This window comes from Carcharodon carcharias, chromosome 14, assembly GCF_017639515.1.
Source record: "Carcharodon carcharias isolate sCarCar2 chromosome 14, sCarCar2.pri, whole genome shotgun sequence".
Lineage (NCBI taxonomy): Eukaryota > Metazoa > Chordata > Chondrichthyes > Lamniformes > Lamnidae > Carcharodon > Carcharodon carcharias.
In genome coordinates, this window is record NC_054480.1 from 146977982 (window position 1) to 147266339 (window position 288358).

The window sequence follows — 288358 nt, forward strand, 5'->3', positions numbered from 1 at the left end:
CAATTATTACGCTTGTGATTAACGTCAAACCATCAATTCCCAAGGTGACAGATCGACCTAGAATAGACATGCCCAATGTGTCTGTAGAGTTGCCAAACCTAGAACTGCCACTTTCTAATTATGTGTCTCATGCTGTTATTCCTGATCATGTCGATCCTGTGGAGGAACCTCAAGTGGTATAACTACGCCGTTCTATCTGTATAAGGAGAGCACCTCAGAGACTTCATCTTTAATCACCTGAAGTCATATATATGTATATGTCTCAGCAGATGCTGTCAGACCTGCTGAGTTTTTCCAGCTAGTTTTTTTTGGTGTATATGTATATGTCGTTGGATATTCAAATGCTCCCTGTAAATAGAAACTGTAAAAAACTAAAGGGGGAAGGAAATGTAGCAGCTGAAGATATAGCCTCTCCTGCTATCTATCAGGGGTCACATGGTGTTCTTGGAGTCTCTGACCAATGAGCTCTAAGCGTGGGCAATCCGGTGGAGGTGGTGGGTGGGGTAGGGAGCTAGATGGTGAAGCCTCCTGATTGAGTATATAGCACTTGCAAAGCTCTCTGTAATAAAGTTTATCTTCTTCTTGTTGAAACCTGTCCACTCCGCCAAGTCACTACACACACCTTATAGCTTTTCCCCTCTTATCAACTCTTCCCCCACCCCCACTAACACCCCCCACAAAAAAATGTAGTTTTAATCACTGCCCGCTATCCTATTTACTCTTTCTGCAAGATGTGTTCTGATACTGAGTTTGGTGGTGCACCACTCCTGTTAAAAGTAGAATGATTGCCAGTGAATTGTCACAGTGCATGAAACAGAAATTGGCTAATTCAGCTGTATGTGGAGTGGAGCCTGTTGAAGTAAGCATTAGGAGACTGATTTTGGCAACACACGTTATGTGATGTCCTCCAGTTAGCACACTGTCCGCATTTTGCCTACTCCTGACTTGGCACCATTGCTAGTTAACCAATATTTACCTAAGCCAGTGGCCTGATTTTAACCTGGAGCAGGAATTAAGCAAGGCAGAGGCCGAGGTTATTACCAAACCCCCAAACCTCAGCAAGGTGAGGCACAGGTGGATTTCACCTGGTAGAAAAGTGACAACAGCTTCCCCACTCTCTGCACCTGTTAACACAGCTGTTGTAGACCTACCATGTCATTGGACCTCAATCCACATTCTTAAAAAGTATCTTTCCAGCTTTGATGGCATAAGAAGAGCAGGTTACAAGCTGGATGTCAATGTCAAAGTTTACTGGGCTTTTTAAATGGCCACTCACCCAGTTACCAATGGATGAGTAGGGTTAAAATCACCCCTACAGTTGCTGAATGCAAACATCAAAGGGCTGTATAAAGAGGTTTCATGGTTGTTTCTTGAGTTTACAAAGCCATAGAGGTGAAAAACTTTGAACAAACATACAATTTAAATGAATCATTTTTTATGATGGGAGGAATGGGAGAAATAGCTAGCAGAAATTAACATGGTCCATTGAAATTTCTCCTTGTATCAGCCAAGTGCAGAAGGATAATGATGTATATTTCACAGATTATCACACCTTCCTTCCTGAAGGAGATTTTAGGGTGAGGGGTGAGAAACACATAACATGTAGGATAAATAGCAGTGCAAATATGGCAGTGAGGTGTAATGACAAATGATTGAGGGGTTCAGATACCATCATGCTAAAACAATTTATAACTGCCTTGGAGCACCTGAACTCGATCCCTGAAGACTGCTATGTCCTATGACGGCAATCATTTTGTTTGCAGTTCTTGAACTCCTTCCATTTCTTTCTGATGAAGTGTTTATGCCAGTGCTGGCTGACTGCATCATTTCCCTTTGCAAACCCTTGATGCATGATGTTTGTGAAAGTGTTAATCCCTTGTGGTATTATCATTGTGGTATTACTGGTATTTATTTTGCAGTAGAATTATTTCCAATTAAAAACAATATGTAATTGCACTCTTATTTTATAAGCATTTTTCTTGCTACTTCTTAGGTCCCGCTCACACTATGCCTCCGTGACAGAGAAGCTAGGACATGATGATGTCTCTTTAGCAAATTCCTCCCTAGATTTCTAAATGAGTTTAGGAACTTGGAACAATGGTATTCTCTAATGCAAATTCAATTTGACATCATGTCAATCTACCTTGCCTCATTAGAAATCATTCTTCCTGATGTCAAATGATTTTACTTTTCTGGAGAGGTGCAAAACATAATAAATAAAATAAATGGTTGATTTTAGCAGGATATTTTAAATCTGACAAAGATCCACGTCTTGACAATTTGTTAAAACGTGTACAGAGACTGTTGTGTCCTTAAAGCTGTTTACATATCAGTTTTGTGCCTTATGAGTGTTGCCAACTCCCAACACATGTTGCAACTGACAGCAACCCCACAGTAACCTGCTGGATTCATTACTGCTAGGTAGATCCAGTTTAAAAATTGGACCATCCCAGTTTAATGAATGTGGCAGTGAGTTAGCAGCACCAGAATGACACAAAACTAATATAAAATACCATTGCAATTTTTAGTTCAGATTACTGGAGAGTGACATCCATACAAACCAGCTCATATATACCAGCTGAATTCTTGTAACCCATTAAAAAACAGGGTCTCTGTGTTTGCCACTGGGTTTCAGACAATCGATTTACTATTATAAACATTGGAAGCATGTTTATAGATGTTGGTCCACTGGAATCTGAACTAAAGAATGCAAATGTGTCTCATGTAAAAATCTAGCAGGCCATACTAGCTTTTGATCCTTTGACAGATCTAGAAAATTGGGAATCCTATCACTAGTCAAAATGAGTATCATCTGAATCTCATTCATGCTGCAATGCCAATTGTAATCACTACTAGCATTGCGGAGCTATTCTATTCGCTTGGCCCACTTGCAGCTGGCTTCAGGTTGAACAGAGTCAGCCATCTGCAGTCAAGCTGAGAACTGCACATCTGGGCACAACACAGCTTGTTTCAATATAGTGTGAACAAGATGCTGAGGAATTATGAGAAACTTTCTAAGAGTTAGCATGTAGACTGTTCTATATATATATATATATATAAGGCTTTACTTGCCTTCATTGCTCTGGGGGTTATGAATAAGCACCTATTAGGTCTGGAGATAAGTTGAAACATATACAACTATGACAAAAGCCAAATACTGCAAATGCTGGAAATTGGAACTAAAAACAGAAAATGCTGAAAATACTCAGCATGTCAGGCAGCTGGGGAGAGGGAAACAGAGTTAACGTTTCAGGTTGATGATACATCATCAAAATTATTGCTTCCTGGGAGAGCATTATGCATAAACATTGTAAAAAAAACCTTTGGCTCAATGTGTGCGGTCTGTTAAACAGGAAAGAATTAATAGTGACATTCATCTCAATTTGCAGGACGGTTGGTTGTCAAAATCAGATATGAAACATGCATCTAGGTTAATTTAATTTCCTATTTATTGAATTGGGAAATGATTGTTGAAACATATAGGGTGCAAAATTGTGTTATGTACAGCTGCTAGACCTACCACTGTAACCTCCACAACCTCGCCATTAAGGCCCAGCCCCTACCTCCAGAGGAAGAGAAAGAGGAGAAGGAGGCAGGGAGGAGGCCACATCCATCACGTGAAACTGCACAGAACAGAGTGACTGTATTGGGAGGCACTGCTTCAGTTAAAAGGAACTTTCCATCGCAACATGGATCCACCATTCAACAATCTTACATCCATATCAGTCACAAAGTCCCAAAGCCAACATCAATCATAAAGGCCAACTGCAAAATCCTTCACTTTATCCAGCAGTACATTAATAATACAAAAAGAACAGAACTAATCACCTTTGTCATCTCCTTACTGCCTGCCTTACAGGTGCCTTTACCTAGCTCAGTGCTCCTCAGCAGTGCTACCTCAGTGGCTGCAGCATGCTCCCAAACTGTTGCTGATTCCCTTGAGCAGCTTTAGACCTTGAAGCCCCAACTTTGGACTCTATCACCTCAGCATGGGTAACAGCAAGAGCACTGGCAGAGTGACAGCAGTGGGAACATGAATGCAGTCATCATGAGGGGCCAGCGGGTCTGTAATCTAAGGTTTCACTGCCATCCCATGGGGTGGGAGCTCAGGAGTTCTAATAATCTGCCGTAGCATGTGGCTGGACTGCTCTCTCCGCATGCCCCTCTGATCACTGAGATCCAAATCTATGATGGCAGCAGCCTGAACCTGCGTGGCAGCAACCATGGATCTCATGGCCTGTCTGAGCTTCCACAGCAGCAGTGAGACATTGGGAGGTCTCTTCCTGCGCAGCAGTGGACTCTGAGATAGCATTCAGAAGGTGCTCCATCATAGGTCAGTCTGTCAACGCTGCCATGGAATTCCACAGAGGAAAGGATGGGCTCCCAGCTTTGAGCAATGCCCTCCACCACATTGAAGTCAGACTCCTCCATGCGGCTTGCCAGTGAAGTAGAGGCTGCCTGGCAGGTCTGCATCAGGGTGTGCATATCCATCAGCGTTTTCCTGTAGCCTGCCCCAACCAGGTCCTCATGCGAGTGCCCTGCAGCAGAACTCACCTGTGACCTCGTCCTCCAAGATGTGGGAACGTAAGCTGATCTATTCCCCTGGCCTGATTGCAGCTCACTTGTGCCCGGTGACTCATCGTGCCAATCCCCACTCTACACAGGCTGCTATAGTTCATGCAGTGCCTGTGTCTGAGCTGGTGGCTGCAAGCGTCAGATCAAGTGATGGTGCCTCCTATGCGTTGCCATCAGGATGCCACTCACTCCTGAAAGATGCTATGAGGTTAAGCTGCAGATGGTGTGACTGTGGAACACCTTCTTTCCTCCTCATCCCTACTTCCCTCACCCCAACTCCCCCCTTATGCTTTTCTACTTTAAGATAGTCAAGAACTGCCACCTGGTCAGCCTCCAAAGGGCCATGAGGAAGAGGAAGAGCACCTTCATGATGGTGTATCGAACAGAGTGAGATGTGGGTGCTGCGGTGGGCCGGAGATGTGATGTGCAGATGTTTTCACTTACCTTGTGCGCCTTAGTGAGATCATTTAACTTTTTGGACACTGGTGTCACGCACTGAACATTGACAACCCTCGGCACCCGCTCCCATTCCTTCCTTATGGTGTGCCTTCCTGCCCCCTACCCTCTACAAACCCATCCTCCCACCCCAGGGGTGGGAAAACCAAAAGCTGGCATCAAAGAGCAGTGTTTAGGCCGCTGGCATGTTCCTGTCTCTGAAACATTTTCTTTCAGGATGGAGGTCAGGGCAGTGGGCAGGGAGGGAGGGATTGTGGTAGGGGGTGGTAATAGCTACCTGCCTGCAAGAGGTAGGTAACCTATCAGGCCAATTAAGTGGTTTATTAAGGCCAATCAGCAGAAGCTGACTGGAATTTTCCAATTGCCTTGTAAATTCCCCCACTACGGCCAAATGAATGGCCAGAAAATGGAGGCAGCCTCCCACAGACCATGGGGGTGGGAGGCCCAGCACCCAATCCCACTAGGGACCAACCTCCAGACCCAGCAACCTCCACTATGGGCCTTCCACAATGAGGGCCAGGCAACTATGCCATTGTAATGTGAAAATGTTTTAGCTTCTCTTCAGAGGGTGTCTCTATCCATTAAGGAGAGGAATGTGGGATCCACTCAGGGGCACTGTATAATCCTGAAGATGAGGTGGGAATGCGAAAATTCCGTGCTCCCGAGTCCCATCGAAATCGGCTTGGGCATGCCACGAACCTTATGGCCCCTGTACCTGAAAATGGAAGTAATCCAATTTCTGACCCATAGTATTTTTGCTGTTTTTGTCCTTCAGTAATGCATTCAGGCTCTGTGGGACTGGGAGAAAATTTAAGAGGAGGCTGGGCCATTTTGCAGCTAAGTGTTACTCTGTGTGGAAGAATACAAGCTCCCAAGGTTACACTATCATTGTGTTATTGAATTCAATAACAGGATAATGATGGGGGCGGAGGGGCAAGGGTAAGACTCAGAAGATTATTTTTCTGACTTTTCCTGGAGTATTCATATCTTAGTGGAAAAGCAAAATGCTGCCAAATTCCAATTCTAGCAGTTAATATAAAGAGTTTTAGTGTGTTGGAAACATCCCAGCCAGATTAACTTGCATAGCACTGAGTGATAATTATGAAAATTGTAACAATTTCTAATATTTTGACACCTCTGGCATTAGAATGATGGTACAAGATCTGGCAAGCAATGTGTCCTGCCACCAAACAAAAGACAGCTTTGTGGGACACCAGATGTGTTAGCCATGATAACAATCTTCCCATTTTTCTTAGCAAAGCACACGCTCCACTACCTTCTAATCACAGGGTTCACTTCAATTGCAGAAGCATCATAAGCATAGTGCATCTCTCCCAATACCATATGGTGTAAGGGAAATGGGAATAAGATCACAGTGGGAGGTGAAAGAAAGAGATGAGACAAACACACAAGTGCAGCTGCCCAAGCTGAGGCTCCTGCTAAAATGGCAGCGTTGAAGGAAACTGAAAGGTGCTTAAACTTTTGGAAACTTTCATTGTTTCAAGTGGTAAAAAAAATATATATTTTCAGTAGAATTCCCATTACAATGGCTCTGTGATTTTAAAAAAATTAAACTTTATAGGATAGCTTACTTGACAACATACAGTGTAGTATTAAAACCAGCATCAAAATGCAAGCACTATAACTCGTCAAATAGGTTTTCCATCGCTGCTGTTTATGGTAGCATTCCATAACCACATAAGGATCTCCCTTCATACTACCAGTGTAAAATTACCATGAAATGAGCAGAGCTAGTTTTTGGGGGCCCTCCTAATTTTCAAAATATATTGGATAGAATTTCCCTCCTTTGGCTATGAACGAAGAATCACTCCATCCATTCCCTAAAGGAAGAGAGTGTAAAGAGTTATACCAAGTAAAATGTATTCCTCATAATCATAATGCATAAAGACCAAGGCAAGAAACTTGTAATGCAGTGGAGTTTTTACTTTGGTGCAACAATGGAAGTACAATGTGCAAACTCATTTTCATTTGAATTATTGGTATAAACACAGCTGTTTTTGCAACACGATATCTTTCATTCCCAATTGAACCAAGGTGCTGTTTCTTCTGCATAGTAAATTTCTATTTTTTTATTGATAGTGATGATCAGGGTATCAAGGCTACATGTGTTCTACATGTTTCTTCATACATGTTTGAGCACATAATATGATCAGTGTAATAATACTAGTCGGAAGCCTGGTGTTAATGAACAGTAAACTGAATAAAAGGGATTGATGATTTAACAGCATTGTCCATAATTCAAGATGGCCTTAATTGTAATACTCTGGGGGGCAGAGATGCTAATAAAATCACTAAATGCAAACATTGAGTGTTTTCCCAAAGAAAGAACTGCATTTAACAGTATCATGCCTTGTTTTCTGGAAGTCCCAAAGTACTTCAAAGTGCTCCGCAGCACTGTGGGTGTACCTACACCACATGCACTACAGTGGTTCAAGAAGGCAGCTCACCACCACCTTCTCAAGGGCAATTAGGGATGGGCAATAAATGCTGGCCCAGCCAGCAATGCCCACGATCCATGAAAGAATTAAAAAGAAGCCATTGAATTATCTTTTGAAAAGCAGTCACTGTTTTTAGGTGGGTAAACAGAGAGAAATATTGAGCAGAACACCAGGAAAACTTCCCTTCTTATCCTGGAATAGTGCCATTGAATCTTTCACATCTCCTGGACAGACATGCATTGTGTTGGTTTAACAATTCATGTGAAAAAAAAATCCCCTAACGATCCAGTATTCCTGAAACTGTATTGAAATGCCAGTCTAGAATATACATTCAAATCCTGGTATGGGTACACAAAGCTACTGATTCAGAGATGACGGTGCTACGCAATTAAGCTAAGCTCCACCTAAAAAAGGACACAAATGAAAGCATCAAGCCCTTTCAAATCGACTGCAGTCAAACTTACCTCAATGAGAAAACCCTTCTGAATCAATGTGCAAAGTTTCGGAGAGATCTCATGGGTGCATTCAGATGCCATTGTCTTGTCAGTAGTATCGAATCTGATGATTTCTTTGTACTTGTTGTACTGTTAGTGTGCCCTACAACCTTATCTATTTTTCATGCACAAAATCTGTTATCTTAGTCTAATTTGTATCAGTCACCTGAACAGATTCTGTCGCTGTTTCAATTTCCCTCTTCCATCTCAAACGCAAGAGGAACAAGAAGATAGTTATTGGGACAATTAGTCGCATTCTTATAGAACCAGGAGGATATCCAGTCAGTGAAGTTGCCTTTTTTGACAAGAATCCATTTCACAAACATACAGTTAGTCTTTGATGTCATCGTGTGCATTTTCCCCCATCCAGGATTTTGGCAGAATACCTCAAAGCTCCTGCATAAAAGAATCAGAATTAGATTTAAGGTATGGGAATATAGAGTAACGCCTTGATCTTCCCTCTCACTCCACAACAGCTGGCAGGGCTTAGTTAGTTTGTGAAGCATGGATAACATGCAGCACATTGAGAGTATGTTTTGGGTGCACAGGTAATCTATAAAGCCGAGGAAGCATCAAACTTGCATTAGTAAGTAAATAGACCAATTTCAACTTGCACATCGATTTCTGGAATGCTTTGCTGGCTTTTGCTATTATACTGGGGCCAACACAATCCTACAGCAAAACATTCATTTCCAAGTGGTCCTGTTAGTGATGCCACAGTTGAGTGAGCAAAAGTATACTTTGGCTACTCTTTCCTAGGATTTTGAAGCCAACTTTTCATTGCTATCAGCATAAACTAATTGAAAATCTTACTATAGCCAGGATAAGTCAATCGCCCTGGTATTATTGGATTCATCAACTGTTTTAAGATAGCTGGTCAGTTGTGCCATTAGCAATCAGCATTTCATCACAAATATACATAAATATATGCTTAAATATCAAGAGAAGTGCAAATTACTTGAAGTTGACTATATTTCTTTGTTATTTTTAAGGGGTACTAAGCCATAACCATGATAAAAAAAAACAGAATCTGCAGTAATTTGCCTTTGAATTACAATGGTGATGAATTTCATCTTCTATGTCGGTCTGTGTAAAGACATGGGCCTGAACTTTGCGCACATCATGCGCTCACGATCAGCCGCAATTGCTGCTTCTGCCCATGAATGCCAGAAGAATGCAATTTCCCTATGGCTGGCCAATTAAGGGCTGGCCAACGTGAAAAGCGCCCCCGCATTGACGAACGGCTGCCAGCAGGGGTGGGAGCGTGGCAAATGCCGGGTCCAATGGGGACCTGGTGGGGAGGGGACTTTAAAACAGTTGAGGCGGCACCCTGAAGACTGCCAGGAGTTTCATAGGAGGCCCAGGGAGCTGTCCAAACCTAAGCTGAAGGGAGGGCATTAGCACCTAACATGCCAGGCGGGAGGGCAATGCAGGTGGGCAATCCGGCCCTCGCTTCTCAGACGAGTGCCAGCACATTCTAGTGGAGGCAGCGAGTGCCAAGCAGGACGTCCTGATGCTGCGGGATGGCAAGTGGAGGCCACCCAGCCAAACGAAGAAGGCCTGGGCAGAGATGGCAGCCCAGGTCAGGGGGCATGACGTGGTGAGCCACAGCTGGGTTCAGTGCCGATAAAGGTTTAATGATCTTCTGCGCTCGGGAAGGGTGAGTACTGATTTGGCATGGTACTGTGTGGAGAACTCTTGAAGGGTGGCCATCCTTCATGGCGCTCAGGATTGTAAGACTCAGATTAACGGAAGGCACATCTACCTGTGCCTGCTAAGGCTGGGAAATCAGACCAGTAGCCCTGGGTGCATTTTAGAGTCAGGTGCGCAAAATTGATGGTTCTTCAACCTGCCTCCCAGAATTGAGGGGGTGCGAGCCTGGTATGGTGTTGCAGGTAGAGGATGGACTAATGAATGGACCTTTGTCTGTACAGGAGGAGAGAAGCCATAATGCTGCTGAGTGCGCAAGAATGGGCGGCAAGATAGCCAACCTGTTCATCCTGAGCAGTTGAAACTGAGATGGGCGTCCGAGAGCTCGATTGCGGGCGTGCACCAAGTTATCAGGTCACAGAGAGGCAAGCATCTCAGAGGAAGGTAAGAGTTCAGTGGACAGATGCGGGTCAGGCAGAGACTGCAAACAATGTAGGGTCCTCTCAGCTCAAAAGATAACTTCTAATCAAGAGTCCCCAGTGATCCAGCTACGATGATGGCACCTCGATGCTGCCGTCCGTAGTCTCACTGGGCCACCTAGTATGCACATTCAATATGTGGTGATTGATACCATTGATGTATCATCTTCCTCCCTCAGATGTGCCATCCTCCAAAGGTACCTAGGACCCCGAGAACCCTCAATTGACACCAGAGGAGGAGACACACACAGATCCACCCAAATTACACACTCTCTCGCTACCAGGCATCACCCAGAAGGAAAAAAACAGTAAAAAACTGGGAAATAAGAATAATGGTCTGAACTGGTCTCATATACCTTAATGCGGAACACTAGTAAAAACTGGGAAATAAGAGTACTGGTCTGAACTGTTTTTTTCTTCTGGGCAGGCTGTAGTTCATTGGCGCAGATGGTTGTGCATTGTGGGGAGATCACAGCACACTCACATGAGGAGCTGGCAGAGGCAGTGAGTGCGCAGGGCATCAGCTGTCAGAGCACTACTGGAGACCAGGACAATGCTGAGTCCAAGGCAGATGATGAGTCTCTGGAGTCATCCATCAGGCAGCAGATGCTGGATGTCCAGCAGGATGCACAGGAAGATCTGACAAAGATCCCTGAGGGATTACATGCTATGGCCTCTGTCATGGAGGTGTCCGTGAGGAGCTTAGAACTGCGTTGACCCTGAGCATCGAACACACAGCATCTTCCATTGAAAGGGTCGCAACTGTCATGGAGAGACAGCTCCAGGAGCAGAATCAGGTGGTCCTGGGGATGCACTCAGACCTGCATGCCCACACACTGGCAATGACCTCAGGAGGTCGCCGTCAGTATGAGAGCTGGATGGGGCACCTAGTCTCTCCACTAAATCCCCATCCATCTATGGTGAGCAGGGAGGGACAAATGTGCCTCATGCTGGTGGACAAGCTGCCTGTTGTTTCTGTGGGCTCCTCTCACAGCACCCTGGATGAAGATGACAGCTCCTCTGCCCCTCTGCCAATGACCGTGTCATCTTTTAAGGCCACACGACTGATGAGTGCCCAGCCATGTCGCTGGCTGTACCTTCCCAAGCGGAGTCTGCTCAGGCCCCGCTAGCCTGAGGATGACCGCCAAAGTCACCAGGGCTGACAGGACAGTACAGTCAGCAATCTGCCTCCAATGCCACTGCTAGCGAGGTTGGGGGGGGCACCAAGATGTAGCGCTCGCAAGCATAAGTTTAAGGCACCATGAAAACAGAATGGTGTTACCACGGGTGACATTCTTTCATTTCATCAGTGTTATGTATTGTTTTTGTGTGACAGTAGCAACTAAATTATGTTATGTTCCTTTTTTGCAACTTTGGAAATGGCATAAATCTAAATTTTGTTTCAATGCCCTGAGTGTCCTTCATGTTTCCCATAGGTGCAGCCTCATCAGTGCCGTGTGATAGATGGCAGGGGCAGCAAACTGTATTACAGAGGTTGTGAGGCGACAAATGGAGTCATGGGACTGCCTCCTCAGAAATGTGTGTGAAGGAGGTGGTGCCCTTGCCATGAGACCAAAGCCATGCCTTGACAGCCTAGATGAAGGTGCATTGAGCCAGGACCTCTCTAGTGTGCTTGCCTCCCTGAAGGTCCCTCAAGTCTGCCTCCCCCCGTGCCTGCCCAGGCTGTCAATATGACAATCACCTTGTTAAAAACAATTGCTAGTTAAACAGGTGATGGGCATGGATTATCCCATCTAAATAGAATAAAAAGATACAGCTGGAACACTTTGTGTGGAAGCTATTTGAAAGTCAGTAGCACTGTGGAGTTGTCTTGAAAATAAACCAGCTTGAACCAAAAGACCAGCCTGGATTAATTCTTCCACCAGAACCTCCTATTGTGAGTAACATAGGCTCCTCATCAGATCCATCAGTGGAGTCATCCTCTGAGGCCTGTGAAGCTGTGTCGCTAGCCTCATCCTCCAGTGGGTCCCCCCTTGCCAGTGCCAGATTATGCAGAGTGCACAGAACAACGATGATAAGCGACATGCGCTCCAGAGGATATTGCAGGGCACTCCTGATTGGTCCAGGCAGCGGAAGCTCACCTTCAATAGTCCAGTGGTCCTCTCAACCACTGTCCTTGTGGAGGCGTGACTCCTATTGTACCTCTCTTCCACTTCTGTCCTTGGGTGCCAGAGTGGCGTCATGAGCCATATTTTCAAGGGATATCATTTGTCACCCAGCAACCAACCAACCATCCAGCTAAGCTGGAGCTGCGAACAGCCTTGGCATCATAGGTACCTTGCACAGACTTGCAGAATCTGGATCTTGTGGTCACATGCTCGTTCATGGAGTGGTATCCCTTTCTATTCACAAAGGTGCCTGGCTGACCCGCTATGGCACCCTGGATGCAGGGAACACAGCATTAGCTGCGAAGCCTCCAGCTTGCTCAGCCTGGCTGTCTTGGTCCACCCAGTAATGAATGAATACGAGGACCTGTCCAAAAAGAGTGTCAGTGACTAGCCTGACACAACTGTGGACAGCTGGGACACTCCACACAGGTTCCCCCACTGACCCCTGAAAAGATCTGGAAGCAAAAACATTGAGGGCTACGATGACCTTCAGGGCCACCGGCATGGGGTGGAGGTGAACTCTGGAACAATCATCTGGCATATTGATGCCTCATAGCGAGGCAGAGCCTCCTGTGGCACTGGACCTCAGACATGTTGAGGTAGCTGGATCGTTGCTTGTACACTCTGGGAACACAATAACAGTGTCTTCTGTGGTCCCTTCCATCTTGCTCTTCCTGCTGGCCCTGCATCCCCTGTGCCAGCTCCTCTCCTCCCACAACACTGCCTGCAGACACCTGTCCTCCTCTCCCTTCTGCCCTTCTCTTCCTCCTCAGAGGAGGAGGCCCCCCCCAGCTGAGTACACAATCCCCATCTGCTGGAAATCAGATGGCACTGCCCAGTGCACTGAAGGCTGCACTCAGCAGAAATGCTCCAAGAGAGTTGACAAAACAATAGAGTCCTCAGAACAAAGCTAACATAGCAAAAAACTTCAAAAGAAAATGTCTGAAGTCTCAGCAAACAAGCTTCAGCAAACTCTCACCTGAACTCCTAACAATGCACACAGCCATCGCTCGGCTCCCCCTTTATCCTGGTCTTGGATGAGGAAAGTGAAAAAAACAAGCTGGGTGCCCACCTCTGTTGCCCATGCAACGAGTGCAAAATGGCACGGGCAATGTAAAACTTACTTCAATTAGAAAGATAGATAACAGGAGCAGGAGTAACTCATTCGGCCCATCAAGCCTGCTCCATCATTCAATATGACCAAGGCTGATCCTCCATCTCCTGCTCTCTCCCCATACCCCTTGATGCCTTTCGTGTCTAGAAATCTATCTATTTCCTTCTTAAATATATTCAGCGGCTTGGCCTCCACAGCCTTCTATGGTAGAGAATTCCAAGAATTCACCACCCTCTGAGTGCAGAAATTTCTCCTCATCTCAATCATGAATGGCCTACTCTGTATCGTCAGTCTGTGACCCGTTGTTCTAGACTGCCTAGCCAGAGGAAACATTATCCTTGCATCCAGTCTGTCCAGCCATATCAGAATTTTATGTGTTTCAGTGAGATCCCCTCTCATTCTTCTCAACTCCAGTGAATCCAGGCCTAGTTGGCCCAATCTCTCTTCATATGACAATCCTGCCATCCCAGGAATCAGTCTGGTGAACATTTGCTGCACTCCCTCTATGGTGAGTATATCCTTTCTTAGGTAAGAAGACCAAAACTGCACACAATACTCCAGATGTGGTCTTACAAAGGCCTTGTACAGCTGCAGTAAGACATCATTGCTCCTGTACATTGCTTTTTGCAATGAAGACCAACATACCATTTGTCTTCCTAACAGCTTGCTGCACCTGCATGTTTGCTTTCAGTGACTGGTATACCAAGGATACCCAAGTTCCTTTGTACATCAACATTTCCCAGTCTATCACCATTTAAATAATAGTCATTCTGTTTTTCCTATCAAAGTTGTTAACTTCACACTAAACCATGTTATACGGTATCTGCTATGTATTTGCCCACTCACTCAACTTGTTTAAATCACTTTGAAGCCTCTTTACATCCTCCTCACCACTCACATTCCCACCTAGTTTTGTGTCATCAGCAAACTTGGAAATATCACATTTGGTTCCCTGATCTAAATCATTGATATATATTATGAATACCTGGGGCCCAAGTACTGATCCCTGCAGTACCTCACTAGTCACCGCCTGCCACTCCGAAGAATACACATTTATTCCTACCCTCTGTTTCCTGTCTGTTAACCAATTCTCAATCCATGCCACTATATTACTCCTAATCCCATGAGTTTTCATTTTACACACTATTCTCTTAAATGGAGCTTTTTCAAAAGATTTCTGAAAATCCAAATACACCACATCCACTGGTTCTCCCTTATCTATTCTACTCAAAAAAACTCCAATAGGTTTGTCAAACATAATTTCCCTTTCATAAATCCATGTGAACTTTGTTTAATCCCATTGATATTTTCTAAGTGTCCTGTTGCCACTTCCTTTACAATAAACTCTAGCATTTTCCCTAGCACTGATGTTAGGCTAAGTGGCCTGTTTTCTCCTTCCCACCCTTTTTAAATTGCAGGGTTACATTTGCCACCCTCCAATTTGCCAGAAACCTTCCAGAATCTACAGAATTTTGGAAGATGACAAACAACGCATCCATTATTTCCATGGCCACTTCCTTCAGTATCCTGGGATGTGGATTATCAGGCCCTGGGGATTTATTGGCTTTCAGTCCCATTAATTTCTCCAGCAATTTTTTTCACTAATACAATTTCCCTTCAATTCCTCCTTCTCACTAGACCTTTGGTTCCTTAGCATTTCTGGGAAGTTATTTGTGTCTTCTTCCATGAAGACTGAAATAAAGTGGTTGTTTAATTGCTCTGCCATTTCCTTGGTCTCCGTTATAGATTGTCCCATTTCAGACTGTGGGGGATGTACATTTGTCTTCATAATCTTTTTTTTATATACTTGATTGCGTTTTTAATTGCCTTCAGTGGCTGATTAATTGTCTGCGGACACGTTTCCAAGACCCACACACGCCCGCTGACCAAAATATCATTCGAGTGCACAATGATATTAAGACATGCGCCCAATGTCTTCTCACGAGATTTTAGAGTCTTCCAGGTCAGGCGTGTGCCCACTACAAGTGTGTGAAATTCTGGCCATGGAAAATCATCTACATTTTCCAGCATCTCACCATTGATCTTAAATGATGGGAGGAGGTGTGTTGTGGGAGCTGGCTGGAAGAGCATTTTAGTCTGCCAGCGAAAGGCCTATTTTCTCATATGCTTTGGAGAAGAAGTCGACAATGACCTAGAGCTCAGTTTCCGAGAGAAAACACAAACACAACACAGGAGTGATTTTGGTTTTGGATTGAAGGTGGCATGGATTGAACAATTTCCCATCTGTTCTATAAATTATTTCCACGCCTGTAGGTAATTTGCTTGAGTGCTGGTGTGCCAGCTCAGCCTTTGGCCAAATGAGAAACAGTGTATTTGAGGACCAGGATCTCAAACCCAAGACTAAAGACATAGTTTAATGGGAAGAAATGATCCCTTCGCTCCCATATGCTTCAGAGACTTGGATAACCTACAGCAGGCACCTCAAAGCATAGAGAAGAACCACCAGCAGTGCCTTCACAAGATGCTAAAATCCGGTGACAAGAAAGGTGATCCAACAGCTGCCTCTTCTCCCAAGCCAACATGTCCAGTATCAACGTACTAATCAATCAAAACCAGCTCCACTGGGCAGGACATGGTGACACCAGAATCCCGATGCAGCTGCTTGGAACTCTGTCATAACAAGAGACTCCCAGGAGGACAACGGAAACACTTTAGGGATGTCCTTAGAGCATCACTGAAGAGGTCAAACATCCCTGGTCTCTCACGGGATCCCTGACTTGAGACCAACCAAAATGGAGAGGGTTCATTTGGGAAAGGATTGAACACATTGAGAGACTTTGTCAGGATTGTACAGAGGCATCCATGTCAAGACATCAGAAAGAATACAAACCTCCAAACAATTTATCACCTGACCCTCCAAGCACCACCTGCTATGATTGTGGCAGAGTCCGCAAATTACTCATTGGACTTATCGGCCATCTCAGAACCCATCGAACCAGAGTCCCGAGGGTCTGCCTAAGAAAATTGCCATGATAACATTACTTGATGTCCTAAACAGAGACATATTTTGGCATTTAATGCCGCAGTTGGGCAGGGGGTCAAATAACCTCCTGACTAGCTTCTTCCATTGGAAATTTTAAGACAGTTGATGAAAGGGAAACTTAGTTCAGGCGTCTGAAATTTCTTCTTTCCCTGTGTGCTTTGCCTCCAGTTTGTACCTCCTTTCTACTCAATGACTTTCCCCAAAAAATTGTCAGGGATTGAGAAACGGCTCTCCAGGACACAATGGCTTCAATTTTCCACCCCCATTGGCATCGAGCATCATGGCAGGTGGGGCGGGGGTGGGGACAATGTGGCATGAAGGCCAAAAATTAGTTTCACTTCGTCATGAAACCAGTTAGCCATATTCCACTCCACCCGTCAATGGTGAGTCACCTTTCCAGCCATCCAACATCGGGAACCTAATTTCAATGCATTTGCATCTCATCATCTTGCTTACTTGCCAGAATCATCCCCCACACATCAAATTTACCGCCCGCGTCGGCGAGAAAACACGCCAGCCCAGAACACATCTGGATAAGTGTGACACGCAGAAGTCAGGACTTACCATTAAGGCCTTGCTCAGATCGCAGACATCCAAAGGAGCAGAAGATGCTAGAGCCCTACAGCTACTGTAACCTGGAGAAGCACATGCATCGCACGCTGGATGGATTCTCATGGACATGACTCTGCTGCGAAGCAGCTCACAGAAGTCTCCGTTAATGTCTGGGGTCTGCTTCAGGACATCAGGGTCTTGGCAATGGGCTCCTGTGGATGATCCCTCCAGAATCACTCATGATCCGGCTGCATGCAGCTGAACTGCTGGTGGGAGGTGAACAGGGAGATGACTCATGAAGTCTGTAATTGAAGCTGAAAGACAACATTACATATTATTCAGTGAAAGTGAATATATTTCCAGATTATAAATTGACAAAATCTGTTCACCCATGGAACCAAATGTGATCAGAATTTCTTAACTTTTCTAGGTGCTGCCCTGACATCCGCAGCAGGGGTGGACACAGCCTGTAAATTGATTGGCCTTGTTGCGTCTGATGACTTCAGATGCATCCTCTGGAGAACCAAGGTCTTGAGGGCCCCAGCTTGCTTTGGGTGTCCTCCTGTGGGTCAGCTACTCCCTCTGTGGTGACAGAGGTCGAGGTTGAGGGGGTAACAGGCAGACACGTGTCTGTGCGGTGACCACCAGATTGTGAACCTGAGCATGCTCTAGATCGAGGTCCCACTGAGGTGTGTGTCTCTGCGCTGGTGGAGGGTGTGGGTAAGCGCTGTGATGGGTCTTCCAGGCTGCTTATTTCCAGCTCTTCAATGGAGGAGGTGTCCTCTTGGCTGGAGGTGAGGACATGGATGGAGCTGAGGGACTGACTGGCTGAAGGTGTCAGTCACTTGACAGAGTTCCCTGTGAACCAAAGTAGAGATAATGAGTGCATGGCAACAGAGTCAAAAGCAGGAGAGAGAGCACTCACAGTTGCTTTGAGGGAGGGATGATGCGGTGCAGGATCCTTACGAGGGTGTTCACTACTGACCTCACTGTCACCACAGGCACAGTCCACATCCTCACCAGTCAGCATGACGTGAACATCAAGTGAGTGAGGGGTCTAATGTGGTCCACTCTGTCCCTGGTCTGGGACCTCTCCCTGCTATTGTGAGCCAGCTTCTCCTGCACGGAAACAGCTGGAGAGAGTGTGAGCAGGACACATGGCGCTGAGTGGGATGTTTGTGTGGTGAGCGGAGCCATGGACAGGATGAGGATGTGAGCTCCAGAGGATATGAGCCTGGTGGAGATGTGAGGGTGTGTGTGAGAGTTAGTGGTGTTGTCCCTTGAGCTATGAGATCCCTGTGGGTGTGGGATGGGTTTGTGAGTGTGTGAGTTGAGAGTGATGAGGTGGTTGACCTATCCTGGAGGAACAGATGAGAGCGTTCATCCTGTTCCTGCATGTGGTAGCTGACCTCCTCTATGCTCCAGTGGTGCTAACTGCCCCTGCCCCTGCCACCACCTCCCAGGACAGGTCAGTAACTCTGGTGGCCCTCCTGTGGCCAGTGCGGGAGTAGACGACATCACGAGAGCTTTCCACTCCATGCAGCAGGCACCCCAGAGGGGCGCACTAAATTAGGGGGGCTGCGTCTTCTTTGCTTTTGGGACCACCTGGCACCTGGAGCAGTCCTGGTCTGAAGACATGAAGTAAGCTGCGCTCTGGTGAGCTTTAAATATGGCGCCCAGAGCGAGGAAGCGCTGACCGCACAGCGTGGCAGGTAAACCCAAGCCCGCCTGTCAGTGAGCCAGCATGTTCCCCATGAATGCATAATTAATGAGGCGGGATGCACCGAGAATGGGACGATATGACCCGAAAAGACGCCATGACGGCCGACGAGTAAAACATCCTTTTTCCCACCCGCTACCGCACTTTGTGGAAATCTGGGACGATTCCACGCTATGTATTCTATGTGGAGAAATACCCTCATATCAAAATGAACAAGGCTACAGTAATTCTGAGCATTCTGGTCATTACTGGAAACCATTTTTGTGGATATTTTGGGGGCACATTTTAGTCTTTCTAACTTTTTTTTTGAAGGATCTTTGAAGAACAACTGATTTGTTTTCCTTGCTCATAGTGAGTACTGATGCCTCTGCCAATAGCTCTCTATGATTGCTTGCCTGGAGGTACACTTGCTAACGCCCTTATATTTACCATCTCTCCCTAACATTTAGTAACTTTTGGCAGACATGAGATTAATAACAAACTGTATGGTGTGCAGCCGGTGGTACCAGTTATTTTGACTTTGAGTAGATCATGAAAAAGCTAATGTCAAATTGTTAACAAATTTGTCATGGAGAGCAAAGAGCATTTGACAAGACTTTGAACTGAATTTAGCGTATAGCAAAGTTACTATGTTCTCAGTGTTGAGGTATTTCATGAGAAAGAATTTGCAAAAACTATGACTGACGTAAACAGGATATATTTCTTTTTGTGTTGACAGGTTTGAACTTCAGTTGGAGCTTTCAATACAGATTTGTGAATGTTGGCAGCCCACCACGCTCTTGGATTTATTCCATCCTTTGCTTGCTTGGTTTATGCTGGAGACGGTTAAGAGCTGTTTGCACAGATCCGGATCATTTCCACAATCATAGTGAAATGATTCTCACAAGAACTGATGGATTTATAAATAAAAACAAAAAAACTGCGGATGCTGGAAATCCAAAACAAAAACAGAATTACCTGGAAAAACTCAGCAGGTCTGGCAGCATCGGCGGAGAAGAAAAGAGTTGACGTTTCGAGTCCTCATGACCCTTCGTCGAAGGGTCATGAGGACTCGAAACGTCAACTCTTTTCTTCTCCGCCGATGCTGCCAGACCTGCTGAGTTTTTCCAGGTAATTCTGTTTTTGTTTTGGATTTATAAATCATAGAACTAAATAATAATTACAACATGGAAAAAAAGGCCATTCAGTCCATGTAGGTGTTTATCCCCCAAATGAGAAGGCGTCCTAATGCCAAAGGTTTGCCCTTTTTTTTGTTTCATCCCCCTTTCCTTGAACCACCTATCTAACCTGTTCTTAAATTCAACCAGCCATGGATATGTTTACTTACAACTTAGCGCATCTAAGTTTCAGATCATTTCAATCCAAGGTTTCAATTTAAAATCGGTCAGTGTGCCAATCGGAAAGACCAGGCCTTGCCAGATTTTGAAAACACGTTATTGATTTAAAATTAGGAAACGCAACACATCACTCTCAGCCAGGGATTCTGATGCAAAATAAATCTCCATACACATAGGTGCATTCCAAAATGTCAGCACTGCACATGTGCAAAGGGACATTTATGCTTTCATATATAACATTTTATTACAATTTCCAAGTAAACCCAACTTGTACTTTTCAAACCAGTTTGGATTAGGATTCACTGCTCAGTTTTACTAAGTAGCTTAAATTTTAGCAGTGTTTGCAACTGAGCCAAAAATAAATGGCTTTAAGTCTGCAGGATAAAAATTCGTGTGTCTGATGCCTAAGGTTCAATAGGCATTGTTCCTCGGGCCATATCTACATACTTGGGGGCAAGCTTTTTTTTAATTCATCCACAGGATGTGGGCTTCGCCGGCTGGGCCAGTATTTATTGCCCATCCCTAGCTGCAGGTACCAGTTGTGCCATTGCAGGCAGCGCACCAACAGGAGAGTCCAATTTAAAGTCGGCTTCCTGCCAGCAACAGCCCCCATCATGAGGAGGGAGGTTTGAAATGAGTTACAGGGGGAGAATAGGAAAGCGAAGACTGTGGAGTTGGGGGAGCACTCCTACACCACATTAGTCCATGGGGAGAGATTTTTTTTTAAATTTCTATGCTTACTTTTAATAGGCAGTTGTGGCTTGACACCTGTGCCACTCATTGAGAGTTAATTTCTCCAGGAGTTAGAACTTTAAATAACATATCCAAAGGACCTCGTGCCTGTTTTGAGCGTCTGCCCAGGTGCCACAAATTTAGTAGTGGGACCCAAGCCTGCGCTTATTGGACACAGGTCATCTAATTACTAAATTGGTATGCTTTGCATCAGTTTGATGCCGGAAAAATGGGTGCAATGCATACCAATTTCTACCCTTATGCCTCTTTTATTTATGTCAAGTTTTCAAATTCATTTACTATGGGCAGTAAAAAAATTTTGTATGAAATCTGAGAGACGTCATTTGCATACAAATTAAGCTTAACTCTGATCAGTTATTTTGAGCTCAGAAAGGAAGTATTCTAGCTGTATAAAATTTGCAGATCATTCTATTAGAGGGCAAAAATACAACCGTACCAGAGGCCATATGCAAATTGCAACTTAGTGCTTTATATACTCCTGTATTTCTCAGCCACTTCTTGTAAGACTATTTGCATCTTCCCCGCTTTGCCTTATTATCTTGAGGAAGAAATGAAAATTTCAAATCACCAAATTCTATAGTTTACACAAAGGATCAACTGTGTAATATATTGAACAGCATTTTTTACATAGTGATGCGTTATCTTCCTGACAGCTTAGAAAGTTTTGAGGTTTGCCATTAAAAATGGATTCAGGTGGGATATAAAGAGTGTGTGTGTGTGTATGTGTGTGTGTGTGTGTGTGTGTGTGTGTGCGCACATCTGTGTGTGTGCGTGCACGCGTCAGTGTGTGTATGTGCACGCGTCAGTGTGTGTGTGTGCACAGATCAGTGTATGTGTGTGTATCTGCATGTATGTTTGTGTGTGTATGCATGTGTGTGTATGTGTATCTGTGTCCATCTGCCTGTGTGTGAGTGTGTGTCAAAACCAATATGATGCCTAAGTATCTTCAATGTCCCTTATACTACGTTGACCTTCCCTTCTCATTAGAAATTCGCTCATGTTCACAACAACTTGCATTTGTACAGCACATTAAACAAAGTAAAACATCTCAAGACACTTCACAGTAATGTTATGAAAATTTGATCATGAGCCACATAGAGATATTAGGATAGGTGGCCAAAAGCTTGCTCAAAGAGGTAGGTTTTAAGGAGGAAGTTAAAGGAGGGGAGAAAGAAGCTGAGAGATTTAGGAAGGGAATTCCAGAGCTTGAACCTGGGCAGCTGAAAGTATGTCTGGCAATCATGGTGCAAAGGAAATCAAGGATGCACAAGAGGCCAGAATTGGAGGAGCTCAGAGATCTTGAACAGCTGTAGGGCTGGAGGAGGTTAGAGAGATAGGGGAGGGTGAGGCCATGGATGGATTTGCTTATATTTCACCCCTTTCTTGGATTCACTCAAGATCTGTCGAAGGGTCATGAGGACTCGAAACGTCAACTCTTTTCTTCTCCGCCGATGCTGCCAGACCTGCTGAGTTTTTCCAGGTAATTCTGTTTTTGTTATGGCAATAAGAAGCTCTAGTGAAATGAAAGTCAATGACAAGCAGGGAAGTTATACCTAAGCACAAAGGAAGATGATTGCAGTAGCTGGAGGCTTAGCATTTCTGCCCCAGGACTCCAGCCTGCAGGAGTTCTTCAGTGCAGTGCCCTGGGTCAAACCACCATCAGCTGCTTTGTCAATCACCTTCCATGTGTCATAAAGTCAGAAGTGATGATGGCACAGTGATCAGTTCCATTCGTAACTCCTCAAATAATGAACCTGCATGCCTGCATGCAGCAAGACCTGGACAGCATTCAGGTTTGGGCTCATAAGTTTCAAGTAACCTTCACACTAGGCAAGTGCCAGGAAGTGACCATTCCCAGCAAGGGAGTATCCAACCACCTCCCTTTGGCAATCAATGGCATTACCAACATTGAATTCCCCACCATCAACATTCTGAAAGTCACTGTTGACTAGAACCTTAACTGTACAATCTAGATAAATACTATGGTTACAAAAACAAATTAGAAACTGGGGTGTCTGTGGAAAATAACTCACCTCCTAACTCCCCAAAGTTTTTCCACAACTTATATGTCACAAGTCATGAGTGTGATGGAATACTCTCCATTTATCTGGAAGAGTGCAGCTTCAGCAACACACAAGAACTTCGACATCATCCAGGCCAAAGCAGCCTGCTTGAATGGCACCCCATCCAGCACCTCAGACTTTAATTCTCTCCACCACTGGCACAATTGGCTGGAGTATGTACCATGCACAAGATACCCTGCAACAACTCACCAAGGCTTCTTCAACAGCATCTTCCAAACCAGGGACCCCTACCCTGAGAAGAACAAGGGCAGCAGATACATGGGAACACCACCACCTGCAAGTTCCCCTCTAAGTCACACACCATCCTGTCCTGTATTGCCATTCCTTCATCATCATTGAGTTAAGATCCTGGCACTCACTACCTAACATACTGTGAGAGTACCATCACCATTCAAACCACAGAGGCTCAAGAAGGCGATTTACCTCTACTTTCTCAAGTGCACGTATGGCTGCACAATAAATGCTTGTTTTGACAGTGTTGCCACATCCTGTGAATGAATAAATTAAGAAAAATGCTACTTCATTCTATCATGGGACCTCAAAACTGCAAGTCGTTAATTCCCTCAGTTATTCCTTCCTCCTACAATCTTTGAGAATGTTAGTATCATCTAATTATTATTTGCTGATTTCCCTTGCATTTTTTCTCTTTCCAGTTGGATCTCTGCATTATAGGACTTCACCTTTCTGGTAGATTTCCTAGTTTAAAATTTTTGACCCTATTTGCATAAAGCTACCAACATTTCCAGTTTGATAAGTTTTCTGCCAAACTATCCAGTTGAAATGCACATGCACTTTCAGACTTGGAATTGCCTTATCTTCAGGCTTTATGAAAGGGAAGGTTTAGTAGCTGTTATGCAGACTCACGTAAAATATTGAAATGCATCAGAAGAACTGAAAACTCACTTGAACTCTAATACTTCCGCTTTGCAGCTTTGCTAATATTGCACGATAACTCCAGTGCCAAGTCTCAATCTGACTCTTGAGAAATAGAGTGTGGGACCTCCTGCAGAAATCAATCTCACACAGCTTGTGTATGACAGTGCATGATGTATATTGCCAGTGTGGTGTCAAACTTGCTTTAAAAACTTCTCACTGAGCCCCATTGCTCCAAACACGTTTTAAATTTGGCTAGAGCTAGATTGAAATATTTGAAAAGTGTGAATGCCCCTGCCAACGTTCTTACAACTTTAAAAGCATAATATAAGAATTGATGCCATGGGAAAAGGCAATATGGCTCATGGACCTTATTCCGCTTTTGCAATGATATTGTCATGGCCTTTGCCTACCCAACCAATAATAAAGAAAATAAATAATTTGGAATTATATAGCACTTTTCAGGACCTCAAGTCTTTCCAAAGAGCTTTACAGCCAATTAAGTACTTTTTGGAAGTAGTCACTGTTTTAATGGAGGAAACATAGTTAACCAATATTCACAGTCCAAGGTTCCACCAACAGCAATAAAGTAAATAACTAGATATTCTGTTTTAGTGAAGCTGACTGAGGAATAAATATCTTCCTAAAACAGTGCCATGAAATCTGTGAAGTCCACCTGGGAGAACAGACAGGGTCTTAGCTTAACATCCCACACAATAGACAACACGTCTGACACTGCAGTGCTCCCACAGCACTGGAAATGAAGTGTGAGTCTAGAATATGTACCCATGTCTCTGGAGTGGGGCTTGCACCCATGACGTTCTGACTCAGAGGCAAGAATGCAACCACTAAGTTAATGTCACCTAATAATTCCTGAGGTAGGCAATTTTTACATAGGTAAAATCTTGAAATGAACTATTACACTGGACTTCCTTCAAATACTCTTGCTGAGTACTAAATGACATAAGTGACCCATTAGCCAATTTAATGACTTATATCCAAAAGTATCCACCTTCAATCCAATGCTTTTCCTGATAATTACATTCTTAAAAATATATTAGCAGTAACTAATTTTAATGGGAATCCATCCCACACAAAAATGTGTTTGTAGCCTTACAGGAAACTTGAATCAATGCCCTCTGGTCTTACACTCAAAAATGAAATTTAAAAATGCTGTTGGATGTGAGCAATATTTTGCTTAAGTCTGTAAGCATGCACGGACAAAGTCTTTTCCTTGGGTGGGAGAATTCCGATTGGAGCCAAGCATTTTAAACAAAGTACTAAATGGCTGAAACTAATGCTGCCACCACTAATCTCATACCAATAGCTGAGGTATAAAAATGTACCTTAAGATACATACCCTATTTTAAGCATATGTAAATATTTTCTCATTTTAGTAGATTCTTTCCACAACATACTTATGCACTTAAATGCCTGTTATGGTTTAATATAAACTAACTAATGAGCTATGTATACATTTTCCTCCTAGTTATCTATTCAATCTCAACTACTATTGAAAACAATGTTCAACAATTTGCAAAGATCTCTTGAAGCATTCCATTGAACTTCTGATCTCAAAGTAATGCAAGCACAAACAAATACAAGTAAAATATGACAAGCCCTCTTTATACTCTGTTAAAAAGAAACATATAATCTATAAATGAGGGACATACAGTTTCCCTTTTCAATCTTGTATACTTAAGCATAAGATAATTGAAATTTTGAATGACAAATAGTGGATCAACTTTTTATAGTACTGCATCAAGAAGTAAACATTTTTTTTTAGTTATATTTACTTATATTTATTTTCCCAATGAGAAAGAATGCAGAAGCCCACATCAGGATGTAGACAGGTTAGGAGCAAAGGTATGGCACGTGCAATTCAATGTAGATAAATGTGAAGTGGTACATTTTGGGAAAAAGAGCAGAAAATGAAAATATACCTAAAACATACAAGTTTAGGCATCTAGAGGCACATAAATATTTATAAGTAGAATTACAAGTGGAAAAAGCCATAAATTAAACAAATAGGATTCTGGGTTTTATATGTAGGCATATTGAATACAAAAGTGAGGGAATGATAACAAATCTACACAAATCCCACAGAATCACAGAATCACACAGTGCAGAAGAGGCCCTTCAGCCCATCGAATCTGCACCGACACGTGAGAAACACCTGACCTACCTACCTAATCCCATTTACCAGCACTTGGCCCATAGCCTTGAATGTTATGATGTGCCAAGTGCTCATCCAAGTACTTTTTAAAGGATGTGAGGCAACCCGCCTCCACCACCCTCCCAGGCAGCGCATTCCAGACCCTCACCACCCTCTGGGTAAAAAAGTTTTTCCTCACATCCCCCTAAACCTCCTGCCCCTCACATTGAACTTATGCCCCCTTGTGACTGACCCTTCAACTAAGGGAAACAGCTGCTTCCTATCCACTCTGTCCATGCCCCTCATAATCTTGTACACCTCGATCAGGTCGCCCCTCAGTCTTCTCAGCTCCAACAAAAACAACCCTAGTCTATCCAACCTCTCTTCATAACTTAAATGTTTCATCCCAGGCAACATCCTGGTGAATCGCCTCTGCATCCCCTCCAGTGCAATCACATCCTTCCTATAATGTGGCGACCAGAACTGCACACAGTACTCCAGCTGTTGCCTCACTAAGGTTCTATACAACTCCAACATGACCTTCCTACTATTGTAATCTATGCCTCGATTGATAAAGGCAAGTGTCCCATGTGGCTTTTTCACCACCCCACTAACATGCCCCTCTGCCTTCGGAGATCTATGGACATACACTCCAAGGTCCCTTTGTTCCTCAGAACTTCCTAGCGTCATGCCGTTCATTGAATACTTCCTTGCCAAATTACTCCTTCCAAAGTGTATCACCTCACACTTTTCAGGGTTAAATTCCATCTGCCACTTATCTGCCCATTTAACCATCCCGTCTATATCTTCCTGTAGCCCAAGACACTCAACCTCACTGTTAACCACCCGGCCAATCTTTGTGTCATCTACAAACTTACTAATCCTACCCCCCACATAGTCATCTATGTCATTTATATAAATGACGGATATAGGGGACCCAGCACAGATCCCTGTGGTAGGCCACTGGACACTGTCTTCCAGTCACTAAAGCATCCTTCTGTCATCACCCTCTGCCTCCTATAACTAAGACAATTTTGAATCCACTTTATCAAATTACCCTGTATCCCATATGCATTTGCCTTCTTTATAAGTCTCCCATGTGGGACCTTGTCAAAGGCTTTGCTGAAATCCATATAAACTACATCAACTGCACTACCCTCATCTACACACCTGGTCACCCCCTCAAAACATTCAATCAAATTTGTTAGGCATGACCTCCCTCTGACAAAGCCATGCTGACTATCCGTGATCAAACCTTGCCTCTCCAAGTGGAGATAGATATTCTCCTTCAGAACTTTCTCCAATAGTTTCCCTGCCATTGACATGAGACTCAATGGCCTGTAGTTCCCTGGCTTATCTCTACAACCCTTCTTAAATAGCGGAATCACATTAGCTGTTCTCCAGTCCTCTGGCACCTCCCCCATGGCCAGAGAGGAATTAAAAATTTGGGTCAGAGCCCCTGCGATCTCCTCTCTTGCCTCCCTCAGCAGTCTGGGACACAAATCATCTGGACCTGGAGATTTATCCACTTTTAAGCCTGCCAACACCTCCAATACCTTGTCACTCCCTATATCAATTTGATTAAGAACCTCACAGTCTCTCTTCCCCAGTTCGATACCTTCATCCTCATTCTCTTCGGTGAAGACGGACATGAAGTATTCATTCAACATTCTAGCGATGTCCTCTGGCTCCACCCATAGATTGACCCCTTGGTTCTTTATGGGCCCTACTCTTTCCCTGGTTATCCTCTTCCCATTGATATACTTATAGAATATCTTGGGATTTTCCCTACTTTTACCAGCTAGAGCTTTCTTATTTCCCCTCTTTGCTTTCCTAATTGCTTTCTTAAGCTCCACCCTGTACTGTCTGTACTCCACTAATGCCTCTGTTGATTTGCTTCCCTTGTACCTGCTATAAGCCTCTCTTTTCCTTCTCAATGTAACCTGAATATCTCTGGTCATCCATGGTTCTCTGGGCATGTTCCTCCTTCCTATCACCCTAGAGGGAACATGTTGAGCCTGTACCCTCCCCATTTCCTTTTTGAACAACCCCCACTGTTCCTCTGTAGATTTCCCCACAAGTAGCTGTTCCCACTCTACCTTAGCCAGATCCTGCCTTATTTTACTAAAATCCACTCTCCCCCAATCCAAAACATTTTTTTGAAACTTGTCGATTTCTTTGTCCATAACAAACTTAAATTGTACCATGTTGTGGTCGCTATCATTAAAATGCTCCCCCACACCCCACCTCAGCCACCTGTCTGGCTTCATTCCCCAGAATTAGGTCCAGCAATGCACCGTCCCTTGTTGGACCCTCTACACATTGACCTAAAAAGTTCTCCTGTGCACATTTCAAGAAATTCACTCCAACCAAGCCCTTAACACTATGTCTATCCCAATTAATGTTGGGAAAGTTGAAATCACCTAATATAATTACCCTATTGTTATTGTTTTTACACACCTCTGCAAATTGTGCACATATTTGTTCCTCAATTTCCCGCTGACTTTCTGGGGTCTGTAATAAACACCTAACAATGTGGCTGCCTCTTTTTTATTCCTAAGCTCTACCCACAAAGCTTCATTCGATGCCCCCTCCAAGATATCATCTCTCCTTACTGCAGTAACTGACTCCTTAACTAATATTGCAATGCCTCCTTCTCTTTTACCCCCTCCCCTGTCTCGCATGAAGATTCAATATCACGGAATGTTGAGCTGCCAATCCTGCCTTTCCCTCAACCACATCTCAGTGAAGGCTACTATATCATAATTCAACGTGTCAATCCTCACCCTTAACTCATCCATTTTACCTGTAATACTCCTGGCATTAAACTAGAGTCCATCCAGCCTTGCCTTACTCCCTTGAAACTTAATGCAGCTGTACTCCCTCTGACTTGATTGTTTTACTGTATTATGATGTATCCCTATTCTGCTAACATTCTGTGTCCCCTCTCCCTGCCGAATTAGTTTAAACACCTCCCAACAGCACTAGCAAACCTGCCTGCAAGGATGTTAATCCCGCTCTGGTTCAGATGTAGACCGTCCTGCTTGTACAGGTCCCACCTTCCCCAGAAACGGTCCCAGTGATCCAGGAATCTAAAACCTTCCCTCCTGCACCAACTCTAAAGCCACATATTCATCTGAGTTATTCTCCTATTTCTGAACTCCCTAGCACGTGGCACTGGGAGTAATCCAGAGATTACAACCCGAGAGGTCTTGCTTTTTAGTGTACTGCCTAACTCCCTGAATTCTTGATGCAAGACCTCATCCCTCTTTCTGCCTATGTCATTGGTACCAACATGTACCATGACCTCTGCCTTATCACCCTCCCCCTTCAGAGTGCCCTGCAGACATTCAGTGACATCCCAGACCCTGGCACCATGGAGGCAACATACCATCCTGGAATCACATTGATGGCCATAGTAGTGCCTATCTGTTCCCCTCACTATAGGATCCCCTATTACTATTGCTCTACCTCCCTTCCTCCCCTCCTGTACAGACAGGCTGCTTGTGGTGCCAGAAGCTTGGCTCTGTCCGCACTCCCTGGAGGAACCAGCGCCCTCATCAGCCTCCAAAATGGAATACCGATTTGTGAGCAGGACCCCAGGGGACTCCTGAACTACCTGCCTGTTTATCTTGGACTGCCTGGTGGTCACCCATTCCCTTCCTTCCTTAAGTCCCTTCATCTGAGTGTGACCACCTCTCTAAACGTGCTATCCAAGATGCTCTCAGACTCCCGGATGCTCCACAGTGTCCCCAGCCGCTGTTCCAGCTCTGAAACCCGAGCTTCCAGGAACTGCAGCTGGACACACTTCCTGCACACATGCTGGTCCCAGGCACCGGAAATGTCCCTGGCTTCCCACATGGAGCACGAGGAGCACACCAAAAAACATTTGGTGGGTCCAGTTGGGTTAATCTGTGCAGTTATAAGGGGTCAAAACATTGAAAGGATATCAGAACAATGGAAAAAGTGCAATGCATTTTTTTGAAGGAGAGAGGATTTTGTTTTTATGAGCAACTTAAAAGAAAAACCAGGACAATTCAGGTGAGAGTGAGAGGTGAGAGTGACTGTCCTCGACATCAAGGCAGCATTTGACAGAGTGTGGCATCAAGGAGCCCTAGCAAAACTGGAGTCAATGGGAATCAGGGGGAAAACTCTCTGCTACTTGGAGTCAATACCTAGCACAAAGGAAGATGGTTGTGGTTGTTGGAGGTCAATCATCTCTGTTCCAGGACATCACTGCAGGAGTTCCTCAGGGTAGTGTCCTAGGCCTAACCATCTTCAACTGCTTTATCAATGACCTTCCTTCCATCACAAGGTCAGAAGTGGGGATGTTCATTGATGATTGCTCAATGTTCAGCATCATCCGTGACTCCCCAGATACTGAAGCAGTCCATGTCCAAATGCAGCAAGACCTGGACAATATCCAGGCTTGGGCTGACAAGTGGCAAGTAACATTCGTGCCACACAAGTGTCAGGCAATGACCATCTCCAACAAGAGAGAACCTAACCATCGCCCCTTGATGTTCAATGGCATTCCGATCACCGAATCCCCTGCTATCAACTTCCTGGGGGTTATCATTGACCAGAAACTAAACTGGACTCGCCATATAAATAATGTGACCAAAAAAGCAGGTCAGGGGCTAGGAATCCTGCGGTAACTCACCCCCTGACTCCCCAAAGCCTGTCCACCATCTACAAAGCACAAGTCAGGAGTGTGATGGAATACTCTCCATTGGATGAGTGCAGCTCCAAGACCATTGCTTTGTACTAAGCAGCCCACTTGATTGGCACCCCATCCACAAACATCCACTCCATCCATCACCAACACACATTGGCAGCAGTGTGCATCATCTACAAGATGCACTCACTGAAGAAACTCACCAAGCCTCTTTAGAGAGCACCTTCCCAAACCATGACCACTATCATCTAAAAGGACAAGGGTAGCAAGCATATGGGAACACCACCACCTGCAATTCCCCTCCAAGCCGCACACCATCCTGACTTAGAAATACATCATCATTCGTTCACTGTCGCTGTGTCAAAACCTTGGAACTCCCCCCTCCCCAAACAGCACTGTGTGTGTATCTACACCACATGTACTGAAGTGTTTCAAGAAGGCAGCTCACCACCACCTTTCCAAGGGCAATTAGTGATGGGCAATAAATGCTGGCCTAGCCAGTAATGCCCACATCCCATGAGTGATTAAAAAAAACAGTGAAGGTGTGGGTGGTGGCGAGGGATAGGCGAAGGGTGGTTCTTAAAAGTGTTCAAAATTCTTTGTGCATTTCAAAATGTAAATAATAAAAGGTTATTTCCACAGGCTACTGAATTGATAACAAAATATCAGCAATTGTACTAGATGCATAAAGATCTATTAGAACAGGGAATGTATTACAAGTGGCTCCTGAATCTGAGTCAATCACATAATTTAGCAAAAAATGGGATAAACTCTTGAAGAATTGAAATATTAAAGCGTATGGAGAAGGAGCAGGGAAATGAGATTAAAGTAAATAACGCCAGAAAAAGAGACATCATTTTTAGCCACAATAGCTCCACCAATATCAAGAGTGTTGTGGTTCTATGAATTTCATGAAGACCCTTTTCTGTTTCTCTCTATTATTTATTCAAGGAACTTAGCTCTCCCAAGCTGAGATGCACATTGGAGTTGAGTAGTCATTTTAAATGTTTAAATGCCCTCTGAACAAGGTCAATTAGGGATGGGCAATAAATGCTTTTAATGATTGTTAAATCCTTCATGACCACTGATGAAGGATATTTGTCACTTTGATCCATCAACATTGTAACTTTGCAATCCATAATGACTACAAGTGAGTGGGAAGTGTTTGATCTATGAGGATTTGGTACAATTACAGTAAATGAACAAGATTTTAGCAGGGCGACTATTTTATATATACTATAAGCAATTTTTGGATTTTTACTAATGTTATTATCTGAAAATTGCACAGTCTGCATTGCCTAACAAGGATTGTATTGGACATAATTTTTTTGATTCATTCGTGTGGGTATCACTGGCTAGATCAACATTTATTGCCCATCCCTAATTTACTTTGTTCAGAGGGCATTTAAGAGCCAGCCACATCGTTGTGGTTGCAGGAAAGGCCAGACCAAGTAAGGACAGCAGATTGACATTAGTGAACCAGATGGGTTTTTACAACAATGATTTCATAGTCATCATTAGGCTTTTAATCCCAGATTTTTTATTGAATTCAAATTCCACCATCTGCTATGGCAGGATTTGAACCCCAGTCCCCAGAACATTACCCTGGGTCTCTAAATTACCAGTCCAGAAACCTCCCCTGAATAATGCCCACTAAAGAAGAGCTGCATTGTTTACAAGATTTCACATCTGCACTGATAACAGGGATCTATATGGCCTAAAGGGCAATGTTAGTAATGGTTAATGCCTGCAGAGGCACTGAAATCCAGTAGTGCTTTTTTTTAAGTGGATCCTGTTCACCATACTCACTGCAGGGTTTGCCATTGAAATGGCTTTAAAATTATGTACATTATCTTTTTCAGTCTAGTTTTCTTTGCCTTCATAACTGCTACACTACAAAAGAACTCGAGCTGCTTTTTCCTTCATGCCAACCTGTAGTATACAATCCTTCACCTAAAACAAAACAATAGCCTAATTGAAAGCAACAATTATACAGTACACTTGAGATGCTTCTGCTACCTTTCTATGATCTCAACATCTGTGGTGGTCTTCAGTTAGCATGATTATCACATGCTTTGCCATGTCCTGCCTGAAGAGGTGCAGTGGCCTTGGGCATCTGTTGTATTTTTGTCAGATTCTCCCTTTTCAACAGCTGGTTGGCTTTCTTCAGTAGATTCACTTTGAACTTGAATTGGAACCTCTGCAATATTAACTATAATACTCCATGCAAGCATCTACTCTGGTTGAAGTATTTACACTAATTCTAGAAAGAGTGAACTTGCATTAATAAAGCAACTTATCATTTTTCTCAAGATGTCCTGAAGCACTTCATGCACAATTAATTATTCTGAAGTACAGTCACTGTTGTTTTGATTGTTGCTCCTATTTTTCACACAGCAATATCCTACAAACAGCAGTGAAATAAATAACTAGTTCATCGATATTTGGTGTTGACGGTTATGAGAGGTGTGTTGGCCAACATCTTATCACTCCCTGCTCTTTAAGTAATGTAATGGGATCTCTAATCCACCTCAAAAGGCACATTGAGCCATTGTTAGATGTCTTATCTGATGGAAACCGTGTCCCAGAATGAAGCATTCACCCACAGTTGCACTAAACTATTGTTGATCATATGCTCAACTTCTAGAGTTGAGTTTGAATCTACAACCTTATGATCCTAAGGTGAGATTGCTGCCAGTTAAGTCAAACTGACACATAAATTTGCAGTGCTGTCAGCTGTTGCCTTGGGATTTATATTCAGCCCAATAAGTGTACGGTTGGATGTAATTTCTTCCTTTCCATTTTCCTGTAACTTTCCAAACACATTCTATAAAGTTATCAGTGCATTCAAGAAATTCATACTCAACTACTACTGTTATTTGTTTTACATCGTTCTTTCAAGATGACTAACATCGCCTCTGATTTCAGTAAGAGCCATGTACAATTCAGCAAACTTCTTCTATGTAGGTTTTCATTGTTTCTAAATTGCATTTTAACTTAGAATCTGTTAATAGGAATGGCATATCTGCTCTTGACTCAGCTTTTTAATCTACCACTTCCAATGTTGCAGTTATCAAATGAACTACAGTATATGATTCTACTGCAGCAGTCGCTGTTAACAACTCGGATAGCCAGGTGCGAAGGATAGAAATGAAGCCTAGTCTTTATACACTTTCAAGCTTTTGTTAACAGAGACACACATAACATATCATCCACCTCCAACTAACAACCACACTTTCGGTCAGTTTCACTTTCAGTTTCAGAGGTGAGTCCCCAATTAATGCCTACCACCTGAACAATTAACCTCAACTGATGAACAATTAACAGTCGCAACATCCAGCATTGCTTAAATTTTATTTGTGTGTTATATCCCATGTAAAACCAGATGCTGATTCTACAGGTACCTTCTTGATTATGGTCAGGGTCTCTAGTTATGGATTAGGTGTCACGACTCACTGGGGATAGTGCGCTGGAATATCAGCCCCACTATTCCCCAAGCCACAATAAATGTGAAAATTTGGATCAAACCACCAGATTGCCCCAATTCTACCTAAATGTTTCATTTAGGCTAATAGAATACGAGCACCAGGTTTGTAAACTTAATCAGTAAATAACTGTTTATTGAACAAACTAGTGGCAAAAGAAAGAAATATGAACTAATTTTTAACTCCAAAACCTAAACTCTACCCCTTCTTAAATCCCTACACACACACATACAAGACATATAAGATACATTCCACCACCCCCCCCACCACCCACCCCCCCACCCCCCCACCACTCCCTCCTCCACCCTTACTTCCCTCTCCTCCTGGACACCTTCCTCCCCCTGGACTCCTTCCTCCCCCTGGACTCCTTCCTCCCCCTGGACTCCTGGACTTAACTGCCTCACTCAGATGCAAACTTCACTATCACACTGATTTTAATTTAGTTTTAACAAGTTTTGGATTTTTTTTAGGTTTCTATTGATGAGTTTTGAGGTGTTCACTTACTTGCTACTGACAGCTTGTTTCTTTTTTTCTAAACTCAGGGAAGTCTTCTCCTCCAGCTTAAGTCAAAGGTTGGCTTTAATTGGCAAGATCTCACTCCCTATCAACCAAAATGTTACATCTACAAAGTAATTTGTGAAAGCATGGCTCTGATGTAAAGGGATCCCAAATTGAAATTCCAGAGAGCTCACATCTTTTTGGGAGGTAATGCTACCATTCACAAAACATGGATTTTAAGGGTTGATAAAACGGTTCAATAGCACCAATTCCGGAGTACAGGATTCGATGGGTTGATTTTGATCGATGTCTTCCAAATTCCTTTCAGTTCTTGTTGATGACATGAGGTGGTCTTCCAGCACTTTCAGGTTGAGCGCTTGCCTTTCAATGTCTCTAACAGTGATTTTCCCCATTGCCTCTTGACAGGGGTTTTCAGAGAGAGAGCAAGTTATAGAGATATGAGAAGAAAAAGCCAGCTAGCTATTATTGTGGAATTACTGGAATCTTTCACACACAGGAGAAAGCAGTTTTAGATCATGTTCTTTTCAGGCTAGGAGCTATTCTACTGCATTGCTTCTCACACAAAACCTGGTCACCTGGTCAGGAGCCAATTAAAATGTTGTTGCCAGGCAGCTCCCTTGGTCCAAGATCCTTTCCGGCACCATCCTGTCTTTCATGGCACACTCTGTTCCAGGATTGCAACATTGTATATATCTCTCATCCTGCTCCAGTGGACATGTCTTTCAGTCTGCAGCCATTGAGATTTTAATCCCTAGTCCAACAGAAAATAAAAAGATATGTTCTTTACATAGGCTTGCTTGATATTTTATCTGTCCTTTCCAAGCTGTCTGAGTATCTGCAGATTTTCGTCTTGGAACTATAAGTGGCTGCTAAGTGTTTTTCCCTATTTCGGCACTCTATTTTTCATTCTCTCACTTATTCACTGTTATGTTTCCTCTGTTGCCAAAAGATATATGCTTGAATATGCCCAATAGAATAATCCAGAATAATATGGTAAAAACTTGACAACTGAAAGTTAGATAAATATGCTGATTGTTGCTTAAAGTTGTTGAACATGTTGGATGCCAATTGTAATGCTCTCGGGGGTGTACAGATAGTTGTCTAGTAGAAACAGAGCAAATAATTATTCTTTCAGCTTTTAAGATGTCTGTATAGAGTTTTATCAAAGGCAAGTTGTAATCATTCTTTTAAAGGCTAATAAAAGGCAGAACAATAGTTCCATTAATAAAACAAAAATATCTTGATTAGGTTTCCTATTATCAATGTTTGATCAGCTATGTATATTTCACTTGACTATCAAATGTTTAGCAGATTTGTTTATGTGCTTACTTATGCTCAACAAAAGTACATCAAAAATTAATATCATTTTTCCCTTCTCATCACAGCTTTAATTCTTGTATTGTTATTCTTCGACCCAAATTTCAAGAAATTTTAGGCACTACAGAACAAATGGCCATTATGTTAATAGAGCCAAATATGTAATGACCTTTTTTGCAGCCAGCTAAAGGAACACTTTGATATGGAATACAATGGTTATTACAGTACTAAAGACATCACAGCATCAGTAAATACTTTATAATCCTGCTTGCTCTATCTGCTAAGAGTACATTGATTAGTAATTAATACCTTTTGTTATGCTATAATTTTTGTGCCAAATTTATGCCTGTGATGTGAATTTGGCTCAGAAAACATGAATTATTTGGCTCAAAAGCTATGAATTCTTTATGGAAATTGTGTTAAGAAGCTGCCAAATCTTCCTCCGCTGCAACTACATTACTTCCATTGAGACTCAGCCTTGGAGTGGTATTGCATGACTCCAGTCACACAGCTGAAGCCTACATAATATCATAGAATCTAATGCCTGTCATGATATGCATTGAAACTATTCTAGATCTGCTTTAGCAGTGTGAGTCAAGTCTTGTTGAGCTGGTAGATTTAATTCTTGTGCCAGATTTCATTTCTTTCACACACTGGGTTCCCCAATTTCTTCAGTATTGATAGTGGCATTCTGAATTTTAGATACTAGTACTTCCAGAACTTACACCAAGTGTAAACTGAATTAAAGTGTAAATAAGCTTCTCATGGGTAAGTCCATAAAATATAAGAGCAATGAAATTGCGAAAAGCTACTGCCAACAGACAACTGAGTTAATGGATTCGAACAAATATCTGTATCTTGATTCTCTTAAAAGAAGCTGCAATCATAATTTTCCTCAAATGCTTTCTTACACAATAAATTAAATCAATTGAATCCATATATGGGCAGTCTTTAACTTGATGATGTTTGAGTTACTATGGGGACTTACGACATTTATATATCGACACCCTGTTTTGACTTTCCCACATTGGTTTCGACTTTATGACACCACACCAGCGAACAAGTTCAAATGTTCATACATGCACATTGATGGTCTGCGCCACCCATCTCCCTCACTAAAGACGCTCAGTTGCTGTTCTGATGCCATTAATACAGTACTGTACTATATTTCTATATGTATTTTTTAGCTTATTATGTGATTTTTTAATGTCAATATGATTGCTATTTACAACAAAAATACATTACTGTTGCTATATTGTTTGTCTATAATTGAGAGTACAAAATTCTGGGTTATTTTGGTGAAAATAGGGTATCAGGCCTTGGTTCAGGAACCAGTCCCCCATTTATAACGTTGTTCTTATGGGAAAATTGGTCTCCAGTTAAGGCATTTTGACTTAAGATGTGGTTTTCAGGAACCAATTGTGTCGTAAGTCCGACGACTGCCTGTAGTAGTTTTGACTAAGTATTTCAAGAACAGGCTGAGTAATTAAGAAAAATGAATAGTATAAGCAACTAACTAAAAATGCATTTGCCTTGATTTGTTTACTTATTGATTAATTGGTGAAGATGTTCTTTATGAAATCCTATTGGTTCATGCTGAACACATGACCATAAATAGAGACTATTATTGACCAATCAGATATGCAGCCTCTGCCACAGTTTAAAGCAACTCCCCATTCTAGCCACAGGCTCTATTCAGTTTCTTACTGTAGATATAAATATAGACATAGAGCAGGAATTTTCAGTCAGTGTGCGGGGGTGTGCCCAACACGGTGACGCATAAAATGACATGTGATAACTTCGGGCGTGGGTCCTCATGCCATTGTGCTGTCTTATGATGTTTTGTTCAGTGGGTGTGTGCCGGAGTTGGCCTGCCGATATTTAAATGGCCTATTAAGGCCATTAAGGAAGTGATTAATGTAATTATTGATACTGCCCGTCCAACCTTAAGGTTGGTGGACAGGCGAAAAGGTCAAGCGGCCTTCACGTTTTTTAGGAAACCTCATCCATGAGTGGGATGAGGTTTCCTAAAGCTTTTATTAATAAAATGAAAATTTTTTCCTAACTATAAAAACATGTACCATCTCATGTGACAGAGGGGGACATGTTTAAATAAATTTTTAATCCCTGTATTTAATAATTTCAATAGCGATTCAAACTCCCTGAGGCAGCTCCGCGCTCTTGTGCGAAAGTGCGCTGGCCCTGACTCTCCCTCCATTCCCCCACCCGCACAGGTAGCGCTAAGCACTAAGGCTCACCTCTTACACTGGGCAGGCCTTAATTGGCCAGCCCGCGTAAAATGGTAAAACGCCACAGGCGGCGATCGGCTCCACAGCCACTCCCACTGAGCCCGCCCACCACCTGAAAAATTCAGGACTTAGAATTTACAGCATGCAAGCACAGGCTATTCAGCATAACTGGCCTATGTTGGTGTTTATGCTCCACATGAGTTTCGTCTCACACTATCAAAATATCTTTCTATTCCTTTCTTCCTTATGTACTTACTTAGCTTCCCATTAAATACATGTATGCTGTTGAGCTCAGCCACTTCATGTGGTAGCATATTCCACATTCTAATCATTCTCTGGGTGAAGAAGTTTCTCCTAAATACCATCTTGTATTTATTAGTGACTGTCTCCTTGTCAGCAGAAAGCATCCTATCAATAATCTCCCAACTTTCTCAATTTCACCTACTTCAAGCCCATCTGCTGGCTTATGCTTGGAGCCCTGCGCAATTCTTTTTAAAAGTGATAACGTTAAAATGAGACTTTGTGTAGATCTTTAGGTTTTATTCAGAAGTGAAGCTCATCTAAGGGAGAAGAACATAAAATGTGGAAGAGAGTTTTACTGAGAAAGGAGAAAAGGATTTTTTTCATAAAGGCCCATGAGTAGAAGGGTCATGTGCAATATGTAGATAGGAATGAATGAGTTCCAGCAAAACGCTATTTGACTGTGAGATGTGCTGGATAAGCTGTGCACTGGCTACTATAGCATTCCAGAACCCAAAGAATACCATGATAATTCCAGCCCCATAGCAAATCAACTACCCAATGATAAATGACCAGGAGTACAAGGCCATACTACAGCCAAAAAAATAATGTGCATACTCATCATTGATGCTGGGAGGAGGGGCCTGGTTATCTTTATTAGTGATGCAGGGTGTACTTTTGTTCCAAAACAACACATCCTCACAACTACCTATGGTCCAAGCTGTCTAATAATACCAAGCAGGTGACATGGATGCCATGCTTGAGATATAGCCCACACTGTGTCTGAGGAGCAAGGTTCAAAAACATAAGAGAAGGTGTCTTCAGTCACATAGAAACACTATAAATTAATTTTTGCTTTTCAACAAATTCATTTTCATACTGGATAACAGATAATTGGCAATGATACAACCCTGTAAATTATTGTCCAATGGAATTTGTTGAGCAGCCACAGATGTTACACTCACATTGCTAATTTTAGTAGAAAACAGCTTTCATTCACTCACACAATACAGATAACTGTACTTGACATGTGCCTATTTATTTAACAATCATCTGTCACCAAGGAAGTAAAGCACTAACAACGATCCAAAAGCACCTGCACCTTCTGCTTTTCATCTTAGCATTTTATGAACAAATACAAAAAAGTTAAAATACACATACTTATGGCAACTGAACAAATATTAAGATCATATTTCCAACAGTGATGTCCAATACTCATTTTTTATTTCCTAATCAGGATTTCAATTCGCCACATCTGGATTCTCAATTAACCACCTGTGGCTAGTGGTTAACCTATTGGACAACACTATGTTAAAAGACTTCAATTTAATTAACTGATTTAGATAGCATTTAAGACTGCAAGAATAAAGCTCAGGTGGTTTAGAAATGTCACAGTGCACCAAGATTGAAATATAGCCTTAAGCTCAAACCTGATTATTTGAAGCTCACTGTCAATTATCTGTTAATTTTATTTATTTTATAGTCAAGAATAGTTGCATTGAATAGGTGAAGAAGCTAGGACTACTTGTTCTAAGGCTGTCCATGGATGGGCTAGATCTTTGCAGGTAATTAGGCTCAGCCACACCCAAAACCCCACCCAATCTAGCCCATCCTAAATAAATAAATGCATATGCATGCTCTTTTGTATGTTTGCTAGTTGTCTAAAATGTCAGTATCAACTGATTTGGATGCTTTTGCCAGGCTTCATTACCAACTGACATGCTTTTTCAGCCATTCGTAACTGCATTGGTAACTGTGTCCATTACCTTCCTATAGTTTTTGTGACCATTGCACAATAGGCGATTTTCCAGGCAAGCACAAATAACTCCAAGTTCTACCATGAATCTTAACTGATACATGTGTAAAGAACCCAATATTTAAAATGCTCTAACTTCACAAAATTTCTTTTGCTTGTCACCACAGGTACAAGTATCTCAAGGCCTACTATTTCCCTTACCCCATTACCCATGCAGAAAACAAGAGCAAATCATTGATAAAATTAATTTAAAAGCTAAGGCATAGCTCTGAAGGCAGTTTGAAGGACTCTTTAGGTTGATAGTCCCTGACAGAAAAAGATCATAGCTCAACAACATAATCATTGCTAAGCTACCCCCACTCCTCAAACTTTTCCTTCTTGGAGGTATATTATTCTTTCTGCAATCAGACCTATGCCATTCAACCAGGCATCAACCGAAGTTGTATCAGTAGCAGCTACAGAGTTAGCAAACTTTATCTTTAGCTATTTTGTACCCCATTTTAAAATTTTTCCTCCCTTCTCATAGGATCCATCATAATGTACATCACATGTTATCTGAAAGATCTAACAGACATATATATTCCACATCCCTGTAGTTCTGGATTGTCCTCTCTAAGGTAGCAGAGTCCAGGTGACTTGTCTTCTAAATATCATTCTCCACTTGAAGGTGAGGATTAGATCTTACATAACACTTTTTCTTCTTTCCAATTTGACTGAGATAAGGAGTAGGGCCCAACACTGCTTCCCATTATTTCTGTGGTGCAGTACTTTGGAATACTAATAATAAGCACATCTCTTCAGTAAATTAATTAATGGAAGAATGATTTATCAATGTAAATATTACAATTTGGTCTATGTAACCCACAGTCAAAGCTCATTACAATGGCATTCATTGGTACCAAAACAATGAAAGGTTGGTTCTAATTAAATGCATACCAATGTCTCCTGTATCTCATCCTCCAATAACATATGCTGTTCCTTAGAACCAGAGGACAAAGTCAGGACTAATTCAAGACTTCAGCGTTGTGGAAAGGGGAGAGTTAAATAACTTTACAACTCTGATGTTTGAATCTCAAACTTGATTAAATCTCATTTGATTGTTTCCACACAAAGGTACTGTGTTCTTGGCTTGGTTGTAATTTCAAACACTTTGCAAATACTATATTTCACTACTGGATTCTGCACATGGGCAAAAGGATGGCCCTTCCATTGGATGCCTATGAGATTTGAACCATTATGGACAACTGTGTGGACACTTGTCTTATATACCACAATCTTTATCTGCCTTTGCTCTTTTATCATTGAAGAGAAAAAGGAAGAAACAAACTTGCTGAGTTCATATCTGAAGGACTGCATCCCTTCTAATGGCAGTCACCAGGGCATCCAGGTACCAATAATTGAGATAAAAATGCTTATATCTTCCAAATAATACCTTCAGCAGCCCACCTTGAGCTGTGTTAAGCCATAATAATACACTTGTGAGTGCCAATCTTCATCTTCCACCAGTTGGACTATTGTTTATGATGATATGTAGAGTGCACCAAATTACCCCACCAACAACGCAATACTATCTGGAAAAAACAAACTAGCAATTCTTTCAGGATGGACACTTCCACATCACGTCTTAAAGTGTCATTCAGCATGTCATTGATGAAGACATTGAATAAGTCGCAGTGGTGGACATCCCTCCTTCAAAGAGATGGGTTCAGTGAGTAAATCATTTATCCTTACACGGATCTTGGAGTTGGAGTATACATCCAGGATAAAACCCAACAATAGCTTAATCTTCCAGAGTGTCGCATGACATACTAGATCAGAATTCTATCAGAATTGATGAAAGCAACATAAAGTTTCTCATTGCTCAATCTCAATAAAAGTCACGAAGTTATACCAAATGGGACTGATGTAAGGGGATTAATTTGACGTGGAGGGAAGCGTAAAAAAATTAAAATGAACTTCAGAAACAATTTTTAAAAATATATTTTATTGCATGCTAATAACAAAAAACTGCACCAATTTTACAACTAGAACTAGTTGCATGACTAGTTGTGCCTGCAAGCATGTGGCAAAAACACTACAGGTGTGGTTGCAATTCTTCCAATAGAACCCACAGAACTGATCAAAATAACACATATAAACGGGCAAAGTTAAGCCCGAGTTCAAACTCAGCTTTTCTTTCTTGTAATTTCAAAAATATCACAGATACAGTTTGAATAAATAAGCAAGAGCGATGCCAGTTTTGGAGTCCTGCCAGTAGGGGAGATATAGCTTAGTTAGGTTGGAGTTGAAATATCAAACAGTTCTGTGAATCCCATATAGGAAGGATGGGAAAGGTGCAATGTACATTTGCCATTTACCTGAGGGCTTGCAGTTATGAAGACCAATTTAAGAAGTTTGGGATGTTTTCACCAAAGCTGAGAAGGCTAACGGATAACCCAAGTGATACTTTCAAGATCATGAAAGGTTACAATATGGTAAACACCTGATGATAATGGGGCTAAAAAATTAAGATAAAATAATAAGTTAAAAGGTAATCTGGAACAAATCTGGTTAGAGGGTGAATCTAGAACATATGTCGCAAGTAGAAGCAGAGTTGGTATAGAATCTTAAATGGGAATTAGATAACCACTTATAAATGGAATACATTAGTGTCTCAAATCTGGTTTTCCAAAAACCAAAGTTGTCCGAAAACTAGGCATTTTTAGAATGTGCCATGCATCAATTTTAACTGAATAAGATTTTAAAAAACTTAACCCGACAATTCAGTTAGATGCTGCATTGGCGCAGTGTGGTGCCTGGCAAGTAGTCCTTCACCACTTCACCACCAGTTTATTCCCACACTCCAAGTGACCCTTGAATCCAACCAACCTGGCTTGACCCAATTGCCCATGTCCCAAATTGCCCAACCCGAAATCTGGCAAGATTTGAAATCTGCACCTGTATTGAAAGTTATGGGGAGAAAACAAGAGGATGGGATATTCACATGGAGAAAACCAATAATGCAAACTTGATGGGCTGAATGACTTGATTCTGTGCTGTAATATTCTTTGTTATTATACACTTTGTTCCGAAAAATTGGACATCAGTAGTAACAATTTTTGAGATGTATTAATTACATGGTTATTCATTGCACTTTCCACCTCTGAAATGTTCAATCCCCAATCAAGAAGGGCAGAATTATGATAAATTTCTACTAGATTTCACCAATTATATCTCTAGGATATGTTGGCATCAGACTGAGAGATAGGATCAATGGACTTGAAATCAGGATACTCAATGACCTATTAATAGTTAAACCCAAGTTATTCTGAGACAGGCTTAGGAGACCTGTCTCACTGCATTTTAAGGAATGCGGCTAGATGCAACCTGACACACAAATTCAGTTCGGATTCCCTCTTTTTAGATGTCACTATTTTAGTTTCTGATACTATGTTGCATTTGTAAAACATGCCCACGATATTTAGCAACTGTACTTAAATGCTTTGCGTTAGTGAAGCAACAGGCATCGCTAGCATATCTATTGCACTGTACAACACAGACGAAAGAGCTGATAGTTGGTTTCAGAATGAGTGTCTTAAAACCTGTCCGCGGTGTCCCGACATACTAATGAATTTACTTTTTTGCTAAAATACAATTTTGTGGTGAATTTGTGCTAGTTAACACGGGAGGTGCCCATGTTATTAGAAGGCAGGACTTTCCCTTTCAGGTACCTATTGCCAGACATTGAGAATCCTTAGCTCAAGAATAGCAGAGTTACTTTGAACTGTCTTGCTGTTTGATGGTAGAAAATTGATGCACAGCAAACTTCCACACAAGATGAACAACCACCCCACTGGTTTTTACTGACACTTTGGGGAAGAACAGTGGTCAAAGCACTGTGAGAGTCATTTCTCTCCTTTGAATAGTTTTACAGGATCTTTAATATTTAAGTGGGACTTATTTGATAGCGTAGCACTCAACTTTGTGTAGCACTTAGTCTTGGTCAAATTTTCACCTTGGGGGTGGGGTTTCAAACTGTACACTTTTAATACAAAGGCAAGCAAGTGCCACCAACTGAGTCAAGCTGAGACAGCAATTTTTATGCACTCCAACTTCAAGATCCTCACCTTGAAAACCCTTCACAACCTCATCCACACAATCTCTGCAACCTCCTTAGTCGAATGCCTTTCTTGCACTCTTCAGTTGGCTAAATCTTTTTGTGCATTCTGTTGTTTGGGTAAGCCACCATTGCTGATAGGCAGTTGGTTTGGCTTTACTTTTTAGAATGCCCTCCATAAAACTGTAATGCCTCTCATCTTCTCTAAAAACTATCCCAACAACAGTCACCTCCCCAAATTATTCCCCCATGTCTGAAATCTTTAATCTTTTGCTTCTTTCTATGAATTTTCCACATTAAAGGTGCTGTATAAATGCAAGCTGTTGTGAGATGGGACTGCCAAATTGTGGGTAAGTTTGTACGTTTAGCCTATTAAACCTAATTTCAGAGAGGCCTGCACCGAAGAAAGACTTTTATCTTTGGAGTCTGAGTTAGATTTGAGCCTACATTTCTGCATATGAAAGCATAATGTGTTTAATCTCTATGACAATCTTCTATAGCACTTGTTTATTTTTATGCTTATTTTTGTATAGATAAACTTGCATGCTCTATGTAAAATAAAACCATACGTTGTGCGCAAGCTGAATCAAGAGACCAAGGAAGTTTCGTCCATTGCAAGGACAGAACCACAAGTGCTTACATGTGAAAAATAAACCCATGCTTTCTTTTTTGCAAATGAAATTATCCTCCTCAGGACTCCTCTGTGTCGCAAAATCTACTTGTTTGGCTCGGTATTTTGGATGTGTTGAAGATTTGGATGGGGTGGAGGGAGGGACGGAGGGGGGGCACTTAATTCACAATTTGGTTTGGCTCAGTCAGGCTCCGAATACGTCTGACATCTCAGTAGCAGGACATCTGAGGAGACTTTGGAAGCTCTCCAGTAAAACGATGACATCACTGCCATTCCAAAGTGCTGCTCCATCGAGCTACGTTTGCCCTTCCTGTGAAATATCTCTTGGTTTAGTTTTGGTTCAGCCCGGTTCGCACTAACCCTCCTCCAGCTTGCAATATATAAATATATTCATAGAGAGAGAGAGAGAGGGAGAGAGGGAGGGAGAGATTTGGTACACACTTGGGTTAAAGGGGGTGAAACATATGTCTTGTGATACCAGTTAGGGGTAGAGGTGCAGTTTTGGTTATAGTGTGGTTAGCAGGTCAGTGTTGCTGCAATTCTCCAGCAGCCCAGCAGCTCCTTTCTCTTCCCCCCCCCCACCCCCCACCCCCCACCCTCCCTGTCTACGAACCAGCCTCACTCACACTCACACACACACTGTGCGTTGAAGTGGCTGCGAGCGGATCCTCCTGTTCCCCCAGCGCGAGGTGGGAGAAGGAGGGGGAGGGGGAAGGGGAAGGGGAGAGAGGGCGGGTGCGTGAGGCGCGGCAGCCAATCAGAGCGCGCGGCAGCCGCCGATTGGTTGCGCTCTGGGGAGGTGGGGCCGGGGGGGGGGGGGCCCCTCCCCCTCCCCCTCCCCGCACTGGATCCATCAGGGCCGGGCCGCCTGGCGATTGGCCGGGAGCCGGGGTTGCCAGCGGAACGCCTGTCAGTCAAAGAGGAGGAGGAGGAGGAGGAGGAGGAGGACCCCCCTCCCTCCCTCCCTCCCTCCGCGCTGCGCTCGAGCCGCCCCGTCGTCCACCTACGCGCGATATTGTCCCGGCCGAAGATCGGCGCGCCTTTCGCCTCAGAGCTTCTCACCCAACCCCCCCCCCAACCCCAGCCACCCACTCACTCACTCAACTCAACTCAACTCAACTCCTCCGCCCGACCGACCGACCGACCGACTGACCAACCAACCCACCCGGCTCGCAGCGCCCGCTTTCAGCCGCCCGCCGCCACGGCATTTCCCGTGGAGTCGGAGGGAGGCGGCGGCGGCGGCGGCGGCGGTAGTGGTAGTGGTAGTGGTAGTAGTGGTGGTGGTGGCGGTGGCGGGTCCGTGGGCCCGCGGCGGGTTTCGTTATTCTCCAAGTAGTTGGTGGATGAGCCCCCGGATGTTGGCGCATGGATATCTCGGCCGCCTCTCCAATGTGCTGCTGTTGAAGAGGGTAAATATGTCGGCCGCTGGGAATGCGTTTGTTGCCGTGCGGCAGGATTGGTGAAGGTTTGCAGTCGGCTCGAGCCTGTAAACTTTGCTGCTGCTGCTGCTGCTGCCGGGGGTGGGGGTGGGGGGTGGGGGGGAGAGTGAGAAGCCGCGGGGTTGGGGGGGGGGGGGAGGGGGGAGGGGAGCGATCGAGTGATCCCTATAACCTGCTGGGAGAGGGCGGACCACATTTGCAGCTTCGGCGGTCGTTCGAGTCCCGCTTCCCTTCCATTTAATGTTGACTTTCGGATGCTCGGCGAAGAGGTAAACAAACGGCGTCTATATTGTACTTTTATTGTTACGGAGCAGAAAGTTGTGTCTCTCACACACTCACTCACTCAGTCTCTCTCTCTCTCTCTCTCTCTCTCTCAGTCTCTGTGTTTTGTTGTTTCGCCCTCGGGTCTCGGTGCGGATTTTTAAGTTTTAAAAGATTGTAAAATCCCTGGGCCCAGCAGTTTGTTTGGTGCTGGGGGTGGGGGTGGGGGTGGGGGGGGGGGGTGGGGGGGGTGGGGTGGGGTGGGGGGCGATCGTCAGTCGGTCTCTCGGACCTAAAATGTGTGAATGTGTTTGTGTGTGTGTGTGTGTGTGGGGGGGGGGGGGGGGGTGTGAGGAGATGGGGTGGAGTGTGTGGGCTGCTGGGAGGGGGTGTGATTGTCCGGAGTGGGGGGGGGGGGGGGGGGGGTGGTGGTTGGTGTGGGGGTGGTGGGAGGGGGTGTGATTGTCCGGAGTGGGGGGGGGGGGGGGGGGGTGGTGGTTGGTGTGGGGGTGGTGGGAGGGGGTGTGATTGTCCGGAGTGGGGGGGGGGGGGGGGGTGGTGGTTGGTGTGGGGGTGGTGGGAGGGGGTGTGATTGTCCGGAGTGGGGGGGGGGGGGGGGTGGTGGTTGGTGTGGGGGTGGTGGGAGGGGGTGTGATTGTCCGGAGTGGGGGGGGGGGGGGGGGGGGGGTGGTGGTTGGTGTGGGGGTGGTGGGAGGGGGTGTGATTGTTGGGGGGGGGGGTTGTTGGGGTGGGGTGTGATTGTGTGGGGGGTGGAGTGTGTGGGGGGGGTTGTTGGGGGTGTGAGATTGTGTGGGGGGGTGGGGGGGCTTGTTGGGGTGGGGTGTGATTGTGTGGGGGGGTGGGGGGGCTTGTTGGGGTGGGGTGTGATTGTGTGGGGGGTGGGGGGGCTTGTTGGGGTGGGGTGTGATTGTGTGGGGGGGTGGGGGGGCTTGTTGGGGTGGGGTGTGATTGTGTGGGGGGGTGGGGGGGGTTGTTGGGGTGGGGTGTGATTGTGTGGGGGGTGGAGTGTGTGGGGGGGTTGTTGGGGTGGGGTGTGATTGTGAGGGTGGTGGGGGGGGCTTGTTGGGATGGGGTGTGATTGTGTGGGGGGGGTTGTTGGGGGGGGTGTGATTGTGAGGGGGGTGGGGGGGCTTGTTGGGGGGGGTGTGATTGTGAGGGGGGTGGGGGGGCTTGTTGGGGGGGGTGTGATTGTGGGGGGGCTTGTTGGGGGGGTGTGATTGTGAGGGGGGTGGGGGGGCTTGTTGGGGGGGGTGTGATTGTGAGGGTGGTGGGAGGGCTTGTTGGGGTGGGGTGTGATTGTGAGGGTGGTGGGGGGGGTTGTTGGGGTGGGGTGTGAGGGTGGTGGGGGGGGTGTGATTGTGTGGGGGGGTGGGGGGTGTGATTGTGAGGGTGGTGGGGGGGCTTGTTGGGGTAGGGTGTGATTGTGTGTGGGGGGGGGGTGGGTTGGGGGTTGGGTTTCTCTTCTAGAAAGAAGTGGATTTTGCTGCTTTATGTCTTGGAAGTTGTTAACAGCCACTCTGGGAGCGAGGGGCGCACATGCACAACATTTTTGTTTGACTCGAATAGGTTGGGATTGAATTTAATGGGATGAATTCAGCCTGCGAGAAGCTGAGGTAATTTTTAGCAGGAAACGTTTTTCCAACAACTTTTTTTTTGGTTGGTTTGGGGAGGAAAAAATATTATACCCCGAGCCGAGTTGTCCCAATCCATCCCTGATTTTTGCTTTCTGGCGAGTATGAAAAGTGGTCTCGTTCTTGCACTTCTTGTTGAATGTTTTTCTTTTTTTTTTCTCTCCGAAATAAAATGTCAAATCGTTTTTTTTTTCTCTTCTAACTCGAAGACTGGTCTATTTTGATTCTCGTGATTAACATCACATCTAATCAAGGGTAGTAAGGCTTGCTTTCCGTTTTTTAACCTTTCTTTTAGGGGTGTTTTAATTTGTCAAAATGAATCCTCAGCAGCAGCGAATGGCAGCCATAGGGACGGACAAAGAACTCAGCGACTTGCTGGATTTCAGTGCGGTAAGGATTATGGCGGTGTACCATGTATTTGTGACCGATATTTTTCTTTGCAGGATCTCTCTCTCTCTCTCTCAATGTAATTACGGGGTGCACAACCACTTTAGAGTAGCTGGCTTGTGTTACTATTTCGCGTATTGTAGATTTGCTTTTTTTTATGTATATGAGTATACGACGACTCGGATGTTGGTGAGTTTTCTGTGTTTTTTTTTGGAAAAAAAAACACGTCATATGCCAGACAGTGGTAATAGTGTCAGAAGAGCTCCAGTAATATATGTACTTGGCAATCTTTTGTTTGGGAATACTCTTTTTTTTGCATAATGTTTAATCCTAAGAATATGTGCTGCAATATGGTAGTCCAAATGCAGTCATTACATGGAGCAAATGATGCACTTTGAGACTGAGTTCTTGGGCAAACACTGGAACTAGTGTGAAGATTGTGAGTTTGGTTGTGGTTTTAATGAATTTAGAGAACCAAAATATTCTTGGTTTTTAAGATTTAAAAAAAAACAGGCAGTATTGTTGTTCAGCCTGGTTCTGGGAGGGAGGGAATTTGACACCCTGTTGTAAAATCTTTTTTATTCAAATGACACTCTATTCTTTATTTCTTAGATGTTTTCTCCACCTGCATCTAATGGAAAGAACCGACCAACCACGTTAGGAAGCAACCAGTTTGGGGGAACAGGTACAGTCTGTTCATATTTTATTGTGGGCAGGGTGTTGTATACATGTGAATGTGGTACTCTGGCACAATTTATATCTTCAAACTCTGGATCTGCATTTCGTGTGGAGTTGTAAGTAGAAAGAACTAGCCCTGTTTCAAATCTTTTAAAATCTTTGGTCTATATTAAAAATAATTTGCATAGTTATTCACAGTTGGGAAATCAGTGGGGAATGTGAAATGGAGTAAGGTATCTTGGAAAGCAGCCTGAAGGGTTTTACTGAAGTAGTAAAAAGAAGCAATGGTTTGCTGAACAAAAAAAAAGATAATCATAGGAATTATGTGGCTTTTTCCTGATAATTTTCCCTTGTAATTGGATAAAGTCCAACATCAACAGAGATTTTTCACTCTTGAGCTAGATTGTCTTGCGTTTCAAGTAGTGGCCAAACATCATCTCTTCTAACAGAAACTGCATTTTGTTTTTATATAGCTGTGGACCTCTTGTCTAGTGATTGTTATATGTTAGATTTATTTGTACAAATACGTATGTATCCTTGCTGGAAAAACCACTAAAGTTGTATTAAATGTGATGCATTCTGTGCCTTTATTGGTAGATTTTGTACTTCACCTTCACTGGTAGGTTGGAAGCTGATTGATCCCCATGTGAATGGTTGCACATTTACAGTGCTAACCATTATGTGTGCATAAAATTGAGATTGGCTGGCTTAATTTTCCCTGATAGTAACTAATTGAATAAATATTTAAAACTCAGATAATTTGTATTTCCACACCATGCAGATTAATGTCGTGATTAGGGTGGAGAGAACATTTTTTTTAAAAAGTGATCACTTTAGATGAGGTAGTTCAGTAAAAAAATTGCCTTTCAAAAAAATCTACTTGTATAACACATTTGTAAGAAAATACTTCTTGTTGGGAAAACTGTTGTGCTGCAGAAATGTTAAGTTGTCTTTTGGACGTAGATTATCACAGACATATAATTTTTGTTTTCTGCTGTGTGGGATATTGAATGTTTGACTTTAATCACATTCCAGATTTAGATTTATAGTTTACAGGCATGGTGGGGATGTATTGGAGAAAAGAGGATAATTTCCTTGGGGAAGTTTTTTACTGAAATCTTGCAAACACCTCCAGTTGTATTATGTTGTGGCAGCACAATTGAAATAAACCTTCCCACCGGAGACTTTATAAAATAAAAGACGGGAAATAAGAAATCTCATGCTTTTGAATCTTGTAACAGCTGAAAGACTACATATTACTATTTAAAAGAAAATCAAACTAAGTCATCATAAGTTAGCTAGCATGCATACTTGTTTAGTAAAACTCCCCCTGTCTGGAATACCTGTGATGTCATGCTCATTCTCTTCCTCCAACCTTAATACTCCATGTCGTACCCCCCCCCCCCGGGGGGAAAACAAACTGAAGTTATGTACAAATGCGATGTTGAGATGTGTGTAGTTCAATTAAGGTTTTTGGCTGATGAGCAAATCTTGTGTCTTCCCCTGTGGTGAGTTTGGTGGGGTCATTGAATCAGGTGGGAAGGTGATGGAGTAGGACCCCCCCCCCAAATTAAGTCCATGACAGGAAGGCCCATGGACGGCCCTTCTGCCCCACCACCTGTTAATGTCCACTTATGGGCCTCCTCCACCTTCGCTGGTAATAACCCAGTGGTGGGTGTTGGGTTCTCTGTGAGGAACAGGACAGATGAATCCATGTGGGGTTGCTTGCGGGCTCCCGAGGGGAGCCACTCAGTCAAAGACACTCAGTACCTGGTTGAGGGACCTGGCAATGGGAGGGTGGGAGCCTGCTGAGAGCCAACGCCCTGGCCCTAGTTGCTGACACCTCTCCCATGACTCCCCCTCCCGCTGTCATTCACCTCTGGCCTAGGATCCGGTGATGATGCTAAGCCTCAGCTTGGCATCCTACCGGCAGCAGCCAGTGCCTCCCCAGTGGCACTGCTTTTAATAGAGCTGCCAGCTTCTGGCTTCTGCCCCTGGGGCCCTTGATCCCAGGGGAAAGCCTGCTGCTGTTGGCCTGTCAAGTACCGGAGTGGAGCAAGATGTGGTAGGCTTTCCCGAAAAGAGATGTGGGCTTTTGCCAGCTCTGCAGCCAGCTGCTGTGACCCTGTTGACGCCACAAGATTCTGCTTGATGCCTTGAACCAAAATGGGAAAGCTTGAAGAGTTTGTGGAAGCCTGTTGAATCCAGAGATTGAGTTTCAGCCTTTAGTTCCCTGCACAACATCTGTTGTATTAAAATACATACCACTGTTTGTAAATTTGAATTTTTACTTTTTAACATTGTAGCTGTGCTTTGAGGTTCTTTGCAGAGGGAAGTGTTTTGACAGACTATTACATTTTGTTAGTGAGATTAAGTTAGTATATTTAGCTGTGCTTAACTGTAATATATAATAGCATACATTTCATAAGATTGAAGAATGCAGTTTAGTGGCTTACTGCAGTTTTTCACTCAGTAGCTTGATGTAACAGTTTTTTTTTTTTACTTGGCCTAAGTTTTCACACAACTTTCTATCTTTGATTCACACTTCAGGCCAATTCCCTGATGGTGTCCTACTTTTCTTAATGGCATTTTATGAACTAGCCAACCATGGAAAGTTGTAAACCCTTGTCCATTGAACTTTCAGTAATAACTGTTACCATTTTCCGATGAACTGTATTCAATAAAACAATACAGTAATCACCATTTTAGTCGGTCCATGATTTAGAGGAGATTATTCTGGCAAATACAAATATTGTACCGTATTAACATTGATTTTAAACCTTTTTGTGATCCTCAAGCAAGACCAGGTTAAACTACAAGTCTTTGTGTAATACCTAAAGTCCCATTCTTTCGGTAGGTATTGCACTGCTTTTGGTAACATCGCCTGATTTCACCGAAACCCTCATCTGTGCTTTTGTTGCCTTCAGGCTTGATTTATTCCAATGCATTCCTGGCCGGCCTTCCATCTTCCACACTCCATTGACTTAAACTCGTGCAAAACTCTGCTGCCCATATCCAAACCCACACCAAGTTCTATTCATCCATCAAGTTTGTGCTCGCTGGCCTACATTGGCTCCTAGTTGCGCAGAGCCTCGAGTTCTCATCCTTGATGTTAAATGCCTCCATGGCCTTGCTCCTTCTTGTCTTTGTAACCTCCTCCTGCCTACAACCCTTTTGAAGTAGCTGCACTCCTCCAATTTTGGCCTCTGGTGCACCCCTGATTTTGCGTACTCCAACATTGGTGACTGTTTATTCAACTGCTGAGGCCCTCCGTTCTGGAATTCCTTCCTTTAAACCCCTCTGCCTCCCTCTCTTCCTTTTTTAAGATGCTAGTTAAAACCTACCCCTTCGACCAAGCTCTAGGTTACCTGCCCAAATATCATCTTTTGTGATTTGATGTCAAATTCTGTTCAATAACGCTTCATGGGAGGCTTTACTGCTTTAAATGTGCTCAATGTATGCAAATTGTTATAAGTATAGATTTCTTGTCTAAATTTATCATACTGGCATGCACTATATAGTGTAGCATTTGAGTGTGCACCAGTGAGGCTTTGAAATGTGAAAATTTGGAATGTACAGGGCTCAATATTGGCTGCTTGGGACAGTATGATTCTCTTGATATGTTTGTGATATTTGTTTGGTTTTGCAGCTTGTTTTGTTTTTACATGGTCGTGATATAAATTCCATGATTTTAATATGTGGCGTATTGTTCTCAGAATGACCCATATCATTATTCATATATATTTTACTTTCATTTATGGATTTTGTATTTATAAATATTTTCTTCAATCTGGGCGGTGTCAAATAAAAGCTTGAAGAATGAGCAATGCTGCTGTAGTTTCAGAAAACATGATTACAACAGAAACTTGGAGGTTTGCTTGCAAAGCTCAGAATAAATATTATCATGGCAGGAAAACTGAAGTTATGCAGGTTTCTGAACCTGTGCGAATATCTGCCTGTATGGCCTCTTTTGGAGCTGATGCTTTTGAATCTTTGTGTATTTTTCAGCATTGTAAGATCATCCTGGCTTGGTCCCACTCTCTTTACCACAGTTTTTTTACAGAAAATATTTATTTAACCTAGAAAATGAAAAGGCTTAGAAATTGTAATTACAGTACCTAACCTACCATTTTGATAATTTGGCTCACAAACACATTTTCATGATTAAAATAAGTTGTGTTATTAGAATTTGAATGTGAAGCCAGGAATGACTTGGATGTGGACTACATATAGGTTGATGAGGCATTAGTGATATGCTCCTGTGGTCCACAGTATTGCAGGGCTACTTACAATGAGGGATTCCAACAAATTCTTAAACCACATGAGTGAAAGTCATCAAAACCTGTGAGGTTGAATCACTGGCCAAAATGCAGTTCCTGTTCAATATATTTCTGGTGTTTTAGTGGTGACTTTTTTTGTTATCTTGCTGCAGTGACCAGTTTTGAACTTATTGTGCAGTTTTTTTTTGGCATCATCTGAGCTTGTTATTGGTGTAAGCCATTACACAAGTTAACTTTTGAATGAGCAATAACTTCCATGTGATGGGAAGAATGAATTTTAAAATAATCACATGACTAAGCATTCAGAATTGTTGCTAAATTTTCTATATTCAGTTGGTGAGTGGGCACTTCTGTGTAATTTAGAGGGATGTAGCTAAAGGTTTATATTGGAATTACCCTGGCCTGTCCATATTAAAAGCTGGCACAATAATTGCACATCATTCTTCTAAAAGTTATAATTTAAATTTTTTTGCAAGGCTGATCTGTTTGGTTTATTCAACTTGTATGTTGATTTAAAAGTAATGGCAAAATCATTGTTACATTGATCTAAACTGTGACGGAGGGACCGGGACACTAAAACTTGAGTTGTTGTGTATAGGACACCATCCAGAAGAGAGTTGCAAATATATGCATACAATATTTATATGTGCTTCAGAATTCAGAGCCCTTTTTCTTGCTGTTAGCAGCACATGTTTGCAGTAATTGCAAAGGAGCTTGACCCCCACTCCCTATGGCCACCAATGGTAGCTGTACCTTAGTGACTTAGGCCCCATGGTCCCTATTTCTTCACTTCCCTTTTTTTTTAAGACCCACTTTAAAAACCCACCACATTGGCCAAGGCTTTTGTCGCCCCATTCAATCTTTCCCCTTTTGGCTAGGCATCTGTTTTTCCCTTGTGCCCTTTGAAGTGCTTGTAAATGCTTTTCTAAGTTAAAAGGCACTACTGTATATAAATACATGGTTGAGGTTTTTGAATCTATTTTGGCACATGTCCTTGTATTTTAATTGTATTGAATACTTCAAAATTTTGGACGAAATTAGCGAGCAAGCTTTTAAGTTGTGTGCTTATTTCTATAAACCGTAGTTTAGGAGGAAATCAAGAATGCAACATAGCTTCAAGCTGGGTTCTTTCTGTAGTTGAAAAGAATTAACAGCTGATGGAGTACTCTGTTCTCCAGTTTCTACAGAAACCATGGTTTGTTTTTATGAATTGCTTGTCGTATGGTCTATGTTTAGTTCTTTTGCATTGCTGTTGGCCTCCTGATGAGAAATATCCCTGAGTGAAGTTTCAGGGGTAATGCAGGGCACTCCCTAGGGGATTCTTTGCACAGGAAATAACAGGCAGAGCGCAGACAAAAAGGCTAATAGTTTCACACTTATCTCATCTAATCACCAGTAACACCTCAATTCAAACCCTTTGTCTGACCCATTTAAGTGATTTTTAAATAAACATTCCTGATGTGTCTCTTAGATTACTGTATCACCTCAGCAACTGTTGAACTTTCATCTCTTTTAAACTGTGCGGTGTCAGGAGCATTATGTATTTTAACCTATTGGTCTCCAATTTCCTAATGCTTGGGATTCTTTACAGGTAGATAATGTGTACATTTATAGGAATATTGTATCATAAAATGCTGATTACATACCATACAACAGAAATAATCTGGAATTTCTGATTCTGAAGATTGACTTTTGTCAGAATCTGAAATGTAATGTGAACGCCTTTCCCATTTCAGAGCAACTTCGCCTGTAATCCGTTGGCTTTGCTAATGGCCTGAAGTCCACCCTATTTATACTGAGGATGCATTTCAGGGCCTTGGTGGCAACTGAGAAACAACTGCAGTTATTTAAATGTTGCAAGAGCCACTTTCGTTTTCTGGCTTCCAGTGTTCAAGCATCAATGCAGTATTACTGGCCTGTTTTGAGTGCGTTGATACCTAACCCCACCCGCAGCCAGAAAAAACTTATGTCAATATCCTGTTACCACTGTAGCCTCCCTTTGCATTTTAGTGCTGAAATATGAAAAGGACAGTTTTGTCTGCTGAAACTCGAGGTATTTTGTGCTTTTTAAAAAAAACTAATTGAATTATGCAACCTTTTTGAATCGAGAGATGTTTTGATCCTTGAGTTGCTGCACTAAATCAGTAGTAACGTTATAGCTATGGTGTGTTTTTCTTTTCAAAGAAGCCTCTTCTGTTCTAACTTAAGCTTAAAAACATCATAGGAGGGTAGACTTAATTTCAACTTGTATGTTAGACTTTGTACTATTTTCAAATGGTCTTTACTGGTGTTTTATTTGGAAAGCATCTTAACATGTCTGCTGTTAAAAGGAACTCGGCTGTTTTAAAACTTAAAAACTAGTCTGCCTTGGAGAAACATTAGTTATGTTTTGTTCAGGGTCTGGGTTTATTTGTATTGTGTTGCTGTTTCTTCCCCTTTGTACCCTATGAGCTAAATTTGATGTTCTGATCTTTTTTAATCTTAACATATGAAATTCAGGCAAGAAATTCTCAAAAGGCTGAGATGCAAAAGGAAAAGCATGAGCTAACTACCTACACATCAGCGCTGCTGAAACATTTACTCTTCAGCAAAGCACATTAGACACCATTAATGTGTTACAGTATCCTATAATGTGTTTATGTTGCAGTTCTACACCAGGCACCGTCTGAGAGTCGTACCTGCTTTTAGAACTTATGCGAGCCAACAGCACTGATTTACACCACTGTCAGGAGAAAGCAGAACTCTGCCAAATGGCACCTGAATGCTGATGACAGTTTTAGTGTTCTCTCCTGTTAGAAAATAACTAATGGCTAAAAATGTGAAAGTAGTTCATTGGGCCACCTGGGTACTTTAACAAACTTCAAAGTCGGCATATAATTTACCGATAAATCGTTAGGTTTTGTTGCTGATTGAGAAATATTGCAGGTTTTTGTGCTGAAACCCTGGATTTTATTTTCTAAATGATACTGTAGAGGTTAGCTTTACTGCAAACTAGATTGTCTGTAGACGCTGAGAAAATGGATTAGGCGGCTTCAGGCGGGTTACAATTTTAATCATAACTCATGCACTTTGGAAGTGCTTCAGCCTGACTCAAGTTAATGCACATATCTCAAAATGTTTTAAAAGCGTAATTGTTCATTTTTAAAAATAAGCCTGTAATGTACTGTCGCACCTCCTTTGTTTATAGGTTTTCATTTGCAGTAGCTTAAACATGTAAAATGGTGGTTGGCAAAGACAAATGCCTGTATCGGGATAGGTTCAAGACGTTTCAACGTGTTTGAACCAGTACTGTGTCCCCATTGTTAGAATATTTTAAAATGGGCCTCCAGACTTCCTGGTTTTTTAAAAAAGGTACCTCCACAGGATTAACCTTCCTGACTACCCAAAACACTTAACTGAATTCTGAGTAAACAGGAACAATGGGATCTACTTATCATTTATAAGCTTTTTCCTGGTTTTATGTTGGCTATAAATAGTTTTTCAAGAGTTTGGTTTGTGTTTTCATTAACTTGGAAAAGCAAGTGACATTCTCAAGGATTTGGAGAAATAAATGAAAAGCATTTCTAAATATGCATGATTTGTGTAGCTTTCAAATGCATGTTTTGCACAGTATTTCAAAGGATTTGTCATATTAGATTAATTTCACCAATCTGTTCACTTCAGTAGCCACAAAATCATTGTTTAAGAGGCTATGATGTCATTATGTTGAAGTTACTTTTTTCTTAAACACCATTTCCTTTTAATTAAGTATATGCACCCTTCAATTATTATGCTTATTTCACACATGTATGGATTCACAAGGTATTGAATAACCTGAAATCATTACAGGAACTAACCTAGAGCAGCTTTAGCACCTTCTCCCTGTTGATGCAATGCAATACTGGTGTAATTTTTTTTATAAAAGTGAAATGAAATTTTTTTTGTTGATACCTTGTTTTTTTGAGAAGTTAGTTTGCAAAAGAGAATTTTAAAAAAAAACTTGGAAAATGGGGAGTATTGCCAAAGAAAGGCAACTTGAGGATTAAACTAATGTAATTTGCCATTCCCAATAATGAGATATGGTTAGACTCTAGGTTTTGCTGTACTACTGGCTCCTGATGCATGGGCGCCATGTATTCAGCACAATCTTAAAATAAGTGGAGCAAGGTGGGCTGCACAGACATTTTTTCTTAAAGCCAAAGTTTTTTGGTGCGTGACCTTTGCAAGCCTGGTAAGTTTATGTTGAGGTTACTGCAAGAGACTTGTGCCCTGGGAGCTTGCAGTACTAGCACAGCATGAAATCAGTGTAAAATCAGTCTAAAACTAATTTTTAACTCCCTTTTTAAGTTGAAAAATTATCTCGCAATTTTTTTTGTATTATTTATTGTTCACCTGATCACTTCCCAGTGTTGACTGTAGGAGGCACCGAACATGGAGGCTTCATTCTTGACTGGATAGCTTGCTCTGATAGTAAGCTATATTGCCTTTAGGCTGAAATACTCAGGGATGTTCTTTAAAGAAAAACTTGAAAGACTTAAACCAGCAGCTGAAAATTGGCTCCTAACTCTAACCTTTCAGCCTAATCATCATAAACTATTTTAGAAAAAGACTTGGAAAAAAAATAGGGTGCTTAGCATTAGCAAATGGTAAATGCACATTTCGTTCATCTATCATGTATAAAATAAGAGTAACATGCTGCAAGTCAGTAAACTTCCTACTCAAAACCTCAGCAGCCCCTCTTCCACTTTTTTTTTGCCTCGCCCCCTTTTTTTGCTCCAACATAATCTTCAACTCACCATGTGTAATGGGAAGTCCATTGTCCGACATTTAAAATGTTTTGGTATACAGTTAACAGCAAAAAAGATAATTGGATGTCAGGAACTACTTTGTTACTGCAATGAGGTTTTGTACCAGCATTGCAGAGCCGAAAGGCTGTAAGCTTCAACTCTCTGGAGATGCTGGTGGCCGAAAAGTTCAAAGGGGCAGGGATTGAGTTTTATATTTTAGAACGTTTTCATTGTCCCTTGATGCTTAATCCTTGTAATGGTGTTCAAACGTATGACAGAAAAAGAATGGCTACTTCATCCTGTTATGTCCCACACCCCTGCATTGCTTGTGGCATCCTAATATCTACAGTCTCCACCCCACCTCGGAGCTACGTAATCTCCTTGGATACGTGAAAAAAACAGGTGAGTGTGGGGGTGGGGTGGAGGAGGAGGAAATCTGAACAATTCCTCTCCAACCACTTTTCACAATCAAAGTTAGCCTTGATGAATGTTATCCAATGCCTCCCTTTTGTAAGGGGATCTCCAGCTCAGGCAGAAGGGGGTCTAGCTCTCCCTAGAAGGAATTTTAGTGAAATAGCGTTCATTGCAGAAGCTGGCAGGCTGTTTCACAGGACCACTATTTTCCAGAACTTGCAATGTAACAGTTTATTATGTGAGAGATGGTTGTACAAATTTGCTAGTGATTCTACTAAAATTTTTGAAGTGGGGTGGGTGGTGGTGGCGGGGGCAAACTATCTGGGTTTTTTAATTTAAGCATTTGTGATTGCCAATTGTATGATACTGCAGTTGTAAAGCAACCTCACTAAGTAAGTGGAGACTACACACACTGACTTAAATGATTTAAATGTGATTTTGGTGACATCCAAATGACTCCGCTGAACTTTTGCTGCCCATTCTTCATCCTCTGAAATCATCAATTTGATCAGTGCCTGTAGCCACGCAGGTTTGTAGTTGAAAGTTTGGTGCATCAAACACTAAAATGCTAAATGGTCAGCAAATTAGCCAAGTGGATTTGTGCTTTTTTTTAATCCTTGCTGTAATACTCATACAATCTGGAATAGACTAGCATAATTGACCTCGAACTACCTATTTGTAAATCAGTGAAGACTAAAATTACAGTCAAGGGATTCGGAGCTCTGACAAGTGGCTCTGAAGATTTATTAGAAAGTAGCTAAAATATGTATTAGCAAAATGGAAAACTGTTCAATTTTTAGGAAAACCTGAGCTACATGAAGAAGAAGCTCTCCTATCCCAATAAATCGCCTTATTCCATTTGCAATGTGAAACCAAAGGTTCGGGCAGGTGGCAAAGGTCATCTATGCCAGAAATTTAGTAATTTATTAGAGTTTCAAGAAATCTCATTTGTAACAAGAAGTGGAGGGGGCAAATACTCATGCCCCCTTGTCCACCATTTTGTTATTTTTTAATCTAAAGTATGTTAAAATTGGTTGTATGTTTCAAATATTAAATTAGTTCTGAATCCACATTCAGAAAGTTGAATTGTAGGTGTTAGATATGCAGTTGAGAAACTATAAGTAGCTGGTCCCATTGGCACTGCTGACAAAACCTATTGCAAGGTCTCTATATTTCATTTGACAATGAAATCTGCATTTTAACAGTAATTCAAGTTTTACTGTAAATTGCAAGATTAATTTTGAAGGTCAAAGATTGAATGATTTCGAAGACCAGTTTTTTTCTTTGTTTCGTCTAAGCTTTGCGCATAAGTGGAGCGGTGAGGACATGTGATTCTTCTCCTGCAATCTGCCTACTGTGATGTACATCTTCTATTGTTGATCCTATAGACATTGCTTGGAAAGAAGTCTCTGCACGAACCTGTTCTAAAATTTGTTCGTAGAAGTGGTGCAGCCAGAAGTAAATGGATATGTATGACCTACATGAAAACCCAGCATGGGATTGATTAGTGCTCTAAAGTAAATAAATTTACCAAAACAAAATAAGGTGCTTAACATGTGGCTTATTTATTGTAGACCTCCATTAAGTGGATATCTTTCTTTCATTTGTCTTGCATGAAGTAATTTGTGTTTTGTGTGCTTGTATGGATGTATACTTAACCGTTTTTTTGTTTTGGAAAAAACACACCTGTGTTGAGTGTATTTGACCCTGTATTGCCAGCTCTGAGTTTAGATTGTATGTTATGACTAGGTTCAGTGTAAGTAAGGTCTGACTGAAAGCAAACTTTTTATATTGTCTTCATGCTTGGTTTGAGCTGCCCCAAAGTGCACATGAAGGTAAAGCGTAGATCGTGCGCTTTCACAAGCGGGCATTAAATAAAGTGAGAGTTTCAATATGTTGTTAATGGTCGACTTGATTTTAATATACTCTGTCCTGCATTATGACGGATCAATCTGTGGCTGAGAAAGACCCAGTGGCTTTGGGGTTTAGTGGTGGCAAATTGCAGTTACCACCCCCTCATGTGGTTTGAACTCTTGCTGCTATCAGATAATGAATGAATACCTTTCCATTTTGCTTACTTGCTTTTATGTTCGGTTGGCTTGCAGTACAACTGCAAGAATTGGTTTAAGAATTTAAAAGTTTCGTTAACCTTCGGGGAAGTGTAGGTTTTAAAAAGAAGTCTGAGATTTCCACATTTTTTTCCCGGCGTGGACTTGATGCTCTCTAGACCAATTGTGTTGGGTGATGATGGTTCTGGATTCAGAGTAAAATGTTTGTATAATTCGAGTACTTATAGTAATGATATATAGTCACAGAATGTTCTCAGTTCTGAGAGAGGATAAGAGGGATTTGCTAGGGGCATAGTTTCAGTATCTTCAGTACAGATTTTATATGTCAAATGATGCTGGCATCTGTTTTACAAGTCAAAAAAAAGTTATGTTTTCCTTCTGAATGGAAATTAAAGTAATCAAATCTAAACACTGCCTAGAGTGTGCAGCTACAAAGGATAAACAATGAAGAATACTTTCCTTAACTCCAAATAGAAATTAATTTCAGTAAACACATTTATTGCCAAGGTTTAGGCTGATTTCTGGAACCGTGCACTGGGATGAACATTTGAAGTTGGTTCCATCTACTTGTATTGTTCCTGTAGCGATTCAATATATGGCAGTTCTGTTGCGTGTGCTCTTGTAGCCAAGTGTTCTGAGTGCCACCTTCTGTAATCAGTGCCAAAATTAACTAAACACTACCAAAATATAGATAGCGACAATATTCAATCAAACAGAGGTGGTGTTTTTATCTGCGCGCACATTTTTAATAGGAGTATCGGAATTCCTCTTTGTCTAAGCTTTTCAAAGCCAACTTATATTTTACAGACAGGAATGTAATATTTTGCTGCTGTTGGCTTGTTCCTTCTCTTCCTCATCCAATTTGTGTATATTTTTTAAAATTGTGGAGGAAAACTGTAAGCCTATTCACCACCTGTCATGTTTGTAATATTAAAAATGTATACTTGAACTAAATCTTGAAACCCAGCAGTAAGTGTAAACAAGAGAAAGATCGTGTTTCTTTAGTGTATGTCAATTGCAGAAGGGAGTTTAAATGTTTCCCTTGGACTGATTGACCTTCTATTAACTTTAACTTTTGAATGAAGAGTTTGATATGAAGGCTTAATTATTTGATGGAAGTAACTGCTTGTGATTAGTTATAAGTGAGCAGATAGCAAGCTGGGCCTCAGGAACATTTTCGCTATAACAGCATCAGAATATGTGAATTTTTATTAACTGAAATTGATCTTTGCGTCATCTTGTTTCAGGACTCCCAAATTTAGAAGTTGAGAACTGTGATAAAATTGAAATGTGCTTTCAAATTTGGCCAGCCTAATGCAACACATCTTGGGTTTTAAGATCTTATTAATGTAAAGTAGATACCTACTGCAAGTACAGGTACAGTGTCACAAAACCGGCTGTCCAAAATCCAGGCATTTTTATAAGCAGTCATGCATTAATTTGAATTTGTTATTAAACAAATAAAATAACTTACTGGGACAATTTTGGTTAGGTGCTGCATCAGCGAGATGGTGCTGCAGACTAGTTATTGGCTTTCTGTGCTGGCCTCTTCCTGTTGTCCAAGTGATCCATGACCCCTAAGATGAGCCAGCCTTGCTAATTGTTTAATTTTTTTTCAAACATTACTTCTTGACTTGTGTATTTTTTCAAACTTTAATATAAAGAAACTTATTCACTTAATTCAATAGGGGACACATCAAATCATGATTCTGATTTTTTTTTTCTGTAACTTGAATTCCAACACTCATTTGGTCCCCAGGTTGCCAGTTTTGAAACAGCAAACCTTTATGCTATTACTGATTTGGGATGACTTTATATAGTGTAAATTGTGTTTATATTTTTCTATATATATTCATATTAATGGATACAGATTTTTCCCCTGTGCTGTCTATATTGAACAATCTTAGAACAAGCATAAGCAAGAACTAAATCTGGGATAAAACACACAATCCCAACAATGTGACAACCTGATTGTGAATAGTACTCCTCATTATATTATGACTGCCAATTTAGTGCCACATTAATGCTGAATTATGGATAGTCGTGTTGTGGACTTGTGCCTATGAGGAACTGATTTTAGAGTGCCAAAATTAGTTACTCGTGATCATTTTTGGTTGACTTTATCTCATCCATGTCTGCTGAATTGAACCCAAAAATGAAAGGATGGTTTCAAACCGAATATGCTAGCCACCCAGTTCTTCCTCACAAAATTGAACCATGTCAGAGCAGTTGATGACTTTGAAATTTTTCTTGCCTCTGGTATTCATAGATGCTGGGGCAACTCCTTGTACTTCTGATTTAAATCAAAATAATTGAGGTGCCGTATTCGACAGTCACCATATGATATGCTGGAGAAAAGCAGCTTGTGGGACATTGAAACATTTTCTTCAGGAAGCTCTGCACTGTTGGGGGTGTCATCTCTCCCGTGAGACGTTAAACTGAGGCCCCATCTTCTTGCTTGAGTGGCTGTAAAAGATCCCAGAATGCTATGATGAAGAAGTGGAAGAGGATTAACCGTGGTGAGCTGGCCAATATTTATCTCTTAATCAACATTGCAAAGAACCAGATTATCTGGTTGTCATCACATTGCTGTTTGTGGGGCTTTGCTGTGCGCAAATTGGCTTTCCTACACTGCAACAGTGGCTACACAAAAGTACTTTTATTGATTGTAAAGCAATTTGAGGCATCTGGTATTTGTGATAAGCGTTATATAAGTGCAAAATGAATCTATGATGGTTCCCTTGGTTAATTGGGGCAGGGAGCTAGATTTGACGAGGATTTATTCTGCAGTCTTTAGAATCTGCGTTGGCTTACCATGGTCGAGGCTTTTGTTCAAACTTGTCACCTGGATTTGGATATTTCATGATTCAAGCCCCATTCCAACAACTTGAACGTACAATTCAAGTTGACACTTTGGAGCCATACTGAGGGAGTGCTGTATTGTTAGAGGTTCCATTTCTGATGAGGGGTTAAACTGAAGTCCACCTGCCTGTTCAGGAGAGATGTAAACTTTCCCGTGGTATCTTTTATGTCCCAACAAATCACTATAAACACTGTACATTTGCTTGTGGAACCTTTTAATTCCAAAACAGAAATTGTTTTTGAATATAATAGCAGAGATTACACTCAAAATCATTTAACTGTGGAACTGATCAAGATATCATGAGCTGAAATTTGGTCTTTCAAATTTGTTCCACTGCCTCCAACCAGGCCCCATTTAGATAATATATGGGTCTTTTGTCATATGAACTAGATAAGCATTAATGGTTCAGGTAGGGCTATGAGTCCATGGATACTGGCAACACTCTGGTCCCTTTTATTTGAGTGACCGCTCTACACATTCTACAGGCACAGTAGCATGTTCTGGACATCTGTGTTGCTAGGAGAAAAGAAGCTTCTGGGATGTAAAACAATTTTTAAAATTCTCCTTGTGATGATGAGCATCAGCAAAACCTTCAACCACATAGGGCATCGCAACTGTCTCTTTGAATATTTGGTCAAGGTTTTTTTTCACTGATCTTGATGCATGGGGGGTGGGTGGGTGGCGGGTGGTGTGGAATATGAGCAGATCGGAGGATATCCTATTGGGTTTACTCATGGGCTGGACTAGTATGCTTAAGATCTGTTTGGAGTGTTGCTCTGATTCTTTGTGTATATGTGCGTGCTCAGGCCACCTTGGAGAGGGATTGCATAGTGTTCACTGATTATGCGCAAAGCTTTCTGTGACCAGTGGGCACTGTTGGAAAGTTGCACATAATACTATCATCAAATGTATTTTAGTTTTGTTCAGGCTGTTGTATTAGTGCTAGACGTGGGCAGTTGCAGATTTGATGTCGTTGGCTTAACCCCTATGCCAATTTACTGACCCATCAGAAGATTCTCAACTTGGATGCTGTTTTTTTTAAAATGTTTCCATCTAGCTTAAACACTAAGGCAAATTAGTCAGTCAATTTAACACTGAACTTTAGATCTCCAGGTCAAGGGTCAGTATCACTGAACACTATCTGTCCTCACCTGAGTGACCAGGATGTTAAATATTGAGGGACTTTTTATTGAGCTACCCTGAGAAATCCTGTGATAGTAGACTGTGCCCTCAGGGTCCTTTTTCTGGTCAAGTATAGTGGTGACTGGTGAAATTCTTGAAATCTAACAGCAAGCAGCATTTACAGAAATGCAAAGAAGCAACAATAATGGAAATGAAGGCTTGTTTTACGGTGTTTGCATATGCTTGAAGACTAAACTGCTGCCTTACATCTTCAGTGTGTTTGGTTCTCTTGTCTCAAAGTTACTATATTATTTTAGAATATTTTCATTTTCATATGAAATAGATTCTCATTTGGTGATTGTGAAGAAACATTAAATCGTTCTGTGCTATAATAAGTGAGATAGGGATAGTGCTGACCAGTTACAATATAATCTTGTAAAAAGGTACTTGATTTGAGCCGCCATTGTGTGAATTCCTGCTTTTCATATACTGTGCAACTGCTTTTTTTGATATATCACTGATCTGGACTTGGGTATTTAGGGCATAATTTTAAAGTTTGTTGATTATGTGAAACTCAAAAGTGATAAGCATTTAGAGGACAGAGACTGGTGAAATGGGGAGACAAGAATATGGGTGTTGCTGATAAGGCCAGCATTTATTGCCCATCCCTAATTGACCTTGAAGGTGGTGGTGAGCCACCGCCTTGAGCACAACAGAGAAGCTTGCTAAGATAAAAGCACAATTGCAGGTTCACACTCCATGATTCTGTCAAGTCTCAGATTCCCTGTCCACATTGAAATATTGTTAAGGGATGTCATCAATAGTCTGAAGAGTCATACAGACTCAACGTTAACTCTCTTTCTTTCTCCACAGATGCTGCCTGACCTGAGTTTTTTTTTCAGCATTTTCTGTTTCCATTTTAGAGTAGCTTGCTAAGCCATTTTGGAGAGCAGATAAGAGTCAACCACGTTGTTGGGGTCTAGAGTCATGGACTAGGTAAGGACAGCAGATTTCCTTCCCTGAAGGACATTAGTGAGCTCTGGGCATTTTGTTACAATCTGGTAGTTTCATAGTCACCACTACCAGCTTTTTTTCCAGATTTTATTTAACTAAGATTAAATTCCCTAGCTGCTGTGGTGGGATTTGAACTTATCTTCAGATCATTAATCCAAGCCTCTGGATTGCTAATTCAGTAACATAACCGCTGTGCTTCTGTATCCCGAAAGCAAAATACTGCAGATGCTGGAAATCCGAAATACACAGAAAATGCTGGAAATACCCAGCAGGTCTGGCAGCATCTGTGGAGAGAGAAACAGAGTTAATGTTTCCAATTGTGACCCTCGCATCAGATGGGGATGTCTGTACACAAACTGTGTTGAAGGTAACCAGAGAAGTTGAGAAAGCAGTTTTTTTTAAAAAGCCAAGAATCCCAGTTTCTTGAATGGTGGTATAGAGTACCAAGAGAAACAGAAGCCGTGCTAAACTTTTTGGGTGCACTTTGTTCAATTTTGGCCACCGCATTTTAGAAAGGATGTCGAACGCAGAGGCACTTTAGGGGTGAGGGACTTGTGTAGAGAGACTGGGGAAGCTGGACTTATTTCCCTCTGAGCAGAGAAGGTTAAGAAGATACTTGTTCAAAATTGAGTAGTTTTAATAGAGTAAATTCTCCTATTTCCATTGGCAGAAGGGTCAGTAACTAGAGGAGACAGAGATTTTAAGGTGATTGGCAAAAGAACTAGAGGCAACATGAGGTGTTTTACATAGCAAGTTGTTGTGACCTGCCGTGTAGTGCCTGAAAGAGTGATGGAAACAGGTTCTGTTTTCAAATTCAAAGCAGAACAGGATAAATTCTTGAAGGGGAGTGGGTGGGATGATTACAGGACCAAGAGGAAAGAGATGGAGAAGTAGGACGAGTTGTATATAACTCTTTCCATGAGTCAGAAAAGGCGAGGTGGGCTAAATGGCATCCCTTGCTGTATCATTCAGGTGATTTTTCTTTTGTAGAGACTTACTAGTACCAGTCTCTTTTCCCTAAAAAAAAAATAATCTTCCCATTTAGCCCTTATTAACTCATCCAAATTGTTGATCAGGTGGAGGTGTTTTCCTTTCAAGCAACTTCCGTTTGAAAATGAGGATACTTTTTAAATTTGATGACGTGTCTGAAGGAAATGTCACCTCAGTGACTTGACTCCCTTTTGAAATCTCGCCAATCTTGATAGTTGATTTCCTCACTGTCTGCTTTGCTTGTTTAAAAAAAGAACAGACTACAAACTTTTGTTCTTTGTGTTTTATATAGCAACAATCCTATGAATCTCTTACCAGACAAAACGCCCTTTGCTCTAGACATTTCCAACGCAATTCCTGATTACAGGTGTAACTTCAAATATGCCATATCTGTGATTTTCAGTTCACCCAATCAAATGTTGATGGCTCATACATGCTGTTGCTTTGTGCAGCAGTCAGTAACTAGAGATAGTGACACGTTAACAATTTTTCTTAATTGGACTGGACTCCAGGTTTTATTTGTAAAAATAGAGAAAGCACTATTTCTCTAGGTTGGTTTGATATGCAAAAGTACAATTTAAAAAAAAACAGTGGCTGCACATCTTCCGCACTATAATCAACTTTCTTTTGTGGTGTCTTCTGAAATATTGGACAAAATTCCTGGATGAAGTTGTTTGCCATAGCAGCTGGCTGTAGGTTAGAGTTTTATAGATTTTCAGCAAGTTTATCCAATGAGCAGCTGAGTCATGTAGACTAGAAGAGTTCAATCCCTGGTTTGTGCTGAGTTGGCTTATCCCAATTGTGACACCTTCTTGGGCAAACTAAAGTAGCTACAGCATGCTCCCATGGATTAAAAAGAAACTAGGACTGTTCATCTGTAATTGCTGGCAGTATGTATTTTGCAGAGCTTTGGGGTCAGATCAACTATGTTAATGTTTCCCCACTTCTAGGTGGTTGAACTGACTACCATCAAAGCTCACATTTGCATAATGGTGAAGTGGATTAGGTACCCAAGGATGACTAATGACTGGAACTGTAGCCACCAAGTGGATAAAAGATTCATATTCAGTTTCATTTTCTTATGGACCATGCTGGCTATTTTGAGGGTAGTTTAAAGCTTAATATTTTATCATTAAAAGTTTATAGGTGCTTTTATTGAAAGAATAGGTCATGGGAATATAAACTGTTCTTCAGTGGATCAATTGGTGAATCCTTCACTAAAATAAAATATAAAAGCTGGAATAAGGAATTGGAAATCTTTGAAATGAACAATAGTCAAATTCTACTTCTTGGTACTGTATATTCTTCAAAAGTGCTTTACATAATCCTAAAAATGGAAGTGAAGATTTGCAAAGGGTGTTGTGGTATTGAGTTTTTTTTAAAGTTTTTGGACACTACTGAATCTTTCTGTTCCTGTTGTATAATTATACAGAATAGGTTTATATTCGCATGTGTTTTTTTTTAAAGGCTCAGTTCCTGTAAATTATATGTTTAAATTATGATGAGACCTGGTGTAGTAATCCGGGCTCAACATTCAAATTTGATGCTGCTCAGCATTGTGCAGACCTCTATTCATTCCTCCTCCCCCTGCCTCACTCCTTACTGTCGCTCTCCTATCTTGATTTGGGTTGCTATTTTTAAGGTGTGCACATGTGCGCAAAGATGTACGTACATCTGTGTATGTTTTATAGCAAATTAGGATTGAGTGGTGATGGGATCAGATTTTGGGAGCAATGGGAACTTCACTAGTTGCTGGCTTATAATGTGTCCAGGGGGCACTCCTGAGATGTTCCAGTAGAAATGGTTCAGTTATTGTGAATGTTTCTACCCCATTTAGCAATAAGAGTAGATTTATCAATAACTGGAATCTGCACGAGATTCATATACACACAGTTAAGCTAAAGCCAATTGCACTTGCAGAGCTAGCACAAAGTTGCAATTAACATTGCTAATCTGGCTATGGATCTTTCCTCACCACCCCTACATGAGAAATGTGGGAAGGACTCTGTTGATTTGCATATGGGTTGCTGGCCAATCTTCAACAATGGTGGACATAATCGTAAGTGTGCCTTTTAACTTAGAAGTAGTGGCAAGTTTAGTCAGAGGCATTGAGTGAAAACCGCTTCAGGGAGGCTACTGCCACCTCTCTGAAAAACCATATGATCAAAGAAAAATTGACAGTTTGTACAGAGAAGAATTCAGCAGGTTATTTTGTGCTTTCAGCAGCATCCATATGAATGGACATTTTGGTGTTGGAGTCACTTAACTTTATCCTTTAAGCTCTGCCAACTAGGTTGCTATCTTCCAGCATTGTAATGTGGTGCTGTGGTCGGAGGCAGTAAACTGCACTGCGTGATGGTGCTATGTGTTATATCCAATGGAACCTGCCTAAAGCTGAATTGTTGGGGCACAGGTTTGTTCCTGGCTACAACCGTGATCAGTAATTTGTGTTTGTATTGGTCAATGCAGCCCCTTTTTCCTCTATATAGTTTGTTTAACAGCTTGGCTACAATGTTGTAATTGTTAACGTCTGACCATCTGCGTATTCCCAAATTTTAAAGCATGCTCGTCCTTTGGCCAAATCTATTGAAATATAAGCAGACTCATTTGGCAACGATGGGAATAACTCATTTCTAATATATACTGGACATTAGAAAGCTATGATCATTATAGATGCCATGGATTTGTACTTTGAATCTTGTGTCATATTGATTGGTATGCAGTAATACAAGTACATGTTGCTTGACGCTCCAGCAACATAGGCTTGTGAAAGAAGTGGAGGTTGTCCCTCCCCTGTGTGCCACATCACCAACCTATTTATCCACTACCCCTGTGATCGCTGACATGTTGACTCCCAATTCCTCAATTTTTAAACTTCTCATCCTTGTTTTTAAAACCCTCCATAGCTTTGCCCCACCTTTATTCTGCAGCCTCCTCCAGTCCTACAAACCTCCAATGTGTGCCCCTCCAACTCTCGCCACGGCCACCTCCTCCCATGCCTTCAGCTGCCAAGGCCCTAAACTCTGAAATCCGCCCCCCTGTAAAACCTCTGCACCTCCTGCTCTTCTCATCCTCCCCTCTTCCATCCTTCCCTCTCCCTTTCTGTGACCTGCCCTAATATACCCTTACGTGGCTCTGTGTCAAATTTTCTGGGATAATATTCCTGTACAGCACCTTGGAAAGTATGAGTAAATTTAAGATGCTATATAACTGCATGTTGTTGTTGTTGTTTGCCAGTCGAGTCATTATTTGATATTGATGCAACAGAGGAATCATTCAAACTGGGCTTCTGAATAAAGTCGGTAGTTTTCAGATTTCTTGCACGGAGGAGGTGTCTAGACAAAACAAAACTGGTCTGATGGTACTTAGCACAAGGCTTCAGGATACTTGGAATAATTGAGAAGTGAGGGGAGGGGTTGAACAAGATTAACAATACCTGCTGTAGCTGAAATAGTTGAGTAAGATAATAGCCTCAATTTATAACTTGCAAATCTCATTTTCAAATTGATTTTTTTAAACCAATTAGGATAAAATCCAGCAAGTCCTTTTTGTATTCTGCAGAAAATGTACTTTGAAATTCTTACTATAATTGGTAAGTTCCCATTGAATATAATTTTTTATCCAACCTACAAATCTGATATAGCATTCACCTTTTGTAGTCAAAATATTTTGTAGTTCTATAACTTTGTGCAGTTTATCAAAATTTCAATCTGTACTATAACTTGTAATATAACTGTAAACATAAGCATTTGCCAACACATTCCAAAATTTAACCACACATACATGTGGGACATTTACGATCACTTAAAATAATTCTTGTCAGGGTAATTCTGTTTGCATTCGTGCACACTACTCCACGTTTTTTGAGCAGCACAGCTAGAGGCTTGGTGGGCTTAGTTTTTACAGCCAAAGACTATGTGCGCTCCTCTTCTGAGGAGAAAGGGAAGACTTTGAGTTCTGTCAGTGCACCTGTACATGCTAATAAACTGATTGCAAAAGAACTGTAATTTGGCACAAAGGCTGTTTAGCATGAGCCTAGTTTATAAAGGTAGTCTTGCACTGAATGTAAAATGCCAAGCTGCTGTTGATTTGGTGGCTGTGCTTTAAAGGCTAGTTCATGCAGCATGACCAGTTGCTGTTTTAACTTGATGCCCTGGCATCTAGCCTAGTTATCTCACTCTAGTGGCTATATGATGCACTACAGTAATTGGAATCTGAATTGGGAAGCGTGTAACACCAGGATTCAAGTGGCAGTTTTGGAGCAATGTGATCAGGCAACAGAGTAAATGACTTGTTTAGCTCTTTAAAGATGTCATTTAAATTCATGGGGCAGGAGTTCTCTCCCCCCCCGTTGTGCAGGAGCGGGCTGGTACCCCATCAGCGCCACCTGGTCAGCGGCATGCCGCCATTTTATGTGGGCGGGCCAATTAAGGCATGCATGCATGCGAAAGAGCGCACAGATCTCCGAGGCAAAGTGCAGCCTCAAGAAGATCAGCTCAGGTTTGAAACATTGAATAAAGATTAGGAAAAAAATGACTGACATGTCTCCTCATGTGCCACTGTCACATGAAATGGGACATGTCGATTTCTTTTATTTAGACATTTAATGCATATTTTAATACCCTCATGAAACCTCATCCCACCCGTGGATGAGGTTTCATGCTTTCTCGGAAGCCCGCTTGGGCTCCCAGCCTGCCCACCAACCTGAAGGTTGGATGGGCAGGACCATTGATTCAATTACTTTGTCAATGGCCTTAAGTGGCCGTTGACAGGTCAGCGGGCGCGCAGCCAACTTGAAAATGTAAATCATACGGGGTGACGTCGGGATGACCAGCCAATGTCACCCCGCGTCATTTTACACATCGGCGAGTGGAGGGCTCGCTGACCGGAAGATGCAGCCCTTGATATGGTTGGATGACACTTGGTACAGAAAATCCAGAACCTGTGCCATCTAGAAGGAAGCGCAGCTGGCGCATGGGAACACCACCATGTCCAAGTTCACCTCCAAGTGGCACACCATCCTGACTTGGAAATATATCTTTTCGTTCATTCATTGCTGGATCTAAGTCCTACCAAACAGCACCAGGAATAATATATTCACCATGTGGGTTTGCTGCCATTTAAAAAGTTGGCTCATCACCACCACCACTTGGAGGGCAATTAGAGATGGGCAACAAAACTCTGGCCTTGTCATCAGTGATCACATCCTGTGAATTAATTTTTGCGCATAAAAAGAATAAGTAGCCAAATTTGTTGCTGTGAAAATTTGTTGTTTTTTAACTGCTTAAATTTCCCTCAAAAAGCCATAGGCTTATTAGTGCTGTCAGACCTGCAACTTAGCGTGGTTCAATAGCAGAAGTTGGAGTGAATAATAATTACTGTGACTTAAATTTGATTTCCCATTAGCATGTGATAGCAAAGTTTCAGAACTTCAAATTGTACAGCTATTTTTAGGAGTGTTGTAATTTCTAAAATATTAAACATTGAAGCTTATTGTGCGTATAGAATCCCAGAACTCTGCAACGTGTACATTTTTAAAATATAATTCATCAATTTATTTTGTACAGCCTATTTTAAAGGGCAGTATGTTTCCTTTTTGTTGTAGAATGTTTTGGTGAGGACTAACTGAGAACAATGAAGGGTGTGCCTTTGTTATGAGGCAATAATAAGCATTTGATGTGAACCTTTTCTTCCCCCCCAAGAACTCATTCGCTGCTTTTCAAGTAGTGTCATGGTATTTTTTTATTTCTACTTGAGAGACCTTGCTGGAGAGCCAAGGGAGGATTCTGCACTGAAATACTGGCCTTGATTATGTTGAAGCCTGGAACACGGCTTTCTTGGGGAGGGTGGGTCAAATTTCCTTCCACTGAATCAAGACTGACACCTGGAATTTAGCAGGAGGGAATGGTGAGGAGAAAGCATGGGTACTTGAAGCAGGAGGGGTAGCCATATAAAAATATTCCCCTGAGTTTTTTTTCCCAATGATGTTTGAGCTCAAATTTTACACTGATGTTTTTGTGAGATGCTGGAAGTAGCCAGCAGAACAGACAGCCTCCGAAAAGAGAAAAACCAGCATAAAGCTTTGAGATCAGCACTGGGGTAAGTTCAGTGTTCAAGTAAGTGCTCCAGCAATGAGTTCAGCGTTTCATTAAAGTAAATGCTGCAGTTATACTGGAATTGCTGAATGCCAGCAATTATATACAAGTGTAATATGCACTTCAAATGCCAGAGGCAGCTCCCGCTGTGATGAGGAAATTCTTTTGGCAGTCTCATATCAGCCTTTAGCAAATCTGAAAAGCTGGGAATTGGTTCTGAAACATTAAGCACTTTTAGGATTTTCTTGCTCCAGGCGAGTGGGGAAGTGGAGAGACTGAGAGGAAGGGCCAGTTCAAACTGGCAGGGAGTAATTGTGAGAGCAATGAGAACAGGCCTGATGGCTTCCTTACCTCAGACGGGTGCAGCCTTAGACAGCAAGCTGCCTTGGAGACTGAGCAAGAAGGATTTAATGGGAGGCAGGCTGCCCAGCTAATTTCTAAAATAGACTATCATGGTGCTTATGCTCTGTCAGCAACTCGAATACAGCATCTTTTTTAGCTTGTTTACGTGTTGAAACTACATTGCTATTTTATGGATATCTTTATAAAACTTAGCTTTCCTCCTTGGGATTGTATTTAAAGAGAGAACCAGGGTAGTTATAAATGTGCAATTGAATTTTCTCAGAAGCTAACTTTTAAGTATTTCCCATATAAAACATGAGTCAGTTTTTGTGGGTGATCCATTGTTTCTATGGAACCATGCTGACTTGAAGCCCTTACTGGTTTATTGACTGTTGTTGAGCTAATCAAGAGCAGTAGAAATGTACCCAACAGAACAATAGGAATTCAGTCTCCATTCACAAAATAATTTCAACCAGTGGCTATTTTTCTGAAGCATACATCAAAGTGGATTAAATGAAATGATGCAGCCTATTTTAACTCTTATGCAAGCCCTAAACATACTGTGATCTGTACTTTTTGCTGAGGGTCTTCCAATTTCAATTTTCATTTTCATCTAGAATATACTAAAACTGTCCTGTGTAGCTGAAGCTGGAATATTCTCTTTCATCATGCCTAGCACAAAGGAAAATGGTTGTTGGAGGTCAGTCATCTCGGTTCCAGGGCATCACTGCAGGAGTTCCTCAGGGTAGTGTCCTGGGCCCTAGCATCTTCAGCTACTTCATCAGTGACTTTCCATTATAAGGTCAGAAGTGGGGATCTTTGCTGATATTGCACAATGTTCAGCACCATTCGTGACTCCTTAGACACTGAAGCAGTCAATGTCCAAATGTAGCAAGTGCTGGATATTATCCATACTTGGGCTGAAAAATGGCAAGTAACATTCATGCCACACAAGTGCCAGGCAATGCCCATCTCTAACAAGAGAGAATCTAACCATCGTCCCTTGACATTCAATGGCATTACCATCACTGAATCCCCCACTGCCAGCATCCTGGGGAGGTTACCATTGACCAGAAACTGAACTTGAATAGCCACATAAATACTGTGGCTACAAGAGCAGGTCAGAGGCTAGGAATCCTGTGGCGAGTAACTCATCTGTTGACTCCCCAAAGCCTGTCTGCCGTCTACAGGACACAAGTCAGGAGTGTGATGCAATACTCTCCACTTGCCAGGATGAGTGCAGCACCACCAGTACTCAAGTAGCTTGACAAAGTAGCCCACTTGATTGGCACTCCATCCACAAACATTCACTCCTCCACCACTGATGCACAGTGGCTGCAGTGTGTACCATCTACAGGATGCACTGCGGGAACTCACCAAGCCTCCTTAGACAGCACCTTCCAAACCCACAGCCACTATCATCTAGAAGGACAAGGGCAGCAGGTGCATGGAAATATCACCACCTGGAAGTTCCCCTCCAAGCTACTCACCATCCTGACTTGGAAGTATACCACTGATCCTTCACTGTCACTGGGTCATATCCTGGATCTCCCTCCCTAACAGCACTGTGGGTGTACCTACACCAAATGGACTGCAGTGGTTCAAGGAGGCAACTCACCAGCACCTACTCGAGGACAGTTGGGGATGGGCAATAGATGCTGGTCTATCTAGCAACGTTCACATCCCATGAATGAATAATAAAATCGTAATGGGCCAATTTACCTAACCTAATGAAATGTTGCCAAAAAGAAATATTTTTTAATTGAAAGGGCTGCACTCCAAATTTGTACATACAGTGACAAATAAATGCAGTTGTGAAGTGAAACTGTGGAAGGCAAACTGTTTTTAAAAAAAACAGGTCTATTGCTAACCTGTAACTTAATTGCTAATTGGTTAGTAATACAAAACTGTTGGCTTCTCTTAAGTTTCCCCACCCCTTCCAAGAAAGACACTTAGCAATGCTGTATGAGGGTGACAGAATTGGAGTTTGATCCAAAGCTACGATGATGCTCCATTTAGTACTGCTTGGTGCAGTTTTTCTTACAATATATTCCTGTTCTTTAATTATTCTTAATTCTTCATCTTGGCTTGCCCTTATTGGTATTTTCCTCCTGGTTCAATTAAAAATGTTTTTGCCTGACACAACCCAGAGTTTGGAGGGACAGAGTATGTGATAAAGAATAAAACTGTTTGGATGTCTGACAGCTCTGTTGACCATAGTATAAACGCTATGTACACCAACCATTGTCCCAAGCCAATTCTTGTGCTATTTCTGTTACTGCATAGCAGGAAATTCTGAAGAGAGGTTATGCTTTAAGTATGAAGTTAAATGTAGTAGATTCCTAATGAGAGTGCAGAACCTGTTTAATCATAAACATATATCTATCGATTATCAGCGTATTTTCCATCTTAACTTTAGGACAAAGTTTTTATTTATTTAAAATATTTACAAGAGAGTCTCTCATGCTATTTGCTGCATTTATATTGCTGTAACAAAATATCTCTAGCTGTCCTTTGTTGTGCTGCCTTAGAATTTGGATAATGTGAATGAACAAGATAAATAAACAGCTTGATTATGCATTAGTAGGGCTCTCGACTCGTGGCCGTTTTATTCATGGTGAAAAATTTAATAATTTAAAATAAAACATGAATGAATTAATATGCAGATTTAAACAGAATTTGTGTATAGAAAAGCGCTCAAGATGAACCTCCCTGTTGTTTGTAGAACATTGTATTTTTATAGTTACTGACTGGATTTTGAGCGAATGGTGTAAATTCCACTCTTGAACTTAATTTATGAACTGCACCACTGTCTCCTGTTGATCTGGCAGCCAAGTGCATTTGAAGTCATGTGCATGTGCAAGACCCACAAGACAAATTACTCATTGTGCATGCACACTGTAATTGTGCAATGCTGTCATCAGCCAGTGACACCATTGTTGTGTCACAAACCCTCGGCTGGCTTCTGGACTAATTTTGATTGGCACATGATCTGCCTAGTGTGGTGTTGCTTAAGTAAGGCTTTTGTTTGCTAGCTATCTTTTAAAGTGCAATTGTATTGTTTAATATGAGAATAGCTGAAATGTGCTGTAGTTTCGTGAATGTAGGAGGGAGCTTGCTTAACCTCTCAGGATAAATCAGTTGGCAGTGAATGATGAGTTTACTGGTTGTAATGAGACCAGCAACCAGCTCTTAAGACTTGGGCAGAACTGGGTCACTCTTGTTCCCAATCTTTAAAAAAACCATGGCAGCTTTGTTCATTTTGCTGCCGGCGAGGGCTGGCCTCCAAAGATCAATATAAAAACAGCCTGTGTAAACACTGAGCACTACTAGTTTAGTTATAGCATGGATCAGGTGCAGAGTAAATCTCCCTGTACTTGTGCCATGACAATTTGAATTAACCTCAACTTTGGAGCTCCCTAATATTTATGTATGTTCTTGTGCCAGTTTTTTTTTGTGTTCCTACTTTTAGAAACATGACTTTCTAAATACTTTTGACACTGTTCCATTGAGTTGCTGTTCTGAAACCCTGTTATAGACATTCAGTGGTATTGGCCAGAAAGATATCTCTCAAATTTCTGCACAGAATCACCTAGCAACAAGAATCTGATATAGTAATATGTCAGCTTCAGTGTGTAAATTGTCAGTTGGACTAGTTGCCAAGAATTGAACTTGGCAATAATTTAATGACCCATTACTAGACCTAAGTGCAAAATGGAAAAGCTAAAGCATTTTTTTTTTATTGAATGATTTTTTTTTTTTCTAATTCTGAGGGAGAGTTTTAATTTTCATTTTCTATTCAACGTGATACTGTGGTAAAGTTGCTTTTTTTACATTTGTGAAACAATTGATGGATGCATTGCAATAGTATGTCTGGGCATGGTTGTGTTATAGTTAGGGAGAAATAAAGATTAGAGACAGAAGATAAATTGTTTCAGAGTTTGGTTTGATTAATGGAGGGACCTAATTAGTTGGGTCGTAGTCTATGGGTTAGTCACAATTGCAGGCATGTTTCTGCTCATTTGTTCAATGTTTTTGTCCAGGGATGTAACTAAGGTGTTTGGGGAGGAATGATATAAGCCAAGTGGGTTTCTAAAAAATGAGCTGCTTAGCATTTCCTGTTTTTAGATGGAAGTTGAATATTAATCACAGATTGAGTGTTGTTCTATAGGGTTGTCAGCTGTGTGTGCTTGAAATTGTGGTATGTGTTCTGGTACCTTGACCAATTCAAGTTTGTACAGAAAATGGCCATTCAAAACCAACTGGAAGGAATGCTTCCGAGTGCTTCAAGAAAGGAAGGTTAAGGTTGCTGAAAATTTCCAGCTAATTATATAGAGTTACAATCAGACAGTTTTAAAGATTGCGTTGTTGTAAATTTTCTAAGTAGGTGATGTGGCAACACAGTAGGAAAAAACTTCAATGCTCTTAATATTGGTGCCTTACAAGTTACTGAGGCAAAGGATTATGTAAATAGGATAACTTATCAGATAGTTAGAACCATGCAAAGCATAGTTTGTATCCATTATTAACTAGTGAAATACTTTTTGAGGTCAGTTTCTAAAGGAAGTTTAAAGGTGATCACACAAAGGGACAGCTGGGCACCTGAATTTTTTATGTGAGCCAATTCTTGGGCAAAAGATGTCAATTAGAAGCTTGTACCAAAGAGGATATAACTGCTTCAGTCAAGTACTTCATTTTCAATAGTTCCAGCCAGATTTCAAGATCATTTTCAATATTTAAAAAGTCCACTAGATGTAATCTATTTAAATGTCCTTATTAAATTGGGATATGAAATAAAGTACCTTTTTTTAAAAATTAGTGAGCCAATAACTTGAGTGTACCCGCTGTAGGTAGTGAGTACAGAGCTGCCCTTAACTTTCATGCAGTAACAGAAATGGACTAAAGTTTTTTTTCCCCACTGCATGCAGGTCCAATTTCGATAACCGCTTAATAGGAAAATGTGATCCCGGTGATTCTGGTCAGAAACCCGTGGAGGATTGATCCGTATTTTAATTTCTAATGCAACCTTTTTCTCTCTTATGCCAAGGTGGGGAGGGGTTGAATGGCTCCCTTTGTGGGGAGAATTCTCGGCTTGGCGAGCGGGGGCAGGTCCCGACGTCACCGTGCGTCATTTAGATTTTCAGGTTGGCAGGTTGCGCGTCCACCGAACTGTCAAAGGCCTGTTTATGCCATTAATTAACTAATTAAACCTATTGAGAAAGCTGCCCGTCCAACCTTCGTATTTTTCATGGAACCTCAACCACGGGCGCAATGAGGTTGAGGTTTCATGAAGGGTTTATAAATTAAACAACGTTTTTCATGTCCAGCTTATGTGACACTGTCATATGAGGGGACATCTCTTAATTTTTTTTTCTTTTATTACAGGTTCCTTGGAGATTTCTGCGCTCCCCGACTCGGGGGAACCCCCCCCCCCCCCCCCCCACAATGCCTGCACAGGGAGCACACGGTGCTTCTGGGTGCGTGTCACGCTAGGTGGGCCTTAATTGGCCCGCCCAAGTAAAATGGCGGCGTGGACTCAATCAGGGGAGTCAATCGGGTCTGCACCCAGCCCTGCACTCTGTGCTCTCTCCCACTCTTGTCTTGCTCTCTCTCCCGCTCCTGTCCAAGTGATTCATTTTAATGGCACATCTTTGGATACCTCAGGTGATTGCCCTAGATGTTTTGCTAATGAGACAGGAGATGTGAGTCCTTCACACTCCCCTGAAGTCATTGTTTTTGCAGATAGATTGACTTCACTCCAACAAATTGGATTGTGGAACATAGTAATGCAAATTGTGGTTAGCCATCTTGGGCTGAGAGTTCTAATCGCTTTAGTCTGTGTTTTTAAAAAGTCTGTGACCCTGCCACGAGAGGCAATCCTGTTGAGTAAATAATTATTTAGCGTAAAGCCTATCTTGACATCGAGCTGTTGACCCAAAACTACTGTTGCAATACTGAGGGAAGCTTTTGGTTTCATATTGGTATAACTTGCTGTGTATTAAAAGAACAGTCAGAAAACTGTACAAAAACTTTAGTTAGGGACTACTTATGTTGAATTAGTGAAATTGGGGGGGTCTCATTGTGGTCAATACTGTAGTAACATCACAGAAATAGTTTCCATTTAAGAAGATAAAGACAAAATACTGCGGGTGCTGGAAATCTGAAATGGAAACAAAAAATGCTGGTAAAACTCAGCAGGTCTGACAGCATCTGTAGAGCGAGTGGAGTTTTCTTTCCACAGATGCTGTCAGACCTGCTGAGTCTTTCCAGCATTTTGTTTTTTGTTTCAGATTTCCAACATCTGCAGTATTTTGCTTTTATCCATTTAAACGTTATCTATTCTTGAATCTTTTTCTACTCTCCTGTTCCTTCTGGGATAAATTATATTATAAAACAAAAAGTCAAATATCTGTTCAAGATTTTGTGATATTAAACACTTCAAAAATATAACTATGATTTTGTGATTCTAAAAACAACAAAAATAGATGGAATTCACCAGTTACTCTGAAACTGACAGCAGCTCGTCTGGGCACACAAACTTAAAACGTGGAGATTCAGGTGTCGCTGTCATTGATTCCATACTCTTGTTAATGTCCTCATGGATGGAAATCAGTTAAAAATCATGAACTTCCTTTTTTATGCTACTTTTCTTGCTGTAAAAACCCATTGAACAATTATGCTTTTGTTGAATAAGATACAACTGGATTTTTAATGTTGTACCAAGTCATGATTGTTAAACAACCTCTCAGGCCCTGAAAAATTGATTTTATATTTGTGGAATATCAAATTTCTCAATTCTGTCATTAACAAATCCATATTTTTAAAAAAATTAAAGTTTGATATTTCATGTGTATATCCCAGTCTTCAAAAGGTGAGAACGAATGATAAAACCAGCTTGTTACTTCCTAATTTGATGTCTGTTAGAATTCCTCAATGTGTTTAGCTGCTTGATGACATCACTGTTGAATGAAACTAACCTCTAGAAAGGCGAAATCCACACCACAAAACTTGTTGGATCATCCTGCACAGCTTTTCGTGACAGTAGCCAGCGGCAGGTAGCGTCACTTTATCACTGACGGCAAAATCTGGGCCAATAACATTTGCAAACTGTGGATGAATGTCATGTGATCAAATGTCACATGAGCCCAAGCAGAGTTGGCAAACCTACTGCTTATAGGTTTTGAATTTTGAGTCAAATGAGGTTTAGTTGATTCTGGTAAATCCAGAATAACCATAATATCGTGGTATTTTGCTTCATTACCCATGTCTGGAAATTCTTGTTTTCCTTTATCCAGTGGCATACAGATTAAAATTTATATTGACACAGCCAGCCTTAGCATGGCTTTTTGGGAGTGTCAAAATCTGTACAGGAGCTTGGTATTTGCAAGCTAGCAGTTTATGGCTTGAACTTTTGGATGTTAAATATCAGAAACCACTTCTCAAGGTTTTTTATATATTTTTTAAATATACGATTTTGTCATTTTGATGGCTGTTTCCCATCATTTGTCTGTTTCCCATCCCAATAAACCTGGGCTAGTTCTGAAATGTTCTTGCTCCTGGAGTATTTTTCTTTGAGACCCTAGTATCTCTATTTTACCCTGTTCATATTATGGAGTTTTGTCCATTTGGAAGCTGTGCTATTTTTATGGAATGTCCATCTGGATGCATTGTTGCCCAATCCTATGGGATGTGACAGCTCAATATGCAAGATTCATATGTGCAAAGTTACTCCAAGGTCTTAATGACTTCAAATCAGTTGTGAATATGTAGTGTGTAACATGCCATAGATATACCATGCTCTTCCGATCTCCATAGAGACTGATAACTTTTTAAGAAGAAATTCAAAGTTTCAGTTAATAGCTGAAGGATGACCGGGCAAGATCTCACGTCTTTTAAGGCTTTTACTGTAACAAAAGACTAGAAGCACTATTAACTGAACACTTGCTTTGTCAGCAGTTTGTGCTTCAAGCTACAGAATAAAACTTTTAATTTGGCTCCCAAGGGTTTACTTCGATCTTTTCCTTTCCCAGCCTGGTAACTTTTAACTCCAGAACTGTCTTTCAAGGACTGTCAAGGTGCGAGTTTTCATGTAAACTTCTCCCTCTACTGCAAGCTAGGTGAATCTTCCAGCCTCATTTTAACTCGTCATGAATTTGGTCTTTCCGATCCGAGCATGAGCTTCCACCCGCATATCCGTGTGGTGAACCCTAGAGACTTTTGTTCTCTAACTGTTCTCTCTCTCTCCCTCAGACCCTGGCTGACTGATCTTGTCTGTAAGTTTTCAGGGATATTGTAGAAACCCTTCCCCTCAAAGCTCATCTCCCATGGCAGTATGACTCACATGGGCCTTGTATCCAGGTAGAAGTGCTAATTTGCTATCCTTGAGACCCCCCCCCCCAACTTTCTCTAATCTTGAAAGTAAATTGACAGCTTAAACCACAACTGTTTACCACCTGATATTCTCAACACTTGGAGACCCCCACACTAGTCATTATTAGCATACAGATTGTTGTCATTGTCTCCAAGTGTAAACACCTAGTACCTTCTTCCCAGTAAACCAGCCTGGGGCCCCTTTAATCTCTAACAATCAAACCACCCAGATTTACTGTCAGGCAGACTTCAGAACAGACCATGTGACTCCCTTTTTACCATAAATTGAAGACCGAGTCTTTCTTCTCCTCCCCATGGGTAGAGCAAGGAAGCAGGTCCAAAATCCACCCAGCTGAAATGGGATCGGACTCTGTGCTGTTGGCACCAATCTGATCCACACCAGTTTTCCCCCTCTTTTCTCTCTCTCCCCCTGCCAAATGAAGTCAAAGTTGCTTTGGCAACATGCACTTTTATATGCACATCTGAGCTATGAATACTGGTAGTACAGACTCCAATTATCTTTCCATCACATGGCTGACCAGAAATCTCTCCCAGTCTTGCTGCCCGCCATTGGCGTATGTTGCAATGATTTGCAAGTTGAAGCTTGACCTGTTTGGCCTTATTATGAACTTTGGCCATCAAGTCCTGAAATGGGACTTGAACCTGGCACTCCTGGCTCAGAGGCAGAGACACAACCCACTGTGCCACATGACAAGTTTCTTCCCAACACATAACAATCTTATAAACCTCGTAACTATAACACTGTCCAGAATTTGTCAAGGTTGAGTAGGCCAGGAATGGTAAAGTTGCATTGCTGTCCTTTGCAGATGGGCAGAGAGCTCAACCTGCCTTGTGCTTAGACCAGAAATTGTGACTTTTCATGACAGTTGCAGTCGTGTTTCTTTGTTGTATTAGGCACACAGGAAATTCCCCTCCGATTTTTGCTGTTGGTAGCACCAAAGCTGAGTTAGTTGCAATGTTTCTTCTGATGACCCTGCAATCCAGAGACAATATTTGAGCATCCTTTTTATATTGATATAAAAACAAAAAACTGCGGATGCTGGAAATCCAAAACAAAAACAGAATTACCTGGAAAAACTCAGCAGGTCTGGCAGCATCGGCGGAGCAGAAGAGAGTTGATGTTTCGAGTCCTCATGACCCTGAGTTCTTCCAGGTAATTCTGTTTTTGCTTTTTATATTGATCTTTGGCTGGTGGCCTTCTACAACCGATCTCCAGTAAAGGTGAAACTGCTGGATTTTATTAGACTGTCTAGTAGGAGGACCTCTCCTCCCCAATGATCTTAGTACCTGATGCAGGTCTAGCTAAAACAGTGGCAACTTGTATAGTGCCTTCAACATAATGTCCCCAAGGTCCTTCACGGAGAGGTGATGGCGTAGTGGTATTGTCGCTGGACTTGTAATCTAGGGACCGGTTTGAAACCTGCCATGGCAGATGGCGGAATTTGAATTCCTTAAAAACCTGGAATTAAAAGTCTAATGATGACCATTTAGAAACCATTGTCGATTGTTGTAAAAACACATCTGGTTCACTAATGTCCTTTAGGGAAGCCAGGCCCACAGCAAGTCCACTGTAGACTCTTATATGCCCTCTGCACAAGGGCAATTAGGGATAGGCAATAAATGCTGGCCTAGCCAGCGATGCCCACATCCAATGAATTTAAAAAAAAGCATTATATGCAAGGAGATCTTTGGTCACATGATCAAAAGCTTGGCCAGAGAGGTAGGTTTTAAGGAGTGCCTTAGGAGGAAAGCAGTTGCAGAGGGATGTGGCGAGGATATTCTGTAGCTTGGAGCCCAGACAACTGAAGGTGTGGCCATCATTAGTGGAACAGTTAAATTTGGGGATGAATTAGAAGGAGCACAGATAACTTGGAGGGTCGTGGGACTGGAGATTACATAGATCGGGAGGGGGAGGGCATGGAACGATATAGAACGGGATGCTATGAGCATTTTAAAATCCAGACCATGCTTGACCAGTAACCAGTGTTGGTCAGTGAGCATTGGGGTCATGGGGACTTGCCTCTGGTTAAGACGTGGGCAGCAGAGTTTTGATGATGTCAAGTTTTCTTATCCAGAAACAAGTGGGTCTGCAAAGAGGCCAGGTCAGCAGCTTTTGCATTTTAATGCTTGGAGAGAGAGTCAAGCCTAGGGGTAATGACATTAATGAGGGTTTCAGCAGCAGATGAGCTGAGATGGGCGAAGTCAGGCTGTTTAACGGAGGTGGAAATAGGCAGTCTTAGTGATGGCATGAATGAGGTCAGAAGCTCGTTTTGGGATCGAACTTGACACCCAAGGTTGCAAACAGACGAGCTTAATCTCAAGACTGTTATCAGGGAGATGGATGGAGTTTAGAGCAAGGACCAAAAACGATGCCTTCAGTCTTTTCTAGTTTTTAGTTGGAGGCTTTTCTCATCCAGTGCTGGATGTCAGGTAAATAGTCCAATAATTTAACAACAGGAGTTGGAGTTGAGAGAGCTGGTGGTGAGTTAGAGCTGTCTGTCATCAGTGTACATGTGAAAACTAACACTGCTTTCCGATGATGCTGCCAAGGGATAGCATGTAATGTGAAATAGGAGGGGGCCAAGAATAGATCCTTGGAACAGACCAGAGGTAACAATGCTGGAGCAGGAAGAGAAACCATTGCCAGTGACTCTCTAGAACTGCGTGAAATCAGCGCCACACAGCTGTCCAACGCTGGAGAAGCATTGGAGGAAGATGGTGTGGTCAACCATACCAAAAGGCTGCAGAATGGTAGAGAAGGATGTGAAGGGAAAGTGTTTATCTTTGTCACAGTCACATAGGATGTCATGTAACTTTAAGAGCTGTTCCATTAATTTGGCAGGGACTGAAACCTGATTGGAGGGTTTCAAACATGGAGTTCTGGGGAAGGTTGGAACTGATTTGGGAGGCGACAGCATGTTCAAGGAATAAAAACAAAAAGCGGTGGAAAAACTCAGCAGGTCTGGCAGCACCTGGGGAGAGAGAAACAGTCAACGTGGAGTCCAATATGAATCTTCATAATGGACTCGCAACAGTCAACTGTTTCTGTCTCCACAGATGCTGCCAGACTTGAGTTTTTTTTACCAGCACTTATTGTTCTTAGTTCAGATATCCAACATCTACAGTATTTTGCTTTTATTAACAAGTTCAAGGACTTTGGAAAGGAGAGAGATGTTGGAGATGAGTTGGTAGTGGGTCAGGGTTGGGCCTTTTGTGAGTGGTGGGGGGTGATGACACATTTCAAGGAGACAGGTATTAAAATAGAAGGAACCTCCAGGAGATGAGTTGCGGTGATGAGGGAAGAACAAGTTGCCCGTCCAGGTTAAGAAGCTGCTGACACTGTGCTATCTCTGTTCACGTGGTTGTGCTTATTGCTGTGGTACTGAAGGGTTACAAACTTGTGGAACCTGAAAGATGGGGGAAAAATATTGCAGATGAGAAAAATATTTCTTCAGTGATAAGAGGTCATTCGAGCAGTTGCATAATTAACTTCAGGTTGTTTACTGTAAGACAAAGAAAATGGGTGGTATGCATTAATATGCAGGCATTTCATATAATGGGTAAATTAAGTGTGCTTCATTTTTTTAAAGCAAAGATCTCCAGTAATAACTTCATTCAGGGTTTTGAAAGTTTTTGTAAAAAAGTTTTGACCAGAATTAACAGCCTATGTGTCATAGTTACTGATTCCTAGTACAAATGATCCACTCCAAGTTTCTTTACTGGGTACATTAATATCACTATCCAGTGACTCATTGTGCATGCAGTTGTTGTGACAGCCCAGATATTTATTGATTCTTTTTCTTTCTCTCTCTCTCTCTTTCTCTCTCTACATCTCTCTCTCTCTCTCTCTCACTCTCTCTCTCTCTCTTCCCCCCCCCCCCCCCCCCCCCCCCCCCCCCCGCCCCCTGCCAAAAATTATCACCTAACAACTGGGGGGCTGGAAATCTGACCCTTCTGCTGATACTCGGGCTGGAGTTCTGGGTATATTTTCCAGCTTATTAGAAAAATAACTGTAAATGTTTGTGATAAATACCTATTGAAGCCCCACTTTTTTTTTTAAAAAAAGCTGTTGCAGCAAAACATTTATAGGAACCCACATGCTTGTTAGGACATAGTTTAAGTATGGTTTTGCATACCAAGCTATTAATGTTGGTTGCCTTGACTGGTGCATTTTGTAGTCCCAGATAACCATGTTTTTTTTTAAAAAAAGTAGAGTTGATATTCAGAGCCTTTTGGCATTACTGAAAAGATTTATTGTCAAACAATTCAATTCAGTAATAAATGTTTCCAACAATTATTGATTTTTAAGCCTGAACATTTAAATACAACATAGAAAGGTATTAAAATATGCCTGCAGAAGCTTGGAAGTTTTGAATCCATGTTGGTTATACCAGTACCCCTGGAATGTCGTCGTCATCAGCAGATTTTCTGTATCAATTTTCGGTATTCTGATCTGACACAACAGCATTGCTGCAGCATACAATTTCCTATTTAGCAAAAAATGTTTTGATGTAACAGAATGCAGGTAGTTCCCTCCCTCCCTTCAAACATGAAATTTGCCCTTCAGTTCATTTATAAACTACTAAACCTTCAAAAGGACAGACAGACTCTATGACTGTGCATAGCATTCTTGGCTAACCCTACTGTTTTCATTCTCTTCCTGTTTTTTAAAATGAGCATTTGCTCTCCATTTATTCGGTTGGCAGCTTGTCTAGCAATAGCACTGGAACTTTAAATTTCTATGTGACAGCTGAAATTTTCCGAAAGGTATTTTGCTAGCTTTTGATTACCCTTGGCACAGGAATTCTTTTTCACGCTTTTGTAGTCCACACTTCACAGACCGTTCATTTTCCTGCTTTGGATGCTGCACAATCCATTTATCTACGTTTAGCATGATTTTGCAATGTCTTGACATTCTTGGGAATTGTCTTGTTATGCAGCATGAGATCACATTTATCTGTACTTGATATTTGTCTAGGAGTGTTCTCATATAAATGGGTTGGTGGGGGGAAGTGCAATGATCTGCAAAAGGAGCTAGCTTTGCCAATTTTTATTTTCTAGTGTTTTCTCTGAAATTATTAATTGAGGACTTATTTTCAGAGCCTTTGTGTATGACTTTCCTTCAGCATTTTGGTTTTCACATAGGAATCCTTCTTAATTGATTTTTGTTTTAACCTGTAGGTTTGGATGAAAGAACAGGCCCTGGCCCATGGGCGGCAGGTACACAGAGCAGTAGCCCATCAACATATGAACAACCGAGGGTAAGAATGGCTTGTTCTCACCTTTTCTTGAGCCCTCATTAATTCGAATCAATACCCGGGTTTCCTTCATCTTCCCCATTTCCTCCAGAAATACCAAGTTGAACAGGGTAAGTTTCATCGGAGTGCATAATGCAATTGTTTGTTTCTTTCGTTCCCACAAAATGTTCCTTTGTGTGTTGACCAAATTCTAGTCAGAGGTGCTTTTGCGGTATTTTTTGCACTACTTTGGCAACTGTACAAAATGGTTTGGTTTCATACCGTTGCTGAATTTTCTATTGTTGCGTGCGGTTGTGGCCCCAAATCAACATAAAGCAGAGTGAGTCTTCAAACCATATTGGGCCTTAAACCACAGGTCATCAATACAACCAGTGCACATTGTAATGCAGTAAGTCTAAAGTCAGCTCTAGTAGTTCTAACTTTTTGAATGTTTTGCTACTTAACTAGGTTCTTGCCTAGTTTGAACAGTAGCTTCCCCAAACTAACTATTTTCTACATACTGGGCACTTTTTGACCTGGTTCTGAATCCATGCCGATTTTTTGGTGTTGCTGTTAGTAAACCCAAGGTTCTTTGGCCATTTTAGGGGGCTTATGGAATGTCTCCTCTACCTCAGTTAAAAATTGCTGTTAAAGGGGGCTTCAGTTTCCTTTTCCTCATCAAAACTAGGTGGATGTTGGGATAAGATGAGGGCTGTAACGTGTAAAATATAGCCTGCGTTCGAGAGCCTGCAAGCTCACTTGAGGTGTAATCATTTTCCAGAAATATAGACTGTACTTTCCTCCTTGCTTTTTTTTAAAATACTGGGCAAGGCTAACTAGATGGAATGTAGAAAGTGAAGTTGTATATCTGTAAAGCTAGTGACCTGAAATGTCTATCAGCCTTATTTCATACACTTGGATTCCTGACTGACCCAAATGAAGTGTAGTACTTGCTCACTAAGTTTGTTTTTCCAATTTCCCCAATTGGACCTCAGGAGAGCCCAGATTTCATTCAGTGTTGCCACTTTTTTTTTCGATTTTTAGGGCCTTGCAGTCAAGTCTAGTCTGATGTCACTCAGTGTCTCAGTCGCATATAAACACACGCAGCCTCCAACAGGTGTCACTGGAAAGTAATTAGAACCAGGGTTTCACAGCTTAATTCTGCCCCCAGCTAAGCAGTATTGAGGAAAACTTTGATCTCTGCCATGATCAACTTGCTCATGACCAGCTTTTGAGCCTTTGTTCATCTGATTTGACTATCTGACTTGGATAGCATTGTCTTTGCCACCTGAATCACATGGTACACAAATCTAGCAGGACCCCAGTTCTTGTAATCGCATTCTCAAAATATGTGCGGTATTCGATGCTGCCAGGATTGTGCATAACTCTGACGCCAGTCAATGGTTGAATGGTTTGCTGACTATCTCACTCTTAGCTCCTGTGTTGAGTGGTCACTTAAATGAGTTACTGGAGAGTGATCAAAGCCCATGGAAGAAGTTAATATCGCACAAGCTGGTGGCGGGTGAATAGAAGCAGGGACAATCATCCCGGCATGTCCATCAAATCTGAGACAGTCAAATTTCTGGACTAATTTTGTTGTGTGCAGAATTTTCTGCATATTAATTGCCTGTTAAACTAACCACACAAAATCAAATCTGGTAATTATCAGTGTAAGTAAACTATCAATAATGTAATAATTGTTAATATCTGCCAATCAATCATATTGTTTACTTACTGGGCGAGAAGTCTGGAGGTTGTAAATTGTTTTTTCAAAGGTGTCATTTTCCTTTTTTCTTCTTTCTTTCAATCCAGGTTTTCTTTCCCTCTCTTTCTCTGTACATGGTTTGACATTGTATTCACCTGTTTTAATTCATCATTCCCCCTAAGCCCTTTCTCTGTTTACTTCTCAATCCTTAAATTTCTTTGCCTAAGGACATACACTGTTTATCCCATTGTTCAACAGGGCCCAGAAGGATTGTTACGCTCGTTGCACTGTCCCCAGCTGGCACTTCCGGCAACTTTTTGCACAAAAATTTTTATAACCTAAATGTGCACGAGGAAGTCTAATGAAGGGGTCATAGTGGAAGGTGCCCTACTCCATTAAAAGCTGACCTTGCCATTGGTCTCCTGTTGGGCTGTCTTCCATCCCCAGGGAATTTTTAGCATTCATAAGACGTAGGAGCAGAAGTAAGCCATTCAGCCCATTGAGTCTGCTCCGCCATTCGGTAAGATCATGGCTGATCTGATAATCTTCAACTCCACTTTCCTGCCTTTTCCCCATAACCCTTGATTCCCATACTGATTAAAAACCTGTCTATCTCAGCCTTGAATATACTTGACGATCTTATTTTTATAATTTCCAAGTATGTTAATTAAATAGAGTTGCACAAGTTAAGTACTGAATTGCTTCAATATATCACATATTTACAAAAAGTGAGATTGCTGCCTTGATTATATTGCGGGAAAAGGCTTAGTCATTTTTTTTAAATCACTGCTAATCGAAGCAAATATTTGGATAGTTCACACCTGACTTTAAATGTGAACCAGCTCCAAATTAAACTTTTTGCTTTCCTTGCGTATTTCAAGTCATGCTATTCAATAGTTTGTCTCTCCTCAATGCATTACCAGAATTGCTGAAATTGATTGTCCTAATGGTGGCTGAATCTTAATACAAGCCTGTGCTGGGATTCTGGACACAAGGTTTCCCCACCCCCTCTGGTAATGGTTGAACTGGCGTTGCAGTTATGAATAACCAACCAACCAACCCTGGTACATTCGGTCACTGTTGAATTGCAGATCAGCTTGGGAAAATACGAGTAAAGTATTACAGGAGGCTGGCGCTGTAAATTGTTCTTGGATGCCAAGAGATTTTATTTTCTTGCATGTGTGCTAATGTTAATGTCTTAGACTTACTGCTGTAATCCTTACTGGCTCTGCTGTATTTCACCTAACTTTTTTTTTAACAGGGCTATGGTGAAGGTTCCCACTATGGCGATCATGTATCAAACAGAGAGTTGCCATCACATGATGGCATATCTTCTTCGTCCTTCATAAACCCTGGCCTTGTTGGTGAGTAGAAATGAATGATTTTTAATTGCTGAATCCTCTGGCAGGGTTAATCTCTTAGGTATAGCCTTACTGCTTTTGATTTTCCCCCAACTGTTTGAGCATTACAATTGGCATTCAGAATCAGGAAATATTCTAGTAACTGCTTTTCTCAGTGACTGGGAGTAGCATTGTTAAAACGTTGTCTGAATAAATTCTTCCCAACTAAAAGACATGATGAAGTCTAGTCTCAATGCAACTGCTTGTAGATGTATAATGTGTATGGAAGTAATCCATTTTTCCACCCCCTCCCCCTTCAAAGCACTGCCACCCTTTACCTTATGTTAGAATGCAAATACAGAATTTCTAATTGAGTGAAGTAGTAGTACATGTGTTACATACATAACTCCCAAACCTGTGAGTATTTAATTCTTTAAAATGGGTTGCTGATATAGCACTGGGCCCAAAAGCTGAAGTCTGTACTAGATTTATTCTCTCATTTGGGTCGCCTAGCAACTGTCTACTGATCATCTGTTTGTGTTTTCTATTAGTAAGTTTACTGAATCTATCTGGAAGTGTTTAACGTTCTTATAATTACTTTCAGTAGTTTTGTTTCAAAAACGGGACAGGTCCAAAGATCTAGGTTTGGGGTTGGTGAGTTTTTTGATTGTAGAGCTGAAGAGCATCAATGACTTATGAAACAGCAAGGCCATGGACGGATTTGAGGATCTGAATCTTAGTGGATTCCCTAGGTTACAGGAAGCCTTGGTGAATCCTTTTGAGGTCAGGATTGATGGGGGTGCAACCCTTAGAGTGGTCAAAAAAACCCAGCAGAATTTTGGCTGACTTTTATAGTTTGCATTGTAGAAATTGGGAAGATAGCAAAGAGAGCAGTAGAGAACCACAGTTATAGGGTGATTTTAAAAACCTGGAGTGGGTCTTTGGGGAGGAGGAGGTAAAGATGATGTTTCAGAGGTGATGAGAAGTAATTTTGTTGATTGGATGTGAATGAGGAGGCCTGGGCTCAGGATCCATAATTTGCCAGAGTTGTACATCTCTAGGTTAAACCTAAAGTGGTAACCTGGAAATGGGTTAGATGAAGGGCAGAACCATTTGGATATATGCTGGAGCCAAAAAAAACTTCTGTCTTGATGCTCTGCCAGCCATTTATTTTACATTAAATAACTTTGCAGTAACATGCTTAACTTCTATTTGAGGACCTTATTTTGGGATGAACCGCTGAGAAAAAATCAATTCCTTGAGGCCAAATATTGGAGCTTATCCTTTTCTCTTCTAAGCCTTAATGGAACTATCCAGATGGTTTGAATACAGTAAGCATCCACCTCCTGAAGTTAGATCTACAGTCTGCTCATTACAACCTAATGAACTGTAGCATATATAGGATTGGAGAAACTACCCTAGGTTCTTGTGTACAGAATATATAGATAGGAAAGCTGAGTTTTGGCACAACGACTTTCTCCTTGATAGGTCTAGCCGAAGAAATTGCCTGACATTGAAAGTGGTAAAAATACAGATCTTTAACATACGTAGCCCTGCCAAGAAGGTTTTTTTTTAAAAGAAAGAAAAAGTTGCTCATGTCACTGGGAACTTGATGCTCGTGCATTTTTGGAAGATTTGTGAATATGAGCTGGTGGCTGAAAGAGCTTATCTTGTAATCTTGTAAAGATGAACGTAATCTTTATTTTCTGTTGGGCTGCCTTTGAGTGTCTGGATCCAGGCAAATTTAAGTGCCAACCCTTTGTGGGCAGCACCTTACAAAAAGCAAACTATTCTGCTTATGAACAGTCACGAACATCAAGAAAAAAAATCAAATTTCAACTGTAGACTTGATGTGATAGGACATGCCAAAGGCATACTGTCCTCTTGCTAGAGTTAATATGAAAATGCATTCTAATTTAGGGAAGAGAAAGTAGTTTAGTTTCTCATGGAAAAGTTCCTCAGAGGTATATCCTTGCAATTTTCTACTTGAATTGGCTCCCATACCATAGTACATGAAGCATAACTAATGAAGCATCTCTGCTGACAGCCTTAAGCTGCTTTCTGCAGTAGCTATTTTGGCTCTGATCTGCTCTGAGAGATCCCTAGTGTTTTGTTGTATTTTGATCCTTTCCAGGTACATTTCTGAATGTCTTGCTTGCTTTTCTGTTTTGTTACGCAAAGTGTATTTTTTTTCCTGCCTGTCATCTTATTTCCAATCTGCCCTGGGTTGGCAGCTCAATTTCTGTTACCTCTGATAAAACCGTTTCTGTTGTGCCTCACGTTATCTGTTTTTCTATGATCTATTTTCTGCTGTGCTTTTTAGTCTCCGCTCATTCCTGACTTGTGTCTGCTGCCTTTTTCAGACCCTGTAGTTTTCTCTAATGAGCTTCTGTTCTGCTTTCCAACTCCTTTGAAACCTACTGCTGCCGTCTGGGACTCTCTTTCCCACTGAGTTTAACAGTGCTTTGGGATCAACTCCCCTCTTGCACCATATAAACACTTAAGGGGCTTACTGAGAAGGCTATTTACTCCATTTTACTGCAGTAAATAATTTGAAACAATTAATACATTATTTGTTACTGGGCCACTTTTTTTGTTTAATTAAAACAAAACGGACTCCTGGGAGTACAATAGATTGCAATTTAGGGCAGGGTTGAAGGTAGAATTTTTTAAAACTGCTGTTCTCTGTTATGATCACATTTTTATTATTGCTGTGCAGTTGTACTCCAATGGATTTCTAAGCTTGTTTTGTGGTGGCTGTGTATATAAAACTCCTTTGTAGTTATGCAATCAGGAAGAAGTACTGTAGCGTTAAATTGATGATGCTGGTTTGAAGGTAGATAGATATATATATCAATTTTAATATTGGGGTTGGTTTTTATTTCAGAAAAATAACGTAACGTGTCCATTTGAATTTGGAAAAACACCATACAGTACAGTTCAATTTTTCCTCAATGCGAGATTAATGTAAAGGGCTGCTAATAGTGGTAGGAGCAATTTGAGATGGCACGTTCAGAAAGTCCTGCAAGAAAGGTTTGCTACAACCATTGAATATAAATGCAACATATTTGTAGTAAAAATGTTAAATAGTTCAGAAGGTTCACTTTTCATACATTCTTCAGCATCAAAAATGGATCATTTATGCAGTTTCTCAGGAAGAAACCTGGTCAAAAAAAAAATTGCCGTACTTAGACTGCATGGAATGGGGCATAGAGTGGAGACTTTTTTTTCATATGAAAGCCTGACCTATATTTGCTGTTTTGGCTACGATTTAAAATATTCTACAGCAATTTGTGATGTACCACCCATATTAGTGAGAGTTGCTGATTTGAAAATTGGCTGTGCAGGAGTCTCCAGACTTTTGGTGGAAGGGTAGTGAATTTTAAGCTGCAAGTAACTTCAAAATGAGACATTATGTTTTAGTTGGGTACAATTACATCATAAGGCCATCGGTTTGTCAAACTGACCATGTCACTGTACAATGCTTTTAATCACTGCTGGTACCGGACTGTTTATCCTGAAATGTTTAATAAATAAGTTTGTAATGGAATTTTATAATGCTTAATCATATGCATTCTGAAATTATTGAAGCTATGCTTATTTTAACTTTTCAGTTGAAGGCAAGGTTGGCACAAAAGCAGACAATTGTGTAAATGGGGGCAAATTAGTCTTAAAGAATAATAGCTTAATAAATGTCTAATTCTGAGATGTCAGACAGTGAGTACTAAAAGTGATAGAGATGCTGGTTTACTAAATGTTATCTGAGGACAACCTGTAATTACATGGATGGGATTTTAAGTAGTGCTAGTTGGAGTAGTGGCCCACTGAAGATTGTTAGATTAATTACTAAGGGGGAAAAGAAATCCTTGTAGCATTGCTCAGAACTGCTTCAAAAACAGGCGCAAACATTTATTAACGGTGTGAGTAGTTGGAGCCTAGAATCCTTCCCGTGTTGGAGAGGTTTTTATCTTGAGTTTAGCTGCATGGTTATGATTAGAGGCAAAGAACTTGCAGGCGACAATGTAAGATGTGTGAATGATGTTTGTCCTGTAGGATTTGCAGAGAGTAATTCGTGGGCATCCATGTGTGAATTCCCTGTGGATTAGGAAAACAGTACAGTGCCATGTGGCTGTTTTGCACCTGCTCCCCTTGAGTGATTAATTTGTTATGCCAAGGGGAAGATATTTTATATTTAAAATAACTTGATTGTTTTAAATATGCACTGTTAAAGGACCATCTTTTTTTGACCCTTCATAGACGGCATTTTGTTTATATTTCAGTTTGCAATCTCAGGTTTTCTAGTAGGTTTTCTATCAGCTCTTAATTTATTTTTGTGTATGAAACCAAGTGAAGTGAAGAGGATTAGAGGGCAGATTTTAAATGAAGTCTGCAAAGTCTTCACCTTTTTTATTTTACAGGCCATATTTTACTTGATTTTTTTTTTATAGCTATCCTATGACTCCTTTTGATCAATTGGAAAACAGACAAACAGATATGCCTTCATGTGCAGCTAAAAATTTGCAGAGTTTAATGACAATGAAAATAAATTGCAGAACTTTGTAAACCTTGTTTTCAATATTGTTAATTTCCCATTGAAACAGCTGGATTTTAAAAATTACTCCTGTTTTTTTTCCCTGATTATTGTTTTAAATCACAGAAACCATCCATGCCCTTGTTAACTTCAGACTCCACTAATCCAGTACTTTCCTGTACTGCCTCCTGATTTCTACCCTCTATAAACTTGAGTTTGTTTAAAACTCTGCTGCTAGTAAGAACTCTCACCAAGTCCCATTTTCCCATCACCTACATATGCACTGCTAAACCATAAGCCACAAAGTTTAAATTCTCGCATTCAAATCACGCCATGGTCTCATCCCCCCCCTAACTCTGTGACCACCACCAACTCTATAACCCACCAAGAACTCTGCATTCCTCCCATTCTGGCCTCTTGTGCACCCCTATTTTTTCTTCACCCCACTATTGACCATTGTCAGCCATTACTTCAGCTCTCTTGCATCATACTTGACTGTTTAAGATGCTCATTGAAGCCTCATCTCTTTGATCAAGCTTTTGATCATCAGCCTTGATATCTCCTTATGTCAAATTTTGCCTGAATGCTCCTGTGGCATTTCACTGCATTTTAAGGCACTAACTTCAAATTCTTGTTGTAGTGATTTTTCCATGTGGTAAGGAAATATTTAGCTGGAATTATAAAAGATGAAGACGTTAGAAACTTGAATTTTTAATTGCATTTTGTTAATTTTTCTTGGCCTGTAACTTGTGAATTAAATTTCAGACATGTTCTTACTGTTGTTTTCCTTCTGTCTCTCATGCACGCGCGCCCTCTCTCGCTTTCTTTTTCTGTCTCATGTACGAGCCCCCTCACTTTCTTTTTCTATCTCATGCACGCGTCCTTTCTCGCTTTCTTTCTCAGTCTCACGCGCGCCCACTCTCTTTCTTTTGCTTTCTTTCTGTCTTTTCCACCCCCATCCTGGCCTGTATCTCTTTTCCTCGGATCAGCTTTTGGCAGTTAATCCATTTCTTGAAATATGGGTTGTCATAAAGCTTCAATTCCTTGTTTTTCACACCATTTGGAAAGTAAAGTAAAAGTGACTTCGACGAATTGTGTTTACACTCATTCAAAATAAATAAAGCATAACACTTGCCCCTATGCAAAGGCACGCTTTAGTTATTTAGAATTTGAAAGATATGACCTCTTTTAATATATTTACTTGAAATCTACTGCCTTTCCTCTTGATACGTGGACTTCAACCACTTATTTCAAAGAAGTCTCGAATATTTGTCTGGCTAATGGTGTTATCCAAATCTTACTTTCTGGGTTCCTGATCTTCATTGCTTAATATTTGGAATATTAGCTATTTTTCATTGTTATAATATTTAATTACTGAACTGCGTGAAAGTTCAACGGAGCTGCCTTACTTGGACCAATATGTGGTGCCCTACAGAAAGGACATTTCATGGTTTGTCTACAATTAAAACTTGCCTTCCTCTTCTATTTCTTTGCCACTTATTTTAAGAAATGACTTTTAAACTAATATTGCTAAGCTAGTTACCTTGAATTTCAGTAAGCTGTCCCGAATTCAGTGTATAGCCATTAATTAGCTTATAATATTGTTTCATGCTGTAACTGTTTTGGTTATTTTGTGGGAGCCATACTGAGAAATTGAATAATTGATCCATAGTCAATAATGACCATTGTCAGATTAGGTTCGTGCTTAGTCTGTCTCCTTAAACAATACCAGCTGTCTCAGCACTTGAAATTTCCATTTTATATAGCAACTATCTTCAATATCAGGTCAAGGATGCCAAATAGTGGACAATACCATGCTGATGTAATTGTCCACACTTGGAGCTCCGGCAGTTCACAAAGGTGAGATGCCAACCCATCAGTGTGGGCTAGTTTCGGGCTAGTTTCAACCTAGATGCTGTCATTGAAATTGTATTGCCCTAAATTAATGTTGTTAGTTTTTTCCCCTAATCACCATGTTGACATCCACTGGATTCTACTTTGCCTTCAGTTCCACACCTGGTATGAATAATACATTGATAAAATAGAAGACCCCATGCCACTGTCTACTGTTGGGTTTCTGTTTTCTACAAAATAAAAGAAAATTCTATTAATCTGAACTTTGGAATCAAAACTATTCAAAGATTATGTGTGCGGCCAAGTGATAGTCAAATAAAATTTAACACCAGATAAATAAAATGTTCAGTTTATCTGTGCAATTTTTAAAACATTTTTTTTACTACTTTTGTGTTGTAATGGAAGAGTATTTTGGTGCATTAACCTTCAGTTCTGAACCAACACATAGCCAACCTGAGCAAAAAGAATCAGCGTCCAAAGAAAACCTACTCTGTTCCAGTGTATATGACTGACATAACTTCCCAAGGCAGTCAAATTGGCAGCCCTTTGAGTCAAGGAATAATTTTAGTTTATACCTCATGACCTTACAATTTAATTGTTTGCTGCTGGGCTTGTTGGTTTACTTCTGATTAATCAATTCAAGCTATTATAAAGAACTCCACTGTTGCCTTTCACTGCAAGAGTAATAGAAATTAAACCATCAACTTGATTATAAATTGACAGCTTCCAATCTTATTAATAATTTCATTTGGGAAGAGGTGGAGAAAACGAGATTGTATGGTTTCTTAGGTTTTCACCTTGGATGAAGCTAATGGAACATGTGGTTTGAGTGTCCAAAACACAACGTTTGCAAGCTAAACTGAAACTCGATCTCTGTCATTTTGAATGTGGTAGAAAACATACCAAAATAGATAGAAGTGTTGACGTGAATAAGTAGAACTAATTATACCAAAATAGTGTCCCACGTAAGTAATGGAAGAACACTCTAAATGTTCTAGAACTTTATTTGGCATGTTATGGTGAAAGCATTGGGATATTCATTTAACTTGTTTTCAGTTGGTAAAAGATCATAAATTTATATGAACAGTGTGCTTAATGAGCATTCATACAGCAAATCTGAGTATCAGCTTGGAGTGAGAAATTGTCAACAGTAAAGAGTGGATTGAAAAAATGCGGTGGACATTTGATTTTCAGAAAGCCTTTGCTAAGTTTCTGTATCAGCAATTTATTGATTAAGATTCGAGTTTGTGCAATAATAGATTAAAATGTATTATTTATATTTAAAAGCAACTCAAAACATTTGAGGGTCAGAATTGGGAGCTTTACACTGTATAAAAAGACTACCTCCACTGCGTGAGAAGAGGCAGCAGTGTGATCAAAATAGCAATGTAGCACTCGACATTCCCTTTTCACCCTGACATCCGTGTCTGTCATTTTGGTGAGGTCCTGTTTAAATGAGCAGCCAAGTATCAGCCTTAATTGACATTGTGTGGGGATGAAGGGGAGAGAGAAGAAAAGAGATATGGTACCTAGGCTGATCCCAATCTGCCTTCATCCATTGTTTGCACCTGCATTTTCCAGCAAAAGAGCTACCAGGAGTGGGGCTCTTCCTTTGTCCAAACTGCTAAGGTTGACTATAGGATCCCAAGTGCCTCTGACTGCAGTCAACACACACACAATACCCTCTAGGATCCTACGTGGCTGCCACACACAGCAATAGATTTACCCACAAAGACATAAGGGAAATTACTGTCGCTCACTATAAATGTTCCATATTTGCATGGCCAGGTTTGCTTTCCAAGTGTTGGCAGGTACTGTAGCAAAGCTTAAGTTCTGCTGAGCCAAGGATATTGTGCCATGAGTGGGGATTTAATCATATCTCTTATTTTTCCACACCAAGTGCACCTGTTCTTTTAGATGTTAAGAGCATTGGTGACACGATGGATTAGAGAAATGCATTCGACACTGGTTTTTCAGAAAGCCTTTACTTTTATGCATCAGCAGTTTCATAGAATAGAATCATTAGAATGGTTACAATGTAGAAGGCAGCCATTTGGTCATTGTCTGTGCTGACTCTTTGAAGGAGCAGTTCAACTGGTGCCACTCCCCTACCTTCTCCCTGTAGCCCGGCATCAAATTTTCTTTTCAAATAATCCAATTTCCTCTTGAATGTCTAGATTTAACTTGCCTCCACCGCTCTCAGCGCATTCCAGATCCTAACCACTCACATGTAAAAGTTTTTCCTCATATTGCCATTGCTTCTTTTGCCACATTCCTTAAACCTGTGATCCCTGGTTCCCAATCCTTCCTCCGATGGGAACAATTTTTCTCTCTCTACTGATATGAATTAGTAGCAGGAGTAGGCCACTCAACCCCTCGAGTAAGATCATGGCTGACCTGAACATAACCTCAACCCCACATTCCTACCTACCCCCAATAACCTTTCACCCCCTTGTTAATCAAGAATCTATCTAGCTCTGCCTTAAAAATATTCAAAAACTCTGCTTTCACCACCTTTTGAGGAAGAGTGTTCCAAAGACACTCGACCCTCCTGATAAAAAAATTTCTCCTCATCTTTGTCTCAAATGAACGACCCCTTTAATTTTAAACAGAGACCCCCTAGTTCTAGATTCTCCCACACGAGGAAACATCTTTTCCACATCTACCCTGTCAAGACCCCTCAGGATTTTAAAGGTTTCAATTAAGTTGCCTCTTACTCTTCTAAATTCCAGTGGACACAAGCCTCACCTGTCCAGCCTTTCCTCATAAGACAAACCACCCATTCCTGGCATTAGTCTAGTAAACCTTCTCTGAACTGCTTCTAATGCATTTACATCTTCCTTGAAATAAGGAGACCGGTACTGTACACAATACTCCAGATGTGGTCTCACTAGTGTATAAGTGAAGCATAACCTCTCTAATTTTGCAATGAATTCCCCTCAAATAATAATCTATTAGCTTTCCTAATTATCTGCATACTAACCTTTTGTAATTCATGAACTAGGATGCCCAGATCCCTTTGAATCTCATGGCTCTGCAACCTCTCATCATTTAGATCATCTTTCTTTCTTTTTATTCTTCCTGCCAAAATGCTCAGCAATACTCCAGTTGAGGTCGAACCACTGTTTTTATGCTGGTCTAACATAACTTCCTTGCTTGTGTACTCGATGCCCCTATTGATAAAGCCCAAGAGGCCATGTGCTTTTTTGATTGCTCTCTCCTCTGGCCCTGCTGCCTTCAGTGATTTATTTACATATGTACCCAGGTGTCTGTGCTTCTGCACCCCCTTTAGAATTGTACCTTTTACTTCATATTATGTCTCCATATTCTTCTTTCAAAACAGATTACTTCACACTTTGATGCATTAAATTTCATCTGCCACTTGTCAGACCATTCCACCAAGGTGTCTCTGTCCTTTTGAAGTTCTACACTATCCTCCTCACAGTTCACAATAATTCCAAGTTTTGTATCATCTGAAAACTTTGAAATTGTGTCCTGTACACACAGGTCTAGATCATTAATATATATCTGGAAGAATGTGTCTAACACTGAGCTCCACTATAAACCTCTCCCCTAGTCTGAAAAATAATCATCAATCACTACTTTGTTTCCTGTCACTCAGACAATTTCGCATCCATTTTGCTACTGCCCCTTTTTACTCCATGAGCCATAATTTTGCTCGCAAGTCTGCTGCGTGGCACTGTATCAAATGCCTTTTGGAAGTCTGCTAATTTGTATGTTCATATGTATGTAGTTAAATATGCTAATATGTCCAATGCAGAGTTTTAGTCCTGTTTTGTCTAAAGCAATATCCCCGATAGGAAGGACAAGCACACAATGTTGAAAAAACACAGAGCAGTTAATATCTTCAAAAACAAAATACATTTTGGTTGAGTACCCTTCAATTAGAACAGAAGGTTTACAGATACATTTGTACAGGGAATAGAAAACGCAATAGGTATATCAAACAGAATGCGATTGGGCTAATTGATACTTTGTCAGAGCACAACATTAGCTGAGTTTGGGCTACTGGTGTGACCTGTTTAGCCCACCACTTTCACAATTTGTGGATCTGTCATGCTTTCCTATTTTGATTTTAGATTCACTGCATTTGTAGTATGTCTTCTTTCCCCTTCCTCTACTTCTCCATATTTTACTTTTTTATATTTGTGCTCATTTGCCACCATTTGCACATTTTCTTACTTTTTACAATTCTGAATCACCTCCTCAATCTTTTGCATCATTCAATCTACAGATTGTATATCTGTTAATTGCCTCTATCTATTCTCCAACTCTGGCCTCTTGAACATCCCCAATTTTAATCACTCCACCATTGGTGGCCGTAGCTTCAGCTGCTGAGGCCCAGAACTCAAATTCCTCCCCTAAACCCCTCTGCCTCTCCATCAACCTTTAAGACACTCTTTAAAACCTCTCTTTGATCAAGTTTTTAGTCATCTGCCCTTATATCTCCTTATGTGGCTTAGTGTTAAATGCTTGCTTTATATTGCTCCCAGGAAGTGCCTTGGGGCATTTTATAGTATAGGTGTTATATAAATACAAATTGCTGTTGTATAGTTCATGCATCTGCTGAGCATTTTTCTTTTTCTATCAATCCCCACTTGATTTAAAATGGCCATCAACCTTGCAGTCTTCAGCTCTGATGAAGAATATACACTCAAAATGTCATAAACTACTAATGTATCTAAGAGGATGCTGACCAATCTACTGTACATTTGCAGCACTTTGCTTTTATTTCAATTTCCAGCATTTTTCTGATAGCTGACTGCACAAGTAGTAATTTCCTGCAATCTCAGATTAGTTAGTGTCAATGGTTCTGGTCATTCTATTCAATTCAGACAATATGACTGAAATCTTTTTGAAGGCTGGTTGATAGCAATATCATTTGCAAGGCTCGTTAACGAGGCACACTGGTATGATTCTTTGCAAACCCTTTGCAGACAGCACTCAAGCTTAGAACTACAAGTTATAGGTTTGTATGTGGTTGCCTGCAGTCACGTCGCAAGTTAGTTTAAATCAGTTGGGGATCCGAGGTAGTCAGAGGATTCTGATGTGAAGCAGCCACCTCAGTATCTTGACATCTTTTTCAGAGATTTAAAAATGCTTGGCTTGCATACGATGTATATTTGAAGAGGATGTGTCTCTCTGGTCTCTGTATCCTTGGGAACTTTCTTGTTCTCTTGATAACCGAATAGTTATCACTGAAACATAATTGGTTAGCTCTTCTTGTTGGTCAACTGTTGAACATAGTACATAAAATGGCTTGCTGTCACGTTGACTATTAAGTTTTAAAAAAAGCCCAACAAGTGACCAGATTCAGATGAGGGGGAGGAAGGCAGCCGGCAGAGTGCAGGATAGGATAAAGGCAGCAAAGATATGGATGGACTGATGTTTACATAGGGTTAAAGATGAAAGGCAGGCCAAGAGTGTATTGGAATGGTTGTCATCTCCAGGCTCAAAACGTATAGCTGAGAGTTTCAGCTACAAAAGAGCTGAGGTAGCAAGGGTAAAAACAGCATTACATGTAGAAGTAGACATCCTTTGTGGTGGAGATGACATCAGAACAGGATGCTATTGTTTTGAAACAGTCGAATTGATGGTGGTGGGGCCGGAGGGGTGGAAAGAGGGGGTGATGAGACTATTTCTTTGGTCTTAATGTTTAGCTGGAGGAAATCGTGACTCAGCTATGGGTCAATCCTAGAAAGTCAGTAGAGGGTCGAGAGACAGCGCCGGGTGTCATTGGTATACATGTGGTTTTTTTGTCTGTGAATGAGGGTGTCAAGAGTCAGAATGTGGGAGAGAAAAAGGAGGGTCTAGGTGAAATTTTGAGAAATGCCCAGCATGAAGGTCTGGGTTTGGCAAAAAGATTGAGGGGTTATCTGGCTATAATTGGATATATAAGGAATAAGCAAGCCTATACCAATGGGCAACAAATGTTGGGAGAGGATGGAGAGATTGTCTTTGTCAAAAGTTTGCACTGAGGTCAAGAAGGATGCAGAATATTAATGCACCACAGTCACCATTACAAAACATATTTGAAACAGCCCTAACCAAACTTACAATGTATGGGAGGAGTGGAAACCTGACTGGAGAGATTCAACTAGGGATCTGGTTTAAAAAAAAAACACGTAAAAACTGGAGAGAAAGGGAATTTGAAGATAGTTTGGCAGTTGTAACAGGAGGATTAAACGGTGGGGTGGTGATGGTGCTTATTTTAAAATGAAGGGAGCCATTTATTTTAGCATATGGGCCAACAATGGAAGTTGGTAATCAGCAGTTTGGTAATGAGATTGAGGAAGCCAAACACAAGTTTTCTGGTGTTCAGGGCTAGGTTCTGGTACACAGAGATATTTGGGGGGGATACCTGGCTTAGTAGGTAGACAAAGAGAAGGGTAGTAAAGTAGCGGAAGCAGCTGAGAAACAGTCCCAGTCTTCATTTCAAAGTTGTTCATGATTACTTTAAATTTGTTGCTTGAAGCGAACTGGGGGGGTTAGGAGAACGGTTGACAGTGGATAAAAGAAGCCAAGGAGGGTGAACCTAGAGTAATGGACATTTTGACAGAGGAGCCAAGGCTTAGGACACTTTGATGTCTTCCAACCAGGTCGGTCAATGGATAACTAAGTCAGCTTGTGTGTCTGATACATTAACACCACACACGGATTGACTACTCAAGACCGGTTATTTGATACCTGAAATTTTGAAACAAGCTTGTGGTGCCATTGATCAAACAAACAGAACTGTGCACAACTGATCCACTCTAAGATGTGGTATCCATTAGCTCTCATCTTATTTTGCAGCCTGCAGTTCAATTTTTTTTATTCTTTCACAGGATGTCGGCGTCGCTGGCTAGGCCAGAATTTGTTGCCCCATCTCTAGTTCCCCTTGAGAAGGTGGTGGTAAGCCACCTTCTTGAACTGCTGCAGGGCATGTTAGGAAGGGAGTTCCAGGATTTTGACCCAATGAAGGAATGGCGCTTTATTTTCAAGTCAGGATGGTGTGCGACTTGGAGGGGAGCTTGCAGATGATGGTGTTTCCATGCATCTGCTGCCCTTGTCCTTCTAGATCCCAGGATAGGGATGCTGCCAAAGGAGCCTTTGAGTTAGGAACATAGGAGCAGGAGAAGACCATAGGCTCTTTGAGCCTTTTCCATCATTCAATACAATCATGGCTGACCGGATTGTGGTCTTAGCTCAACTTTCCTGTCCGTTCCCATAACCTTTGCCTAATAAAAATCTGTCCAACTCTGCCTTGAATAAACTCAATGAGCCAGCTTCCACTACTTTGAGAAAGAGAATTCCATGCACCAATGACCCCTTTCCTCATCTGTCTTAAAAGTGAGACCTCACATCTTTAAACTACATCCTCCAGTTTTAGTCTTCCCACAAGAGGAAACGCCCGTCGGGTGTCCACCCTATCAAGTTCCCTCAGGATTTTATATGTTTCAATAAGATCACCTCTCACTCATCTAAACTCCAGTGGGTAAAGCCTAACTTGTTCAACCGTTCTTCATAAGACACCTCCTCCTTCCCAGGGATGAGTCCAGTGAACCTTCTCTGAACTGTTTCTAAAGCTAAATTTTTAAAAAAGGAGACTAAAACTGCACACACTACTCCAGAAGTGGTCTCACCACAGCCTTGTACAGCTGCAGTTAAAACTCCCCTACTTCTATATTCCATTCCTCTTGTAATAAACATCAGCATTCCATTTCCACTTGCTGTATCTGCATGCTAACTTCATGTGATTCATGCAGCAGGACACCTAGATCCCTTCGTACCACCGAGTTCTGCAATCTTTCACCATTTAAATTGTTTACTCCTTTTCTATTCTTCTTACCAAAGCGAACAAGTTCACATTTACTCGTGTTATACTTCATTGCCATACTTTTGTCCACTCACTTAACCCATCTATATCCCATTGCAGACTCTCTACCTCTTCCTGACAACTTACTTTCCTCCCTATCTTGGTGTCATTGGCAAACTTAGTTACCATGCATTCAGTCCCTTCATCCAAGTAATTGATTTAGACTGTAAATAGTTGAAGACCCAGCACTGATCCCAGTGGCATTCCACTAGTTAATTTGCCAATCTGTTGCTGCAGTGCATCTTGTATATGGTAAACACTGCTGTCAGTGTACTTCGGAGAGAGTGAATGTTGCAGGTTGTGGATAGGGTGCCAGTCAAGGGGGCTGCTGAGTCCTGGATGGTGTCGAGCTTCTCAAGTGTTGCTGGATCCGCACTCATCCAGGCAAGTGCAGAATATTCCATCACACTCCTGATTTGAGCCTGCTCTGCCATTCAATAAGATCATGGCTGATCTGCACGTAACATCAACCCCACATTCCTGCCTACCCCCGATAACCTTTCACTCCCTTGTTAATCAAGAATCTATATAGCTGTGCCTCAAAAATATTCAAAGACTCTGCTTCCACCACCTTTTGAGGAAGAGAGTTCCAACGACACACAACCCTCTGAGGAAAAAAATTGTCCTCATCTCTGTCTTAAATAAGCAACCCCTTATTTTTAAACAGTGACCCCCTAGTTCTAGATTCTCTCACAAGAGGAAACATCCTCTCCACATCCACCCTGTCAAGACCCCACAGGATCTTATATGTTTCAATCAAGTCACCTCTTACTCTTCTATATTCCAATGGATACAAGCCTAACCTGTCTAACCTTTCCTCATAAGAGAACCCGCCCATTCCTGGTATTAGTCTAGCAAATCTTCCCTGAACTGCTTCTAACGCATTTACATCTTTCTTGAAATAAGGAGACCAGTACTGTATGCAGTACTCCAGATATGATCTCACCATGCCCTGTACAACTGAAGCATAACCTCCCTTCTTTTGCAATCAGTTCCCCTCTGAACAAATAATAACATTCTATTAGCTTTTTTAATTACTTGCTGTACCTGCATACTAATCTTTTTTGATTCATGCACTAGGGCACCCAGATCCCTCTTAATCTTAGCTCATCAATCTCTCACCATTTAGATAATAAGCTCCTTTTTGATTCTTCCTACTAAAATGAACAATTTCACATTTGCCCACATCATACTTCATTTGCCAGGTCTTTGTCCACTCATGTAACCTATCCGTGTCACTTAGTAGCCTCCTTGTGTCCCCTTCACAATTTACTTTCCTACCTATCTTTGTGTCATCAGCAAATTTAGCAACCATTCCTTTGGTCTCTTCACCCAAGTCATTTATATAAATTGTAAAAAGCTGAGGCCCCAGCACTGATCCCTATAACACACCACTCATCACATCCTGCCAACCAGAAAATGACCCATTTATGCTAACCCTCTGTTTCCTGTTAGCCACCCAACTTTCTATCCATGCTACTATGATACCCCCTACACAGCTTTTATTTTCTGCAATAATCTTTGATGTGGCACTTTATCAAATGCCTCCTGGAAATCTAAGTACAGTACATCCCATTTGCTCCTCTATCCACAGCACATCTGACTCCTTCAAAGAACTACCTGTTATCCCACAAGTAGAGTTTACAGACACTTAAACACTCCAGGCAGTAAGGCATGTACTTTGCATCTTGAGGAATGGGGTAGTAGCACTTAATCGTAACCTGTGTGTGCTGTGACCGGCAAGAAATATTACACTGCCGTACATGCTTGAACCAGCTCTATACTCCTACCATTTGCTCTACACGCTTCTCTTCACCCCAGAGCTACAATCTTTGGGCTAGTTGTGCTTTAGTTGATCATCACAAGTGGCTGAGCCAGAGAATCCATCCAGAGCGTGGTACGTTGTCTAACCTGACACATTCAGCTTTCACCACAAGCTGAAAATGAAGGTGCTTCTTTAACTTGTGCCCTTGTTGGGGATAGAGCTGCAGGAATTGGGTTTCATTCCTAAGGGCAGGAACGGATTGGAAATAATGTTGACATTTTGATGAGAATTATTTGAAGTATCTAAGCATGTGGTATTGTTTACTGGGAGGTATAGCATTACTGCACATGCGTAAGGATTTTTCTATTTCTTTTGTAGGTTTTTCTAATGTGTAGGATATCCTCTGTAGATGGAGGTCAGGGAGATCCCTGGAATAATTTTGCATCTTGTCAAAATGTGGAATAAATTTACTGTTTGATTAATTTCCTTACACTATCATTTTTTTTAGAATCTTTGTTTAAATAGGCTTATTGTTTCAAATTTTAAAACTGCTATTGTAGCCTTAAATCATGGTATATTAGTTAGAACTGAATTATAAATATTGTTGCTTTTAACATAACTTAAATTTAAGCCTGCCATAAGATCTTTTTATGGGTTTCCCTACCTGTACAAGTTATCTTGCAAGTTCTGTCGAAGGGTCATGAGGACTCGAAACGTCAACTCTTTTCTTCTCTGCCGATGCTGCCAGACCTGCTGAGTTTTTCCAGGTAATTCTGTTTTTGTTTTGGATTTCCAGCATCCGCAGTTTTTTTGTTTTTATCTTACATATGTTTGATGGCGAACTGAAGGTTAATAAATAAATGCTTAAAAACTATTCACAAAAGGGGCAGTCATGGTTTTGACTGATTAGGGACCATCATACCTTGTGGCTTTGTATGAGGCCTTTTAACTAGCTCGTTAGAGAATTTTGTTTAAATGCGAGCTTTAAACCTGGAAGTAATGCAGTTTTTTTTTATGTTTCATTTTAAACTTTGAGCATTATCTGTCATTTGTGACCAAGTTGCTTTGGTGTGCTTTGATGCAGCGTTGAAAATGTGAACTGGAGCATAGGAAAAACAAATCAGAAATTCAGTGGGGACTAAACTGATCTGTAGCTGGGAATTATTGTCATGGGTATAAATTGTGGTAAACTCTCAACTGGAAAGGGTCACAAAAAGGCAAAGGTCTACAATCATCTACATTCATTCTCTGGGGCCTGAAAGTTCTATATTTTGTGTCTGGAGTATTTAGCGAGTAGTGTGTTTGCTTAAAAATGTTGAAATCTGAGATACATATCTTTTGATTTACATATAAATGAATACCCAGTCCAAGTGTTCTAAATAGGTTCGTATGGAAGTCATAGTTCCTCCTGTGATACCCAATGAAATGGTTCCTTGTGTTAATTCGGGTCTAATCATGTGGTGCAGAAGCGACAGCTAATCTTTATTCAGGGACACACCCACTGGAGTGAGAAGGAGAGAAAGAGATAAACTAAATATACCAAGAAAGAAATTGCTGTAGGAAGCTCATATCTTTGATGTCCAATTGTCTGTTATAGCCTAGGAATGCATATCTTTTATTTTTAATTTACTTTGCTAGTGTGTTATTTCTTCACTATAATAACCAATCATTCAACTTCACAGTTTAAAAAAAATGAATGAAGATAGAAAACAACTGTTAAATCTGCAAAACACATCCAAGAAAACAACTGCCTTTGTTACTATTTTTTTATTAAAATCCGGATCAGATCTCAAAACTGAAGTTGATTTAAATCAAGTGCAATGAAAATGCAATATTCCTTGTGTCTTGGTATTAATTACCCAGTGTAGCGAACTCTTTTGTAATTCCACCTCAGAAAAAGGATATACGTTTTGTTTCAAACTGAAATGAGCTGTACTTGATTTTAGCTTAAGCTTTTTTAAGAAACCATAAAAGAAGTTTCAACACTTTCATAGATGTGTTTGGAGATTGATAGGTTGAGGCAAGACTTTCTGCACCTGTTTAATTAGAGAAAAATCAATAAGAAAATATGATCCCCATCTTAAATATTGAGAATATATCAAAATCTGGATGTAATATCCTAGTGAATATGTTACTAAATTAATAATCCACACAGCTGAGCTAATAATTCAGCAAAACAGAATTAAAATGCCACCATAGCAGTTTGAGAAATTGTATTCTCTTTATTTAAAAAAAACTACCATTTGTAAGAGTGATCCAAAAGCTGTTGAATTGTTGTAAAATCCCTACTGGCTTTTAAGAAAGGATACATGTAACCTTTACCCAGTCTAGCCAAATTCCATGTGGTTAACTCTTAACTGCGCTCTGAAGGCAAAACAAAAACAGAATTACCTGGAAAAACTCAGCAGGTCTGGCAGCATCGGCGGAGAAGAAAAGAGTTGATGTTTCGAGTCCTCATGACCCTTCGTCTGAAGGCACTCAGTTGTATGTAAACACTTCTGAGCAATAATGAGTGCACGACCCAATGTTGGCCTTGCTAGTGACGTCTGCATCTTCAGCATTAACAATGATTTCACTTGGTTTATAAGTGCAGGACCGGAGGACATTTAATTTGAAGGAATTTAGGATTAAGAAGGAATCTTTTGGAACTATATTTTGAAACCCAGCCAAGTAGAAGTTTAATCCACGTTCCCTCTCCCCTCTCTTGCTAAAACTTTAACATTAAACTTTAAAGCTACACTGTGTTTCAAGATCTTCAATAATAATGTTGCTACCCAGTTAGGTAATCTTTGTATTGTTGCATTCACTTTTGAAGAGGATTATAATTACTTGTATTGGATTGAAAACTGTAATAAGTGAAAGGGGTGCTTTTTATTTCAGCAACCCAGTTTGTTCCACTATTCCTACATAAACATTTTGTCTTTTTTTATTACAATGTTTGCACTAACACGTTAGTGAATCTATTGCGAAATGAACTAGTAATTACACCACTCCATTCGTTAGTGCTTTGACAAAGCGTAAAGTTGTGACAGCTGATCTGATGTCATAAAAATTGCTTCCTCTGAATTGTCTACTTTTTCTTTGACTCATTTTAATTGGGTGTGGCTGTTTTTACCTGTCGAGGTTGTATGTTTCTTTATGAGTGACTGTTTCCATCTTGTTATGATTTTTATTTTGGATTGCCAGAATCCACAGTATTTCACCTTGCATGCTTGTCTGTAGTTGTCATCTCCTGGGAAGGTGGGTGAATAGTGCAGAAGGTTATGGAGTGGAGTCCCTTTTATTTTTTCATGGGCTGGCTGTCACCGGTAGATGGCCTCCTTCTGCCACACTGTTGCCCACCATTAAAAGTGGTCAAATTCTAGCTCAGCAGCTCACTAGCACCTTGAAAATTCTGAGATTGGATGCTCAGTAGTTTATTTGAAGTTGTCTTACCCCCCACTGTCTCAGTAATTGGTGCTGCAACCTGCTGTAGTTCCATCTTCTAATAACTGCTCAAAATAAAACTTTGGATTTATATCTTGTCACAACCTCCTGATAGCCCAAATTATTTATGAAACAGTGCTATTTTTAGATGTGAAATGTTTTTGTGTGTGTGTATGTGTGTGTGTATATATATATATATATAATATATATATATATATATATATATTGCACAAAATATTGACATAGATTAAGTATTTCAGTCCTAAATGGGACTTGAATTGCACCTTCAGACCCAAAGGCAAGAGCTCTACCAACTGAACTGAGAGCAAGGGTGGTAGTGAAAGTGTTTGCAGGAATTAATACACATTAGTGTCTTTAATGCTTGGTTATAAGGGGCTAAATTTAGTTAATCAAAATGGAATTATAGGGGCTATTGATCATGATCTGGGAGCATTTAGCTCTCTAGTTTCCCATGGTTGCTAGTTTTTAGATTCCAACCAAACAAAATGCATTTCAGAAACTGTGTTCAGAGGAATTATGCAAATTTTCATAAAACATAATGCAGTGGCTAATATATTATTTGTAATAAATTTTGATCCATTTAACTGCTATTGCTAGATGAAACCAGAAGCACTTCTTATGCAATGCTTAAATTCTATGGATAATTAACACTTGGATTATTCTTGTTCCTTAAGGGAAATAACTATCCATCCTTCGTTGATTTTGTTTTTGCCCCCTATATAAGCTAACTTTATATTTAGCTGGGGGAGCAAACAGCTTTGGTTTTGTAACTCACTTGTGCCAATTTGCGTTGAAGAACGGAAATACGTTGTCAGGCAGGAGGGGGTTTTAGCTGCTTGATTACATTTTTTTTATAAAGTAACAGCAATGTGGCAATTAGCTGTTATTTTGCAGTACAAATTTACCACTAATGACTACAGTTTGTGCCGTGTTGGATGATGCCCTGGGTGTGAATTGCATCCTTGCTGCCAGGACTGAGCTCTGTACATGTATACATAAGAGTTTCACTTCCATGGGTCAGTTTTTTAATGCTTTCAAGTGCAGGCGGGAGCATCCGCTTTCCCAAAACATTAAAGGCTCTACTTGAGATTTAAAATGCCCAGTTGGATTAGTAGGCTGCTTGAGCACTTCAAAACTAGACTTCAGGCTGTTTTGGAATTGGATTCCATCAAGCCCAAGTGCTTTGAGCTGGCTTACCTGGAGAAGTCTCAACCAGCTGAGTTCCAGATTTGTACTGCCACTTTTTTTTTGCATTGACATGCAGCAGGAGAGCCATGTACATTAATGACTCTATCCTCTGAAACCTGGTATTAAAATTGGATATGGGTTCTAAAAACGTAATTATGTAAATTGATCTTGACCTTCTGCTAGAGAAAATTGAGAGAACCTAAGTTCTAAAGACTGAACATGTTGAAATTGTTAATTATGAAACTTTGGAGTTTTGCATATAAGGTTTCAGTTTGGCATGAAGGCCGTGAGCGCTCAATTTGCACAACTTCTGTATGTAAAGAGAGATTTTCTGTTCTATGTTCTCGGCTCACATCGTGGAAATTTCACAGCTTTTCCCCTATGATTGCGAGCTGAATGTGCAATTTTCAGATGTGCACTGCTAGTGTGTAATGAGTGCAGAAATGGGAAATATTACTGTAGAATTTTATGACTGAATGGAGACCTGAGTGTCACTTTTTTTTTAATAGTCAAAAATGCTGAGAGAGTTCCTTTCCCACCATTTGGAAGAGACTCGACCATGCCAGGTTTAAATCAGGTAGGTGGACTTGTCTGTATAATCATCTCTTCAGCCCAGCATTCTTTTTTGTAACAATTGCAGGTGAAGTAATTTATTCTTCTCCACAACCACCCCACATCTACAATGTTACCAATTTAAAGCAGATTTGAAATGAGTGTAAGGAAGCAATTGGCCTAACTATATTCAAAATTAATAGTAAGATAGTCTTTTGAAGTTAAATATAAGTATTAGCAATTGTTACAAAAAGAAAATAACACACTTGTGAAATATTGTATTAAAATTACTAAGTAAATTTGCTGGTATTTTTTGCACTGATCAGTTAACTTGTCCAATTGTCAGTAGCTTATGAGTTTTTCACTACAGTAATTTATTTACATAGATTAGTGATTTTTATATGGATCATTCTCTGTAGGCAACATTGTGGGAAGGATAATGGTGAACGATTTTCAACTTGTCTGTTTTGGCTTTGGAAGAGTGCATACTGTATACCGTCCAGATTCTCCTTAAATATGGGTTGAATTATCTGTCCTTATGCTTTTTTTACCACATTGCTCTGTGTAGTCAGAAACCAGTTTAAGTATTTGGTTTGAGAATGCAGAAGGACATTGAATCGTTAAATGTCATTTCACTTCTCATTCTAAACTGCTAAATTGATTGTTGATGCGTGATTTCATCAGTGATACCAATCTCATGCAGAATCTTGACAGCAGTAATTTGCTTACATCTTGTGCGTATGAAATTCTAAAGGAAGAACTGGGATTAAGTTTTAGCATTTAACACAAAAGCAAAATGCCACAGGTGCTGAAAATCTGAAGTAAAAACTGAAAATGCTGGGAATACTCGGGTCAGGCAGCATCTGGAGAGAGAAACAGTCAATGTTTTAGGTTGATGACCTTTTCTCGGAACTGCTTATTAACATGCCTGTTGCCCACTCTAATGTTGCATGTCAACGTTGTTGCAGAGGGAATGGAAATGCTTTTAATCCACTATGCATCAAATGACCATCATGAGCTTTCTTCTACTCCAACTAAATTAGGCTCAACGCCATACGGAAGAAAGCCCAGTTGAGCTTTTCATGCAGCCGGTTTAACTGAGATGCACTGTTTTCACGTCCATTTAGTTGTTACAACCCTTAGTTTTTTTTAAACAATTATCATTCGGTTTGTTGTAACTATGAATGTTCCAACAAAACGTAGCCCATATGTTTGCTAAGAATTTGATTACTGAATCTTAACAGCCTGGGGGGGAAAATGCAGCATTCTCAAAGGCCAAATTGATTCATAGTCATAGATCAAAGTATAATTGGTACAGTCAGCCATTTTATTTTTATAAAGTGACTGATAATTGTACAATTCCAACCCTTTCTAAAGGGTACTTATTTTTTATGAATAATTTCTGTTGGTTATGATAAAATATTTGGTTGGATTTAAAACTACTTGAGCTAACAATGGGACAAGAGAGGCTTATTTTTTGCATGTCTGCATTTAATAACTAAAGGAATTCCATTTCCCATCTCCCCTCCCCTACTGTTTCTCTTCTATCAGAATTTATCAATCGTATTGTACAAGGATGCCGTAAGATTGCCCTTTGGAAAACACGTTAGACATTTATATTTAACATCAGCCTTCTGAATGGGTAGCAAACTCTAACAACTTGGAATTTCACTGGGTCATTGAGAAGCAAATAACTCCAACCCTGCAATTAATTTATCAGCTCTTAAGGTAGCTTGAGGAGCAATTGCACTCATTCCGATGTGGCCTATTAACTATACAATTATATTGTTTCACCAATCAAAGTTCATTCAGTTGAACTATTAAGATCTATGTGGAAAATCTTCATGGCTTTTTATTTTACAGGTAACTGCATTGACTTAAGTTGTCATGTAACTTCAATGAAATTGTGGGGTTTTGCAAGTTCATTTCAGTGCGTTAACTTAAAATTTGTTGGAATATAAGAGAAATAGGATTAATTTTTGCATCAATCTAACAATATTAAGAAATTCACCTCCAAGTAAGCTGTAGTATACCAAGATACTCTCACTAATCGTTAATGCGTTTGCTTTCTGATGCAGGGAAGTTTTCTGAACTCTGAAATGGGAATGGCCAATTCGGGAGCAATATCACCAACTGGAGTCAAACCGGGCTCACAGTATTACCCCTACGCCAGCAATCCTCGAAGGCGACCAGTGCAAGAAACGAGTAATCTAGGTAACATCCACATAGCATTGCTTCATATTATAGTATGCAGTTTTCTAGGTATTTATAACCTAATCATTTGAGTAATTCTTATTTTAAATTTTTCTTCCATCCTTGGTTTTGTTCCTGAATAGAGTAAATATTTGATGTTTTTATGAAGGTAATAATAGCATTCTTTCTGGTCTTGTGGTATGTCACTATGCTGCAGCAAGTGAAAAATGTTTTGAATGTTTCTGATTACACTCGTTTCTGATTGCGTTTTTCTCTTCTCACTTTGGGTCCACTAATGCATGCTCCATGGCTATCCATTTCTCTGTCTTGTTCCCTCTTCCTTTCTCACATACTTTTTCTTGCTCTCTCATTCTCTTGCTCTCAATTTCTTGTCCATCTTAATTCTGCACACGGCATTGAGAATAATTCATTTTCATTCCATTCCAAATATAAGTTTAATTTTATTAGTTTAGCTTTATAATTTTGGATGTTAATCCATATTATCCCTCCCTAGAATCCCAGCCCAAGAAAGTACGAAAGGTGCCTCCTGGCCTCCCATCTTCGGTAAGCATTTTGTTTCTTGATAACATTCTTATTAAAATAGCTGGCTGAAAGTATCTGGGCTAAATCATAAGCAAGAGAAGTTGTCAGACTGCTTGTCCAACATCCAGTACCAGGTGAGCAGGAATTTTCTCCAACTAAATATTGGGAAGACCAAAGCCATTGTCTTCAGTCCCTGTCACAAACTCTCTTCCCTAGACACCAATTCCATTCCTATCATTGACAACTGTCTAAGGCTGAAATCTACTTTTTGCAACCTTGGTGTCATTTGAGCCGCAGATGAGCTTCTGACCATACATCTGTGCCATTGCTATGACCACTTATTTCTACCTCTAACATTGCTCGATCCCATCCCTCCCTCAGCTTATGTGCTGCTGAAATCCTCACCCAAACTTTTGTTCTAAGCCTGGGAGAGGGGGCTTCACACATGCTCATTGGATTTTTGGGGGGGGCGGTGGTTGATGGTAAAGACCACAGCAAAGTCGTTAGAGCCTGAGTTCTATTGGGCTCCTTTTGTACTAAAATTCTATGCTTTAATGCTGTAATATTAGGATTGTCCTGTTCCCCTGACTTTACTACATCCAGAGTCAGATACATATTGTTGGCAGGCACCCACAGCACTCAGGTTGTATCTTGAGTGGCCACCGCATCAAGTGTGACAGAAGAAGCAGCCAACAACTATTCCCACTTAATGGGGTCACCAGCATTGAATGTGTCCTTTTTTTATTGGTAGGCCCTTAACTTAACTGAATTGCATTCTTATTTGGGTTGGCAGTGGGGAGTTCAGGCTAAGATGTTTCTGAAAGCTGGGAGGTTGACTGTCCATTCAGCATACCAGTGTCTACCAGATCCCAGGTTGAGGATAAGGAAACAACGCAACTCCCAAGTCTCCTCCCCTCCCTGGCTATGCAAGTTTTGCACAGTGCAGATTTCCACTGGTTTATTGTAATTAATGGATTCAAGGTACTCACAGCTTCCAGCTGTTTGGAATTCTATCAAGCTATTTCAGTGCTGAAATCCACTTTAGGCCAAGCTCCTGGTACTTGCTTAACTACCTTTTTATAGTTCTATTTTATCATGACGTGGCTTTTCCCTTACACCTGTAACCTTGAAGGCAACTAAAACAATGCCACAGCATTTTTTAATTTATTCTTTCACTGGATGTATGGGCATTACTGGCTAGGCCAGCATTTATTGCCCATCCCTAATTTTTAGCCTATATTAACCTGTTTGGTAGACTGTTCCGTTTATTACTTGCAATCTTAACCCGTGTTTTCTTTAGATTTGCTTTTAGTTAATTTCTATTTTATGTCCTCTAATTCTTCGTTTTTAGCATGCATCGCAGTAACGATCTGGGTGCGCCTTATCTATAGTAATTAATATTGTATATACTTCAATGAGGCATTCCCTTTAATCTTTTCTTTCTAGACTGTAAAGCATAAGTCTCTTTAATCTTTCCTCATAGCTTATTCATTCTGACTTGGTCCATCAGTGGGTGAGCATAGCCTTTGTAGAGCAGTTGTGATGAGCACAGTGGGCTTGCTTAAGAATTGTCACACTTTCGTCAGCTTTTAGATTGTTTCCAGCAAAGATTAAGAGTAAGTGTATGGTAAATAACAAAATATAAATATTTTTTAAAAAGCAAATAATGTGATGGGGACAGGAGTGATCAGATGGCGACGGTGTGGAGGGTGGTTCTTGAAGAAAATGATGATAGAAAAGTTACTAAGGAACATCACCAATAAACTTCCTGTTCGCTGTTGAACCGATCCTAAAATCCCCCATCTCCCAGCCTCTGCGCCTGGAGAGGTCGCAGGCTGAGGCAGGGTGCAGTGAAAGTCCCTGTGCCATCCACTGGCACTAATGTGTTGGAAGAATCTGGGGCAAATGCAGAGAGGCTGTCCCTTTTAAAAGTGACGTGTAGGTTTATTCCCTTTTTTAAAAAATAAAATGAAAGGCAGCTTTTCAGAGTTTATCTGATTACATTAAATGCCTGAGTGTTAGAGAAGGCAAGGGCTTTTTCTGAGTATAAAGTATTGGTGCAAAGTTTTGTGTGGAAAAATAAGTTACTCCATTTTGTCGCCATTATTGTTTGAAGTGCATTTGATGCAGATTTTATGAGCATTAGGGATGGTGGGGTAGGGTTAAAGTGGATGCGGGGTTGTGGGCCCAGAAACGGAAGAGGCACCAGCTCCCATGATTTTTCTCCCTGGCCCTGCTTTTGTTACATCTAGATTTGTCCATTTCATTGCTCTTCTGGCTGGCCTCCCAACTTACATCCTCCATAAACTTGAGGACATCCAAAACTTGGCTGTTCATGTCCTAACTCACACCAAATCCCGTTCGTCCATCGCCCCTACACTTGCTGATGTACATTGACCCTCAGTTAATTAATGCTTCAGCTTTAAAATTCTCATTCATGTTTTGAATTAGCCCCCACACCCATCTCTGCAAACTCCTCCTCAGCCCTGCAACCCTCCAAGATAACCTGTGCTCTTCCAATTCTGGCCTCTTTAGCATCCCTGATTTTAACAGTTCCAGTGTTGGTGGCTGTGTCTTTAGCTGCTCTGAAATTCCCTCCCTAAACCTCTCCACCTCCTCTCCCCTCTCTCTTCCTTTTAAAATGCTCCTCAAAATCTACCTCCTTTGACCAAACTTTTAGTAATCTCCCCTAATATCTTAGGTGGCTCGGTGTCACATTTTGTTTGAAAATGCTGCTGTAAGAAGCATCTTGGAACGCTTTACTATGTTAAAGGTGCTATATAAATGCAAGGTACTGTTTAGGCAAAACTTCATAATGTTCAAAATTTTTGTGGGTCACTAAGAATACGAAACATGCCAGTTCATTCAAGCCTGTTTTTTGTATGATTCTTTCCGGAGGCATTCTTCCTGAATGCATTTTTGTTCTCTCTCCTCTGAATTAAACAACCAAGTGATAAAATATAATTACAGGATAATCAAGCAGGAATAGTTTGTTGGTATACTGCATGAATGGTATTCTTTGGCCTTAAGGGATGCAAAATAAGTTTAGGCTAGCCTACAGGGGATATTTGTGGCTGCAATGCTAAAAGTTGGCAACCTTGGTCACAAACCGCAAAGGTGGTTGATCGCAAAGTTAAAAAGCTCATGTTGATGTATCGAGGTATACCTTCTAAAAACTAGTTTGGTAATGGCTGTTGGAGGAGAAGATAATGGAGAGTTCTTGCACCAGGATTTTCTCCTTGGCGATTTTGGGGCGGGGCCCACTCGCCAAGGGGAAATTGACGTCGGGAGGAACGCCCGACATCATCCCGGTCCATTTAAATCTTCAGGAAAGTGGGCGGACAGCGAAATCAGCTGTCCGCCCGCTGACCTGTCAGTGGCCAATTAAGGCCATTGACAGGCTAATTAACCTTGTTAAAGACCCTGCTCATCCAAGCTTAAGGCTGGCGGGCAGGCCAGGAGCTCCAGCGGGCTCCAGATTATTCATGAAACTTCATCCATTGGTGGGATGAAGTTTCATGTCTGTTTTTTAAAAATTTAATAAACTTTGTGTTTCATATTAACATGTCCCACCTCGTGTGACATTGTCACATGAGGGGGACATGTTAATTTTAATATTTCTCTATTTTTTGACTCTTCTTACCTGTCAGTAAACTCCCTGAGACAGGACTTTGCCTCAGGGAGCAGTGTGCACTTTGACAGCTGGGGATTCCACACACACACACACCACCACCATACCCCACCCATAGTGTAGTGCTTCCTGTCGGGCAGACCGCTGGACAGGCCTTAGTTGGCCTGCCCACTCAAAATGGCGGCAGGGATTGGCCGCCCGCCCACTGCCAAACCGGTGGAGCCCGCCCGCCAAACAAGGGCAAAATTTTGCCCCTTGAAGTATTGAGAAAGGTGGCTGCCTCTGAAGATGTGCATGTGGGTATGTGTTTATTAAAATCCTGCTACCCTGAAATGTGGTTATTCAAGTGCACTCTTGGGAACTTAGCTGCTGCTGATAGCAGCAAAAGCTGTTTGAATCAGGGGGCGGAGACTCAACAATGGATTATGATTTGTATGTATCCCAGGAGACAGTTTTTTTTTAATGTATGCTGTTGTTTAAATGCCCTTGGGTGTGTTGAAACTGGGAATTCAATATGCTGGGTTCAACAATTACAGTTTCTAGACCACCTCCCATTTTACTTTTGTGTAGAATTATAAGCAACATTGTTTATCCTAAATGAGATAAAAACTGTGTATTTCAAAATGAATTGCAGAATCAGGTACATTAAAATTTTGACAATTGTCATAATGGAAGAGTCCGCCATGTTGGATGATGGAAATTGGGAGATAAGAGCATCCCCAAACCTCATAATGACAGACATTTTAAATTAATAAATCAACAGAGGCATGTGAAATGGTTATCCAGAGTCTTGGAACTAATAATTCAGAGGATAAGAGTTCAGATCCCACCAAGGCAGTTCATTTTCAGATAATTGGCAACAAAAAAACAGACACAAGATGAGAATTTTTTAAAAATGCAGTACATTATGATCTAGATTGTACTGGTTAAAAGGGTGATTCAGTAATTACTTTCAGAAGGGAGTCAGACAAATACTTAAAAAGGGGAACATTTTTGCAGGGCTCTAAGGAAAAGATGAAGGAATGGGACTTGTTGAGTAACACTTTTTTGAAGATCCAGCACAACCTTATGGGATGAATGGCCTCCCTCTATGCTGTACCATTCTATGATCGATGATTTTATTGCAAACTGAGTTTTTGAAAAATAGAATTCAAATGTGTTAGGATTTACAAAAATTCAATAGTTGGCATTCTTCTACTTTCTGTATCAGCTCTGGCTCAGTGTTAGCATTATTGCCTGATTCAGGAGGTTCTTGTTTCAAGTTCCACTTCAAGGCCTCAGCACATAATTCAAAGCTGACACTTCTAGTGTAGTACTGACAGAGTGCTGCATTGTTGGAGGTGCCATCATTTGGTTTTGACGTTAAACCAAGGTCCCTTCTGTGTGCTCAAGTTGACATAAAGATCCTGTGGCCCTATTTTTAAGTAGAGCAGGGGAGTTACCCCTGGTGTCCTGGCCAATATTTGTCTATCGGTCAGTATCACAACCTGGTCATTATCACATTGTGGGAGCTTTTTGTACACACATTGGCTGCCCCAATTCCTACACTACAGCAGTGTCTACACTTCAGAAGTATTTCCATGGTTGTATAGTGGTGGTGAAAGTCTCTATATAATTGCAAGTCTTTGCTTACTTGCAAAGACTACACGTGTTTTAAATGAGAAGCCATAATAAAGAATCAAGGCCTCTACTGCGGGACACTCGTAGTTTTACAAAGAGTGAAAATCAAAGTAGTGATTAGGTAACTACTCAAAAGGCTAAAGGTTGAAGGAAAGAGGAAAATTTGGGGGAGGTATGGAGTGCCTCAGTTATGTGGTTAGGGGAAAGAATGAATTATGATTTCAATGCTGTGTAACTGTAGAGAGGAACAAGATGATGTAGGGCAAATAAATATCAGAAGATGAAATAAAGCTGGAAATAATGATTAGGGGCAACCAAATTTGATTTCAAAGACTAAGTCTTGTTGGAAGAAGGAATAACTGAGGGATGATGTATGAATGCATGCATAATTAGTGTTTAGAAGAAAAAGGAAAGTTTCCAGAAGTACTGAGCACAGTATCAAAAGAAGAACGAAAAGAGACTAAAACTGAAAGATGAATTGTCTGTCAGAGGGTTAGTTTTTTCTTCCATCCTCTTCTAGGAATATCAGAGGTAACAGAAGACCATCCCAAAATATACTGGCATTCATCTTATTTGCTGGAAAGTTTAAAAATTAGAATAACTAGCTTTGCATTCAGATAACAAATGAACATGTTTCTGCAATGAAAAACACTTGAAACAAGTTGCATTGACAATGTTTGACCTATTATTGTTTTAATTTAATTTATAATGTCGAAAGTAGTCATAATTTTCCATCTGGCGTAGCAACTTTGAAGTGGTCACCTTTTGTCATCAGATTTGTGGTGCTTTCTACTGGTTGAAAGTATTTATGGAGTATCTAAATGTTAATATTGTACTCTCTGGTTTTATTTAAGAAATGTATGCTGCTTTTTTTTTTTGGTTTCTGCTTTCTGCACTCAAGTAAATACCAATGAAACACCTGCATGAAAACAAGTATATCACAGCCTGTGCTGAGAAAGTAAAGGACAACTAGCAATTTTTCTGAACCAGTTGTCTACTATTGCAATTCGAATGAATAATAGTAAAATTGTGCTCGTAGCTGGATAATGGAGCATGTTGTGTACTAAGATGATGATGTTGGCAGCCAGCGTTTATCTTTTAATTTGCCTTGTCCCATTTAACATTTTTCTTCGGGCTCATTACTTTCCACCCCAAGATGGTGATCCTCTGAAAAATGAAATAGTCAATACCATTTTCAAGAATACTTGCAGGCTTTTAGTTTATTGTATTAAGAACCATTTCCTCAATATTGGTTATATCTGGATAAATTAAACCTTGCAGAGTTTAATTTGAAGGGTCACTTTGTGGTATCCCATTGCATGAATGCAGTAGCTTTATCAGTAAGCTGTAGCTTGGGTTGGGGAGAGAAGAAAAGCATCACAGTTTGTGCTTAAAGTGCAATTGAGCTGGTCCCCTGGATCCAAACACCGCTATCTCTCCTTCAACACGGTGCCCAAAGAAGGTGTGATGCACGCAAAGAGTTAGGCATATTCTGTATTTCATATTTCGCACCTGTTTTGTTTAGACATTCTGTACCACTAGGGAATGTTCCTAAAATACATGCTACTGATATTGTGTTTAAGGAATTTATTAGTCCTGTTTAAACATTGTAAAGGAAAGTATTGTGGCCCTTTGCTTGTTAGACCCAAATAAAATAACATACAGTAATGTACACTGTATATTTAGTCAGTGCAGCATTGATTTTAATCCCCACCCCTCCCTCCCCCAGCATATGACCAGTTGAGATACCTCTACTGGGCAAAAAGAGACTGGTGCATGCACAAAGAATTCAAGTATCCAATTGAACAGGTTTATTCTGATTTTGTTTCATATACATACATATACAAATGGCCACAAGAGGGTGCTATTATACCATGCAGTCTGTCTTAATTACCATGAGTCTATATATTTCTAATCTTGTTTTTTGTCTTTATTCTCCTCAAAGGGATGGACTATACCAACCTAAAGGTCTTACAAGCAGTTATGCAGAGGTTTATGATTTGGGATTTCAGATTTATATCATTTCAGCTTGCTTCCTAAATACTCTGTTATTGTGCATACATTACTCAGTAAAAGTCTGAGAACAGAATTATTGTTGTGGAATTCTTCTAAACTTTCTAGTTGTGTTTAATGTTGTTAAACAGGAAAGAATATATAAACAGGGGCTGCTCTTGAAACAAAGTAACGCTGTTAGTGAGATTCACACCTAAGCTTTAATGCAGATTAATTGTGGCCGCAGTGTGCTTAACCTGAAAAAAACGCACAAAATTACTTTCTTTGTGATTGAGATAAATTGGTTTCCACTCAAGTTTGCATTTTGTAATTCTGCATTCAAATCATGGTATAAAAGCCCATCTGTAAATTGTATCTTTATTCAGCCAAACTGAACTACTTGGCACTAGAAGTTCCATTTCAGATGATCCAGCATTCAGCATGGGCTTTGTTTACAGCAGCCGAGTGGCGACACTGATGCCCTTGGGGACCATGTTTCTATTTTTCCCTACGAGTCCCCTGTAAGAACCCAACTGCATGTTTACATTATAACTGGATGAAATGACAATTAAGGTGGACTGACGTGCAGTTACAGTTCAAGTATTGTTTAATGCAGTTCTCTAGCGACACAGTCGAGTAGGATAGAAGCAAGATTATCTTTCATTATCAGTCCCTGGTGAGGACATTAACATGACATGCGAAGCTGAAGCACACTGGTGCTTCACATACATAGAGCATTTATCACCACTCTAGCTTTGTGTGTTAAAAGTAGTGTCACATTTCTGATCTATTTAGCTTGAAATATCATCCTAGAGTGTAGTTGAGTGCGGTTGGAAATCCATGAAACGTGCTGAAAGTTTACATCAGTATGAAGTTGTTTGTCTTGTTTATTAGGAATCTACAGCCTTGCTCACATTACTTAGTCAAGTGTCACTTTCAAACTTTTCTGCTTGAGTTCCCCCTGCAAATATTGACTCATTTTCACAGACCTCTGAAAAGCAGTGCTGTCATAGTAGAAAGCATTTTTATACATAGCTTTTCCCATGGCACTGATAAGGCTAGTCAAAGCCAGCTGTACTCATCAGGTGAGTTGGAGAGTGGGGAATAGCTGAGCTAGAGCAGGCAGACATGGTCTGTATTAAATAATACTTTTGATCTTATTCGTTATAGTTAAATGGTGAAAATCCCTGCAGTTTTGAAAGCCGAGAAGTAGGGTTGGATGGAACATTAGTCTTTTCCTGCAGTACAAACTGAGGAGCTGTGGGTGCAAAATTGAGGCGTCTTAGCCCCACCACTGGCATCATTACAGCGTAACAAGTTTATAATTGGCAGTTTCTACAGTATTTGAAATAGGGATGTAAACATTTGTATATAATGGAAAACGTTCATGCAAGCATGACAAAAACATCAGCTGGAGCAAGAAGTCAATGCACATACAAGGTTTTTGGTATATTAATACAGCAGGAGACACAAAAAATAGATAGAATGCAGAATTCAAATAGTATAAACATAAATGTGATGACCTCACTGACTCCAGTTTAAAAACCTATAATTAAAATCTGGTATGAAATTGGGTGCTCAGCTCCACAAGTATCAGTTTTGTACACAAGTAGATTTCTGAGTTACTATTCAGCCTCTAAACTAAAAATCAGCCAAGCTGCCATTTTTCATTCGGTATTGGTTTATCTATCTTTGTAGCTCCAGGCACATGTTTAGCTTTTTCTGTTCTCTTGTTAGATTGGGTTTTTTTTTTTTGCAGCTTGCTGCAGAACAGATATCTGGCACTTTAGTAAGACAGTAGCATTTTGCAATGTGCATTTTCAATAGTTAAATTTGAAGCTATCATCTGCCTGAAACATTCACTTCCTGCACCACTGGCACACGGTAACAATAGTGTGTACTATCTGCAAGGTGCACTTTAGCTCTCTGAGGTTCCTTTTGACAGCACCTCCTAAACCTGCAACCTCTAACACTAACAAGGGCAGCAGTGACATGGGAATATATATATCATGTCCTTTTATCATTGCTGGGTCAAAATTCTGGAACTTTCCCGAGCAGCACTAGGGGAGTACATTCACCATTCGGCCTGCAGCTGTTCAGAAAGGTGACTCGACATCACTTTCTTAATGGTAGTTAGGGTATGGGCAATAAAGTCGTGCCTTTCCATCCACACCCGTATCCCATGAATGAATTAAAAAATAATCATTTGAGCTCTTTATTCCTTTGCACCACTTCTGCAGTTTAAAAGTACTGTACCAGATCCTCCTCCTTGGGTAGCACTTACTATCTTCTGTACCTTAGTTAAATATCAAGTTGACCCTAAATCTCCTTTTAAACTTGTGCATCACTTTTTCAACAGCATTGTTCATAGATTATTTGTGCTGCATATTTTTCATCCAATATTACATAAATGGGTAATGCAACTAAATTTCTCTGCTGTTTTAAACCCATGTACATTTGGATAATTGAAAGTGTCCTCATTGGCCCTAATACCTGTTCAGATATGTGACCAATAACCATGTGAGAAACCTTGCCCTATTTTTGTAAGAAGCGTAATCTATCGAATGAAGCTAAAAGTGATCAAAATACGACTTTATGCTGAAGACTTGAAGGTGAAATGGTTTTTTGCTCCTGCCATAGAAAGTCTCTTTAATTCTTAATTTACATACCTTTCCGTTGTTCAGAACCTTTGTCACGTATTTCTTTGGTCGTGTTCGATTGGGGTGGGCTTAATTTTATGGAATTTGGAAAGTAACTTTTACAAGATAAGCATGCTTGTAGGACCAGAGAGAATCAGTAGAAATCCATTTGTGGTCTCGTCATGAGTTTCTCAGCAGTGTGCATGGAATTTTTCTACCATTTTCTAAACTTGGTTTTTAATACTCTAGCTGTGATTTAAGGCTGGGGTTTTTCGGCCCCGCCCACCGCCAGGATCTTCCGATCCCGCCGCAAGTCGGTGGACTTTTTGGTGTCCTGCCACAGACCCGGCAGCGGGGCCGGAAAGCCCCGGCCTAAGTCTCTGGTTTGCTGCCTCTGTTGCAAAGCAAAGGCTAGAATTTGTAGGGAAAAAAAATTGCGCACCTTTAATTGAAGCCTTTTACAGATTTTTGCTGTTGAGTTGCAAGATGATGAATTCCTGGCCTCATCAGGTTTATTTAGAATCTGATGCAGGCATGCCTCCTGCCCAGCTGTGTTTAAAGCTGGGAAGATGCCAGAAGTGGACAGATGGCATAGTTATTAGATGTGCATCATTCAATTCCCTTCCTGATGCTTGCTATTTAATCAGATTATAAAAAAAGTCAGTTTTGCTAGATTCATGTTCAACTCAGTAACCTGTTCCATTTTACCCAGCTGTAACTGGAAAAACTTAGATTTAGAAAAGGTGTATTGTAATGCAAAGCCTTTTTCTATCCGACTTCTAGTTATGTATTGTTGCCTGCAACATTGAAGCAATTTATGAATGATAGCAGATTAGTACTTTCTAAAAATATTGTGTTCATCAAGCTATAGAGCTTTGGTGCTTGTGAATGGAATACTTTATATTTTGAGAAACCCACTGTTGCCATCGAGCATTGCTAGGTTAAACCTGGTAGAGTGAAACTACTTTTAACATACAAACTTGAACTAGGAACAGGAGTAGGCCACTTGGCCCTTTAAGCATGCTGAGCCATTTAATGAGATCATGGCTGATCTGATTGTAACCTCCTGCCTATGCCCGATAACCTATCACCCCCTTGTTAATCAAGAATCTAAGCTCTGCCACAAAAATATTCAAAGACCCTGCTTCCACTGCCTTTTATGAGAGAGTTCCAAAGACTCTCAACCCTTAAAAAAAATTCCCATCTCTCTTAAATAAGCGACCCCTTACTTTTAACCTGTGACCCCTAGTTCTAGATTCTCCCACCAGAGGAAACATCCTCTCCACATCCATTCTGGCAAGACTCATCAGGATCTTTAAAGGTTTCGATCAAGTCACCGCCTACTCTTCTAAACTCCAGTGGAAACAAGCCAAATTTTAGTCTGAGTCTTTTCTATCTAATTGTAGCTGGGAAATCAGCTGCAGTGGCTCCTCTTCCCACTCTTGCACCTTTTGCTCTGGTGTCCTCCTCACCCCCTCCTGTTTCTCACATACCGACTGCCCCTCGCAATGTCATCAGAAGACACAGCATCAGTTTTCTTATAAATACTGATAACACCCACACGTACCTCAGCACCACCTCCCTCAACCCCTTCACTGTCTGAATCCTTGTCCAACATCCAGTACGAGATGAGCAGAAATTTCCTCCAATTAAGTATTGGGGAGATAAAGTTATTTGACTTCAGTCCCCATTACAATTTTGTCCTGTAGACATTGATTCCATTCCTCCGTCTGACAACTAGGTGAGGTCGAACCACACTGTTCATAACCTTGGTGTTATATTTAGCCCCAAAACAAGCCTCTGACCGCACATCTGTACCAAAGCTGAGACAGCCTATTTTCGCCTCCTTACCATAGTCTGACTTCATCCCTTTGTTATCTCTAGAATTGACTATTCCAACACACTCCTGGCCAGCCTCCCACGTTTTGCCCACTGGAAACTTGACCTCATCCAAACTTCTGCCCATATCCTAAATTGTATCATGTCCAGTTCACCCATTGTTCTTTTTCTCACTGACCTATATTGGCTTCCAAAACAAAAACAGAATTACCTGGAAAAACTCAGCAGGTCTGGCAGCATCGGCGGAGAAGAAAAGAGTTGACGTTTCGAGTCCTCATGACCCTTCGACAGAACTTGAGTTCGAGTCCAAGAAAGAGTTGAAATATAAGCTGGTTTAAGGTGTGTGTGTGTGGGGGGCAGAGAGACAGAGAGGTGGAGGGGGGATCATCCTCCGCCATTTCCGCCAACTCCAGCATGATGCCACCACCAAACACATCTTCCCTTCACCCCCCTTATCGGCATTCCGTAGGGATCACTCCCTCCTGGACACCCTGGTCCACTCCTCCATCACCCCCTATTCCTCAACCCCCTCCTATGGCACCACCCCATGCCCACGCAAAAGATGCAACACCTGCCCCTTCACTTCCTCTCTCCTCACCGTCCAAGGATCCAAACACTCCTTTCAAGTGAAGCAGCATTTCACTTGCATTTCCCCCAACTTAGTCTACTGCATTCGTTGCTCCCAATGTGGTCTCCTCTACATTGGAGAGACCAAACGTAAACTGGGCGACCGCTTTGCAGAACACTTGCGGTCTGCCCGCAAGAGTGACCCAAACCTCCTTGTCGCTTGCCATTTTAACACTCCACCCTGCTCTCTTGCCCACATGTCTGTCCTTGGCTTGCTGCATTGTTCCAGTGAAGCCCAACGCAAACTGGAGGAACAACACCTCATCTTCCGACTAGGAACTTTACAGCCTTCCGGACTGAATATTGAATTCAACAACTTTAGGTCGTGAGCTCCCTCCCCCATCCCCACCCCCTTTCTGTTTCCCCCTTCCTTTTTTTTTTCCAATAAATTATAAAGATTTTCCTTTTCCCACCTATTTCCATTATATAAAAAAAAAGCCCCCACTAGAGCTATACCTTGAGTGCCCTACCATCCATTCTTAATTAGTACATTCGTTTAGATAATATCACCAACTTTAACACCTATGTGTTCTATTGTACTATTGTCGTTGACATCTTTTGATGATCTGCTTCTATCACTGCTTGTTTGTCCCTACAACCACACCACCGCCTCCACCTCTCTGTCTCTCTATCTCTCCGCCCCCCCACACACACCTTAAACCAGCTTATATTTCAACTCTTTCTTGGACTCGAACTCAAGTTCTGTCGAAGGGTCATGAGGACTTGAAACGTCAACTCTTTTCTTCTCCGCCGATGCTGCCAGACCTGCTGAGTTTTTCCGGGTAATTCTGTTTTTGTTTTGGATTTCCAGCATCCGCAGTTTTTTTGTTTTTATATTGGCTTCCAGTTAATCAGAGCCACAACTTTAAAATTCTCATCCTTGTTTTTAAATCTGTCCATGACCTCACCAGTCCCTATCTTTGTAAGCTCCACCCCCACAATCCTCCGCTATCTGTACTCCTCTAATTCTGGCCTCTTGAGCATTTCTGATTTAATTGCATCACCATTGGCCATGCCTCCAGTTGTCAAGGCCCAAAGATCTGGAATTTCCTTCCTTGGTCTCTCTGCCTCTCTACTTATGACATATCTTAAAACCTGGCTCTTTGTCCAAGCATTTGGTCATCTGACCTAAGGTCTGCTTATTTGGCACTACCAACTGTCAACATCCTGAGAGTTGCCATTGACCAGAAACTGAACTGGACTAGCCACATAAATATTGTGACTACAAGAGCGGGTCAGAGGTTAGGAATTCTGTGGCAAGTAACTCACCACCTGACTCCCCAAAACGTTTCCACCGTCTACAAGGCACAAGTCAGGAGTATGATGGATACTAGCCACTTGCCTGGATGAGTGCAGCTCCCACAACACTTAAGAAGCTTGACACCATCCAGGACAAGGCCTATTTAATTGGCACCCCCATCTACAAACATTCACTCCCCCCACCACTGACGCACAGTAGCAGTAGTGTGTACCATCTACAAGATACACTGCAGGAATTTATCAAGCCTTCTTAGACAGCATCGTCCAAACCCATGACCACTACCATCTGGAAGGACAAGGGCAGCAGATACATGGGAACATCACCACCTGGAAGCTCCCCTCCAAGTCACTCACTATCCTGACTTGGAAATATATCACTGGTCCTTTAGTTGCTGGGTCAAAATCTTGGAACCCCCCTCCCTAACAGCACTGTGGGTGTAACTACACTTGAAGGACTGCAATAGTTCAAGAAGGCAGCTCACCACCACCTTGGACAGTCAGGGATGGGTAATAAATGCTGGCTTAGCCAGTGATGCCCACATCCCATGAATGAATAAGAAGATACAAGGTGATCTGTGGGTGTTCCTACAAGACATGGACTGCAGCGGTGCAATGGCTCGCCACCGCCTTCTCGAGGGCAATTAGGGATGCGCAATAAATGCTGGCCTAGTCAGCAACGCCATTGCCTCACGAATGGATAAATTTTTAAAAATGCAATTCTAAATTTGTTGCTCCTGTGAAGTGCTTTTGGGTGGGTTATTACATTAAGGATACAACATAGATACTTGAGATAACAAGCTAATGGCAATAATCTTTAGCCTTTGCCTTTTGTAATGTAATTGTTGCACATTTTTTAATAATTGAAAAATATATAATCTAATTCAAAGAAACTCACTTAAAATGCCCGTCTATAAAGGTGCTATTCTCGGTATCCTCCTCTTGATATTTTACCTTTTCGTGTTGCAAAGCATAACTTTTTAAAACTAATTTTTATAGCATCCATTAAACAAACCATAGGAATTACAGTATAAAAGGAGGCCATTTAGCCCATCATGCCTGTGTTGGTTCTAATTTAATAATGGAGAAGGATTATAGAAGGATGTCATTCGTCTGCCATTTTCTGTATCCTTTCCTAATTTACAAATGTTTACCCATTTCCCTTTATTTGATGTTGCCTGCCTCAAGTGCCATATTGTGGAAAGACATTGTTCCTTCCCCCACAGAAGCTCATTAGAAAATCTGATTTTCCAATTTCATTAATTTTTCCAATCTGGGGTCTGTGCCCCTTCTTACTAGTTCATTGATAGTAATCCATCAGTCTCTACCCAGTATATAAAAAAAAACTTGGCAGATTTTAAAACTATCACTCTTCCCTTTGCCTCTCCAGATCATTGCAAAGACCCCAATTTTTTAAGCTGTTCTTCCTAAGATAAATTCTCAATTTCCGTATTATTTCAGTGAATGTGGCTGAAAATTTACCTTTAATTTGCTTCCTATATCTGGAACTGCATGCGGTATTCCAACTATGATCTAATCAATAGTTTTGTACAATTAAACATTGTTATCTTGCTTTTGCATTCAAAGTCCCATATATGAAGTCTAGAATACAATTTGCCTATTCTTCCTTGACTCCATTTTTAAAATCAATATTCCTGCTCACTGAGATCTCTCTGTTCCTATTCATATTTTAAAATCTTTTATCTAGGGTATACTGCTCTTCGTTGTTTTTTTTTTTAGCAAATTTCTTTCTTAAACAATCAGCTACACCTGCCATCTGCCAGCTTGTCTGTGCCTTGCAGTCTTCTGCCTGTTTACTTGCCCTTTACTACATCCAGGGGAGGTGTAAACAGTCATCTGCATACCAGCAAAAGTGGTTAGGGAGCAGACCAGAGGACGATTAGAACAAAGAATGTCCTCTTGTCCCATGAAATAGCAGATATAGCTGGGATCCATACAGGTCCCCATAGTCTATTTTTTTTATTTGTACACAGAATGTGGGCTTCGCTGGCTGGGCCAGCATTTATTGCCCATCCCTAATTGCCCTTGAGAAGGTGGTGGTGAGCTGCTTTCTTGAACTGCTGCAGTCCTTGCGGTGTAGGTACACCCACAGTACTGTTAGGGAGGGAATTCCAGGATTTTGACCGAGCGGCAGTGAAGGAACGACGATATATTTCCAAGTCAGGGTGGGGTGTGGATTGGAGGGGAACTTGCAGGTGGTGGTATTCCCATGTGTCCACTGCCCTTGTCCTTCTAGATGGTAGTGGTCGTGGGCTTGGAAGGTGCAGTCTAAGGATCCTTGGTGAATTCCTGTAATGCATCTTGTAGATGGTGTACACTGCTGCTACTGTGCGTCAGTGGTAGAGGGAGCGTTTGTGGATATGGTGCCAATCAAGTGGGCTGCTTTGTCCTGAACAGTATCTAGCTTCTTGAATGTGATGGGAGCTGCTCTCATACAGGCAAGTGGGGAGTGTTTCAACACACTTCTGACTTGTGCCTTGTATAGATGGTGGACAGGCTTTGCGGAGTCAGGAGGTGAGTTACTTGTTGCAGGATTCCTCGCCTCTGACCTGCTCTTGTAGCCACAGTATTTATATGGCTAGTCCAGTTCAGTTTCCAGTTAATGGTAACCTCCAGGATGTTGATAGTGGGGGATTGAGTGATGGTATTGCCATTGAGAGACTGTTAGCGCCAGCAAACGAGAAGCAAAGTGATGGAGACCGTTGGTGAGTCACGGATGTAGGTGGGAAGAAATTGAATGAGGGAGAAATCAGTTCTTTAGGGCAAGAACAGGTGTAAAAGATGGGTGTACCTGGGTAGTTCTGTTTGTGGAACTTGGAAATGAAGTGAAAATGAACTATGTAGGATTGGGTACTGGAAGTTGGAGGCTGCGGAAGGAAGATCTTAAGAGTTGAGGCAGAGAGTGGGGATCAGGGGGTCCTTCTCAGGATGGCGACCTGTGACTAGTGGAGTTCCGCAGGGGTCAGTGTTGGGACCACAACTTTTCACTTTATACATTAATGATCTAGATGAAGGAACTGAGGGCATCCTGGCTAAGTTTGCAGATATCACAAAGATAGGTGGAGGGACAGGTAGTATTGAGGAGGCGGGGAGGCTGCAGAAGGATTTGGACAGGTTAGGAGAATGGGCAAAGAAGTGGCAGGTGGAATACAATGTGGGGAAGTGTGAGGTCATGCACTTTGGTAGGAAGAATAGAGGCATGGACTATTTTCTAAATGGGGAGAGAATTCAGAAATCTGGAGTGCAAAGGGACTTGTGAGTCCTAGTCCAGGATTCTCTTAAGGTTAACTTGCAGGTTGAGTTGGTAGTTAGGAAGGCAAATGCAATGTTGGCATATATTTCGAGAGGACTAGAATATAAAATCAGGGATGTGCTGCTGAGGCTTTGTAAGACTCTGGTCAGATCACATTTAGAATATTGTGAGCAAATTTGGGCCCCGTATCTCAGGAAGGATGTGCTGGCCCTGGAGAGGTTCCAGAGGAGGTTCACGAGAACGATCCCAGGGATGAAAGGCTTAACATATGAGGAACGTTTGAGGACTCTGTGTCTATACTCGATGGAGTTTAGAAGGATGAGGGGGGATCTGATTGAAACTTACAGAATACTGAAAGGCCTGGATAGAGTGGACGTGGGAAAGATGTTTCCATTAGTAGGAGAGACTAGGACCCGAGGGCACAGCCTCAGAGTAAAGGCAAGACCTTTTGGAACAGAGATGAGGAGAAACTTCTTTAGCCAGAGAGTGGTGAATCTATGGAATTCATTGCCACAGAAGGCTGTGGAGGCCAGGTCATTGAGTGTATTTAAGACAGAGATAGATAGGTTCTTGATTGGTAAGGGGAGAAGGTGGGAGAATGGGGTTGAGAAACTTATCAGCCATGACTCGATGGGCCGAATGGCCTAATTTCTGCTCCGATGTCTGTTGGTCTTACAGATGAAGTGACAGTCTTGGAATTGATGGCTTGATGTTTGTTGATGGGTTCATGGTCCAGGGGGAAATAGGAGGTGGTGTTGGAGAGTTTGCATTCAGCCTCTGAAAAGTAAAGGCCAGTTAACCAAGCAGCAGCACCACCACCTAATCATGTTCGGGTTAGACTAGGGTTGGACTTGAGAGAATGGAGTCCTGCTGGTTCAGAGGAAGGTCAGTTAGCGTGAATGGAGTAGAACAGTTGAACTAACAGATGGCACACCAGCAACTCCCAATAAAAAGATTTAGGAAGGATAAGAACCCAAAGGGACGAATCCAGATGAAGCAAGATTTCTGAAGATCAGAGAAAGGGTCAGCTGTTTATGGGAAGGGCTCCTTAGCGAAGAGGTGGGCATGAAGGTGACTGAAGAGGAGCTCATCGTCATGCCTAGTTTGAATGGTAGTGCTCGTGGGTTTGGAAGGTGCTGTCTAAGGATCCTTGCAGTACAGGAATTCATTGAGATGGGAGTGTAAGACTGAGCTCTGGATGTTCAGCCAAATGGGTTAATAAACACAGGACCCTCTTTCCATCTAAATTATAATACCGGGATGAACATACTTTGTGGCCCTTAAGCATGTAGTACTCAAATCCTTTCTTTGAAAAACTCTCGAACAAGGTTGAGTTCACCTCCAGCCTTGGGTCCACCTGGTGATCCTCTGTGCGCACTCCCCTCCAAAGCCACAGAAGAAGTCCACTTTGCTCTGCACATATGCCGCAATCCACTCCCGGTTTGCACCAAACCCGCCTCCAACTGTTGCCCCTGGACATATTGCTTAACTGTTTTGCGGATTCTGAAGTAGGCAAAGAGTGAAAACTAATTGGTACACAGCAAGATCCAACAAACAGCATTGGCTAATCAGTAACTCAAGATCACTGATTTGACCTTTACACAGTGAATAACTGAATTTTGCTTTCAGACACCACAAAAAAAAATCCTGTCATGCCCTGTATTAGAAACAGGATTTGGTTTATTCCAGCACCATGAACAATTGGGCAGAATTATAAATGAATAAAGTCAAGGAATGCAAATACCCCAGAACAAAAGTTAGAAAATTCTGGAATCCCGTGCAAAGAAAACTGAATTTGATATATTTAGCTCTGTCTGTTATGTTATCAAAGCTCAGTGTTGGGGCCCTTGCTATTTGTTGTATATATTAATGACTTGGACTTAAAACGTGGGAGGCATGATTGGGAAATTTGCAGATGACACAAAAATTGGCCACGTAGTTGATAGTGAAGAGGATATCTGGTTTGGCTGAGTGGGCAGAAAAGTGGCAAGTGAAATTCAATCCTGAAAAGTGTGAAGTAATGCATTTGGGGAGGGCAAACAAAGCAAGGGAATACTCAATAAACGGGAGGATTTTGAGAAGGTTTGAGGAAGTGAGACCTTGGAGTGCATATCCACAGGTACCTGAAGGTGGCAGGACAGGTGGGTAAAGTGATAAAGCATGTAGAATGCTTTCCTTTATTGGATGAGATATTGAGTACAAAAGCAGGGATGTAATGATGGCACTGTATAAAACACTGGTAGGCCACAGCTGGAATTTTGTGTACAGTTCTGGTGGTCACATTACAGGAAGGACACAATTGCTTTGGAGAGAGTACAGAGGAGGTTTACAACAATGTTGCCAAGGCTGGAAAATGACAGCTATGAGGAAAGATTCGGTAGACCAAGGTTGCTTTCCTTAGAACAGAGGAAGCTAAGAGTGACCTAATTGAGGTGTACAAAACTATGAGAGGTCTAGATATGGTAGACAGGAAAGACCTGTTTCCTCAGCTGAGGGGGGCATAGATTTAAGGTGATTGGCAGAAGGTTAGAGGGGACATGAGGAAAAACCTTTTCACCCAGAGAGTGGTGGACATCTGGAATTCACTGCCTAAATTGGTGGTTGAAACTGAAATGCCAACTCATTTAAAAGATACCCGGATACGCACCTGAAGTGTTGTAACCTGTAAGGCTACAGACCAGATGCTAGAAAGTGGGATTAAAAATGAGCAGCTATTTTTTTCCCCCTTTTTTTGGCCTGCGCAGACACAGTGGGCTGAATGGCCTCTTTCTGCACCACAACTTGTCTATGGTCTATCAGTTGGCAAACAAAAAGTATGTTCTGCTCAATGATGAATATATTCAGGAAAAATATTGTTAGCATGACAAACTCTTTAAGGCAGTACTATCCCTGCAGCTGTAGAGATTTTGTAGGCATGCTTGAACCTACTGGACATTTTGTGCTAGTAGAGGTTAAAGATGAGGGTGAGGGATATAAAATTCCCATTTTATGTTGTTGAGGGGACCTCTTCATGTGTTCTGAACTTTTATGATTATGGTCATGTAAATACAATTTATTACAAAATGCTTAGAACTAAATATTGTAGAAATTGAGTTAAAGACCATGACCCAGTTTTTAACATAAATATCGACATAACAAGCTTATTTTGTCCTCCAATACAGGTATACGCTTCAACATCAAGTGAAGAATATAGCAGAGATTCAGCTGGCTATTCTTCATCCAAACCTTCAAGCTCTGTATTTCCAGGCTCTTTCTATATTCAAGGTAAAGGGCTAATTACAGAAACTAAATTGATCAGCATTGAACTGGTGAATGCTTTGTGTTTTTTCATTAATCACAACTTATGATTCATAACTGATTGTGAAAATATGACCAATATTATAAATGCATAACAGCTTTTGAGTAGTCTGCTGTGTTTTTAGGGGAAATGAACTTTGAGAAAATGACTGCTTGTTAACTTGTGTAGTTTCAATTCTGTACATTTTCATTGCTTAAAAACACATCTTGAATGTTACCCAAACAAGCCAATTCACTTTTTTTAAAGTATTAAATTTGTAACAATGGAAAGGAAACTCAATAATAACACCAAAAAGAAAACTGCATTTATAGGCTGGTAAAATTGAATTTACCCATAGAAGTCCAATGTAAAATACTTTGGGAACCCTGTAAAGAATTAAATTTAAGGATGGGTTCTTCCTTTCTTCTCTACATTCTACGAGTATTGGTCAAGACCATGATAGATCAAGCATATTTGAAGATGCTTGAGCCTCGCAGAGTGCAACTTCCCAAACCAATTCTTCCCCTTGTTTTACCCCTGCGCAATTTCCTTTGGTTTTATTTGCTCCTATGTAGGGGCATGTATCTTGACCAACAGTTTTGGTTAGGGAATTAAGAATGGTTTGTAAATGTGATGGTTAAGCACCTCAAGGCCTTTCTGCAGTCTGCCTGAGGGTACAAAGGAATTATGATAGTTATAGTTGGTGCTTTTATTCGCTTTCCACCAACCATGCCAATTCTGGAACTTGGAGTTGGTCTAATAATTTAAATAACTGATGGCTGAAGCATCAGTCTCTTGGCTGATGCTGAGACTTGATGCTGTGCCCCTCAGTTGATTCTTCTCCTGCCTCATGTGCAGAGAAGTCTTCGAAAGTGCATCCCACTTCATTTGAGCTCGTGCACACAGGCTCAGAGTGGCATAACACAGCAATGCGAGCAAGCCAGCTGGAACAGACTAGGGATACAATTGATTATTTGTCTTAGGTGAATGATTCAATACTAGATTACTGGTAATCGCAGATGGAATTTATGAAGCAGCTTTTAAGATGTGTACCAGAATAATGAGTCTGGATCAACTAAGATCTGGGTGAAAATAGTAGCTGAATGCAACATAGTGGCATCGTATGTTTCACTGTCTTTAGTTTGAAGATGTATAGTTTCTAGATTTTGTCTTTAAAATAGCGGGTGATGTCCATGGCTTCAATGTTATTATTAGACAGATCTTAGAAAAATTGAGGTTCTAAATTAATCTTATATCCATGCAATTTTGAGCCCAGAGCTTTTGCCTGTAGTCATAGTAACCCAAATGTATCTGCAGAGGTTTCAGATGCACTTAAGGCAGTTGCCTGGTTTGAGTATCCTCACACCAGTGAGCCAGGAGAGACCTGTATACCTCATGGTATTTAATTTCAAATTTCTTGTAAAGCTGGAGAAGCTTCAAATCGAATCTTCCTAGGGTATCTAACTTCAAACAGATTAAACTTTCCAGGGGGCAGTTTTTTCTACAGTTTTTTTTCCCCAACATTCTGCAGTTCCCTGCCCCCACCAATGTGCGGAATTTAACAGAACTTAACTCCCTCAGAAGCAAAAACAGAGAACACTGGAAATACTCAGCAGGGCTGGCAGCATCTGTGGAGAGAGAAACAGTGCTAATGTTTCAGACCTGTGACCTTTTCATCAGAATTCCCAGCATCTGTAGAATTTTGCTTATATAATAGTTCCCTCAGAAATTTGGTATGGTTAACTGTTTTGTTCAAGGCTGTTTGTCATTCTCACTGAAACTCTTAGGGCAGAATCATCCCAGATTTGCACTAAGTGCAGTAGTGGGCAGCAAAGAAGAAATTTTACCCTCCAGCCACAATGGTAGCTTTTTACTTTGTATCATCTGTTTCCCACCTCATTAATTATGCAGCTACACTGTTGCCATGCCATTACCAACATCATTTCCTCACTCCAGGGATCATACCTAAACTGCAGCCGTGCACACAATTCTCAATACTTACAGCCTAGGACTGCTCCAGTGAAGACATGGCGCTGAAAGCCCGGAGGTGTTCAGTGACCCATCACTGAAATGCCTTGATGTCCCCTACCCCAGCTCTGGCTGCAGGAGGTCCAGCAATCTCACCAAACTGGCTTGAGAGGTGGTGGCAGTGGTGGTCAGTGCCAACACTGCAAAGAAGAGGCTGGTCATCCAATGCAGAAAGAGGCTGAATGATCTCAGGGTAAGGCAATCATCTCATCGCCCTAAATTCACACACTCAAGCCCAACACACATTCACTGGCATCTCACTCACTGCCACCTCAAGGGACACCACCACTCACACACACACACTCACTCCCCCTCTCCCCCTCACGCCTCCACCTGGCCTCATCTCTTCTGGAGACTGCCTCCTCAGCTCGGACCATCTTGAGGCCACATGCACAGATCAGCATGTACCCCTATACACACTCTGGGATATCTCCCTTCCCCAAGTACAGCCCTTGCCCTGCAGTCTCTTTTCATCCCCCACCTCCTCTTTTCCCCAAACAAGACCTAGTCCCGCAGCTGTTGAAAAGCCATTCCTGCCTTACGTTGGTCTGGTAGATAGAGACCTGCCCATGAGCCCCCCTAAAAGTGTTGTGGTGCTGCCGGCGAAGCCTGGTGCTGATGATAGCGAATTTTGCCCCAAGAAATGTAGGAAACAAACCTCGAAGTTCTGAGTGAAGTGCAGTTGTGAAACACACCAACATGCCCAGATGATCCAGCTTGGGTGGATGATTCCAGCGGGCAAGGCTTATAATGATGTATTAGAGTGAAGTTTCCGGCACTGGGAAATGTGGCCCGCCATTGATGGGCGGAGTGGACAAACTGGTTTTACAACTTTTGGCCTTCCTGCCATATTGTCCGCTCAAGTCTGCCATGACTCCAAGCGCCAACAGGCATGGAAAATTCCATCCTTAATGCCATGATGTCCTGAAAGTTTGCACTAATTTCTCTCAATACAAGGACTTTAGTGTCTGAATTAGGGGTTCATTCAGGGTTGGATGCATCCATGGTGCAACTTGCTCATCAGCTATCAGCTTATCATGTGTCTTAGCAGAACATAAATATTCCTGAGTAAACCTTAAAGTATTATGTTTTCCACAAAGCCAGCTATACATTGCAGGCATTTGAAAAGATCTACTATCTGGTTTAAGGTTTCTCCAATTTACAGCATTGTATAATCCTGTTGTAGAACTTGGTTAAGGACCAGCCTTTTTATTTTACAAGTTGTAGCCAAATTTCTTTCCACTTCAATAAGTTTACAAGAAAATATCCCTCTGGCTCTATCGCATAAATGAGAAAACAGGTTTCATTATAGTTTTAGTCTGCCAATGTTTCTTTAGCTATACATGAACAAGACACAGTGGTCCTGCTAGAGTTTTCCATGCACTGGTTATATTGGACCTTCTTTGCTGAAATAAAAGCAAAGTACTGTGGATGCTGGAGATCTGAAATAAAGACAAAAAAAAATGCTGGATAAATTCAGCAGGTTTGGTAGCATCTGTGGAGAGAGAACCTGAGTTAACATTTCGTGTCCAATTTGACTCTTCTTCAGAACTTGCACATATTGGAAAATTTCTATCTTCCAAAGAAGAGCCATATGGGGCATGTAACATTAACTCTGTTTCTCTCTATACAGATACGGCCAGACCTGCTGAGCTTTTCCAGCATTTTCTGTTTTTGTCTTTGCAAATACAAGGGATTTTTTCAGTTTGGTCTTTTGCTCTGTGCTAAAACTAGATTGTTATGACTGCCGCTTAATAGATTTTGAATAGTCTATAACCTGCTAAGAAGAGAAAAAGATGATGATTTTGTGTTAATTTGTCACTTTCTCTTTAGTTTTTAAAAAAAGACTGATTAGAGATGTAGCTGAATGGGCATGAATTAAAATAGGCCAATTTAGAAATTAGCCAATTTCTTGTGACTTTTTCTAAATATTGTGCTCGTATGCAAGAGAGAAATAAAAACTCTTTCCTTTCTAACCAGGAACATGAAACGCTCCACTTGGTGGAAATCCAAATTAAAAGCAGAAAATGCTGGAATATACTCAGCAGGTCTGGAAGCATCTGTGGAGAGAGAAACAAGAGTTAATGTTTTGGATTTGTGACCTTCCATCAGAACTGAGAAAAGTTAGAAATGTAATGGGTTTTAACCAATGAAAGGGGAGAGTGTGGGATGTACAATAAAAGGGAAGGTCTGTGATAGGGTGGAGGTGATGAGAGATTAAATGACGAAAGTTTTCATGGTACAAAGCCAAATGGAGTGGTAAAGGGAAGGAAAGTAGAAACCAATGAAAGTGAACAAGATAGCAGAGACTCCCTTTGACTTTTTGCCACAAAACCTTTTGTCATTTAATCTCTCCTGCCCTCCACCCTATCACAGAATTTCCCTTTTGTTGTCCTTCCCACACGCCCCCCTTTCACTTCCTCAAAACCTATTATGTTTCCAACTTTTCTCAGTTCTGATGAAAAGTCACAGACCTGAAACATTAACTCTGTTTTTCTGTCTCCACAGATGCTGCCGGACCTGCCTAGTATTTCCAGCATTTTTGTTCTTTTACTCCTTTTCTAGCCACTTTGTGCTTAACAGCAAGTGCTCCTAGATGAATATGGATTATTAGATGTAATTAAAAGATCCTTCTAGTCAGTCTCAACAATCTTGCTAACTTAATCTTGAAAGGGGACTCTCCACTAGTTGTATTTCTCCTTTTGCAATGCTGAGCCTTCCTATGGCCTGTCTGACTGAAATTGTGCAATTATTGCTGAATTAAGGACAATTTTTGTCTATAGGTTTATACCCACTAGGAACTGGATTAGGATTTTGAACTCATCCCACATCAGGGAGGGAAAGTTTTATCCTCCTCCTTCACCAAAACCAGATTGGTCTAGATTCAACTCCTATTGCGAAGATCAAGTGTGCGTATAATCAGTTGCATCAGATCCCAAACAGGTTTCCTTCCTGCACCAATATGAACAGATATCAATGATCCCCATTAGATTGTAGGATTTACCCATGGAATGCAAAGAATAACCTGAAAGAACAGAAATGCTTCACCTGAAAGTGATTGACCTACTTTTACGTTGTTTTATCTGGGTGTTAAAGTCAGCTATGTATACAGATAAGAGTGCGAATGATTAAATTTTCATTCTCGTGGGCCACAATATTTAACTAAGATTTTTGTTGCATTCTAGATGGTATTCATAACGGTCCTGATGTTTGGAACTCATCCAGTGGAATGGGTCAGCCAGGATATGGAGGTTTGATGGCAAATTCTTCATCCCATTTGTCCCAATCTGGTGGCTACAGCAACCTTCATCCACAAGAACGCCTGGTAAGTAAACTTTGTCTTCAGAATAATGATCCTAGGTCAGAAATGCTTGTTTATCTATTCAATTTTAAGGAAAAATGAAAACATTCCTCTTGAGTGTACAGGATTTTAGCGTGTGGTAAACCTGTTATATTGTAAGTTTTGCACTTAGTATTATTGCTTGGATTTTTATACAGATATTTTATTCTTAAGAGTTAATTGGATTGTGGTTACATTTTCAGCACTGGTCAAACAATTGATTGATAATGTGAATACAGGCTATGGTGAATGCAGGCTATGGTATCCACAGTGATACCTTCTGAAAAAAGATAACTTTCGGCGAGTAAGCTCATACAAATGTATTCAAAATTCTTTAAGGTAAGCTGTAAGCAAACCAAAGCAGTTTTAGAATAGCTGTTAAAGAACTTTTTTTTAATGAAAACTTAACAGCATTTATGAAGAACAGCATTGAAAGACTGAAATGAGCAGCTTAGGTGATGTAGACAAAGTGTGCAACAGTACTCAGCCACTCTTGTATTTCTGAAATCGTTGACGGATCTGAATCAGCATCAGTGATTGAGGAGGCTGTTAATCTGATTTTTATTTTTTCCAATGTCTTTGCTTATGTACCATGTCTCCAGGTAATGTAGGGGGTAAAAAACAATCGAAGTGTGTGTATAATCAGATCCTTATGCCAGGAGCGAAATTTAAGTTTTTCTTCACCTAAAAGGATCAAGTGTGAAAGGTACATTTTGCACTCAACATGATGTGTGGGACAGTGCCACCTATTTCCTGTTTGGGGCATGAAAAGTCACATCAGACATTCAGAGGTCAAATATAATTTGGCCTGATGAAAAATAAGAGTCTTTGAGCTGTACGTAACAATGTGCTCCAGCCTCCCAGGAACATTCCTGCTGCACTGTGTGAACTTGTGTTTCCCTTAAGAACCATTATATCTGAGTGACACTCCTAATTAGTGCTGAATTTGACCACTTTCATGTTATGGGCCGTATTTGGGAGGAACTGGGTCGAGACAACTGAATTTATTTCATGTAGTCTACTGTCTGTTGCTGGAAGAGTCCTGTTAGCCCTTCAAACCAGTTCCACCATTCAGTTAGATCGTGGCTAAATTTCATTAATCCACCTTGGTTCCATATCGCTTAATCCCCTTGCCTAACAATACTTGTGACCTATCAATCTCAGTTTTGAATTTTTCAATTGGGCTAACTTCAGTTTTTTAGGAGGGCGAAGATATGGTGAGAAAGAGTCCCAGACTTTCACTGTCTTTTGTAAAAAGAAATGCTCCTGAAATTGCCCCCAAGTGACCCAGCAAGGTTATGATTCCTTGAATAATTTGTATTGAAACAGTTCTTCCTCACCCTTCATAAATTACAGAGCTTGCAGCTTTTTTTTTAGAGCGGACTCAGTATTTAGAGGCTAAAAGGCTTAAGGATTGCGTGCAATTTTCAACCTTTTTTTTGCACAATGATATTAATAATCAGGAGTATCATGGTCCTATCTGTACATTCAAAGTGCCGAAACTGGGAGTGTTTTGGAAAAAAATACAGATGATATTTTATGCTTTTCCATCTAATTGAATCAGCTATTTGCTTTGAGTTATGTTTCAGGCCATTAATCATGTAAAGAGACTTGTGGCCACATTATTGCTCTTGTAGAAAAAAAATGTTCGTTGTTCAATTTATAACCATGAGGCAGAAGAAATAATGATGTAGCAGCCCCTAATGACTGCATGCACTTGAAACATGTATGTATCTCAAGGGGCATGTTCAGTTTTTGATTGGTCCTGACTATAAACCATGTCCACTTAATGTAGCCCACCTAAACTGGGTAGGTGATGGCATAGTGATATTGTCACTGGACTAGTAATCCAGAGACCCAGGGTAATGCTCTGGAGACCCGGGATCAAATCCCACTACGGCAGATGGTGGAATTTGAATTTAATAAAAATCTGGAATTGAAAGTCTAATGACCATGAAACCATTGCCGATTGTTGTTCACCATTGTCCTTTAGGGAAGGAAATCTACCATCCTTACCTAGCTATGTGCGACTCCAGACCCACAGCAATGTGGTTGACTCTTAATTGCCCTTGTTCAGAGTGCATTTAGGGGTGGACAATAAATGCTGGCATAGCCAGCGATGCCCACACCCATGAATGAATAAAAACCTAATACGTCATAATTAAATCCAGTGGGTTATTCAAAAAAGAAATTCTATTGAACCAAATTTCCTCTGATTTTTGCTGTGCGACTTTGACAAATTTTACATTTTATTACCTTACCTGCTGACACCTTGCCTCTCCCAACCATGACGATGCAAAAACAACATTCTCTTATTGCCAAAGGTGGAGGCAGCCTCCTGGGAAAGCTCTTGACCTTTCCTGCTCATAAAGCTGAAGTTTAGTGCCTGAAAAAAAAGAGGTTATAACTTGCATTCTGTTAGTTTCTCTATAAATCCATTTTCTAAGAGAATTGCTGTATTTGAAATCTAAGATGACAGTCCAATGTGCAATTAATGGCAAAATAGTGAGGATTTCTTCATGTGAACCACAGTTGTTGGTTCAGTTGCTGAATGTCAGATAAGAAGATCCATAAATGAAGCACTCAGTTTCCATTCTGATTTAAACATTTCTCTGTCATGGTTGAAGGATTAAAAATTTCTAAGTACCACGGAGATAGCTAATGTTTATAGTTTTGAAATATGGCTTACTGGCATAATGGTTGGAAATACTCGTATGTTTCTGTTCTTCAATTCCTGGGGCAGAATTTTCGGCTCAGCACGTGGGGGCGGGGCCCGCTCGCCGAGGCATAAAATGATGCACGGTGACATCGGGCATGCGTCCCGACATCACCATGCATCATTCAGATTTTCAGTTCGGTGGGCAAGCGGCCGACTCGGCTGCGCGCCTGCCAAACTGTCAAAGGCCAGTTAACTATCAATTAAATCAATAAACTCAGCTGTCCGTCCAACCTTAAGGTTGGCGGGGAGACGAAGAGCCCAGGCAGCCTTCGCATTTATCATGGAACCTCATCCGTGGGCAAGATGATGTTTCACGAAGGTTTTTAAAGTTTTGTAAAAATATTTTGATATAATTAATAGACCTGTCCCAGCTCATGTGACAGTTTCACATGAGGAGACATGTCTTCCCTTTATTAAATTTTTTTGGACATAAACTAATCTCCCTGAGGCAGCTCTGTGCCTCAGAGATTTCTGCGCTCTTTCACACACATGGGCAAAAGAGCACACTTCCTGAATGAGGCAACCCCCACCAGCCCAGGGAGCACATAGCGCATGTCACATTAGGCAGACCTTAATTGGCCCGCCCATGTAAAATGGCTGTGCGCAAGCCAGCTCCTGCCTAACCCCCACCAACGGGGAGAAAATTCTCCCTCTGAAGCTGTAACATGTACTTGCCTGTGGCCTCTTCAAAGACTTGCATCAATGCCACTTGGTGACATACTGCCAATAACCTCAAAAGGAGGACCAGGGACTCTCCCTTTCTTGTCTCGTTCTGTAAAGAAGCACTTCCTTCTGCTTGGTATTTGTCAAATATGTCATGATTGAGATTGCATAAGGATGACCTGCATAAGGAATCATGGTATGAACCTGTTCTATCATTCAGCCAACCTTTCAACCTTCTTACCTTCTAAACATTTCAAGAAATGTTGGAGATGTGTAATGAATAAAAAATTCATTTATGTTGAAGAGCCAAGATTATAAACATGAAGGTAGGAATATATATTGTGTATACAAGTATACTAATCTGTTGAATTGCATTCTTTGCTAATTGGATTTCTAAGTATAGCACATAAGGGAAGTCTGGAACCAATATTAGTTTCATGATGAGCCTTTCCTTCACCCATTGTGTTTGAGATTGAAGTGAGGGTCTAGTCAGTGGGATAAGGAGGTTAGATTAATTGTAACAAAAACAAAAATACCAGGAAAAACTCAGCAGGTCTGACAGCATCTGTGGAAAGGAACACAGTTAATGCTTCAAGTCCGTATGACTCTTCATCAGCAGTATTTTGCTTTTATCTTAAATTAATTGTACTTGGTTTAAGAGCATCGTGCTATGGCTGATTATGCCTTACGCCTTTGCTCCTTTGGTTTTTTTAATTCAGTGATGAAATCCAGGTTTTACGATTGACTTGTTCTAGACATGTGCACTATAACCAACGTACCTTCAGCGTTTTAAAAAAAAATGGTGAATGAGCTTTGTACCACTACGTTTTTCTCTTGCAGAGCTACCCAATACACAGTGTGCCATCAACAGAAGTTAACGGAAGTCTTCCTTCTATGTCTGGTTTCCACTGTTCCAATAACGCAGGTTCGGCTGCGTACGGCGTTTCATCTCACACACCCCCAATCAGTGGGACAGAAACCATCATGAGTATGTATAGCTTTTTAATGCATAATTGCAGTGCATCTTTTGATTTATTTAGGGCTATGAAGTGTACATTGTCCTCCATGCATTGATAGAAAGTAGGGTCCTAACAATAACTTGCAAATACCAGCAGCACTTTCCACCTGAATGAGACAGATTTTTGTTGACTTTTTTTCTATTGTCAATGTATTTATCATTTGAAGAATTGAAACTTCCATTGTCACCCAAATTTATACGCAGCGGCATTGTTAATGTCATGACTGCTTTTGTATTACATTGATTTGTCAAGACCTAGATCATTGTATTCCGTTGTCACCTGAACAGGTTGAAGAGTCCTGCCAAGTTTCTACTTACTATTTCTTGTGGGTAATGTTTTTGAGAATGGAATATTTTTGCTGAACGCGGTACTTATTTTCTTAGTAGTGGCTGAAGAATTGATAGAATTGCATTAAATTCAGTCCAGTGAATAATGATGCTTTCTCAGACAGCTCAAGAACAAAAAGCTCGCACAAAATTAATTTGTTTTTTTTAGTTTTGTGTCTCACTTTTTTTCAACTGAATTATTTTATGCATTTCAATAAAACAAAATGTTAAAAATAATCAGCCCCAGTTGAACCTGGCCATTAGATTTACATCCAAGCTTGACTTATTTGAGCCCGAGTAAGTTGTGCTTTGCACAAGTTTAAAAATGTTTGTTTTTGCTCTGCAGTGCACACGGGCTTTATTTATTTTTAAGTTGAAATTGTTAAATGTTTTGATTATTGTCATTGGATGTGGTGAGCACAAGCTCAACAAACTCGCAACATTTAGTGTAAGAAATATTTCACTGTAATAATCAGAAAAAGAGGTTACAATTCATGAGGTTACCTTTTGCCTCTGGCTTGGTTTGGCCATTTTCCATTTTACAGAATAAAAATACCAAAGGTAGATTTACCTCCGTAGAAATCGCTGATCTCATTTCAAAGAAACATTTTTTCATATGAGGAATGAAATATGCAGGAATGACTCCCCATCAAAGCCAGCTCATGAAAAGAAAGTGAACCCTTGTCATTATTCCACTGACACTCGGTGCAACCATATCTGGTCACCATCAGAGCAAAATACTAATCTTTTGGCAGGCTGATCTCTGGCATCGTCAGTTTGGATTGTATTTCTGTAAGAAGTGACTCAGGAAACCTTGTAGAGCTTGCACGAGTGACTTACCTTTAAACTTAAGGTACAAGATGAGTGGTAATGTTAAGCTTGGTTAACTCAGAAGACTGCCTAAATTCAGCAAAAATAATTTTTTTGGACCACCTTTAACATATTTTTGACTAAATAATGTCTGAATTCTGACTGGAATGAGAAATTTTAAATCCTACTTTCTGTTGCACATTTCAAATGGAATATGATTTCTGTATATCCAGAAATGTAATGCATGAAAATTTATTTAACTTTATTTGTAGAAGTGGTGTGGAAAACCTTTAGGAAGCAATGATAATTTTTGGTCAGGCCGTTAGTAGCAATTGAGGGAAAATTACTCCTGGAACTACAGCATTCGATATAAGTTGAGTATTAGATGGAATGACTGCTGTTTCTTTTGGAGAGATTTATAAGACAGTCATGTTGAATCATACATTTTCATTAGAAATTACTGACATTTTGCACACCGTCACCTGCTAAAATGAATTGCACACGGGTATAACAATAGATGGAGTTGCTTTCCCTGCACCCCCTTAATAATCTTCATGTGGCGTTCACTATTTAGTAAATGTTGTCCCCCCTGAGTCTGAAGCTAATGGGTTCTTCTGCAGGATTTTTTTTTTGCCTTTCCTCTAGGTTTTGATCCTGTTTTACGCATGCCCAGAATGTGCTTTGAGATATTGAAAACGTTTCTTTAAATTCTTGGTTTTTAAATAGGGAAAAGGATTATATAAAGCTAATACGGATCTCTTTACTATTCCGGCGCTGCATTGCTCCTGCTGGTGAGCACAGCTAAAAATGACCAGAAGGCCCACATATGAGAGTTGGGTTATTATGTTGGAAGTGCTTAAAAGGATAGGCACTCTTTGCGTTTTTTATATGCTAAACCTCGTTCACTACAATGTAAATACATTCAACCCACATGTAAAGAGCGTATAGGGCACAGGTAGGGTTAGAACATCGTAACACTGTTCCTCGAATTCACACTCCTTTTGGACACACGTTTTCTCAAGTGTGGGATAGTAAATTGACCCTTCTGTGTGAAGATTGATTTCAGTAGTTGAGTAGTTCTGGCATGATTATATGTAATACACTGTACATATGGGACAACATAATGGCCTAGACTTTGCGATGGTAATTGATGGCAAAACTTTGGCATCATTACTCTACTGAAATTGACAGCAACTTCAGGAATTTGTACGTGCGCATAATCAAGTGGAAATGCAGGTGTTGCTGACAGTGATTCTACACTGTCGAGGCCTTGCCCATCCTCCCCAAAATACAATTAATGATTCATCTATGAAGTGATGAGGACTTCCCGTTCTTACCCTGTTAGTCTTGCTGTAAAAACCCTTGGGAAAATGTTACACCTTGTTGAATGAAGTGTAACTGGGTTTTTAAACAGCATATTAACTTCATGATTGCTGTTAAAACTCCCAATTGCCTGAAATCTAATTTTATGTTTACGGAATGTCAGATTTCTCCACTATCTTTTTTAAAAACCTACATGTTTAAAATATTTTTAAATGTCTTGCTTATTTTAGTTTCTAACTTTAATCCAATTATTTATTTCACTATCTGAAATTTTAAATTATAAGTGAAGGATAATATGCATTAGACTTCAGTGTGATTTGGTTGCTTAGCCCTGCTGTTCAACATTGCTGTTGTTGGACGCCTGGAAAGCCTCTTCACTTGGCACCAGATTTAAACTGTTGTCAGGAAAGTGGAAATCTATGTCACAGAGATGGTTAGATCTTTGTGGGGAACTTTCTTCCAGATCAGCAGTGATGCCATTGCATTGCGACTGATCAAAAAACCCAGGCCATAATCTTGTAGGAGATTTAATTTAAAAGATAAAAGCAAAATACTGCGGATGTTGGGAATCTGAAACAAAAGCAAAAATAGCTGTAAAAACTCAGCAGGCCTGACAGCATCTGTGGAGAGGAAGACAGTTAACGTTTCGAGTCCGTATAACTCTTCATCAGAACCTTTAGTTCTGATGAAGCTTGGTACTTGTTATACCCTGGGTACACACCTTTTGGTTGATACAGGCACAATAGTTTTAGCAACCTTATATAGCAAGTCAGCTTTAAAATAATAAGTACTTCTTATTGCCTTTTAAAAATAAAGGTTTTAGGCAATGGAGCACGGATGTTGGGAGTGAATTGAAGACTATCCTTGACACAGGGTGGATCAGAGTAACGTTTACAAATAGGATGTTGATCACAGATTTTACATTGCTTGAAAGTAAACTTCCATTATGTCCTAACTTAGTGCAGGTTGTGGTATCCTGACTTTAAAAATAAAATATTAATATATCTGATCTAACTGCTCTATCTATTTGTCACTGTAGACACAAATGCTTGTTTTAAAGAAATTGCCATCATTTTCATGTCAGTTTTTCAGTCTTGTCCATCATTTATATTTAAGTTTGCCAAGGGAAATTAACTTTTATTTTTGTTAGCCATATTTAGTTATGCAAACATTATTTGCAAATTTATTAGTGGGATAACCTAATGTTTTAAGAAATAAGCGTCTAGCCCTTTGTTTAATAAATGTATGTTTCTGTGTAATTTTTTTTTTAAAAACAAGAGGTTGGAATGGTTTATCTGAGTTTCAGATACAGCTGTTATCCTAACATAAAATATTAACTGTATTTACCTGCTGGGTTTCCTGTTAATGTATCTATTCTGGTTTTAGCTAACAGAGGAAGCTCAGCTGGCAGTCCACAAACCTGTGATGCACTGGGAAAGGCTCTAGCCTCGGTAAGCTTGCACAATAAGTCATTTTAAAGTAAGGATTTAATTAACAGTCTTTAATTAACGTGAACCCAGCTTATTGCAGGGATTAGAATTGTGTATGCAGTCAAATTCAGAACGTTTTGGAATTAACTACATTTCAGGTGCCAGGGTTCAGTGTGAATTCAACTTCAAAAGAAGAGTGCAGTTAAGTAGACAGTCTCTATTAGAAAAGAATAACTTCATTTTGGGCCTTATCCTATTTTTCAGATCTATTCACCAGACCACACCGGCAATAACTTCCATTCAAATCCATCAACACCAGTCGGGTCCCCACAGGCAATTGCAGGTAAATTAAAGTTTGATGTTAGTTTTTCCCATGGTCTGACATTCAGGTGTTCATTTTCAGAAATGCCAAGGTCCAAATTGTTCAGCTGTAAATCTTTATGTACTGTTGTTCCATTATGCTTGAGCACAATGGTGCTATTGCACCATCCAGTGTTCAAAACTGAAATTGCAGCAGTTTTTTAAATGATTTAAAATGGGATTTGTATCTTTACTCTTGGGATGTGGGTGCGTTGGCCAAGGCCAGCACATAATCTCCCTAATTGTCCTTGAGAAATTGATGATGAACTGCTGCAGACCGTGTGGTGTAGGCGCCCCCACAAAGTGCTGTGGAAGAAGCCTTGGCAAGTTGCTGCAGTTGTTCTTATAGATGGAATGCCATGCGACTGCTGATGGTGGAGGGAATGAATGTTTGAGGTGGTGGATGGGGATATAATGTACTCAGTAAAGTTCTAGGTCTTGAGTGGATCCAATGAAAATTAAGCAAACGGGATATTTTAATCTTTGTATAATTGATGTTGAATAAAACACAGCTTCACTGGTTGTCGTTTTATAGGTACAGGTCAGTGGTCTAGATCTGGAGGCCAAGGTGCATTATCACCGAATTATGAAGGGACAGTACATAACCTGGTAGGATTTTCATACTTATTTCCTTTTGTACTTTGGTTTGTAAATTATAATCTACATAGCATCAATTTTAATTCATTTCTGTTCATTCATCGAAGATCCACTCAAAAGCAATTATTTGGAAGAAAATGATCTGTACTATCCTTTTGTCAGCACGTTTGAGGTTTTTGCTCAAGCTAAGTGTTTAATTGAACTCTTGGCAAAGTATGCCTAGAGCAGTGAAACAAATTTACACATCAATTTATTTTGTGATACCCGATCTTGTGGCATTTATTATGCTGCAGTTGTTGCCTTTTCTGTACGGCTATCTGATAGAGCTATTGAAACAGGGGTAGCTCATTAAGCCATTTGAGTTAGATCCATCGTTCAGTTAAATCAGTGGCTGATTTTGTAAGCACCATTTATTTACCCGCCTTAGCTCCACATCCCTTGACACCCTTACTTAATCTATCAGTCTAGAAAATTTTAACAGAGCTCCAGGTTTCCAGTAGTATAGATGGAAAAAGTGCTTCCCACCTTTGTACCCAAGTAACCTAGCTCTAATTTTAAGATTGTCTGCCCTTGTTCCAGATTCTCCCAATAAACGAAATAGTTACTCTGTATGTATTCCATTGAATCCCATTACAATTTTACACACCACAATTGGTTTATGTCTTAACCTTGTAAACTGAAGGGAATAAGTGCCAGTTTCATCCAACTTTGCCCCAATTTAACCCTTTAAATCTCTGGTGATTTTGTCCTGTACTTCCCACAAGACCTGTATATCTTTCCTGAGGTTTGGTACCTAAAACTAAACAGGACTTCACATATGGGGTCTTGCTGAGGCTTTGTACAGCTGAAGCATTGCAACCCCCCTCCCCTTCAAAATCATTTTGGTGAAACTGAAACAATCTTCTTAGTCTCCTGCCAGCAGCTCACCAAGCTGCTGTGGTGGATTCCCATGAGATCCCAAGCTGCCACCTCATGCTTAGCCCAGTGGTGCAATGCTTCAGTGACCGGCTTTGCCCTGAGTTGAGCTTCCTTCTACACATCCATTTCTGAAGTCTCTGAAATATGTCCTACACTCAACCTTACTTCTCCTTACTGCTTTTGAGACACTAGCCCATACTTCTGTCACCTCACTGCTTGCCTTCGTAAATGCCCTCTTTGTTGGTTTCTTGCCTTTATCCTCCACAATCTATCTCAACAGTACAACACCCCCATCCTTAACAAGCTCCATTTGCCTTGGTAAATTATCAGAGCTTCTTGCCCAAAACACTCCATATCCTGTCTCCACCTTACCCTCTATAATGTGTGGACCTCAGACGAATGATGTTCTGGCACTTAACCAATACTGTTTACTGTACGTTTTCTGTTCCTTCTACATTACTGAGTGTCTGTTCCTTGGGCTGCGTTGCCCCTATCCTCTACATCTTCCCCCTCAAAGTCGTTCATCTTAACCACCACCTTTCCTGTTTTCACATGTTTTAAAACCTATTTCTTTTGTGTGCTTTCACCACAGCCCCTGTGCCTTTTTAGACGCATTCTTTTCTGCTTGGTGCCCACCATTTTGTCAATTACTGAGAAATGCTGTACCACTTTGAGAGTACAGTATAAAACAAGTGTTAACCTCTTGTCACTAGAGTATCCAGTGCTTGAGAATGTTGGCTTAAATGGATTGAAAGAAATCTAACTCGTAAAAGGAGCTCTGTTTCTTCAAAGCCCATTTTTACTGGTGATTGATCTCTCTTTGTGAACTTGGTTTTGGCCACTCATGCCAAGAAAAGAAAATGTACAGTTCCTGGGTTTCCAGCGTGCCACATCAAATCACTAACGGTGTGAAATGATCTGGTGGTGCGAAGCCATTAACCCCTCCAAGGCAAACGTTAGGTTGTTAGTAAACAGGAAATGTCTACGTTGAAATTTGAGTGTGCTGTATCTGTGAAATGTTACAATTGTGCGCAGATGGGAACTTGCCTTTTCTATTAAATAGAAGTTAATTAGAATACCTGAAAATTTAAGCTCTGTTGTATTTGTTGTCCCATCTTCAATTCGTCAATATTTGCACATCTTGCTACTCTGCTTCTAGGAATTTCTGTCTTGCAAGACCAATTCATGTTAATAAAAGTCTATATGTTTGTGGAAGATGTCAGCTCAGTAATATAAAACCTACTGGTGGGTACTTGGTGTCTATCATGATTTCGTATTTGCTTTGAAGTGAAGGAAGTGGTTCCTCATATGAGGATCTTGCTTTTAAACAGTCTGAACTAAAAATTGTCAATAAGCCAAACTTGATCTATCTTACCAGTGAACTTCCTTTGTAATGAGGAGGCAAGGAACACCATTTAATCCTATTTTTTCGCTTCTGAATGCACTGTTTGTTGCTGGAATATAGGTCCACAGTGCTGGCAGCCCTCTGGTGCCTACCTATGTTTCTATTTTATTTCACAAGTCTAGATTGTTACTTTCGCCTGGAGGTTCTGAGATTGCCCCAGCTGAAGCTGGTAGCTCAGCAGGAATCAAACTGGGAACCTTCAAATCGGTTTAGCTTTGTACCACACCCTGCAGTGCTTTTGCCAGAAAGGAGTCAAAGTTTTCTTTGTTTTACCAGTTATGGCTAGAAACTCTCCTGACCATTAATTATCCTGCTTCCATATCGCTGGCCCCTGCTTAGACATTCCCTCTAGCATTCCTGTCAGATATGGGACTAACAAGCTGACAGCCGCTCAGGGAACAGGTTACCTGCATAATCCTGAATCGCTTAAGTGCACTCAAAATATTTACATTGCTTTAAAATAAATGGCATGGTGGTTTCACCTAGTTGTTGATATCTTTATCTCCCACACTGTACATAAGGAAATATTAGCAGATTATTGCACTGAAGTTTCAAGTGTTGTCCCAAGTCTCAGTAGCAATATCATAGCCCCATTCACAAAATGTAATTCTGCAATTTGATGACGTTCTGGTCATCCTGGGGCCTTCACATTGAAGGAGCTGTTTTTTTTTTTATTAATTATTTGGCTTTGTCTCTCCTGAAGGCAGCTCTTTGAAGTGTTTTGAATTTCTTGGAATTTTAATCCCATACAGTGACTGATGCAACCACTCTGACCCTGTAACCATACGCCACTGGATAAACTAACTTGGGAACAGAGGAAGAAAAACTCACCTACCCTCAGCCCTCATCTCCATGGCCCCCACACACAAAAAAAATTGGCACCATTTCGAGATGGAAATCCTAGTGATGGCCCCAAGCAGGAACCATGTTTTTCCTGTTATGTTACCCTCATTAGAGCAATAGGAAGATCTTGTAATCCAATAGCACTTTTCACAACCTTGGGATCTCCCAAAGCACTTTACAAATCAGTGAGGTGCTTTTCAGGTGTAGCTACTGTTATGTAGGAAATAATCTTGTACATCAGTAGTAATGGAATTTTTACAGAATTCCTTAAACCTTGCATTTCAATTAAGTATGATATTTGATCTTTTAACTCTGCCAAATTTGCTGCAATTGTCCAAAAAATTGAAGCTGTACTCTGCAATTAATGTTTTCTTTTGAAAAAAATACTTTGAGCACTTCATTTCTTTCCAAGCAACAGAGTAAAATGGAGGATCGACTAGACCGACTGGATGATGCCATTCACGTGCTGCGTAGTCATGCTGTTGGATCAGCAACTGCCATGCCTGGTAACCATGGTGACTTGCATGTATTAATAGGACCATCACACAATGGCCCAGTTGGAGGTATAGGCCCAGGATTTACACCCCCAGTGCTGATGTCAGCCAACAGGCATTCTATGGTGAGAGTTGTTGTAATAATGTTAACATTATTTGCCAGGTCTATTCTAGTTGAGACTCTAACCCTTGAAATCCTGATGGTTATAATGATTCAACTAAGTCACTTGATTTTTTAAAAATTGCATAAATTATTGACGAAAGTATTTGTTCAAAAACACAGGTTTTTGCATTTAAAATTCTGTTATGTAGAACTGATCATTTTCTTCAGCAAAAATTCACCCGTGTTTCTTAAAGCTTTTCTTTTGATCCTCCCCCACATACAAGTAAGATCAGCTTCCAAACAGGTGAATCAGGGTTGGTGCCCCTTTTTAAGACATTCTCCTTTTTTATGACGTTTCTCCCCTGAAGAACCCTGCGCCATTCCACTGGCCAATGTTGCATTGAAAGTCTTGTTCTTGGATTCTGTCTTCTATTTTTGTCTGCACCAGTGTTCAGAGAAAAATGTTCTTGGGTTGCTGCTTGACTGTCTACATTTAGCAGTTTAATCAAAACTGTGCAAGATCTTGTAGATCGTTTTTGAAAGCTTTTTCTTTGTTGCTTTGGTTTTTTTTTACTTTGTGTTGTCATTCAGTTGAGCCACGCAATAATTAGGACCATGGTCAGACTAGAGTTCCACCACCCATAGTAAATCATTGCCTGTATTAGCCTGTGCCAGAAGTCAGATTCAAATTTGCACATTCAGCAAATTAAAATAAAAATCATGTAACTCCCTGCAGTGCACACAGTGTTCCAAACTCTCAAGGAAGACATGCTGTAAATATTTGACCTGAGCTAACCAGCTGAGTATCTGTGTAAATATAGAATCACAGTGGCAACTGTAAGGCATTTTATTTTATCGTGTCCGCATTTGTTTTTAGGATGACTGTTGTGTTGAAATTCTTTTGTGAGTTAAAACCGGATTCTGTCTGTTAAGTGGGACCAGTGTGTGTGGTGGTCCAGTTTGGAAACTGGCTCACTTAAGACTGAACGCACTAATCACTAATATGGGCATACTTCAGTTATACAGATTTGGTATAACTACTGCAACAATCCCTTGGGTGTACGAGATAAGTACCCCTTCCAGTTTTTCTTGTTACAAGGTATTCTGTTATAGTGAGAGAGATACTTTGCCACCCAGTGATTTTTTGGGTTACATTCCAGTGTAACTAAACTCCTGAAATTAGAGAGACAAAAACTTGTGTTTATATAACACCTTTCATGACCTTAGCACATTATATAGCCAGTTAGACTTTTTTGAAGTTTTAGACTGTTGTAGAAGAATTGGCAGCCTAGTTGCACACAGCAAGTTCCCATAAACAGCGATGACCAGATTATCTTTTTTTAAACTGGTGTTGGGATAAATATTGGCCAGGACACTAGGAGAAACTCGCCTGCTGTTCTTCAAATAATGTCATGTGATCTTCTGCCTGAGATGGCAGGCAAGACCTTGGATTAACATTTCGTCTGAATGACAGCACCTCTGACAGTAAAGTACTCCCTCAGCACTACATAATTTTTATATTGTTGTACAGTCTTTAATTCTATTAGATTCCACATCTGTGTACATTTTGTCTTGTGTTTCAAGGTTTTCCTTTTAATGTCCTTTTCTTAACATTCAGATTGTGCAAAATTTTATTCCTTAATCTCATTTCTTTTGCAGGTTGGAGCTCATGAAGAAGGCTCAGGAATATCTAGTAATGCTAGTGTTCTGCCTAACCGTGCACTGCCATCACAGTCCACAGCACTGTCGGACCTGAACCGACCACAAGAAACTTACAGTGGTTAGTATGGGCACATTTTAATATAAAACATTGCATTGTGCACTTACTTCTTTAAAGCAGATGTAAATATCAAGAAAATTGTAAACTGGCAGACAGCATTGGAACCCCACTATGATGCATCATGGCAAAGTGAGAGATAGGTTAATGAGTCATCACCTGGTGTTACTGACCTGAGATGTGCAGTTAGGGTATGATGCAGAGATAAATTGATTTACTGCATGAAGGCTGAGTGCCTATGGGCAGCATTCGGCTTCTAGGCTAGTTATAGAGCAGTAATAATGGAGAGGTGGGAGCCAGATGTTTCCCTTGACTGGGTGTATTGTGATCTGAAGAGGAGAATTCACATTTTTAAGCATCACTTCCTGTGCTGTTCATGAATGAAAAATCAGCGCCCGAATAGGCAGCTCAATACAATTAAAGGATGCATTAACAGAGATTGTTAGCCAAAGATATTGCACTGTGATATTGTCCCAATCAAATTGTTCTGATATTTCAATAGGGAATAATGGCTTACCTGTATTTTGTTCAAGAAATTATTGAAGGCAACTAGATGGGATGGGCTTTTGACCAGCTTCAGGTGGTTTATCTCCTGCATGAGAGGCATTTGATATAAATAAAAGCGCTATGTTTTCTCTCTACTTTGAAGGTGTACATGGCTCACACCTCACACTGAAAGCTTTCTCCTCACTTCTGGGATCTGGGAGTAGCCATTGTGTTGAGTTTTGCTGTAGAAACAGGCAGTATATAAAGCAGCAACAGTATTGTAAAGGTCAATACTGCCAACTCCATTGGTCACCGATTCCGAAAGGTCTTCCTTACCCTTCCAAAAACATGCTCCTCTGAAGTCTTGCTTTGCTTGTCTAGCCTCTTTCCCTTCTATATAACCCTGATTATTCTGTTATCCCACCAGTTCTGGATCACATGTAGTCATGTAGCCACTTCCTTCTCAAATGGCTGCACTCTTTAAATAGAATTTGACTGTAAATCTACCTCACTCAGGATTCCAAAGTAACTCTCCCTTAAATTGATAGAATCTGATAAATTAAGTTGACTCTTGCATTAAAACATGGACTCGTAATGTCTATATACATTGCACATCTGATAAGTACCTACTGTATTTGTGTAACCACAATACTTTCATTTGTATGCTCTGTGCAACCTGTAAGATACTACAGCTTCCTTGATCATAACTGAAGTAAAAAGCTTTCTGGCTATGCTGATTATTTTGTTTCCACTGAAATCTCCCATTTGTCAAATGGAAACTTGTTAAAATTCCTTTCAGGGTTGAAATGCCATCAATTGATAGGTTGGAAACATTTTAGTTTTGAAGTTACTAAATGGCCATGCTTTTAAAGTTTGCCCAAATCTGAATCATTACCGAATGCTCTTTGTAAATCCATCTGTGACATTTACCTTTTTTCCTGTTGATAAATTAGTATTTATTTAAATACTGTTGTATTTTTGCTTTGCATCCTATTTTAGGAATGACTGGTGGTCTGCAGAGATCAAGTGTTAGTCAGTCTAGTGCTGATATTAAGCGAGAAGAAAAGGAGGAGGATGAAAATCACAATTCCTCAGGTTCAGAAGACAAGTCAGAGGATGAGAGGAAAGATTCCAAAATGTCATCAAGGGCATCAAGAACAAGGTACTTTTTTTTATTATCCTAGAATATTTTTCCAACTTCCTGGTCTGAATTAAATCTCTTTAAAAGCTACACAATCATATTTGGGTGTATCCTGTTTCATAAATGTATAATTGATTAATTTGTACACTATTGCATAAAAATATGGAAGCTGTAAATGGAAGTGTTTTCCTTTAATCATCCCTCTTCACTCCTTGGAGTCCGTCATCTCCGTGGTAAATGAAAATTTGTGGAAAGTTTGGATAAAGTCGGCAAGACATTGACATGGCTTTCATCCGTATCTATTTTGGCCATATGTATTTTCTGACCAATACAACTGGTGATTTGACAGTAACATTGTTTTGCAACAATTGAGATGCTGTCAACAAAGTTTGATGTGGAAATTGTCACAGAAAATAAAGTGACACTTACACCACTTCTGCAAGGTCGTGCGTGTATATAAAACGTCATACCACTCCCAGTAGAGCCATTTTTTAAAAAATCATTGCAGATTCATGAAAGGTGTTAATTTTGCATTCTTACCAGTGAAATGGTAGGTACTTCTTACTCATTGTGTCTGTACTCCCCAGTGACTTGTTGAATAGTTAGTGTTGACTTGGCAGATTATATACCCAGTATTCCTCAGTTTGATATCTGAATTCTAAATCTTAGCTGGTATGAGAGTCGCAGATCTTATGACTTTTCATTCTCCCTGTTCCATTATCGTTTTTGGAGTGGATCTACATTAGGTTCCTTCAGTTGCACACAAGGGATATTTATGATTCTGTTTAATTCCAAATTTCTGAATTCAGTCATTGCTCGATTACTTCAGAATTATAAAACTCTAGCTGTGTAGCGCAAGAGCTCAATTTGTAAAAATCTGGCAAGCAAATGGAACACTTTAAACTAGCTGATCTTCAAGCAAGGACTTGGCAAACTGAGCTCTTTCTCTTTGTCTAACTCAGCTGGAGCTTTGCAATTAATGAGCATTGCATACACAGATTGAATGTCAAAATTTTGTGTGGATCCAAACCACTTCCTCATCACCAGAAGTGCCTATTTCCACCTCTGACATCACTCAGTATAAAGTGGTGCATTAGTTATAAAATGCTTTAAGACATTCTGTGGTTGTCAAAGACGCTATATAAATGCAAGTCTTCCACGTGAAACCCCAATATCACTAGTGAGAATAGCCAAGCAACATGTGGTCATGCCCAGTGATGATTTATAGTATAATTTCCATGGGGTGAAAGATTGTACATGACGGCCTGTCCATTTCATTGAAAATAAACTTGATTTAACAGCTATGTACTACTGCTTCCAGAATGTTAAGTATAAGGGAGCAGTAATATTACTAGGCAAGACCACAATGTTGCCTAACTACTCATTTTAAGTAGGAAATGTTTTGCTTTTCAATATGAATTAAACTAAATGCAATTTTGCCTTTGACTGCCATGTGGCACTGAAATATTTCCACTTTCTTCATTAAATCAACTTTCACACGTCAACAATTTAAACTGCCATCTGTAGGGTATGGGGAAGTATTGCAACATTGTCCTTTTAAGACTTGGACTGTTTTGGAGCCATATTAATGTTTTCTCCCCAATCACGAGAATAAACTGGGTCAAATTAATTAGCATTTGGAAAATATGAGCTAGTAAATGAAAGTCAGCACCGACTTGTTAAAGTCAAGTCATTTTTGACTAACGATTGAGTTTTTTGATGAAATAATGGAGAGCATAGATGAGGGTACTGGAGTTGATTTTGTGTATATTGACTTTCAAAAGAGAATACACTAATTTTACTTGATGTTTAATCCAGAGAGATCTCATCCAAAAAGGGTTTAAGGTCAGAGGATCAAGCACACATTGGTGCTGTGATGACTTTATTTACTCATGTCAGTATGGACAGTATTACATTTTGTGCAGTGCCTTTTCAGTTGTCTTACAGCCCAAGGCATCTTAATCAGCAGAGACAGTTGGTTTACAGTTTCATGATTTGCTTTCAAACTGAAGGCAAAGCTGTGGGTAATGCATTTTTTATAAGGGAGGAGCACGTCTTATTGATGCTGAAGAATATATAGAACTGGCAGCAGAGTGTGAAAGCAGTTCTGACATGACTTCCAGGGGATTGGGGGGGTGGAGGAGGGGGAATTCCCCAGCCCTGTTGTGCCACAGTGACCATCTTAAACTCCAAGCACTGTGATATTTGAAGAACGGATTTACAATCAAATTGGAATCTGAAGGAATTACGTTGCTGTAATTGAGGTGTGTTTTAATGGAAAGGACTCCTTTTCAACCCCAGTGCTTCAACATCATGTAGATATTACATTTGCTCCATTGGAACTTCATTCCTTTAACCTTACAGATCATAGAATGTCACCACAGATACTTTGAGCAGTGGCATGGTCCGGTAGCAGAAATTGACTCTTCAAGAGAAAGTCAAATTGGTGTAGCAGCTGTTAACTCAGTTGCGGGGCCAATCGGGCAGAGTGCTCCTCCAAGCTTCGATTTGAAGACTCCTCATGAGGCACATGGCAAATGGTCAAGGTGTTCATATTTTCAGTGCTACAACAAGTTGCTTTTTTTTTTTATTCATTCACAAGATGTGGGCTTTGCTGGCTGGGCTAGCATTTATTGTCCATCCCGAGTTTCCCTTGAGAAGGTGGTGGTGAACTGCCGCCTTGAACCGCTGCAGTCCATGTGGTAGCACCTTTTAACACGGTAAAATGTCCCAAACTCTTAAGGTCCTCCTAATGCCATGGAAAACACTCATATTTAATTTTAATGTCAAGTGAAAATTGTTTGTCCATTGGTTCCAGCACATCCAATGCTGCATTAGGGTCTGTGTGTCATTTCCTTATTTGCAATAGTCAATGGGTCAATCGGCTAGCTTGCTGGGGTTCCAATAACACTGGAATGCTTCCCAATAAAATGTATGAAATAAAACTAAATATCTAGTGGGATCCCAGCTTCTTGAAAGGTAATCTGAAAAGTTAAGTAATCGGCATGCCCAGTAATTTGGGATTTGAAGCTCAGATCTTGCACAGCATTGCTTCAATCCCAATTTGATATGGAGTTTATGGTAAATATCTTATCTGTGGAGCTGTTGCATTTCACTGGTCAGGGTTTGTCAGCCTTATTTGGGGTGGTAGATATACCTTGTCTGTTTGCATTCTGTCAGGGCAGTTATAGAATGATACAGCACAGAACAAGGCCATTCAGCCTCTAATGCCTGTGTTGCTTCTTTGAAAGAGTTGTCCCTTTAGTTCCAGTTTTGGAATATTGTGAAATTTCTAACGTGGTTATGGAGAATTACAAATTCTTATATCACTATAGAGTTGAAATTGAAATTTAAGATCAATCAGAAATCTCAGATCTCCCAAAAATAGAAATGTGAAAGTTGGCTTTTGAACAAAAACTTTTGGAATAAAATTAACCGTATCCACTTAAACTTCCAATTAAGTATGTTGTTTCTTACCCAATGTACCAAACCCAGGTCATGTGACAAAGGAACATATTTAAGTACAGATGAAATGTCTTGCAGATGTATCAAAATGTTCCACAAATTTATGTTGCCCATGCTTATATGCAGGTGAAGTGCACAATTATTAAGAAAAGTTTAAGATTTAATGACATGAACCATAATGTATGGAGTTCTTTGTTCAAAAAGTAATTTAATTTACTATGTGGGTAATAGCTTTTATCAGTGCCTATTAAATGATTTTTTATGTAAGGTAAAAGTGAGCCATATTTTTTACTGCATTGCTTATCAAGTTGCAGCCTTCAAAATTATGTGTGAACATTAAAATAGCTTAGTATATTAAAGTGATTAGTAGTCAATGCTTTTGTTGAGTTCAAATATTTGAAATTAAGCATGTGTCTGCCTCAACAACTTGCACTTGTTATTTTGTACTTGAGGAATGTTTTCATTATATTTTGGTCAGTAGTCAAGATGATGATGAACACCTCCCCCCAGAGCAAAAGGCAGAGAGGGAGCGGGAGAGGAGAGTAGCTAATAATGCTCGTGAACGCCTTCGTGTGCGTGACATCAATGAGGCCTTCAAGGAACTTGGACGCATGTGTCAACTCCACCTTAACAGTGACAAGCCACAGACAAAACTGCTTATTCTCCACCAGGCTGTGTCAGTCATTCTCAACTTGGAACAACAAGTCAGAGGTCAGTTGGTCGTAGTGATATCAACTGGCATGGGGCTGTCTGTACTTGTGAAATACAACATGCCTAAAGGCTTATCTTTCCCATTTATCCTGAAGATGTCGATTCTGTTTTACACAACTCTAGCACTTGCATGCATTGCATGCCATTTATCCTAGCATTTTATTTCACAACAAATTAAATATAAAATTATGATTCAGTTTCACATTTGTGCTTTCCTTAACTACTTAAATGGTGAAGGATGGCATGAGCTTAAGGCGTCTGCTTTTAATACAGTTTATGAAACTGTACGTGCAGGCATGCCTGGCCCAGAAGTTTTACCCAGCTTAATTTTGGGGGAACACAATGACTATATAAAAATTTGCCCCAGACTGATGGCAGTTCAAAACTCATTTGCCAAAAATTCACACCTGCTGAGTACACCTCTTGGTGTAGCATACACATGAAGGCTGCAGGTTTCATTCCCAATTAACAGATCCTAACTGAGGCAGCAGCAAGGGCACCACAGTTCACCTCGGTGCCCTTGGACTAGTGAAGGGAGAGGTCCTATACCTGATTGCTGCTTTACACACACGCGCGCACACCTGGAAATTCTGAGAGCAAAGGTTTGGGGCCCGACTGATGAAACGTAGTCAATTGGCCTTCCACAATAAGATAGGCATTTGGGCAAGTTACCAAAGGCCTACTGACACATAAGAGTCACCACCTTCAAATGAGGAGGGGAAAGAAAAAAGGACATTGGAGAAGAAGAGAAGATGCCTCATGGTGTCCTTCATGCATTTGCTGAATCCGTAACCCTATGTTGGACATTACTTCCAGCTGCGCAGTGTGAACATTTCCTCCTGCAAAATAGAGCATTACTGCAAGTTGTGAACAATCTGGGCACAACTTTTTGATCTCTTTTCTCTGCCCCTACTTTAAAAAAATCTGACTGAATTTACCTTCTATATCACAATTGGCCACATTCATATGTGGCTGTACATATGTTGAGCCTAATTTTGAAGAGCAGTAATTGTTAATTACTCTTCTAGCTAAATTAACACACCTTTCATCAGTTCTCAAACATTTATAAAACCTGTGAAATTCCAAGACTAAAACCAGGAAAGGAATGACTGCGTGATAATTGTAGTCCATATAATTGAATTGCATTCAGCCTCAGTGCTTTGAAGGTTGCCTGAAGGGTAACCTGGAATCCTGGGTACTCCTAACCATCTTTGCTTAATTGCTATGTATTTTAGTATTTCTGTTGCACCTTTTTAGAGGTGTTCTGAATCTGGAGAATATTTTCTATCCACCTAGCCTTGCACCTTGCTTCTGTGTTCTTCTTATCTCCTCTCCAGCTCTCCAAATTAAGTGCATGCCATGTGTGGACATCCTGGCATACTTGTGCAGTTTAACATTTACTTTGCAGTTCGCTATACAAACTTGGATTCGGGAGTGTTTCCACACAGCCAGCTTTTGCTCTTAGTCATGTTCTTTTGTCTAATTTCCGTAACACGTTTTCTGCTTTCTTGTTCTTGGCTTGGATGGTCCCAAGCTGTGGCTACTCACTGGTTCCATTCTGACCTCGTACTTGCTGCTTGGCAGTGTTCAAAGCAGGAAATTGATACAAGATGTAAGAATTATTCAATCTGACATGTCTGGCAACTCTGATTTTATTACTGATAACTACAATAGTTCCAAGTTCTGATTTACCTGGGGTTCTGGTTCTCTAAAGTGTTAGGTTTGTACAACTAACCAATTTATTGGAGTTTTGACCTAACCAGCCCCTGTCTAAATTACAAAAACATGCCTCAAGTTTCCTGTAATACCCCAAGTATTAAAGGTGAGATATAATTCCTAGTTGGCCTCACTTTGCACACGAGGTAAATAGCAGACAGCCATTACAAAATTATAATGGATAATACAAAAATGATCAAGGAAAGATAGTGGGGATGGCGGGGGGTGGGAGAAAGGGAACATGAATACAAAGAGTAAAGAGCTATGTTGAAAGAAAAATCCAGCAATACAAAGTAGTTGAGTTTGAAAGACAAAAAAGGATCAAGAGGAATGAATTGGCTAGTACCGCCGCAAGGTGTCAATACAGATTAAGGAAATGGTTCTTGGATTTATAAAGTTAGATCGAGTTGTTGGAAATTTTGGACTTTCTGGGATGCTGGTTTGTTTTAGCTATTGCAATGGAAGAACTAATTTTGGCAACTAAAAATCAAGTTTGAAGGTCCTGTAATAAAAACAGAAAAGCCAAATTTGACAATAATTCGACACATGAGGAATTGGACATAATTATTAAGAGCAGTTTTTAAAAATGAAGATGCAGCTGTAAGTAAATTGCCTTTAATTTGGGGAGAATTTAAGTCTGAGTGCTACTTAATTTTGTACATTTATTTTCAGTTTACAAAATGTGCACTCATTCTGGATTGATTCCAACCCTTGCAAAAGAATCTGAACGATTATGGAAATAAATTAAGCAATATACAACAGCTGCTCTTGTAAATTTATAAAGATATGTAGTTAGGTCTGAGACATAACCTGGCAACTCCTTAAGGTTATATAATCTCCCGTACCTATCTCATCTAGCAGTTTGCTCTGGGTGTGACAGTTTATTGCTTCAAATATTAAAAGGCAGTGTATCCTTTTGTTGGCTTCCTTAATTATATCCATTGACCACATTTGTATGCATTACTTTGGCATCTCACTCCATTAAAGTTAACAAGTTCAGAAATTTTTTTAAAACACGTTTGACCACCTTATGAAGCTTTAAACCTGAAGCTACATAAAGGTGCATTTTATTGGATAGGTTTGATAGCATTCATATCATTATGTGCCTGCAAAAGGATTACAACAGCTTTAAAATTGCCATCCCGAACTAACACCTGTTGGCACTGTGAACTCTGCAGTACTGATGAAGGCTTTACAGGTGAAGAAAAAGAGATGAAGGACCGTGAAAGGCGAATGGCAAATAATTTGAGGGAGCGAATTCGCGTCAGAGACATTAATGAGGCTTTCAAAGAGTTGGGCCGCATGTGTCAGATGCACTTAAAAACTGATAAAGCTCAAACCAAACTGATCATCCTGCAGCAGGCCGTCCAGGTCATTCTCTGCCTTGAACAGCAAGTACGAGGTAGTGTACAGTAACTAATTTTGTATGGAGAGCAAACTTTTCCTGCCGTTTTAAATGTGTTGTACTGATTGATTACCACCAAGAACCTTTCTAGTAATTGGAACTAGTAACCTAACCTTTAGAAATATATCTGTGAATTAAGTTTAATCAAGTTTGATTTTTTTTTGTAGTACACTTTTATAAAACCCTTTTCTCACTTCATTCTAATTTCATGAACTTTGGTAAGTCTGGAATTGTAGAGTTTGTACAGGTGCACATGCACTTTTTAAATTCAGTACTTGGTTATGAATTGAGGCTAGTCATTTGCTAAAATCTGTTACAGTAAATCTCACTTTTGAACATTTAACTGTCATGTAGACAAAATGCTTGAGTAACCAATTAGACTTTCTTTTCAATTTGGAAACTTAAGGTGTAGGGCCAAGGGCTAGAATGCAAGACACCACCAAAATTGGGGGGGGGGAGTAGGAGTAGGGGAGAAAGCAAGGTAAATACAGGAAGTAGTGATGGATAATACCAAGCTTGGATTTTTTGAAATCGGAAGACTAACAAAGGTGAAGTATTCCTGGGATCGATGAACTCTATTTCAACATAGTGTGTCTATGTGTTATTAATTGCATTAAGGTTTAGTGGCAATTACATTGGTGAACAGGTGATGGGCATTTGTACACCTATAAATAGGGATAGCTGGGACACCAGTAGGGGGTTGGTGTCGTGTTGACTCTGAGCTAAGTCAGTAAACGCCAGCAAAGAAAGCAATTTTAACTTCACCAGTCGGTCTCAATCCGATTAGCACAGTGTGGGTGCAGAACTTAAGATCACGTGCAGCACAAAAATTGTTTGCTTTTGTGTGCGGAAAATCTTAATGCTGTTCTCCTTCCTGTACCCAACCAGTAAAGCAAATGCACTGTGTTAACATGCTTTCTCTGCTCAACTTAAAATTATCTGAATTTGAAGTGGGGGAAGGGTACGTGCTTGGTTGTAGTTTGAGAAGGAACCAGGACCTAGCCAGGAGCAATTCCCCTCTACTTCTTCCCAGAGTGATGATTTATACTGGAGTATGCTGGCACTTCTGGAAACGATCTTCGAATATTTCAACCTATCTGAACCTGAACTTGGCCAGATTCAGTTTTGCCTTCATCTGATCTCCACGCACACGCTAAGTTAAGTTGAAAGAAACACTTCTAAAATTATGACTTTACAATGGGAGCATTCTAGAATGGAGGATCAGTACCAAAATTACATTCACAATTCAGCGGGAGTTGATGGCATAATGGTAATGTCACTATGCTAGTAATCAGAGGCCCAGGCCAATGCTCTGGGGACATGGGTTTAAATCCCACCAAGACAGCTCATGGAATTTAAATGCAATTAATAAATCTGGAATATAAGCTAGCCTCGGTAATAGTGACCACAAAACTATCATCGATTGTTGTCAAGACTCTGGTTCACTCATGTCTTTTATAGGGAAGGAAATCTGCTGCCCTTACCTGGTCTGGCCTACATGTGACTCCAGAATCACATCAATGTGGTTGACTCTTAACTGTCCTCTGGAATTTTCTGTTCTGGGCAATTAGGGATGGGCAACAAATGCTGGCTTTGAAAACACAATATACTGAAGACCACTGTGAAAAGCATCATATGCACTGCACATAATGGAGTAATCTCTGAGGTTATTTATTTTCTAGGATTGTTATACTTATTAATTTTTCATTTACTCACCATATTTAGAAATAGCTTATGAAATGTTTCAACACTGCACCGCACTCCTGCACCATTGAAATACCGGGGTTGTACTGCTCCTACCAAGACAGAATACAGAATTGCTTCGTTCAGCTCATCAAATATTGTTATGAAAGTGTATCTATGTAAAAAAAAAAATAAGTATTCCTTCCTGATTGTGCAATAGATAGATGAACTTTGTGGTATGGTATTAAACCATACAAGTAGAAAAGAATCTGAGTTATATCCCTGGCCTGAGATGGGTTTATTTCATTTTTATTCATTCACAGGATGTGGGCATCACTAGCAATTGCCCATCCCTATTGCCTTTGCAAAGATGGTAGTGAGCTGCCTTCTTGAATTGTGTGGAAGACCAACAGTGCTGTTGGGCAGGAACTTCCAGGATTTTGATCCAGTAGCGATATATTTTGAAGTAGGTCTGGTGAGAGTTTTGGAGGGGAACCCTGAGATGTTGTGACCCCATGTGCCTGTTGCCTGACCCTCTGCAAGATAGAGGTTGCAGGTTTGGAAGCTGCTGCCAAAGAAGCTTTGGCAAGATGTTGCAATGCATATTGTAAATAGTACGCACTGCAGACATGGTGTGCCAATGATGGGCTGCTGATCAAGTGGGTGCTTTGTCAGGGATGGTATCAAACTTCTTGACTGTTGTTGGAGCTGCACTCATCCAGGCAAATGAGGAGTAGCATGGATAGAGGATTGTCTAACTAATAGAAAACAGAGTTGGGATAAGGGGGGCATTTTCAGGATGGCAACCTGTAACTAGTGGAGTGCTATATAGGGATCAGTGCTGGGGCCACAGATATTTACAATATATCTTAATGACTTAGATGAGGGAAGTGAATTTACTATCGCCAGATTCTTGGATGATACAAAAACAGGTGGGAAGGGCAAGAGGTGAGGATGACACAAGGAGTCTACAGAGGGATATGGACAGGTTAAGTGAATGGACAAAAAAAGTGGCAGATGGAATATAATGTAGAAAAATATGAGGTTATGCACGTCGGAAGGAAGAATAGAAAAGCTGAATATTATTTAAATGGAGAAAGACTGCAGAAAGCTGCAGCACAGAGGGATTTGGGAGTCCTAGTGCATGAATCCCAAAAAGCTAGCATACAAGTTCAACAGGTAATAGGGGAGGTGTTTGGAATGTTGGCCTTTATTTCAAAGGGAATGGAGTATAAAAATAGGGAAGTCTTGTTAAAACTATACAAGGCACTAGTTAGGCCATACCTAGAATACTGTGAACAGTTTTGGTCCCCTTATCTAAGGAAAGATATACTGGCATTGAAGATAGTCCAGAGAAGGTTCACTAGATTGATTCTGGTTATGGAGGGATTTTCTTATGAGGAGAGGTTGAATAGGTTGGACCTGTACTCATTGGAGTTTAGGAGGATGAGAGGTGACCTTATTGAAACATATAAGATTCTTAGGGGGCTTGACCGGGTAGAAGCTGAGAGGTTGTTTCCCCTTGTGGGAGAGTCTAGGACCAGCCAGCATAATCTCAGAGTAAGGGGGTGTCCATTTAAAACAGATGAGGAGGAATTTCTTCTGAGGGTAGTTTAGTCTGTGGAGTTCTTTACCGCAGAGGGCTATAGAAACTGGGTCATTAAGTATATTCAAGGCAGACAGATTTTTAATCAGTAAGGGAATCAAAAGTTATGGGGAGAAGGCTGGAAAGTGGAGTTGAGGATTATCAGATCAGCCATGATCTCATTGAATGGTGGAGCAGACTCAATGGGCCGAATGGCCTCCTTCTGCTCCTACCTCTTATGATCTTATTATTTCATCTCACACTCTTGATTTGTGCCTTGTAGATGCTGGATAGGCTTTGTGGAGTCGTGAGGGGAGTCTGTACAGATTACCCAACGTCTGACCTCCTCTTGTAGCCACAGTATTTATGTGGCTAGCTGAATTAAGTTTCTGGTCAGTGGTGACTCCAGGATGATGTTGGTGGGTGATTGGTAAGGTTGTTTTAGGAAAGGTTGATAGACTTTCTAGAAGTGGCCATTGTCTAGGACTTGAAGCATGAATGTTACTTGCCCTTTATCAGCTCAAGCCTGAAGATTGTCCAGATCATGTTGAATGCAGGCATGGACTGCTTCATTACCTGAGGAGGTGCAAATGGAACTGAACACTGCAATCATCAGCAAACGTCTCACTTCTGACCTTATGATGGAGGAAAGCCTATTGATGAAGCAGCTGAAGGTGGTTGAATCTATGACTCTGCCCTGAGGAATTTCTGCAGTGATGTCCTAGGCTGATTGGCTTCCAATGGCCACAACCATCTTCCTTTGTGCTAGGTATGACAGCAGCCAAAGGAGAATTTTCCACCTGATTCTCATTGATTTCAATTTTACTCAGGTCCCTTGATGCCACACCAGATGAAATGCTGCCTTGATGTCAAGGGCAGTTACTATAACTTCACCTCTGGAACTCTACTCTTTTTTGTATATGTTTGGACCAACATTGTAATGAGCTCTGAAGCTGAGTAAGTCCAGCAGAACACTGAGCATCATTGAGCAGTTTATTAAGTGTTGCTTGATAGCAGTACTACTTTCACCTTCCTTTACTTGTACTGGGATGATTATTGGTCAGATTATATTCGTCCTACCTTTTTTGGGCAGAACGTAGTGAACACTTTTCCACTTTGTTAAGCAGATACCATTAATTGTAACTGTACTGCAATAGCCTGGCCAGCAGCTCAGCTCGTTCTGGAGCCACAAGCCTTCAACGCTACAGATTGGATATGTTTTTGAGGCCCAGAGCCTTGGCTCTGCTGTAGCTAATGCACTCAAGCCATGTCTAGATAGCATATGGAGTGAAGAAAATTAGTTGAAGACTGTCCTCTGTGATGGTGGGGACCTTGGGAAAAGGCTGAGGTGGATCATCTATTTGGCTTTTTTTTTGGCTGAAGATGGTTGCAATTCTTCAATCTTGTCTTTTGCATTGATGTGCTGGACTTCCCCATCATTGAGAATGGGTATGGTTCATGGAACCTCTTCCTCTTGTTATTTGCTTAATTGTCCATGATTCACAACTGGATGTGGCAGGACCTCAGAGCTTTGATCTTACCTTTTGGTTGTGGGATCACTTAGCTGTTCAGAGCTGTGTATTTGGTTTTCCATTTCCTAACTCTGAAGTCCCTGCTTCTGATAATTATCTGGAGACCCTTGCAGCAAAATGTATCCATCGGCATCAGTTGTCGGATTCAACCTGCCTGACATGCATTATCTCCTACTGTTGCCAAAGTAATTTTCTGGATTCCTACTTAAAATGAAAATTTATGATTACATACAGTGGCCTGCCTGTGCCATTGAAACTATACTTGGAAAGAAAGGTTCAGTTCCTTTTCCATTAAAGCATTTAGAAGGCTTTGAGTGAATCGATTGGATATGTGAGAGTGTTAATGAAGAGTAGTGTTTAATCTGAGGTGCAGCATTTAAATAGATTATATATAAACTGCTGGAAAAACATTTTCAATCCAACAAATGGATTGTAAAGATAGTTTCAGGAAATAACAAATGGTTTGTGTTGTGATTTTTGGGTTACTCTTTCACAAATGGCCAAGATATTGTAGTAGTAATGATGGCAATACTATCAGTGTTTGTCATCATAACTCCTTTGAAGTTGACAACAACATCTGAAATCTGTGCTTACACAGTTCAATGCTGTCAGTGATTCTCCACTTCTCTGTCGGGTGTTCTGCTGACATCACTATAGACTGCAATCAGTTAGAGGTCAGTAAATTAATAGAACCTCCCCTTTTACTCTGTAATATTACTGTTTTAAAAGCCCCCTTTAAAAAGTTACCCCTTGCTAATGAAGTGTAACTGCATTTTTAATAGCATCGCTAAGTCATAACTATTGCTGAAGAATCTCTTTGGCTTTGCAAAACTAATTTTCTCTTTGTAATGCCAGATTTTTCCATTGTGATAAAAATTCCAAGTTTTTATTATTTTTAAAGTTTGATATTTCAGCTAATGTAAAGGCTCCAATCATTAATAATGTGAAATCTGTAAAAACCGAGGGTTAGTGGGTTCATTTTACTTCCTGATTGTCTATTTGTGACAATACTTCAAAGCTGCTTACCACAATTGATGACATCACTGTTGCTGGATGCCTGGAGGATTCCCCTTTACTTGGCACTAGTTTCAAACTAACATTAAAAGAAAAGAAATCAATGCCACAGAGATGGCTGGAACTTTGAGCGGCTTTTCTTCAAGGTCAGCAGCAAGTACTGTTGCTTTGCTACTGACTACAATATCTGGGCTGATAATTTTGTCCTGAATAAAAGAACAATTATATGCTTTAAAAACATTTTTGAAATGTTCTGCACTTTTTTGTATCACCAATCACTGATCTGACATGTTTTTCCTTACAAATTGTATGCTTGGTGCAGGTTAAAACAGTTTTATTGCTTCCTGTCACAAATTATATGAAGCAGAATAATGCATTGAAAAGATTTCAATTATGGTGTACAGTTCTTAATAGGTTTTGGATTTTATTTGAACGTTTATACATTTTTAATTTTGTGAAAGGAGATGGATTGTAATGAAGAATATATCAAAAGATTACTATCTTGATGTTTCTAACGATTTTATTATGGTTTGTGTTTTTTAAAATTATAAACCTTTCTGTATTGTTTTGTCTCTAGAACGTAATTTGAATCCTAAAGCTGCTTGCCTTAAGCGAAGGGAAGAGGAGAAGGTATCTGCAGTAGTAGGAGAGCAGCCACTGCCCCTTTCAGCTGCACATCCTGGTTTGGGAGATAATCACAATGCAGTGAGCCACATGTAGGAGGTAAAGATGCCAATCTGTAGAAGCTAGAATATGAGGGAAACCAATTTTAATACATTTGAATAAAAGTTATAAGTAATCTAAATAGGTACAACTCAGTTCAAATATCTGATTATATGTATTTATTTATCTTTAAGCTCTCCACTAAATAAACGTTTCTGCTGAAGGGCTCACTGATAGGGCAGTAACTATTGCACTCTTGATATAGAGTGGATCTCAGGTGGTCAGACTCTGCTGTTTGCCTTGGTGTCTTCTGGGGTTAGCAGGAAAAAAGTTGGCTAGGCTCTTTGATCCTGATGACCGATCTAGTGGCCTCTGCTATAAAGTGCGTTGATAATAGGATTGGGCAGCACCACCTTTTGGCAGCACATCCTGCTGATACTTACTGGCTCGGCTCATACGCAAAAAAAATCACCCTTAGATTAAATGCCAGGGATCTATTGGTACCTTTTGAGCAATATTCCAGTATGAGTCACTGCCTTTAAAGGAAGAGGAAAAACAGGAAGCATGTTCTTATAAAATGAGTTTTATATCTTAAATTAATGTATTTTCTCTCCTTTGGAATATAACATTGGGTGATACTTTTAACCCTGATAAAGTAGTACTGTCAGTGTTAAAAATACTGTCTAATTTGAATTTGTCCAGTCCCAGTCTAACACAATAAGCAGATTTAAGTAACTAGGAATAATTTCCATTTTGGATTTTTTTTCCCTCATTTATCCCCTGAAACCATTTATATTGTCATTTCAATGGCCTTCCCCAATAACTTATTCCATAACTATTATTTGTGTTGTTTTAATTATTTTGTTTGTTCACTCCAGTATTTTAAATCTTCATCACAATGGACCATTTCCCTTGATCAGTTTTGCCCATTTAGTTCATAATGTTGAAAGCTTCAATTGGATCGCTTTAAAAGTGTCTTTCCAACGAAAAACACGACTTCCCTTTAATTCCTATTTGTGTAGAATAGATAATTGCACAATATATTTTCAATAATTTGCTGTGAATTCATCATAAATGAGCATTTTGTGGAGAATTGGTTTTATTGAGCAAGAGATGTCTTTATGCATAGATTTTTATATAGTGCTAAATGAGTGTAGATAATTGTGTATACTGTGCATAAAGTAAAATATTCTAACAATTAATATTTTCCCCCCCACAGCTCCATCTGCCTGGTTTAACTGAAGGTGGTGAGCAAGAGGGACACGTCATGTCATCTTTCTCTTTAAGGAAGAAACCTTGTTCTGCCAAAAAGATGATAAACTGACAAATCCTTTCTGGATCAGAATTGCAGATGTGAACATATGCATTTGCTGTATCTATCTAAGAAAAAAAGGGGGAAAGTCGTCATATATCATTGAAGTACTGGATCTCTGTGCTGCAAAAAAGGTTTTTTCTACAGCCCAAAGAAAAAATCTTCCCCACAGTGGAAAAAAGGAGTTAGTGCCTAAGCTTATTTTAAATCCCAGTATGTTTTAATGAAACTTGCAAGGATGTGAGGTTGTTTTGGAACAAAATTTCAAAAGTCCTTTTTTGCTTGTTTTGTAAGCAATTGGTCTTATTGTTTTAAAAAGAGAACTTTTGGTGTCCTTGGTTTGCAGCATTCCCAGCAAAAATATTTGTCTTACTCAATTGACACACAAGCGACCACTCCATGTCTCCCTGGTAGTTGGCTGGGAAGGATTGTTAGCCAACGGACAAAATATTCTACAGACCTTCTCTTGCCCTGCCTTTACGATCAGGTATATCTGGAGGGCCAACATAATGAGTGCATTACAAAAGCTAGTTCATTCATTTGTAGGGAGTTATTTTATGTAAAATGAGCAAAACTATATTTTTGCATTATTAGACTTTACATTGTAGTTTTTTAAGGTAGCTGGGCATAGTGTGTACTTAGAAATTGAAAAGTCTGTGAAGGCTTTCATATTGCAACAGGTAATGTTGCAGATTCTAGGTATTGTATGACCATAGTTTGTCATGGACTTATTCAAGAGTGGGAAAAAATTCCACCTTTTGTAGGATTCCTGCACAATGAACTGTTTAAATGTTTAAAATTCATATGAATTGGTTGTGGAATCTAATAAGGATGTGAGCAACTTGCGTTATCAGTGGCTTGCATTATGCCAAGCTGAATTCATTTCTGCAGCAGCCTGTGTACTGTGGAAACGAACCCATTACAAATAAAACACGGAATCAGTCTTCCACTGAGAACATATTCACAGACTTTCACCAGCCAAGCAGAAGACACAGTACTTTTGACATAACTTTTTTTTATTTTTTAAAAAAAAAAGATGTGAACAAGTGGAAAACGGGCACCGAAACCGTGGGACTGAATGAACAAAGTTTTTGACATTTTAGGGTAAAATGCCTGACATTTCTAGAACTGCATTAAATATTGTGCAGTGACATTTCTCAGCTCATTTTGAGTATTGCAGATGTATGTAATAGTTAAAAAAAAATTACGTGGCCTTTTCATTCTTGTACTTGTGATGCAATGTGAACAGAATGAAAAATGACCAGTGCCTAACATTTCATTAAAAGCCTCTTTTTTGTCTAGTGCTTTTTTTGCTAAGAAAAGACTTGCAGTATACCCTTACAAAGTGAAATTTAAGGAAAAAAGTTGGCTTATTTTCACAACAGCGATCCTTTTATACCATAAATCTTGAAAATGTCTTGGATTCTGAATGTTACTTTTTGTAGATTTTTACTCAATGTCTGATTCCAGAAGTTTATTTTACTACATTTAGGTAAGGCTTCTTCTAGCACCCATACAGTACTTAAATGTTGCACAATTAGATTTCTGATTGTGTTGCTGAGTGCCTCAAGTTCCTTGTGTTTTTTTTTGTATTTGTACAAGCATCAAAACAGCTGGCTGGAGTATTCAGAAAAGTAGTTTGAATCATTTCCTTTTGTCTTAGTAGCTAATGAGAACTGTCATGTATATAACAGTAATGTAGCAATAAATGTGCCATTTTTATAACAGGAATGCCCCTCCTTTTTAATGTCAGTTTAATCTTGTATACCCAATGTCATTGTAATAAAGGGTTTACCTTAAATTTAAAGAAGCTTCATTTAACTTTTTCACTGTGTAAATTAGCAAATATATATTGGAAAAGTGTTATTTACATCTGTACCCTTTACTTTCACTTTTTATCTTTTTTTTTTAGAGAATAAGAGCAAAAAGTACCCCATTCAAAAATGTTTTTCTGGCCTAATCTCAATGATTGCATTAACTGGCAACATGCTTTCAGAAGTTTGTAATTACACCCATTTGCTCATTTGCAACTTTTTGTACATATTGACTGTGTCAGTTATGACTTGTTAATTGAAGTAAAATGTTGATTATTTGTAAAATAGTTGAAATTTGAAACTTTGCTACAGGTCAGTGGCTGTGAAATGTTTTTTCGAGCAGGTCCAACAAAACAATTCTCTACTGGTTATGGATATTGGTACTGGAATGTCCACTTGCATTATCACTCATTTTTTCTTTCTTCCTTTGTTGCTCTCTCTCTCGCGCGTGCGCTCGCACTCTCTCATTAAAATAGAAGCCTTGGCTTAATGGTGGCACATGTCCCTCTGAGTCAGTGTTGTGGGTTCAAGTTCCACTCCAGAGACTTCAGCATGTAAGCTTGGTTGACACCAGTGCAATACTTGAGGGTGTTGCACTGTTTCAGGTGTCTTTCTTCAGATGAGATATTAAATGAGGCCCCCATTTAATCTTTCAGATAAACATAATTTATTCCTCTCTAGCCTTTTGTTTTTCTCCACTTTTTGTTTCTAATCTTGTGACTTGTGTTTGCCTCTGGAGTGCTCTTTATCCCACTTAGTTACGGTAGCACTCAGCTTTAAGAAAAATTGCTAGAAATTATTTTTATATAAAAAAAAACTCTGCATCTTCTGCTGGGCTTAAGATATATGCTACAGCCATTCAGGAAGAACAAAAATTGTTTCATTCATTATTGATTCAGGTCCACCTAACCCGTCACCTCATGCACCTCCATATTCCATATCTCAGAACTGTTGCTGCAGGCTTCTCTGCATTGCATATCATCCTGGTTAGTTCCCATACTTCAGAATACAAATATTTGATAAAATAAAGGTTTATAACCCATGGGTTTTGATGTTGTGGAGGCTAATTTCAATGTTCTTCCAGTATATTTGCACCTGTACTATTTCTGCTGAGAATTTGTGGTTATATTGTTATTCTAGAAAAGGACCATGCAGGTAGTATTTAATTGATACTAAATGTTTAGTTTTTATGATTACATTACATGAAGTACTCTGGAGCCTGAGTTATCTTAGTGAATTATTTTCTTCAAGAGTTCTCCTCTCCATGGTTCTTGGATTTGTTCACTGGAATTAACCCTGTACTTTGGACACACAACAGGCATTGAATGTTTGAGACTTATAATTCACCTCAACCATTGTTGTGTAATATGTAGTTTGTTGCATGTTCACCACCACAACATGAAAATTAGGCTTATCAGGCTTTTTTTAAACGTTGCTACTGTGACGGTAGCTATTTAAAGGACAGTCCATTGTTGTTCAATTCCAGACAGTGCCCTTATGTAAAATTTGCTATGGTTTGTAATATTCTAAAGCGTCCAGCACTGGAATGGGTTATAAAATGCTTGGGCAGTTTGGAAAAGTGTTTTAAACTGTATCATTGCTGAATGACATTTTATATATGGCAATTAATATTTGAAACATGCATATAGATGTCAGCGGTCTATTTCCGATTAGTGCTCAGTTTTCTTCCATGCTGTGTAAAACTTCCGATGTGCTAATGGGTTAGAACGTAACTTTGCCACCCCTCCATTTCGGGTTCGGCTACAACCAGGTCAATGGAGTGAATCATCTCCTCTTCCTGCCTGCTTTGGGGAAGAGCAGTAAACTGGAGCTTGTAAAGCAAATTAATTAAAATTAATAGTTCAAATTGAGCACTAACTAGTTTGTCAAAGAGGGAACAATTTTTTTACATCATGGATGGGCATCTGGCACTTTATGCATGCAACTCCTATGTCATGTGGGATTTCAAAACATTTCATGTGTCTTGGGTGACCACAGGTGTTGGAAGAGCTGGAGGGTCAGCTGGAGTCACCGTGGGGAGGAATTGAATTTCCTGGATGTGGTCACCTCACAGGCAGTGAAAGGTGAAGATAGGCCAGCCAGAAGAGTGGAAAGAGGCAGATAGTGCAGGAGTCTTCAGGGTGTGTGCCACTCTCAAAGCATACTCAGTATTAGAGACTGCTGGGAGTGACAAAACCCTGAAGGAGTGCAGCCTAGACCATGGTCCAATGGGCAAGAGACTGTGCAGGAGGGAACAACAAAGCCTAGAAATGCAATTGTTGTAGGAGCTTCCATAGGGTAACAAGCATTTCTGTAACTGTCATCGTGAGCCCTGCCTGGTGTGTTCCCTCCCTGGTGCAGGGAAAGGACATAATGGAGAGGGTGCAGAATATTCTACAGGGAGAAGGAAGTGAGCCAGAAGCTGGACTGGCCCTGGGGCCTTCATGGGAGTTTCACCAGTGTAGTTGGGGAGGGGTTTAACCTAAATTAACTGGGAAAATGGCACCAGCATATAAAAGTAGGAAAGAACAATATAGTGCATAAAGTGAGCATGTTGGACAATACTAGCGAAGAAAGTAGTACCATATCAGATAGGAGCAGACTAAGACGGACTACGAGTAATGCAAAAACAGGATTGCAATACATGTTCATAAACACCCAAAGTGTGGTTAACAAGATTGGTGAGCTACTGGCACAAATAGTCTGGGAATATAATGTGGCAGTAACACAATTATGGCTTAAAAATGGTGAAGACTGGAAACTTAACGGACAAGGATATAAAATGTTCAGAATAGGTAGAGAAGGAAAAATGGGAGGTGGGGTGGCTGCACTGATTAGGGACAAATGTTGTAGTATTGGAAAGTGAACGACCTTGAGGGGGGCAAGGACAGAAACCATTTGGTTTTGAGTTTAAAAGCAAAAAATGTAAGATCATACTACTTGAGTATTCTATAGGGGAGAGAGAGATTGAGGAACAGATGTGCAAGAACTAAAGAGTGATGCTGGAGGACTTTAATTATTCAAACATTGATTGGGATAATGTTAGGCTGAAGGGGGAGAGCTATGGGGGAACATTTGGGTAAGAGCAATTGTCATATAAGGTTTAGACTTGTAACGGAGAAGACCAAGGAGCATTCTAATATTGAATTTCTAAATTAAAAGAGGGCTAATTTCAATGTGATATGAAGGGATCTAGACAGGGTAAAGCGGAGCCAGAGACTGACGGGAAAAGCTAACGGAACAATGGATGATTTTTTTCAAGGAAGAGATGTGTTCCACCCAGGGCAAAAGGTAAGGGAGCCAATAACATGGCTCCTTGGATGACTAGGAAGATAGAGATTGATTTTTTTTAAAAGAGCGTGTATAATGTGTATCAGGTGAGTTCAAGTGAGAACCAGGTCAAATACTTTAGGCTGAGAGGGGAGGTGAAGAGGAAAAGACGATTGGCAAAGAGTATGAGAATGGATTGACATTCAATATAAAAGGGAATGTAAAAATCAGCTCCCAGCATGTAATTAGTAAGGTGCAGTGGGTCCTAATAGGGACAAGGAGTGATGTATGCTTAAGAGATACAGGCCAAGGCTGGAACATTGAGTTCTTAGTGTAAACTGATACAAAGGCAGAGGAATCTGATGAATATCTCTGATTTGGATTGTTGCTACAACTACTCACCTCCCAATGGTTCAATCTTTTCTGAGATTGAGTTTCATGGAATTCACTCCCATCTCTAGTTACCAGCACAATTCCAACTCTTGAAGACTACTATCTTCACTAAGCTGCCACAGACCTGGGTTTCTCTGAGCTCCAGACTCCTGGCTACACCAAGGTATAAATGGCTCCCAGGGCTTCTCTGAGCCCTAGATGCTTGGTGCCTGCTAACAACTCCAAGGCTTCTCTCTAAGCTGCAAACCACACGAGGTCCAAACTGCAACAACCCCCCCCCCGGCAAATGCAGATAAATTGAAACTAGAGATATTTCTTCAGCTCTGCTCATCTCCATGACATCGTAGCCTTTCAAGTTCATTGAATGCTTTTAAACTAATTTAGCTCTAACTCCCAAAATAAAACATCTCTGGGTTGCATTTCTTTGCAAACAGTGTAAACATCACGCCTCCAATTCTCCAGCTAAGTAAGCCCACCTGCTATTTTATGGCTCCAGCTTTTCTCTTCTGACTATTAAATAAACTTGGGTAACCTTCTGAACTATCATTTTCTTTTAGGTCTTCTGGCAATCTGTCAAGCCCAGTATTTTAGCTACTATCTTCATAATAATCTTCTCTGAACTAAACATTACCTCTAAGATAGTCACATGAACTAGATATTTGTCACAGGATGTAGCTTATTTTTTCTCAGGGTGGGTCGTCTTTGGAATAATCTGTCCTAGAGCGTAGTGGAGCATGGGTCATTGAATATCTTCAAAGCTGAGTTAGATTTTTGATCTGCAAGGAAACTGGGTTATGGGGGCTATGCGGGAAAGTGGTGTTAAGGATGCAATTGGATCACCATGGGCACTATTTTTCACCCTGCGGGTGGCCGCGTGCCCCACTCGAGCGTGAGTAAAACAGTGCAGAATGACGTGGGGTGAGCATCCCAACATCATTGCGCACTCACGTGCTATTTTGCTCAGTGGGTGTCATTAATTAACAGACCAATAAGGTCCTTAACAGTCTGACTGTGATTTTATCTTGCCCCTGCGACTTTTCTGTTTGTTACATGGGCAGGCAGCCCATCAAAATTTTCACAACCTCATCCAAGGGTGGGATAAAAATGGTCAGCAGCATTGCCAGTGTGAGTAGTGAGCAGTTATGGAGATAATTTGCAGCTGGTTGCTTATTGGTACTTGGCAGCTTCATCTCTGTTCAGGGCTTTGTTCTTAGCATTGCTGTCTGCCAGGCTTCTGCAGGTATTCCAAGGTGGAAGGGCCCACAGAAGACACCACTCTCCTGGTGCCAGGGTTTACAGGCAGTGATGCAGCTACTTCAATATGTTTGAGGTGCAATGCCAAAGGAGGCTCTGCCTCTCAAGGGAGACCATGACCTCTATTTGTCAGATGATAGGGGCCTGAGATCAGCTCTGACTGTGTGGGTGGGATGCCCCATGCTAGTGGCTCTGAAGGTCACAGTGGTCCTCAACGTCTATGCTTCTAACTGTTTCCAGGTCTCAGCGGGGGAATCTTTGTGGAGTCTCCCAATCAGCTACCCATAGTTGTCAAGCTAGTGCTAGAAGCTCTGTTCAGGTGGTACTGACCTTTATTCTTTACCATACAGATGAGGCCAGCCAGGCTGAGCGAGCCAGAGGCTTTGCCATGATTGCTGGGCTCCCCGTGTCCACGGTGCCATTGACTGCACACGTGGCCATTAAGGCACCAGCAGGTGAGCCCGGTGCCTTCATCAACAGGATGGGATTTCACTCCATGAATTTGCAGATAGTGTGTGACCACAGTATGCAGATTCTGCAAGTCTGTGCAAGGTACCCAGGCAGCTCCCACGATGTGTACGCCCTGAGACACAGGTGCCGAGGCTCTTCAGTGTTCCAACCCAACTGGACAGATGGCTGCAGGGTGACGAGGGCTATCCATTGAAGAGGTGGTTCATGAAGGAATGTGTACTCACCAGTGTGAACCAAGATACTAGCTACTGCTTTAATGCCCACCGAGGTGCTGGTATCTGCACTGATACCTGCTTCAGAGAGTGGGTGTGACACAGGTGTCAGGGATGGCCCTTCGGGGTCCGGAGAACCTAAAAGGGAGAAGAAGGACATGTCACTAATTAAAGTCATCACACTGTCACTGTGCATGCCAGACACACGGCTGAGACAATGGAGATCTGCATCACGGTGATGTCATCTTCTAACGATCAGTGGGGATGCCAAGGTCGAGGCTCCCATCAATGAGGAGACTGCACTAGAATGGCTGCACAATCCGAAAGTCTCACCTGTGTGCATTGAGCTCTTACCTTCGTCTGGCTCCCCTGCCTCTCCATGCCCAGTTGCATCTGGAGTCTGCCAGCTCTCCAGCTCTAGGACGTCCTGCTCGAACCAGGAGAGCAGTGGCAGGTTGGGTGGGGCCTCTGTCTGTACATGTCCTCTTGGCTTGGTTATGGCTCGTCTTCTGAAAGGACAGAGGAGCATTGATTAGTCCACTCTCTACCTGCAGCATCATTGCAGCCTGGCCAAACCCAGCTGAGGAACACCTTGCAGGGCACATCCGAGTCATGGCTCTCGAGCCACAAGACACTCAGCCCAAGCAGCCAGGGCTCATGCCCTTGGCCAGCTCTGGTGTCACTGACAGTTGGCTCTCAGACTCTTAACACCCCTGAGGTCCATGGGGGGGGATGGCCAGACCTTAACAATTCTGCCCACTGACCCATGCCAATGCAGCGCTCACCCTGAGCGCAGCAGGTCATTGAAGTGCTTCCAGCACTGCACCCATATGTACCGCACTACATTACAGCTGCTCACCAGGGCTGCCACCTCCTCCCATGCTCTATGGGTGGATTGTGGTGGCCGCCGCCTCCCATCTCCGGGGACAAAGGTGTCCCTCCTGGTAGCCACCTCCTCCAGGACGACAGCAAGGCACTCATCAGAAAAGCAGGGGGCTGAGTACCCACCCAACCTGCCCTCCTGCCTGGTGTTTCCAGCCGCACTCAACTCCATTGTTACAACAGCAGACAGTCGTCCTTCCCTGGCAGCCTTTCAGGGGCTGCTGGGCCATTTTTTAAATTGGCCTCCGGGACGCCGTTGGACCCAGCGGCCCACACTCGGCCCTTCCCGCCCAGTGCAGAGCTGGACACAGTAGCAGATGCCTGCCCGGTCCTTTGACTAAAAGTATTATGCACTGTTATCCCTTCAATTTTCAGAGATGTGGTTAGAACTAGTTAGCATTGGTTCCCGAGATCTGGTTCCAGATGTTGATTTTTTTAAAAATTTGCTTACAGATATAGAAGTCCTTCATAAGAGATTTTCCTTCATAGTTTTCTTGTATCCTGTTGACATTGGATATCAGATTAGCATGTCCCTGTGAAGAAAATGCTACTGAGAATTCTTTAAAAGCCTTTTTACTTAATTATTTTATTTCAAGTAGTTTTTAGAATAACTTAGGTTTTTAATGCCTGGTTCGTTCCATATCACCTGAATTTTCCTTACTGTGCAGCAATATCCTCTTGTGGGACTTTCAGTTGCCTTCCCCCCCCCCCACCCCCCGCCACAACATTAATCATTTAGCATTGTTTCTGTTTTGTTAACTCGTATACAGACCTCAAGGAAAAAAATAAGTAACACGGCAGTGCATCCTATATGCAAATTATTTTTACTAGGCACTGAAAACGATTTTTAAGGAAAAAAAGCAAAATCTTCTGCTGAACCTTCACCTACAAAACTATATCCAACCAAGTGAAAGAAACTACTGTGCTCTGCTTGAGGCCATCTTGATCATGTGACCTTTCATCCACATGTACAGTATTGGCATGTTGGGAGGCAACAGAGACTGAAATTAAAAGAAGGGAATTGACAGCATGAAGCACTCATAACAAGAATGATTCATCAATTGTTTACATATCCTGGATTAGTTAAGACTATATAAATAGGAAAATAAGCAATTCTACCCTCTTAGGTTTTACTGGGACAAGCACTGACTGCAAAATCTTCAATTGCTGTATCTATAAATCCATCATCTTCTGATTTGCATGTGCTGCAAAGTAAGAGGTAGGCAGAGCAAAAAAGGGTAATGTTATAATGAAATTTAGATGTGTGCTATGGGGTAACCAGTGCCTTAAACCAGATGTGGCTCATTTTACAGCCTTTGGCCCACGCTCTATAAAGAGAGGTGGTGCATAACACTCAGTGGGCAGCATTTCTTCCATTCTCCCTTAGCTAAAGATGTGTTTTAGATTAGTCATAGTTTAAACTGGATAGATTTGGCCCAGTTGCCCTCTTGTGTCAGATTACAGCATTTGCTGTGGCTCTTTCCACAGGGGAGCAGCATTGCTAATATCACAGGCATGAGTCTTCAACAACTTGCTTTATATAGCACCCTTAACGTAAGTAAGTATTTAACAGGAGTGCAATCAGACAGAAATTGAAATATTGGGCTGACTAAAAACTTGGCCAAATAGGTAGATTTTAAGAAGGGCCTCGAAAGAAGGGAGAGTTTTAGGGAAGGAATTTGGAGCACTGGGGCCTAGATAGCAGAAGGCATATCCAACAATCGTGGAGCAGAGGAGGTGGGAAGTTATTAAGCGATCAGAACAAGAAATGTAGTGTTCGTGGAGGGTTGGAGAAGGTGAAAGAGATGGTGAGGAGTGAGACATTGAGGGGATTTCAACGGCAGGATGCGAATTTTAAATCTGAAATATTTTTGGACCAGAAATCAATGTAGGTCAGTGAGTACAGGGTTGAGGGTGAGCAGGACTTGGTATGGGTTAGGATATAGGCAGTAGTTCTGCAGGAGCTGAAGCTTATGGAAAAAGGGATACAGGCCAGGAGAACATTGGAATAATCAAGTATGGAAGGTAGCACAAGTATGAATGAGGGTTCCAGCAACAGACTGGCCATCTCCACCCCTGTCTTAATCTATGTTAAAGGGGTAGTAGTATACCATTTTATGGTGCATAGGATATGGGGGAAGCTCTGCTCAGATTCAAATACGATGCCAATATTGTGAATAGTCTAGTTCGACCTGAGGTAATGATCAAATGAAATTGGTGGTGAGTGCTAAAGACAGTAGCTTTGGTGTTCCCAGTTTTTTTAATTTGAGGAAACCAGCTTATCCAGACCTGGACAGACCAGCAGGCAGGGGAGGAATCAAGGCATGATAAGGTGCAAGCACTTTGGAGAGGAAAGTTGGAGATAAAGCAGTAATTTGCAAGGACTAGAGGGCTTGTCGGTCAAACTTCTTAAGGGCGGGGGGGGGTGGGGGGTGATGATGGCAGACTTAAATTGATGTGATAGAGTGGTAACTGTGTAATTTCAACTCACATGGGAGTTAAAAGTTGCTTTGTTCATATTACAATAGAGAGCAGGAGGGAGGTCTTGTGGTGCAGTGGCTGTGTCCCAACCTCGGGGCCAGAAGCTCTGGGTTAAAGTCCCATTTCAGGACTTTGATGGCCATAGAAGGTGTGTCATGACATGGCCAAACAGACTGATTGTCAATCTGTAAATCCTTCTGATATGCCTATGGCAGGTGGTAAGAATGTGAGAATTTCCTGGTCAGCAGAAGACAACAAGTTGCTACAGTACGTTGCCAAGCGTAACCATAGACCAGCCCAAAGTCCATGGTTGCCAAAGCCCTTTCAGGGCATTGTACCTAAAGAGAGAGAGAGAGAGAGAGAGAGAGAGAGAAAGCAGAAGCTGTGTACCGTGGATGAGTTTGAGGGAAAATGGAGACCTATGTGGGGTTCATCGCTAGGCTGAAGGGATCCTTCATGTTACCAGTCTCTGCACTTGAACGGAGCCATTATTTGTAGCTTTATAAACTAGACAATTGGTATTGGTTGCTGAGAGAAAGGCATGGAAGTGCACAATACAGTTCTCACCATTGAATTGATTAGTATAAAGCAAAACAGATCACATTGGTTCAGTTGTTTGCACAGTTCTCTTTGATATGTTGTTGTAGTGTGTCACGATGGTGTGACTTATGCATAAGTGGTATTAATCTTCAATTTCATTGGCTGCTCAAACATATATTAAAATGTTTTTAAAAATCCTTTTTAAAAGCAAGGAATGACACTGACTTAAGATAGCTGCCACAAATCACCTGATGTCTGGTATTGCAAGTTGACCAGTTTCTGGAAAGTTTCGATGTGAATTACAATTCAGACATACATGACAACCTTCTATGGAATTTCACACATGCTGATGTCAAGAACTACTTCAAAAGATTTGTTGAAACTGCACTGGACCTCATATTTGCATTTCCATCAGACTTCTTCTTAAGTAGAAACGATGGGATTTTCTGGCCCCACACCCCCACCTGGATCATCCGGTCCTGTCAAAAGTCAATGGATTTTTGGCTGGGCCACTGAACCTCCCGAGGCGGGTGCAGCCACGACAGAGCTGGAAAATTCCAGCCAAAGTCTAGGACAATAGTTACAGGGAAAGGTGTTCTTCCTATCTCATCAAGATGGACCATGAATCATTCAAAAGATAATGGTTGGGACATTATCAGCCATGGAACAATAGCCACGGTTGGTTCAGACATCAGCTAAGCAAATCTTTTCTGAAATCATTTTGGGGAGAGAGTAACCATTTTTGAAATGCGAAGGTGACTGGAGTAACCATTTTTGAAATCTCTTTTAATACAGCACACAAGCTGCTAAAACAGCAGCCAAGAAGAACCTGCTAGAGGGGCAATAACTCTCTGCCTCTCCCCTTCTCCCTCAAGTAAAGGCCCTTTCTTCATTAAAGCTAAGAATCCATAGACACAAAGAATTTCCATCAAAAGGAACCTCGGGTGCAAAAATTATTGATTCCTGAAAAAGACGGATTATGTTCTAAAAATAAATCATCTCCAGCAATTATGGTTTTACATAGGCTTCAACTTCTGAAATTTCAAGACCACCATGGAGAAAAATCTGCCACAGCCACAGATATCAGTGAAGGACTCACTACAGTGAAATCTTTTCTTTCTTTTTGCATTGTACTTTAATTTGGCTAAGAAAGTGACTACCTCCTGTGTATCTTGTAATCATGCGTGTGTGTGTATGTGTGCCGTGAAGGTTGGACACGGGTTTATCTTTTAAAATATTTTTACATCTTTACCTGGGTGGGTTTTTAAGTCAATAAAAACTTTTCCTTTTGTTTTAAACTCTGAAGCCTGCCAGGGTAGTTTTTTTGCAACCAACGTAGAGTCATAGACGTCAACAGCACACAAGGAGGCTGTTTGGCCCATCATGTCTGTGCTGGTCAACAAAGATCTGACCACACTAATCCCATTTTCCAGTACTTGGCCCATAGCCCTGGAGGCTATAGCAACGCAAGTGAATATCTAAATACTTCATAAATGTTATGAGAGTTTCTGACCCAGACAGTGAGCTCCAGAATCCCACCAGCCTCTGGGTGAAAAAATTTCTCCTCAACTCCCCTCGTAGTCTTCTACCTCTTACCTTAAATCTATGCCCCTGGTTATTGACCCCTCTACTAATGGAAAAAGTGCCTTCCTATTCAACCTATCTATGCCTCTCATAATCTTACACACCTCTATCAGGTCCCCTCCCAACCTTCGCTGCTCCAAGGAAAACAACCCCAGCCTATCCAATCTTTCCTCATAGCTCAGACCCTCCAGCCCAGACAGGATCCTGGTAAATCTCTGCACCCTCTCCAGTGCAATCACATCCTTCCTATAATGTGGTGACCAGAACTGCAGTACTCCAGTTGTGGCCGAACGAGCGTTTTATACAGTTCCAGCATTACCTCCCTTATGCCTCAGCTAATAAAAGCAAGCATCCCATATGCCTTCTTGACCACCTTATCTATCTGCCCTGCTACCTTCAGGGATCTATGGATATGTACCAAGCAGAGTATGCACACTCTGATCTTCAGTATTTTCCAGGGTCCTACCATTCATAGTGTAGTCCCTTGCCTTGTTAGCCCTCCCCAAGTGTATTACCTCTCACTTTTCCAGGTTGAATTCCATTTGCCACTGCTCGGCCCACCTGACCAGTCCATTGATATCCTCCTGCAGTTTATGGCTATCCTCCTCACTATTTACCACTCCACCAATTTTTGTGTCACCTGCGAACTTCTTGATCATACCCCCTACATTTAAGCCCAAATCATTTATGAGCACCACAAACAGCAAGGGCCCCAGCACCCAAACCTGCGGAACTCCACTGGAAACAGATTTCCAGTCACTGAAACATCCCTCTACCATCACCCTCTGCTTCCTGCCTCTCAGCCAATTTTGAATCCAACGTGCCACTTTGCCTTGTATCCCATGGGCTCTTACTTTCTTGACCAGTTTGCCATAAGGGACCTTATCAAAAGCCTTGCTAAAGTCCATATAGACCACATCAGATGCATTATCCTCATCAACACTCCTGGTTACCTCCTCAAAAAATTCCATCAAATTTGTCAAACACGACCTTCCCTTAACAAATCCACGCTGACTATCCCTGATTAATCCTTGTCTCTCCAAGTGCAGATATATTCGGTCCCTCAGAATTCTTTCTAGTAACTCCCTCATCACCAAGGCTAGACTGACTGGCGTGTAGTTTCCTGGTCTATCCCTTCCTCCCTTTTTTAATAATGGGACAACGTTAACAGTCCTCCAGTCCTCAGGCACCTCATCTGTGGCCAGAGAAGATTTGAAAATTACTGCCAGGGTCCCTGATATCTCTTCCCTTGCCTCCTTCAACAGCCTGGGATACATCTCATTCGGGCCTGCTGATTTACCCAGTTTTAAGGCCACTAAACCCACTTGTACCTCCTCTCTTTCTATGTTAATTTCCTCTAATATTTCACAGTCCTCCACCCTGATGTCTATACCTGCATCATCCTTTTCCATTGTGAAGGCTGATGGAAGGTATTCATTGAGGACTGTACCCACATCTTCCAGATCCACAAACAGATTACCTCTATGGTTTCTAATTGGCCCTACTCTTTCCCTAATTATTCTCTTGCTCTTTGTATATTAAAAAAAAACATTTGGGTTTTCCTTTTCTCTACCCACCAATGCTTTTTCATGCACTCTCTTAGCTTTCCTAATTTCCTTTTTAAGATCCCCCTACGCTTCTTATACTCCTCTAAGGACTCTGCTGTATTGAGCCCTCAGTATCTGCCATAAGCTTCTCTTTTTTCCTTAATCCTAACTTTTATGTCCCTTGACATCCAGGGTTCTCTGGACTTGGTTCTTCCCCCACCCCCTTTGTCTTTGTGGGAACATATCTGCCCTTTGCTCTCGCTATTTCCTCCTTGAATTCCTCTGCAAGTAGCTGTTCCCAGTCCACTTGGGCCGAATCGCATCACATCTTAGTAAAATTAGCCTCTCCCAAGTTTAGAACTTTTATTCCTGGTCCAACCTTATCCTTTTCCATAACTATCCTAAATCTAACTGAGTTATGGGGCAGATTTTTACATTCGGCATTACAGGTGCACACCCAACACGCCTGAATGTAAAACAATGCGTGATGATGTCATCGCGAACTCATGCGATAGTTCATTTAGCGGTAATAATTGAAAGGCCAGTTGAGGCCATTAACTAGGTAATTAAGTTGAACTTTATGCTGCTTGTCTAACAGTTGGTGGGCAGGTGAAAAGGCCAAACGGCCTTTACATTTTTTAGGAAACCTCATCCACGAGCGGGATGAGGTTTCCTAAAGCTAATACTGATGAAATAAAAACTTTTATTTTGAAAATGAAAACATGCTCCATCTCATGTGACACAGTCACATGAGGGGACATGTTTCATGAAATTTTTAATGCCCTCATATATTTTTTTAAGAAGTGCTTCATTCTTCCTGAGTCAGCTCCGCGCATGCATGTGAAAGAGCGCTACTGCTCGCGATCCACCCAGCCCACATGAAATCGTAGTCCGGGGCCAATCGCGGGCAGTAGTCAGCTCTGCGTCCACCCCCACCCGATCACGCCAAGCCTGCCCGACGACTGGAAAATCCTGGCCATGGTCACTATCTCCAAAATGCTCCCCCACTGATACACCTGCCAATTGCCCGGGCTCATATCCGAATATTAGGTCCAGAACTGCCCCCTCCCTTGTTGGGCTTTCTACGTACTGGCTAAAAAAGTTCTCCTGGATGCAACTTAAAAGTTTTGCTCCCTCCCTACCTCGCACACTAAACTATCCCAGTGAATAATTGGGTACCTAAAATCCCCTATGATTACTGCCCTATTATTCTTAAATTCTCTGAAATTTGATACATATTTGATCCTCTATCTCTCCCTGACTTTTTGGAGGCCTATAGTACACACCCAACAGTGTGTTTTCCCCTTTTGTGTTTTTTACTTCTATCCATATGGCTTTATTTGATGATCCTTCCAAGATAACATCCCTCCTCACTGCTATAATTGACTCCTTGATCAATATTGCAACTCCCCATCCTCTTCTATCCCCCTCTCTATCTCTTCTGAATATCCTATAACCAGGAATGTTGAGCTGCCAATCCTGCCCTTTTAGCCAGGTCTTGGTCATAGCTATGATATCATACTCCCACGTGCCTATCTGTGCCCTCAGCTCCTCTGTCTTATTTCTCAGGCTCCTTGCATTAAAATATATTCCATTTAGTCTTTGCTAAACTCACTTCTTTCATATCTAGCCCATGTTTCCTCTGCCTTCAGACTCACTTACTAGCGTTTTAACTTCTAATCCCATCTCAGCTTCTCTCCCCTCTGAACTACTTTTCAGGATCCCATCCCCGTGCTAATTTAGTTTAAATCCACCCCAACAGCGTTAGACAAACCGTTGGCCCTGTCCCTGTTCAGATGTAACCCGTCCAACTTGTACAGGACCCACCTGCCCCAGAAACGGTCCCACCTCCCCCAGAAATGGTCTAAAGCCCTCCCTCCTGCACCATCTCTCCAGCCACGCATTCATCTACTCTATCCTTCTGTTCCTATACTCACTACTGCGTGGCACCACGAGTAATCTGGAGATTACTGCCTTTGAAGTCCTGCTTTTCAATTTCCTACTTAACTCCCTAAAGTCTGTTTACAGGACCTCATTTTTCTTCCTTCCTACGTCATTGGTCTCAACATGGACCATGACCTCTGGCTGTTCACCCTCCCCCTCCAGAATGCCCTGCAGCCATTCCGTAACATCCTTGACCCTGGCACCCAGGAGGCAACATACCTCCTGGAGTCACATCTACAGCCGCAGAAGTGCCTGTCTACTCCCCTCGCTAATGAATCCCCTACCACTATTGCCCTTCCACACTTCTTCCTCCTGCCCTGAGCAGCTGGACCACACACAGTGCCATGGCCTCTGCTCTGGTTGGTCTCCACAGAGGAACCGTCACTCTCAGCATTTTCCAAGGCCAATAAATGGTTTGTGAGTGTGATGCATTTGGGGAATTCCTTCACTACCTAACTGGCCCACTTCTTCTGTCTGGTGGTCACCCATTCCCTCTCTGCTTGCACTTCCTTAAACTGCGGGGTGACCATGTTCTAACACGTGGTATCCACGAACCTCTCAGCCTTGTCAATGCACCGCAGCGCCCCCCAGCTACAACTCAAGCTCCAATCCCAGAGCTCGAGCTGCTCCAGTCTGTGGCACCTCCTCCAAACATGGTCATCCAGACGGCCAGGAGCATCTAGGATTTCCCACATAGCACAGGGTGTACAAATCACAGGACTCTTCTCTAGGTGCTGCTGACTGCCTGTCGTAGGGTCCTCCTCTCACACTCTCCTCTAGGTGCTGCTGACTGCCTGTCGTAGGGTCCTCCTCTCGCTCTCTCCTGTAGATGCTGCTGACTGCCTGTCCCAGGGTCCTCCTCTCACACTCTCCTCTAGGTGCTGCTGACTGTCCCAGGGTCCTCCTCTCACACTCTCCTCTAGGTGCTGCTGACTGTCCCAGGGCCCTCCTCTCACACTCTCCTCTAGGTGCTGCTGACTGCCTGTCGTAGGGTCCTCCTCTCACACTCTCCTCTAGGTGCTGCTGACTGACTGTCCCAGGGTCCTCCTCTCACACTCTCCTCTAGGTGCTGCTGAATGTCCCAGGGTCCTCCTCTCACACTCTCCTCTAGGTGCTGCTGACTGTCCCAGGGTCCTCCTCTCACACTCTCCTCTAGGTGCTGCTGACTGTCCCAGGGTCCTCCTCTCACACTCTCCTCTAGGTGCTGCTGACTGTCCCAGGATCCTCCTCTCACTCTCTCCTCTAGGTGCTGCTGACTGCCTGTCCCAGGGTCCTCCTCTCACACTCTCCTCTAGGTGCTGCTGACTGTCCCAGGGTCCTCCTCTCACACTCTCCTCTAGGTGCTACTGACTGTCCCAGGGTCCTCCTCTCACACTCCCCTCTAGGTGCTGCTGAGTGTCCCAGGGTCCTCCTCTCACACTCTCCTCTAGGTGCTGCTGACTGACTGTCCCAGGGTCCTCCTCTCACACTCTCCTCTAGGTGCTGCTGACTGTCTGTCCCAGGGCCCTCCTCTCACACTCTCCTCTAGGTGCTGCTGACTGTCCCAGGGTCCTCCTCTCACACTCTCCTCTAGGTACTGCTGACTGACTGTCCCAGGGTCCTCCTCTCACACTCTCCTCTAGGTGCTGCTGAATGTCCCAGGGTCCTCCTCTCACACTCTCCTCTAGGTGCTGCTGACTGTCCCAGGGTCCTCCTCTCACACTCTCCTCTAGGTGCTGCTGACTGTCCCAGGATCCTCCTCTCACACTCTCCTCTAGGTGCTGCTGACTGCCTGTCCTAGGGTCCTCCTCTCACACTCTTCTCTAGGTGCTGCTGACTGCCTGTCCTAGGGTCCTCCTCTCACACTCTCCTCTAGGTGCTGCTGACTGTCCCAGGGTCCACCTCTCACACTCTCCTCTAGGTGCTGCTGACTGTCCCAGGGTCCTCCTCTCGCTCTCTCCTGTAGATGCTGCTGTCTGCCTGTCGTAGGGTCCTCCTCTCACTCTCTCCTCTAGGTGCTGCTGACTGTCCCAGGGTCCTCCTCTCACACTCTCCTCTAGGTGCTGCTGACTGCCTGTCCTAGGGTCCTCCTCTCACACTCTTCTCTAGGTGCTGCTGACTGCCTGTCGTAGGGTCCTCCTCTCACACTCTCCTCTAGGTGCTGCTGACTGTCCCAGGGTCCTCCTCTCTCTCTCTCCTCTAGGTGCTGCTGACTGCCTGTCGTAGGGTCCTCCTCTCACACTCTCCTCTAGGTGCTGCTGACTGTCCCAGGATCCTCCTCTCTCACTCTCCTCTAGGTGCTGCTGACTGCCTGTCCTAGGGTCCTCCTCTCACACTCTCCTCTAGGTGCTGCTGACTGTCCCAGGGTCCTCCTCTCACTCTCTCCTCTAGGTGCTGCTGACTGTCCCAGGGTCCTCCTCTCACACTCTCCTCTAGGTGCTGCTGACTGTCCCAGTGTCCTCCTCTCACACTCTCCTCTAGGTGCTGCTGACTGCCTGTCGTAGGGTCCTCCTCTCACACTCTCCTCTAGGTGCTGCTGTCTGTCCCAGGGTCCTCCTCTCACACTCTCCTCTAGGTGCTGCTGACTGCCTGTCCTAGGGTCCTCCTCTCACACTCTCCTCTAGGTGCTGCTGACTGTCCCAGGGTCCTCCTCTCACACTCTCCTCTAGGTGCTGCTGACTGACTGTCCCAGGGTCCTCCTCTCACACTCTCCTCTAGGTGCTGCTGACTGTCTGTCCCAGGGCCCTCCTCTCACACTCTCCTCTAGGTGCTGCTGACTGTCCCAGGGTCCTCCTCTCACACTCTCCTCTAGGTACTGCTGACTGACTGTCCCAGGGTCCTCCTCTCACACTCTCCTCTAGGTGCTGCTGAATGTCCCAGGGTCCTCCTCTCACGCTCTCCTCTAGGTGCTGCTGACTGTCCCAGGGTCCTCCTCTCACACTCTCCTCTAGGTGCTGCTGACTGTCCCAGGATCCTCCTCTCACACTCTCCTCTAGGTGCTGCTGACTGCCTGTCCTAGGGTCCTCCTCTCACACTCTTCTCTAGGTGCTGCTGACTGCCTGTCCTAGGGTCCTCCTCTCACACTCTCCTCTAGGTGCTGCTGACTGTCCCAGGGTCCACCTCTCACACTCTCCTCTAGGTGCTGCTGACTGTCCCAGGGTCCTCCTCTCGCTCTCTCCTGTAGATGCTGCTGTCTGCCTGTCGTAGGGTCCTCCTCTCACTCTCTCCTCTAGGTGCTGCTGACTGTCCCAGGGTCCTCCTCTCACACTCTCCTCTAGGTGCTGCTGACTGCCTGTCCTAGGGTCCTCCTCTCACACTCTTCTCTAGGTGCTGCTGACTGCCTGTCGTAGGGTCCTCCTCTCACACTCTCCTCTAGGTGCTGCTGACTGTCCCAGGGTCCTCCTCTCTCTCTCTCCTCTAGGTGCTGCTGACTGCCTGTCGTAGGGTCCTCCTCTCACACACTCCTCTAGGTGCTGCTGACTGTCCCAGGATCCTCCTCTCTCACTCTCCTCTAGGTGCTGCTGACTGCCTGTCCTAGGGTCCTCCTCTCACACTCTCCTCTAGGTGCTGCTGACTGTCCCAGGGTCCTCCTCTCACACTCTCCTCTAGGTGCTGCTGACTGTCCCAGGGTCCTCCTCTCACACTCTCCTCTAGGTGCTGCTGACTGTCCCAGTGTCCTCCTCTCACACTCTCCTCTAGGTGCTGCTGACTGCCTGTCGTAGGGTCCTCCTCTCACACTCTCCTCTAGGTGCTGCTGACTGTCCCAGGGTCCTCCTCTCACACTCTCCTCTAGGTGCTGCTGACTGCCTGTCCTAGGGTCCTCCTCTCACACTCTCCTCTAGGAGCTCCTGACTGTCCCAGGGTCCTCCTCTCACACTCTCCTCTAGGTGCTGCTGACTGTCCCAGGGTCCTCCTCTCACACTCTCCTCTAGGTGCTGCTGACTGCCTGTCCTAGGGTCCTCCTCTCACACTCTCCTCTAGGTGCTGCTGACTGACTGTCCCAGGGTCCTCCTCTCACACTCTCCTCTAGGTGCTGCTGACTGACTGTCCCAGGGTCCTCCTCTCACACTCTCCTCTAGGTGCTGCTGACTGTCCCAGGGTCCTCCTCTCACACTCTCCTGTAGATGCTGCTGACTGCCTGTCGTAGGGTCCTCCTCTCACACTCTCCTCTAGGTGCTGCTGACTGTCTGTCCCAGGGTCCTCCTCTCACTCTCTCCTCTAGGTGCTGACTGTCTGTCCCAGGGTCCTCCTCTCACACTCTCCTCTAGATGCTGCTGACTGTCTGTCCCAGGGTCCTCCTCTCACACTCTCCTCTAGGTGCTGCTGACTGCCTGTCCTAGGGTCCTCCTCTCGCTCTCTCCTGTAGATGCTGCTGTCTGCCTGTCGTAGGGTCCTCCTCTCACACTCTCCTCTAGGTGCTGCTGACTGTCCCAGGGTCCTCCTCTCACACTCTCCTCTAGGTGCTGCTGACTGTCCCAGGGTCCTCCTCTCACACTCTCCTCTAGTTGCTGCTGACTGCCTGTCCTAGGGTCCTCCTCTCACACTCTCCTCTAGGTGCTGCTGACTGACTGTCCCAGGGTCCTCCTCTCACACTCTCCTCTAGGTGCTGCTGACTGACTGTCCCAGGGTCCTCCTCTCACACTCTCCTCTAGGTGCTGCTGACTGTCCCAGGGTCCTCCTCTCACACTCTCCTCTAGGTGCTGCTGACTGCCTGTCGTAGGGTCCTCCTCTCACACTCTCCTCTAGGTGCTGCTGACTGTCTGTCCCAGGGTCCTCCTCTCACTCTCTCCTCTAGGTGCTGACTGTCTGTCCCAGGGTCCTCCTCTCACACTCTCCTCTAGGTGCTGCTGACTGTCTGTCCCAGGGTCCTCCTCTCACACTCTCCTCTAGGTGCTGCTGACTGCCTGTCCTAGGGTCCTCCTCTCGCTCTCTCCTGTAGATGCTGCTGTCTGCCTGTCGTAGGGTCCTCCTCTCACACTCTCCTCTAGGTGCTGCTGACTGTCCCAGGGTCCTCCTCTCACACTCTCCTCTAGGTGCTGCTGACTGTCCCAGGGTCCTCCTCTCACACTCTCCTCTAGGTGCTGCTGACTGCCTGTCCTAGGGTCCTCCTCTCACACTCTCCTCTAGGTGCTGCTGACTGACTGTCCCAGGGTCCTCCTCTCACACTCTCCTCTAGGTGCTGCTGACTGTCCCAGGGTCCTCCTCTCACACTCTCCTCTAGGTGCTGCTGACTGTCCCAGGGTCCTCCTCTCACACTCTTCTCTAGGTGCTGCTGACTGTCTGTCCCAGGGTCCTCCTCTCACACTCTCCTCTAGGTGCTGCTGACTGTCCCAGGGTCCTCCTCTCACACTCTCCTCTAGGTGCTGCTGACTGTCCCAGGGTCCTCCTCTCTCTCTCTCCTCTAGGTGCTGCTGACTGCCTGTCGTAGGGTCCTCCTCTCACACTCTCCTTTAGGTGCTGCTGACTGCCTGTCGTAGGGTCCTCCTCTCGCTCTCTCCTGTAGATGCTGCTGACTGCCTGTCGTAGGGTCATCCTCTCACACTCTCCTCTAGGTGCTGCTGACTGTCCCAGGGTCCTCCTCTCACACTCTCCTCTAGGTGCTGCTGACTGTCCCAGGGTCCTCCTCTCACACTCTCCTCTAGGTGCTGCTGACTGTCCCAGGGTCCTCCTCTCACACTCTCCTCTAGGTGCTGCTGACTGTCCCAGGGTCCTCCTCTCACACTCTCCTCTAGGTGCTGCTGACTGTCCCAGGATCCTCCTCTCACTCTCTCCTCTAGGTGCTGCTGACTGCCTGTCCCAGGGTCCTCCTCTCACACTCTCCTCTAGGTGCTGCTGACTGTCCCAGGGTCCTCCTCTCACACTCTCCTCTAGGTGCTGCTGACTGTCCCAGGGTCCTCCTCTCACACTCCCCTCTAGGTGCTGCTGAGTGTCCCAGGGTCCTCCTCTCACACTCTCCTCTAGGTGCTGCTGACTGACTGTCCCAGGGTCCTCCTCTCACACTCTCCTCTAGGTGCTGCTGACTGTCTGTCCCAGGGCCCTCCTCTCACACTCTCCTCTAGGTGCTGCTGACTGTCCCAGGGTCCTCCTCTCTCTCTCTCCTCTAGGTGCTGCTGACTGCCTGTCGTAGGGTCCTCCTCTCACACTCTCCTCTAGGTGCTGCTGACTGTCCCAGGGTCCTCCTCTCACTCTCTCCTCTAGGTGCTGCTGACTGCCTGTCCTAGGGTCCTCCTCTCACACTCTCCTCTAGGTGCTGCTGACTGTCCCAGGGTCCTCCTCTCACACTCTCCTCTAGGTGCTGCTGACTGTCCCAGGGTCCTCCTCTCACTCTCTCCTTTAGGTGCTGCTGACTGTCCCAGTGTCCTCCTCTCACACTCTCCTCTAGGTGCTGCTGACTGCCTGTCCCAGTGTCCTCCTCTCACACTCTCCTCTAGGTGCTGCTGTCTGTCCCAGGGTCCTCCTCTCACACTCTCCTCTAGTTGCTGCTGACTGCCTGTCCCAGTGTCCTCCTCTCACACTCTCCTCTAGGTGCTGCTGTCTGTCCCAGGGTCCTCCTCTCACACTCTCCTCTAGGTGCTGCTGACTGTCCCAGGGTCCTCCTCTCACACTCTCCTCTAGGTGCCATTGACTGTCCCAGGGTCCTCCTCTCACACTCTCCTCTAGGTGCTGCTGACTGTCCCAGGGTCCTCCTCTCACACTCTCCTCTAGGTGCTGCTGACTGTCTGTCCCAGGGTCCTCCTCTCACTCTCTCCTCTAGGTGCTGCTGACTGTCCCAGGGTCCTCCTCTCACACTCTCCTCTAGGTGCTGCTGACTGTCTGTCCCAGGGTCCTCCTCTCACTCTCTCCTCTAGGTGCTGCTGACTGACTGTCCCAGGGTCCTCCTCTCACACTCTCCTCTAGGTGCTGCTGACTGTCTGTCCCAGGGTCCTCCTCTCACACTCTCCTCTAGGTGCTGCTGACTGTCTGTCCGAGGGTCCTCCTCTCACACTCTCCTCTAGGTGCTGCTGAGTGTCCCAGGGTCCTCCTCTCACACTCTCCTCTAGGTGCTGCTGACTGACTGTCCCAGGGTCCTCCTCTCACACTCTCCTCTAGGTGCTGCTGACTGTCTGTCCCAGGGTCCTCCTCTCACACTCTCCTCTAGGTGCTGCTGACTGACTGTCCCAGGGTCCTCCTCTCACACTCTCCTCTAGGTGCTGCTGACTGTCTGTCCCAGGGTCCTCCTCTCCCACTCTCCTCTAGGTGCTGCTGTCTGTCCCAGGGTCCTCCTCTCACACTCTCCTCTAGGTGCTGCTGACTGACTGTCCCAGGGTCCTCCTCTCACTCTCTCCTCTAGGTGCTGCTGACTGTCCCAGGGTCCTCCTCTCACACTCTCCTCTAGGTGCTGCTGACTGACTGTCCCAGGGTCCTCCTCTCACTCTCTCCTCTAGGTGCTGCTGACTGTCCCAGGGTCCTCCTCTCACACTCTTCTCTAGGTGCTGCTGACTGTCTGTCCCAGGGTCCTCCTCTCACACTCTCCTCTAGGTGCTGCTGACTGCCTGTCCCAGTGTCCTCCTCTCACACTCTCCTCTAGGTGCTGCTGTCTGTCCCAGGGTCCTCCTCTCACACTCTCCTCTAGTTGCTGCTGACTGCCTGTCCCAGTGTCCTCCTCTCACACTCTCCTCTAGGTGCTGCTGTCTGTCCCAGGGTCCTCCTCTCACACTCTCCTCTAGGTGCTGCTGACTGTCCCAGGGTCCTCCTCTCACACTCTCCTCTAGGTGCCATTGACTGTCCCAGGGTCCTCCTCTCACACTCTCCTCTAGGTGCTGCTGACTGTCCCAGGGTCCTCCTCTCACACTCTCCTCTAGGTGCTGCTGACTGTCTGTCCCAGGGTCCTCCTCTCACTCTCTCCTCTAGGTGCTGCTGACTGTCCCAGGGTCCTCCTCTCACACTCTCCTCTAGGTGCTGCTGACTGTCTGTCCCAGGGTCCTCCTCTCACTCTCTCCTCTAGGTGCTGCTGACTGACTGTCCCAGGGTCCTCCTCTCACACTCTCCTCTAGGTGCTGCTGAGTGTCCCAGGGTCCTCCTCTCACACTCTCCTCTAGGTGCTGCTGACTGACTGTCCCAGGGTCCTCCTCTCACACTCTCCTCTAGGTGCTGCTGACTGTCTGTCCCAGGGTCCTCCTCTCACACTCTCCTCTAGGTGCTGCTGACTGACTGTCCCAGGGTCCTCCTCTCACACTCTCCTCTAGGTGCTGCTGACTGTCTGTCCCAGGGTCCTCCTCTCCCACTCTCCTCTAGGTGCTGCTGTCTGTCCCAGGGTCCTCCTCTCACACTCTCCTCTAGGTGCTGCTGACTGACTGTCCCAGGGTCCTCCTCTCACTCTCTCCTCTAGGTGCTGCTGACTGTCCCAGGGTCCTCCTCTCACACTCTCCTCTAGGTGCTGCTGACTGACTGTCCCAGGGTCCTCCTCTCACTCTCTCCTCTAGGTGCTGCTGACTGTCCCAGGGTCCTCCTCTCACACTCTCCTCTAGGTGCTGCTGACTGTCCCAGGGTCCTCCTCTCACACTCTCCTCTAGGTGCTGCTGTCTGCCTGTCGTAGTGTCCTCCTCTCACACTCTCTTCTAGGTGCTGCTGACTGTCCCAGGGTCCTCCTCTCACACTCTCCTCTAGGTGCTGCTGACTGTCCTAGGGTCCTCCTCTCACACTCTTCTCTAGGTGCTGCTGACTGTCCCAGGGTCCTCCTCTCACACTCTCCTCTAGGTGCTGCTGACTGTCCCAGGGTCCTCCTCTCACACTCTCCTCTAGGTGCTGCTGACTGTCTGTCCCAGGGCCCTCCTCTCACACTCTCCTCTAGGTGCTGCTGACTGTCCCAGGGTCCTCCTCTCACTCTCTCCTCTAGGTGCTGCTGACTGTCCCAGGGTCCTCCTCTCACACTCTCCTCTAGGTGCTGCTGACTGTCCCAGGGTCCTCCTCTCACACTCTCCTCTAGGTGCTGCTGTCTGTCCCAGGGTCCTCCTCTCACACTCTCCTCTAGGTGCTGCTGACTGACTGTCCCAGGGTCCTCCTCTCACACTCTCCTCTAGGTGCTGCTGACTGTCCCAGGGTCCTCCTCTCACTCTCTCCTCTAGGTGCTGCTGACTGTCCCAGGGTCCTCCTCTCACACTCTCCTCTAGGTGCTGCTGACTGTCCCAGGGTCCTCCTCTCACACTCTCCTCTAGGTGCTGCTGACTGACTGTCCCAGGGTCCTCCTCTCACTCTCTCCTCTAGGTGCTGCTGACTGTCCCAGGGTCCTCCTCTCACACTCTCCTCTAGGTGCTGCTGACTGTCCCAGGGTCCTCCTCTCACACTCTCCTCTAGGTGCTGCTGACTGTCCCAGGGTCCTCCTCTCACACTCTCCTCTAGGTGCTGCTGACTGTCCCAGGGTCCTCCTCTCACACTCTCCTCTAGGTGCTGCTGTCTGCCTGTCGTAGGGTCCTCCTCTCACACTCTCTTCTAGGTGCTGCTGACTGCCTGTCATAGGGTCCTCCTCTCACACTCTCCTCTAGGTGCTGCTGACTGCCTGTCCTAGGGTCCTCCTCTCACACTTTCCTCTAGGTGCTGCTGACTGCCTGTCGTAGGGTCCTCCTCTCGCTCTCTCCTGTAGATGCTGCTGTCTGCCTGACGTAGGGTCCTCCTCTCACACTCTCCTCTAGGTGCTGCTGACTGTCCCAGGGTCCTCCTCTCACACTCTCCTCTAGGTGCTGCTGACTGTCCCAGGGTCCTCCTCTCACACTCTCCTCTAGGTGCTGCTGACTGTCCCAGGGTCCTCCTCTCACACTCTCCTCTAGGTGCTGCTGTCTGTCCCAGGGTCCTCCTCTCACACTCTCCTCTAGGTGCTGCTGACTGACTGTCCCAGGGTCCTCCTCTCACTCTCTCCTCTAGGTGCTGCTGACTGTCCCAGGGTCCTCCTCTCACACTCTCCTCTAGGTGCTGCTGACTGTCCCAGGGTCCTCCTCTCACACTCTCCTCTAGGTGCTGCTGACTGTCCCAGGGTCCTCCTCTCACACTCTCCTCTAGGTGCTGCTGACTGTCCCAGGGTCCTCCTCTCACACTCTCCTCTAGGTGCTGCTGTCTGCCTGTCGTAGGGTCCTCCTCTCACACTCTCTTCTAGGTGCTGCTGACTGCCTGTCATAGGGTCCTCCTCTCACACTCTCCTCTAGGTGCTGCTGACTGCCTGTCCTAGGGTCCTCCTCTCACACTTTCCTCTAGGTGCTGCTGACTGCCTGTCGTAGGGTCCTCCTCTCGCTCTCTCCTGTAGATGCTGCTGTCTGCCTGACGTAGGGTCCTCCTCTCACACTTTCCTCTAGGTGCTGCTGACTGTCCCAGGGTCCTCCTCTCACACTCTCTTCTAGGTGCTGCTGACTGCCTGTCATAGGGTCTTCCTCTCACACTCTCCTCACACATGTAAATTGTTAAGCACAGTACTTGAGTAAATACGTTCATCCTCTCTAAATTTACAAAAAAATCCCTGTTACGGTCAGACTTGGAGTGTTAGAATAGGGGAGTCATTTTTACCCTTCCTCATGTGGCCGTACCAAGTGGAAGTGACAGGGTGAAACTTGCGGCTTTGTTGGTAAACAATTCTCATGGCCCTTAAAGTTTGGCAGTACCCGTTGTAGAGTATGGGAAATTAAATCCAGAACATTACTTCAAGCTAAGATGATGCAACATAAACAAGAATTTTCGAAAATAAAATCAATTTGGGACAGATGTTAGGAAGAGCCTCTGTAACAGACTCATGGCTTATCCTGATACATATTTCAGGAATGTATCTTTACCTCCGTCCACTTTCATTGGTGAAGATAATGTTTCATCCTGTTTGTCTATAAACAACACATCTCAAAAATTAATGGATGGATTTCAACAAAACTTGGTGCATAGATAGGGTATAGCCCAAGGAAGAATTATCAGTTTTTGACAAAGGTGCGGATTTGGATGCAGGAATTTTTTAAAGGATCTGTTAACATTGGGAGATGAGCAAATTTAATTTTTCTTTTAGAATGTTGTGGGTTATTTTACTTTGTTATGATCCTAGGACAGACTCCCAAGTGTTTGGTAAGATCTACTTAAGGAGCCAATAACTTTTTGTTTAAAGTAGACAAAGTTTGAGATTCAAGACACTTGCTCAGGGATTAAAGTATCAGGATTCCGCGGGTTTTGAACAAAAATAAACTTTACTGTACAAGATCAGAAAGATAAAACAATTTACAATATCTATCTTATACTCTAAAATTCAGGGTTAAAATGAGGTACCTGTGAATTAACACATCACATTGAATAATAAATAACAAATACAACAAGGACAGATTCTACAGATTTCTCAACAATTCACCCAGACATCAGAAACACTGTGAGCCAACTAATCTTGTTGAAACTCTGTCTCTGTCATGAGGGATTCCAGTCTTCACCTTCAACGATATCACCTTGGAATTCTCTCCAGAAGTTGTTCCGACTCAGCCTGAACGATGGCCCATGTAGGGTTTCGATCTCACCCCTTGCGATTCTATTCTCCTGGATTCCTGAATCTGCACTCAAGCACCAACTCACAAGTACACCTTCAGCTCTTGGATGGGCTTAGCAGAATACTGGTCCAAAGGTATACCTTTGCCCCAACAGCCTGCAGCATGGAGTCACCAACCTTCTGGTGCCCTTGGAGCCTCTTTCTCTGCTCCTCTCTTTTTTCTTAGCTGGGACCTATCTCTGTCCCCTGCCTGGGACTCCTCTTTTGGAGTCTCTCTCTGGCCCCTGCCTGGAACACCTGTCTGCAATGGTGCTCTGCTCCCCCAGTCACACGATCTGGGTTTTCACATCATTTTCTCTATCTGTTCATGCTGGGCCCAACCTTGGCCCGAAGAACTTAAAATGCTGAATTGTGTGTGTGCGCAGCTCACTCCCTGTCTGTGCATTCGCGGAAACTCCGAGGTCTGTAGGGACTTGTAATTGCTAACCTCTGCTCTCAGTGAGAAGGTAAGTTGGCTTTTGTAACAATTTAGAATGTTGTTGATTCTTTTAGGAAGTTGTGGATTGTCTCAGCTGCTGTGTCACAGCTTCAAAATGTGATCCGAGTTTTCAGAGCAGATTGTTGGATGTGGATTGGCCTGAAGCCTCTTCGGTGAGTTGGAAGCTCTTAATAGAAGGATTTATTTTTTCAGCTTTGTAGTCACAGAGCAGTAACCAGGCGGGGAGAAGCCTCAAGGAAGGGCTGTGTAATTGTAATAACATTGAGTGAACACTGCATAAACTGTATAAGACCATAATAAGACCACAAGACGTAGGAGCAGAAGTAGGCCCTTCGGCCCATTGAGTCTGTCCCGCCATTCAATGAGATCATGGCTGATCTGATAATCCTCAACTCCACTTTCCTGCCTTTTCCCCATAACCCTTGATTCCCTTACTGATTAAAAATCTGTCTATCTCAGCCTTGAATATACTTAACAACACAGCCTCTACAGCACTCTGTGGTAAAGAATTCCATAGATTCACTACCCTCTGAGAGAAGAAATTTCTCCTCATCTCTGTCTTAAATGGGCGCCCCCTTACTCTGAGATTATGCCCTCTGGTCCTAGACTCTCCCACAAGGGGAAACAATCTCTCAGCATCTACCCTGTCAAGCCCCCTAAGAATCCTGTATGTTTCAATAAGGTCACCTCTCATTCTTCTAAACTCCAATGAGTACAGGCCCAACCTACTCAACCTCTTCTCATAAGAAAATCCCTCTGTACACGCAATCAACTACTGAACTTTCTCTGGACTGCCTCCAATGCAGGGGATAAGGGAACCAAAACTGTTCACAGTATTCTAGATGTAGTCAAACTAGTGCCATGTATAGTTTTAGCAAGACTTCCCTATTTTTATACTCCATTCCCTTTGAAATAAAGGCCAACATTCCATTTGCCTTCCCTATTACCCGTTGAACTTGTATGTTAGCTTTTTGGGATTCACGCACAAGGATCCTCTAATTCCTCTGTGCTGCAGCTTTCTGCAGTCTTTCTCCATTTAAATAATGTTCAGCTCCTCTATTCCTCCTGCCAAAGTGCATAACCTCATATTATCCCACATTATATTCCGTCTGCCAAGTTTTTGCCCATTCACTTAACCTGTCTATATCCCTCTGTAGACTCTTTGTGTAATCCTCACCATTTGACTTCCCACCTATTTTTGTGTCATCTGCAAACTTGGCGATAGTAAATTCTCTTCCCTCATCTAAATCATTAATATATATTGTAAATAATTGAGACCCCAGCACTGATCCCTGTGGCACTCCACTAGTTACAGGTTGCCATCCCAAAAATGCCCCCTTATCTCAACTCTCTGTCTTCTATTAGTTAGCCAATCCTCTATCCATGCTAATATACTACCCCCAACAACATGGGCTCGTATCTCCCTAAGTAGCTTTATGTGTGGTACCTTATCAAACACTTTTTGAGAATCCAAATATATTACATCTACTGGTTCCCCTTTATCTATCCTGCTTGTTACCTCCACAAAGAATTCTGATAAATTTGTTAGGCATGGTTTCCCCTTCATGAAGCCATGTTGACTCTGCTTAATTAGATTATGTATTTCTAAATGCTCTGCTATTACATCCTTTATAATAGACTCCAATATTTTCCCAATGACAGATGTTAAGCTAACTGGCCTATATTACCTATTTTTGTCTCCCTCCCTTTTTGGATAAGGGTGTTACATTGGCTGTTCTTCAACCCTCTGGGACTTTTCCAGTATCTAAGGGTTCTTGGAAGATTACTCCCAGTGCATCCACTAGCTCTGTAGCTACATCCTTTGATATTCTAGGATGCAACCCATCAGGTCCAGGGACTTATCTGCCTTTAGCCCCATTAGTTTCCCTAGTACTTATTCTCTAGTGATAGTTATTGTATTTATTCTCTCCCCTCCACCTTTTGCCCCTTGATTACTTAGTATTTTTGGAATGTTATTAGTGTCTTCTACCGTGAAGACTGAAGCAAAGTATTTATTCAACTCCTCTGCCATTTCCTGGTTGCCCATTATTATTTCCCCAGCCTCACTCTGTAAGGGGCCTATGTTCACTTTGGCCTCTCTCCTTTTTATATATTTAAAGAAGCTCTTACTGTCCATTTTTATATTACTTGCTAGTTTACCCTCAAAGTTTATTTTCTCCCTCTTTATTATTTTTTGGTCATCTTTTCTTGATTTTTAAAACTTTCCCAATCCTCTAGTTTACCACTAACCTTTGCCACATTGTATGTTTTTTCTTTCAATTTAATACTATCCTTAACTTCCTGGGTTAACCATGGTTGGTTTATCTTCTTCCTTGAATCCTTCTTCCTCACTGGGATATATCTTTGTTGAAAGTCATGAACTATTTTCTTCAACATCTGCCATTGTTCATCAACTGTCTTTTCTGCTAAACTCCTTTCCCAGTCCACTCCAGTGTTCTTTGCCCTCATTCCATTGTAATTACCCTTATTTAAGTTTAGCAGAGTTGTTTCTGACCCAAGCTTCTCACTCTCAAACTGAATGCTAAATTCTACTATAATATGGTCACTGTTTCCTATGGGATCCTTTACTCTGAGATCATTTATTAAACCTGCCTCATTGCACATTACCAGATTCAAAATAGTCTGATCCCTGGTTGGATTCACAACATATTGTTCTAAGAAGCTACCCCGAATACATTATGAATTCTCGCTAGTGTCTACCTCTGCCAATTTGATTTTCCCAATCTACATGAAGATTAAAGTCATCTATGACTAATGTACAACCTTTTTCCACATGTCCTCGTTATCACCTGATTTATTGTCTATTTTACAGTGTAGCTACTATCAGGGGGCCTATAGACTATTCCCACCAGTGTCTTCTTCCTCTTGTTACTTCTTACATCCACCCATATGGATTCTACATCTTCCGATCCAAGGTCCTTTCTTGCTATTGTACTTATTCCATCTCATACTAACAAAGCTACCCCACCACCCTTTCCTTCCTGTCTATCCTTTCGAAAAGTCACATACCCCTGAATATTTAGTTCCCAGCTTTGATTTCCTTGTAACCTCTCCGTTAAGGCTGGAGGAACAATACCTCATCTTCTGACCAGGCGCTTTACAGCCTTCTGGACTGAATATTGAGTTCAACAACTTTGGATCTTAAACTCCCTCCTCCATCCCCACCCCTTTTCTGTTCCTTCCCCCTTCCTTTTGTTTTTTCCAATAATTTATATAGATTTTTCTTTTCCCACCTATTTCCATTATTTTTAAATGTATTCCATCCATCACTTATTTCACCCCACCCCCACCAGAGCTACCTTGCTTGTCCTGCTCTCCACTCTTAATTAGCACATTCTTTCAGATAATATCACCACCTTCAACACCTCTCTGTTCTTTTGTCTGTGACATCTTTTGGTTATCTCCTCCTATCACTGATTGCTTGTCCCAACAATCTCCCCCACCCTTCTTCCACCAGCACCCACCACCACCCCCCCCCCCACCCACAACTTAAACCAGCTTATATTTCACCCCTCTCCTATTTCTACTTAGTTCTGTTAAAGGGTCATGAGGACTCGAAACGTCAACTTTGCTCTTCTCCGCCGATGCTACCAGACCTGCTGAGTTTTTCCAGGTATTTCTGTTTTTGTCTCCGTATTGGCTATAAGATCATTCCCACTAACCTCTATTTGTGCCATTAATTCATTTATTTTGTTCCGAATGCTACGTGCATTTAAGGGCCATTAATTTTGCCTTATTACCATTTTTCCCCCTTTGGCCCTATGTGCTGTTTTTTTTTAATGTTTGTACACCCTGTCTCTTCCTGTCACACTCTGGGTATCCCCTTACCTAAATAGCTAACTTGCAAGGCTGCCATATCATTTTGCTTTGTAAGCCTACATGTCCCATTTCCAGAACCCTCTCCCCCTCTATTTAGTTTAAAGCCCCCACTACAGCCCTAGTTATTCGATTCACCAGGACACTGGCCCCAGCACAGTTCAGGTGAAGACCATCCCACTGGAACAGTTCCCTCCTACCCCAGTACTGGTGCCAGTGCCCAATGAACTGAAACCCATTCCTCCCACACCAGTCTCTGAGCCATGCATTTAATTCCTTGACTTTATTTAACCTATGCCTGTTTGCTCGTGGCTCAGGTAGCAATCCTGAGATTATTACCTTGGAGGTCCTGCTTTTTAATTTAGCTCCTAACTGTTCAGATTCTTTCAGCAGAACCTCTTTTCTAGTCCGATTAATGTCATTGGTACCAATGTGGATGACGACAACTGGATCCCTCCCCTCCCCCTCCAAGTTCCTCTCCAGCCCTGAGGAGATGTCCTTAACCCTGGCACTGGGCAGGCAACACAGCCTTTGGGACTCATGCTCATGGCAGCACAGAACAGTACCTATCCCCCTAATTGCCTTGTTGTGTGGAATCAGGAGGTGGGTCATCTATTCTGGAAGATTCCTGGACAATCTGGGAACGTTTGTAATTATGATAAATATTTACACCCTGACCGGCTAAAAACAGTGCACAAAGATGTTTTTCCCTATTCATTCCATATATTTTCCCAATTCTATTATATATTTAAATCAAAATTACTTCTTAGTTTTCCTTATAAGATAATTGTAAAAATTGTGATTTTTCTCTCACCTGTACCCTTTGACATCTTAAATATCAATAAGTTCACTTCAAGCAACCCTTAACGGCCTCTTCCAGAATACATCCAACCCTAAACCAGTTGGTGACCATTGTTCTATACAACTTCATGCCCTTCCTGAAATGGACTTTCTTGGTTGCATTTTGAGTTTAGAGACCACACCAGAAATAATTCAGTTCAATGAGATCTTTCCAAAGTGGTTCTATTATAACAATATTTAGATACCCTTATAAAGTATGCCAATTAATTTCTTAAACACCTGGAAGTATTTATGAAACTCAAATAATTATCAGAGGTATTTCAAAATATGTTTTACTTACTGCAATGTTATATTTAAGCCATATCTAACATTGGCCTGGATCTTCAGCAGAGCATCAATCATCATCGGATTGCCGCTCCACTCGAACTTTTCCACACCTTGCCAGTCTCCTGAGCCCAACTTCTGCAGAAATGTGAAGCACAGTGTCTCTTGGAGAACTCCATCACAGCAGTGTAGTGTCGGGGGAGACAAGGCTCACCCCCTTTTTATGGCACTAGCTGCCACATCTTAAGTTTCAATGTTCAGTGTGAATATTAGTGAATGGGTGAATGAATGAATGGGTAGGGTGGGAAAGGTAAGTATAGCAGGTGGGTCAAGGGCTAGTTGGGTTGGGAGTAGTCGGGCGGTTGGGGATGTAGTTGGCTTGGGAGGGTAGGCGGGTTGGAAAGGTAGACTGTGGGTCGGGGCTGTAGTTGATTCAGGGGGATAATTGGGTGTGTCAAGGGTAGAGTCGGGGGGCCAGTGTGAGTGATTGGAGATTAGCTCTGGAGTTACCCAGGTGTTAGACCAGGTTTTAATCTGTCTAACATTTCCCGGGTAACTATCCAGTTAGGTACCGTGGAATTGTCCGAATTCTCCAACTCTAACTCAGAGTTAGAGACATTCACGGTGGGCCTGGGGAGCAGGGGAAATTACTCATTGGAAGTGAAAATTTCCAGGCGAATCCCACGGAGATCAGCATATTAGAACTTCTGCGGGGTCCCAGTGCGTGTCTCAGTCCTATGTCTAGTCTTCAACGATACAGAGATCGGAAGATCAGGGCCACTATCTCTCCAAATAAACACGTTTCACACTGGTTGTGTGGGTAGTATATGAAAGTGCAAATCTAACATCACAATGAGGAGAACTTCCATCAACTTCTCCCAATCGTACACTGTAACTTCAGCAGAACCTACAGAGGAACGGCATTTGCACCACTTTGCAACAGTTTGGCTGACCTTCCGGTGGAAGTTTTGGGGAAATCATACAGTTCCACAATTAACTGGGAATTCTTTGAAACAAAAATGTTTGGAAAGCATTTCTAACTTTATGGAGAAGAGGAGCCATGCGCATACTTGTCCAATGCAAATGTTGCATTGGCATATTGAAAAGGAAGCAATTACCCTGTTTTGCAACACCACTATAGGTTATTGCTCTCTGGTGGCTGGGAACCTAGGGTTCCTTCATGACGCATCCATCTTGCCTCATTACTTTGTTTTGGTGGCTGCATTAAAGTTTGACTTTTTCACCTCAACACTGTTGGTATTGTGATGCTGTGTATGTGCCAATCCAATCCTATTGGCATGGTGGCAGTGTTGAAACATTTTCAAATCCCTCTTCAAAGTAAATTGGTGAGTTAATTTGTCACTTATACTCAAATATTAACCTCCATTTAGTCCACATTAGCATTGTACTGTAGAAGTGGGAACAATGGCAACCACTTATTGGGCACCAAAGCAGTGGTGCTTAGGAACAATCGAGACAGTCAATTCATTTGAGCATTGGCATCAGAATCTAATTTACACTTTGGTTGCTTGATCCCAACTTTGCCCTAGTTCTTGGTGACAGCTTATGGGCAAAGAGGATCAAAAATAACCCTCTCTGTGGATTCAGAGTCACAGAAGGCAAAGGGACAAGCCCAGGACTCGTTGCCCAACAGAAAGCCAACTTATTGGGCCTGATACTAAGGTAGATAGCGAATTATTGTCCTGTTTTATCATGCAAATCCATCTTCATCATTTGCCTTGATATAGCAGGCCATGGGTGCTCACCTCTTAGATCTGGCTGATTTCAGATTACAATCGGATGAAATGCATGAGGATTTGTATCAACATCTGATGGCCTTCTTTCTGGATAACCTCCTGCAGAAAGGTGGGCTCAATCATCACGGTCAGCCTCTTGCAAGGATGAGGAGATGTCACCTTCACTGGAGAACATAGCGGTTCTACATTGACTATAACTCATTCACCCTAGTGTCAAGGAAGCAAGAACTTGTAATATTTTTCTTCTGTTAATCCTGTCATATTTCTTATGTACTGGAAGACAGGCTGTTGGGGGTCAACTTCGCTCTTCTCCACCGATGCTGCCAGACCTGCTGAGTTTTTCCAGGCATTTCTGTTTTTGTGTTGGGGGTTTGTATATATGGTAATTGGAATAAAAGCCAGAGTGACTGCAAGAGTATAAAACCAACAGTAAGAAGTGGTTTTGATATGTTAATGAATCAAGAGGAATTTCAATCAGAGTTTTACATTAAACAATAACAGGAGTAGATTTGAATTGAGTTGTTTTAGTTCAAAGAGGAATATATGCAGGTTGTAAAAAGGTGTAAGTAAATGAAGTAAAGATAGGGTAAATTTACTTTTTTTAAAAAAACTTAAGAGCTAAAGTAAAGAGTCTACTCCAATCTGGGAAGAAAACATTTCTAAAGAGACTGGTTGAGACAATAGGGAGATCAAAGGGAAGGAATGTATTTAAGGAAATACTGAAGCCTAGATGAGGGGAGTAGCTGTTTAGATCTCCCAGAAGACAGCAGGATTGCTGGTCAGAACTCCCAGAAGACAGTGAACAAGGCAGATGAGGAGAATCAGGTGCTGTCAGCCTCAGAGGATACCCCAAGGAATAAAAGGCACTGTGTGGTAAAAATTATTGGAATTCTATAGATTTTAAAATCTATAAGGATAGTTAATGAACAGAAAAGGGGACGGTTAGCTCTGAGGGTATTAAGTTAAGATCTTGTGAAACTGTTTACTGTGTGCAACCATTCTTGTATTTAAGTGTAATTATGGGTTTTTTTGCTTTATTTTTTAAAATAAATGTTTACCTTACTATAAAATCATCACAAGTAGTCGGAGACATAGGGGAGAATTTTTCCTATGGCGGGCGGGCTAGTTGGGAGTGGGCGTGGAGCCAATTCCTGCCATTTTACACGGGCGAGCCAACTAAGGCTCATCCAGCATAACACGTGGCCCCTCAACACTACCTGTGTGGGCGGGGGGGAGGAGGGTAAGTTGGGGCCTGCACTCTTTCATGTGGATGAGGTTCCCTGAAAAACGTGAAGACCGCTTGGGCTTTTCACCTGCTCGCCAATCTTAAGATTGGACGGGCAGTGTTGTTAAATTACTCTTTAAATGGCCTTAATAGGTCGTCGGCAGTTTGGCGGGTGCACAGCCGCTTCTGGTGCGTGCCTGCCGAACGAAATATTGAAATGCGGGACACATGCATGACATCATCTCGCATCATTTTACATGTCGGCATGTCAGCCCTGCCCTCACATGCCGACAGCAATATTCTGCCCATAATTTCCTAATTTTAGAAACCCCTCCTCACACTATACAAATTGCAAAAACCGTTTTGGCAGCTGGTTCAAGTTTCCCTTTGGGATTTGTGCAGCTGAGCGTTTACCATCAGTTGTGCCGTAACACTAGCCTATCACATCTAGTCAAGCAGAGGTACAGCACCAAGCTCAGGTCATACATCCTGGCATCTGTCAAGCCAGAGATCTCTCAAGCCCTGGCTTTGCTGTTAATGAGATTCACACATCCACTGATGACAAGGCTCTCCATGCTGCCACTTCCTGCTTCCAAAAGCGGAGGTGGTGGTGGAGTTGGGCCTCTGATGCTTTTCTGCCCACTCAAGCAACTCAAAAGCATGAAAGTGCCACCAAATGTTCCAGAACTTTTCACCCCTCGGGCACAGACTGCAGATTAATGTGTGTTTTGGGGGGCAGCAGAGCAACTGGCTGGCTGGGGAAGTTGTACAATCCCCTAGTGAAAGATGGTCATGGCGAAGTCACTGGTGGAGGTGCTCACAGCCCCTTGCAATGTCTTTATTAAGGTTTGGACCAGTATCTATCATGGTTAAAGCTAATTGTGCAGCCTTGCAGTGCGGGTTAGGAGACTGTCCATGCCTGAGCTGACAGCACAACATGCAGTCCAATGGGCAAAGCTGCCACTAATCAGTCAAGTGGAGTGAGGCAGAGGTGAGTGGGATTTCAGACAGCCAATGAGTGCTCTACACATTGGCCATCCAAGTGGTGGCCAGCACTCTCCTGCATGAGTAAAGGGGCCTTCAGGCATAACCAAGAAATGTTCTTAGGACACCTATGCTAACCCATTAGTCTCTCGCTTTGATTCTGCCGGAGGAGAAAAATCAGGATGATGAAGCCTGGTGATTTAGCAGTTTGTGTCATGGCTTAGAGAGAGCAGAGAAGAGGAAGAAGAGAGCAGTGGAGGGGCCTGGCTCAGCATAGGTAGGAGCACCTCCCTTGAGATGAAGGAGCGGCAGGGCCTGCTGCACGCGCAGCTGAAGATCCACAGTGAGCCGTCATTCGTGGGTTCCTCGCTGGACCCTGGGTCCATAGACGGGGCTTATCTTTCCTGCAGATGACTGAGAACCAGTGTCACTGAAGACTGCACATGTCCAGGGAACTTGTCGGTCACATATGCTGCAGGATTTGGATTTACGGGGACATGGAGAGTATCTACTGCCAGTGGCCATGAAACTGACCACGGTGCTCAATTTTTACGACAGTGGCTCCTTCCAGGGCTTCACAGGTGACCTGTGTGGGATCTCACAAGCCTCCACGTACAAATGTATCCAGGAGGTCACGGATGCCATCTTTGCGAAGGCACAGAACTTTGTGCATTTTGCCCAGGAATCAGGGAGCCAGGAAGCTGGAGAAGTGGAATTTGCGCAGATCTCAGGTTTTCCATAGATGCAGAGTACCATTGACCGCACTCACATGGTGCTTAGATCTCCATGGCAACAAGCAGTCAACTACATCAACCGCAAGGACTTCCACTCACTGAATGCTCAGCTGATGATCACCACAAACACATTCTACAGGTTTGCACATGATTCCCAGGGACCATCCATGGCAGGTCTCAGATCCCTGACATGTTCCAGGCTGCACGATTTTCTCCTCGGGGACAAGTGCTAACCACCGAGGGTGTGGCTGATGACACTCGTGCAGCAGCCTCAGACTGCAGCAGAGCGATGGTACAATGAGCCTCATGTCGCAACCCGAACTTTGGTGGAGCAAACAATAGGCATTTTGACAATGATGTTCTGGTGCATCGACAGGTCCGGTGGAGTGCTGCAATACAGTCCCCAGATGGTGTTGCACATCATCACTTGCTGTGCACTCCGCAACCTGGACTAGCCATATAAATACTATGGCTACAACAGCAGGTCAGAGAGGCTAGGAATTGTGTGACAAGTAACTCACCTCCTGACTCCCCAAAGCCTATCCACCATCTACAAGGCACAAGTCAGGAATGTGATGGAATACTCTCCACTTGCCTGGATGAGAGCAGCTCCCACAACACTCAAGAACCTGGACACCGTCCAGGACAAAGCAGCCTGCTTGATTGGCACCACATCCACAAACATTCACTCCCTCCATCACCGACACACAGTAGCAGCAGTGTGTACCATCTACAAGATACACTGCAGGATTCACCAAGGCTCCTTGGACAGCACCTTCCAAACCCACGACCACTACCATCTAGAAGGACAAGGGCCACGGACATATGGGAACATCACCACCTAGAAGTTCCCCTCCAAACCACTCACCATCCTGATTTGGAAATATATCGCCGTTCCTTCACTGTTGCTGGGTCAAAATCCTGGAATTCCTTTCCCTAGCAGCACTGTGTGTGTACCTACACCACATGGACTGCAGCGGTTCAAGAAGGCAGCTCACCACCACCTTCTCAAGGGCAATTAGGGATGGGCAATAAATGCTGGCCCAGCCAGCGAAGCTCACATCCCATGAATGAATAAAAAAAAACAACCTGGTGCTGAAATGGGGGGAGGAACTGGCTGAGGAGCTGCACGTCTCATCCGATGAGGAGGTCGTTGAAGGGGATGATGATGATGAGGTCTGTGAAGGCAAGGATGCCGGTGCTGAGGCCCTCATAGCTGCAAGATTCATGGGAGATGATGACGAGACTCAGTGAGGACAGTCCTGACACTCTCACCTTGTATCTGTGAACATGTGACTCCTGTGTGGCTGATGTCAGTGCACATACCCTCAGTGCTCAGGCTCCTGTCATGGAGACACAGCGGAGGCCCTAATAGTTGCTAGATTGCAGGAGAATGATGTCGACATGCAATGAGGACACTCCATAGATCTTTGCATAGCCTCTGCACATGTCTGACTCCTGGCTAGCTGAGGGCAACTCGCTCGTGCTCTGCAATCAAAGTCATATCCTAGAGATGCAGCCGTGAAACTTTAAATGCACCTGATCCTTTGTCTGCCTTCAACAACACCTGAGCCCTTCTGGAGCACAGCGTCACCGGTCACAGATGCTGAAGAGATGGGGGCCTGTCCCACCTTAAAGGTGCTAAGAGCACACAGATAGAATGAGGGAACTCTGTGATGCCTGCCCACGACATTCTGGCAGCAATGACCAGCACCATCGAGGTGCAGGCATCAGTAATGTGTCCAGGGAGTGTGAGGCTGGACCATCGCTTTGGTCTGAAGGTTACACATTGCACAGGGAAGAGGCCCTGGACTGAGACACCTGCTTTTATCTTGTGCAGGAACTAAGGTTTCACATCTGAGTGACAGGAACATAGCTCATCATAACAAAGAGCCATTGGCTAGGAGACATTCTTAGGGGTTAGTTGACAATAGTGAACATTATGTACAAGTGATTAACACTCGTGCCCAGGCTGTGCAACTACATCTTCTTAGCCTTCCTAATCCTGCCCCTATGTCTTGGTGCTCCCCAGACATCCACAACGGAGGTAGAGGCAGCTTGCTGACTGGTACACCCTGTCTATGATGAGCTTGGGGGGTGTTCTCTGAAGGGTCGAGACCTGGAGGACCCCAGCCCAGAGGATTGTCATCCAACTTGGACTCAGCAGATTACTGGCCTTCAGCAGTCCTCCAAATTCCGGACCCCTGGGAAGTGTGGTCATCAGATTGTGACCCTGAGGCTACTCTAGAACTAGGTCCCAATGAGGTGTGTGTCTCTGCACTGGTCGTGGGTGTGGGTGTGCGCTATGACAGATCTTCAATGAGAGTGTCATCAGTTCTCCTTCCAAGAGGTCTTCGGGGCTTGAGTCAAGCAGCTGCCTCATGGACCCCTCGGCTGCTTCCCAGATGTGCCTGCGAAAGCAAGGAGAGATAATTCATGCACGGCAGGAATCTGCGGAACAGGGGAATGCATTCACAGTATGGTTGTCCGATAGATGTTGCACTGCTGGATCCTCATTTGGTTGAGAACAGCCGACCTCACCGACAGCACAGGAACGGTTCAGACTGGATAACTTTGTTCTCAAAGTCTGTTAAGACCTTGATGTAGCACGTTCCTCCACCAGTCTGTGACCTCTCCCTTTTGTTGTGTGCCAGCTTGTCCTGCATGAATAGAGATGGAGAAAGTGTAAGCAGGATGCCTGCCAGGCCAGATGATAAGTGTGCCTGGCCTTTGTGGGTGGTGAGTGGTCCCATGGACGGGATGAAGACAATGACGGTGAGTGTGAGAGAGTGAATGGTGATGTCCTTTGAACCGGCAGTGAGTGAGATCCCTGTGGGTTTGTGATGGGTTTCTGAGTGTGTGAGTTGAGAGTGATGAGAAGAGTGACTTACCCTGGTGGAACGGAAGAGATCATTCATCCTCTTTCGGCACTGGGTGGCTGTCCTCTTTTGTAAGGTGTTGACACTGACTACCACTGCCTCTGCCTCCATGCTGGATTGGGGACCTTACTTGTTGGCCTTTGCCCAGAGCGGGGATAGAAGACTTCACAGCAGGCCTCCACTGCGTCCAGTCGGCCCCTGAGAGAAGCATTGCTAAATTTGGGGGCATCATGTTTCTTCCCTTTGGCAGCCATGACTTTGCAGCAGCTTCTGATTCCTTAGACAGAGCTAGTCCTGTGCAGGGGTGCTCTTTAAATATGGTGCCTGGATTACTGAAGCCCTGGGGTGATGGCGGGGTAGGTGAATCAGAGGCTGCCCCATTAGTGACCAGCATGTTTCCCGGGAATGGTTTATTAATGAGATGGGAATGGGACGATGTGGCACAAAAAATCACCATTGTGGCTGGCGGAGAAACAACATTTTTTGTGCCCTCTACTGCACTGAGTGCAAATCTGGGACGATTCCATCCTTGGAGTCTTTGCTCAGCCTGGAGATGTGGGGATCATTGTGGAATATCTAACCCATCATTTCTCGTGAAGAAGTTGAATGGGGGTTTTTGACATCACAGCATTCACCGATGTTGGGCATGATAGTAAACCACAACCTTCCCTCATGCCAAATATTGACTCAACTTTAAACAAGATCATCCAGTGTAAATATATCATTGAAACTGATCTAACCAATGTTTTTTTTACCAGATTCTCTTAGCATGATCTTCCATGAAATGCTGTGCAGTGGCCACACCCTACAAAGGTGTTTGTCTATACACTCGATCCATCATGGTCATGCCTGGATCTGAAACTGCCCTTGAGGAATTGACATGCCGTGCTCTGGGTGATCTACTAGCAGAGGGCATTGTCACCAAACTTGCAGGTGACCTCTACTGTGGTGGTACCAATCCTGAAAAACTTCTTCGTAACTGGCATGTTTACTACATGCTCTGTCATGATGTGACCTGTGCGTATCTGCCGCTAAAACTGTCATCTGCCATAAGACTATGACTATTCTGGGATGGATTTGGTCCCAGGACACCTTACAGGCTAGACCACACCCTGTGGCTACCCTCTCTACCTGCTCTCCATCAGTTAAAGTTTCTGGCATGAGGTTTTTCATTAAAGCTGACAAGCTGCTTTCAAGAGTCCCTGGATGCTGTCACCGCCAGTCATCAGTCCAATGAAAGGATGGAGTGGACAGATAATCTTTACACTAGCTTTCAGCTGGCACAATCTGCTCTTTCATGCACTAAAACTGTTACCCTTCCCCGTGCAGAAGACCAACTCTGGGTGGTTACAGACGGTGCTGTTAAGAAACATGGCATCGCAGCTACCCTACGTGACCCAAGGCAACAGACTCAAACTTGCCGGGTTTTTCGGTGGCAAACTGTGGTCACCAAATCATCTAGTTGCCTTGTGAAATTGAAGCTCTATCCATCGCAGTTTCTATCATGCACTTCAGCCCATAAATTGTGCAGTCCAAGCACTGCTCTTGTGTCCCCTTGTACAGCAAACCTTGTGTGCAGGCCTCTGAGAAACTGTACAGGGGAGAGTTTTCTTCCTGTTCCTGTGTCACTACCTTCCTTTTCCACAGTCAGTTGCTACCACTGCCTTTGTCAGACACTGAGCTGGATCTGTAACATCCCTTTGGGTTTTGCAGGCCACAATGTACCTGACTGTGAGGACCCCACACACCAAGTCTGTTTCTTCACACACCAGAACTCAGATTCTACCATTTTCTGACTGTCTGTTGATGACATTCTGTCAGGATCCGTAAGACTCCCTTCCACCATCATGCCAGCGTGGCTAGCTATCCAGTATGAAGGACCCCTCCTTCGTTGCATGCATGTCCTTTGTTGCAAGGCACCTGCCCTTTGAAGAAGCTTAACAACACTCGCAATATTATACATTACCTCTGGGTTGCTATCATTGCCTGAGATGGTTTGTTTGTCATTTGGCGCGATGAGCCCCTTCTCCACCCCAACCACCACCCCCCCACGCACCCCCCACCCCCACCCCCAACCCCCACCCCCAACCCCCACTCCTGCCCCACGTAATGTTCCGGAATTACTGGTCTCATCACTGGTCTCTGTCCACGTCTTGGTCATTCATCATGACATCAGCTCGAATTGGTCACCCACTGATCTTTCTGTGTGTTCGACATGGATGCCTCTATTGAACAGGCTGCAGATAGCTGCCATCCTTGTCCTGCTCTCCAGCACATTGTCATACCCCAAGTCTTCGAGGGACCCTCCAGAGGAGGTTGGCATCTCATTTGCTGCTGATGTTATCAAGCATGAGCGACAATTCATTTTGGTTGTCATGAATGTGTCACTTCTTTCACTGCCACTTGTATCATTGCCAATGAACAACACGACACCTTGAGGGATGCTCTCCTCCAGTTGTGCATTGAGCTTTGTCCACCAGATGCTCCCTTGGCTGTCAAAGGAACTGACCCTGCCCCTGGGTTTTCTGTCCTGTTAGGTGACCAGCTGATTCAGGAACACTGTAATGCCATTGAACCTGGGCTACTGAAGAATCCCAACAAGAACCTGGTAGCAGAGATGGCAGTATGGGAATTAGAGGATGGGCTTCTATGCCATGAACCACATGGAGGTACAATCAAAACTTTGGCCTTGTCCATCCCCACTGCATGACTCAACTCGTGTCTTTGTTCTCAGGGCCTTTCTGCTAGAAAATAATGGATACAGAGAGACCAGTTCACCAATGTGCAGATTCCCCTGTCTGGCGAAAGGGTTATTGAGACTCAACATTGGCCCTGCCAGGTCAATCACCTGAACAGTCAGAAGGACAAGGCTGCCCTAAGAGTGCAGCCAAAACTCATCTCAGTTGATGTTGGTGATCTAGTCTATCTTCATGCTGATCACATCAATTCACAGGCCCGCTAATGCTAATTGGTAACCTCTGTCGATGACAACTCATACAATATTCACAAATTCATCAGTTCCCAGCTCCATAGCACAACTTATCGAGTCAAGACATCTGAATGCTCCAAAGCCCCTTCCTTTTGCACTGGTTCTGCAATCTGCTCCTCTTCTGACTATGGTCCTATTACTCATTGTGAACACTCAATCTGGCTTGTTCCTGTGAACTCTAACTATACCTGCTGAAAGCTATATGTTGTCCACAGCTCCAGTGGTGTTAGAAGTGTCAGCTATTGCATCAACCATGCAAGCTCCTATGATTGATCCTGTGGTCCTGTCTCCAGCATTGCCTTTGGGATGAATTCCTGAGTTGCCCCTTGATGTGGAGACACGGATCCAGGGCTATGCCCTTTATTTCTTATTCTAGTCTTGCATCCCCAGCCCAGGCTTCTGATCCTATAGTACCAACTTGTAGCACACCTTGCCAGCCATCTGTGTGCCACAAGCCCTGTTCCTTCATTGTTTGTTTTAAGATGCTCCACTCATCAGAGATGCCCTCCCCAGACTATCTAATGGATTTCATACTTCTGGTTTTCAAGTGCTGAATAACCCCAGTTATTACAAGGTAGGTCACCCCTGAGAAATGTGTTTGTGTGCCCGGTATGCGCACCATTTGTTGCGATTACTATGCAGATATTTGGACTGCCTTTTGCAAAGACCTTTGTTTTTACGTTTATGATTGCTTTTTTTGGCCACATATGTTCATTTGTGAGTGCATTTGGAAGCAAGTTTGCTCTTTATATGTATTCATCTTGGTTGTTTTTGTTTTAGGTATTGTTGGCACAAGATATATATGTGATGTCCAGGTAGGAGAGAGAAATAAAGTGGTCACACCACTATAGGTTATTGCTCACTGGTGGCTGGGAGCCCGGGGTTCCCTTGTGGCTGTGGCCATCTTGTCTCATTGTGTTGTACAGTTGTTTTGGTGGCTGCATTAAAGTTTGATGACTCAACACTGTTTGTACTGTGATCCTGTGTATGTGCCAATATGAAAGTAAACACAGCCTGCTGAAGCAAACTTCCCCCTGCCCCAAACTCCTTTGCCTACTGCTTCCGGGGGTGGGGGGGGGCGGTATTCCTTATGAAAAGATAGGGAATGGGTTTGGACTTTGCCCCTCTCCAATATAATCCAGCTGTGTGGTGGAGCCCTATTTTCAGTGGCAATGTTTATATTTTATTTGTTTTTTTTGTCGGATGCTTCTGTTTCATAATTCAAATGTTTTTTGTTTTTAAACTGCTCACTCATTTCAAATAAATTTGAACTAAGGTCTGCTTGATTGCAAATGCCACACAATTGCAGTACAATGGGCCAATTCCTGGGCGATCAAACCCGATGCTTCCAACCCTGGCCAAAGGGGGCAGCACCGAGCATCACCAGATAGAGACCACACTCTGAAGACCCTCGGAAAGGACCAGGCCATTTACCATTCTGGTACAGTGTCATCTATTTTTTTTTTAACTTGAAAGGTTTAACCTTTTATGTTTTTCAATTTAAAAAAAAAGTCTGACAGAAACATAAATGTGATTTTTTTTTTATTTATGTCTGAGATGAATTGAATTATTTATTTTTTTTTGTCAGGCGCTGAGTGTGCCTGCCTCTCCCTGGTGGGGTGGGTCCTGGCGCTGCCATTTTGCGGTTCCGAGGCGCGGGGTCAGCGAGCGGTCACCGAGATGCTGGAGAAATTCATCGGACCCAGATACGTCCAGTTGATAAAAAACTGGTAAGGACCGTGAGCCTGGCGGCTGGAATTGGGGTTATTGGGTGGGGGGGGGGTGGGGGGGGGTTGCTTTAGTTTGAGGGAGAGAGGGAGGGTTTGGAGGGTCCGGGCCCGAGCCGTGGCTTCCCAGGAGGGCCTGAGGCTGGATTCACCTTGACAAGTTCTTTCTCCTACACTCCACCCCCTTAAACTACATCCCGCTTTCCCTTCGTCTCCTTAAACCCAACCTCTCCGATCCTCCCTTTCTTTTTTTTTGTTTTGGCTCCTCGGCTGGAGGTAAAGTTCAGTTTTCTCTCCCCCGGTCCAGTGCTCCTTAGTCCTCCACTGGAACAAAGTGTCACTAGCTCTTGGTGTTATTTGTCCTCCCAGCTCTTGGTGCTTTTATTGTAATTCCATCAATCAGCCCTGCCCCTGATTCAAGTTGACCTTGAGTGAAATGCCCTTAGGTTGAGATTCTAATACTGTGAAATAAAAATTAAAAAAGTGCTGGAAACGCTCAGGTCTGGGTACATCTGTGGGGAGAGAAATAAAGTTTAACGTTTCGAGTCGAATATGACCTCCTAACAGCATTGCAGGAACCTCACATCTTTGGACACACTGTAACTTTGCCAATGCAAGATGGCTGCTCTTTGTATGTGCACTGTGCCACCCATATGCAGAATGCCAATGACCATCATTCCTCTGCGACCAGCCTGCCAGTACACCCAAGCACGTGTGTGAATAGTTCCTCCCTATCCCTTTAGCAGTGATTTTATTTTAGGATTCGTGAAGATGGCTTAGTCATTTGAAGCACCTAACCGTAAACAGGTGCTGAGTTCAGTCTCAGCAGTGCCTAGGTTGCAAAAACTATTGGCAAACCTTAAAATTCAGTTGTACTACATTTGATAACAGTTATGAAACCCTTTGTCAATTTCTGCAATGATTTAATTCCCAGAATTTTATTTCAACACGTTACAATCTATTCATTAGCGACTTCATCTCTCAACATTTCAATCTGGAAAGAGTAATGAACAAGATCACCAGAAAGCCAGACAATTCTTGTGAGACTATTAGCTTGCTTTCTGTGTGAGAGCCATTAGCTACAGCACCATGAATTTAAACAGCTCTGTACAAAATCTGGATCGTGTGAAACGGGAGAAAGCACTGCTGTGACTATTTGAATGGCACCATTTTTATTCCTGGCCACTGCTGGCTGAATCTGTTGCTCGCTATAACGTAAGGGAGCACCAAAGTCGACTTCGCGTGCCTGGCATTGGCTGCAGCATTGGCAGCAAATGCAGCCTTTTGGACATGTTATGAAAACAGGATGGGGCAGCGGGGAATAGAAATCAGTTGAGGAGGATTGTTCATAGTGCGATGAACCCTTGGAATGAGGACAGATGAAAGATAAGGCAACAGCTTTGAAGTTGTAACTACACAACATGGCTTGCACCGGTTCAGGAAGGCAGCTCACCTTCCCAAGGACAATTAGAGATGAGCAATAAATGCTGGGCTAGCCAGCGATGCCCACACCATGTGAAAAAATAAAAAAAAGACTTTTCAGACTGAAGGAAGGTAGAAATTGATGGGGTTTATTTCCTCCCTCTACACCTTCCAAGGCCCCAAACGCTCCTTCCAGGTTTGCTGCTCACAATGTGATCTCCTCTACATTGGGAGACCAAACACAGATTGGGTGACTTAATTGCAGAACAACACCTCTCCAGTCTGTATGCGTGACCCGAGCTTACAGTTGTTTGCCATTTTAATTCACTACCTTGCTCTCTCATTCACGTTTCTGTCCTCGGCCTGTTGTATTGTTCCAGTGAAGCTCAACACAAGCTTGAGGAACAGCACCTCATCATCTGATTAGGCACTTTACAGCTTTCTGTACTCAACAATTGAGTTCAGTAATTTCAGACCATGAACTCTGCCCTTCCATTTTGATTTTTTATTTGTAGCGTGCCGATCTGAATTTTTTTTTCATGTTTTTGTTTGCTGTTCATTATCTTGCCGTTAACACTCACTCTGGGTAAATGCTTTGTTTCTTGACTGCAACCATTAGCACTCCCTTCGCTTTTTGTTCCCTGACATCTTTACCATTTAATCTCTCTCTCCCTCTACCCTATCCCAGACCTTCCCTTTTGTTCTTCCTCCCTCTCCCTTCTTTCAACAGCATAAATCCCATCACATTTCTACCTTCATTCAGTTCTGAAGAAGAGTCATATTTGACTTACAGCATTAACTTTGTTTCTCTCTCCTCATATGGTGCCATACTTGTTGCAGCACTTTGTTTTAATTTCAGATTTCCAGCACCTGCAGTATTTTGCTTTTATTCTAACACTATGAATATGGAGTGGGTGAAACACGTTTTAACCATGGCAGTAATGAAAGTTTATGCCCATAATCATTTGTAGTTTCTGCTGTGCCATTCTTGTTAGTTCTGAGGCTGGCATATGGAGGTAACAAGGTTATCGGAGCAGCAGTGATTAAGTCCTGCCCCCTTTCTTTCTGGGAATAACATTGGAAACATGAAAAACTGTAGGGGACTTACAAACCTATTTGTATTTATAGCATAACGCTTCCAATATATGCCTTCTATTTTATTTGAGGTTATTGTCATCAATGTATGACACAAATAGAATTCTTGCTATTGTTCACCAGAACCCACAGCTCAAGTTTGAATTCACCGTAATTCTTTTAGTTAGCCAGAGACCTGAGCTGATAAATACTGCAACACCAAAATGCTGACCCAGTACTGCACTGAGGTTGTAGGTTGCTGTCCATATTTCAATTACATAGTAGTGCAAAGGCTGGTTATGTGTAAGTTAGAAACCAAAAAGTAACACTTTTAATCTGTAAGATGTTGCCTCAAGTAATTTGAAGCTTCATTGACATGATCTTGTTGATTCATCATTTTAAATTTGAAACCTGTTCTCTCCAACATCAACTGAATGAAGGTAGAAATGTGATGGGATTTATGCTGTTGAAAGAAGGGAGAGGGAGGAAGAACAAAAGGGAAGGTCTGGGATAGGGTAGAGGGAGAGAGAGATTAAATGGTAAAGATGTCAGGGAACAAAAAGCGAAGGGAGTGCTAATGGTTGCAGTCAAGAAACAAAGCATTTACCCAGAGTGAGTGTTAACGGCAAGATAATGAACAGCAAACAAAAACCAGGATCCAATCACGGGTCAGCCCTGTCTTCAATAACCTCCCCATTCTCCCAATAGAACAAATTAAAAATTCTCATTTTGCGTTTTAAATCTCTTCATGACCTATCTCTTTAAACTTCTGCAATGCTGCTGCTCCACCCTGCCACAAACTATCCATTTCTTTGAAATTTGTGTACATCACACTCCCCACCTGAACCCCCCACCCCACACACACCCTGCTCTGTCATTGCCAACTAGTATCTAAGCCCCACATTGCCCCCCCCATATCCATTTGCTTCTCCACATCCCTTTCTCCTTTAAGATGTTTCTTAAACTTATCTTTAAGCTTTGTGTCACTCCTAATATTGTATCCTTTGTTCAGTTGTCCTTTGTTTTGATTTGTCTGTGTGAAATGCCTTGGGATATAGGTGCTATATAGATGCAATTTGTTGTTTAATTTAGACGTTGAAAAAGTTTCCGTTTCATTTCTGAAAATCTTTAGATTCAATATTTACAACACAAGGTAGCAGCTTATTTCACAAGGTAAACCAGCCATACAATGTTTAAAAGTTAATTTTAAACTATTTTCTAACCTTGTGTTAATTTTGATAACATGCTTGCTGTTCCTACCTGATTTGATTGAAAGAACTGGATGCAACTTGCTTCTGTGCCTTGCAGCTGCTTTCTCAGTAAATGCCATTGTCACATCTGTGTATGTTGCAGAGCTGTATTTACAGGCCATCAAATCAGTATGGAGGAGACAATCACATTTGTGATTTAATGTGACTTTGTGTATGTTTTATTGTGTATTGTGCTAGCTGAGAAACAAAGGAATGGTACTACAAATAAAAGATTATGGGTCTAAAGCCTAAACTGTCCTGCAGCAATGAAGCTGTATATTAATAGTTAACAGTTTTGTTTAACTAATGCAAATTTACTTCCTAACTTCAATATTTTGACTTTGTTCTTTGATAGCTCATAAAATTCTCCTCCCCACCATCCTAAAAAAAATTTCTTCTAGTGATATAAAGTAAGCCATGCTAACTTGCAGCGGGATCTGGGTATTGTCCAGACTTGGGTTGATAGCGGAAGGTAACATTACCACCATATTAGTGCCAGGTAATGACTGAAATGCCCAGAATTTCCCTATGACCTTCAAAGGCAGCAATGTTGCCTAGTCATTCACCATCAAGATCTTGAGGGTCACCATTGACCAAGAGCTTAACTGCTTCAGACCTATTGATGTAATTGCAAGAACACAGTAGCTGGAGACTGACTACTTTATTATGAGAAAATCACCTCTTGATCCCTCAAAATCCCTCCAACATTACAAGGCTGAAATTGGGAAAATCCTGGAATACTCACCATTCATCTGAACAATTAACAGTTTTGTTTAACTGGTGCAAATTTACTTCTCTTCCTAACTTCTATGTTTTGACTTTGTTCCCTGATACACAAAATTTTGAGCTATGTATTGCTTAACAAGAGCAACTTGTGAAGCTCGCACTGCCCATGGCAGAGTAGTTCATCTGGATGGTGCCCCTGCTAGAGTGAACTCTATTTACTTCTTCCACCAGCAGCATACCTGCAACAACTTGCTCATGTTACAATAAATTTGCATTTATATAACTGCTTTAACTTAGTAATATTTTCCAAGACACTTCACAGGTATGAAATCAGACAAAAATCAACACCAAGCCAAAGGAGAAATTAGGAAACATGACCAAAAACTTGGTCAAATAGGATTTAAGGATGCTGTTAATGGAGAATTTGTGGAAAGATATCCCATACCTTAGGACTTAGAGATTGTATCTTCAAATGACTAATTTTAAGATGGAGATGTTGAGGGATGCACAAGAGGCCAGAATTGGAGTAATACAAAACTCTAAGGGGTTGTAGGATCGCAGGAGGTTACAGAAATTAGGAAAGACAAGGCTATGCAGCGATTTAAATATGAGGATGAGAATGTTTATATTGAGGCATTGGTGGTCTGGGAGTAGATGAATGCCAATGAGCACAGGATAGATAGTTGAGCAGGATGTGCTGCAAATTGAGATATGGGCAGCAGAGGTTTCGATGAGAACATTTATGGAAGATGGGAGGCCAGTCAGTAGAACATTGGAATAATCGAGTCATAAGGTAATAAAAATATGCTATGCGTGTTTCAACAACAGATGGGCTAAGGAACACAGAGGTCAAAGTAGGTGGCTTTGATGATGGAGAGGAGCTCAACTCAGGGTAAGAAGGATGTAGAGGTAGCGAACAATCTGCTTCAACCTGAGATCATGGCTGAGGGACATAGTTTGTGATGGGGGTGAAAGCTTTGATTGCTCCAGTGGTTAATTTGAGGAAATATTAAATTAGCTAGGATTGACAAAAGAGGCAGCAGAGGATTCAAGTGAGTTGGTGGTAGAGTTGGGTGTCATCTTCATAAATGTGGAACCTGACATGTTTTCAGATGATGTTGCTGAGAGGCAACGTGTATGTGGAAGATAGGATGGTGACAAAAATAGATCCTTGGAGGACTCCTGAGGTAACGATGTAAGCATGGGAAAAAAAACCACTGCATGATATTCTCTGACTACAACTGAATCGGTAATTATTAGACCTGGCAAAGGCAGTCCCAGTCTGCTAGACAATGGAGGAGAGGTATAGGAGGGCGATAGGATAGTCATCTGTCTCAAAGTGTGCAGACAAGTTGTAAAGGTTGGGGATGGATAGTGCACTATGGTTATCGTAATGTAAGATGTTATTTGTGATTTTGATTAGAGCTGTTTCATTGCTGTGGCAAGGCAGAATCATTGACAATGTAGTTATACAAAGTCAAGTTAAAAATCCCAGCTCCCATTATGAATCACTCACATTTTATTACCAGTAGCAAATGACTTTCCTTGCCCCGTTAAAATAATTATTTTCTCAATCTAGTCATCATGCCACATTGATAACGTAAACTTCGGGTTTTGGATTTCTACTGTAGTAGGATGAAATCTACAAGTCCCGTTGACAATTCACCATCCCATATTTAGAATTTGCCCCAGGTGCTGTAAATCCCCATATTGTAAGCCCCACCTTGCTGCAAAGGAGTGCAGACTGGAAAGAAATGATACAGTATGGGAATATATCTTTATTGAAGTTCTAGTTTTTCAGGTGATTTTGCTGATTTGTATTTTAGCAAATCAGTATGGCTAAGTTCCTTCCTTGAACCAATGCGGAAATGTTTTTTTCCTGCTACAAACTGATTTGAGAGATTTAATATGCGATGTGCTTTATGCAAGACTTAATGTGCGTATAATAATCTATTGTATCCTCTTTGAGCATTCTCATTAACAAATAGTGATCTCATAATATTTCTAATTGCAAATTTCTACTGGTTTTCATTAATCAAGATTTCTAATGAGTCATTTTCCATCCGCCTCACTAGCTATTGCTAAGCGTATGAGTAGCCTGTTTGATTTGTATATCTTAGTTACAGTTCTACATCTGTAAAAGGTGAGGCAGGAATTTAATGTCCTTTTTTAAATAAAAGCATCACTGACGCCCGTAATCCCTGAGCATTGGTCTTCGGTGAAATGATTAGGTGACTACATCCACCTACATGGTGGATGTGCTCTCCAAAATGGGGTTTGGGGAGGGAATTCGCAATTGGATCCAACTGCTCTACACTAACATCAGTAGTGCAGTCTCAATCAATGGGTGGGAATCAGATAGCTTTCCTATTAAATCTGGAGTCAGGCAGGACTGCCCTCTCTTGCCTGTTCTTTTCGTGTGTTGCATAGAACCCTTTGCTGAGTCCATCAGGAAGGATCTGGGTATAAGAGGAGTGATGATCCCAGGTAGTGGAGGCACTCAGATCAAAGTCTCCCTGTACATGGACGATGTCGCCATCTTCTGCTCGGATCCGCTGTCGGTGCACAGACTTATCCACATCTGCGACCAGTTCGAACTGGCCTTGGGAGCCAAGGTAAATCGTGGGAAGAGTGAGGCCATGTTCTTTGGAAAATGGGCTGACTGATCCTTTGTCCCCTTCACTGTCAGGGCTGATGGCCTGAAGGTGCTGGGGATATGGTTCGGAGGGACCAGGGCACGTGTTAGAAACTGGAAGGAGCGAGTGTCTATGGTGAAAAGGAAACTGGGCATGTGGGAGCGACGCTCCCTCTCCATTGCGGGTAAGAACCTGGTCATCAGGTGTGAGGCATTCTCGCTGTTGCTGTACGTGGCGCAGGTCTGGCCCATTCCACACTCCTGTGTGGTGGCGATCACCCGAGCCATCTTCCGCTTTATCTGGAGGTCGAAAATGGATCGTGTCCGCAGGGACACGATGTACAAGCCTCTAGATAAAGGGGGAAAAAACGTGCCCAACATCGCCCTCATACTGATGGCCACCTTTGTGTGCGGCTGCATCAAGCGGTGCGTAGACCCTCAGTATGCAAACACCAAGTGTCACTACATGCTGAGGTTCTACCTGTCCCCGGTGTTGCGAAGGGTGGGTCTGGCCACGATGCCGCGGAACGCTCCAAGTAGTTGGACTGTGCCGTACCACCTGTCCCTCGTGGGAAAATTTATGCAGGGAAACACCTTCGACCACAAGTCCATCAGGCAGTGGTCGGCACGTAACGTCTTAAAGGCCCTGAGGGAAAAGGAGAGGGTGGATCCTGTGGGATGGTTCCCTGAGCAGACTGACAAAGTCATTTGGCAGAATGCCTCATCACCAGAACTTTCCAACAAACCCCAAGATGTAGCTTGGCTGGTGGTGAGAAAGGCCCTCCCTGTAAGATCCTTCCTACACGCCAGGAGTCTCACCCCCTCTGCACGTTGCCCTCGAGGTGGCTGTGGTGGGGAAGAGACCGTTGTTCACCTCCTTGTAGATTGTGTCTTTGCGAAGAAGGTCTGGAGAGAGATGCAGTGGTTTCTGTCGAGGTTCATCCCGAGCAGTTCTGTGACAGAGGACTCTGTGCTCTACGGGCTGTTCCCAGGGGGACACACCAAGACAAACATCAACTGCAGCTGGAGGATCATCAACTCGGTGAAAGACACTCTTTGGTCTGCCCGAAACTTATTGGTTTTCCAGCGCAAAGAGTTGTCCCCGACCGAGTGTTGCAGACTGGCACATTCCAAGGTCCAGGACTACGTGCTGAGGGACACAGTTAAGCTTGGGGCAGCCGCCACAAAGGCGCAATGGGGAAGGGTCGCTGCCTAAGACCTTTCTGCCATAGTGCACTGGGGGGCTGGGAACTGTAAAGAGCCCCTCAGGCTGTACAGATTAAAATGAATGTCTGCCAATGATTGAAATATTCATTGTTTGTTCTGATACACCTTGTGATTCATGTTGTAAAAGTTGAACCTGTTTGTATTTTTGTAATGGTGATTTAAAATGGTTCGAAATGTTTTTGAAGATTTATGAATAAAGTATATTTTTGCAAAAAAAAAAATTAGGTGACTGAGAAATCTCATCTCTGTTACCTGTGTTACCTGCTGCTTACTGAGCCCTAACAATTATGTGAGCATTGCAAGGAATAATATCACAGAAACAACAGGCAGAATTTTGCCCTTGATGGGCGGGCCCAACTGACTCGGCAGCAGGTGGGCAGCCGATCTCTGCCGCTGAAACGGGCCCTGCTGCCATTTTAATGGGCGGGCCAATTAAGGCCCGCCCAGCGGGAAGCGCTATGCGCTCCCTGTGTGGGGGAGGGAATTCCCCAGATGTGAGAGTGTGCTCTTTCACGCATGCCCACGGAAAAGTGCACATCTCCCTGAGGCAAAGTGCTGCCTCCGGGAGATCGCTGAAAGTTTCTTAAACTCTAAAATTGGAAAAATAAAAAAAATCATTAACATGTACCCCTCATGTGACCATGTTACACGAGATGGGACATGTTAATAAATATCACAAAAACTTTATTAAAGTCTTTTAAAACCGACATGAAACCTCATCCCGCTGGTTTTTTCAGAAGCCCGCCGGGGCTCCTGGCCTGCCCATCAACTTTAAGGTTGGACGGGCAGAGCCTTTAATTGGTTTAACTACCCTGTCAATGGCCTCAATTGGCCATTGACAGATCGGCAGGCAGACAGCTGATTGCACTGTCCCCCCACCTTCCTGAAGATTTAAATGGGGTGGGATGACGTCGGGGGTTCTGCCCGATTTCATCCTGTGTCATTTTCGTGTCGGTGAGCGGGCCCCGCCCCCAGCTCACCGATGGGAAATTTCTACCCAAAGTAACACCTTGAAGCAGTTTCAAACTGCTTTTTCATGGACTAAGAAAATTCTTCCAAATGTGTTGTAGAGAGTCTTAGAGAATAGAAATGGGAGTTATTGAGAAAGAGAGACAGCAATATTTTGTTCCATCCAGCTACAGCATTTAAAAAAAATCTTCAGTATATGTGCACTTCTGTACCACATGACGCAGTTTTCTCTGATCACATTTATAATTGGGAATGCTCATGTAAAGCTTGTCACTGCATATATCTAGCCACTGGCTGTCCACAAATCCCTCTTTGCCTTTGGGGAAAATTGTTATCAATTTATTTCTTCAAGCTGACATTCCTAATGTTCAAAAAAATTTAACCAAAGTAACAAAAATCACAACATAAAATGCATCAATCAAATCATCCCTTTGTACTTTAACTGTAGCTTTCACTTGTAAGCCTTTCCCCAAAACCTAAGCTGTGAAATTGATATTTTTGCCTTGAGCTATGATGTTATGAACTGAATTTGGATTGTGCAGTATACCTAATTTCTTTGGATCCAGTCCACTATACTGATTTTTTTTAGCTTACAATAATTTGACAAATCCGTTGTTAAATTATTTGGTGCAATGTTAGGGGGCAAATCACAGAAGGTTTACTGAAGTAAAATTCAAACCGTGTGTAACATAAAAGCTATTGTAAAGCCTTTGTAGGCTTTTTTGTGACCGATAAACTTTAGGAAGTGAGAGCACAAAGACTGGTATGAAAGAGGTAGGGAAAATGAAAGGCCAGGGTGGAGAGAAAGGGAGCCAACTTTATTGTTTTTTCAGATTTTAGTGTACATATGGGAGCCCTATTCATCCAGACTGCATTTTATTTTAGAGCAAGAGAACGATAGCACAGTGGTTATGTTACTTGATTTGTGATGCAGAGGCCTGGACTAATGATCCAGAGACAGAGTTCAAATCCCACCATGGCAACTGGTGAAATTAAATTCAGCTTATTAAATAAATCTAGAACAAACAGTTGGTATCGGTAATGGTGATCATGTAACTGCCAAATTATTGTAAAAACCCATCTGGTTCATTAATGCCTTTTTTAGGAATGGAAATCTGCTAGCCTGTATGTGAATCCAGACCCATGACTATGTGGTTGGCTCCAACTACCCTCTAAAATGGCTTACTCAATTGTATCAAACCACTATGACAAAGTATCAGGGGAATAAAACTGGATGGACCACTCAGTAACAACGTAGGCAGCAGATTCAGATGTGACTGGCACACCCATCCTAGTTAACCCTGCAAAGTCATGCTCGCTAACATCTAACAAAAAATAAAGACTTGCATTTACGTAGCACCTTTCATAGCCACGAGACCTTCCAAAGCACTTTTCAGCCATTGAAGTACTTTGACGTGTAATCACTTGTAATGTACAAAACACAGCAACCAATAAACACTGACAAACAATAATGTGATAATGACCAGGTAATCTATTTTGTAATGTTGATTAAGGAATAAATATTGGCCAGGACAAAAGGGATAATTCCCCTGCTCTTCGAAATAGTGCCATGAGATCGTTTTCATCCACTTGAGAGAGCAGATGAGGGGGCGGAATTTTAACACCAGTGGGATTTCACTGTCCCACCGAAGTCAATGGGCTTTTGAATGGCTCATCGCATTTTACGGCCCCACCCCCACCATGATGGGGCTGTAAAATTCTGCCCAGCGTCTTGGTTTAACATCTCACCCAAACGACTTGTGTCAAAATTGGGAGAGCTGTGCTACAGACTAGTCAAGCAACAACCTGACATAGTCGTACTCACAGAATCATACCTTTGACCAACATTCTACCATACACTGCCAGCACAGCGGACATACCAGAGAGGGCATAGTGGTATAAAATCAGGAGGGAGTGGCTGGGGGTCCTGAACATTGACTCTGGACCTCATGAAGTATCATGGCATTAGGTCAAACATGGGCAAGGAAAGCGCCCGCTTCTTATCTCTCTGTCTAAGGCAATGAATCAATACTCCTCCATATTGAACTCCGCTTGACAGAAGCACCGAGAAAAGCAAGGACACAGAATGTACTCTGGGGACTTCAACATAGCACCACTACTGCCTGAGTTGCCCAAGCCCTGAAGCATTTCTCTGCCAGACTGGGCCTGTGTCAGATGCTGAGAGAACCAACAAGATGGAAAAACCTACTACCATCCATCTACCTGTTGCAGATCTGTTTGTGACTGCTTAGGGTGACTGCCAGTCTGTGTGGAGACCAAGCCCATTCCTCACACCAATGGCACCCTCCATTGTATTGTGTGGCACAACAAAGGTGCTAAATGGGTTAGATTTTGCAAATATTCAGCAGGTCAAAACCCAGCATCCATGAGGAGCCTTGGACCATCCACAGCAGTAGAAATTGTGCTCCATTGCAATCTGTAATCTTATGACCCAGCATATCTCTCACTCTTCCATTACCATTATGCCAGGAACCAACCCTGATTCGATGAGGATCGTAGAAGAGTCATGCCAGGAGCAACACCAGGCCTACCTAAAAATGAGGTGCCCAGCTGGTGAAGCTACAACACAGGACTGTATGCGTGCTAAATAATAGAAGCAGCATGCTATAGAAAAGCTAAACGATCACTGCAACCAAGGGATCAGATCGAAGCTTTGCAGTCCTGCTGCATTTAATCGAGATTGCGGTGAACATTGACGCAGCTAACCTGAGGAGATGCCACACACATCCCCATCCTGAATGGTGGGTGAGCTGAAAACATCAATGTGAAAGACAAGGCTGAAGTACTTGCAACTATATTCAGCCGTTAGTACCAAGTGGATGATCATCTTGGCCTGTTTCTGAGGACCCCACCAAAACAGAAGCCAGTCATTAGCCAATTTGATTTGTTCCATGTGATGTCAAGAATTGGCTGAAGGCATGGCGTACAGCAAAATAATGTGGATGCTGGAAATCTGAAATAAAAAATGAAAATGCTGAAAAAACTCAGATCTAATAGTGTCTGTGGAGGGAGAAGCAGAGTTAACATTTCAAGTCCATATGACTTCTTCAGAGCTGAAGAAACATATAAAAAAGACTGGGCCCCAACAACATCCCAACTGCAGTGCTGTAGATTGTGTCTCCCAAATGCATATTACTTTTTTTAAAATCATGCATTGAAGGAGGGAAAGTACAATTATTTTTGAACTATCTATAGAAAACAAATATAGGGTAAAAAAAACCTTGAATATTTAATTTCAGTGAAACTGCACAAAAATTAAGAGCATGAAACAATGGCATTGTGTTATAATAAACGTGCTTCAGAACTTAATGTGAAATTTCTACATTATATATATAATTTATTTTTCTAGGATTCCAACAGCAGCAGCATGGGGAGGTGTTGGTTGTGTGGCACTGGTGTACGCTACAGATTGGAGAGTAATAGTTGGCCGTATACCGTATATAAGAGGGAAATTCAAGACTGAATGAAGTGATCATGTTTTAATGGTAAGCCACAGTTTTATTTTTTCCTAAACTTGTACAATAGGAATGTCACTAATTACAAGTTGAGTAAAAATGTTTCTCTGTATCTATTCAGACTAAAGTAAGGATATTGACTAGTGAAAGCAAAGATGAATTAAGTAATTCTATTATCAATGATCAGTATATTCTTTGATAGTGTTTGGGAGCTCCAGCTTGCACATCAATAATGTACTCACTACAGTAGAGGGTTTTCAGTGTTCAGTAGATCTTATTTCATGGGGCCCTCAACCCAACATGTCGACTTGGTTTCTGCTATGAATCTAGAGTGTTTGTTACTATTTACTGGTGATGTGGAGTGTCAGGAAAAGTCATTTTCATAGTTAGTTGGCTTGTTTCAAATAAATACAGCAATAGTTACTCTTGACTTATTTTTCTGGCAAAAAATGTTTGTGTCCTTGCTGGATAACTACTTCCTAGCCTTCAATATGGTATAGTTTCTGAACCCCAGACGATTCCTTCTCCTGTTACACTACCCAACAGACATAATTTTAGTTGGCACTAATTCATTATCTGATGCACTTTGTCCTCCATTCTTCAGGAGCTGAAAACAGGAAATTCCTGTCTCCCTGATGCTGCTAAAAGCCAAACTAATACCATTTATCAGTCCTTCCTGATTTTTCTGATCTTCCCTTGCTCTTTATATTCCGCACTATGGTTCTTGGTCCTTCACCACAGTTCTGTAGTAATAAGTTTAAGCTCACATCAGAAAAAGGCTTGAGTAAGGTGCTGGAGGACTTTTTAAAGATTAAAAAGGAAAATGGGAGTTAAATGCATTTATATAATATCTTTAGCATATGTTCCTCAAAGGCAATAGAGAAAACACACTGAGACAAATAAATTAAGTTTGAGGGGTGGCAAAAAACTTGGTCAAAGAGATCATGGCCAGAAAACTCCCCCGTCGGGGGGTTTGTGCGGGGGCGGGCACGAACCTGATCGGCGCCCCTGATCGGGGACGCACTGCTGTTTTATGTGGGTGGGCCAATTAAGGCCTGCCCAGCGTGACACTCGCCTGAAAGCACTGAGCGCTCCCTGTGCGGGCTGTGGGGGGAGGTTCCCTGCGCTCTTTCATGCATGTGCTTAAAAGAGAGCAGAGATCTCCCTGAGGCACAAAGGTGCCTCAGGGATATTTGTTTCAGTGCTAAAGTTGTAAATAAAGGTTTTTAACACTTTTAAAACATGTCCCCACATGTGACACTATCACATGAGCTGGGTCATGTCAAAGAATAAATGTATAAATTTTTATTATATTTTAAACACTTCATGAAACCTCATTCTGCCCATGGATGAGGTTTCATGAAAAATGCGAAGGCCGCCTGAGCTCTTCACCTGCCCGAGAGCCTTAAGGTTGGATGGGCAGCTCATTAAATTGAATTAATTAGGTTTTAAATGGCCTTAATAGGCCTTTGACAGTTTGGTGGGCGCGCAGCCGTGTCAGCTGCGCGCCTGCCAAACTGAAAATCTAAATGACGCTTGGTGACGTCAGGATGCCCGCCCGATGTCACCACGTGTCGGTGAGCGGGCCCCGCCCCCACTCGCCAACCGGAGAATTCTACCCCATCTTGAAAGGCGATCTTAAAGGAGTGATGGTAGGATTAGATTATCTGGAGAAGATTGTTAGGTGACTGAGGTGTGACTGCCAGTGGTGAAGTAAAACAAAGAGCAATGGTGAAGTTATAGGAACAAAGGATTTGCTGTTGGGTTGTAGTTGTGTTACATGGAGAGCAACAATCCATGGAGAGATTAAAATTGGGGAAAAGAATTTAAAATTTGAAACATTAATGGACCATGAGCCAGTGTGCCGATGAGGTTGGGGTTTATGGATAAACTTTAAGAAAATAAAAGCGTTTAAATAGTATTCTACAGAGAATCTATTGAAAATTGATGTATTGCAATATCAATCAACTAATACTTCATGATTGGTCTTTTCATATGTTTACTTTGTTCATTTGGTTGGAATTTGTAGAATGTTGACCTCCATATATCCATCTAAAAGAATTGGAATGGTTAGTCCAGATAGTCCTATTTGACCTAACCACTCAGTCTATCCACATTGCTTCATCTTCCTTGTCCTTCTTCAGGATCCAGTCTAATCAATGCCATTTTTTCTTATTCCTTTGTCCTCTGTATAGCCTCTTCCTCTCTCTTCCCCAACCCCCCCACTGCTGCTCTCCACGCCCCCACCCCCATCGGCCACCCAATATTTTGAATCCTGCATATGAATCAAATCTTTGGAATGCCACATTCTGAATCTGTATCTGCTCAATTTATCATGGACTCTAATTTCAGTGACTTCTCTGCACAAGTTATTCCTCTAGTCAAAATATCAAGGAAGACATTTGCTAAGTAGAAATTTCATTAGTATTTAGCTGTCTTAGCTAGAGCTAGCACTGTTGTGTATTAAGTACATTTAATGGCTTATTTGCTGTGTTTCCTGTGTTGCAGGCTGCAGATGAACAATCCAGATAAGTCATCAATGGCTTCAGACATCAGAACAGTCATGAACTGAACATTTCTGTTTTTGAACTTTAAAGCTGGAGCAGGAATCATTTTTAGCAGCTTTTGAGAGTGACTGTGTCATTGTGAAACAAATAGACTGTATCCACTCGAGCACTTGGTGTTCTGAGTCCTCAGACCTTTTGAGTTTTTCCCCAAATTACGTCCTTCAGCATCTAAAATAAAATGTGAAAACCTGTAATCTATTGATGAATGTGTTTATAAATTTAGTGTCTCCTACAATCTCTGCACTTGTGTGATCAGAGCATAGTGAGCACATAAAATTAATAGGTGCTCTATCCCAGTGATAGCATCAAACTTTCCTAGATTTATTATAGTACATTTAGTACCAAATATATGCATATTTTTAATGAAAAATTGTCCAAATAACTTGCTACATTTCAAAACTTTTCCCACACCTCAGAGCATATTTTGGGTCAAGTTTATTACTTTCTGTAATTTGTAAGCTTTTATCTTTGTCCACAATTTATGGTGCCTAGCAGCAAAAGCTGCTCAAAATCTTACATCAACAACCAAAATTCAACTATACACAGTTTTCAGGAAGACAAAAGTGCAAACGTGAGACGGGTCTCTAATTCTGAAGTGAAATGTAGTCTTGTAGAAAATGCTAACCTGCACATTGCTGGTGATTAATCATCAGATTTTTGGGATAATCTACATTCTTCACTAACTGACCTCAACCCCAGAAATAAAATGCAGGAATTTGTCTTTAATAGGAGAAATTCTTCGTACCCCATCACCATTTTCCCAGTGATGAAGCAACACAGTGGAGACCTATCATTTTGGACACTAGCCAGGGCTAACTATACTGAGCTTATGAAACAGCATCTTGGCATGGAAATGATGCTGATCCTTACCCAAAGTTGGCCAAATATGGATGTGATGCATATGTCATAAGATCAGATCTTTGCTCACTAGAAGACTTGGCATGGGGGTGGGAAATGCTAGCATAAAAAGCTGATGCACCAGAACTAATAAAAACATCAAAAGGAAGTGGCTATACTATATCATTTACCAAATTAATGCTATGGATTTTACATTCTATTAAATCCATACTTGATTCAATTTGGTATTTATACAGTAGAATGTTATGGGGGTTCTGTGATCACTAGCATTAACTTTGATGGAAGATTGATGGAAATCTGGGAGAAATTGCCTTTGCACCATTTTTCTGATGGTTTCTTTTGCAGTTACATTTGATGATCAGGACATTTCCTACATAAAGTACTAGTGTGTATTTTGTGAATAGGATAAAATATCCTACAATGTGAGCTGCACAATAGTTCATTGGGCCCGTGGGGGGATCAGGCAGAGTTCACACAAGTTTGTCAAGAGGTTCAAGTTCTTGCACATGTTTCAGCAGTTAACTTGAAAAACTACTGGAGAGGGCAGACTGTTGCCTCCTAAATCTGTTGGCTGCAAGATGTATATCACTATGGTAATTACATGCATTGTCATGTTAACACTTTTTTTTATCTTATCAGTCTTCAAATCATCCGATTGCACTTCTTGTACAGTGGTAGCTTGGAAATGCAGTCACATGTTGACAATGTGGTAGCCATTTTTTGCACAGACCAACAAAGAATACGTATGAGAACTATGGGACACAGATTTAAGGTTTTGGCCACAGCTGCCAGGGGCATGTGAGGAGGAACTTTTACACAGAGAGTGGTAATGACATGAAACCCTCTGCCTGCAGGGGTGGTGGAAGTGGAAAACAATGATTTCAAAAGGAAATTGGATAGGCACTTGAGGGAAATAAACCTGCTGGATTACATGGATTGAACGGGGGCGTGGGACTGACTGGATTGCTCTGTGGAGAGCCAGCATGAACTCAACACAAGAAATAAGAGCAGGAGCCTGTTCCGTCATTCAATCCATTTTCCTGCCCACTCTCCATATTCCTTAATTCCCTGAGAGACCAACAATCCCTGTCTATCTCAGCCTTAAGTATGTTCAATGGTGGAATCCAAAGATTCACAATACTTTGAAGTAATTTCTCCTCATCTTAGTCCTAAATAATTGGCCCCTTATTGTGACACTGCGACTCCCCAATTGGTGGAAACAATCTCTCAGCGTCTACCCTATCAAGCCCCCTCAGAATTTTGTATATTTCATTGAGATTGCCTCTCATTTTTCTAAACTCCAGAGAATATAAGACCAGTTTCCTTAAACTCTCATCATAGGCCAGCCCCCTCATTCCAGGGACCAATCTATTGAACCTTTGCTGTATTGCCTGCAATGCAAGTATATCCTTTATTAAATTTGGAGACCAAAACTGCACACACTATTCCAGGTGTGGTCTCACCAAACCCCTGTACTTGGTGGGCCACGTGGTCTCCTGTGTTGTAAACGACTTTACTGATGCATTGATATTTTTTGTGGTCATGTTGGTTAAAGGAAGAATTGTAAGCACAGCAACAAGAGAATGTCCTGCTGTTCAAATAGGTCCTCTAACACTTCACACCTATATTGCAGAAAGTATCATAAGAGATTTGTGATGTGAAGTGGGGCTTGAATCCACAACCTTTTAATTCAGGGATGCTATTTAAAAATAATGTTTACAAATAAGGGTGCCCATTTAAAACGGAGATGAGGTGAAATTTTTTCCCTGAGGTTGTGAGTCTTTGTAACTTTCTTCCTGAAAAGGCTGTGGAAGCAGAGTCTTTGAATTATTTTAAGGCAGAGGTGGATAGATTATTGGTAAGCAAGGGGGTGATAGGTTGTCAGGGGTAGGCGGGATGCAGATTTGAGGTTGCTATCAGATCAGCCATGATCTTATTAAATGGCGGAGCCGGCTCGAGGGGCTGAATGGCCTACTCCTCCTTGCTCATATGTAAATGAGCCAAGCTAACCTTTCCTGTGATTAAAACAAACATTTTTCTATGATAAAGATCATGTCCTTGATTTTTGAAATTCTGAATGCATAATAAAAAAAGCAATGCAACATACTTATTTGTGGTAGGGGATTTTGGGGAATTTTGGATTTTCCCTGCACACCTGATTGACTCACCAATTTAATCCCCGCTATGTAGCCTCAGCAAGTCTTAAATACAGCAGATGTGTGCATTTATCAATTTGCAGTTGAAAAGAGCTGAAGAGAAGAGCAGGTAAATCGAGCAGTATTGACAGTGACGCCAAATTTAAGAAGGTATGGTGTTCTACTGTTTCTAGGTCCTGGGAATAATGACTTGTACTAAAATTATGTGATAAGTGCGACTATCAGCACAGTGAAAGTACAAGAGGGAAAATGAGAGTATGATGAAGCAGTTTTGGCTTGGTTAGAACTCCTCAAAAATTAAATGAGGCAAAAGAACATTGGGGTTGAAAATGAGAAGACAGTTGTGATCAAGATTGAGAAGCATTTTGCCAAAACTGTACATAAACAGTCGGAATTAGAACTTTGTTTCTGTCTCTGCTAATGTTTTATGAGCAAGATAATTTTTTTAGGAAAACTGAAAAATTATGAAGAACTGTATTGTATTTGGACCTCTAGAAAATCTGTGTTCCTGATAATTATGATCCATAAAATCTGATGATTCTAATACATAGTTGCTTCACAATGCCATTTGAAGGATATATCCAAATACAAGGGCATATTAAGCGAGCTGTGTACAACTAGATCCTGTTATAAAATGGTGCCTTTGTTTCTTGGATACTTCCCTTGCCTTTTTTTAAAAAAACATCTACAGCCAATCAGTGATTTTTGAGAGTGAAAAAAACAGGTACAAATATATTGATGAGACATTAATTATTAAAAGCACTTTTTTTCTCTGTATATTTATTCTTCTGGAGTCTCCAGCTCCCAGCCAATTAGAATAATCTTAATCATAGCCTGTTTTAAAATTTAAATAAACTACAGGTTCTGTGCTGAGAATTTTAAAAATTCTTGACTATTTTCATATGTTCACGAAACATACTGAGAGAGGTGGTGGAAGAATTCTTTAAGTTTGTGGCCATGCTCAAATTTTGAAATGGCAAAATAGTTTTCTATATGTAGAATTAAAAGAGGAAATTTCACCTGAGGGAAGTATTTTGTGTGCTTTCATAAGAGGTAAGGGCATACAATATTTCACAAAGCCTCACCTGTGTCATTTTTCTTGGAATTGGTGGGCAAGTTGTTTTAATGAAAATAAAGGAAGTAATATCTTGGCTATCCTTCAATTTTCCAACACATTTATATCGAAGTGTAGTGAATGAAATTTGAGCAAGAGCAAGATGGCGAAGGACAGGATATAAAATGTTCCATGAATTCAATTGAATTTGGAAAAAATACCGTCTTTATTTTTTTGACATTGCATTCATGTTTTAGTATCTCTTGTGCAACATGTTCTTGGTTCATAAGTTAATGGAATATATGAAAGCTGTGGAAGGTGCTGTATATCACTGTGAGGAGCAACTGGGGTTTTTGCTGAGATGCATTGTAAAAACTAATAACTTGTATGCAATGTAAAAACAGAGAACTGAACAGCAGTCATGTGAAATAAGTAAGCATTTCAATGGGTAGGTTCAAATCTGTTTAAAAAAAATACTTGCACCTAATGCGTGCCCACCACAGTTCAGAGTATAACTAGCATTAAAATAATCGATTTCCAACTGGTTTTTTCTGACCTTAGGTAGCAGACCTTTGGATTTACAAATAACTGGCACTCTACAAAAAACTTTTTACAGCAAAAGAGTATACATTGTGTCAAATTATATAATGACCCAAAATCTGCTGATAAAATAAAGGCAGAATAATGATACTTGTTAGTGTGTAAATTGGCCAGCAACATGTGGCAAGGAAGAAATACTGTGAATTGCAAAACATTACGAATTACACCGCTCTGCCGTTGGCCTCGCAAAAAGGCAGCGTGCCCTCAACCTCCTTGAGTTTCGTGAAATTGCTGCATTTGTACATTAATTAATATGCAATTAACGTCATGCAGAAAGTTAGGGCTGCTAATGACAAGAGTTATGTTCCTGCATTGCCACTCAATTGCTCCAGTCCAGAAAGGGGAACAATTTAAATATGAGTCTCTTTTCTACAGATAGTAGATTGTTTGTGAAAAAATATATTTTTCTTTTCTGTTTCCTTAATATAATCTTTCCCTTTCTATTGCTTTTTTTTTGTACCTGATCTTGATAAATTACTCCATTTCTTCTCTGTTGCTTCTCTGTTTGGACATATAAGTTATTTTAAAATAAATAGGATTAAGGGAAACTATTAAGAATATGTTATAAAATGATTATTTTGTACTTATATACATTGAAAAATATTTTGTTCTCGATGGGGGGGGTTGGAATTTAAAAACTCACTTTCTCTGAAAATCCATTTTTGCTAAGTGCAGGAGCTTTCTAAAATACTTAGCAAGAATCCTGCTTTGTTCCTTGAGGTTCACGTAATTTATTCTTGAGTTTCACCAATTGTACTGTAAATATTAAATATTTTTCCCATTTCAGTAGCACTAGATGGTAGCAATGAGTTGGTTGCAATGAGAAAAATAAATCCTAGTTGGAGGATCAATACACTATTAAATATTCAAGTAACCAAACTATTGAGCTTGCATATATTTTGATATTAAACACTACCAAAATATATTATTTGGGCCATAAAAGAGCTTAAAATGTCGACCAATACAGTTTGTTTTAATTTTATTGTAACATGAAATTGAGTATCTCTACCTCTTATAGAATGGTGTCATGTTTAAAGCACATTTGTCATTGATGTTATTCTTTGAAAGTTCACAACAAGTTTTCCTTCCTAATATCAAAATGTGTTTCCATTAGAAAGAGAATGAATGAAATTTGCCTCCTACAGATACTCAACTTTATTTCTGTAATACCATGAGTTTTTTAATTATCATTTTTGAATTATTAGAGTGCTAGTGTTGGAGATATGTTTAAAAAGCTCAAATATAGCTCTATTGATGGCTTAATGAGTTTATCCAGTGGCTAGCTGTGTTTAAAAATAGGAATGTTCCAGGTTTAATCCCTGGTCTGTCTTGAGTTTGTTTATTTCAGCTGGGGAGGTAGCAGCACCACAGTTGATATCAGGGGTCCATATGTCTGCAAGGTTATCTGCTACTGTTTGCTACTCTGAGGCTTGAAGTGTATATATGTTTGACAACAGCATCGTCTTTGGCTGTAACATTCACTGTCAAGGCTAAATAAAGACCTCTTGAATGAGGTACTTGAGTTGACTGGTATCCTTGCAACCATAGCAGAGCAAGCAGGGGAGAACATTACTAAGGTTTTTTTATATTTAAAGTTGCTATACTCAAGAGCCAATTCAAACTTCAAATGTGAATTTGAGTACATTCTTAGCAGTGATGCATTTAATTCTGTACAATGCAAAGCTCCACATTTAATCTCCATTGCTGTAAGACAAAAGGACATAGACAAGTTGGTGGAATAGGCAGACAGATGGCAGATGAGGTTCAATCCGGTGAAATGTGAATTGATGAGAGACAATATGAAATAAAAGATACAAATCTAAAGGGGATGCAGGAGCAGAAGGACCTGGGTGTATACGTACTGAAGGTGGCAGGAAAGACTGAGAAAGCAGAGAATGAATCATGAAGCATAACAAGTATCTTAGGCTTTATTAATAGGAGTATAGTAGGAGTACAACTCCAAGGAAGTTATGTTGTACTTACTTAAGACACTAATTCGGCCTCAGCTTGACTATTGTTTCCTGTTCTGGGTGCTGCACTTTAGGAAGGGTATGAAGGCATTGGAGAGAGTGCAGAAAAGATTCATGGTTCCAGGGATAAGGAACTTTGGTTATGAAGATAGATTGGAGAAGTTAGGACCTTGGAGAAAAGAAGGCGGAGAGGACATTGATAAAGGTATTCAAAAACACAAGGGGTCTGGGCCGAGTAGATAGGGAGAAACTATTCCCTTTTGTGAAAGGATCAAGAATCAGAGGATACAGATGTAAAATAATTTGCAAAAGAAGCAAAAGCAATATGAGAAATAACTTAAACACAGTGAGTGGTTAAGGTCTGTAATGCACTGCCTGAGGAGGTGGCAAAGGCAGTTCAATTGAAGCATTCAGAAGGGAATAGACTAATTTGAAAAGGAAGAATGTGCAGGAATACATGGAGAAGGTGGGAGAATGGCACTAGGTAAATTGCTTATTCGGAGAGTCAGTGCAGGCACAATGAAATGACCTTGTGCTCCACAACAATTCTGAGATTCTGAAGAAAAAGCTCAGCATTGGCCAAGTTCTTCCTCTAGTTGGGTTATCATTGGGTGTAGTGCGAGTAGTTCATACACTGGCATTGGACACAGATTAGCCAGCAATGACGAGGGCGGACAACCTAATAAAAAGGTACACTCTAGGGTTGCCAACCCTCTAGAATTGACCTGGAATCTCATTGGAGGCCATGAAAAAAAAATTGGGCATTTTCAATTTTTTGAAGGCTGTCTGACAGGGTGATGGAGTTTGGAGGATGATTTATTTTTGGGGGGGGTGAATTTTGGGGGAGCTCTTGTGCTGAAAACTGCATCAGTCAGACTTGACAATCCTACAACCTGCCCATTTTTACTATACACATTTTCATAAGCTATCATAATATGCAGACTTCTGTACTGTTTTTTTCTGTTGTCTTGAACTGTGGGTCCATTGGTAGTGCACTTGTCTCTGAGTCAGAAGGTTTTGGGCTCAAGACCCACTCCATGACTTAAGGACAAAAAATGAAAGTTTTTACTAGAAGTGCTGCTGTTTGGATGGGGCATGAAACCAAGGCCCAAGAGGCTGTAGGATGTTATATCAGTGTTTAACTGCGTCCCTCTCTGCAGATACTGTCAGACCTGCTGAGTCTTCCCAGCAATTTTTGTTTTTGTTTCGGATTTCCAGCATCTGCAGTATTTTGCTTTTGTCTTATATCAGTGTTTGAAGAACTATCCCAGCTGTCCTGGGCCAATATCCCTCAATGCTGTTTGTGCGACCTGGCTGTGGGCAAATTGGCTGTGGTGAGAAAAGGCGCTAGATGAATGCAAACCTCCCTTGGTGAAGCAGTAACTCTTCCAAAGTAACTTGCACCCTTGAGTTCATCGCCTCCAGCGGGGATGAAGAGACTGACAATGCAATATGGAGGGGGGGGGGGGGGGGGGGGGCTGCGGGGTAGATTTTAAACTGCAGAGTTCCTGCCTGCTTTAGATTGACATGCCCGGCGGGGCGGGGGGGCCACCGGCGCTGGAATTGCGCGAGTGATGCGGCGGCTGCGCACACAGGAGGAGAGGGCGTGGCAGTAGGCACTCTTTTCCCTGTGCGGAGGCGAGGCGAGGGGGCGGGGCTGGGCTGGGCTGGGCTGGTGGGAGTGAGGCGGTTGATTGTGCGCGGAGTGTTGTAGGTGGTGCGGCCCGGGGGGTTGGGGGCGGGGCGGCAGCGCGAGGCGGGCGAGCGGCCGGTGAAAGGGGGAAGGAAGCGCCGGCGGGCCGGGTGGTAGCGAAAGATCCTTCTTCCCACCCCCCCCCCTCTCCCCTCTCTCCCTCTTCTCCTCTCCTCTCCTTCCACCATCACCCCCTCCCCCACTAGATTCCCCCCCCCCCCCCCCCATTTCCCCTCCCCCCCCCCTCCCCCTTTAGGTCTTTGTCCATATCAAGCCGGCAATCCTGGAGATGGAAAGGAAGCGGTTCGAGTGCTCGGCGCTCCCCTCCGGCTGGAAAAGGGAAGAAGTAACTCGAAAGTCCGGCCTGTCGGCGGGGAAGAGCGACGTCTATTACTATAGGTGAGTGATGGGGGGAGGCCGCGGCCTAGCGGTGGTTTCGGGGGGGGGTGGTGGAGGGACCATAGGCCTAGGCCCAGCCCCCCCCCACTCCCAACCCCCCCCCCATCTCTCCCCTCCCCCATCTCCCTCCTCTCTCCCTCCCCCCCCATCTCCCCCATCTCCCCCCCCCCCATCTCCCCCCCCCCATCTCCCCCTCCCCCATCTCTCCCTCCCCCCCTCCCCCATCTCGCCCTCCCCCATCTCTCCCTCCCCCATCTCCCTCCTCTCTCCCTCACCCCCCATCTCCCTCCTCTCTCCCTCACCCCCCATCTCCCTCCTCTCTCCCTCACCCCCCATCTCCCTCCTCTCTCCCTCACCCCCCATCTCCCTCCTCTCTCCCTCACCCCCCATCTCCCTCCTCTCTCCCTCACCCCCCATCTCCCCCATCTCTCCCTCCCCCCCTCCCCCATCTCTCCCCATCTCTCCCCTCCCCCATCTCCCCCATCTCTCCCCATCTCTCCCTCCCCCCCTCCCCCATCTCTCCCCATCTCTCCCCTCCCCCATCTCCCCCATCTCTCCCCATCTCTCCCCTCCCCCCTCCCCCATCTCTCCCTCCCCCATCTCTCCCTCCCCCCCTCCCCCATCTCTCCCTCCCCCATCTCTCCCTCCCCCCCTCCCCCATCTCTCCCTCCCCCCCTCCCCCATCTCTCCCTCCCCCCCTCCCCCATCTCTCCCTCCCCCCCTCCCCCATCTCTCCCTCCCCCCCTCCCCCATCTCTCCCTCCCCCCTCCCCCATCTCTCCCTCCCCCCTCCCTCATCTCTCCCTCCCCCCTCCCTCATCTCTCCCTCCCCCCCTCCCCCATCTCTCCCTCCCCCCCTCCCCCATCTCTCCCTCCCCCCTCCCCCATCTCTCTCCCCCCCCATCTCTCTCCCCTCCCCATCTCTCCCCTCCCCCCTCCCCATCTCTCCCCTCCCCCCTCCCCATCTCTCCCCTCCCCCCTCCCCATCTCTCCCCTCCCCATCTCTCCCCTCCCCATCTCTCCCCTCCCCATCTCTCCCCTCCCCATCTCTCCCCTCCCCATCTCTCCCCTCCCCATCTCTCCCCTCCCCTCCCCATCTCTCCCCTCCCCTCCCCATCTCTCCCCTCCCCTCCCCATCTCTCCCCTCCCCTCCCCATCTCTCCCCTCCCCTCCCCTTCTCTCCCCTCCCCTCCCCCATCTCTCCCCTCCCCCTCCTCTCCCCCTCCTCTCCCCCTCCTCTCCCCCTCCTCTCCCCCTCCTCTCCCCCTCCTCTCCCCCTCCCCTCCCCCTCCTCTCCCCCATCTCTCCCCCATCTCTCCCCTCCCCTCCCCCTCCTCTCCCCCTCCCCTCCCCCATCTCTCCCCTCCCCTCCCCCATCTCTCCCCTCCCCTCCCCCATCTCTCCCCTCCCCTCCCCCATCTCTCCCCTCCCCTCCCCCATCTCTCCCCTCCCCTCCCCCATCTCTCCCCTCCCCTCCCCCATCTCTCCCCTCCCCTCCCCCATCTCTCCCCTCCCCTCCCCCATCTCTCCCCTCCCCTCCCCCATCTCTCCCCTCCCCTCCCCCATCTCTCCCCTCCCCTCCCCCATCTCTCTCCCCTCCCCTCCCCCATCTCTCTCCCCTCCCCTCCCCCATCTCTCTCCCCTCCCCTCCCCCATCTCTCTCCCCCATCTCTCTCCCCTCCCCTCCCCCATCTCTCTCCCCTCCCCTCCCCCATCTCTCCCTCCCCCATCTCTCCCTCCCCCATCTCTCCCTCCCCCATCTCTCCCTCCCCCATCTCTCCCTCCCCCATCTCTCCCTCCCCCATCTCTCCCTCCCCCATCTCTCCCTCCCCCATCTCTCCCTCCCCCATCTCTCCCTCCCCCATCTCTCCCTCCCCCATCTCTCCCTCCCCCATCTCTCCCTCCCCCATCTCTCCCTCCCCCATCTCTCCCTCCCCCATCTCTCCCTCCCCCATCTCTCCCTCCCCCATCTCTCCCTCCCCCATCTCTCCCTCCCCCATCTCTCCCTCCCCCATCTCTCCCTCCCCCATCTCTCCCTCCCCCATCTCTCCCTCCCCCATCTCTCCCTCCCCCATCTCTCCCTCCCCCATCTCTCCCTCCCCCATCTCTCCCCCCTCCCCTCCCCCATCTCTCCTCCCCCATCTCTCCCTCCCCCATCTCTCCCTCCCCCATCTCTCCCTCCCCCATCTCTCCCTCCCCATCTCCCCCTCCCCCATCTCCCCCTCCCCCATCTCCCCCTCCCCCACTAACCCCCCTCCCCCATCTCCCCCTCCCCCACTAACCCCCCTCCCCCATCTCCCCCTCCCCCATCTCCCCCTCCCCATCTCCCCCTCCCCCATCTCTCCCTCCCCCATCTCTCCCTGCCCCATCTCTCCCTGCCCCATCTCTCCCTGCCCCATCTCTCCCTGCCCCATCTCTCCCTGCCCCATCTCTCCCTGCCCCATCTCTCCCTGCCCCATCTCTCCCTGCCCCATCTCTCCCTGCCCCATCTCTCCCTGCCCCATCTCTCCCTGCCCCATCTCTCCCTGCCCCATCTCTCCCTGCCCCATCTCTCCCTGCCCCATCTCTCCCTGCCCCATCTCTCCCTGCCCCATCTCTCCCTGCCCCATCTCTCCCTGCCCCATCTCTCCCTGCCCCATCTCTCCCTGCCCCATCTCTCCCTGCCCCATCTCTCCCTGCCCCATCTCTCCCTGCCCCATCTCTCCCTGCCCCATCTCTCCCTGCCCCATCTCTCCCTGCCCCATCTCTCCCTGCCCCATCTCTCCCTGCCCCATCTCTCCCTGCCCCATCTCTCCCTGCCCCATCTCTCCCTGCCCCATCTCTCCCTGCCCCATCTCTCCCTGCCCCATCTCTCCCTGCCCCATCTCTCCCTGCCCATCTCTCCCTCCCCATCTCTCCCTGCCCCATCTCTCCCTGCCCCCATCTCTCCCTGCCCCATCTCTCCCTGCCCCATCTCTCCCTGCCCCATCTCTCCTGCCCCATCTCTCCTGCCCCATCTCTCCCTGCCCCATCTCTCCCTGCCCCATCTCTCCCTGCCCCATCTCTCCTGCCCCATCTCTCCCTGCCCCATCTCTCCCTGCCCCATCTCTCCCTGCCCCATCTCTCCCTGCCCCATCTCTCCCTGCCCCATCTCTCCCTGCCCCATCTCTCCCTGCCCCATCTCTCCCTGCCCCATCTCTCCCTGCCCCATCTCTCCCTGCCCCATCTCTCCCTGCCCCATCTCTCCCTGCCCCATCTCTCCCTGCCCCATCTCTCCCTGCCCCATCTCTCCCTGCCCCATCTCTCCCTGCCCCATCTCTCCCTGCCCCATCTCTCCCTGCCCCATCTCTCCCTGCCCCATCTCTCCCTGCCCCATCTCTCCCTGCCCCATCTCTCCCTGCCCCATCTCTCCCTGCCCCATCTCTCCCTGCCCCATCTCTCCCTGCCCCATCTCTCCCTGCCCCATCTCTCCCTGCCCCATCTCTCCCTGCCCCATCTCTCCCTGCCCCATCTCTCCCTGCCCCATCTCTCCCTGCCCCATCTCTCCCTGCCCCATCTCTCCCTGCCCCATCTCTCCCTGCCCCATCTCTCCCTGCCCCATCTCTCCCTGCCCCATCTCTCCCTGCCCCATCTCTCCCTGCCCCATCTCTCCCTGCCCCATCTCTCCCTGCCCCATCTCTCCCTGCCCCATCTCTCCCTGCCCCATCTCTCCCTGCCCCATCTCTCCCTGCCCCATCTCTCCCTGCCCCATCTCTCCCTGCCCCATCTCTCCCTGCCCCATCTCTCCCTGCCCCATCTCTCCCTGCCCCATCTCTCCCTGCCCCATCTCTCCCTGCCCATCTCTCCCTGCCCCATCTCTCCCTGCCCCATCTCTCCCTGCCCCATCTCTCCCTGCCCCATCTCTCCCTGCCCCATCTCTCCCTGCCCCATCTCTCCCTGCCCCATCTCTCCCTGCCCCATCTCTCCCTGCCCCATCTCTCCCTGCCCCATCTCTCCCTGCCCCATCTCTCCCTGCCCCATCTCTCCCTGCCCCATCTCTCCCTGCCCCATCTCTCCCTGCCCCATCTCTCCCTGCCCCATCTCTCCCTGCCCCATCTCTCCCTGCCCCATCTCTCCCTGCCCCATCTCTCCCTGCCCCATCTCTCCCTGCCCCATCTCTCCCTGCCCCATCTCTCCCTGCCCCATCTCTCCCTGCCCCATCTCTCCCTGCCCCATCTCTCCCTGCCCCATCTCTCCCTGCCCCATCTCTCCCTGCCCCATCTCTCCCTGCCCCATCTCTCCCTGCCCCATCTCTCCCTGCCCCATCTCTCCCTGCCCCATCTCTCCCTGCCCCATCTCTCCCTGCCCCATCTCTCCCTGCCCCATCTCTCCCTGCCCCATCTCTCCCTGCCCCATCTCTCCCTGCCCCATCTCTCCCTGCCCCATCTCTCCCTGCCCCATCTCTCCCTGCCCCATCTCTCCCTGCCCCATCTCTCCCTGCCCCATCTCTCCCTGCCCCATCTCTCCCTGCCCCATCTCTCCCTGCCCCATCTCTCCCTGCCCCATCTCTCCCTGCCCCATCTCTCCCTGCCCCATCTCTCCCTGCCCCATCTCTCCCTGCCCCATCTCTCCCTGCCCCATCTCTCCCTGCCCCATCTCTCCCTGCCCCATCTCTCCCTGCCCCATCTCTCCCTGCCCCATCTCTCCCTGCCCCATCTCTCCCTGCCCCATCTCTCCCTGCCCCATCTCTCCCTGCCCCATCTCTCCCTGCCCCATCTCTCCCTGCCCCATCTCTCCCTGCCCCATCTCTCCCTGCCCCATCTCTCCCTGCCCCATCTCTCCCTGCCCCATCTCTCCCTGCCCCATCTCTCCCTGCCCCCATCTCTCCCTGCCCCATCTCTCCCTGCCCCATCTCTCCCTGCCCCATCTCTCCCTCCCCATCTCTCCTCCCCCATCTCTCCCTGCCCCCATCTCTCCCTCCCCCATCTCTCCCTGCCCCCATCTCTCCCTCCCCCATCTCTCCCTGCCCCCATCTCTCCCTGCCCCATCTCTCCCTCCCCCATCTCTCCCTGCCCCATCTCTCCCTGCCCCCATCTCTCCCTGCCCCCATCTCTCCCTCCCCATCTCTCCCTCCCCCATCTCTCCCTGCCCCATCTCTCCCTGCCCCCATCTCTCCCTGCCCCATCTCTCCCTCCCCATCTCTCCCTCCCCATCTCTCCCTGCCCCATCTCTCCCTGCCCCATCTCTCCCTCCCCCATCTCTCCCTGCCCCCATCTCTCCCTGCCCCCATCTCTCCCTGCCCCCATCTCTCCCTGCCCCCATCTCTCCCTCCCCATCTCTCCCTCCCCCATCTCTCCCTCCCCATCTCTCCCTGCCCCCATCTCTCCCTCCCCCATCTCTCCCTGCCCCATCTCTCCCTCCCCCATCTCTCCCTGCCCCATCTCTCCCTGCCCCATCTCTCCCTCCCCCATCTCTCCCTCCCCCATCTCTCCTCCCCCATCTCTCCCTCCCCATCTCCCTCCCCATCTCTCCCTCCCCCATCTCTCCTCTCCCCATCTCTCCCTCCCCCATCTCTCCCTCCCCCATCTCTCCCTCCCCCATCTCTCCCTCCCCCATCTCTCCCTCCCCCATCTCTCCCTCCCCCATCTCTCCCTCCCCCCCCCATCCCCCATCTCTCCCTCCCCCCCCCCCATCCCCATCTCTCCCTCCCCCCCCCCCATCCCCCCATCTCTCCCTCCCCCCCCCCCATCCCCCATCTCTCCCTCCCCCCCCCATCCCCCATCTCTCCCCTCCCCCCCCCATCCCCCATCTCTCCCTCCCCCCCCCATCCCCCATCTCTCCCTCCCCCCCCATCCCCCATCTCTCCCTCCATCCCCCATCCCCCATCTCTCCCTCCATCCCCCATCCCCCATCTCTCCCTCCATCCCCCATCCCCCATCTCTCCCTCCCCCCCCCATCCCCCCATCTCTCCCCTCCCCCCCCCATCCCCCATCTCACCCTCCCCCCCCATCCCCATCTCTCCCTCCCCCCCCCAGCCCCCATCTCTCCCTCCCCACCCCCCTCCCCCCATCTCTCCCTCCCTCCCCCTCCCCCAACTCTCCCACCTCCCCCCCCTCCCCATCCCCCCTCCCTCCCCCCTCCCCCCATCCCCCTCCCCCATCCCCCCCTCCCCCATCCCCCCCCCCATCCCCCCCTCCCCCCATCCCCCCCTCCCCCATCCCCCCCTCCCCCATCCCCCCCTCTCCCATCCCCCCCTCTCCCATCCCCCCCCTCTCCCATCCCCCCCTCCCCCCTCCTCCTCTTCCCCCTCCTCCCTCTTCCCTCCTCCATCATCCCCCTCCTCCATCTTCCCCCTCCTCCATCTTCTCCCTCCTCCATCTTCTCCCTCTCCTCTTCCCCCCTCCCCCCCCTCTCCTCTTCCCCCCTTCCCCCCCCTCCCCCCATCCCCCCTTCCCCTTCCCCCTTCCCCCCTTCCCCTTCCCCCTTCCCCCCTTCCCCTCTTCCCCCCTCTCCTCTTCCCCCTCCCCCCTCTCCCCCCTCCCCCTTCTCCCCCCTCCCCCTTCCCCTCCCCTCTTCCCCCTCTCCCCCCTCTCCCCTCCCCCCTCCCCCCTCTCCTCTCCCCCCTCCCCCCTCCCCCCTCTCCTCTCCCCCCTCCCCCCTCTCCTCTCCCCCCTCCCCCCTCTCCTCTCCCCCCTCCCCCCTCTCCTCTCCCCCCTCCCCCCTCTCCTCTCCCCCCTCCCCCCTCTCCTCTCCCCCCTCCCCCCTCTCCTCTCCCCCCTCCCCCCTCTCCTCTCCCCCCTCTCCTCTCCCCCCTCCCCCCTCTCCTCTCCCCCCTCCCCCCTCTCCTCTCCCCCCTCTCCTCTCCCCCCCTCCCCCCCTCCTCTCCCCCCTCTCCTCTCGCCTTTCCCCTCTCTCCTCTCTCCCTCCCCCCTCCTCTCCCCCCTCTCCTCTCCCCTTCTCTCCTCTCCCCTCTCCCCCCCTCCCCTCTCCCCCCCCTCCCCCCTCTCCTCTCCCCCTCTCCTCTCCCCCTCTCCCCCCTCCCCCTCTCCTCTCCCCCCTCTCCTCTCCCCCCCTCCCCCCTCTCCTCTCCCCCCTCATCCTCTCCCCCCCCCTCCCCCTCCCTTCCCCCCCTCCCCCCTCTCCTCTCCCCCCCTCCCCCCTCTCCTCTCCCCCCCTCCCCCCTCTCCTCTCCCCCTCCCCCTCTCCTCTCCCCCTCTCCTCTTTCCCCTCCCCCCTCCCCCCTTCCCCCTCCCCCCTCCCCCTCTCCTCTTTCCCCCTCCCCCTCCCCCCTCTCCTCTTTCCCCCTCCCCCCTCCCCCCTCTCCTCTTTCCCCCTCCCCCCTCTCCTCTTTCCCCCTCCCCCTCTCCTCTTTCCCCTCCCCCCTCTCCTCTTTCCCCCTCCCCTCTCCTCTTTCCCCCTCCCCCTCTCCTCTTTCCCCCTCCCCCCTCCCCCCTCTCCTCTTTCCCCCTCCCCCCTCCCCCCTCTCCTCTTTCCCCCTCCCCCCTCTCCTCTTTCCCCCTCCCCCCTCTCCTCTTTCCCCCTCCCCCCTCTCCTCTTTCCCCCTCCCCCCTCTCCTCTCCCCCCTCCCCCTCTCCTCTCCCCCCCTCCCCCCTCTCCTCTCCCCCCCTCCCCCCTCTCCTCTCCCCCCTCCCCCCTCTCCTCTCCCCCCTCTCCTCTTTCCCCCTCCCCCCTTCCCCCTCCCCCCTCCCCCTCTCCTCTTTCCCCCTCCCCCCTCCCCCCTCTCCTCTTTCCCCTCCCCCCTCCCCCCCTCTCCTCTTTCCCCCTCCCCCCTCTCCTCTTTCCCCCTCCCCCTCTCCTCTTTCCCCCTCCCCCCTCTCCTCTTTCCCCCTCCCCCCTCTCCTCTTTCCCCCTCCCCCTCTCCTCTTTCCCCCTCCCCCTCTCCTCTTTCCCCCTTCCCCCTCTCCTCTTTCCCCCTCCCCCCTCTCCTCTTTCCCCCCTCCCCCCTCTCCTCTTCCCCCCCTTCCCTCTCCTCTTCCCCCCCCTTCCCTCTCCTCTTCCCCCCCTTCCCTCTCCTCTTCCCCCCCTTCCCTCTCCTCTTCCCTCCCTTCCCTCTCCTCTTCCCCCCCTTCCCTCTCTCCTCTTCCCCCCCCTTCCCCCTCTCCTCTTCCCCCCCCTTCCCCCTCTCCTCTTCCCCCCCCTTCCCCCTCTCCTCTTCCCCCCCCTTCCCCCTCTCCTCTTCCCCCCCCTTCCCCCTCTCCTCTTCCCCCCCCCTTCCCCCTCTCCTCTTCCCCCCCCTTCCCCCTCTCCTCTTCCCCCCCCCTTCCCCCTCTCCTCTTCCCCCCCCTTCCCCCTCTCCTCTTCCCCCCCCCTTCCCCCTCTCCTCTTCCCCCCCCTTCCCCCTCTCCTCTTCCCCCCCCTTCCCCCTCTCCTCTTCCCCCCCCTTCCCCCTCTCCTCTTCCCCCCCCTTCCCCCTCTCCTCTTCCCCCCCCTTCCCCCTCTCCTCTTCCCCCCTTCCCCCTCTCCTCTTCCCCCTCTCCTCCCTCTCCTCCCTCCTCCCTCTCCTCCCTCTTCCCCCTCTCCTCCCTCTTCCCCCCTCTCCTCTTCCCCCTCCTCCTCTTCCCCCCCCCCCTTCCCCGTGTGAATCATCGGCCTTTGCTGTTCCCTTTATCCGCGCCCCCCCATCCATCAGCCGCCGCTTTGTGCACATTGTTGGGGCTCATTAAGCCTCTTCCTGTCTTGGCTTCCCAGCACAAAACGACATTTACTCGGCCTCCCCCACAGGCTTTAAACTTCCTTCACATTCCGGTTTTTTTGAGGTAGCCCTGCGTCTGTTACAATTACCGCGCCAGTGCAAACTTTCCCCACCCCACAGTCTCTTTCTTACTGGGCATTGGTGCTTCACTCCACGCTGCACCCAACTCCTCCATTCCAGAAGGAAACATTTGACATGGACGGTTCAGAAAAGTTGCCTCCTCCTGGGTTTTGGGAAGGTACTTCATTACCGGCAGTGTGTTTGCACTGTGGAGGGGTTTCCATGCCTACTGGCACCGCAAGTATAATGGTGAAATCATCGACATTAAAACTGATGAATATATTGTCACGTTCTTTGTAACGTTGTACGTTTCGGTAATGGGACCAGTGTGAGTAGCACAGACACACGTGGCTGTCGGGCTCGTTCTGTGCTTCGAATTAAAACTTAATTGCAGTCATTTCTTTAAAAAAAATGAAACTTTTTGCAGAGAAGTTTTTAATTCTGTTTCCTGTAGAATTTTGTCTAATTTTAACTGGTCGGTTTGATGGCATGTGGAGTCTGTCGGCGCTGCTTTTAAGCTAATGCAAACTGCAGAACTTTTTTTTAAAGTTGCATATTTCCTGATGGTCATGGTGTTTTGCAAACTTCCCTGTTTATGATGTAGAGCTTTCCCAACTAGGATTCTGCAGATCCATATGTGGCTGAATACTTTGTCCCAGTGGCCACTTTTGAAGTGAGTATAGACAGTGAATATTAGTAGACTGACCATGAAGGTTATCACATCCAAGCCCTTACTTAGATGATATCCACCCTGAGTTGTTGGATAGCAAGCTCAGTCTAATTTGCCTAATCGTGCCCCTACCAGAGTTCTGAAGTTAATAAGCTAGCTAACACAGGAAAAATCTTTCAACCATTTAACCCTGAACTTTGTATCTTGTCATACAAGAGATGCTGCCTATGGAACAATGCTCCTAAGTAACTCCTTTGGGGCTGGCTGTGGGCTCGAGTTGTCCTTTCCAGCCCAAGAAATGCTTATGCTCTTCATTCATTTTCTTCAGGAGTGGCAGGATGGAGAAGCAAATTGAGGAATGAGGGAAATGTGTTATGAGTTGCAATTTAGTGAACAAGCCAGCATTTTTTTTTTTTTGTTGGGCCGTCATTATTTGAAAAGTAACTTAAAAAGAATTGTGGGTTGTCACTTCTGGCAAATCAAAACTAATGGTTTGATTTGCATTCTAAATTACGCAAATTGTGACCAACTAAATGTTTTTTTTTAACAATTGTTGCATCCATTCTGGACAATATCCATGGCTAATGTCTTGCATCTCTGCTCACAAAAGTGACATGGCTCTGCACGTTTGCCTCCTATGCAATAGGACTCTTATTTCCCAGTGTACCTTCAAAGCATCAATACAGTAGGTTTGCAATTACATTTGTCATTGTAGCTGTGCAAGAAATGAAAGGATTTATGAGAATAACCTGGTTGAGGATGTATGTACAGAATTTTTATTGTATCTGAGGAGGAAGAAACTCCCTAGTAGAAATTAATATGAAAATAGAAGTACGCTTGCTGTAAAAAGAGTGATAAGTCCAAGATAAAGATACTATTTTTGCTGCCACACAATGCAAATTAAATCACAAACTTAATTATGCCCTATATATTTAATTTTTTATGCACAAGAAATAGGAGTTGAAGTAGAGTTAGTCAGTCCCTTGAGCCTGCTCCACCATTCCATAAAATCATGGCTAATCATTTACTTCAGCAACACCTTCCAGCACTACCTCATTTTCTCTTAATTTCCATCAGTATTCAAAAGTCTATCGATCTCTGTCGTGAATATATTCAGTGTGCACCCACAGCTTGCTGGGGTGGAGTGTTCATACGTTCATAATCCTTTGAGTGAAGAAGTTTCTCCTCCTCTCAGCCCTGAATGGCCAATCCTTTATTCTAATACTGTGATCTTTAGTTCTAAACTCCCAAGCTGGGAGAATGTCTTCCCCAGCATCTATCCTGTCAAGCCACTTAAGAATTTTATATGTTTTAATTAGATCACCGCTCATTCTTTTAAACTCCAGAGAATATAGGCCTAGTCTACTCAATCTCTCCTTAGAGGACAATTCCCTCATCCCAGGAAGTAGTTTAATGAACCTTCATTGCACTCCCTCTAAGGCAAACAATTATAGTTCTACTCTCATGTGTGTTGTTTTTAGCTATGTCAGATATACCAAAATGATACCACTGTTATTTTTATAGTATCTAGACCTGCTCTTTGCTTTTATAAGTACCTGATTGTGATATGTGCATTTTTAAAAAAAATCCATAATGAATATATATATATTATGACAATTCTATCCTACAGTAGTCATGGCAATCTGATTGTGTTAATGAGATGAAGGCTTAACCTGGTATATTGCCAGTAGGTTCAGAGAGACTCCTATCTTCTGGGAACGTTTTCTTTTGTTTGCATTTTGTGTGGCCTGTTGCTGGGGGTCAAACAGCCATGTTACAGCAGGATTTATTTAGCCCCCAAATTACAGAGGGGTATGTGGATAGGTTAAGTGAGTGGGCAAAAATTTGGCATATGGAGTATAATAAAGGAAAATATGAACTTGTCCACTTTGGTAGGAAGAATAGAAAAGCAGTATACTACTTAAATAGAGAGAGATTTCAGAAATCTGTGGTACAGAGGGACCTAGATCCCCAGTACATGGTTCACAAAAAGTTAGTACAGCAAGTGATTAGGAAGGCAAATGAAAGATTGTCATTTATTGCAAGGGGAATGGAATGTATAAGTAACAAAGTTTTAGTGTAACTCTTTCGAGTAAAAAATATGGAACGCTTCACGAATTTGCGTGTCATCCTTGCACAGGGGCCATGCTAATCTTCTCTGTATCGTTCCAATTTTAATGTGTACTGGCCTTGGTGAGACCACATCTAGAGTACTGTGTACAGTTTTGGTCTCCTTATCTGAAAAAAGATATGATTGTGTTAGGAGCAGCTTAGAGAAGATTCACTCGACTCATTCCTGGGATCTAATGAAGAAAGGTTGAACAGGTTAGGTCTATACCCATTGGAATTTAGAAGAATGAGATGTGATCTTATTGAAAAATATAAGATCCTGAGAGGACTTGGGTGGATACAAGAAGGATGTTTTCTCTTGTGGGGGAGACTAGTTTGGTTTAACAGTTTAGGAGACATTGCTTAAGAATAAGAGGTCTTCCTTTTAAGACCGGAGATGAGAAATTTTCTCAGTCATTAGCCTGTAGAGTTCTCTTCTCCAGCGAGCAGCGGAGGCTGTGTCGTTGAATTTATTCAAGGCTGATTTAATAGATATTTGGTAGACAAGGGAGTCAGGGGTTAAGTAGGGCATACAAGAGTTGAGACCACAATCAGATCAACTGCAGCCTTATTAAATGACAGCACAGGCTTGAAGGACCAAATGGCACGGGAGTAGGCCTAAGTCCAATGATCCTATGTAACTCGAGAGTTCAGTATGTTATATAGTGATACTTCGTATTGTAATGCAATAAAATGCTTTGAATCTGAATTGTAAAGGTTTACGTCAATTTATTCCTAAATCCAGCAGACTTTTAAAAATATATATACAAATTGAAAATTACCAACTGAATTTAAGACAAAATTGGAAAGTAGGAAATTTATCTTTGATCTGAAAAGTCAAATAATCCAATGGAGATTCACCTGCATTGAAGTGATATAAGATGGTTGAATATTAATTTGAAGACTTTTCTGTGCCACCTGTAATGAGAAGTTCAGAAGTTGTATCTCCTGTTCTCACAATAGATGTACGCACTATATAAAATGAGCTTGATATATGACAAACTGAATCCGCCAAACCTGTTTTATATTGCACCGTTCGCAGGAATACATAACTTTCAGAAACTCGGGAAAATTGAAAATACATGATTGTGCTTTCCACAAAACTTGCACAGCAAAAATAAATCGAGCAGACATCTCAGCATAGCAAATGTTGAAAGTAACCACTGAGTCTGCATATATTGTAATGGCTGTACAATCTGGAGGTTTATGAAATTACGCATTTTTAATGAAGTGATCTTTGTCAGTTTGTCTGCACGTTTGTACTTGAAGCCATTGATTATTTGAGCACAGAGCAAATGATAGATGTTGGAATCAAATAAGTGCCTCTAAAACAGTAGATATTTTTATGTAGCAACAATATTATTTTTAACCCAGTGTTGCCAAGAATGGTCTACTGCTGTTGGTTCAGCCAGCACCAACAGATTTTCAGAAAGCAGGATTTACATTATTTGTGTGAACATCTATGAAACCTAGGATATTGAGTGGAAAATATTTTAACCGGTGATCATTTATTCTGTTGCAGAAGTCAAGGAAATACTTGCTTGTGTAATCACTTGCTTGGTGATAACTGAGCAAAGCAAGTTTGCTTCCATGAGGCAATAGAGATTTAAATAAGTTTGCCATGTGTAGCACAGCATACTGATTGTCATTTATTTGCAACCCAAACCACTCTTGAATTGGCAGATCCAGTTTTTTTTTCAGTACTTTAAGAAGCTGGTAATGAAGAGACAGTAGCCAGGATTCTTCCTGCCATTTGTATTATCCATTTGAGAATTGTCTTTTCCTGTGCTTCCCAAACTTTTTCCCACTGTGACACCATTTTGAGGCTTGATGAATTCTGTAGCCCCAGAGCGAGTGCCAGTTGGGAAGATTGAAACCTGAGACCTGTTGTTGGAATGGGGTGGTGGCTGGTGAGCTGAGAGAGTGGGGGGCTGTTTGAACTGCAGGGCTTTTAAATAGAATACCTTTTTGATGGATTTTTGGAACTTTGATCAGACATCAAAGAAAGTCAGTTAGGCCACGCTGACACACAAGGATTTAAAGGGGCCTCACAGCTGTTAGCACTTGGTTGGAGCTTCACGACAGCCATTGCTGTATCAGAGCTCGCAGCCCCAAAATTTAGTTTTGTGACCCCACTGGGGGTCATAACACACAGTTTGGGAAGCATGGTCTTTTCTCTTCAATGCATCTGTTTTATAACACATGGAGCACAGGGCATTTCCATGTTGGTGTATTTCCCTCAAACAAGGAGAACCTAATCTTTGGAACAATTTCTACCACCATGCCCTTCGTATAACTTTGAAATGACTGAATGCAATAATGATTCAACTACTTCTGTATGTTAAATTTTCAGAATTAAATCTGGAGGATTTTCCTGAATCTGACGTTCAAAATCTATATTAATGACTTCGATGAAAGGACCATCTGTATCGTAGCAAATTCGCTGATGATACAAAGATACGTAAGAAAGTAAATTGTGAGGAGGAAACAGTCTGCAAAGGTATTTGGATAGGTTAACTGAGTGGGCAAAGATTTGGCAGATGAAATATAATGTGGGAAAATGTGAGGTTGTCCACGTTGGCAGGAAGAATAGAAAAGCGGAATGTTATTGAAATAGAGAGACTACAAAATGCTGCACTACAGAGGGAAATGGGTGCCCTTGTACATGAATCATAAAAACTTAGCATGCGGATACAGCAAGTGATTAGGATGACAAATGGAATGTTGTGCTTTATTGCAAAGGGGATAGAGTATAAAAGGGAAGTTACACTACAAATGTACAGGGCATTGGTGAGACTGCACCTGGAGTTGTTTTGGCCTCCTTAAGGAGGAATATACTTGCATTGGGAGTAGTTTAGAGAAGGTTCACTAGGCTGATACCTGGGATGAAGGGATTGTCTAATGAGGAAAGGTTGGACCTATACTCGGAATTTAGAAGAGTGAGGCACGATCTTATTGAAACACACAAGATTCTGAGGAGACTTGACAGGGCAGATACGGGAACGATGTTTGCTCTTGTGGGAGAATCTAGAATTAGGGGACACCGTTTAAAAATAAGGGAGTTCCCATTTAAGACCTGGATGGGGAGGAATTTCTTCTGAGGGTTGATAATCTTTGGAATTCTCACCCCCAGCAAGCAGTGGAAATTGAGTCATTGAACCATAGAAAGGCTGATTTGCCTCTTTCTGCGCCTTAACCTATTGTGTCTGCGCTGATCATAGAGAAAAAAGAAGCTAGCTGCTCATTTTTCATCCCACTTTCTAGCACATGGTCCATAGCCTTGCAGGTTACAGCACTTCAGGTGCACATCCAGATACCTTTTAAATGAGTTGAGTGTTTCAGCAACAATCACCAAGTTAGGTAGTGAATTCCAGATGCCCACCACCCCCTGGATGAAAACATTTTTCCTCATGTCCCCTCTAATCCTTCTGCCAATCACCTTAAATCTATGCCCCCTAGTAATTGACCCTTCAGCTGGGGAAACAGAACTTTCCTATCTCGTCCATTTAGCCCCCTCATAATTTTGTACACCTCAATTAGGTCACCCCTCAGCCTCCTCTGTTCTAAGGAGAGCAATCCTAGCCTATCCAATCTTTTCTCATAGCTGCAATTTTCAAGCCCTGTCAGCATTCTTGTAAATCTCTTCTATACTCTCTCCAGAGCAATTATGTCCTTCCTGTATTATGGTGACCGGAACTCTACACAATTCCACCTGTGGTCTAACCAGCATTTTATAAAGTTCCAGCACTACATCCCTGCTTTTGTATTCAATACCTCACCCAATAAAGGAAGGCGTGCCATATGCTTTCTTTACTATCTTATTCACTTGTCATGCCATTTTCAGGGCTCTGTGGACATGGACTCCAAGGTCTCTCACTTCCCCTCAACCCCTCTCAATTCCCATTTATTGCGTATTCCCTTGCTTTGTTTGCCCACTCCAAATGCATTACCTCACACTTCTCTGGACTGCCTTCCAATTGCCACTTTCCCCCCCACTCAATCAAACCATTGATATCATTCTGGGGACAACAGCTATCCTCTTCACTATTAGCTATGCAGCCAATTTTTGTGTCATCTGCAAATTTCCCATTAATGCCTCCTACATTTAAGTCCAAATCATTACTATATGTGAATATATTCAAGGTTGAGTCACAGACTTTTGATTGACAAGGGAGGCAAGAATTAAAGTTAAGGTCACAATCAGATCACCCATGATCTTATTGAATGGCAGAGCAGACTCGATGGGCTGAATGGCCACCTATTTCTTATGATCTTATGAAAAATTTCACTTGATACTACCCAATGGACAGCATTATGCTGTTAAATTGGATATAATTGCTTTGTTAATCATATCCCAAGATCATCTTGCCCACTAATAACTTAAGTGCTTCCTTATGTGATGTTCTGTATTTAATATATTACTGTTGGAACAAGCTTTTCTGACGCAATATGGCAATTTTTTTTAACTTGACTAGAGATTCATCTTGTGGAGGAACATCTTAACTTATTTTTACAATTAATTGCCTTTGAATTGCAGTCACATTTTTGTCAATTGATGAGAGCAGCCAATTTGTGCACAGTAAAGTCCTTCAACCACAATGAAATGAATGTTTTGATAATTTTGGTTGAAGAATGAATGCCAATCGGGCACAAGAGAGCTTTCTCCTCCCCAAAAAAAGATGTATGGTACATCTACCTAAACAGGCAGATATTGCTAAGTTTTAACGACAAATCTAATCCGAAGAATGGCACAATTGACAAGTCACCATTTGCTTAATAATATTACATGGTTATAGATTATATGCAGTGGATTGAAAATTAAACCCTCTGACTCTGAGATAAATGCTACTAACTGAACTAAATGATCTTTATTAGATATTGAAGCGTGAGATGATCTGCCTCCATCAGTATTCCAAATACTTACTGGTACTGTTCAAACCACATAGTCCAAAGGTCTAATTAGAAATACAGTAAATTTTTAAAAAATGACGTTTAAAAATGTTTTTTCTTTGTCCAGCATAATTCAGATTATCCTATTTCTGGTGAGGAAGTGATTCCTATCTTCTCTCCTCAAGTCTCCTTGTGTAAACCCTGCTATACCTTATTGACATTTGCTGAACTAACCTAAGTGTAGGGCTAATGTTCAGTGGACAAAATTTGTAATTTATTCTGTTTTTTTCTCCAATAATGCAGAATTGGCACATTTTTCCTGATAGTGGTTGTGTGGCAGAGACCAACTATGCCATTTGGTGTGGTTAGTCTATGATGCCAAAAGATCATTGCATTTTTGGTTATTTACTTCTGCCTTGTTTAAAGTGTAATTGGCAAAACTAAGTGTGATAATTATAAACATTCCTTTTAAAAATTAAAATCCATACATTTGAAATGGTGTATTGGTACACATGTCCTGTACTTTATTCTGGCATCATACTTGGCTCAAATTTCGTATTTTTAAAGTAGGAACACATTTAAATTCTGGTTCAGTTTGGTTTTTTAGTGGTATGTCAGTTTCTGTTGTTTTCATGGTACATTTTCCACGTGGCTCAGTCAGGTCAAGCTGATTTTGAAAATTCTTCTAGATCACATTTTTCTTTGTGTACTTTAAATATTTAAGTTTCTAATGTAAGACACTAAAATTACATTTCACAATAATGATTACACTAAGATTGTTTTGTGTCTGCACGCCTTCATTTATATTTTCCCAAAAGGGGTGGGGCGGGGAAAGAGGGGATTGTACGAAACTATGATCTCTCAAAAGGGGATTGTACGAAACTATGATCTCTCGAAAGTTGTTCATTCTTCCCAGGGTGTGTGCACAGAAGTAGCAAGTTATAAATTTTTTTGAATATTTTGTGAGCCAATTATTGACACAATTTGCATTTTTATGGCAACTTTAACATAAAATGCTATGTACTTGGGTTTTTTTAATGTATGCAATTTATATACTGCGGTGTTTATGAACTGTCTGAAAGAACTATTTTCCAAGAGCCACTTCATTATCTCTAAGGAGATTGTCTCTCTCCACCGTGCTACTATACCTATATTTCAGCTAAATTCTAGATTTCTCTTTTGTAATGCTACCAAACTACAAGACCTCCTTCTAATGCAGTCCAATTCCACTGCTGTTAAAACTCCAATACCTTGTATCTGTGTTGTTTGCAAATTCCGAAAGGTCTTTCTGTGTGTGAAATTGAAAACTAGATTTTTTTAAAATTAAAAATAAGAATGGCTGTACTGTATCAGTTATAACTTCATTGAATTAGATGGTTTCTCCCCCACTTTGTTCGATCATTAGTAAGCAGTGTTCAGCATTGAGAGTCTCTGTGATGTGATGATAGACAGTGATTGCGTATGGTTGAAAATTTAAAGCTATGCCTCTCTTATGCATACGTAGATCTCGTTTTGAGATTTGAAATTTTTGGTGAGTAGGAAGCCCAAATGCTCCTTACCGGAACTATGTTCAGTACAGATCTTAAATACACTTAGCCTGATGGTTGAAAGTAATATTTCCAGAAGAAGCATAATTCAAATATACATATTATTTAAACTGCTATTAGACCAATCCCTTGCTGTCTAAATTGCTATCATTCTGAAGTTTTCTGCAGTTATCTCCATGAAGATGATGGGGTGGGAAAAATTCAAAATGCTTAATTATGTTCCATTTCCATCCCCTCTTTTAAATTGTGTTTTTCCCCTCTTGTTTAGGTTGCCTGTCCATCACGCACCATTCCCTGGCCAAGAAGAGAGGCAGGTGATCTGCTACCAGGCCTCTGCCAATGTAGCTCTTGAGCTGTCCACTAGGAGGTGCGTGAGAGTCCTTTTTCTTCCCCATGGGGAAGCGTGTGACACCTTCTCCTTCTCTAGCATGATTGAGATCAGGAGATTGGTATGTGGGGATCATGGGTCCAAACGACTAACACTGTAGAAGTTCTAGAGTTTCTGGGACTGTGTAAATGTTGTTACAAATTTAATTTCCTTGATTTTTCAGCTTTATTATTTTTTCCCCTTGAAATCTCCCTGCACAGTTCACCTTTCCTGGCTGAGAAAATTGTGGTATTTTGTTTCCAGGCCTCTGCTAATGCTGCTGTATAACCAGCTGCTTGGAGGTTTTTGAGAATAGTGTGAAAAATGGCACTTTTTTCCCCTCTTCCCTTCCCTTTGGTGAAGCTCCTGTCATTATTTTGCATGGCTGTGACCATAAGTAGTTATGTGGAAAGTTGAGTATCCAAAATGTGCTACTGTGTCATGCCATAAGGTTAATTGTTAGTGGTGCCCAGTAGTGTGGATTCTACATAGATTCTTGGATTGTCATGACTAATCCCCTAACTTAAAACTGAAAAGTAAATAAAAATATGATCATAACAATGCCTTTTGATGAGCAAGTGGTTTTTGTGCTAGATTATCATATCTATGACCGTGTAGTATGATGGTTTCGGTAGCATGTCTAAACTTCCTGCACTTATGCCATGTTAATTGGTAGGTTTTAGTTGCTTAGAAAGTGTAAGTTTTTAAAAAAAAACAATTGTTGCAATGTTTTGCATAATGCAGTAAGAAACACTTCTATTTTTGTTTGTATTACTCTAGTCCAAGTGGAAAGAAATTCAGAAGCAAGCCACAGCTTGCACGGTACCTGGGCAACTCGATGGATCTGAGCAGTTTTGATTTCCGAACAGGGAAAATGCTGATCAGCAAACTGAACAAGAACAGACAGAGGCTGCGCTTCGACTCTGCCAACCAGGTCAAGGTATTTGAGATTTCGACATTTTCACCAGTTTATTGCATTTCACAATGATTTGAAGAATGATCCGTGTGCCCTTATCTTAATCCCTGATACTGATTTTTATCAAATCAATTGGCTTTTATATATCTTAAGATTGGAAACAAAATAGACTCTGCCCCCTTATGTCTGTCCATGCTCAAGTCATGTTATGCACGCTCACCAGAACTGAGTAGGTGAAATTGCTCTATAAACCTGAGTGTTTTCACTTATTTGAGCTTCGTATGCCAATGAAAGCCTTGGAAACCTGCTTCCAGGCTTCTACTGAAGCTGAATGTACAACCAGCTGCTTCCAGGTGTATGAGAATAGGCTGAGACATGGAGTATCTTTGCTTCATCTTTTATAGTGAAGCTCCTAGCCATCCCTTGCTTGGTATGGTTAAGATTGGCAACTTACCACTTTTTTAAAAAATCGGATATCTTCAATCGTGTGTAATCTGTTGTCACTGGTGGAAATGCTTGGGGAGACTAGAATATCAGCATGCAATGACTTTTACATAAGGTAATGATTTCAGTTTCATCTTAGTGCTCATTCTGTCCTGGGGTGAATTTGCTTTCCTTCAACCAAAATGGTCCATTTATTTCAGCATCAGACCAGCAAGGATAATCTCTTGCTCACCCTTATTTTCTGTTACTAATTGCCTATTTGGATACTTTAGCTGTCACTTAAATGTTTGAATTCCAAAAGAAATTTAATTTGTGGTTCTGAAATAATTAGTTGGGCTCAGCATTAGAAAGTTATCTGGCAACATAAGATAACCCATTATTAAAAGTAGTTGAGCACCTCCATATTGTTGAGGGCTTACTTCAAAAAGTATATTTTAGTCGAAACCCAACTGTACAATTTTCTTCTGTAAAAATAATGGTTACATTTAGAGTGGAGGGACTTTTGACAAGGAGCCTGCTAACTTTAACACTTTGATTATATGCTGCCCTCAATGGGTGACAAGGACATGGTGTCCATTTCAGATTGGTGCTCGATGATTACAATGGCAACATGGGTCCCAATACTTGGGTGATGGGTTGATGGGAAAGGAAATGTTACAAGAAGAGTTGAGTGTAGCACAGCATATTTTACGTAACATATGTAATATTGAATGATTTGGGTTTGCAAGTTTTTTTGCCCTTCCCTTGAATAGTTAAAACATTTCAGCTATTTATTGTGTAATATTCAATACTTGATGCAAATTTTTGGAACATTTTGCGTGATCTGTGTAACATAATATTCCAGTTGATATTGCTGCAAGACACCACTCAAAGTGCAGACAACTCACAGAGATTAAGGAATGGAGGCATCAGAGCTGACCAGGGAGCATTCTATCTTCACCTCGAGGCCACCGTCTTGGGAAAGGATGGCCACTCTCTTTTTTTCATTTTCCTCCCCATCTCTCAAGCTGTGACCATTTCTCCAATGTGATGGTGATGACTGTCAGGAGGTACTTGAAGGTGGCAGATGTCATATTGTGCATGATTCTGTCTGCCCATGCATACTTTTCATCGGAGGGGACTTGGGGAGGAAGTGAGTGGAATGGGTGGATGAATTGTACATATAAACACATGCAGAGTAGAACGGTCGGATCAATTAAAAAAATAGATAAACTGAATTAAAACCCTACTGAAATCACGAGGGCATTGGCAGATTATTGGATCTTTCTCTACATCATTGAATTCTAGAGCACTCAACAAGAAATCATTATCTCTGTGGGAAAAAGTAAAGCTGTTGAATCCCCTTCCTCCCCCCTCCCCCCATATGTGCTGAATTGTTTGGTAACTTAGTAACTTGAATAAAATATATGGAATATACCATAATCATTTTATAACACTTTAGACTGCATTATAATATCTCAAAAGTTTTTAATTTTGTACATTTGATATGTTAGATCGTTTAAAATGTTAAATTAGTCTCTAGATTCTGATGAATTTGTTCAGTATCATATAGTCTAAAATGTTTAAAATTTGTGCTAGTTGCAGGTGGAGTGTATTATCCATACTCATGAATTGATTGATTTTTACAGGGCAAGCCAGATCTGAACACTTCACTACCTGTTAGACAGACTGCTTCAATTTTCAAACAGCCAGTTACTAAAGTGACCAACCACCCCAACAACAAAGTAAAAATGGATCCACAGAAAGCTGTAGAACAGCCACGGCAGGTAACTGATTAATATCACACTTATAGACCACTGCAAATTTTCTACACTATTACAGCAACTTTTTATTTTTTTCAATTTTATAAATATGTAATTAATGTTATCAATATTTGTTTTTCCCCCTCTTTGCCCCTCCCACCCCTCCTTCCTGAAGGTACTGATGCTTGCAGAGGTACTGTTTCAATGGCATCAGCAACATTCTGGCAGCTTGCCAATATGAGGGTTCTCTCTGTATATCTAGAGTGTATTAGCAGCTTATTTGTCCAAGCAGGACATTGCTTCTGAGCTTAATTCTGCCCTCAGCCAACCTCTGCACGCATATGCTTTTCAGCAGGCATGTTGGATAGTAATGACCTATATGGTTTAGTATTGTCACATGCTATGCATTTGCTGACTAAGCAAGCCATTGGGAGAGCTCACGTTTTTAAATGCTTTCTATTTTTAATTTGTCTGCAATTTCTATTCAAAACTCAGCTAAAATTAATTGGCATTTGAATTCCTACTGTTTTCAATTCAAATGCTTCTTTAAAAAAGTTATCTGTAGAAAATTAACAAAACTTGTCTTTTTTCCAGTTTACACTTTAAAATATTTACTCTTTTCTCCCCAACACTTTTTTTAGTTATTCTGGGAAAAGAAGCTGACTGGATTGAATGCCTTTGATATTGCAGAAGAAATCATCAAGACTATGGACTTACCTAAAGGCCTACAAGGTGAACACAAATTTTAGAAATATTGCCTACTTTCTTATTTGGCATTGGGAAGGAAATTTTTGAAAATTTTGTGGAATTAATTCACAGTTTGACTTAAATTATTTTCAGATGGTTGTACCCTTATGCTTTTGGGTTTTGTATGCTGAAATTGAATAGTGTTCTAAGTTTAGAAATTTGTGCAATTACAGCTAGATTTCAGCCTTCCAGCAGCTTCTCACCAATTTTCAAAGCAAGACTTTCTGTTCCCACCCTCTCCTGTGCTTAGGAGCTTGCTTTACTCTCCAAAATCCATTGCAGCCAAGCCCAATTAGAAATGCTGCTTGCAGCACAGGTAACCCCTGCAGATATATTTTCCCCCCTCCTACCCAATGATGGCAAAATTCGCAGAACTCCTGCATGACCTCACCATCCACTAATGAGAAGTGTAACACCTGATAATTTGCTGACCCTTGACCTTCCTCCTCCCTCCACCCCCACATGCAGTTATTAAAGCAGTTGGGCAAACAAATAAATTGTCATTCTGAAACAAACAAGCAGGTTGAACCTAGAGCTGGGAAAGTGCTGGGAATTTTTTGCAGCTTTTCTGTGTTTTAATTCCCCTATGCTTCAGTGAGCAGGAATGAAAACGGTGTGGTTCGACCAGAGCTTGATGGCTTTAAATTTCACTGATTAATTGTTCACTACCTTTGGTACCGTTGTCTCTCTAAACCACCATTACCCCCTTCCTCAAATCACTAGTGTTGCATCTCCAACTTCCTTTTCCGCCAAAGTCCTTAAATATATTACAAGAGCAAAGTGCTGCTGATGCTGGAAATCTGAATTAAATGGAGAAAATGCTGGAAATACTATTAATTCTAGCGAAGGGTCATGAATCTGAAACATTCTCTTTGTTTTTCTCTCCGCTGATGCTGCCAGGCCTGCTGAGCATTTCCAGCATTTTCTGATTTTATTCCTTAAATGTATTATTAGATTGTATTTATATGGTGCCTTTTCACAACCACCACATGTCTCAAAGCACTTTACAGCTAATGAAGCACTTTTGGAAGTGCTGTCACTGTAGGAAATGTGGCAGCCAATTTGCACACACAAGAAGCTTGACACTGTCCAGGACAAAGCAGCCCACTTGATTGGCACCACATCCACAAACATTCACCCTCCACCACCGACACACAATAGTAGCAGCAATGTGTACCATCTACAACATGCACTACTGGAATTCACCAAGGCTTCTTAGACAGCACTTTCCAAACCCATGACCACTACCACCTAGAAGGACAAGATCAGCAGATAGATGGGAACACCACAACCTGGAAGTTCCCCTCCAAGTTACTTGCCATCCTGACTTGGAAGTATATTGCTGTTCCTTCACTGTCACTGGGTCAAAATCCTGGACACCCTCCCTAACAGCACTGTGGGTATACCTACACTACATGGACTGTAGCAGTTCAAGAAGGCAGGTTACCACAACCTCCTCAAGGGCAACTAGAGATGGGCAATAAACGATGGCCCAGCCAGAGAAGCCCACATCCCATGAATAAATTTTAAAAAAGCTCCTACAAACTGCAATGTGAAACAAGCCAGCTGATTTTTTTCATGATATTGGTTGAGGGATAAAAATCAACTAGAGATACGTCTTTGCTCCACTTCGAAATAGTATCATGGGATCTTTGCACCCGTCATATAGGCATAGATGGCCTCGGTTTAACATTTCATTCGAAGACAGCACCTCCGACAGTGCAGCACTCTCTCAGTACTGTACTGGGTGTGTCAGCTTTGATTTTCGTGCTAAGGTCTTGGAGTAGGACTTGAATCCACAAACTTCTGGCTCTGATCTGAGTGCTAGCGACAGTGACACAGCTGCCACACACTGCCACATCCATACCAGTCTTTCTCACAGCTGCCTTTGAATCTTTCCAGTTAGGCTTCCACCATTGCCACAGCAATAAACCAGCTTGAACCAAAGTCAAAAATGGCAATCAGTGAACTCTGACAATAGTGCATTTTTTTGTCTTCCTCAATCTCTCTACAGCTTTTGACTCAGTCGTCATCCTCCTGCAATACTTTCACTCCAACTCATTCAAGTCTGCCTTCTCTTGGTTTCTCTGCTACCTATCGATTAGCATCTCCAGCAATGAATTCTCTTCATGTTCTTATATCAGTAACTTGAATGTCCCCACTTCTGAACCTATATCTGCATTACAAAGGCTGCTTAATTCTTTGTCTGTAACATAGACTGGCTTGGCTGACCTCTCATTTTTCACCCTCTAAGTTCATTCAAATCTCTGATGTTAGTTTCCCATCTTGAACAAAGTCCTGCTGCCCATCATCACCTTGTCTACATTGGCTGTTGGTCCCAGCAATGCTTCAGATTTAGATTTTTCTTCTTCCTGTTTAAATCCATACATGGGCTCATCATGCCCTATCTCTAACCTTCTCCAGCTCTAACTTCCCCTCACTACTTAAACTCTGGGTTTTGTGCATCCTCCAATCTCTTTACTCTGCCATTTGCAGCCTTGCCCTTTGCTGTCTAGGCCACATACTCTGAAATTTGCTTCCTAAACCTCCTCTAACTTGTTTTTTCAAGACCTTCCTTAAAATTCTCTTCTTTCACCAATCTTTTAATCACTCCCTTATTTGGTTCAGAAATTTTTTTTACTACACGTTTGTTAAATGTCTTGGGATTTTTGCTACATTAAAGGCACTCTATAAACGTAAGTTTTTAATCTGATGATGTAACTCTGCAAGAACCAGGACCGGCACAATTGGCTGAATGGGCTCCTTCTTACTGTATCATTCTATGATTCTGTTTTGCTTTGTTAGTTGCTATTCTCCAAGTCAGAGTTGAGACTGTTACCACTCCCATTTTCTTGATCTCTCCTCTAGCCAGTTTGACACCATTGATTTAAATGCAACCCTGCCCTCCATTTTTTTTCCTTTCTATTTGTATGAACTTGCACTTATCTATGTTGAATTCTGTTCACCATAGTTGTATGCCCACTGTAACATATTGTCAAATGCCTCTGTAATTTCTTACCTCCTTCATTACACTCACTGCCCCCTTGTTTACAACCAGTACTACATTTTTTTAAATGAATTCGGGTCATTTATTCAGATTAGGACTGGAAAGGACTCCACTGATCCAGGGGGCATTGTACTCCATACATGCCAACAATTGTTTCTCTAACTAATATCCCTGTTAGTGTGTGGTCAATTTAAAAGTCGCTAGCAGCAGACTTTCATGGATTTAAACAAGGCGTATTATTTATTCTCTCACTCACTCTGGACAGGCCTATCACTATGTCGATCGCGCAGTGCACGCTCAAAAATATGATTAAAGACAGTAGTGCACTTCTACAGATATTAAAACCAAACAGAATAATTAGCAGTTCAGGTGTCTTCGAGTCCAGTGAAGGAGGGAGCTTTTCCCACTCTGGAATTGAAGTTCAGGTAAATTCAGGTGGCTGGGGTCAAACCTGGATTAACTGAAGGGTTCCTTCAAAGTAAAGACTGTTCAATAGACAGGTCCCTGAGGACTGTTGTAACCAGAGACCCAATTTCTTACAGGCGAACTCAGAACTATTCGAAACAGGTGGAAGAGGCTTTTAAAAGACTTTAAGCCTCACAAGTCTTGAAAAGGCAAGATGACGCAGTCATTTCTTTGCAACTGTGTTGTTTTTGGTGCTCTGCAGACTGCAGTCTCTGTTTTTGGATAAAAGGACTCCAAAATCAAGAGGACAGTTTTCAATCAAATGAATGGCCATTGATACGTGATGAAAAGCAAATGATGGTCTTTCATGGTGAAGTAGGAGTTTCAGTCTCGTGGTCAAAAACCATTGATATACAGTAGTGGTCAGAAGCAGTTCAGTCTTGATAGCCCTCCTTTGTTTCATGGTGGACCTGGAGTCAGAGTGTGTGAAAGTTTATTGTCTTTGTGTTTTGGAGTAAGCCTTGATAATAGCAGATGTGAAATTCCACAGATGAGCGTTGTTTAGGCATGTCCATTCAAGGGATGCCCCACCCATAATCCAATTTGAAATTGCAAAAGTCGGGTGACCCCCTTGGCTGCCATCTTACAGCTTATCAGGGTCCATTTTAAAAGGAATAGTATTTTTTAAATTGTAATACCTTCATGCCTGTACTGGCATGACATAAGCTATTCACAGCTTAACTTTGGTCATCTAAAGAGATTGGCATTTTTGCTTCCATAACTATTTCTTTGAAGTTATCTGAACTTGGATACTTAGGCAGGTGACATAAGATTTAAGAATAACTTTTTTAAAGTCTGGTTCATGAGAAAACTGAGAATAATTGAAGTTGTTTGCATATTTTCTTTTGCAGGTGTGGGGCCAGGATGCACAGATGAAACTTTGTTGTCTGCTATTGCGAGTGCTTTACATACTAGTTCTAATCCTATTACTGGACAGCTCTCTGCAGCAGTAGAAAAGAATCCTGGTGTATGGCTGAATACCTCTCAACCTCTCTGCAAAGCTTTCATGGTCACTGATGAGGACATTAGGTAGGAACACTAATTGTCCTGCTCTTTAAGTGTTACTTGAGTTATTAAATCATAAATACTGTGAATTGTAGTTATTTTTGAATGTTTACTGTAACTTTGGAAATTATTTTTCTTTTCTCGAATGTTTTGTTCTGGCAGTAAGCAAAATCAGGATCACCCATTGAGATTTAATCTTTCAGTTGGAGTCCTATACATTTAAACCTGATGGCATTATGGCTTCCTGCTTATTGGTAGATGAAGGTTATCAGAGTAGGACATCAAACCTTCAGTGATAGATGCATTGATTAGTTTCCATAGGGCATCCAATATGATAGCAACAAATGGGAAATATTTTTGCATTGGTGGTCTAAATTGGTTGGTCCTATTTCATGATGTTCCTTCATACACGAGAGTATTTTCAGAATGTGACGTTGGTTTATAAATGGAATTGTTATGTTTGGATTCGTGCTCCTGTTATCTCAGTTTTTTGTACTTTTCTCTTTGAATCACTGGAGGATAACCTGTTTCATGCATGTATTGACACTTAATGTTGGTTTGGCTTGCAGAAGTGATTAAATGCAAGCTTGTCATTTAGTCATACCTGGAAAAACTCAGCAGTTTTTCCAGGTAATTCTGTTTTTGTTTTGGATTTCCAGCATCCGCAGTTTTTTGTTTTTATGTCATTTAGTCATGTTTGTCACATACTGACTTGTAATATGTGATTCTAGGACCCTAGGCACACAATGAATGATCTTACCTAGCCTTTGCATTCTAGGGGAGACTGAAGATTTCTCTACCCATTCCACAGCTGATTCATTGGCCTTGCTCACACCAACCAAAATTTCCAGGTTTAATTGTACAACAGAGCAATACTTTTGGAAGTGCAGTTGTGTAGTATAATTCTTCAATAGGAGCTTTGCTATGTCTTTTGTATCTCCTACCCCTTCCTTTCTCAGTGCAACAAGTGGTATAACTTTGATATGCTGTTGCTGATAAAGAAAGATTACCTACCTTGTAGAATGATCTTTCTTTGAATATTACATATTCACAAAATATTACGTCACAAAAGTACCTTTCCTTCTCCACAGGTGCTGTGATTTTTTTTGAAGAGGGAGTTAGCAATGAATAGAGAGTCAATTTCATTTTAGCTCCAAGTCAAAATAAACTGGCATAATGGTGCAATTCCTGTGTCCTTGTATGACAGAAGACCAAATGGTGCACTACTCAGTCACCACATCTTGTCATTTTCTTTTACGCAAATCATAAATATTTTCCCAAGGAATTGAGTTTGGTAGTCTCTCTCTTGTTGTGCAGCAGAGTTTAAGATCCATTAGTTCTTGAATCCTGGTTTACTTAGGTGGCAGTTTTTTGACTATACTGCAGTGAAATGAACATACCAATTCCCGTTAAACACCACTGTTATTGTCAGGCTATATTGTGATTCTGTGACTAAAGGGTCTGATTTGGATCAGGAGCAAATTTGATTTATAAAGTAATTTATAATAAATATGCTTCGGCATTTATAAAGTCAGTTGAAATTAGTCCCACTTCTAAATGAGCCATAGAACTTTACAACACAGAAGGGGGTCCATTTGACACTTTAGGCAGGATTTTAACTACCAAGGAAGGGACAAGTCAGGGTGAGGGCAGGGTGTTAAAAAGCTGCAAAACCTGGTGTTGGGTGGGGAACCCAACATGATCCCTTCCGCTTCTGGCTTTAACCACAGCAGATTGGAGGCCGGTGGGGAAACTCCTGTGGAGCTGTCGGCTCAGTAATTTCAATACTCATCGTCAGTTAATTGTGAATTCAACCCAGGGTTCTGTCTTAAACAACCAGCAATTGGGTTTCCTGAGCTGCAAAAGTTTCTAGGGTTAATGAGATGAGAACCATTGAACAATGAAATTGACGGGCATGTAAGCCTGCATAGCTGGCGGTGGGGGGGGGGGTGCTGCTGCCTATGTGGAAGGCTTATGCTTGCAGCACTTATTCAGAGAGCAAGTTTTCTCAGCTTTGTGGATGACTTCCAACTTTTTGGAAGCCATTGCACCTACATTGGACTCACTTTGATCTGATTTTCCCTGCTGTCAACTTTCACTGCAACATTGGGGCATCTTATGAAACGTTACCTTGAACTCCTGATGAGGAACAAAAGGAGCAGAAACACCACCAGGAGCCACAACAGCAGCTTTCTCCTTGTGGCACTTCGTAGGTCTGAGATCCCGCTTGAAGAAGGGGATACCCCCAATATAGTATCTGTGTGGAGGATCAGCTTTCTCAACATGTCTGAGAACCAGTGCCTCATGTGACTTAGACTTTTGTAGCAGATTATTGCTGCCTTAAGCCCCCTGGAGCAAGACCACCTTCACCTAGTGTGTTTGCTTTGCCAGTGACCAGCAGGAAAGCTATCTCTCAGTTCTCTGCCTTTCCCTCGATTTGAGTACTTCTCCTGCAAGGAGAAAAAGTGGAGAGTTCTCAGTGAGAAATGGATTGTATGAAGAGGATGCAATGGCAACATTTGTGGAGATGACTGAAGTGTGGATATTGAGCTGTCAAGATTAGGGTGACTGTGTGGCTGTTCAGATGGAGATGCAAGGTGTATCAGTCTAAGGAGTGCTGTGCCAGGGAAGGAGTATGGGGTTGGCACCTGAAAGTGTTATGCCACTTACTTTTCCTGTCCTTCTGAGGTCCTTGGCCCTCTAGGAGCACTGCATTCAGGCTCAAGGAACCACGCTCTTGCCGCTTACTTCCTCACCTCTTGCATCCACACTTGCTTGGTTTCAGAGGTTAACCTCTTCCAAGTCCGCAGGAAATTGTACTTCACTTCAGTCCCTCACATGCAGGAGCAGAACCTTCCTAAGCCACATTTCCATTTCTGTGGTTGCTGAAACTTCAGGAAGCAATGTAGAATTCAGCTATTCCACTCCCATCTGGGGTCCCTTTACCTGGAGATCCTTCCTTGGACAAAGTCCAAGTCGTTTTCGCACCTTCACTCTGGTCAGGAGCCCAGAAGCAGGATGCTAACGTCGTGGCTGAGCTAAAGAGCCATAGCAAAACCTGCTGATAAAACCAGTGGGTTCCTGTCACATTGCCCACCTCTCCTGCTGTGCACCGCATTATTTTGGGAAAATTCCATCCTTTGTATCTTTGCAGGTTCTGTTAGTGCAATCCCAAATTAATCTCGCTGCAGTGTTTGCTCTCCATTGCCTTGTACCTTTCTCTGCTTCCAATATTTACCATCGCTGGATCCCCCACTATCAGCATCCTGGCGGGGGTTACCATTGATCAGAACCTGAACTGACTGAATTGGCCCAGCCATATAAATACTGTGGCTGCAAGAGCAGGTCAGAGGCTAGGAATTCTGTGGCAAGTAACTCACTTCCAGACTCCCAAAAGTCAGTCCACCATCTACAAGGCATTAGTCAGGAATGTGATGGAATTTGCCTGGATGAGTGCAGCTCCAATAAAAATTAAGAAACTCAACACCATCTAGGACAAAGCAGTTTGATTGGCATCCCATCCATCACCTTAAACATTGATTCCCACTTCCGATATATAGTGGCAACAGTGTGTACCATAGACAAGATGCACTGCGGCAACTCACCAACGCTTCTTTGACAGCACCTTCCAAAGCCACAACCTTTACCACCAAGAAGGATGAGGGTAGCTGGTGCATGGGAACACCATCTGTAAATTATCCTCCAAACCCCACACCATTCTGACTTGGACCTATATGCCATTCCTTCACTTTTGTTGGTTCAAAATCCTGGAACTCCCTTTCTAATAGAACTGTGGGTGTACCTACACCACATGGATTGCAGTGGTTCAAGAAGGTGACTCAACACAACCTCCTTGAGGGCAAGAAATGCTGACCTACCCAGCGATGCTTGCATCCTGTGAAAAAATTTGAAAAATGATTTCAATTTTCATGTAAAGGAAGCAATGGTCTCAATCACTCCATGTGGCCATAACCCGCTTTGTAAAGACATTTTTCATAACCACCCTACTTGAATTCTTGGTGACAATTTTAACTTAAATGACCCTTATCACTTGTACTTTTTAAGGATTTAGTATTTGAATGCATGGTTATCTGTTCATCCATAACATTCAGCATTTTTCCATTGATTGTATGCTCATGCATTTTCCTCCACATTAAATTGTATTTGTTATCTATTTACCCATGATGCAAGCCAATCATCTTGAAGAGTCTTACAATCCTCATTGGTCAAGTCTCTTATATTTTGTTAGTCTTTGTGTTCCTTATAATCAAGTTTATATCATCTACTTATACAGAGAACAAAATTAGCCCTTGGGGTACATGGCTTCCTGAATGAGCAACATCAAGTTTATCTTGCTCTTTGTTTACTGTCCAAACTTTCTGCTAAGGGTGCTACATTTCCTCCTGTATCATATGCCTGAATTTTTTAAACAATCCTCTTACGAGGTAATAAAAACAGAATTAACTGGAAAAACTCAGCAGATTTGGCAGCATCGGCGAAGAAGAAAAGAATCAACTCTCTTCTTCTCCGCCGATGCTGCCAGTCCTGCTGAGTTTTTCCAGGTAATTCTGTTCTTGTTTTGGATTTCCAGCATCTGCAGTTTTTTATTTTTACCTCTTGTGAGGTACCTTGTCAACTGCCATCTGACAGCCCAAATGCACCACATCTGCAATCCCTTTATCTGTCTAATCATGTTATACTGTCCTTAAATTTAATTTACATTAACTTGCACTTCTAACTAATTTCTGACAAATTTGAACTTGGATTATGGCTTCAGAGTACGTCCACACCGACCAGATTAACTGGGCTATAGTTTCTTGGCTTATTCTTTCTCTCCTTTGTTGGACAAGAATGTTAGATTGGCTATTTTCCAGTTGCTAGTACACTTTACACAATTACGCACTTTTTTAATATTGTGGCAAGAGCATAAGCCACATCTTCCGACTTTTTCAACACCGAGTACATGCTCACAGGTAACCTATCCACTTTTTTTATCAGAACCAATTCCTATTCTATAACTAGCTAATATCAATTGTTTTATCCTCTAGACTGTGTTGTCACTTCCACCTTCATTTGTCAAACCTGAAATTGACAGTGGATAATTCTCAAATGTGAGCTGTTTGTAATCTGGATGGTAAAAGTTGTATAGTTCTGGTTATTCAAAAGGGTACAGTAAAATTCTGGGGGTTTTTTTGCATAGAAATCTTTTCCTGCTTCTAAGTACATGAATCTTGTAAGGTTTGCATGACCAGTAATATACAGGATGTAATTTTCTCTCTCTAATTTTTGCCCTCTACAGTCTCAGAAATTTTTCTCATGAAACGAAAGGCAGATTTCATGAGGGAGTGTTACACTGTCAGGGGTGCCATCTTTTGGATAAGACATCAAATGAAGCCCTGTACACACTCGGGAAGAAGAATACAGGAGTTATCCCTAGTGCCTAGCCAAAGTTTATCCCTCAATTAATACCACTAAAAGTAGATTATCCCATAGTTCTAATATTGCAGCTTGGGGGAGCTTTTCTGTGTGTAAATTGGCTGCTGCGTTTCTTGCGTTACAACATTGACTATATTTCATGTACTAGCTGAAAAGAGATGGCCTGAGGTTGTGAAAGGCACTTCATAAATGCAAGTCTGTATTTTGGATGTTTATTGGTGTCACAAGATTAGTCAGCCTGCTAGGTGATGTATACGTGTATATTGTTTGCTTTTTCTTTGTGTTGAAAAGTTCTTCCACGTAGAACACACAATTGATTAACCATTGGAGTAGATTTTCATCTTCATCTGGCAGTAATCTAGTGATGCAAATCACAGTGACATGACAGACAGGGCGCATAAAGTAAATATGATTCACCCTTCCAGATTGTTGACTAAAGTCCGATCTACCCACTACAAGTCCCAGAGAGTGAAGACACTCAGTCCAATGCTAGACCATGCAGATTAGATGATCCCAGGTTTTAATCTATTCAGCTCAGACCAGTAATTACCATCATGTTCTCTCTTGGACAGTCTCATCCGACTGGGTGCATTGGTAAGGGGCAAATGGATTGTTAACGTGTATTTTTCCTTTTATTTCTGTGCCTTTTTCCCTGCAATAGATACCAAGCCCTGCAAGCAATTTATTCCTCCCATTTCTTCTGTTAGAGGTTACACAACCTGCATTCCAACTTTGTCTGAGACTGTTATCAGTGTCATGCCCAATCACGATCTCCCATTTACCTATATCAAACATTGTTGAAAAAATGCTTACAAACATGCTGAATTCAATCCTAAATTATATTTAATGTCTCTAAATTGTACCTTATAAGTGATCAGTTAACTTATTATGTATTTAAATTCAAACTTCTGATGTCCAAGTAATATTTGGGAATTTTTAAATTTAGTGGGTGTGTGAACTTTGCTTTCCATGTATCCACAGTAAAATTACCTACCCTTGCTCCTGTTACCATCTAAACCCTCCTACCTATAATTTAATTAGTGACAATACTTCATTGAACTAAAATCAAATGGAAAAGTGAAGAAAATTTTCCCTTCCCCTCCTGGGGAATCACACTAGTGTGGGCTTACTATTGTACCGTAGGGAGTTCAGAGTTAATTTCAAGGTCTATTTATCTCAAACAGGTGTCACCTCACTGAGGACTAGCTGCCTAGAGATTACCAAGACTGACCCATGAAAATCTAGGCCTACTTTAGTCAGTTCTTCGAAGATGGGTTGTTTTTATATTGACAGAGTGAGAACAAAAACGGTTAAAGTCATTTCAGCTATAGGGGAAACTTACTAATTTGTATTAGTTAGTTGGGGGTTGCTTTTGTTCAAAGCAAAAAAAGCATGGATCCACAGCAATAAGCTACTTTTGCATCCTTATTGGCATTGATTCAAACAGTTGCAAGCCCACTGTATGTTGACTTGTCTCTGTTGCAAATTAAGACATTGTCTGTCAGAAAACACACTCTGCAAGCTTCTTATCTATTGGCCTATGGCCATCTGCAATTAATAGAAGTTTTTGCCCTACCTACAGAGCTCTTTTGCTTCTGCCCATTTGCTCATTGCTGTCAGTCATTTATCATTTCAATGAGGGACAATTGACTGGGCAGAGTGGAAAATAAGAGATAAAAACAAAATACTGCAGATGCTGGAAATCTGAAACAAAACCAAAAATGCTAGAAAAACTTAGCAGGTCTAACAGCATCTGTGAAGAGGAAGACAGAGTTAACCTTTCGAGTCCGTATGACTCCTCTTCAGATGATTGTGGAGGAGTGGAAATGAGCGATGATTCATGAGGCAGAAGTAAAAGGTGGCCAATGGATCTGTGTTGCCTCTCTATGCCTTTAACTGAATTGATTGCATGATCCACATTCAATGTCCATGATCCAGAAATAGATACTGGTACACCATTTGAGATCTGTCTGCTGTGTAAGATAAGTTATTTGATCAACCTTAAAGAAATAGCTGAACGTACCACTGTTTAAAGTGTGCACATGTATTTATTGCAGGAAGCAAGAAGAACTTGTACAACAGGTGCGGAAGAAGTTGGAGGAGGCGCTGATGGCTGATATGCTAGCACACGCTGAAGAATCTGGAAAGGAGTCAGATATAGCACAAGACAAAGAAGAGGATGTATAGCCAAGGTATCTTGAATATGAAGAGAATCTTGGCATTTGTCCAATTCCTGTGAACTTTATATGTTGTACTGAGTTTCCACCAACAAAATACACCACAAAACATGTTATTTTCATTCTTTACTGGAGTTAAGCCAAGTTGGTTGGAAAAGTGACTAGTGGCCTATGGCCCCAAATGATAACAATTGGTATCAGTAGGTAGTGAAATTGACTAGTGCCAACCTGCATACAAGTTCCTTTACCCAGGAGTAAATTTCTTGATGAATCTAATATTTACACTTACAATCTCTTATTTTTGGGTAGGTTTTCAGTTTATAGTTTTGTTCCTGAATTAATAAGATTGATTAATGTGGGGTTTTTTAAAACCCTCTATTTTCTTGCTGAACATCTGTTTCAGTTGGCAAATGAGCCACAGATTCAGCTGCAGAGTGCCAAATAGCACCATGTTGACTTCAAGTCAAATGAAAGGCTTGAATTGCTACATGTCACAGATTTTTTGGCTATTTATTGGCACTATAGAATGAGTCGGGATAACTTATTAAAAAACGGAAGCTCAAGGAAAATTGACCTTTAATCTGACCTGTTCAATACCAGTGCAGAACATGATTTAAGTCCTCCCCTGTTGTAGTACTATCGAAGAAGAGATACAATCTCTGTTTCTGGTGCTGTGATACAAGGGAGAGAGTAAACATCAGCTAGCACTGAACCTGAAGAGGATTTGGATCAGAAGTGTTCAGTGTGCTCCAGTCAAAAATGTGAGGAGTGTAAGACCACTTGATTAAAAAACATTGTTTGTTTTCAAAACCTTGACCTATGTTACAAGTGACTACACTTCAAAAATGCTTCATTGAAAAGCACTGTATGCATAAATGTAAGTCTTTTTGACCATTCTACAGTTGAATGTCATAGTTCCCAAAGTCCCTACACTTGGGATGGAGCATACCCTTGCATCAAACCTCCAGCAATAGGCTGTATGTCGACACAGAGCCATTGTCTGTGGTCTAGCTACTCTGTCTGCCAGTTTGCTTCTCTGTATTTTTTTTTTGCACCTCTTCTGGGACAGCAGCAAGATCTTCAGCAGAGAGTGTTTAATGGAAAAGGGCAGTCAAGTCGAGGAGCTCTGACACATTCAAATGCTACTAAAAGCACCTTCAGCTTTATACACATGCCCTGCCCAGAAGCTTAGAGAGGGACTCCAGCAATCCCCCTTTTGTGGGTTTGACTTGAGTTTCAAATCCATGTACCACCATGAAGGAAAGGTTTAGGGCAGTTAACATTGCTTCACCATCAGGTAATATGTCCAGGTGATTTTTCCTTTATTCATTTATGGGATGTGGGCATTGCTGGCATTTATTGCACATCCCTAATTGCCCTTGAGAAGGTGATTGCGAGCTGCCTTCTTGAACCGCTGTAGTCCCCGTGATGTAGGTACATCACAGTGCTGATAGGGAGGGAGTTCCAGGATTTTGACTCAGACAGTGAAGGAACAACAATATATTTCCAAGTCAGGATGGTGAGTGGCTTGGAGCAGAACTTCCAGGTGGTGGTGTTCCCATGTATCTGCTGCCCTTGTCCTTCAGGTGGTAGTGGTCATGGGTTTGGAAGGTGCTGCCTGAGGAGCCTTGGTGAATTTATTCAGTGCATTTTGTAGATGGTACACACCGCTGCCGCTGTTTGTCATTGGTGGAGTGAATGCTTGTAGAAGGGGTGCCAATGATGTAGGCTGCTTTGTCCTGGATGATGTCAAGTTGCTTGAATGTTGTTGGAGCTGCATTCATCCATCCATCACATTGCTGACTTGTACATTGTAGATGGTGGACAGGTTTTGGGGAGTCAGGAGGTGAGTTATTCATCACACAATTCCTAGCCTCTGACCTGCTCTTGTAGCCACGGTATTTACGTGGCTAGTCCAGTTCAGTTTCTGGTCAGTTGTAACTCCCGGGATGTTGATAGTGGGAGATTCTGTGATGGTAATGCCATGGAATGTCAAGGGGCAGTGGTTGGATTCTCTCTTGTTGGAGATTGTCATTGCCCAGCACACTAGTGTGGCGCGAATATTACTTGCCACTTGTCGACTCAAGATTGGATATTGTCCAGGTCTTTCTGCACTTGGACATGGACTGCTGCAATATCTGAGGAGTTAGGAATGGTGCTGAGCATTGTGCAGTCATCAGCGAACATCCCCACATTGAAGGTCATTGAAGCAGCTGCAAATGGTTGGGCCTAGGACACTACCCTGGCTTAGTCAAGCTTCAAAATCCCAACTTTCATGTGGCCGTTCGGACGACAGGTACCACAAGTTCCGTTTTTTTTTCAAAATTGTAACTCAGTTTGGGTAGATATTTTTTTGCCTTCATATGGATATGTGCTTTTTTTAAGCTGTTAAACTGGACTTCAAGTAATTCAGCATTTGTTAGTTCCGGCAGCCTTACGGTTTCTAGAATATTGCCAGATTGCTGACTTGTAGAAATTAATACCACAAGTCTCACTCTGATACAGCTGACATTAAAAAATTAGTTCTGTGTATCTATTCCCAATTGATCTAAATGCTTGAGCCAGGAAATTTTCGCTAGTAATCTAAACCACAGTTTTCATCTTTTGACCCTGGAAGTGAATCTGGCTCACTTTTTAACAGCTAAATTTCAAAGTGAAATGAGTTTCGATATCTCAGGTTTACTTGAGCAACTTTTTAATCTGCCAATGCAGCGTATATTGGCAGTTTCAAGCTCCAACAGATATCACCATCCTGTACCACAATGTTTATATTGGATCGAGTTACTTGGAGGGAGAAAAAGATGATTTGCGGGGGTCATAAATTATGGCTGTTTCGCTCCTTATAGTGGCCTGTTTTTTTATATTTAGGAGGCTGGTGAGGAGCTTTATCCTATATCTGACCTGAGTGTTTTCTTACTATGGTTCAGTTTTCTATCACATCTTAGCTTGTGTGTCTTTGGGGAGTCTATTTCTTGGACTTTACAAACTTTCTGGCTCAGCAGTTTGAAATGCTTGTTGTCTATAGTCACTCTATACATTTTTAGCATAATATGCTCTCCCTCAAGAAATGCATTGGAACATAACTGTTCTTTTGACATCTGGAACCTGAGTCAGAATCTAGATTAGTCAGATGAAATTGTTTGGCAAAGCCACACTTGTGCTGGGTTACAAAGATATGTCAACACTCAACTGGCATAAATAAAGGAAGGTGTTGAATGAATTAGTAGAGAAGCTTGATGTTTGTTTACAGCAATATGTAATGCTCAATTTTTTTCTGCAATATGAATTTTCATTTGTTTTCTTGGCAGGAGGTTATTAGAATCCAATATTTTTCAGGGAGGCGTGAACGCAAAGATGAGTGAAAATATTCGTAAGGATGAGAATCACTGAATAATTGTATCATTTGGAATTTCTACATCCAAACTGGTTTATAATATGTTTGAAGAACTACTTTTCCAGTTTAAAAATAAAAGTGCTTTTTGTCAGATGGAAACAGTCATTGTGATGGGCATGTAGACCATTGCCAGTAATCATTTTTAAACTTGAAGTTTGTTTTTATATGCTCACGTTTTTTAAAGCTATGTAAAATACTGTAAAATTTGATATGTGCAAGTTGTCTATTGGTAGGTGTATTCTTTGTTTGTGGTTTAATCGTGAAATAAGCATACATACATCTTTGGTGATAAGAGCACTAACGAATAAATCCAATATTTCTAGTTTTGTAAGTTACGTTTCTAGAACATTGCATTCTTAATCCTGTAATGAGGCAAACTGCATTCGTGCATGTTCTGTGAAAAACTGTTTTGAAAGTGTTTTATAATGCATGTTTCCAATTATTTCCCGCCTTCAGTAAGTGTACATTATGTGTAGTGGAACCAAACCATAAAAGCTCAAATAGCTTGTCAATAAAATCGATTTGCTACATATTTTCTATCTGAATTGGTAATATTTTGGATACGAACTGAGGTACCCCGTGAGATTAGATTAATTTATAGTACTTCTCTCACCAGTTTTGGATTCAGCTGCAACCCCACCATAACAAAAGACCCATAAAAGAATGGTCATGTTTTGGGATTTCTTTTAATAGAAAAGATGTGCGAGGTTATGTTTGAAGTGTTCATACAAGAGAAATTATAAGTAAACTATTGTGTCACATGACAGCATTTTGGGATTACGCAGTGGTATGGGACGTGATAAATAGGCAGATGTTGCATCTCTTCAATTTGTATGGAAAGTTGCTAATGAGAACCTGGTCCCATCTTAAAAACTGAGGTTTGAAGAGCCACTGAGCCACTGTTATTGGGGCAGGTATTGAAGATATATTGAAGCCAGAATAGCCAGTTTTTAGAAGTTTGTTCTCTGAGTTCTGCCGTTTGTTTAAGTCAAGGTCAGATTGGATATCTGTTACTCACTTTTCTCTAAATGAAATTTGCATCTCATTTTACTTCACAAAGTGTTCCAGTAGATCTTGGGCAAAATGGGATGAGAGTGCAAGTGAAAGTTATGATATCCAGATCAGATCACAAGGGTGATCTGTTGTTGCACCCCTAGTTTGCCTATAATTAGTAAGAAAGACTTGTATTTATATGGTGCCTTTCACAACTTCACTTTACAACCAATGAAATACTTCTCAAGTATAATCACATTTTAGTCAAGTCGGAAACATGGCAGCCAGTATGTGTATAGCAAGGTCCCACAAACAGCAAAGTGATCATGACCAGATAATTTTTTGATTGAAAGATAAATGTTAGTTGGAACACTGGGGAAAACTTCCCTTGCTGCTCTTCAAAGTAATGCCAAGGACTTATTACGTCCGCCTGAGATGTAAGAACCCTTGGTTTAACAACTGATCTGAAAGATACACCTCTGACAGTACAGCACTCCTAAGTGCGCAATCCTAAAGAGTCAGCCTAGATTTTGTGCTTAGGTCTCTGGAGTGGACCCACAACCTAAGCCACAGCTGACAATACAGGCACATTTCTGAATGAATGTAAAATGTTTGGACGACTTAATAGAAGGGTCACCACCACTATTACTGCGAGAATATTAATGCAAATCCAAAACTTGAAATAATTTTAAACTGTCATACTCCTTTCTGTCTGTCAACTTACCAGTTGTGCAAATTAAACCTGTGAAATTTGGCCTACAGAATTTGTTTGCAGATTTTCATCTAATATTTTCCCTGTTTGTGCTAGAATCTTGCACTGTCCCACCTTGCTTCAGCATCCCTAAGGGAGTCCCATGTAGTCACTTGGCCACCAGTTTTCCTTCCCTCTGATTGAATACCTAGCCATCACTTGATAATTTATCTGGTCACAATTGTACCAATACTTGATATGATGAATTGTGAATTTATCCTTTGTTACCTCCTGAAGTGTGTAGTGCTTGTCAAGTAATTGCAATCTTATGGTACTTGATCCCTGTCTTGTGTAAATGAGAACAGGATTTATTAATGCTTTCAAGTTTTGTGACTGCATATAAGACTATGTTGTTGACATCTGATTTGCTGACACAGTTTGCATTTCTATTAATGAAAAGTAGTAATTCTCCAGTAAGGGCATGAGAGTTTAAATTAATTGTTATGGATTTGAACTCCAAATCAGACATCAGTGCTGTCGCACTGGAACTGTTAGATGTTTTCATAGAATACTCTTGATGTATTAAAGCAAATAATTTGCACAAACTATTGCCTAGATGAATAAGCATATGAATTGCTAATACAGTTCTGCTGCTGATGAGCTAATTATTAAGAAAGCTGACAGGAGTGGCCAATTGAATATAAAAAGATACAGGCAAATAAAATTAGTGTGGATTGCTAAGCCTAAGTTGCTGGCACAAGCAGAGTGACCCAAAGGGTCATTTCCATCATGTAATTCCTTTTCACTTTCTTCCTAACCACTTCCAAAGAAAATGAGAGAACTCTGGTATTTATTGGTGTCTTTACAAATTATGCAACTAACATAAATGAATAATGAGCTTAAGTGTGATTTAATTAAGCATTACTACCAAAATAACTTGTTTTCAGCAGTGTTGAACTGTTAGAGTCACTTTGGGGGAGAAATGCTGGAAAAAAAAAACATTATTTAGGATTCTTATATTTTCAGTATTTACTTGGGTATAAGCCTTCAACTTTGATCCGTACAGATACCTTGATAATAAACATGTACACTCCGGCCAGCCAAGTTTCTCCCAAACTAACTGCTGCTCAACTTTGTCCGTGTGTTAAAATTTGGGATTGCTGGGTTCAGTGGCATCAGTCCCTCAAGTGAATGGTTCAAACATTTTTTAATGTGAGCTGACTTATGTATAAAAGCATATCGCCCTGTGACCTGCACCAGATATCTATACCTATTAACTACCTCTCATCTGACTTGATCCACATCCCAGCCTGGAGCTGTCCTAACTCATTGCAGACCTTTCTGTGGAAAAATGGTAAAAAAAAATCCTGAAATATGACATGTAGATTGAGGCGGTTCTCTGCTAAACTTTGAAAGATTTGAGGCTGTTCCTTGTCTCTCTCTTTCACTGCTGACTACTCAACATTGCTGTACTGTAATTGGAGTTTACATAGCATTTTCAGATCCTTGCCATTGTACTTGTTAATGGCAGTGTTGCTATGACTACTTGAATTGTTGGTTATTTAGTTTTACCAATTTTACTACAACCATTTTGTGAATCCAGACCCTTGTGGGAGTTTGCTAGCCCTTATCACTGAGAAATGTATTCTTCACTTAGAATGAAGTTAGATTCTCGAACACTCTGAAAACTTCAGCCTGCTTTGGCGGAATATTTTCCCTTGCAAATCTGACTGCAGTAAATTCTGTGAAGAATGGTGTCACTGTATATTGGATGTTTATGTTCAGCTGTACAGCCAAATTTACAATACAATTTTTACCACAAATTTTAACAGTCCAATAGTTCAAAATAGTAATGTCTATGAATATATTGTCATAGCATCACAACATTATTTAACATACTATTTTCTGTTGTATGTTGGTTGTGACTGGTTAAGTGTTATGACCAATGAAGTTGGTAAAGCGGAGTTATTTAAAAATCCCAGAGGGAAACTTTAAACAACTGTCATAACCTATAATTTTAAGTGTTACATTTGAGATGCGACTCTAAATACTAAATGAAACATTTTATTAATTTACATAGTTTAAAAAATATATACATACATACATGGCCACAAATTACTATTATCATAACTTTTAACAAATTCCCAATCTAATCTCCATTATGGCAACAGCAACCCATAGTCTTAACCAAACACCAAGCAAAGCATTTTCACTTTACAAATTCAAAATGAAGTTCTTTTCACTTTGGTTCCTTGCAGGTACAGTGATAGGCTTACAAGCTTTGATCTTACATTGCCTCTGCTCTGCACACCCAAAAACTGCTGAAGCTATATCTACCAGCCCCATTGAATGTTAATTCTCATTGTATCAATAACCTCTGAACTAAACCTCTCTAACAATAAAACCCCTTTCATAGTACCAATTTTATTAATAATATAAACATATTGCTTTGTATCAGCTAGTTTTCACCCCACTTCTTGAATGCTCTATTCAAAAAATGCAAATGCATGCTATCTCTCTTACACATCAAAACTAGGACACATCAAAGTACCCAGGCTAGCTGGTTTTAATCCAATTAAGACACATCCACAGACTAAACCTCTATTTTAAAAGAAAAATATTTTCCAATAATATATACATTAATAGCTTCATGACATAAGGAACAGTTGTGGAGACATAGATATGTCTGAACAACAACAACAAGTCTGACAGCATCTGCGGAAAGGCACATAGTTAACGTTTTGAGTCCGTATGACTTCTGTTGAAGAGTCATACGGACTCCATGTTAACTGTGTTCCTCTCCACAGATGCTGTCAGACCTGCTGAGTTTTTCCAGGCATTTTTGTTTTTGTTTTGGATTTCCAGCGTCTGCAGTTTTTTGCTTTTATGTCTGAACAATAACTGGTTCCTTGTAAGAACATAACTATTTACAGATATGCAAGACTATGGGTATTACTCAGTCTAAGCCATGAGATTTCTCCTGCCAGTTGCCTAGCCATGTGACACTCTTCCATCATAATATGGCGATACTGTTTCTCTAGTCCCACACATTAACCCTTTCAGCTCTGAACAGCCTAATGCTACATCTCCCTCCAAGTCTTTGTTCAAATATATTAATATACTATCCCTCTCTCTTTCCACACCCCAAGTCTCTGACTTAATAGGTTTAATTGGTCTGGAGGTTTCATTACTCTCCCTGACTATGTCCTTGTGAAGTTTAGGTGATTGGTAGTCTCCCCTTGGATGACTTTGCTAGCCATGGTTGGCCTTCGGTAAGAGTTGCAGTATCTAGTGCATTGTCAGTTTGACTCTCTCAATATCTGATTCTCCTAAATGTATAATGGAAGGTTCTTCTCTGGATCTAGACTTGATCCTCCTCTTCCTCTCCTTGCTGTTGTACCTCTCTTGATCCATTGTTTCTCATGATCAGATTTTGTAGGTTTTTCTCTCTCTATGTTGACTATGTTCCCTAACCTTTGTTGCAATGACTCCTTGTAGCCTCTGGTTGTGATTCTGGGGAATCCTGGACTGCTACCTCTGGAGGGAATTGTGTAGGCAACACTGGAAGCTGTGAGGAAGGCACTTGATTAGCATCATTCTATCCTTCAAATTCCAGTGGCAGTGTCCTCCAACATGGAAGAGGTGGACATTGCCTGGTTCAGTTCTGACTCTGATTCTGGACTTATTCACTTCTTGTACCTGAGCGACCACTTTTGGTGGATGGATAGCTGTGGATGGGAGCACTTACCAAGGGGTAACCCCTATCAGATGAACTTGGCATTGTACCAGCATATCCTATCGCCTGGGTTTTATCTTCCACTCTCTCTGCGGATGCACCAAGTGATGAAGGGTCATGATTGCACTCAGGTACTTGTTGGTCCAATTGGGCCGGTACCACTTCAGGAAGAACAAGTTTATTTTCCATCCCTTGGATGACATCTTCGAAAAAGATTGGATTGTCACCTTAATGAAAAGTGTTGAAAAATCTGCACTGAAGTCCCAGTTGAGGTTATCAGAGCAGTTGGATGGTTTGAAGGTCTTTGATTTGGCATAATCGATGACTGTCAGTACATTGATGTCTTCACTATCTTGATGAGGTTGAGGTTGACAAGGACGTTTTGGCTTAGAAGAGAAAATTCCTGATTGGGAATAACGTGATGTTTCCAGTATCTGCTTGTTCCTGTATTGCATTGCTTGTAAAATGCCAATGACTGGTAATTTGATCTCTCCTGGACCATATAACGGTGTTTCAGTTGTCCTCAGCCATTGGTTTGCTAGCCATGGTTTTTTATTGGACAGGACTGTAACACTTGCTCCTGTATCCAATTTGAAATTAGTTCTGTGTCCATTGTCACAAATGCCTGCATTCCAGAAAGTATATCTTGGATCTTTGATCTCACCCAGGAAACATTGTTTTCCTCTTTTTGCTGAGACTCTATTTCACTGATGGCCATGTGTACGAAGGTTCTCTCATGATCCTTTGTGTATCTAGAGGTTTTAGTTCTGCATATCTTTCCAAAGTGTCCCAACCTTTTACAATGAAAGCATTCTGCAACAGTTGCAGGACACATTGCGCCTGTGGAGCATTTTGGCACCTCAGCACTGGCATGGTTTTGAGCTTTTATTCCATTTTGCCCGGACTGTCTTTGGCATTCTTTTGTTCAATTAGCTGTACTGTCATTGGGAGTTTACTGAACCATGATTTGTCTTTCCCTCATATTATGGCTCTATTTTGCTGACGAACCTCTGATTGACAAACTGTATCGCCTCTCCAAAGTTAAGTCGTCTTTGGATTGCAATAGGTCAGAAAGGGTGTCATCGGCTACCCTGACTATGATGTGGTCTTGTATTGGCTCAGATTTAAGATCACCATGTTCACAACTTTCATCCAGTCGATACAGGTCATTAATAAAGGTATCAACGGGCTCATCAGGTGTCTGGATACTTTTGTTAAATTTGGCTCTTTCTAATAGTTTGTTACACTTCGCAGGTTAAAATAATTATCAAAAGCTTTTAAGACCTTGAATTTGTGAGATGTTTCATTAGTGCCTTGTGTTGCTGTCTACATCATCAGCAATTGCTCCAATAGAGTACAATAATGTATATCGTTTGTGGCCACAGAAACACCTATCTATTCCCCTTACAATTGAATCCCCTATAACTAATGCATTCCCACACTTCTTACTCCTCCCCTGTGCAGCAGAGTCAACCGTGGTGCAACAAATTTGGCTGTTGCTGCTTTCTCCTGAGAGGCCATTACTCTCAACAGTATCCAAAACGGTATATCTGTTTTGCAGGGGAATAGCCACAGGAGATTCCTGCACTGCCTGCCTAGTCCTCTTGCTCTGCCTGGTGGTCACCCATTCCCTTCCTGCCTGTGGACTCTTAGCCTGTGGTGTGATCACTTCTCTATGCATGCTATCCATGATGTTCTCCATCTCGCGAATGCTCCATCACTGTTGATGATTCCATGATAAATTACTTATTGCAACAAATTGAATGCCCTATTGTTCTCTGCACAATGATCTCTGTTGAAAGTTGTGTGTTAATATTGGGAGAGGACAAGATCAGCTTAGCAGTGAAACCCCCATGGTTGAATCACATCCCTACATTTGTCAGACTCAAATGAAGTGAGATATCATCCTAGCAAGAGTCATGGCCTTCAAGGGAGGATGGTAAAGGATAAACGTTTCCAGAGGTTTAAAAAAAACATTTAATCTGAGAATCACAATCATTATAGAAATTATATTTAATTGGTCTGTCATGAAAGAAAATAGTTTGATGTACAGTCATCGTGTATTAGAGTCCATTTTTGTAAGAAACCACTGCACCTTTGTGTTCTGTGTAATTCCAAAACCAATAACTTTGTTTTTCTGATACACTTGTGCATTTTTAATATATTTCACCATTTCAGATTACACCTTCACGATTTAGTACAAACAAATGAATTTACATGATTCTGTAAGTTTGATTTGTTCATTGCTTGAGAAGAAATTGCTATTGAAATAAAGCTGCATTGAATACGGAGAAACATCTAAAACAGCCAGTTTTTCTAAGCCCAACACCAAGCCCTATTTTTGTAATGTGATATGAAATTTTCAAGGAACTTAATGAATATACTTACCTTTTGTTCACCAATTTCAGTGACAGATTAAATATCAGTATGAAGCAGAGAGGATCAGTTTGTATCCACATGTCCTTTTGCAAAGCTAGCCTACAGAAAATTACACTCCCTGATGTTCATTTCCAGGGCAATACTTCCCTAATATGCTACAGATTTTTAGTCTATTTCTGCAGAGGGGTGAAATGTTACATAGGTCTGTGGGGGCTATTGTTCCTTCAGAGAAAACTACATTTATACAGATAAAATAGTTAGAAATTTATAATAACTAGGGAGAATGTGACTTTCTCCAAGGGTTTCTTTGCAACTACAGAATGAATTGGCATGACATTAATAATAAATTATGTTACATTAGTAAACCCATTAAAATGTTTATCACTGGGCGAGGGCTCCTCTGTATAACTTCTACATTTGGATTCTTTAATTTTGTTAGAGCAACTATATATCATACAATTTAATTATCTTCTATAATTTGGACTTTTTTTAAGAATACCTGAGTTTCTTCTCAACAATTGATAATTCAAATATTATGCATGGCAAAAGTGCCACAGTACATTTTTCATGAAACCTCATCCACAGGCGGGAAGAGGTTTCATGCAGGGTTTGTTAATTAAATAAAAATTTTTGGAAAAAATTAATGGACATGTCCCAGCTCATGTGACAGTTTCACATGAGGGGACGTGTCCTTAAAATTTTTTTCCACCTTTATTAAACTTTCCACAACTTAAACTAATCTCCCTGAGGCACCTCCACGCCTCAGGGAGATTTCTGCGCTTTTTCGTGCACCTGTGCGAAAGATTGCAGGCCCCGACTTAGGGAACCCCTCCCCACCCTCACAAGGAGTGCACAGCGCTTCCAGTTGTGCATCACGCTGGGCGGGCCTAAATTGGCCTGTCCTTGTAAAATGATGGCACGCACCCGATTGGGGGCGCCAATCGGATTCGCGCTCTCTCCTGCCCTCCCCCACACAACCCCTCCGACAGGGGGAAAATTCTTCCCCAGGTGTTAGGAGGACTTTGCAGGATGTAAGAAATGGCTGTATTATAACCTTAAAATCTTAAGTCTGTTGAATATTATAGAAACAGCTTGTTCTCTCTTTCTCCCTTATTAAGAAATATTCCATTGCAGCCTTCCATGCTGACAAATGCAGGACAGTGTGGGCCTGTGATCTCTGCCAAGGACGTGGCTCTAGCACAAGCTCTGAAACAAAGCATTCCTAAACCTGATAAGGTTGGTTCTCATGACCCACATGTAAACCAGCTGTTTGAGTAAAGGTTAGCAGGATGACCTAGCAAGCCATAAGCCACAAGATGACTGTGGGCTTTGGATGGAAATAGAATACCTTGAATATCTGTCCTATGCTAAAGGACAATTGATTAAGAGTTTGATATAAGACAACCATCAGGAAATAATGTATAAATGAGTTCTCAGGAGGGAAAAATCACTGACAGAAAGGAGCTTTTCAAAGTGGATCCATGCTGGCTTTGGCCTAATATTTTGGCTAGCTCAAGAAGAACGAGAGTAGAAAAGACTGCCACCATCAACCACGGAGATCAGCACTCTCCAGCTTCTCAATTCGAGATCTGTAAACCATTCCCACTTGTTATAGGTTGTATGTCTTTTATGGTTATTTAGCGCTTATACTATATCTGAACTATTGCTTCTTAATAAACTGCTTCAAAATCACCAATGACCTGTTGACCCCCTTTTTGGGTAACCTGTGACTCCTGGACAAAATCTTCTAAGGATCAATTGGACTGGAATTGTCTCAGTCTTGTTCTGATCCAGTCAGTGCCTGGGTTGTTGCAAGAGGTACATCCTATGTTTCTCTTATGAGTCTTTTCAAAGCAATTGATTACACCTCAGTGGCTTGCTAGACCATTTCAGATGTCATTTAATGTCAATCATAATCTTACTCTGAACATATCTCAATTTATAACACTGCTAATAAAGGTTAACCTTCTGAATGTGTTTTATTTCACAATTTAGAGTACAAATATGGTTGCTTATGTTTTTTGACAAATAATGCAAATAGGTTACCTTGCTGCCTTCCATATCAAAATCCTAAAATAAAAAACATTTTAATACCTCTGAGTTAGGAGGAGAAACGCATATTTTAAGATAATGAACTGTTCCAAGGGATATTTAATCAGCTTCTGACACTGGAACTAAGGTCTTTTGGCATATACCATGAAACAAAATGAAGTTATGGAGAAAATTATGAATCAACTGAATGTTGATCCTGCTAAACAGACGGTAACTCCATGTGGTTTGCAAAATGTGTGGGAGTTAAATTGTCAATCATCTATTTATTGTGATATTACACTGCTTCAAAATTATTTTTCAAAGTAATTAAGATACTCGCATCATTACTATTATCATTAAAGGGATGCCTAATTAGG

General features: G+C 42.5%; 2 protein-coding genes and 1 non-coding gene across 15 annotated transcripts; 2 read left to right on the forward strand and 1 right to left on the reverse strand.

Annotated features, from left to right (window-relative positions):
- Positions 1 to 45819: 45819 nt before the first annotated feature.
- On the forward strand, positions 45820 to 172633 carry LOC121286814 (transcription factor 4-like). 10 transcript variants are annotated; one of them, XM_041203868.1, is made up of 20 exons: positions 45823 to 46214; positions 48453 to 48547; positions 49157 to 49229; positions 86750 to 86829; positions 89772 to 89874; positions 111024 to 111091; positions 113145 to 113280; positions 113774 to 113823; positions 133843 to 133945; positions 139172 to 139311; positions 143549 to 143696; positions 147573 to 147637; positions 147881 to 147959; positions 148512 to 148585; positions 152152 to 152358; positions 153996 to 154116; positions 155599 to 155761; positions 162811 to 163034; positions 169429 to 169574; positions 170734 to 172633. In XM_041203868.1, the coding sequence occupies exons 2-19, from the start codon at positions 48473 to 48475 to the stop codon at positions 169569 to 169571; spliced, it is 2052 nt and encodes a 683-aa protein (XP_041059802.1). In that variant the 5' UTR covers positions 45823 to 46214; positions 48453 to 48472; the 3' UTR covers positions 169572 to 169574; positions 170734 to 172633. The 10 variants fall into 10 exon arrangements, with proteins under 10 accessions (XP_041059805.1, XP_041059802.1, XP_041059799.1 ...); XM_041203865.1 differs by lacking the exon at positions 162811 to 163034 and adding an exon at positions 159687 to 159916 and having other exon boundaries at positions 45833 to 46214; XM_041203866.1 differs by lacking the exon at positions 162811 to 163034 and adding an exon at positions 159684 to 159916 and having other exon boundaries at positions 45834 to 46214; positions 152158 to 152358.
- Positions 172634 to 240344: 67711 nt separating this feature from the next.
- mbd3a (methyl-CpG binding domain protein 3a) lies at positions 240345 to 278681 on the forward strand. Of its 4 annotated transcripts, none has more exons than XM_041203695.1 (8): positions 240345 to 240505; positions 258720 to 258818; positions 259599 to 259758; positions 261807 to 261944; positions 262562 to 262652; positions 266991 to 267168; positions 274638 to 274772; positions 278066 to 278681. In XM_041203695.1, the coding sequence occupies exons 1-7, from the start codon at positions 240396 to 240398 to the stop codon at positions 274765 to 274767; spliced, it is 906 nt and encodes a 301-aa protein (XP_041059629.1). In that variant the 5' UTR covers positions 240345 to 240395; the 3' UTR covers positions 274768 to 274772; positions 278066 to 278681. The 4 variants fall into 4 exon arrangements, with proteins under 4 accessions (XP_041059629.1, XP_041059630.1, XP_041059631.1 ...); XM_041203696.1 differs by having other exon boundaries at positions 259599 to 259752; XM_041203697.1 differs by lacking the exon at positions 258720 to 258818.
- On the reverse strand, positions 252001 to 252106 carry LOC121287696. The gene has a single exon (XR_005945228.1). It is a non-coding gene; the product is annotated as a U6 spliceosomal RNA (small nuclear RNA).
- Positions 278682 to 288358: the final 9677 nt, after the last annotated feature.

Excerpts from the sequence above, each read along its gene's own strand:
- LOC121286814 (XM_041203862.1), top strand. The coding sequence starts at position 48,473 with ATGAATCCTCAGCAGCAGCGAATGGCAGCCATAGGGACGGACAAAGAA. Across the intron at positions 111,092-113,144 it reads CCATGCCAGGTTTAAATCAG|GGAAGTTTTCTGAACTCTGA; the intron begins GTAGGTGGACTT and ends TTTCTGATGCAG. Across the intron at positions 143,697-147,572 it reads TGGGACAGAAACCATCATGA|CTAACAGAGGAAGCTCAGCT; the intron begins GTATGTATAGCT and ends TTCTGGTTTTAG.
- mbd3a (XM_041203695.1), top strand. The coding sequence starts at position 240,396 with ATGGAAAGGAAGCGGTTCGAGTGCTCGGCGCTCCCCTCCGGCTGGAAA. Across the intron at positions 240,506-258,719 it reads AGCGACGTCTATTACTATAG|GTTGCCTGTCCATCACGCAC; the intron begins GTGAGTGATGGG and ends CCTCTTGTTTAG. Across the intron at positions 259,759-261,806 it reads ACTCTGCCAACCAGGTCAAG|GGCAAGCCAGATCTGAACAC; the intron begins GTATTTGAGATT and ends TGATTTTTACAG.